Genomic DNA, 263102 nt, shown 5'->3' with positions numbered 1-263102 from the left:
CAGTAAGTCGGGCCTCACTTTCCTAAAATCTATTTCATCTCTGTGTTTGTATTTTCATCTTTACTCACAGTCATTATATGTGGGGGGCTGCCTTTTCCTTTGGGGAAATTTCTCTGAGGCAAGGTAGGCTTATTTTTCTATCTTCAGGGCTAGCTAGTTTCTCAGGCTGTGCCCGAGGCGCCTAGGTCTGGTCAGGAGCGCTCCACGGCTACCTCTAGTGTGGTGTGATAGGATTAGGGATTGCGGTCAGCAGAGTTCCCACGTCTCAGAGCTCGTCCTATGTTATTAGTAACTATCAGGTTACTTTGTGTGCTCTTAACCACCAGGTCCATTGTGTTTCTGAACCACCAGTTCATAACAGTACTGGAGGCCCAAAGTACTAGTGCTTCTCAATAAAGGGAAAAGAGAAGTTCTGAGACCATTTTTTTTTTTCTCTGCACTGTGTTTTGTCTTTCTTTTCCCCTAGACATTTGGGTGGTTCAGGACACAGGTGTAGTGATGGACATTAAAGGTCTGTTTTCTTGTGTGGATCATCTCACTGCAAGAGTACAAAATATTCAAGACATTGTGGTTCAGAAATCTATGTTAGAATCTAGAATTCCTATTCCTGACTTATTTTCTGGAGATAGAGCTAAGTTTCTGAATTTCAAAAATAATTGTAAACTGTTTCTGGCTTTGAAACCCCGCTCCTCTGGTGACCCAGTTCAACAAGTTAAGATCATTATTTCTTTATTACGTGGCGACCCTCAAGACTGGGCATTTTCCCTTGTGCCAGGAGATCCTGCATTATGGGATATTGATGCGTTTTTTCTGGCGCTCGGATTGCTGTATGATGAACCTAATTCAGTGGATCAGGCAGAGAAAAATTTGCTGGCTCTGTGTCAGGGTCAGGATGAGGTAGAGATATATTGTCAGAAGTTTAGGAAGTGGTCTGTGCTCACTCAATGGAATGAATGTGCGCTGGCAGCAATTTTCAGAAAGGGTCTCTCTGAAGCCCTTAAGGATGTCATGGTGGGATTTCCTATGCCTGCTGGTCTGAATGAGTCTATGTCTTTGGCCATTCAGATCGATCGACGCTTACGTGAGGGTAAAAATGTGCACCATTTGGCGGTATTATCTGAGCATAAACCTGAGCCTATGCAGTGTGATAGGACTTTGACCAGAGCTGAACGGCAAGAACACAGACGTCGGAATGGGCTGTGTTTTTATTGTGGTGATTCCACTCATGCTATCTCCGATTGTCCTAAGCGCACTAAGCGGTTCGCTAGGTCTGCCACCATTGGTACGGTACAGTCGAAATTTCTTTTGTCCGTTACTTTGATCTGCTCTTTGTCATCCTATTCTGTCATGGCATTTGTGGATTCAGGCGCTGCCCTGAATTTGATGGACTTGGACTTTGCTAGGTGCTGTGGGTTTTTCTTGGAGCCCTTGCAGTATCCTATTCCATTGAGAGGAATTGATGCTACGCCTTTGGCCAAGAATAAGCCTCAGTACTGGACCCAACTGACCATGTGCATGGCTCCTGCGCATCAGGAGGATATTCACTTTTTGGTGTTGCATAATCTGCATGATGTGGTCGTATTGGGGTTGCCATGGCTACAAGTCCATAACCCAGTATTGGATTGGAAATCTATGTCTGTGTCCAGCTGGGGTTGTCAGGGGGTACATGGTGATGTTCCAGTTCTGTCTATTTCATCATCCACCCCTTCTGAGGTCCCAGAGTTCTTGTCGGATTACCGGGATGTATTTGATGAGCCCAAGTCCAGTGCCCTACCTCCGCATAGGGATTGCGATTGTGCTATCGATTTGATTCCTGGTAGTAAGTTTCCTAAGGGTCGACTGTTTAATTTGTCTGTGCCTGAGCATGCCACTATGCGAAGTTACGTAAAGGAATCCTTGGAGAAGGGTCATATTCGCCCGTCGTTGTCGCCATTGGGAGCAGGGTTCTTTTTTGTGGCCAAGAAGGATGGTTCGTTGAGACCTTGTATTGATTACCGCCTTCTAAATAAAATCACAGTCAAATTTCAGTACCCCTTGCCGCTGCTGTCTGATTTGTTTGCTCGGATTAAGGGGGCTAGTTGGTTCACCAAGATAGATCTTCGTGGTGCGTATAATCTTGTGCGTATTAAACAGGGCGATGAATGGAAAACAGCATTTAATACGCCCGAGGGCCATTTTGAGTACCTGGTTATGCCATTCGGGCTTTCCAATGCTCCATCAGTATTTCAGTCCTTTATGCATGACATCTTCCGAGAGTACCTGAATAAATTCCTGATTGTATACTTGGATGATATTTTGGTCTTCTCGGATGATTGGGAGTCTCACGTGAAGCAGGTTAGAATGGTGTTCCAGGTTCTGAGTGCAAATTCTTTGTTTGTGAAGGGGTCAAAGTGTCTCTTTGGTGTTCAGAAGGTTTCTTTTTTGGGTTTCATTTTTTCCCCTTCTACTATCGAGATGGACCCTGTTAAAGTTCAGGCCATTTATGATTGGACTCAGCCGACATCTCTGAAGAGTCTGCAAAAGTTCCTGGGCTTTGCTAATTTTTATCGGCGCTTCATCAATAATTTTTCTAGTATTGCTAAACCGTTGACTGATTTAACCAAGAAGGGTGCTGATGTGGTCAATTGGTCTTCTGTTGTGAATTCTGTGGCTGAGTTCACTTCTGTGGTCACAAGTGGTATTGCAGTCTCTGGGCTTCCTCCCTCAGGTGTTTTGGTGAGCTCGTTGGCTGCCTTGCTATTTAGCTCCACCTGAGTCTGTCTTCCTTGCTCCTTGTCAATGTTCCAGTGTTGGATCTGAGCTACTGCATCTTTCCTTGGGCCTGCTGTTCTGCTAGATAAGTGCTTCTAGTTTGTTTTCTGTTTTTTCTGTCCAGCTTGCTATTAACTTTTGCTGGAAGCTCTGAGAAGCAAATGGGTGCACCGCCGTGCTGTTAGTTCGGCACGGTGGGTCTTTTTGCCCCTTTGCGTGGTTTTCGTTTTAGGGTTTATTGTAGACTGCATAGTTCTCTTTGCTATCCTCGCTCTGTCTAGAATATCGGGCCTCACTTTGCTGAATCTATTTCATTCCTACGTTTGTCTTTTCATCTTGCTAACAGTCATTATATGTGGGGGGCTGCCTATTCCTTTGGGGTATTTCTCTGAGGTAAGTCAGGCTTGTATTTCTATCTTCAGGCTAGTCAGCTCCTCAGGCAGTGCCGAGTTGCATAGGTAGTTGATAGGCGCAATCCACTGCTGCTTACAGTTGTGTGAGGATAGATCAGGTACTGCAGTCTACAGAGATTCCACGTCTCAGAGCTCGTCCTATTGTTTTTGGTTATTGCCAGATCTCTGTATGTGCGTTGATTACTGCACGCTGTGTTGCCTGATTGCCAGCCATAACAGTACAAGGAGCCCTTCAATGATTTCCAATAGAGGGAAAAAAGAAATCCTGACATCATTTTTTTTTTCTTAGCTCTGTCTTCAGTCTTTTTTTTCCCCTAGACATTAGAGTGCTTCAGGACACAGCTGTGGACATGGATATTCAGGCTCTGTGCTCCTCAATGGATAATCTCGTTGTAAATGTACAAAAGATTCAAGATACTATTGATCAGAAATCGATGCTAGAACCAAGAATTCCGATTCCTGATTTGTTTTTTGGTGACAGAACTAAGTTCCTGAGCTTCAGAAATAATTGTAAGCTATTTTTGGCCTTGAAACCTCATTCTTCTGGTAATCCTATTCAACAGGTTTTGATTATTATTTCTTTTTTTGCGCGGCGACCCACAGGACTGGGCGTTTTCTCTTGCACCAGGAGATTCTGCATTGAGTAATGTTGATGCATTTTTCCAGGCGCTGGGATTGCTTTACGATGAGCCTAATTCAGTGGATCAAGCTGAGAAAAATCTGCTGGCTTTATGCCAGGGTCAGGATGATGTAGAAGTATATTGTCAGAAATTTAGGAAATGGTCAGTACTCACTCTGTGGAATGAATCTGCACTAGCGGCTTTGTTCAGAAAGGGTCTCTCTGAAGCTCTTAAGGATGTAATGGTGGGATTTCCTATGCCTGCTGGTTTGAATGAGTCTATGTCCTTGGCCATTCAGATCGGTCGTCGCTTGCGCGAGCGTAAATCTGTGCACCATCTGGCGGTATTGTCTGAGAGTAAGCCTGAGCCTATGCAGTGCGACAGGACTATGACTAAAGTAGAACGGCACGAACACAGACGTCTGAACAGACTGTGTTTCTATTGTGGTGATTCTACTCATGCTATTTCTAATTGTCCTAAACGCACTAGGCGGTTCGATAGCTCTGCCGTTATTGGTACTGTACAGTCCAAATTCCTTTTGTCCATTACCTTAATGTGCTCTTTGTCATCATATTCTGTCATGGCGTTTGTGGATTCAGGCGCTGCCCTGAATCTGATGGATTTGGATTATGCTAAACGTTGTGGATTTTTCTTGGAGCCTTTGCGGTGTCCTATTCCGTTGAGAGGAATTTATGCTACACCTTTGGCCAAGAATAAGCCTCAGTACTGGGCCCAGCTGACCATGTGCATGGCTCCTGCACATCAGGAAGTTATTCGCTTTTTGGTACTGCATAATTTGCATGATGTGGTCGTGTTGGGGTTGCCATGGCTACAAACCCATAATCCAGTATTGGATTGGAACTCTATGTCGGTAACCAGCTGGGGTTGTCAGGGAGTACATGGTGATATTCCATTTTTGTCTATTTCGTCATCCATTCCTTCTGACATCCCAGAGTTCTTGTCGGACTTTCAGGATGTATTTGAAGAGTCCAAGTCTGATGCCCTACCTCCGCATAGGAATTGTGATTGTGCTATCGATTTGATTCCTGGTAGTAAATTCCCTAAGGGTCGTTTATTTAATTTGTCCGTACCTGAACACACCGCTATGCGCAGTTATGTGAAGGAGTCCCTGGAGAAGGGACATATTCGCCCATCGTCGTCACCATTGGGAGCAGGGTTCTTTTTTGTAGCCAAGAAGGATGGTTCGCTAAGACCGTGTATTGATTACCGCCTTCTTAATAAGATCACTGTTAAGTTTCAGTATCCCTTGCCATTGATTTCTGACTTGTTTGCTCGGATTAAGGGGGCTAGTTGGTTTACTAAGATTGATCTTCGTGGTGCGTATAATCTGGTGAGAATCAGGCAGGGAGATGAATGGAAAACGGCATTTAATACGCCCGAGGGTCATTTTGAATATCTGGTGATGCCGTTCGGACTTGCCAATGCTCCATCTGTTTTTCAGTCTTTTATGCATGACATTTTCCGTGAGTATCTGGATAAATTCTTGATTGTTTACTTGGATGACATTTTGATCTTCTCAGATGATTGGGAGTCTCATGTGAAGCAAGTCAGAATGGTTTTCCAGGTACTGCGTGCTAATTTCTTGTTCGTGAAGGGATCAAAGTGTCTCTTCGGTGTGCAGAAAGTTTCATTTTTGGGGTTCATCTTTTCCCCTTCTACTATCGAGATGGATCCGGTTAAGGTTCAGGCCATCCAGGATTGGACTCAGCCGACATCTCTAAAAAGTTTGCAGAAATTCCTGGGCTTTGCTAATTTTTATCGTCGCTTCATCTGTAATTTTTCTAGCATTGCCAGACCATTGACCGATTTGACCAAGAAGGGTGCCGATTTGGTTAATTGGTCTTCTGCTGCCGTGGAAGCTTTTCAGGAGTTGAAGCGTCGTTTTTGCTGTGCCCCTGTGTTATGTCAACCTGATGTTTCTCTTCCGTTCCAGGTCGAGGTTGATGCTTCTGAGATTGGTGCAGGGGCGGTTTTGTCACAGAGAGGTTCTGGTTGCTCAGTGTTCAAACCATGTGCTTTCTTTTCCAGGAAATTTTCTGCTGCTGAGCGTAATTATGATGTGGGCAACCGAGAGTTGCTGGCCATTAAGTGGGCATTCGAGGAGTGGCGTCATTGGCTTGAGGGTGCTAAGCATCGCGTGGTGGTTTTGACTGATCATAAGAACCTTACTTATCTTGAGTCTGCCAAGCGCTTGAATCCTAGACAGGCCCGTTGGTCGTTATTTTTTGCTCGTTTTGATTTTGTGATTTCATACCTTCCGGGCTCTAAAAATGTGAAGGCGGATGCTCTGTCTAGGAGTTTTGTGCCCGACTCTCCGGGGTTATCTGAGCCGGCGAGTATCCTCAAGGAAGGAGTCATTGTGTCTGCCATCTCCCCTGATTTGCGGAGAGTGTTGCAGAAATTTCAGGCTAATAAACCTGATCGTTGTCCGGCCGAGAAACTGTTCGTCCCTGATAGGTGGACTAGTAAAGTTATCTCTGAACTTCATTGTTCGGTGCTGGCCGGTCATCCAGGAATCTTTGGTACCAGGGAGTTGGTTGCTAGATCCTTCTGGTGGCCATCTCTGTCACGGGATGTGCGTGCTTTTGTGCAGTCCTGTGGAATTTGTGCTAGGGCTAAGCCCTGCTGTTCACGTGCCAGTGGGTTGCTTTTGCCCTTGCCGGTCCCGAAGAGGCCTTGGACACATATTTCGATGGATTTCATTTCTGACCTTCCCGTTTCTCAAAAAATGTCGGTCATTTGGGTGGTCTGTGATCGCTTTTCTAAAATGGTCCATCTGGTGCCCTTGGTTAAATTGCCTTCCTCCTCTGATTTGGTGCCTTTGTTCTTCCAGCATGTGGTTCGTTTACATGGCATTCCTGAGAATATTGTTTCTGACAGAGGTTCCCAGTTTGTCTCGAGGTTCTGGCGAGCCTTTTGTGGTAGGATGGGCATTGACCTATCTTTTTCCTCGGCCTTCCATCCTCAGACTAATGGCCAGACCGAACGAACCAATCAGACCTTGGAAACATATCTGAGATGTTTTGTTTCCGCTGACCAGGATGATTGGGTGTCATTTTTGCCGTTGGCTGAGTTCGCCCTTAATAATCGGGCCAGCTCGGCTACCTTGGTCTCTCCATTTTTCTGCAATTCTGGGTTCCATCCTCGTTTCTCTTCAGGACAGGTTGAGTCTTCGGACTGTCCTGGTGTGGATTATGTGGTGGACAGGTTGCAGCAGATCTGGACTCAGGTAGTGGACAATTTGACCTTGTCCCAGGAGAAGGCTCAGCTTTTCGCTAATCGCAGACGCCGTGTGGGACCCCGACTTCGTGTTGGGGATCTGGTTTGGTTATCTTCTCGTCATATACCTATGAAGGTTTCCTCTCCTAAATTTAAACCTCGTTTTATTGGTCCGTATAGGATTTCTGAGATTCTCAATCCGGTGTCTTTTCGTCTGACCCTCCCAGACTCCTTTTCCATACATAATGTATTCCATAGGTCGTTGTTGAGGAGATACGTGGCACCTATGGTTCCATCTGTGGAGCCTCCTGCCCCTGTTTTGGTGGAGGGGGAATTGGAGTATATTGTGGAGAAGATTTTGGATTCTCGTGTCTCTAGACGGAAACTCCAGTATCTGGTCAAATGGAAGGGTTATGCTCAGGAAGATAATTCCTGGGTTTTTGCCTCTGATGTCCATGCCCCAGATCTTGTTCGTGCCTTTCATGTGGCTCATCCTGGTCGGCCTGGGGGTTCTGGTGAGGGTTCGGTGACCCCTCCTCAAGGGGGGGGTACTGTTGTGAATTCTGTGGCTGAGTTCACTTCTGTGGTCACAAGTGGTATTGCAGTCTCTGGGCTTCCTCCCTCAGGTGTTTTGGTGAGCTCGTTGGCTGCCTTGCTATTTAGCTCCACCTGAGTCTGTCTTCCTTGCTCCTTGTCAATGTTCCAGTGTTGGATCTGAGCTACTGCATCTTTCCTTGGGCCTGCTGTTCTGCTAGATAAGTGCTTCTAGTTTGTTTTCTGTTTTTTCTGTCCAGCTTGCTATTAACTTTTGCTGGAAGCTCTGAGAAGCAAATGGGTGCACCGCCGTGCTGTTAGTTCGGCACGGTGGGTCTTTTTGCCCCTTTGCGTGGTTTTCGTTTTAGGGTTTTTTGTAGACTGCATAGTTCTCTTTGCTATCCTCGCTCTGTCTAGAATATCGGGCCTCACTTTGCTGAATCTATTTCATTCCTACGTTTGTCTTTTCATCTTGCTAACAGTCATTATATGTGGGGGGCTGCCTATTCCTTTGGGGTATTTCTCTGAGGTAAATCAGGCTTGTATTTCTATCTTCAGGCTAGTCAGCTCCTCAGGCAGTGCCGAGTTGCATAGGTAGTTGATAGGCGCAATCCACTGCTGCTTACAGTTGTGTGAGGATAGATCAGGTACTGCAGTCTACAGAGATTCCACGTCTCAGAGCTCGTCCTATTGTTTTTGGTTATTGCCAGATCTCTGTATGTGCGTTGATTACTGCACGCTGTGTTGCCTGATTGCCAGCCATAACAGTCTTCTGCTGCTGTAGAGGCTTTTCAGGAGTTGAAGCGTCGTTTTTCTTCTGCCCCTGTGTTGTGCCAGCCAGATGTTTCGCTCCCGTTCCAGGTCGAGGTTGATGCTTCTGAGATTGGAGCAGGGGCTGTTTTGTCGCAAAGAAGTTCTGATGGCTCGGTGATGAAACCATGTGCCTTCTTTTCCAGGAAGTTTTCGCCTGCTGAGCGTAATTATGATGCTGGCAATCGAGAGTTGTTGGCCATGAAGTGGGCATTCGAGGAGTGGCGTCATTGGCTTGAAGGAGCTAAGCATCGCGTGGTGGTCTTGACTGATCACAAGAACTTGACTTATCTCGAGTCTGCCAAACGGTTGAATCCTAGACAGGCTCGTTGGTCGCTGTTTTTCTCCCGTTTTGACTTTGTGGTTTCGTACCTTCCGGGCTCTAAGAATGTGAAGGCGGATGCCCTGTCTAGGAGTTTTGTGCCCGACTCTCCGGGTTTGCCTGAGCCGGCGGGTATTCTCAAAGAGGGGGTAATTTTGTCTGCCATCTCCCCTGATTTGCGGCGGGTGCTGCAAAAGTTTCAGGCTAATAGACCTGACCGTTGCCCAGCGGAGAAACTGTTTGTCCCTGATAAATGGACTAGTAGAGTTATCTCTGAGGTTCATTGTTCGGTGTTGGCTGGTCATCCTGGAATCTTTGGTACCAGAGATTTGGTGGCTAGATCCTTTTGGTGGCCGTCTCTGTCGTGGGATTTGTGCTCGGGCTAAGCCCTGCTGTTCTCGTGCCAGTGGGTTGCTTTTGCCCTTGCCGGTCCCGAAGAGGCCCTGGACACATATCTCTATGGATTTTATTTCGGATCTCCCCGTCTCTCAAAAGATGTCGGTCATTTGGGTGGTTTGTGATCGCTTCTCTAAGATGGTCCATTTGGTACCCTTGTCTAAATTGCCTTCCTCCTCTGATTTGGTGCCATTGTTTTTCCAGCATGTGGTTCGTTTACATGGCATTCCGGAGAACATCGTTTCTGACAGAGGTTCCCAGTTTGTTTCGAGGTTTTGGCGAGCCTTTTGTGCTAGGCTGGGCATTGATTTGTCTTTTTCCTCAGCTTTCCATCCTCAGACAAATGGCCAAACTGAACGAACCAATCAGACCTTGGAAACATATCTAAGATGTTTTGTTTCTGCTGATCAGGATGATTGGGTGTCCTTTTTGCCTTTGGCTGAGTTCGCCCTTAATAATCGGGCCAGCTCGGCTACTTTGGTTTCGCCGTTTTTCTGCAATTCTGGTTTCCATCCTCGTTTCTCTTCAGGGCAGGTTGAGTCTTCGGACTGTCCTGGTGTGGATACTGTGGTGGATAGGTTGCAGCAGATTTGGACTCATGTAGTGGACAATTTGACATTGTCCCAGGAGAAGGCTCAACGTTTCGCTAACCGCAGGCGCTGTGTGGGTCCCCGACTTCGTGTTGGGGATTTGGTTTGGTTGTCGTCTCGTTATATTCCTATGAAAGTTTCCTCTCCTAAGTTTAAGCCTCGTTTCATTGGTCCGTATAGGATTTCTGAGGTTCTTAATCCTGTGTCTTTTCGTTTGACCCTTCCAGCTTCGTTTTCCATCCATAATGTATTCCATAGGTCATTGTTGCGGAGATACGTGGCACCTGTGGTTCCATCCGTTGATCCTCCTGCCCCGGATTTGGTTGAGGGGGAGTTGGAGTATATAGTGGAGAAGATTTTGGATTCTCGTATTTCGAGACGGAAACTCCAGTACCTGGTTAAGTGTAAGGGTTATGGTCAGGAAGATAATTCCTGGGTCTTTGCCTCTGATGTTCATGCTGCCGATCTGGTTCGTGCCTTTCATTTGGCTCATCCTGGTCGGCCTGGGGGCTCTGGTGAGGGTTCGGTGACCCCTCCTCAAGGGGGGGGTACTGTTGTGAATTCTGTGGTCAAGCTCCCTCCTGTGGTCATGAGTGGTACTTCGGCTGGTTCTGTCTATGAGCTTCCTCTGGTGGATGTGAGTGGGGCTGCGGCTTCTGAGTTTCCTTCCTCAGGTGACGAGGTTAAGTCGTTAGGTGCTGCTCTATTTAACTCCACCTAGTTCTTTGTTCCTTGCCTCCAGTCTATGTTCTAGTATTGGTCTTGCTCTCTCTCCTGGATTGTCCTTGTGGCCTGTCTTCACTGCATAAGCTAAGTTCTGCTTGTGTTTCTTGGTTTGCTATTTTTTCTGTCCAGCTTGCTATTTTGGTTTGTCTTGCTTGCTGGAAGCTCTGGGACGCAGAGGAAGCACCTCCGTACCGTTAGTCGGTGCGGAGGGTCTTTTTGCGCCCTCTGCGTGGTTGTTTGTAGGTTTTTGTTTGTGCTGACTGCAAAGCTATCTTTCCTATCCTCGGTCTATTCAGTAAGTCGGGCCTCACTTTGCTAAAATCTATTTCATCTCTGTGTTTGTATTTTCATCTTTACTCACAGTCATTATATGTGGGGGGCTGCCTTTTCCTTTGGGGAAATTTCTCTGAGGCAAGGTAGGCTTATTTTTTTATCTTCAGGGCTAGCTAGTTTCTCAGGCTGTGCCCGAGGCGCCTAGGTCTGGTCAGGAGCGCTCCACGGCTACCTCTAGTGTGGTGTGATAGGATTAGGGATTGCGGTCAGCAGAGTTCCCACGTCTCAGAGCTCGTCCTATGTTATTAGTAACTATCAGGTCACTTTGTGTGCTCTTAACCACCAGGTCCATTGTGTTTCTGAACCACCAGTTCATAACAGCGTGCGCTGCGGCCGACTTCAGCTGCCAGCCTCCAATTGGCTGGCGGCTGTTGTTAACTATTGACGTGCGGGCACGCCCCCGCACATCAATAGGAAACCACCGCAGCGCCGGAAGGGGCCCGGTGAGCAGATGAGAAGGGGCCCAATGCGGGCCCCCTCTCTCTGCCCACCGGGTCCGGGGGCACATAAACTCCGCCCGGCGGGCAGTCACAGACGATTAGCGGAGGGTCAATCTGTGCTGTAGCCCAGGGCCCCCCAGACCACTGGGCCCTGGGCTACCGCCCATATTGACCCTCTGATAATCCGCCCCTGGTTATGGCTGTCAGATGGCCACATGAGATGCAGCAGCAGGGTCTCAAACATATTCGAGCATGCCGTAGTCACTCGGGTAGCACATGAGCATGCTTGGATAATAGCTTATCTGAGCTCGTTCGCTCATCACTAATTATAAACACTTCTAAGAACAGTCATTAAGTGGTGGGCAGGAGGGAGAATACAGCAGAGCTAAATGTGATTAAAAACACTTCCATATCTACTCTCCACGCAGCATCAATGTGGGGTGCGCTGAAAAAGCTTTGAGATAGCTGTAGTTGCAGATGTTTATAATGAAGGTCAGCCCCAGCAAATGAGCAAAAGCACATGCCTGCAAGGCACTAGATGTCCAGGTGGACGATACAACCTGAGCTAGAAGATACCCAAGCCATGTCCCTATAAGGAGCCATGAAGCGATGTGAAATAAGCAAGGAGGGGGATGACCAGGGCACTGAACGCCCAACGCGTATCGCCAGGAACCCTGGCTTCTTCAGGGGCAATGAGTGCGCGTGCGCACTAGAGGCCAGCATAATGTAAGCCTATAAAGACTCTCGGCCGAGAGTAAAGAACTGCAATTCAAAGTAAAAGAGCGACAAAAGGCGCAAGATCAGATGTTGTTAAATCGTAGCATAGTGTCCATAGGGAGGAAAATGCAACTCGGCTTTGGGAAAATGGCCGCCGTGATCTCTAATGCGCACGCGCGGCATCCCGCGGCCATTTTCCTGAAGCCCCGTGCAGCAGAGCACTCCATCTGCGCACGCGCGGCCCCAGGAAGATGGCCGCCCCCACCAATGCAAGGGATTACAGCGCAGATCGCGCGCTGTGTCTTCACGTGGGCGCAGGGAAGTCGGAACTCTGGACATGCGCACACCACTACGCCACCAACGGAAAGCTGGGGAAGAAAAGAGCGCTGTGAACACGCCCACCTGACCAGACCAGCCTGATTGACAGGCGAAAAAGGCGACTTTGGTAATGTATTTCTCAGCATACATGGGGAATCAGGGTACACTACATACACTATAGTAACGCACAGCGCAGGCCCTATTTAACAGTATTTATAGCTCAATCTCAAAAAACGGGGTGACAGGTTCCCTTTAAGTTAGTCTTTATGAAAAGGCTTTACTAGTTGTGACGGGTTGATTATACCTTTGCATGCACATGCATTTGCCAGCACTAGGTTTGGAATTGCTATTGTCTATATTTTTGGAATCCATTGATTTGTGACGAACCTTGTCTCATCTATACTCTAGGGTAATACTGTGTGCTTTCCAGCTAATGAGCTAGCTAGCTTTACAAGGTTATATTTTGTAGTGTGGGTTTTTTGACCAGGGCATGACCCTATTATGGGTCATTGTATTTACTATGTGTGTATTTTTAAATGTTTTTAATTGTTTTTTTGCAGTGCTTAGTGCTTTGTCTTAATAAAATTTAATGATTTTGCATAAATTCATTGTGTGGTGATCCCCGTCTTATGCATGCCTTCTTTTTTGTTGGTGTGGTATTCATATGTCTTTTTGGCATGTGATGGGAGATCCCCAGTAGTGGTGCCCGCCTAAATTTATTATTAAAGATGTTTATAATGACACTCGGCTGCTTTGCTATATTTATTTCTTCCCCACACTGACTGCCATGACAGGTGACCTGGAAGTGTTTGTAATCACATTCAGCTCCACTGTATTCCCCCCTATCATGCTGACTGCATTAAGAGATTTAAAGCTATTTGTAATCAGACTCAGTTGCTGTAAAAGATCAGGGCAGAAAGCATGGCTGTCTGTTATTAAATCTCACAGGGAAAAGCATGTTCTTCTGACCTTCTGGGGGAGTGTTATTTTTTTTCCCCTGCATGACACCTCCTGCTTATTATAATATCCATAACTGATAACCATCATGCAGGAAATAAAGTACATGCCACTAGAGACAAAGCTCGGGTAACAACCAGTACAGTCATGGCCAAAATTTTTGAGAATGACACCAAAATTATATTTTCACATGATCTGCTGCCCTCTGGTTTTTATTAGTGTTTGTCTGATGTTTATATCACATACAGAAATATAATTGCAATCATATTATGAGTACCAATAGGTTATATTGACAGTTACAATGAGTTAATGCAGCAAGTCAATATTTGCAGTGTTGACCCTTCTTCAAGACCTCTGCAATTCTCCCTGGCATGCTCTCAATCAACTTCTGGACCAAATCCTGACTGATAGCAGTCCATTCTTGCATAATCAATGCTTGCATTTTGCCAGAATTTGTTGGTTTTTGTTTGTCCACCCGTCTCTTGATGATTGACCACAAGTTCTCAATGGGATTAAGATCTGGGGAGTTTCCAGGCCATGGACCCAAAATCTCTATGTTTTGTTCCATGAGCCATTTAGTTATCACCTTTGCTTTATGGCAAGGTGCTCCATCATGCTGGAAAAGGCATTGTTGGGCGCCAAACTGCTCTTGGACAGTTGGGAGAAGTTGCTCTTGGAGGACTTTCTGGTACCATTCTTTATTCATTGCTGTGTTTTTAGGCAAGACTGAGTGAGCCAATTCCCTTGGCTGAGAAGCAACCCCACACATGAATGGTTTCAGGATGCTTTACAGTTGGCATGAGACAAGACTGGTGATAGCGCTCACCTCTTCTTCTCCGAATAAGCTGTTTTCCAGATGTTAGAAACAATAGAAAAGGGGATTCATCAGAGAAAATTACTTTGCCCCAGTCCTCAGCAGTCCACTCCCTGTACCTTTTGCAGAATATCAGTCGGTCCCTGATGTTTTTTTCTGGAGAGAAGTGGCTTCTTTGCTGCCCTCCTTTAAACCAGGCCTTTCTCAAAGAGTCTCCGCCTCACAGTGCGTGCAGAAGCATTCACACCAGCCTGCTGCCATTCCTGAGCAAGCTCGGCACTGCTGGTAGTCCGATCCCTCAGCTGAAACAGTTTTAAGATATGGTCCTGGCGCTTGCTGGTCTTTCTTGGGCGCCCTGGAGCCTTTTTGACAACAATGGAAGCTCTCTCCTTGAAGTTCTTGATGATGCGATAGATTGTTGACTGAGATGCAATCTTTGTAGCTGCGATACTCTTCCCTGTTAGGCCATTTTTGTGCAGTGCAATGATGGCTGCACGTGTTTCTTTAGAGATAACCATGGTTAACTGAAGAGAAACAATGATACCAAGAACCAGCCTCCTTTTAAAGTGTCCAGTGATGTCATTCTTACTTAATCATGACTGATTGATCGCCAGCCCTGTCGTCATCAACACCCACACCTGTGTTAATGGATCAATCACTAAAACGATGTGTTTTGGGGGTTAAAGTTCATTTTCTGGGCAAACATTGACTTTGCAAGTACAGTAATTGCTGTTAAGCTGATCACTCTGACATTCAGGAGTATATGCAAATTGCCATTAGAAAAAATGAAGCAGTAGACTTTGGAAAAATTAATATATGTCTCATTCTCAAAATTTTTGTCCATGACTGTAGAGTTGATCATCAATTATAATCTAAACTTTACAAGCTAATATCTTCATAACAAAGAGGAGAATTTATAGGGTTGTCCACTACTAGGTCAACCCTTTCTCATTCTACATTTGGCCCTGTTATAAAAACATCAAACACCTATACTCACCTACTGTGTTGGCACCGTTCCAGCTGTGTCTGCACTCACGGTCCCAGGGCAACAGCTTTACTGTCCCCGCCCTCAGGCAAATCGAACATCATGAGAAAGTCCGAGAGCAGCCGCAGCTCGGGCTTCCTGTTGATATTCAATACGCTTGATGGAGGGGATAGTGAAGCCAGCGCTGATTGGGCGCTGGGCTCTGGTAAAGTAACAACCTCACGAGAGCCCCTGGAACGTGAGTGCCAACACCGCTGGATGGGCGCCAGCATGGGAGGAGAGTGTGTTTTTATTTTAACGGGGCTAAGCATAAGAAATGAGAAGGGGTTGTCCTAGTAGTGGATAACCCTTTTAAAAATAAAAACTTTTTGTTCAGCTCTGCAGCCAATATTTCATGATGCGGCCAATTCAAGATGGTAAAACTGAAGAAAGATCCTTTAAGCCAGTTTCACATTTGTTGAGTGCTTTTCCAATGTGTATGAAATACATGTCTTTTAATAACACATAACATGCTACTTTTATATTTTTTTATCAATAGAAACTGCTAATTGAAGTCTATGGTGAATAGTCAATGTTTACTCTAAAAGATGGTCCATCAGTGTGACAGATTAATATACGACTGCCAGATGATGATCCATCATACATATTGTAGATCTGGATTGTAGTAATAAAGCATGGCAGCCTGCTCACTGAAGTATTCTTGCTCCAAGGCAGAACATTATATTAGTAAATTACCTGTCTTCCCCTTGCTGAATATTTTGTACAGATTATGGTATATATAATGTAACTAATCTCTTCCAGGGTCTGATGTAGCTTATTATATAGCAGATGGGGTCCCTAGAGAAAATTTGTGCAGATTTGATCTATTTTTAAATTTCCAGGAAATTTGTTTTGTCTGAATTCTCTCTGGATGTATATTGAAATCCCTAAATGCAGTGGGCAGAAGACCTTCATAGATAAAGGTCTGATCAGCCAATACATCAAACATTAGTTAATGCCAGTAACATTTTGAACTAGGAAAAATATTTGGTGTTTAAGTTGGTGAAGAACTTGAAGAAGATCATGAAGGAAATTGTTTTTCTTCTCCTCAACTGAATGAATATTCAAGCCCTGATCAAATTTTGCTCCTCCCATCATTTTCTGAGGTCAGGTCAAGTACTATCCCAGACAGGGGTAGACTGACCATTTTTTCCCCCCAGTTTAGAAGCAGTCTTGAGGCATTTCAGAGTGCCGCTCTCAGAAATCGTGGGGGTCTCGGCTGTTACACCCCACTGATCAGCAAGTTAAACATTATCCTGTGCATAGGTGATAGTCTGCCCAGTTGGGAATATCCCTTATTAGTCTACGGGTGTCTAAATTCTCAGTTACTAGAAGAGCTCGTTTCCATTCAGAAGAGTTTGGAGCATTTATCCTTATGTTATCCGGTTTCCAAAAGAAAGCTCAGGGTGATTTTAGAGTTAAAGTCTATGTACACCATCACACGCATTTTTTTTTAAATTCTTCAGTTGTTTCATAAATGCAAAATGAAGCCGCTTTCTATCTTTGTTATAATCGTCCTTCCATTTTGCTGCTGCAGACTGTAAATTCTTTAGTTGAGTGCTATGTAGAAAGGACACCAATTCCACTGGACGTTCTGACGAGACGTGTTTGGCCTCGCTCCGTATAAGTGAGCTGAGCGAGGCAGCGCACATCTAGTGGGAATGTGGCCAGAAGTATGGAAATCGCACACGTGGGGTCATAGGACGGCCTACTCTCACCTCCGACACTGGAGAATCATCACAGCACACGGTGCACACACACTGAGGATTCACATGTCTGCAGACTTTTAGCAAAATAAGGAGGCAATCGATCTATTGTTAGTGGTTTCTGTGCATTGTGTATATTACACACATATAGCTTTACAGCACGCACATTAGGGCTATGGTGTAGCCCAACATAATTCCTTCTTATTGCAGATTTCCAATGCTACTATTCAATATGAACAATATTAAATCAGAATAAAAAACAAAGAAACTCTCTTCTCCTCCCCAGCCGTTCTTACCCTTATAACTCCCCCTTGCAAACATTGTATGGACCGTTATGCAGAATGGCCCCTGCCTGCTGTGCAGCCCTGGGAGCTCCATTCATCTTGATGGAGATCCACAAAGGCCTGCCTGAACTGTATGTGCAGACAGACATACTTCTGAAAGTGTGGACATAAGAGATAAAGGTGGCTGTCATAGGAGCAAGCGAGACCACGGAGTTAAGGTATCTTCACACTGAGCAACTTTCCAACGAGAATGACAGCGATCCGTGATGTTGCAGCGTCCTGGATAGCGATCTCGTTGTGTTTGACACGCAGCAGCGATCTGGATCCCGCTGTGCCATCGCTGGTCGGAGCAGAAAGGCCAGAACTTTATTTGGTCGTCAGGTCGGCGTGATTCGTCATGTTTGACAGCAAAAGCAACGATGCCTGCAATGTTTTACATGGAGCTAACAACCAGCGAGAACGAGAAGCGACGTCCTGCATCGTTCTGGAGTTGCTGTGTTTGACGTCTCTACAGCGACCTAAACGATCGGCTCGTTGTCTATATCGCTGCAGCGTCGCTGAGTGTGACGGTACCTTTAGTGTTCAGCGGTGTATGGATGTGTTAATGATTAGTGATGATGGCGCACGCTCAGGTGCCATCAGAGTATCTCGGGCGTGCGCGAATATGGTAGTGTCTCGGCACCTGCACGTCTCGTTGCTGTTCAACAGCTGCAGCACATGTGAGGATAGCCTAACGAACAGGGAATCCCTGTCTGTGTTGCGGCTGCATAACAGCAATGAGACATGTCGACCGAGGGAACACTAACATATTGGAGCACGCCAAAGACACTCTGATAGCACCCGAGCATGCTCATATAACACCTTATCCGAGCACGTTCCCTCATCACTATTAATGATGTAACAAGAAGAGGACATATAGGACACAGTAAGCCATAACTGGGAAACTATTTCCTTTTTAAAAAATAGTTATTTACTAAGTTGTTTTTTTTTTAACAGACAATGTAAATACCAACAATTAAGGCCCGATATTGCAAAAAAAAAAAAAAGGAGACAAACCCCTTGTTCCTTCAGCTCAAGAATGTATTCACACATAAAAAAAAAGGTACAAACTAACACATTTTAATTCAGGCTCCTGGATGTTAACCGTGCTGTGGAACCATCGGGTCATATAGACCCCAGCGCTGAAGAAATTGAAATATTTCTAAAATTGGTCAATCTCAGACATTGACCTATGTATTTTCAAGTAACATATTTCTGCTTATGTTGATGATATTTTGAATTTGTTTTTTTAATTTAGTTTCAAAGTTATTTCCAATTTTCTGTGTTTAGGACTCTCCTGACCCCATAGTACCTTTATTGTCTGACATTGTTTTTTTGAATATTTTCTGTTTATTCACAGGTTTTGTAATATAATTGTAAATAAACAATGGCCAGTTCCAAGTGACGCCAGCAGTGTTACAGGACAGCGCAAACGGTGCTATGTTTGTCCTCGATCGAAGGACAAAAAGACGAGATTTGTTTGCAATGACTGCAAGAAGTTCATTTGTGAAGAACATGGCAGTATGACGTGCAGTGAATGCAAGGGATAAATTTATTGCCAGATCATTCGTTGTCATTATGTTTTACTAAAATCCACACAGTTGCATTTATTGTGCTTTTTTTTATTATTGAATTTTAATACTTTTAGTTATTAGTAAAGCATTTTGGTATAAATTTCAGTTTGTGTTTGATGATGACAAATAAATCACTTCAAAGTTACGTTTGATTTCATAACTCTGATCTGAAATGATGGCAGAATAAAACTTATTTATTCTGAAGAGCCAGCATGGTCATTTTAAAAATGAAATATGACGATTTTGAGCCTGGGGTCATATAGATCCCATGGTACCAAAGCAGTGATTTTTTTCATGGTTCCATAGCAGGGTTAAACATTACTTCTAGACATCCATGTAACTAAGATGCTGGGAAGTTCTTCAATATTCTACACACATGGTGTTCTATGGGGAGACGCAGAGGCACGCTTCCTCTACACATCCTGGCACAGATCCGATGAATGCCTAAGCCTGATGGGAGCATAGCCTGAATTCAGGTACATATAGGAAGCCTTCCCATTTTTCTATAGAAGGAGAACAGTCTTTTATAGGAATACTGATTCTTTGCTTCGGTCTATATACAGATAAATGACCCATATACAAAGCTAGAAATGAATAAAAACACTATCTAAGGAGTGCAGACTGCCGTTTCTTTGGGCCTGTAAAGAGAAATGTAAACTCTTCCTTTTGACCCTTGTGATGTCTCACATGGTAGATTTGTGGCAGAAATGTCAGTGACGGACGAGTTCAGCACATGCGACTGGAGACGTTTGTGTAGCACTTCTTGGATTTCGGCTAGCCTCATTCAGATGTCTGGTACATATAAATCTCCATTTTTAATTAGATCAAATGATACAACAGAGAAATTCAGTTCATGCAACACCAACACATTTATGTCATGTATCATAAATAGCTTAAAAAAAAAAAGAACAAACTTTATGAAAACTCAGAAAAGCAACACATGGCAACGATGACATCCAGTACAGCATTTACCAAGACTGCAACTAAATGCAAAGAATTGACGGCAAACATTAGAAATCTGTAACATCTGCCATTCATCAAATCAGTTTCACCAGAATTCTGGCAGAAATTGCTTTGAAAATTTGCAAAATTGAGGAGCAACTCCGAGTTGCTCAAAAAGATTGAGCAACTTTTGTAGTTCACACGTCAGCTTCTCCCAGCTCTGCCAAAATGGTTGAAGCTGTGGAGTTACGCCAAAGATTGTCTAATTCATGATGAGCTGCGGCGTTCCCTACGGCAGAACTCTCACTCCAGTCTCTGACTGGAGTAAGATTTTTTGGCGTGTCGCATGCAACAGGACTCGTCAGATGCTCCACATTTATTAAGAGGTGTGCGCCTGTTCATGAATCAGGAGTGTCTGACTCCACTATGCCCCCATATGAATCAGGGCCTAGATGTCTAATATATAGTATTAATAAATAAACATTTACTATGGTTTTCTTGGGATACTATGAAAAAATAGTTTATTCTGAACTTGTGCGTCTCACAGTCGGCAGCGGATACAGGAAGACTAATTTTCATCTAAGATTTATGAAAGCAGAAAAAGTACAGCTCCTGATAATAGCATATATCTGATATTGCAATTCAGCCGTAATAAATTGAGAAGGAATGAGCAGCAATACCAGACACATCCAAAAGATGGTGTTTTGTTGTTTCCAGTGCAGCTAAACAAGAATAGAAAAATATATCAGCTTTTTCTTGAGAGCGCCACTGTAGTCCACAGGCTGGATATGGTATTACATTATGGTTCCATTCATTTCAGCTGCAATACCATACGTCACGTGTAGTGAAAAGTGGCACTGTTTTTAGGGAAAAAGACAGTTTTTCTAATCCTGTGCAACCCATATGCTCATACCTGATAGGCAACACCTTCTAGTGCACACAAACATTGGAAATAAACAGCTAAAAACTGCTATTGCATAGATTACTTCTCACACAAAATAAGGTGAACACGTTCTACTGGAACATGATGAATTTCTTCCAAACAAAGCACCGCTCCTGCCTATGGCCTGTGTAGGATTTACTTGAAGTGTATAGGGCTGAGGTTCAATACCACACTCATCCCATAGCCAGCGGAGATGTTATTTTGGGGAATAAGCAGCCATGCTTTTTTAAAGACCCCATTATTGTATAGATCAGTTACTATCACCTGTGCTACAAGCGGCTTGATGTCTCAATTATTTTGTTTCAGCAGATAAGACCATTAGGCTGCCGTCACACATTCAGTATTTGGTCAGTATTTTACATCAGTATTTCTCAGCCAAAACCAGGAGTGGGTGATAAATACAGAAGTGGTGCATATGTTTCTATTATACTTTCCCTCTATTTGTTCCACTCCTGGTTTTGGCTTACAAATACGGAGGTAAAAAAAACTCACCAAATACTGCTAGTGTGACGGCAGCCTAAAAGTTTTAGGTTTCCTTATATATAGAAATAATACTAATAATACTAATATGTGAAACATCCTAATAATCTTCATAATTAAAGAGGTTGACCACTACCCTGATTACGTTACTGGTTTTGCCATAAATGCTTAAGCAAAATGCCACTAAAGCTCCTCATATACCTTTCCTGCCAAGTTCATTTTGTTTTATGCCTTTTTGCTTTGCTTCCTGTTTGTTACCAGATCTGTTGTCATAACATCACTTCCTGTTCAGAATTCTCTGCTCCCTTATGACATTTCCCATCATGCTTTGTGCTAGGCTGCAAGCCAGCAGTGAGCACAGACCTGTAACTCCGCCTCCCACTTCTACCCCAGCTTCACACCAGAATAATCTCCTGTACAGGACTCTGCAGGACATAGAAGTAACACACAAAGCACCATTACAGTGGCAATGACACAGATTATTCCCTACTCCCCCTCACTAACATGGATGATGAGATGAGACCTGAATGTAATCACAATATAAAAAGAATACAGCAGAATGTATATACATTACACAGAATATTCAGTGGTGTATATACAGTCATGGCCAGAAGTATTGACACCCCTGCAATTCTGTCAGATAATACTCAGTTTCTTCCTGAAAATGATTGCAAACACAAATTATTTGGTATTATTATCTTCATTTAATTTGTCTTAAATGAAAAAACACAAAAAGAATTGTCCTAAAGCCAAATTGGATATAATTCCACACCAAAGGTAAAAAAGGGAGTGGACAAAAGTATTGGCACTGTTCGAAAAATCATGTGATGCTTCTCTAATTTGTGTAATTAACAGCACCTGTAACTTACCTGTGGCACCTAACAGGTGTTGGCAATAACTAAATCACACTTGCAGCCAGTTGACATGGATTAAAGTTGACTCAACCTCTGTCCTGTGTCCTTGTGTGTACCACATTGAGCATGGAGAAAAGAAAGAAGACCAAAGAACTGTCTGAGGACTTGAGAAACCAAATTGTGAGGAAGCATGAGCAATCTCAAGGCTACAAGTTCATCTCCAAAGACCTGAATGTTCCTGTGTCTACCGTGCGCAGTGTCATCAAGAAGTTTAAAGCCCATGGCACTGTGGCTAACCTCCCTAGATGTGGACGGAAAAGAAAAATTGACAAGAGATTTCAACGCAAGATTGTGCGGATGTTGGATAAAGAACCTCAACTAACATCTAAACAAGTTCAAGCTGCCCTGCAGTCCGAGGGTACAACAGTGTCAACCCGTACTATCCATCGGCGTCTGAATGAAAAGGGACTGTATGGTAGGAGACCCAGGAAGACCCCACTTCTTACCCTGAGACATAAAAAAGCCAGGCTGGAGTTTGCCAAAACTTACCTGAAAAAGCCTAAAACTTTTGGAAGAATGTTCTCTGGTCAGATGAGACAAAAGTTGAGCTTTTTGGGCAAAGGCATCAACATAGAGTTTACAGGAGAAAAAAAGAGGCATTCAAAGAAAAGAACACGGTCCTTACAGTCAAACATGGCGGAGGTTCCCTGATGTTTTGGGGTTGCTTTGCTGCCTCTGGCACTGGACTGCTTGACCGTGTGCATGGCAGTATGACGTCTGAAGACTACCAACAAATTTTGCAGCCTAATGTAGGGCCCAGTGTGAGAAAGCTGGGTCTCCCTCAGAGGTCATGGGTCTTCCAGCAGGACAATGACCCAAACACACTTCAAAAAGCACTAGAAAATGGTTTGAGAGAAAGTACTGGAGACTTCTAAGGTGGCCAGCAATGAGTCCAGACCTGAATCCCATAGAACACCTGTGGAGAGATCTAAAAATGGCAGTTTGGAGAAGGCACCCTTCAAATATCAGGGACCTGGAGCAGTTTGCCAAAGAAGAATGGTCTAAAATTCCAGCAGAGCATTGTAAGAAACTCATTGATGGTTACCGGAAGCGGTTGCAGTTATTTTGGCTAAAGGTTGTGCAACCAAGTATTAGGCTGAGGGTGCCAATACTTTTGTCTGCACCATTTTTGGAGTTTTGTGTGAAATGATCAATGTTTTGCTTTTTGCTTCATTCTCTTTTGTGTTTTTTCATTTAAGACAAATTAAATGAAGATAATAATACCAAAAAATTTGTGATTGCAATCATTTTCAGGAAGAAACTGAGTATTATCTGACAGAATTGCAGGGGTGTCAATACTTTTGGCCATGACTGTACACCCTGCTGTATACATACAGATGCAGAGGATAGCTGGGTCTGCTGGAAGAGTGGGCAGCATTTACAGAAACTGAGTGAGCTCTGCTGAATGCAGCCCCACCCACCCAGCAGTGATGGGTCGTTCACTAACGATCCAGTACAAAGAGCCGGCCTCCTGCTGTGAATGATGGGAGCCGGCACCCCAGTGAGAGCCACTAAATTCTCTGAATGGCTCTCACTGGACGTAAAATCCCAGTGTTCGGCAGACATAACTCCACCCACTGATCAATTTAATTGGTTAGTAGTAAGTGGGCGGAGTTTCTGTTATAGGTGGGTGGGGTTTCAGATGTGTGAACACATTTAATATGGATCCATTTAGGATCCAAAAAGAGCCGGCTCTTTTTGGCGAGCGGAGCCATGAGTGCCGGATCACCAAAAAAGAGCCGGACTGTCCATCACTACGAGGCTGCAAGCCCCGCTCACCCGTCAGACTCCAGCTCTCAGAACGGAGGGAGGATCTGATGTGACAGCAGCGGACGCAGGAGATTCTCAGCCACAGCTCATGGAAGCATTACGGCAGCTCAGGTTACAGAAGGATTTGCCAGAGGAAGAAGGTATTTAGCTAATCTATCTAAAGGTACATGTAAAGCAGTAGCCAACCCCTTTAATCATCAGTGCAGAGGAAAATGCAGAGAGAGGAAGAGTTCCGGTAGTATAGAAGACAGTTCTAACGTCACAAGCAAATTAACTTAACTGACCTTCAAATAAAGAAAGCTAGAAAAAAAGGGATTTATTCACACCGAGCTCTCACACAAAGCTGAATCCTATAAGCTTCCAAACATCCAATAAAAAAATTGTCCCAATGATTCCGAGCCTTTTACGGGTCATTTAGTCTCTGACGTATGTTTCGGGACTTCACATTTTCTGGCTTCCTTCTCTTGAAGACGGAGGCCCCAGCGGCCGAGTCACCAAGGGAAGTGATGGTTTTTTCTTTAAACTTGACTTTGGGCTCTTGTGGCACATCAGGTACAGAGACGGCAGGGTCTTCAGACTCCACGCTCGGCAGCTCCAAATCCACAGTCTCACTATATGGAGAAAAGATCCAGTGATCAATGCTAGCAAGTAATAATAATAATTTTATTTCTATAGCGCCAACACATTCCGTAGCACTGTACAATTTTAGAGGGGCTTGTACATACAATAAAGATATTACAGAATGAGGCTGTGTGCACACGTTGCGTTTTTTCACGTTTCTTCGCTATAAAAACGCATAAAAAACGCATACATATGCATCTTATCATTTAGAATGCATTCTGCAATTTTTGTGCACATAATGCGTTTTTTTTCTGCAAAAAAAAAAAAAAAAAAAAAAAACGCATCGCGGTAAAAAAACACAGCATGTTCATTAATTTTGCGTTTTTTCTGCTATATAATGCATTGGGAAAGCTCCGGAAAAAAAAACGCGCAAAAAAAACGCATGCGGTTTTCTTGCAGAAAATGTCCAGTTTTCTTCAGGAATTTTCTGCAAGAAATTCTTACGTGTGCACATACCCTAAGCATAACTCAGATACGAAAAGGAGTCAGGGTCCTGCTCACAATCTGTGTGGAAATAGGGGGGACGCGAGTCCCCTTATGTAAAGTTACAAACCTCAGGTACAGGTTAATATTCACAGTGAAAGGACGGTGTCAGAACACACAATGCATTGCAGATTGCTGCAGACTGGGCAAATAAGAAACACACTGACCCTCCTTCACCAAAGCACCTAGAGTGGCATGGAAGCATCAGAGATGGACCAGGAGATATGGAGACAGCAGCCTGATCCAATACGTGTTCTATCACGTCATAGGCAGATCAGGGTGCGGGTGTGACCTGGGGTGCACTATGGTAAAGGGAAGCCTGCAGAGACAGTGTGATGTTCAGGGCAATCATCTGGGGTGCTTTTCATTCATGGGGAAGTTACTTTGACATGCATCACCTACCTAAACATTGCTGCAGACTAAGAACACCCATTAATGACAACAGTGCTCCCCATTGGCAGTGTGGCTTCATTCACTAGGATAATGTGCCATGCCCAGAGTAACATCACAAAAGAATGGACTTGGCCTGCAAATGTCCAGATCTTAAAGGGAATCTGTCTGTCACCAGATTTTTGCTACCCCATTTAAGAGCAGCATAATGCAGGAGAAGAGAACTCGAGTCCAGTGATGTGTCACTTACTGGGCTGCTTGCTGGCATTTTTATAAAATCACTGTTCACCTGCTGCAGAGCTACCATTTCTTTTAGCACTGTATATTCCCACTCCCATCACTGATTGGCAGCTTTCTATGTACAGTGTGCACAGGCAGAAAGTTGCTAATCAGTGGTATGGGCGGGTTATACAAAGCTCATGGATATGGTTGACTATCTGGCAGCAGGTTTACTAGTCCTCTAGTGATAATCTCCTGCTGATAAAACTGTGATTTTATCAAAACAACAGCAAGCAGTGCAGTAAGTGACATATTTCTGGAATCAGGTTCTCTGTTTCTACATTAGGTGTAAAAACCTGGCGTGAATTCCCTTTAATACAATTAATCACATGTGGATCGTACTAGAAAAACAAGACCAATACACGATGGTCCCACCATGAAACTTACAGGACTGAAAGGATTGACTGCAAACATTTTTTGATCAGATCTCACAAGACATCTTTAATAAGTCTAGCAGAGTCAGTGACTGGAAAAATCAGCTCCGACTTGGCAGGCAACCATTATATTAATGTTATGGCTGATCCATGTATTTCCATTGCTGTTTGGCATTAGCAAAACTGAAGCAAGGAAATGACTTGTGCTGAGGTTCAATATTTAGGCATTTCCCTATAATCTGACAACCCCTGCGACTGTCAGGAGTGGAGAGAGTAACGCCTGCACATGACCCCAAGTCATGACCTGTCGTCACCCGAGTACTGCACCCGAGAAACACAGGACTAGAGGACGTACAGCAGAGAAACTACATGGAATCCAGTTTTGTTATGTAAATTTTTTTTTTTTTAAATCAGCTAAACTTATTTTTCTTACCAAAAGGCAGAACACACCATGCAGAAATCTAGCTCCACTATGGAAATACAACCACCTTTACAGAAATGGGCACTGGGCAGGCACCAAATCCTGCATGTGAAACCTCCGTCATGGAGGGCACGGTGCTACAAGACTTGGTGGTCACAGATGTACTGAACACTGAGGGATGATGGTTTCCCACTAGCACGTACTATGGGTCTTCCTCCTCTTGGACAGTCTCCCATGCTCCATACGGATTCGTCTTGGTTGGCTTTGGAGCACCAGATTTTGGAGGATGGTCTTTTTTTTCCTCCGCTTCCTCTTGTATGGGTTCAGGATCAGATCCCTCATCACTGTCTGATTTGGACTCCTTTTTAGGCTGTAACAGACAATTTTGATATAGTAATATTTAGTCACAACAATTCAATACAAAATTCAATGGTTCAACATTACATAAATAATATGAAATGGTATTATTACTCTCACTTTAAAATATAATGGCCATGAAATTATATCCTAGGAGTGAAGGTGCCCATACTTATTTATTGTACTGCTTATATATCTCTATTATATTCCCCAGCACTTCACAGACATTATTATTGCTGTCCCCGTTGGGGCTCACAATCTAAATTCCCTATCAGTATGTCTGTGGAGTGTGGCAAGAAACCCACGCAAACACGGGGAGAACATACTAACTCTGATGTTGTCCTTTGTGGGATATGAACCCAGGACCCCAGCCCTGAGAGGCTATAGTGCTAACCACTGAGCTGCAAGTGTCTTACCCTATTATGCGAACCTCCTTAATTTACCCTTAATGAAGAAGGGATGGACACGTAAAATTTCAGCATATCAAATAGTTTGTTTTCACCGGAGATAGGCCATTGCCAGAGTTGTCTAGTAGGAGCCTATTCCCCTCTGCCCATTAGCGGCACATGCATCTGTATGGGAGAGTTTGGAAAAATAGCTGGCTGAACAAGCATTCTGCCCACAACTAGGTAATGTGTTTGGGCAGATTCCAGCAATGTGTCACTACTGAGCTGCTTGCTGTCATTTTGATAAAATCACAGTTTTCTCTGTTGCACATCTGGCAGTTCTCTGAATGCGGAGCTCTGTATAACCCCGCCCACAGCAGTGATTGGCAGCTTTCTGCCCATGCAGAGTGTACACAGAAAGCTGACTATCAGTGTTGTGCGGTCATACAGGGCTCATGAATATACTTGGCTGCAGGTTTACTATTCGTACAGTAATAATTTCCTACTGATAAATCAACGATAACAAAATGACAGCATACAGACTAGCAAGTGACACATCACTTGAATCATAGTCTCTCTCTACATTATGCTGCTCTCAGATTAGGAAGCAAAAACTTGGTGATAGAAATACCTCTTTAAAGGGAATCTGTCTATGTCACATATACAGATTATGCCATAAATGTCAGACAGATGTGGGTCCTACCTCAAGGCCCTGCACCCATTTTGCAATGGGCGTTAATGCTCTATATGTGTTTCACTCCATTCAAAAAAATTGAAAAAAATGATATACGATTTGATACAATTTTCTCCATTTACAGAGAATGATGATTTTACATTCTCGACAAGTCGCCTTTACTGCAAGCAAACCTGTAGTAGTCTGTCCATCAGCCACACTCTTAGGCTAGGTTCACATTGCGTTATGTGAACCCATTAAACGGACTACGTTACACCGCGGCATAACGTAGTCCGTTAACGCCGCCATTGCTTGTAATGGCGAACGCATCGCTAGCGATGTGCCATCATTTGAGTGACGGACCTCGAATGCTGCTTGCAGTGTTCGCGGTCCGTTCCTCGCTAGCGCAGATCGGGCATCTGCGCTAGCGGGATCGGCAAACGCGATCCCTTTTGGGACATTGCGTTAGCGCAGTCCGTAGCACTATGCGCTAAACGAACTGCCCTAACACAATGTGAACCTAGCCTTATCCTCTACATTCGGTATAACATGAGCGTGTGATTATTAAGCCTTTTACAAAAAAAGATCCTGGCATGATACAGTAGAGCTTAAAAAAGAGCCTCCATAAGGAGAGCCCCTGGAGTGACGCTCTCTAAACACAGTACTCCTTATCAGAACTACAGAGTGACAAGCTGCACCCCTGGTAAGAAGGACCCCGGGAGGAGGAGGTCCTACATAGAACAATATAAACACAGATAAGAAGGGCCATTGTGATTACCCTATAACTGATTTTAGGAGTCTGTGCAATTGCAGGGGTCTGTGTGTTGTCTTCAGATGGCGGGGACGCCTCAGGGCTAGAGTCTGTGGTCACTTCTGGAGCTTCTTCCTCATCTGCTGTGGTGACAACTACGGCATCTGTGGAATCCTTCTTATCATCGGGGAGCAGATTGGGATCAGAGTCTTCTGGTTTGTCCCATCTGGATTCTGCTCAAAAGAATCCTCTGTTAATGGAGGTAAATATCACGTAACAGACAGGCTGTGGTTACCATAAGAAGCCCTTACCTCCAGTTTCAGAATTGTAGTAGTACGTATAACCCTCTTCTGAGACCGCTTCCACCCATGCAGATTTGGATTCCTTTTAATAAAATACGAATACACAGAATTAACGAGTCAAATAAATGAAGAATGGCAGAAGACACAATATGTTGTATATGAACAGACCCCTGAGAAAGTGGCAGCGTGAATACAGACCCCTGACTAAGCTGCACTTAGTGGGCAGCGTGAATACAGATCCCTGACTAAGCTGCACTTAGTGGCAGCGTGAATACAGACCCCTGACAATGCAATGCAGCACTTAGTGGCAGCGTGAATACAGACCCCTGACAATGCTGCACTTAGGGTACCGTCACACTAAGCGACGCTGCAGCGATACGACAACGATGTTGATCGCTGCAGCGTCGCTGGAGAGCTGTCACACAGACAGCTCTCCAGCGACCAACGATCCCGAAGTCCCCGGTAACCAGGGTAAACATCGGGTTACTAAGCGCAGGGCCGCGCTTAGTAACCCGATGTTTACCCTGGTTACCAGCGTAAACGTAAAAAAAACAAACACTACATACTTACCTTCCGTGTCTGTCCTCCGGCGCTGTGCTTTCCTCTGCACTGTCAGCGCCAGTCAGCCGTAAAGCAGAGCGGTGACGTCACCGCTGTGCTTTCCGGCTGGCCGGCGCTCACAGTCAGAGCAGAGAAGCAGAGCACCGGGGACAGACACGGAAGGTAAGTATGTAGTGTTTGTTTTTTTTATGTTTACGCTGGTAACCAGGGTAAACATCGAATTACTAAGCGCGGCCCTGCGCTTAGTAACCCGATGTTTACCCTGGTTACCAGTGAAGACATCGCTGAATCGGCGTCACACACGCCGATTCAGCGATGTCAGCGGGAGATCCAGCGACGAAATAAAGTTTCAAACGATCTGCTACGACGTACGATTCTCAGCAGGGTCCCTGATCGCAGTAACATAGTAACATAGTAACATAGTTAGTAAGGCCGAAAAAAGACATTTGTCCATCCAGTTCAGCCTATATTCCATCATAATAAATCCCCAGATCTACGTCCTTCTACAGAACCTAATAATTGTATGATACAATATTGTTCTGCTCCAGGAAGACATCTAGGCCTCTCTTGAACCCCTCGACTGAGTTCGCCATCACCACCTCCTCAGGCAAGCAATTCCAGATTCTCACTGCCCTAACAGTAAAGAATCCTCTTCTATGTTGGTGGAAAAACCTTCTCTCCTCCAGACGCAAAGAATGCCCCCTTGTGCCCGTCACCTTCCTTGGTATAAACAGATCCTCAGCGAGATATTTGTATTGTCCCCTTATATACTTATACATGGTTATTAGATCGCCCCTCAGTCGTCTTTTTTCTAGACTAAATAATCCTAATTTCGCTAATCTATCTGGGTATTGTAGTTCTCCCATCCCCTTTATTAATTTTGTTGCCCTCCTTTGTACTCTCTCTAGTTCCATTATATCCTTCCTGAGCACCGGTGCCCAAAACTGGACACAGTACTCCATGTGCGGTCTAACTAGGGATTTGTACAGAGGCAGTATAATGCTCTCATCATGTGTATCCAGACCTCTTTTAATGCACCCCATGATCCTGTTTGCCTTGGCAGCTGCTGCCTGGCACTGGCTGCTCCAGGTAAGTTTATCATTAACTAGGATCCCCAAGTCCTTCTCCCTGTCAGATTTACCCAGTGGCTTCCCATTCAGTGTGTAATGGTGATATTGATTCCTTCTTCCCATGTGTGTAACCTTACATTTATCATTGTTAAACCTCATCTGCCACCTTTCAGCCCAAGTTTCCAACTTATCCAGATCCATCTGTAGCAGAATACTATCTTCTCTTGTATTAACTTCTTTACATAGTTTTGTATCATCTGCAAATATCGATATTTTACTGTGTAAACCTTCTACCAGATCATTAATGAATATGTTGAAGAGAACAGGTCCCAATACTGACCCCTGCGGTACCCCACTGGTCACAGCGACCCAGTTAGAGACTATACCATTTATAACCACCCTCTGCTTTCTATCACTAAGCCAGTTACTAACCCATTTACACACATTTTCCCCCAGACCAAGCATTCTCATTTTGTGTACCAACCTCTTGTGCGGCACGGTATCAAACGCTTTGGAAAAATCGAGATATACCACGTCCAATGACTCACCGTGGTCCAGCCTATAGCTTACCTCTTCATAAAAACTGATTAGATTGGTTTGACAGGAGCGATTTCTCATAAACCCATGCTGATATGGAGTTAAAGAGTTATTCTCATTGAGATAATCCAGAATAACATCCCTCAGAAACCCTTCAAATATTTTACCAACAATAGAGGTTAGACTTACTGGCCTATAATTTCCAGGTTCACTTTTATAGAGTCCCTAAAAATAAGAAATAATGGTTTATCTATTACATTACTTAGTTCTCTTAGTACTCGTGGGTGTATGCCATCCGGACCTGGAGATTTATCTATTTTAATCTTATTTAGCCGGTTTCGCACCTCTTCTTGGGTTAGATTGGTGACCCTTAATATAGGGTTTTCATTGTTTCTTGGGATTTCACCTAGCATTTCATTTTCCACCGTGAATACCGTGGAGAAGAAGGTGTTTAATATGTTAGCTTTTCCTTCTTTATCATACATTGTTGCTTTGCCACTCCTGTACACATATTGTGTTTTTTCTTTGTGGTGCCAGTCATCTGTTTATCTCTTGTACGTGAGTATATAATGAATTTACAGCTGGGACTGCAACTTTTAAAATTAACAACATTTTAAAAATGGGAAGGAGTCAAGAAAACAACTGCAATCCACTGGGCATAATGTGCATTATGACCTACTTCATAGTCATTGCCATTTTATTTTAGACACTAAATCCTGCCAACACAGCATCTACTTCATGCATAAATTACGAATATGAAAAAGAGACAAGTGATGTTCTGAGAAATAAGAGTTCGACAAATTTAATTTGACCTGGAGATAAGTGACTTATGGCACCAATCCATTGTCTCCAATTTAAATGCGCTTTCTGGGACCAGAGGTTTTTTTTTGCGTATTGTCTATACTGCAGAGACAAAAGTAAGGCCCGCTTCACACTGCGTTCTTTATCAGTGGTCCTATCGGTGCTAACATTTGAACCTTCAGCAAAATGGCTTGAATGAGCCAATGGGGCCATAGACTATAAAGGTGCAGATAGGAGTCACTGTGCGCTCTGTCATGCATCATTTTTAGGCGTATATGCCTACTCGAGGAGGACACCCAGACGTAGCAGACTGCATGGTAAGAACTTTAAAAAAAACCCTTTAAATAACATGCCCACAAAAAGTTCCATACTATGAGGAAAATGAGGACCTAAACATTAAAGTAAACATCATCTTCCCTTCATTTCCACCAACAAGAAGCAGATCCTGGATGTCGGTGTTGGGGCCTCAAAGATCATCTGTAAACAGTGGGGAAATTGAAAGTGCTACCGCTTTACCCAGTAGCCTGGGGCGCACATGGAAATCATGGGGCCACATAGCAGAAATTCTAATCTAGCCCTCAAAACAGTTTAATGGCCCATACATAGTATAATTGGCCCCACTTAGCCCTCCATATAATATAATGGGCCCCACACAGCTTTCCATAGAATATAATGCCCCCCACATAGCCCTCCATATAATATAATGGGCCCCACACAGGTTTCCATAGAATATAATGCCCCCCACATAGCCCTCCATATAATATAATGGGCCCCACACAGCTTTCCATAGAATATAATGCCCCCCACATAGCCCTCCATATAATATAATGGTCCCCACAATGTAGTCGTTGATAAAATATAAACTAAAATACTCACCTCTCCCCGTTCCCTTGGTCTCCTCAGTGTGTCTTTTGCAGCAATGCACAGTGGGCACGTTATAGTGACAGCACCGCGCCCGCTGTGCTGAGATGTCAGACACAGAGGGAGAATGATGGAGCATCGGCTGATGCTCCCTTCCCCATCATTGCTTTTAACTGTGTAAGCAGATAGGATGCCCAACATTTGAAAGCGCGGTGCCAAGCAGGGGGAGCGGTGTTTGCAATCCCCCCAACTCACAGGCCCCATAGCGGCTTGGTGGTCTGCGCCATTGGTGTTATGCCACTGCCAGTAGCACCACAGCAGGTGAAATATAGCATTACACATTTCTTATCTATATCAAACGCAGTTTGTGCTTTCAAATCTGGTAACAGATCCGCACCAGGTATTCAGTGATTACCTTTTCATTCTTGTCTATGTTCTCATGAAATCCCTCCGGCTCTTCCCACTGAGATTCTAAAATTAAAAGAATTCATGATGTACTGCTTATTCCAGTCCACCCGCCTTCAGAATAAAACGATAAAAAGTCAAATATCATGTCTATGAGTAATGGATGACCAAGCTTTCCTAATTACATATAAGGACCAACCTACATAACCCTAAACACCCAACATAAGGGGATATACCAAGATCTGTGGATAATTTCTGGGTGTTGCAATGATTTTTATCTATTCACATAAGTAAAATAGGTAATAAAAAATACACTTCTCAACAGAAAGTGAAAATCTGTGATGTTATTGAAGTGATAGAAAAAACACCATGACTATAATAAATTATATTTGGTTTAAGGGTATGTGCACACGTTGCGGATTCCATTGCGGATTTTTCCGCGCAGATTCTGCATTATCCGCAGGTAAAATTACCTGCGTTTTACCTGCGGGTTTTCTGTGGATTTTGTGCCGATTTCGCCTGCGATTTTACACCTGCGGATTCCTATAATGCAATAGGTGTAAAAACGCTGCGGAATCCGTATAAAGAATTGACATGCTGCAGAAAATAAACCGCTGCGTTTCTGCGTGGAATTTTCTGCAGCATGTGCACAGTGGATTTGGTTTTCCATAGGTTTACATGGTCCTGTATATCGCATGGAAAACTGCTGCGGATCTGCAGGGCCAAATCCGTTGCGGATCCGCGGACAAATCCGCTGCGGATCCGTGGACAAATCCGCAACCTCTGCACACAGCCTGAGAGTGAGATCCAGCAATGCAGAATCGCGTCTGAGTCCAGCGGTGGCCATGGATTCAGTCTTACACCAGATTATGACTACATGTAATTGGGCCTCTTAGACAGTGTGACTTTGCAGACAAACACTTTGTGAAAATTCATACAGAAAAATACACACAAATACCTCCTGTCAATAAATTGTAGAAATAAGGGTACCCTTCTGGAGAGACGGATTTTGTCCATTGCCTCTTAGCATGGTGTTTTTCTACAGCGTCTATGTCCATCCTCTTCTGCTCATCCCGTGCCCTCCTTTCTTCTACGGTCAGGCCTACGGGAGGCAGCGGCGCTAAAAGAGAACAAAAGTCTTATTAGGACATCATCGAGGATGGGGCATTACAATATAATGTCAACGTCCAACTTAAATTATTATTTCAAAGGCGGAAATAGTAGTAAATAAAAATAGTAATAGTAGTAAAAAAAAAAAACAGATAGAAAAGACTTTTCAACAAAACATAAAAAAAAACTAAGAAAATGAGGTTGGAAAGGAGAAAGAATAAAAAAAAAACAAAACGAGTGAGACCACTGTGGCATGAGATTTTTTTGATGTAGCTCATAAAGTATGTGATCTTAGATGCTGGTGGAGGAGGTACGTGGTAAAGACGCACAACAGGAATCACTTTGGATTTTTAGACTGAATACAAAAGGTTAAAATGAAACCAGAATGCATTTTCATCAAATGTTACTGCCGGCATTAGAAAAAACTACCATGGAATGACAAACCATAGCGTTTACTCCAGAACTAGTGATTACAGGCCGTGTCCTTCTGTGCCCGCATACAATACAGCTGCAGTGGAGGTGCATCATAGTCAGTGATACACCGCTATCTGGATCCCAGAATTAATGATTTTTTTAATACATGCAATTCAAAGGCTTTTCAAAACTTTTATTTCTCAATGCATAAGAAAGCCAAATAATAATAAAAAAAACACAAAAAAATAGCTTTCTTGCACAAACTCTTGAACTTTACCTGGTTTACCTCCTTCAAGTCTCTTCAGGTCTTCTTCATAAGCCTTTAGCGCAGCTTCCTCCATTGCAGCAAACTCCTTTGACTTTTTTTCATCTGCTTTGGCTTTGGCCACACTTTTTTGCTTAATCTAAGCCAGAATGGATGTTTAGTACACAGTATTTGATTACCAAGAAGACTTTGTCAATTACAATCACTAGTAAAATCCTTTGAAGTCTAGGGAAATTCTCTTACAGGCCATGTGCCCACGATCCGGAACTAGAAGCGCTTTGGACGCAGAGCATTTTCGCTGTATCCAAAATGCTGTGCTCTATGAATGCAGGTAAATCCTCTATTGTTAAAAATTCTGTTTTGGAAACTAGCGTCTCCGCAAGAGAAATTGACATACTGCGGTCCTGAACGCCGCGCCAAATGTCAGTGGTTGCGGGTGACCTGCAGGCGCACATTGACGCATAGCGGACATAGGATTTCTAGAAATCCCATCCACTATGCTGTAACATCTGGCCACTGCGGGTTTGATGATGCATAAATACAAAATTCCTGATCGTGGGCAAGTACCTCAACTCTATTAAAGCAAATTTCTGTTTTTTGTGCTTTTGTTTTTACTCCCCTTACTTCAAGTATCATAACTTTTTTATTTTTCCATCAAAATATTGGTCTGAGGGTTTGGTCTTCTGCAGAGAAAGTTGTAGGTTTCAATGACATTATTCACTTTAATATATAATGTACTGGAACATGGGTAAAACATGAAAAAAAAATTGGTTGAAATGACATAAAAATGTCATTTTTTTGGGGTGAGTTTCGATTTTACACTGAGCAACATGTGGCAATATTGACCCAGCAAAATGATTCTGCACATCAGTACGATTATGGCCAAACTTATATCATTTTACATTCCTCCTGTCAGCCTCCGGCTTTCAGTCGCAGAGGCGTGGCTTCAGTCACTGCTCAGTAAGTAGTGAGTGGCGGCTGTAACCCCAATCCAGAACTTACAGGCAGCCGGTTCAGAACTGATGACTGACAGCCAGCCTAGCAGTGCAATCTGCACGGGCATGCTTAAAGCCGTTGCTCACAGTGTACAGAGTGTTGGCTGAATCGTGCCTCTATGACTGAAAGCCAGAGGCTGCTAGGCGGAATGAAGTCAATTTTCTCCAGGTAACTGAGCTATCAGTGAGGAGACCGCACAGCTTTAGAATGCCTGCGTAATGCACCCTTAGTTTTATTTGGGAATCTTACAGAAATTTGTTTTCATGATGAAAAATGTTTAAGGGGACCACCTCCTACTGTAGATGTAGTCCATTTATAATAAGACAAGTATGGTGTAATAAATTATGTCCTCAGTAACAAACACCTACCAATGCTTTTTCTTGGTCAGATCTATTTCTTACTTTAAGCAATTTACCTCACTGATTTTCTTGGTAACATTTTCTTTGTGGTTTTTTCCTCTTTCATGGAATTCAATACTCTACAAAACAAAAGACAGAAAACATAAGTCATTAAAGAGTAAAACAAAATCTATATTCAACTGTGAGACCACAGCATTGAGGTTATTATGTAAGCATTAACCAGAAGCCGTGGTGGGGTCCCGCTAACTTCTCCCGGTCTAGTCTGCTGTTACTATTCATAATAGTGGCACAATTTGGCTGTGTGACAAAGCCTGACACAAGCATTCTTACAGGAGGGCTCCCCCCAAATCATAGAGAGCCGAATCTGATTACAATGTTTCTAAAATCATTATTTCAGCAAATTAAAAACGTTCCAGCAAAGTTTTTCCTACGTGTTTCAGACATATAACTATGTCCTAAATCCCAGATTATGCAAGTACAACCATACAGCGCCTTGCGAAAGTATTCGGCTCCCTGGAACTTTTCAACCTTTTCCCACATATCATGCTTCAAACAAAGATACCAAATGTAAATTTTTGGTGAAGAATCAACAAGTGGAACACAATTGTGAAGTTGAACGAAATTTATTGGTTATTTTAAATTTTTGTGGAAAATCAAAAACTGAAAAGTGGGGCATGCAATATTATTCGGCCCCTTTATTTTCAGTGCAGCAAACTCATTCCAGAAGTTTATTGTGGATCTCTGAATGATCCCATATTGTCCTAAATGCCTAATGATGATAAATATAATCCACCTGTGTTTAATCAAGTCTCCGTATAAATTCACCTGATCTGTGATAGTCTCAGGGTTCTGTTTGAAGCACAAAGAGCATCATAAAGACCAAGGAACACACCAGGCAGGTCCGTGATACTGTTGTGGAGAAGTTTAAAGCCGGATTTGGATACAAAATGATTTCCAAAACTTTAAACTTCCCAAAAAGCACTGTGCAAGCGATCATATTGAAATGGAAGGAGCATCATACCACTGCAAATCTACCAAGAACCGGCCGTCCCTCTAAACTTTCATCTCAAACAAGGAGAAGACTGATCAGAGATTCAGCCAAGAGGCCCATGATCACTCTGGATGAACTGCAGAGATCTACAGCTGAGGTGGGACAGTCTGTCCATAGGACAACAATCAGTCATACACTGCACAAATCTGGCCTTTATGGAAGAGTTGCAAGAAGAAAGCCATTTCTCAAAGATATCCATAAAAAGTGTTGTTTAAAGTTTGCAACAAGCCACCTGGGAGACATACCAAACATGTGGAAGAAGGTGCTCTGGTCAGATGAAACCAAAATCAAACTTTTTGGCAACAATACCAAACGATATGTTTGGCTTAAAGGCAACACAGTTCATCACCCTGAACACACCATCCCCACTGTCAAACATGGTGGTGACAGCATCATGGTTTGGGCCTGCTTTTCTTCAGCAGGGACAGGGAAGATGGTTAAAATTGATGGGAAGATGGATGGAGCCAAATAAAGGACCATTCTTGAAGAAAACCTGTTGGAGTCTGCAAAAGACCTGAGACTGGGATGGAGATTTTTCTTCCAACAAGACAATGATCCCAAACATAAAGCAAAATCTACAATGGAATGGTTCACAAATAAATGTATCCAGGTGTTAGAATGGCCAAGTCAAAGTCCAGACCTCAATCCAATCGAGAATCTGTGGAAAGAACTGAAAACTGCTGTTCACAAATGATCTCCATCAAACCTCACTGAGCTCGAGCTGTTTGCCAAGGAAGAATGGGCAAGAATTTCAGTCTCTCCATGTACAAAACTGATATAGACATACCCCAAGTGACTTGCAGATGCAATCGCAGCATAAGGTGACGCAACAAAGTATTAAGTTATAGGGGCCAAATGATATTGCACGCCCCACTTTTCAGTTTTTGAATTTCCACAAAAATTTAAAATAACCAATAAAATTCATTCAACTTCACAATTGTGTTCCACTTGTTGTTGATTCTTCACTAAAAATGTACTTTTGGTATCTTTATGTTTGAAGCATGATATGTGGGAAAAGGATGAAATGTTCCAGGGGGCTGAATACTTTTGCAAGGCACTGTACATCTCTTAGGGCTTGACACTCCTACAAGAAATGGGACTAGGGGCTGGATTGACAGACAACAACATGTGAATTAGTTTGATCATTGAAAACCTAATCTCCATCTTCACCCTACCATAAAAATACAGAAAAAAAATATAAAACATATAAAATATCAAATTCATATACAAATTAACATGAATAAATAAATTGTAAGCATAAACTGAGATCTTATGATTAGAAAGTACAATAATAATATCACAATTTATACTTGCTATTTGGACTGTACTTGAAATGTTTTTAATTTGCTGGAATAAAGATTATACAATCATCAGCTGGAGAAATCAATGCTTTGTGTTATCCACATATCACATTAAGCAGCAGTGGTGTTTCCATGCCGAACAGCCAAAATGAGGGTAACCTAGTTATTTCCCTTTAATTTCCCACCTAATGCATTTATCACCTACCCAGAGGATACATCCTTAGTGTTTATCACCAGGGCCATCATGAGAACATTGGTTTCCGTCACCCACAGGCCCAGCGATCATACGCAGGATAGATGACAAATGGATTTGATTGGGAAACCCCTTAAAGGGAACCTGTCACCCCGTTTTTTGAGATTGAGATATAAATACTGTTAAATAGGGCCTGTGCTGTGCGTTACTATGGTGTATGTAGTGTACCCTGATTCCCAATGTATGCCGAGAAATACATTACCAAAGTCGGCGTTTTCGCCTGTCAATCAGGCTGGTCTGGTCAGGTGGGCGTGTTCACAGCGTTCTTTTCTTCCCCAGGTTTCCGTTGGTGGCGTAGTGGTGTGCGCATGTCCAAGGTCCGGATTCCCTGTGCCCACGTGAAGACACAGCGCGCGATCTGCGCTGTCATTCCTTTCATCGGTGCGGGCGGCCATCTTCCTGGGGCCGCGCGTGCGCAGATGTAGTGCTCTGCTGCACGGGGCTTCAGGAAAATGGCCGCGGGATGCCGCGCGTGCGCAGAAGAGATCGCGGCGGCCATTTTCCCAAAGCCGAGTTTGCATCTCGGCTTTGGGAAAATGGCCGCCGCGATCTCTTCTGCGCACGCGCGGCATCCCGCGGCCATTTTCCTGAAGCCCCGTGCAGCAGAGCACTACATCTGCGCACGCGCGGCCCCAGGAAGATGGCCGCCCGCACCGATGAAAGGAATGACAGCGCAGATCGCGCGCTGTGTCTTCACGTGGGCACAGGGAATCCGGACCTTGGACATGCGCACACCACTACGCCACCAACGGAAACCTGGGGAAGAAAAGAACGCTGTGAACACGCCCACCTGACCAGACCAGCCTGATTGACAGGCGAAAACGCCGACTTTGGTAATGTATTTCTCGGCATACATGGGGAATCAGGGTACACTACATACACTATAGTAACGCACAGCACAGGCCCTATTTAACAGTATTTATATCTCAATCTCAAAAAACGGGGTGACAGGTTCCCTTTAATGGTGACATTCATCAATATAAAACTTACTGGCTTATTGTCTGCAATCCAACACTTGCAATAGGTACAGAACTTCTTGGGTTGTGATTTCCAGTAGTCAGCCCTGCAGGGACAGAGGTGTTAGATGACGTGCTCAGCAGTGAGGCGGGCAGAGGCAGCGCTGGCCTGGCGTACAGCCGACATTTAGATTTATACTGTAGCTGCACAGTTGTATGGGGGGGGGCACCCTTATTTTGTTGATCAGCAATTAAAAAAAAAACAACTTACATCGCAGCAGAATACAAATCAGTGGGGTCGTATATTGACCCCGAGGGTACTTCAACTGCAATAAGCAAGTTGCAAAAAGTCCAACTGCGGCACGTTTTTTGTAACTTGCTTGTCACGGCATCCTCGGGGTCGCACTGTGACTCTTTTAGGCTACTTTCACACATCAGTTTTTTTGCCTTCTGGCCTAATCGATTTATTTTTTGAAAAGAAAAAAAAAAAAACAGATCCGGTGCAATTTGTGAAAAACTGATGAGCCGGATCCGTTTTTTTTTTTTTTTGCTGGATCCGTTTGTAAAAAAGAGGGAGAGACTCTCCAGAATTGAAAATGCAGGAACAGGGCATGCTCAGTGTGAAAAAAATGGAATCGGTAGCCGGATCCAGTCAATACTCCACACGTTTCATCCGTTTATCGCTGGAACCGACGCTGGCCGTTTTTTCGCCGGACAGAAAAAACGTTCATATGGACGTTTTCTCCGTCCGCTGGAAAAGACATTTCGGATGCATCTGGCAAAAAACGGATGAAACGGGTGGCCATCAGGCACAATCCGGCGTTAATACAACTCTATGAGAAAAAAACGGATCCAGCGGGAAAAAAAGATCAGTTTTTTTCAAAACTCGCCGGATTGTGCCTGACAACAAAAACCTGATGTGTGAAAGTAGCCTTAAAGGGAACCTGTCACCCCCAAAATCGAAGGTGAGCTAAGCCCATCGGCATCAGGGGCTTATCTACAGTATTCTGTAATGCTGTAGATAAGCCACAATGTAACCTGAAAGAGGAGAAAAAGAGGTTAAGGTACTGTCACACTAGACGATATCGCTAGCGATCCGTGACGTTGCAGCGTCCTCGCTAGCGATATCGTCCAGTGTGACAGGCAGCAGCGATCAGGCCCCTGCTGGGAGATCGCTGGTCGGGGAAGAAAGTCCAGAACTTTATTTGGTCGCTGGACTCCCCGTAGACATCGCTGAATCGGCGTGTGTGACACCGATTCAGCGATGTCTTTGCTGGTAACCAGGGTAAACATCGGGTAACTAAGCGCAGGGCCGCGCTTAGTAACCCGATGTTTACCCTGGTTACCATCCTAAAAGTAAAAAAACAAACACTACATACTTACCTACAGCCGTCTGTCCTCCAGCGCTGTGCTCTGCTCTCCTCCTGCTCTGGCTGTGAGCGTCGGTCAGCCGGAATGCAGAGCGGTGACGTCACCGCTCTGCTTTCTGGCTGCCCGGCGCTCACAGCCAGACCAGAGAAGCAGAGCGCCGAGGACAGACAGCGGTAGGTAAGTATGTAGTGTTTGTTTTTTTTTACTTTTTAGGATGGTAACCAGGGTAAACATCGGGTTACTAAGCGCGGCCCTGCGCTTAGTTACCCGATGTTTACCCTGGTTACCGGGGACCTCGGGATCGTTGGTCGCTGGAGAGCTGTCTGTGTGACAGCTCTCCAGCGACCAAACAGCGACGCTGCAGCGATCCGGATCGTTGTCGGTATCGCTGCAGCGTCGCTATGTGTGACGGTACCTTTAGATTAAGGTACCGTCACACTAGACGATATCGCTAGCGATCCGTGACGTTGCAGCGTCCTGGCTAGCGATATCGTCCAGTGTGACAGGCAGCAGCGATCAGGCCCCTGGTGTGATGTCGCTGGTCGGGGAAGAAAGGCCAGAACTTTATTTTGTCGCTGGCTCTCCCGCTGACATCGCTGAATCGGTGTGTGTGACACCGATTCAGCGATGTCTTCGCTGGTAACCAGGGTAAACATCGGGTTACTAAGCGCAGGGCCGCGCTTAGTAACCCGATGTTTACCCTGGTTACCATCGTTAAAGTAAAAAAACAAACACTACATACTTACCTACCACTGTCTGTCCTCGGCGCTGTGCTTCTCTGGTCTGGCTGTGAGCACAGCGGCCGGAAAGCAGAGCGGTGATGTCACCGCTCTGCTTTCCGGCTGCCCGGCGCTCACAGCCAGAGCAGAGAAGCACAGCGCCGAGGACAGACAGCGGTAGGTAAGTATGTAGTGTTTGTTTTTTTACTTTAACGATGGTAACCAGGGTAAACATCGGGTTACTAAGCGCGGCCCTGCGCTTAGTAACCCGATGTTTACCCTGGTTACCGGCATCGTTGGTCGCTGGAGAGCTGTCTGTTGAGGGCAGAGCAATGTACTGCAGTGCGCAGGCGCTGGGCCTCTCTGACCTTTCCCGGCACCTGCACACTGCAGTACTTTGCTCTGCCCTCAACAGGGCAGACAAAGTACGCCTGCGCAGGAGCCGCAGCAGGAAGACAAGAAGAGGACGTCATCTGATGACGATGGGAGGCACCGGACCGGACCGTAACACCCATCGGACCGGACTGCAGTGGGACCGCCCCTTGGTGAGTATAATATAAACTCTTTTTCTCATCTTTCAGGATACATCGGGGGCTTATCTACAGCATTACAGAATGCTGTAGATAAGCCCCTGATGCTGGTGGGCTTAAGCTCACCCTCGATTTTGGGGTGAGAGACTCTCTTTGAAGGGGTTATCTGGTCTTAATATACAAATCTGCAGTCACTTTATGAGACTGCAGACTTGTGAATGCGGTCACATGCCAACTAGATGGGCGCGGCCTCACTCCATGCTAGTGTATTGAGCAAGGACAGACACAGTCTAGTCAGAAGGTGCCCGGAAGTATGCAAATCGAATGCTTGCGGTAAGGTTTGTGCGCATGTTGAGTATTTGCTTGCAGAAATTTCTGCAAGGCTTTTGCAGCTCTTAGCAGTAAAAACGCTGGGGAAAAATTTGATGCATTTTTGGTGCGTTTTTTCCCCTGTACATTCAATGGGTCAAAAACGCACAAAGAAATTACATGCAGCAGTTTTAAATGCACAGAAACTCCTTAAAGGGAACATACTGATCATGTGCACAGCACTTCAGGATTCTCATTGACTTTGCTGGCATAAGGATTCCCTAGCGATTTTTGCCCAATTCCATGTGGGAAAAAAGCATCAAAAACGCACTGTGTGCACACAGCCTAACAGGACCGCCTGCTCCCAGCACTGGAGAATCTTCACAGTGTGAGGATTCACAGGTCTGAAGTCAGCAGTGACACCTAGGAAACTTTGGCCGCGTGACTTTCGATAAGGCTAAAGCAATAGTCGCCCTCCTATAAAGCCACTTCTCACGAAAATTTGGTTGCGTGTCTCAAAGGCTTCACTGCATTGTGTCAATAAACCATGAACGTCTGAGCTGTAAAAACTCCTACAACTTTAACATGGCAACCAGGCAAAGGACCTTCTCCAAAGAACAATCATACAGAACACGACTTACATGTTGGTTTTCTTGAAATTTCTCCTGGAAAAAAAAAAAAAAGTAAAAATGAAATGATAAAACACAGAAATTAAAAGGCTTAGTGCTGGGATAGGCAGGCTGGGACAGGCAGGCTCAGATAGGCAGGCAGGGACAGGCAGGCTCAGATAGGCAGGCAGGCTCGGATAGGCAGGCAGGCAGGCTCGGATAGGCAGGCTGGGACAGGCAGGCTCGGAATAGGCAGGCAGGCTCGGATAGGCAGGCAGGGACAGACAGGCTCGGACAGGCAGGCTCGGATAGGCAGGCTCGGATAGGCAGGCAGGGACAGGCAGGCAGGCTCGGACGGGCAGCCAGGCAGGGACAGACAGGCAGGGATAGGCAGGCAGGGACAGGGACAGGCAAGCTCAGATAGGGAGGCAGGGACAGGCAAGCTCAGATAGGGAGGCAGGGACAGACAGGCTCGGATAGGCAGGCTGGGACAGGCAGGCAGGCTCGGGTAGGCAGGCAGGGACAGGCAAGCTCAGATAGGGAGGCAGGCTCGGATAGGCAGGCTGGGACAGGCAGGCAGGCTCAGATAGGCAGGCAGGGACAGGCAAGCTCAGATAGGGAGGCAGGGACAAGCAGGCTCGGATAGGCAGGCAGGGACAGGCAAGCTCAGATAGGGAGGCAGGGACAAGCAGGCTCGGATAGGCAGGCAGGGACAGGCAAGCTCAGATAGGGAGGCAGGCTCGGATAGGCAGGAAGGCTGGATTAAACCCGTATAGCTTCGGTCCGATCATTTGGATGACTATAAAACGGAGTTTTCCATGATTAGAGGGGTTTTCTATGATTAGAGGGGGTTTCCATTCTCAACTCTCTGCTGCCCATAGGCTTGCACAAGGTAAAACTAATACAATCAGCCTTGGGTGGCATTCACATCCTTGTGTCAGGGTCTGAAGATGTACCATGACTCATGAACTGGTAACGAGTATCCTGACCAGAACTTGACAGCCTCATATATATGGAGACTCGGGGCCGGTCCATAAATCACGGTCCGTACAAATGGATGTGAATGTAGAGACTACTCCCCAGGTCCAGCGATGCCTCTCTGACGCTGCAGCCTGACAGCAAAGACCAAAGCAGATGATGGACCTGGAGAGGGTGAGTAATGCTAATTTTGGCATTTTTAGCTAGTGCTATCCTATGGGCAGAAAAAAACCCCTTTAATATAATCTAAGGTCTGAGGGAGGTTAAAAGTAACAAAAATCAGTTGTACTTTCTCATCACTGCCCCCAGTCATTGCTGGCAGGCTGCAGCAGTGACATCACGACTAAATGTGACCGATGCAGCCAATCACTGTGCTGTGGATGGCACTAGCCCACTGATTGGCTGCAGCAGTGTTTGAGTTACATAACATTGTTTTTAATCCCCAGGACTACTATTTCCCAGAGGGTAAATGCTGTGGATTTGCTGCACACCTCGTCCTGTGCCACCATAGTGAAGACCTGCAGCATAAACCCATGTCACACAATGGCGACCATATGGGAGGCTGCACCTGGGGTCCAGAGCCGCTGGTACGGCTAATGCTCAGGTACATGGGGAACAATCACCCCCGGCAGCAGCAGGACCGCACCACTTACACTACAAGTCCCAGCATACACAGCTGCAACACTGCATTGTCCGGAGACAACCAGGGACGTACCAGAAGCCGCGCCGTGTGCACAGCTCGCCCGACGTCGGTCACAAACACATCGGAGCAGCCGATAAGGCGCCACAGATAAGACTACGGAAGCCGATACAGCAGCCCCGTGTACGGCGGCTGAGGAGGATCCCCCCGCGGCGTCCGTCTAGCCTTCGCCTCCCTCCCAGTTTAGTGGGCGGAGAGAAAGCAAACTTGGCCGCAGAGCAGTGCAAACAAGTCCTGAGACAGTGTCACCAGCAGCCCGGGCACGGCAGGAGCGGCCGCCCGGGACCGGTGCTCAGGTGAGTGCGGCAGTGACCGGAGCTGGAGACTACTCGTTGTTTACTTAGTAGTTTTTTTTCCTCATTTTCACTTTCTATTTTTTTTTCTGGCTCTTAATCACGTGTTTGTGCGGAGAAAATTCATGTGACAGACGGTAACGCGCTGCACGGTGACACCAACCACTGGCGGCGCCTCTCACTTTCCCGCGGTGACGCCGGCGGCGGGTGAGAGGAGCTTGTGACGCCGCTACCGAGTGCGGGGCGCCGCTGTCACACAACGGTCACGTGTGTGTGTGTGTGTGTGTGTGTGTGTGTGTGTGTGTGTGTGTGTGTGTGTGTGGTGGTGGGGGGGGCTGTGTGTGGTGGTGGTGGTGGTGGCGGGGGGGGGCTGTGTGGTGGTGGCGGGGGGGGGCTGTGTGTGGTGGTGGCGGGGGGGGGCTGTGTGTGGTGGTGGTGGTGGGGGGGCTGTGTGTGTGGTGGTGGTGGTGGGGGGCTGTGTGTGGTGGTGGTGGGGGGGGCTGTGTGTGGTGGTGGCGGGGGGGGGCTGTGTGGTGGTGGCGGGGGGGCTGTGTGTGGTGGTGGTGGTGGGGGGGCTGTGTGTGTGGTGGTGGTGGTGGGGGGCTGTGTGTGGTGGTGGTGGGGGGGGGCTGTGTGTGGTGGTGGCGGGGGGGGGCTGTGTGGTGGTGGCGGGGGGGGCTGTGTGTGGTGGTGGTGGTGGGGGGGCTGTGTGTGGTGGTGGTGGTGGGGGGGGGGCTGTGTGTGGTGGTGGCGGGGGGGGCTGTGTGTGGTGGTGGTGGTGGGGGGGGCTGTGTGTGGTGGTGGTGGTGGGGGGGGGCTGTGTGTGGTGGTGGGGGGGGCTGTGTGTGGTGGTGGGTGGGGGGGGCTGTGTGTGGTGGTGGGGGGGGGGGCTGTGTGTGGTGGTGGCGGGGGGGGCTGTGTGTGGTGGTGGTGGTGGGGGGGGCTGTGTGTGGTGGTGGTGGGGGGGGCTGTGTGTGGTGGTGGTGGGGGGGGGCTGTGTGTGGTGGTGGTGGGGGGGGGGCTGTGTGTGGTGGTGGCGGGGGGGGCTGTGTGGTGGTGGCGGGGGGGGCTGTGTGTGGTGGTGGGGGGGGCTGTGTGTGGTGGTGGTGGTGGGGGGGGCTGTGTGTGGTGGTGGGGGGGGCTGTGTGTGGTGGTGGGGGGGGCTGTGTGTGGTGGTGGTGGTGGGGGGGGCTGTGTGTGGTGGTGGTGGTGGTGGGGGGGCTGTGTGTGGTGGTGGTGGTGGTGGGGGGGGGGCTGTGTGTGGTGGTGGGGGGGGGCTGTGTGTGGTGGTGGTGGTGGGGGGGGGGCTGTGTGTGGTGGTGGTGGTGGGGGGGGGCTGTGTGTGGTGGTGGTGGTGGGGGGGGCTGTGTGTGGTGGTGGTGGTGGGGGGGGCTGTGTGTGGTGGTGGTGGTGGGGGGGGCTGTGTGTGGTGGTGGTGGTGGGGGGGGCTGTGTGTGGTGGTGGTGGTGGGGGGGGCTGTGTGTGGTGGTGGTGGTGGGGGGGGCTGTGTGTGGTGGTGGTGGTGGGGGGGGCTGTGTGTGGTGGTGGTGGTGGGGGGGGCTGTGTGTGGTGGTGGTGGTGGGGGGGGCTGTGTGTGGTGGTGGGGGGGGCTGTGTGTGGTGGTGGGGGGGGCTGTGTGTGGTGGTGGTGGTGGGGGGGGCTGTGTGTGGTGGTGGTGGTGGTGGGGGGGCTGTGTGTGGTGGTGGTGGTGGTGGGGGGGGGGCTGTGTGTGGTGGTGGGGGGGGGCTGTGTGTGGTGGTGGTGGTGGGGGGGGGGCTGTGTGTGGTGGTGGTGGTGGGGGGGGGCTGTGTGTGGTGGTGGTGGTGGGGGGGGCTGTGTGTGGTGGTGGTGGTGGGGGGGGCTGTGTGTGGTGGTGGTGGTGGGGGGGGCTGTGTGTGGTGGTGGTGGTGGGGGGGGCTGTGTGTGGTGGTGGTGGTGGGGGGGGCTGTGTGTGGTGGTGGTGGTGGGGGGGGCTGTGTGTGGTGGTGGGTGGGGGGGGCTGTGTGTGGTGGTGGGGGGGGGGGCTGTGTGTGGTGGTGGCGGGGGGGGCTGTGTGTGGTGGTGGTGGTGGGGGGGGCTGTGTGTGGTGGTGGTGGGGGGGGCTGTGTGTGGTGGTGGTGGGGGGGGGCTGTGTGTGGTGGTGGCGGGGGGGGCTGTGTGTGGTGGTGGTGGGGGGGGGGCTGTGTGTGGTGGTGGCGGGGGGGGCTGTGTGTGGTGGTGGGGGGGGCTGTGTGTGGTGGTGGTGGTGGGGGGGGCTGTGTGTGGTGGTGGGGGGGGCTGTGTGTGGTGGTGGGGGGGGCTGTGTGTGGTGGTGGTGGTGGGGGGGGCTGTGTGTGGTGGTGGTGGTGGTGGGGGGGCTGTGTGTGGTGGTGGTGGTGGTGGGGGGGGGGCTGTGTGTGGTGGTGGGGGGGGGCTGTGTGTGGTGGTGGTGGTGGGGGGGGGGCTGTGTGTGGTGGTGGTGGTGGGGGGGGGCTGTGTGTGGTGGTGGTGGTGGGGGGGGCTGTGTGTGGTGGTGGTGGTGGGGGGGGCTGTGTGTGGTGGTGGTGGTGGGGGGGGCTGTGTGTGGTGGTGGTGGTGGGGGGGGCTGTGTGTGGTGGTGGTGGTGGGGGGGGCTGTGTGTGGTGGTGGTGGTGGGGGGGGCTGTGTGTGGTGGTGGGGGGGGGGCTGTGTGTGGTGGTGGGGGGGGGGCTGTGTGGTGGTGGTGTGCAGCTGTGTGTGGGGGACCTGTGTGTGGTGGTAGTGTGGGCTGTTTGTGGGGGACCTGTGTGTATGTGGTGGGGTGGAGGGGGCTGTGTGTGGGGGACCTGTGTGGTGGGGGGGCTGTGTGTGGGGTACCTGTATGTGGTGGTGGTGGTGGGCGGCTTGTGTGGTGGTGTGCAGCTGTGTGTGGAGGACCTGTGTGTGGTGGTAGTGGGGGCTGTTTGTGGGGGACCTGTGTGTATGTGGTGGGGGACCTGTGTGGTGGGGGGGCTGTGTGTGGGGTACCTGTATGTGGTGGTGGTGGTGGGCGGCTTGTGTGGTGGTGTGCAGCTGTGTGTGGAGGACCTGTGTGTGGTGGTAGTGGGGGCTGTTTGTGGGGGACCTGTGTGTATGTGGTGGGGGACCTGTGTGGTGGGGGGGCTGTGTGTGGGGTACCTGTATGTGGTGGTGGTGGGCGGCTTGTGTGGGGGACCTGTGTGTGATGGGCTGTTTGTGGGGGACCTGTGTGTATGTGGTGGGGGGGGGGGGGGCGGTGTGTGGGGGACCTGTGGTGGTGGCTGTTTGTGTGGTGGTGGGGCTGTGTCTGTGTGTGTGATGGACTGTGTGTGGGGGACCTGTGTGTGTGGTGGTGGTGGACTGTGTGTGTTGGTGGGGGGGCTGTGTGTGGGGGACCTGTTTGTGTGTGTCTTGGTAATGGCTCCAGGATGTCACATACATTTTCGTATATATGAGCAGCAAAGTGGTTTTACAGTAGAAATAGGGATTTTTTTCCAGCGTTTTTTTGAGCGATTTTTCAGGCATCTATTGGAGCGAAGCAGGGTAGTGAAGTCATTAAACCAAACCTCCGACTCACCAAATTTCCCAGACTCCACAGCAGCGGTCACTACGGAGCATGGACGTATAGTCCAGCACAGATTCATCTCCACTAAAAGCCGAGATCCTTACATCAGGAATAGAACAGACATTTATAGGACATTTCTGAACTTTCCCCAATTCTTATTATTTACAGCACATCCTGCATTGTCCTACTGTACACAATTTATTATGTATTTTCATTATGTGTCCTATATACCGACTCCACCAATATGGACGCTGACTCAGACGCCACAGCTATTGAGCGGACTCCTCAAAAAAACCTTGTGTGCACAATCCCTAAGGAAGTTCCATCCTCATCATTTGGGAAAGCTCCTTGGATTGGTGCTGTACTCTCCAGTGAAGCCCTGGGGTCACTTTGCTCAGTTGATGTAGCGCCCAGACCAGTCCTGTCCTATGACAGGGTTAATACAAAGGTCCTGCTTTAAATAAAGAATGTAGTGATAGGGGTAAATGAATAATTTTTCAGTATTTGCAGGGGTCAGTGGTTGCCAGATATCACATAGCAGCGAGCCCTTCTCCTCCGCCTGTGTTCTCTGATGTTTCACATGACATGCTTGCTTGGGTTCTTTCCTCCCAGTCTGGGATTTCCCTGGAAAATCACTGCAGCGTTGTAGACGGTTGCTGGGAATAGCGGTCATGTGATGGTGGGAGAGGTCCCTATGTGGGCTGTGTTCAGATTGTAAATAGACATGGCAGCCTGAGATTGGCTGCTGTAACTGTGATCCGCCAGATATAAGCTACCACCGCCCTCAGCTGCCTGGAAGAGATGTCATTCAGGGGAATTCGCTCACAGCCCTCTGCAAGTTCCTATTACTCGCCATGTACTGCGAGCATCATCATGCAAACAGATGAACTTCACACTGGCCAAAAAGTTGTATCTTCTTTTTTTTATTATTATTATTTTAGGCTGGGATCACACTAGCCTATATTCTCTCATGTGAGAGAATTGGATTGATTATGCTAATGATGCTCTGATCAATCTCAGTGCTGAGGAGTCGGAGTCGTGGAGTCGGAGATTTTGCTTTCCAACTCCACAGCCCTGTGAGCAAGTGTTCTTTGTTTTAGCGTTGCTGCTCCCTGTGTGCAGAACTTTACGTGTCCCCAACTACCCCTGTAATTGCTTGTACATTTGGTTAATAGAGCATGTTATGGGAGCAGGGGTCCTTTAGGGTATGTTCACACGTTCAGGATTTCCATCCTTTTTTTTTCCTGACTGTTTTTTAAAAAACTGCAGCTCTTGGCAGAAAACGCAGGTTTTTTTTTTGGTCCTTTTTTGGTCCGTTTTTGATGCGTTTTTTGATGCGTTTTTTTGATGCAGTTTTCTAGCCAGAGTCTGTGTGTTTTCTAGGAATTTTTTTAGGGTTAAAATGGCTGAAAATACCCTACCCCTACCCCTACCCCTAACCCTAACCCTACCCCTAACCCTACCCCTAACCCTACCCCTAACCCTACCCCTAACCCTACCCCTAACCCTACCCCTAACCCTACCCCTAACCCTACCCCTAACCCTACCCCTAACCCTACCCCTAACCCTACCCCTAACCCTACCCCTACCCCTATTCTAACCTTAGTGAAAAAAAAAAAAAAAAAAATTCTTTATTTTTTTTATTGTCCCTACCTATGGGGGTGACAAAGGGGGGGGGGGGGGGGTGTCATTTACTATTTTTTTATTTTGATCACTGAGATAGGTTATATCTCAGTGATCAAAATGCACTTTGGAACGAATCTGCCGGCCGGCAGATTCGGCGGGCGCACTGCGCATGCGCCCGCCATTTTGCAAGATGGCGGCGCCCAGGGAGAAGACGGCCGGACGGACACCGGGACGCCGGGTGAGTATAAGGGGGGGAGATTAGGGCACGGGGGGGGGCATCAGAGCACTGGGGGGGGGCATCGGAGCACTGGGGGGGGCATCGGAGCACGGGGGGGCGGGATCGGAACACGGGGGGGGGCAGCCACACTCCGCCCACGCACTTCCGCCCGCTCCCCGCACTTCCTGCTGCAGCGGTTCTGCACATCAAACCGCAGTAAAACCCGCAGATATATTTTTGATCTGCGGGTTTTACTGCGGTTTGGACCTCACAATGGAGGTCTATGGGTGCAGAACCGCTGCGGCTCCGGAAAAAGAATTGACATGCTCCTTCTTTTTTCCGGGAGCTATTCAGCGCGTCTTTTTTTTTACAATTTCCGGACCATGTGCACAGTGTGTCCTGTTTTCCATAGGGTACAGTGTACTGTACCCTGCATGGAAAACAGCTGCGGAACCGCAGCGGCAAAACCGCCGCGGTTCCGCGGTAAAAAACGCACTGTGTGAACATGGCCTTAGGCTACTTTCACACTTCCGTCGGTACGGGGCCGTCACAAAGCGTTGGCGCAACGTACCGACGGACAGTAGTGATTTTCTGCACAAGGTGGGCAGCGGACGCAGTGTTTCAACGCGTCCGCTGCCCATAGTAAACTCCCAGGGAGGAGGGGGTGGAGTTACGCCCGGGCATGCGCAGTTTAAAGTGCAGTACACGACATACGAAAAAACGTTCTCTTGAACATTTTTTCGCTACGACGGTCCGCCAAATACCGACGCATCCAGTGCACGACGGACGCGACGTGTGGCCATACTCGCGATCCGTCGGCAATACAAGTCTGGGAAAAAAACGCATCCTGCCGGCACATTTGCAGGATGCGTTTTTTTTCCCCCCCAAAACGACGCATTGTGACGGATCTAAAAAGACGGAAGTGTGAAAGTAGCTTTGTATGCGGCAGTGTAGCTACTATAAATCTACAATCCCTGCATAAGCTCACCAGGAAATGCTGGGAGTTGTAGTTTGACATCAGATGGACTGCTGTGGGTAGCTGACACCTTGAAATATTACCTAAATATTCAGCTGCACTAGTAGCAAACCCATAATATGACACTAGACCGTGGCCACGCAGGGTGTTGGGTACAGTAGTCTCCCCTTTTGGCCTATCATATCCTAACATACTGCAGAAGAATGGCTGTGTGAAGAGCTGCCAGCATTTTGCTGATGGGTCTTAGCCGATTCTTACTGTGTGTGAGGCCTCAGAATCAGCCTTTCTCTCTCATTCTGGCACAGATGACTCTTCCACATGGATCAATATGACATAATTTCCTGTTTCTCTTTTTTCCCATTGGACAGTGTAAGTCATGGTTTGTCAGTGAGTGTGACGCGGTGTTCAGAGACTGCCGGCACTATTAGATTATGAGTGTCCCACCTAAACTGTTCACTTTCCATTACTGCCAGTTTTAGTTACATTTGTGCATCTTTCTCTTGTGTTTTAGTTTACTTTTTCATGACCTCTACTTGCTGTCAGGCTGAAAACCTGTCCCGACCACATACATTTCACATTTGGCAGGAGCAGATGGGATTTTACCATGATGACAGATGAGGTCTAAGGGTATATGCGGATTAGCCTGTGGAATTTTCTGTGCTGATTATGCATCTCTTGGCAGAAAATGCAGGTCAAAATCTGCGTGTTTTTTTATGCTGATTTTGTGCGTTTTTCCTGCATTTTTACCCCTGCGTTTTTCTGTAATGGAATGGGTGCAGAAACCTCACAAAGAATTGACATGGTCCTTTTTTTAATCCACTGCGAATTCCGTGTGGAATTTTCCGCACCATTTGCACAGTTTTAATTTTCCCATTGATTTACATTGTATTGTAAATCACATGCGGTTCTGCAGCGTTTCTGCACAGAAAAAACACTGCGGTTCCGCAGGAAATCTGCAACGTGTGCACAAACCCTAATGCCCTCTCCACACGTCCTAGTGATTGCGGTAACCAGTACCTGTGAGATCCGTGGTCCATATACGTATGTGACATCCGTGTGCTGTCACAGTGACACGTATGGAATGAAATGCAGCATTAAAATTGAAGTGTTCTGTAGTAAAGATGTTCAAAGATAGAGATAAGATTTTGATGAGGAACATGATAGAAATGTCAATGTGATATATAATCAGTGCTTTGCATGCTTATTTTTCTGTACGTGTATGCTTATTTTTCTGTACTTGTATTTATTGAATAAATAAGTAAAATGGCATGGGGTTCCCCTTAATTTTATTAACCAGCTGAGGGTGAAGAAGAGAGCTTGGAACTGGTATTATTCTGGGAATGTCCATAAAGGTTCCCAGCCTATTAATATCTGCTCACAAGTGTCTGTGTAGCCTTTTACTGGTTATTAAAAAGGGAGGGGGTTCCCCCCATTTTTAATCTGCTAAACAGACAGATGCAGGCTGATCTTAATAGGTTAAGAAGGGGCAATGGACATTGGTCCCCTCCAAGGCTAACACCAGCCCTCAGCCATCCCAGAAATGGCGCATCCATTAGATGCGCCAATTCTGGCTCTTGGCCTCGGCTCTTCCTATTTGCACTGGGATAATGATTTTAGGTATTGATGTCAGCTGGCATCTTAAGCCCTGGTATCTTAAGCCCAGGGATCAGTAATGGAAAGGCGTCTATAAGACACCCCGTTACTAACCCTGTAGTGATAATAAACAAGCCATACAAAAAATAGTAATCCAAAGTGAGATCCATCCCACAATGGTTCCTGACTCTGCTACATCTGGTTGCTGTAGTGAGACTGTAATGTGACTGCTCAGTACGGCTGCTGGAACGCACTGATAATTGTGTGATTGCGGCTGCAGTGATGAGCGGTAATGTAATGACAGTTACTGCTGGTCACAGGCAGCGGTTCTCACTGTAAGCTCTGTGTGAGCCGGCCTGTGAACTGCAATCACCTTAGTGTTAGAAATTTCTGACATGCACCACCATTGAATACAATGGGTGTGCGAGTGTCCGTATTTGCGGTCCTTAAAAAAAAAAAAATATATATATATATTTGAAGTATGCTTAAGGTGGAGCTCCACTGTAATCCATGGAATAGGTGTGCCCCCACAAGGTGAAGCTTTACAGTAAGCAGAGTATTGGGAGACAACTGGAATTTGTTACTCACACTGCTACTGTCTGTGGTGTCCAGTCAGGTTGTGGCTTACCAGTAAAATCTAGGGAGTTTCCGGAATGAGCGGACCTCAGTTTATTGAGTTGATGGAATTAGTGGAGTATTTTACAGTAGATCTAGGTGTAATTCTGCCACCACACATCAGCCCCGACCGCTTCCTGGAAACAGCCGTTCTGCATTTAGTGGCACACTCAATGCTGAGAAGTACTTACCCCTCCATATGTTTGTTTGTGTGTATGTTGTCGTTGTCACATCATCTAGTTTTTACTATACTTTTTATCATTTATTTTTAAAGGGAACCTGCCAGCAGATTTTGCCTCTATAAGATGCGGCTACTGCCTTTCAGGGCTTATATACAGTATTCTATAATGCTGTAGATAAGCCCCCAGTCCGACCTGAAAGAGAAGAAACATAAGTTTTATTATACTCACCCGGGTGGCAGTCCGGTCCGATGGGTGTCGCAGGTCCGGGTCCGGCGCCTCCCATCTTGTTGCGACGCCGCACTCCTGCTTCTTCATTGCTCCCCGGAATCGGTGCTCCTGCGCAGGCGTACTTATCTGCCCTGTTGATTGCAGAGTAAGGCTGGTTTCACATTTGCGGTTGTGTCCGCAGCGTTTCTGACACATATATCCGCATGCGTCTTGATTTCCTATCTTTGAGGGTATGTGTCCACGTTCAGGACTACGTCCGGATTAGCTGCGGATTGAACGCTGCGTCCAGATGTTACAGCATAGTGGAGGAGATTTTATGAAATCCCGTCTCCACTATGCGTGCAGGAACGCCTTTGGCGGCCCTGCGTTTCCGGACATGCGGCGCGTCTTTTTAGAACACAGCATGTCCGTTTACCTTGCGGCGACGCTCTGTCGCCGCAAGGTAAGTCACAGGGACCTATGTATGGAGTGCGGAGATTACGGATGTGTGCAATGAACACATCCAGAATCACCGTGCGTTCAGAAGGGGGCGGCGGTGGAGGGTGGAGTGAGTTTTCCACTCCGGCAATCCGGAACGTGGAACCTTACCCTAACATCGTAGACACAGTTGCATGCGTTTGCCCGCGTTTGCTTACGCATGCGTTTTTTCGTGGTGTGAAAGACATAGGGCATTTAGATTGTGAGCCCCATCGGGGACAGTGATGATAATGTGCACAAACTGTAAAGCGCTGCGGAATATGTTAGCTCTATATAAAAATAAGATTATTTATTATCAGTGTTTGGTCAGTGTCGGTTCTTACCATTAGTGTTCCATCAGTGTTTTTCCCTTTTTGAAAATAAAAAACACTTCTACTGTTCATTACAGTATTAACCCCTTCACAACATCTGCCATACATGTACAGCACAAGTCATACGCTGGTGTATGGAGGGGCTCACACAGTGAGACCACACCATACCAGCAGGTGATGGTTGTGTCTATAGCCAGGACCCGCTGCTAAAAATCGGTGCTCTGCCTGTGATTGTTAACCTGTAAAATGCCGCTGTCAACTGACAGCATATAACACGCACCAGGCGAGTGCACTCCATTCTCTCCGCCCATAGACGCACCCGTGACCTGATTGCGCCTTGTCGATGGATTGTCATGACTGGGGGGAGGGTGGGGTGTTGCTGATGACCCCTGTGCCTGGCATTATAGAGCCCCTTTGAATCCCTGCCTGTGTCCGAGCTCCGAAGGAGACCATGATTATTGTTATATAGCAGCGATGCTGTGGCATTGCTGTATATAGCACAAGCGCATCTTCAAGTCCTCTAAAAGAGCTAACACTAATAGTAAAAATGTTATAAAAAAAAACAGAACACCGAACAGTTCAGTCTCCCCACATTTAAAAAAATGACCCGTGGTATTGTGCCGCATTCCGAAAAGTCCGATCTATTAAAATATAAAACCAGTTACCATGTCGGTAAACATCGTGAACTAAGAAATGAAATAACGCCAAAATAGTTTTTTTTTTTTTCTTGTTACAATTCTACAAAAAAGGCTGTGACAAGCAATCAAAAAGTCACATCTGTCCCAAAATTGTATTACTAAAAAGGTCTCACCATGCAAAAAAATAATCCATCGCACAGCTCCATCAGCTGAAAAATAAAAATGTTATGGGTGTAGGAAAATGGCGACACAATCCAAATCAATTTGTTTTGCAAACTTCTATTTTTTTTTTTTCCACCACTAAAATAATAAAAACTGTACAAGTTGGGTATCGCCGTAATCACACTGATGAGGAGAATCCTATTGCGAGGCCTTTTGTACTACAAAATGTACACTGTAAAACAATTCTCAAACACTTACGGCAATTGCGTTTTCTTTTTCAGAAGTTCAGCACGCTTGAAATTTTTTCCTAATTTGTCAGTACACTGATTTTCATGGACTCATACACTTGAATGGGTGGTTTTGATCTGTCTGGGATCACAATTGGACGTCTCCAGGCTTTTTTCTGGTAATAGGTATATGTTTTATCCATGAAAAGCACAGCACTCATAGGAAGAACAGAAAATGTATATCCTCATATCTTGTGGAGGCATAGAAATGTGATTTTGGTTATTTTTGTACCTAGCTGGATACATCCACTGTCTCCAGCACATGGTATGGGCAGTAAGGCAGAGCCACCCTCAGGTGCTTGTTTGTTGGAGATGTTCAGTACTGTGATTAAAGTCCATAGGTCATCAGGGTGCACTATGGGTGGAGTTGAGGCAGCCTGTACCATGGCGCACAGCTCCTCTATTAACCCCTTATATACACACCAAGAAATGAGCTCGGTATAATATTCTACCTGGCGTGTATAGCTTGTCTATACGGCTGCTTTACCACAGTGAGCGGTACGTTTTTGATGCATATTTTCTGCACCTTATAGATAAATTAAGTTACTTGTTTTTCTTTGCAATTTTTAGTATGCTTTTTTTGTTCTTCATGCAATATCTCGTTTTTGTCTCTTGTTAGTATATCATGTTTTAAATAAAGTTGCTTTGTTTTTTATTCTTCTTGGTATTTGAGTTTGACAAGTTTTATATAGTCATGTGCAGATTTTATGTTTTTGGTGCATTTCCGCATCAGAAATGCATGTGTGTTTACTTGCAGATTTTCCACATCTATTGCAATTCTATGGGAGAAATCTGCACATAAAACAGTGTACCGGCAAGAGAAACTGACGTGTTGTGGATTTTAACCATGCACTGCAGGTCCCTTTACGCGGAGTAAGAAAATAAAAAAGCACTGTGGGCAGGAGATTTCTGCAAATCCTATCCACTTTGCTAGACGGTAAGATGCTGCACTTTTTGTACTGCAAGAATACACAACATCAAAAACTCATTGTGGGAACGTAACCTTGATGGGGTTATATGGGATTAAAAAATTGAAGGATATGTTGTTAGTATGACACTGCTGGGGGTCTGACTCCATGCCCTCCTGATGATCATCTCCTTCATTGTTTACCAGGCATAGCGCCATACACTCGGTAGTGGATGTGCCTGGTACTGCAAGCTCTGCCCCATTCATGAACATAGATGCGGGTGTAAAACCTCTGTTCTCTGCTCAGGACCTTAAACAATACCCTACTAAATATCACTTACTATACCTCCTGAGAGGGATGATAAGGCTTCCCGAAGGTGAATACTACTATTTTCTCGGTGTCCAGCAGGGAGCACTGGTTGCTGAAACAGAAGTCCTAAGGACAAGGTACAATTTGCCACTTTACTGCATTTTTCTTTCATAGAAATCAAGATTTTGCAACTTTTTTGTTTGAATAGAAAAGAAGGATTTCAAGTTAGCAAACCTCATACGGGGGATGGTGCTTGGATTCATTCCATGTGGTAGTAGAGACTTCAGAAATAGTAAGGTATCAAGGATTAAAAATAGCAAAAATATATCTCATACTTTTCAATGTAAATAAAAGTATGTGCCAAGAGACAGCCACGTTTGCTAGCATGTTATCAGGTTGTTAGCCATAGCATATACGTCCATTGCAGAAATGTAATAAAGTGGGACAGGGTGGATTGTAAATAGTGTGAAGGGCAATCTGAATATTTCTTCTAATAATTTGGCCATAAAGCTATCTGCTCTGGGATGTTTGTCTTTTGTAGGAGACCTGTTTTTATTTCCGCTGCTCTATATTGTTTTAAATCCAGCATAAGTTTACAGACATGGGCTTTCTGTTCAGTGGTAATTTTGCACTGATAATATCGCTACTGTATATTTCACATACGTGTTTAACCCCTTCACCCCCAAGGGTGGTTTGCACATCATGGACCGGGCCAATTTTTACAATTTTTGTCCCTTTATGAGGTTATAACTCTGGAACGCTTCAACGGATCCCAGTGATTCTGACATTGTTTTCTCATGACATTGTACTTCATGATAGCGGTAACATTTCTTTGATATTACCTGCGTTTATTTGTGAAAAAAAACAGAAATTTGGCGAAAAGTTTGAAAATTTCGCAATTTTCCAACTTTGAATTTTTATGCAATTAAATCACAGAGATATGTCACACAAAATACTTAATAAGTAACATTTCTCACATGTCTACTTTACATCAGCACAATTTTGGAGCCAAAATTTTTTTTTGTTAGGGAGTTATAAGGGTTAAAAGTTGACCAGCAATTTCTCATTTTTACAACACCATTTTTTTTTTTTTAGGGACCACATCTCATTTGAAGTCATTTTGAGGGGTCTATATGATAGAAAATACCCAAGTGTGACACCATTCTAAAAACTGCACCCCTCAAGGTGCTCATAACCATATTAAAGAAGTTTATTAACCCTTCTGGTGCTTCACAGGAATTTTTGGAAAGTTTAAATAAAAATGAACATTAAACTTTTTTTCACAAAAAATTTACTTCAGCTCCAATTTGTTTTATTTTACCAAGGGTAACAGGAGAAAATGGACCCCAAACGTTGTTGTACAATTTGTCCTAAATATGCTGATACCCCATATGTGGGGGGGAAACACCGTTTGGGCGCATGGGAAGGCTCGGAAGGGAAGGAGTGCCATTTGGAATGCAGACTTAGATGGAATGGTCTGCAGGCGTCACATTGTGTTTGCAGAGCCCCTAATGTACGTAAATAGTAGAAACCCCCCACAAGTGACCCCATATTGGAAACTAGACCCCCCAGGGAACTCATCTAGATGTGTTGTGAGAACTTTGAACCCCCAAGTGTTTCACTACAGTTTATAACGCAGAGCCGTGAAAATAAAACATCTTTTTTTCCCCACAAAAATTATGTTTTAGCCCCCAATTTTGTATTTTCCCAAGGGTAACAGGAGAAATTGGACCCCAAAAGTTGTCCTATTTGTCCTGAGTACGCTGATACCCCATATGTTGGGGTAAACCCCTGTTTGGGCACACGGGAGAGCTCGGAAGGGAAGGAGCACTGTTTTACTTTTTCAACGCAGAATTGGCTGGAATTGAGATCGGATGCCATGTCGCGTTTGGAGAGCCCCTGATGTGCCTAAACAGTGGAAACCCCACAATTATAACTGAAACCAGAATCCAAACACACCCCTAACCCTAATCCCAACAGTAACCCTAACCACACCTCTAACCCTGACACACCCCTAACCCTAATCCCAACCCTATTTCCAACTGTAAATGTAATTTAAACCCTAACTGTAGCCTTAACCCTAGCCCTAGTCGGAAAATGGAAATAAATAAATATTTTTAATTTTTCCCTAACTAAGGGGGTGATGAAGGGGGGGTTTGATTTACTTTTATGGCGAGTTTTTTAGCGGATTTTTATGATTGGCAGCCATCACACACTGCAAGACGCTTTTTATTGCAAAAAATATTTTTTGTGTTACCACATTTTGAGAGCTATAATTTTTCCATATTTTGGTCCACAGAGTCATGTGAGGTCTTGTTTTTTGCGGGACGAGTTGACGTTTTTATTGGTAACATTTTCGGGCACGTGACATTTTTTGATCGCTTTTTATTCCGATTTTTGTGAGGCAGAATGACCAAAAACCAGCTATTCATGAATTTCTTTTGGGGGAGGCGTTTATACCGTTCCGCGTTTGGTAAAATTGATAAAGCAGTTTTATTCTTCGGGTCAGTACGATTACAGCGATACTTCATTTATATCATTTTTTTTGTGTTTTGGTGCTTTTTATACGATAAAAACTATTTTATAGAAAAAATTATTTTTGCATCGCTTTATTCTCAGGACTATAACATTATTTTTTTGCTGATGATGCTGTATGGCGGCTCGTTTTTTGCGGGACAAGATGACGTTTTCAGCGGTACCATGGCTATTTATATCTGTCTTTTTGATCGCATGTTATTCCACTTTTTGTTCGGCGGTATGATAATAAAGCGTTTTTAGCCTCGTTTTTTTTTTCTTACAGTGTTTACTGAAGGGGTTAACTAGTGGGCCAGTTCTATAGGTGGGGTCGTTACGGACGCGGCGATACTAAATATGTGTACTTTTATTGTTTTTTTTTATTTATTTAGATAAAGAAATGTATTTATGGGAATGTTTTTTTTTTCCCATTATTTAGGAATATTTTTTGGTCGCTGATTACCCGCTGTCATCGCTGGATCGGCGTGTGTGACACCGATCCAGCGATGTGTTCACTTGTAACCAGGGTAAATATCGGGTTACTAAGCGCGGTCCTGCACTTAGTAACCCGATGTTTACCCTGGTTACCCGGGTGCTGCAAGGGGACTTCGGCATCGTTGAAGACAGTTTCAACGATGCCGAAGTCTTTCCCCTGATCGTTGGTCGCTGGAGAAAGCTGTCTGTGTGACAGCTCTCCAGCGACCACACAACGACTTGCCAACGATCACGGCCAGGTCGTATCGCTGGTCGTGATCGTTGGTAAGTCGTTTAGTGTAACGGTACCTTTATGGTCAACATAACGAACAATAGTGACTGGGTTATCTTAGTTGGAGCCTGTGACAATAAAATATTTGCTCCCTGGGTTCTGATGGGCTAATTGGGTATTGTGATTAAAGGAAACTCGTCACCATGAAAACACAGTAGAATCTGCAGGCATTATGGTATAGATCAGGGGGAGCTGAGCTGAGCAGATTGATATATCTATCTATGTCTGTCTCTAACACACACACACACACACACACACACACACACACACACACACACACACACACACACACACACACACACACACCTACATACACACACCTACATACACACACTAGATGGTGGCCCGATTCTAACGGGTATTCTAGAATATGTATGTCCACGTAGTATATTGCGTAGTATACTGCCCAGTCACGTAGTATACAGCACAGAGTCACGTAGTATACTGCCCAGTCACGTAGTACGCACCATATCCCTGTTAAAAAAAAAAAAAAAAAAAAAAAAAAAGAATTAACATAAAAAATAGTTACATACTTAGCTTCCGGAGCCGCCGGATCGAAGCGGCCGGTTACCGATGCTCCTCGCGCGCTCCGGTCTGAAGAGTGCATTGCGGTCTGGCGATACCGCACGTCATCATCTCGCGAGACCGCAATGCATGGAGCGGTCACCGGGGCGTCGCGAGGAGCATCGGTAACCAGCCGCTTCGATCTGGGGGCTCCGGAAGGTATGTAACTATTTTTTATTTTTTTTTATTTCTAACATTAGATCTTTTTACTTTGAATAGTAAAAAGTTGGTCACACAGGGTTAATAGCGTTACACCGCGGTCAACGCTGCCATTAACCCTGTGTGAGCGCTGACTGGAGGGGAGTACAGAGCGGGCACTGACTGCGGGGAGGAAGGAGCGGCCATTTTTCCGCTGGACTATGGCCATCGCTGATTGGTCGCGGCAGCCATGACAGGCAGCTGGCAAGACCAATCAGCGACTTGGATTCCATGACAGACAGAGGCCGTGACCAATGAATATCCGTGACAGACAGACGGAAGTGACCCTAAGACAATTATATAGTGTATATATATATATATATATATATATATATATATATATATATATATATATATATATATATATATATATATATATATATATATATATATATATAATTTGTAAGAAAAGATTCAGAATAATGCATAATCAGTGACTGACCGCTATCTCTGTATGTACTCTTAGGGTTTGTGCACACGATCAGGTTTTTTCGCGGTAAAAACGCTATAAAAACTCATTAAAAACGCATAGGATGCATAATGTATAATTTAGAATGCATTCTGCATGTTTTGTGCACATGATGCGTTTTTTTCCTTGAAAAAACGTGTCGCGGTAAAAAAAGCAGCATGTTCATTAATTTTGCGGATTTTCTGCGTTTCTCCCGCTATTCTATGCATTTGGGAAAAAAACGCACCAAAAACGCGTCAAAAATGTGAAAAAAAGCGCATGCGGATTTCTGGCAGAAATGTCCGGTTTTTGTCAGGAAAATTTCTGCAAGACATCCTGACATGTGCACATACCTGTAGCCTGGGTTCACACTGCATTTAGGCAGTCCGTTAGACAGACTACGTTACACCGCGGCATGAACGCCGTGTAACGTAGTCCGTTACGGCCGCCATTGATAGCAATGTCGGACGCATCGCTAGCGCACGCCCACAATGGGCATGCGCTAGCGATGTGCCGTCATTAAGTGACGGACCCCTAGACGCGGGCTGCAGTGTTTCCGGGTCCGTCACTGCTAGCGCATATAGAGCAGCTGCTAGCTCTATCTGCGCTAGCACGGTGTAACGCCGGCACTTGCGTTACAGCAGCCCGTTAGCGTATGTGCTGAATGGGCGGCTGCTAGCGCAGTGTGAACTTAGCCTTACACAAAGCTGTCAGTCACTGATACGACCACTCACTGAACTCTGGTCTTTATCTTTGCAAAGGCTGCATGTCTGCAGGGCCCTTAGGGTACCGTCACACACTGCCATTTCGATCGCTACGACGGTACGATTCGTGACGTTCCAGCGATATCGTTACGATATCGCTTTGTCTGACACGCAGCAGCGATCAGGGATCCTGCTGAGAATCGTACGTCGTAGCAGATCGTTTGGAACTTTGTTTCATCGCTGGATCTCCCGCTGTCATCGCTAGATCGGTGTGTGTGTGACACCGATCTAGCGATGCGATCCAGCGATGCGTTCGCTTGTAACCAGGGAAAACATCGGGTTACTAAGCGCAGGGCCGCACTTAGTAACCCGATGTTTACCCTGGTTACAAGCGTAAAACTAAAAAAAAAAAAACAGCACATACTTACATTCTGGTGTCCGTCAGGTCCCTTGCCGTCTGCTTCCCGCACTGTGACTGCCGGCCGTAAAGTGAAAGCAGAGCACAGCGGCTGTGCTTTCACTTTCACTTTACGGCCGGCAGTCAGTGAGTGCGGGAAGCAGACGGCAAGGGACCTGACGGACACCAGAATGTAAGTATGTGCTGTTTTTTTTTTTTTTTTAGTTTTACGCTTGTAACCAGGGTAAACATCGGGTTACTAAGCGCGGTCCTGCGCTTAGTAACCCGATGTTTACCCTGGTTACCCGGGGACCTCGGCATCGTTGGTCGCTGGAGAGCTGTCTGTGTGACAGCTCCCCAGCGACCACACTACGATGTACCTACGATCATGGCCAGGTCGTATCGCTGGTCGTGATTGTAGGTAAATCGTATAGTGTGACGGTACCCTTATACTGGTAATCAGCTGGGGTCTCTCAGATTAGCATCCCACACTGTTAAGCAATGATAATCTAGAGATAGGCCAGCAATATTTCACTAGTTCAGTAGGTTGGTCATTACAAAGCTACTAAACACTAGAAATGAAATGTCTACTGATTGTTTTCCATCCACTTCTACATCTACAGATCACTATTATTATTATTATTATTATTATTATTTTTTGTTATAGCGCCATTTATTCCATGGCGCTTTACATGTGAGGAGGGGTATACATAATAAAAACAAGTACACTAATCTTAAACAATACAAGTCATAACTGGTACAGGAGGAGTGAGGACCCTGCCCGCGAAGGCTCACAATCTACAAGGGATGGGTGAGGATACAGTAGGTGAGGCTAGAGCTGGTCCTGCAGCGGTTTGGTCGATCGGTGGTTACTGCAGGTTGTAGGCTTGTCGGAAGAGGTGGGTCTACAGGTTCTTTTTGAAGGTTTCGATGGTAGGTGAGAGTCTGATATGTTGTGGTAGAGGGTTCCAGAGTAGGGGTGATACGCGACAGAAATCTTGTATACGATTGTGGGAAGAGGAAATAAGAGGGGAGTAGAGAAGGAGATCTTGTGAGGATCTGAGGTTGCGTGCAGGTAAGTACCGGGAGACGAGGTCACAGATGTATGGAGGAGACAGGTTGTGGATGGCTTTGTACGTTAGGGTTTTGTAGTGGAGTCTCTGGGCAATGGGGAGCCAGTGAAGGGATTGACAGAGGGGAGAGGCCGGGAATAGCGGGGGGACAGGTGGATTAGTCGGGCAGCAGAGTTTAGAATAGATTGGAGGGGTGTGAGAGTGTTAGGGGGGAGGCCACAGAGCAGGAGGTTACAGTAGTCAAGGCGGGAGATGATGAGGGCATGGACTAGGGTTTTTGCAGATTCTTGGTTGAGGAATGAACGGATTTGTGAAATATTTTTGAGTTGAAGTCGTCAGAAAGTGGAAAGGGCTTGGATATGTGGTTTGAACTAGACTATATGAACTTTGGAAGTTTGTCCCAGAAATCAGTTTTGTGAGCAACTGAAACTGTAAAATCCCTGTTTGATCTTTTGTTTCTGATTACTCATGCACTATGGCTGGGGTATGTTCAGCACCAACATGCTGTAAGAAAAAATGCCTGTCACCACAAAAGCACATTCATTAACCTGATCACAGCTTTACCGGTAAAGGGTTTGAACCAAGTTTTCAAATTCTCCCCTAACCCAGAGATAGGAGAAAGCTGGCTGATTTCTGGGGTTCAGATCAATGGGACCCCAGCGATCCTGAGAACTGAGCTCTGCAGAGCGCCATCTGAGTGGGGCAGAGGCCGAGCATGCACTCTGGGTAAGAGAACTTAAACTCTTGGTAGAAAACCTTTTAATATGTCGATGTGAGTTGGATAATTGTTTAGCCTAGTGGTCTATACAAAGATTAGTCGGTCAGTCCTGCTGTAATTAGTGGGTTGGGCTGATGCTGGTACTGTAGTATTGTCTTGGTCCTGTGCTGAGTACAGTCTATAAGCCTCCATAATAATTAAACTCTGCCTAAGCTACTAATATTGGTGATATCAGACAATAATTCAATGAGTATTGGGTCTCCCGACTTCTGACCTGCCCCCTCTCCACCTTTCCAACCTCACCCCTGACATCTGTGTAATAATTTGTCCGTGCAGTTTGAATTTAGTGCCGGACCCCTTTGCTTTCCTGGATATGTCGCCACTCTTCCCGAATCAAACATTCGAATGTACGGGGAAGTGTAGAGATAATAATTGACAGATGTTGTATCAATATGACCCGTGTAAGAGCTGATGCTATAATGTGTATGACTTTGCTCAAAATGCTGATGGAATTCTTAAAACAATTGCAATTTACAACCCTATTTTAGGGTCTAGAAACTGACGCAAGACTTCTGGTTGTACTGCGCCAAACACAAATTGCTATTGTAATGGACAGCACGGTGCTCGGTGGCTAGCACTGTATCCTTGCAGCGCTGGGGTTAAAATCCCACCAAGGACAACATCTGTATGTTTTCCCAATGTTTGCTTGAGTTTCCTCCTGGTACTCTGGTTTCCTCCCACTCTCCAAAGACATACTGGAGCAATTAGGGACAGTGCCAGTAATGTCTGTAAAGCGCTGTGGAATTAATGGCGCTATATAAGTCAGTAAAAATAAAAAACAAAAATAATAAAATATTGTATGTTTTATGAAGGGAGAACTTGGAGTTGCAACAGTCAAGACCAATTTAGACAAGCTATCAAGCATTTCAGAAAATTAACCTGTGTAAAATAGTGCCAATCGCCGACCATACAGCAAAAATGCTCATTCGTCAGGTGATCATAATTTTTTATCTTTTTTTTGGCCAACATAACTATTATCAGCAGCTAATGCCCCCATGTAAGGTTTCCTTCACATGTCAGTGTCTCCGGTACATGTGCTGGCAGGTTTCATGCGTACCTTAGACACTTGCACACTTATATCCATTAAAATGCATGCCTCTATGCACGTCAGTGTGTTTCCACGGACCTCTTTGTGCCGGTAGCATGATGACATATGCATGACATCAAAGTTTCATCAGTGTGACATGTTTCAGTGACTGGGAGAAGCAGTACAGTTTGCGCTGTTCCCAGGTGCTGAATCCAGTCCTCATCATTATCGCCTGGGCTCCATGTGATCAGCAAGACAAAGCGACACTGATGAGACTTGTAGTCAGCATCGCCGTCTGTGTATTGCGAGTATAAAATAAATAAATAAAAAAACTGCTTGGTAACCCCCTAAATTTTCTTAACCAGCTGAGGGAAAGCTGACAGCTGGGGGCTGGTGTTAATATTCTGGGAAGGTGCCAATAGCCATGAAGCTTCCCAGGCTATTAATAGCAGCTCACAGCTGTATGCGTAGCCTTTACTGGATATTATAGGGGAATGCCCCAAAAAATGTGGGGTCCCCCTTATATTTACTAACCAGCAAAGGTTAAACAGACATCTGCGGGCTTAGGAAGGGGCCATGGATATTGGGCCCCCTCCCGTACTAATTAAGACCTCAGCTGCCCCAGAAATAATGCATCCATTAGATGCGTCAATTCTGGCCATTAGGGTACCGTCACACTATACCATTTCGATCGCTACGACGGTACGATTCGTGACGTTCCAGCGATATCGTTACGATATCGCTGTGTTTGACACGCAGCAGCGATCAGGGATCCTGCTGAGAATCGTACGTCGTAGCAGATCGTATGGAACTTTCTTTCATCGCTGGATCTCCCGCTGTCATCGCTAGATCGGTGTGTGTGACACCGATCTAGCGATGCGATCCAGCGATGCGTTCGCTTGTAACCAGGGTAAACATCGGGTAACTAAGCACAGGGCCGCGCTTAGTAACCCGATGTTTACCCTGGTTACAAGCGTAAAACTAAAAAAAAAAAAACCGCACATACTTACATTCTGGTGTCCGTCAGGTCCCTTGCCGTCTGCTTCCCGCACTGTGACTGCCGGCCGTAAAGTGAAAGCAGAGCACAGCGGTGACGTGCTTTCACTTTCACTTTACGGCCGGCAGTCACAGTGCGGGAAGCAGACGGCAAGGGACCTGACGGACACCAGATGTAAGTATGTGCTGTTTTTTTTTTTTTAGTTTTACGCTTGTAACCAGGGTAAACATCGGGTTACTAAGCGCGGCCCTGCGCTTAGTTACCCGATGTTTACCCTGGTTACCCAGGGACCTCGGCATCGTTGGTCGCTGGAGAGCTGTCTGTGTGACAGCTCCCCAGCGACCACACTACGATTTACCTACGATCACGGCCAGGTCATATCGCTGGTCGTGATCGTAGGTAAATCGTATAGTGTGACGGTACCCTTAGCCTCCGCTCATATAGTTGTACGGTTGATTTAAACTGTTTTATGTTTGCTGACCTCAAGCTCTGTGGTTTGTAATCAAGAGGTGTCTATAAGGCACTCTAATTACTAGCCCATAGTCAAATTTAATAAAGACAGAGTAAAATCCTTTAATTGAAATAAACCCTCCCCAACCCTCTTACCCATTTATTAACCAATAAAAAAAACACCTTTCTACTGATAATCCATAATGCTCATATCCCACAACAATTGCCAACTCGGCTACATCCCGATGGTGTGGTGAGAGATGCAACCCTTCTCCACTCCAGCCGGTATACTGCGTTAAGCATGAGAATGCGGCTGCCTGTGACTGGCAGTGACTTCATTAACCCCCTCATGACCTTGGGATTTTTCGTTTTTCCGTGTTCGTTTTTCACTCCCCTCCTTCCCAGAGCCATAACTTTTTTTATTTTTCCGTCAATTTGGCCATGTAAGGGCTTATTTTTTGCGGGACGAGTTGTACTTTTGAACGACCTCATTGGTTTTAGCATGTCGTGTACTAGAAAACGGGAAAAAAATTCCAAGTGCGGTGAAATTGCAAAAAAAGTGCAATCCCACACTTGTTTTTTGTTTGGCTTTTTTGCTAGGTTCACTAAATGCTAAAACTGACCTGCCATTATGATTCTCCAGGTCAGTACGAGTTCATAGACACCTAACATGACTTGGTTATTTTTTATCTAAGTGGTGAAAAAAAATTCCAAACTTTGCTAAAAAAAAAAAATAAAAAAAAAATTGCGCCATATTCCGATACTCGTAGCGTCTCCATTTTTCGTGATCTGGGGTCGGTTGAGGGCTTATTTTTTGCGTGCCGAGATGACGTTTTCAATGATAGCATGTTGGTGCAGATACGTTCTTTTGATCGCCCGTTATTGCATTTTAATGCAATGTCGCGGCGACCTAAAAAACGTAATTCTGGCGTTTCGAATTTTTTTCTCGCTACGCCGTTTAGCGATCAGGTTAATGCTTTTTTTTAATTGATAGATCGGGCGATTCTGAGCGCGGCGATACCAAATATGTGTGGTTTGATTTTTTTTTTTTAATTGATTTATTTTGATTGGGGCGAAAGGGGGGTGATTTAAACTTTAATATTTTTTTTATTTTTTTCACATTTTTTTAAACTTTTTTTTTTAACTTTTGCCATGCTTCAATAGCCTCCATGGGAGGCTAGAAGCAGGCACAACTCGATCGCCACTGCTACATAGCAGCGATCTGCTGATCGCTGCTATGTAGCAGAAATGGAGGTGTGCTGTGAGCGCCGACCACAGGGTGGCGCTCACAGCCACCGGTGATCAGTAACCATAGAGGTCTCTAGGACCTCTATGGTTACCATCCTGACGCATCGCCGACTCCCGATCATGTGACGGGGGTCGGCGATGACGTCATTTCCGGCCGCCGTCTGCGTTTGACAGCGGCATTTAACTAGTTAATGGGTGCGGGCAGATCGCGATTCTGCCCGCGCCTATTACGGGCACATGTCAGCTGTTCAAAACAGCTGACATGTCCCGGCTTTGATGCGGGCTCACCGCGTAGCCCTGCATCAAAGCAGGGGATCTGACCTCGGACGTACTATCCCGTCCGAGGTCAGAAAGGGGTTAAGGTTACTGCCCCAGACACAAAATATGGTTTATCTGGCAGCTAAAGGTACCGTCACACTCAGCAACTTTGCAACGAGAACGACAACAATCTGTGACGTTGCAGCGTCCTGAATAGCGATCTCGTTGTGTTTGACACGCAGCAGCGATCTGGATCCCGCTGTGCCATCGCTGGTCGGAGCTAGAAGTCCAGAACTTTATTTGGTCGTCAGGTCGGCATGTATCGTCATGTTTGACATCAAAAGCAATGATGCCAGCAACGTTTTACATGGAGCGAGAACGATAAGTGAGTCGCTGTTACGTCACTGGATCGCTCCTGCATCATTCTGGAGTTGCTGTATTTGACGTCTCTACAGCGACCTAAACAGCGACGCTCCAGCGATCTAGTTTAGGTCGGCTCGTTGCAGCGTCGCTGAGTGTGACGGTACCTTAACTCTCCCTTTTCTATTTACAGGAGCACTTGCTCTGCTGAAAGACAGGCCTGCTGCCAGAGTCCTCTGTTGGACCTGGCTTATCTTGCCAAGAACAAGAGAATAGCTATCTCTGACATTGTTGGGGACCTTCGGGAGGCTCCATTGTACACTAGGCCTCCTTCACACATTAGTGTCTTCGGCATGTGTGTTGACAGTTTTCACATGTACCAAGAGACCGACACAGACCGATTCAAATGGATGGGTCTGCAAACATGTCGGTGTGCTAAAGACGCTGACCTGTCATAAAACGTCCCGCACATGTGTAACACAGAAGACATCTGTGTGTCATCAGTGTGACACGTACTGGCGCCTGGGAAAAAGGGTTACAGTTTGCGCTGTTCAAGGCGCTTGGTGCTGAAGATCGGATAGTTGTCGCCTGGTCTCCTTGAGATCATCGCAACTAGGCGACAATGATGGGAATTGTATTTAGCACCCACAGTGTACATCGTGTGTAAAATAAAATAAATAAATAAAAAATGATGTGGGCTTCCTGTAATTGTTATAACCAGCAGAGGGAAAGCCCACGGCTGGGGGCAGATGTTAATCCCCTCATGACATGTGCCGTACATGAACAGCGCATCAGCGGACATGTGAACATAACAGCTGCAGGTGGAATCGCGATCCTCCCGCTGCTGCTAACCTGTTAAATGCTGCTGTCAATCTGTGACAGCAGCATTTAGCATGATGCGCTGGAAGTGCGTCACTAATCTCGCCCATCGGCGCTTGTGTCACATGATGATGGGTTTGCATCAGAACCCGGGTTCTGCAGTAGACCCTTGTGGTTATCATTTCCGCATTGCTATGAGCGCCGCCCAGTGATCGGCGTTCTTAGCAAGTGAGCATTTTTGCTACCGCTACAGCCCGGCCCTATGTAGCATAAGCGATCAGATGATTGCAGCTTCTATGAAGACTATTGAAGCAAGAAGAAAATGTTTAAAATATCTATCTATCTATCTATCTATCTATCTATCTATCTATCTATCTATCTATCTATATATATCACCCCCCCCCCCCCCATTTGCCCAATTCAGAAAAAAAAAATACACATTTGGTATCACCGCATTCAGAATCGCCCTATCAATATATAAAAAGAACTAATCCGGTCGGTAAACAGCGGAGCGAGAAAAGAATCAAAATGCCAGAATTATGTTTTTTGGCCTCCGCAACAATTTATTAAAATGCAATACCGGGAGATCAAAACATTGTTTCTACAGAAAAACGGTAGCAATAAAAACGTCAGCTTTGTGTGCAAAAAATAAGCTCTCACCCAGCCCCAGAGTCTGAAAAATAAAGATGCTACGAGTCTTGAAAAATTGCGCAATATTTTTCTTTTCCATCGCCTAAATAAAAGTGAACCTAATACATGTTTGGTATCTACAAGCCCGTAATGACCTGGATAATCACAATGGCAGGTCAGTTTTAGCATTTGATTTGGTGAACATGGTAACACCCTCCCCCCCCAAAAAAAAATAAATAAAAATAAATAAAAAAAAAAAAAATGAAAAAAGTTATGGCTCTGGGAATTAGGGGAGCAAAAAAACAAACACGGAAAATGGCCTGGGGGGAAGAGGTTAATAATCTGGGAAAGAGGACGAAATCCAAAAATGTTCCCAGCCTAATAATAGCTCACAGCTGTTTGCCTAGCCTTTATTGGTTAGTTTACGGGGACCCCAGAAAAAAAATTACTGTACGTAGGGTCCTTTTATAAATTCTAATCAGCAAAGGCTAATCAGACAACTGAGGGCTGACATTAATAGCCTGGGAAGGGGCCATGGATCCTCTGTTGTTACCGCTCTTCACTGAAGCTGCGTCCCAAACTCAGCTGTGTGTGTCTTAGGCTACTTTCACACTAGCGTTTTTTTCAATATGTCGCAATGCGTCGTTTAGGGGAAAAAACGCATCCTGCAAAGTTGTCCGCAGGATGCGTTTTTGCCCCATAGACTAACATTGGCGACGCATTGACACACGTCGCAACCGTCGTGCGACGGTTGCGCCGTGTTGTGGCGGACCGCCGGGAGCAAAAAAAACCGTACATGTAACATTTTTTGCTGCCGACGGACCGCTTTTTCCGACCGCGCATGCATGGCTGGAACTCCGCCCCCTCCTCCCCGCACCTCACAATTGGGCAGCGGATGCGCTGGAAAAAATACATCCACTGCCTCCGTTGTGCGGCGCATTCACTGCTAGCGTCGGAACCTCGGCCCGACGCTAGTGTGAAAGTAGCCTTACTCTTAGATTCACGACAGAGCAGTCACCAAATGCCAGTGCACAGCCATGTATTTCAGATGTCGTCGGACAGGTGAGGAATATTTATTATTTTATTTCTTCCAGTATTAAATGGAGGGGGAAAAAAAGAGGGTGGGGAGTGTTTGTCAAATAAGAGTCTGTGTCTCTTTCAATTATTCGTGGTGTGTATTCTTTACAATATGACTATGGGGTTAGTAATGGGGCGTCATATAGATTCTGACATTGACCCCAACCCTCTTATCCCACTGCACCATGGTAAGTGGGAAGAGCGAGGCTAAGTGCCAAATTTGGTGCATCTTGTGGATGTGGCATTTCCGGGGTGGCTCAGGGCTAATGGTAATCTGGCCCCTTCTCAGATTATTAATATGTGACTGGTTTTCTATGGGGCAGCAGAAGTCAGCAGCCAATACACACCAGTTGGTTCTGTGTCTTGTGATGTTGTGAGGTAAAGTCGCAGCATGTATCACTTTTGTTCATAAGTCAAGGCCAGGGAATTGCGAAATTTTATAACAAGAAGTTCATCCAAGGAGCTGCTGACTCTGCATCTTTTGGATTAACTCTTTATTAAAAAAAATAAAAATAAATAATCATCCATGTCTATAACGTAGTGCATTAAAAAAAAATAAAAAAAAATCTGTATTTTATGTACATGTTACGTCCTTTACACGTACAGCATATGGACACATTAGTCTGTGTCTCTTCACATGTCCCTGTTTGTTCTTCTAATAAATGGGTATAACCGAATACGGACTTATGTTCATAACAGCCAGAGAAGAGAACCATATAATGTTAAACAATATTCCAAATTTTATTACAATACTTTTAAAATACAAAAGAAGGCACAAAAAAGCAAAGTAGCCTGGTGTCCTGAAAAGTAATATGGTTTTATCCTTTGCACAATGCACTAGTCACTTTCTTTATTACGTGAATAACTGTGTGCAATCATCTGCTCTTTCTAAATATTAAACATCATGTTTCTAAAGTCACTGGTCACTTACCTCACTGCACTCACTCTTTGTATCCTTCTCGCTTTTCTTTTTTTAGGTTTTTTATTAAAATAATTCATCCCTTAATATAGACTTTCACAGCCCCACTTGCAGTATAGCACTTTTTGCTTCATAGGTTCCTACGAAACCTTCACTATATTGTAGTTATTGGTAGCACGGTCACTTTAAGGTGAATGTTTGTCATCTAGTACTCTTATTTCCCTCTTAGTTTATTATATTTATTTTTTACCCCATTTATAAATCTTTATTACCATGTTTTATTTGCACTGTTTTTATTATTGCATCATTATTTAAAAATTGTAATAACTGCACGTGAAGTAGTTCTACTTAACTTTATTATAGTGACAAGGCAATTTAGTCATATTTAATAATCTAGGTATGTGCACTTGTCTACTTTTTTATAATGATACATCTTTATACATTAAGATTTTGGATGCACAACATAGGGATTACTGTTTTCCCACATGATGCACTATACTTGGACACACCATAGTCTTTTATTTACTTTATTCCTATACCCATCCTTCTATCAGACATCCATCGTAAGCATGATTTCCTCTTCTGAGACCCTCACTTCTAGTCCATCTCTCTCCTGCACATTGTCACTTTGCAAACACCGTTACTATTGCAATCCGTAATGTGCACATGCGCGGCTCACCACTGCCCCAGACAATTCTGGGGGCGCTCTGATCTGGATTCACGTGCGGTCCAGCGTGCGTTCCAGCGAATGCGTCCTGGAAGTATATTTTCACCAGGGGGTGATGGGCGCTTCATGCGCCACTTACTACGGACAACAAGCCTGACACCGCCCACACTTCTAAGCCCCTTTCTTGTCATCTATTGGCTGCACCTTATTTAAAAGGACCCCCTCTCCTCACCCAGACATGTCCCCCGGAAGAAGCTCTGGGCGAAACGCGCGTCTGGGTGGAGAGGGGAATCCTTGCCTGTCTGTACTCCCTATTTTGTGGTCCTGAGGTCATTTTATTAGGGTATGTGTCCACTGTCCGGATTCACGGCGCTTTGGACGGAGCGCCAAACCCGCTCCGCCCAAAGCGCCGCCCCCTTCTGTACGCTCGGTGATTCCGGATGTGTTCATTGCACACATCTGGAATCGCCGCACCCCATACATAGGGCCCTGTGATTTACCTTGCAGCGACGGAGCGTCGCCGTGAGATAAACAGACATGCTGCTTTCTAAAAAGACGTGCCGCATGTCCGTAAATGCAAGGCCGCCGGATGCGTGTTCGCTCGCATAGTGGAGACGGGATCATAAAATCCCCTCCACTATGCTGTAACATCTGGACGCTGCGGGTTGAACACTGGATGTAATCCGGCCCATGGACACATACCCTGTTTGTCTGCATGCAATATATCAACCCATACATCGCTAGAAACATATCTTTAGCACTCTCCAAAAGCTACATTCAGGCTATGGTCATTATACATCTATATAGCTTATTTGCACTATATACCTTTTATTTCCTCGACCACTTCACTTCCCACATCACAGAAGGGTCTTTATCTATTGCAGCCTCCATATTATTGTGGTATACATTAGCCCTTGGAGGATTACTTACCCTCTCTACCCCTGCTGATGTCATGGATATTCATATAAACTCTAGGTGAACACACAACTTGACTTAAACAATATAGGGAGATGTGACTGCTCTACCCAGCCACCGGCAATACACTGACAGGAGGTAATCGCTCCCGCAGTGTATCACTGAGTTGCCATGAGAGAGGTCACCGAAGTTCATCAACTGATCAGCTCCGGTGCTTTCACTTACAACACCGCTGCATGAGAACTTTCTCACTGTGGCTTTACACTGCAGGAGTGATTACCTTCTGTCAGTGTATCGCCGGCCATCAGACATCAGTGACTGCTCTGTCATCAGGATCGTCGTGGGACATTATGGATTATCATCTTTATGGACATGTGAGGAATATTGTGATTTATTTTATTCTCGTTGCGGGAGACGACGGCATCAGTGGATTAGGCGTTTGGTAAGTATGGTTTAATTAAGATTCATTAAAGGAGTCTGTGTCATTATTTCAAATAAAGGACTTTATTCTGGGGTGTCTGTTTTGATACAATATCACTATGGGTTACCAATAGATAGGTGTCTTATAGACGCCTCTCCATTACTAACCTGTGGGCTTGATGTCACCTGACAATACAAAGGTGACATCAGCCCCACAAATATGAACTACACTTGCCACCGCTACAGGGCAAGTGGGAGAGCGAGGCTAAGCTCCAGATTTGGTGCATCTTATATATGCACCTTTTCTGGGGTGGCTGAGAGCTGATGTTTTTAGTCTGGGAGGGGGCCAATATCGTTGGCCCCTTAGCCGCAACTGACTGCCTAGCCTTTGCTGGTTAGATTTTATAGCGGAACCCTGTGTCCATTTTTTTTTTCTAGAATCCCCCTGTAAACTAGCCAGTAAAGGCTAAGCAAACAGCTGTGAGCTGATATTAATAGTCAGGGAACCTTTATGGCTATTGGCTCCTTCCCAAAATATTAACATCAGCATTAGCTTTCCCTCTGCTGGTAATGAAAATTACATGGTAGTCGACACAATAATTTTTTTTTTTTTTAATTTAAATAACAGTTGCTATTTGGTTGCAGCCTACTATATGTATTATTATTTATTTACATAGCACCATTAATTCTATGGTGCTGTACATGAGAAAGGGCTTACATACCGAATTGTAGATATCGTTTATAGTAAACAAATTTACCATGACAGACTGGTACAGAGGGGAGAGGACTCTGTCTTTCTGGACTTACATTCTACGGGCTAATGGGGAAGAGACAGAAGGTTGGGGGTGTAGCAGCTCTGGTGGTGGTGAGGCGGCAGAATGGTTATTGCAGGCTGTAGGCTTTCCTGAAGAGATGGGTTTTCAGGTTCCGTCTGAAGAATCCGAGGGTGGTGGATAATTGGATGTGTTGAGGCATGGAAAACCAGAGGATGTGGGATATTTGGGAGAAATCTTGGAGGCGGTTGTGTGAGGAACGAATAAGTGTGAAGGAGAGTAAGAGGTCTTGGGAGGATCGATTATTACATGAGGGAAGATATTGGGAGATTAGTTCAGAGATATATGGAGGGGGACAGGTTGTGGATGGCTTTGTAGGTCAGTATTAGTTTGAACTGGATTCGTTGGGCAATTGGGAGCCAGTGGAGGGATTTGCAGAGGGGAGAAACAGGGGAGTAGTGAGGAGAGAGGTGAATTAGCCGGACAGCAGAGTTGAGGACAGACTGGAGTGGTGCAAGAGAGTTAGCAGGGAGGCCACAGAGGAGGGTGTTGCAGTAATCGAGGCAGGAGATGATGAGGGCATGCACAAGAGTTTTAGTAGATTGAGGGCTGAGGAAGGGACAGATTCTGGCAATATGTTTGAGTTGGAGGTGGCAAGAGTTTGGATGTGCAGTTTGAAGGACAGGGCAGAGTCAAGCGTTACTCCGAGACAGCGGATTTCAGGTGCGGGAAAGCGCATTATGTCGTTTACCATAATAAATCGGGTAGGGGAGATGCGCGAGATGGAGGAAAGATGATGAGTTCGGTTTTGTCTACATTGAGTTTTAGGAAGCAAGAGTTGAAGAAGGAGGATATGGCTGATAGACACTCCGGGATTCTGGACAGCAGGGAGGTGACATCTGGGCCAGAGAGTTAGATCTGAATGTTATCAGCGTACAGGTGGTACTGGAATCCATGGGACTTTGAGTTGTCCTAGGCCAAGGGTATAGATGAAAAAAAGTATGGCCCCAGGACAGAGCCTTGAGGGACACCAACAGAGAGAGGGCGGGATGAAGAGGTTGTGTGGGAGTGGGAAACGCTAAATATGCAGTCGGAAAGGTATTAGGCAATCCAGTACAGGGCAAGGTCTTTGATGCCAATGGAAGAGAGAATCTGTAGTAGTAGGCAGTGGTCGACTGTGTCGAAGGCAGAGGACAGGTCAACAAGTAGGATGGAGTATGTAGGTTCCTTCTGTTAAGGCTCCTACATAGGCTGGTGACAATGTGTGTTTGTGTTTACTTATCGGCTTAGTAATGAGGGTGTCGGGTTGACACCTTTTCATTACTAAAGGTACCTTCACACTGAACAACTTTCCAACGAGAACGACAGCGATCCGTGACGTTGCAGCGTCCTGGATAGCGATCTCGTTGTGTTTGACACGCAGCAGCGAACAGGATCCTGCTGTGACATCGCTGGTCATCGCTGAAAGTCCAGAACTTTATTTGGTCGTTAGGTCGGCGTGATTCCTCCTGTTTGACAGCAAAAGCAACGATGCCTGCAATGCTTTTTTCATGGAGCAACGACCAGCGAGAACGATAAGTACGTCACTAGATCACTCCTGCATCGTTCTGCTGTTGCCGTGTTTGACGTCTCCTAGCGATCTAAACAGCGACGCTGCAGCGATCTATATCGCTGTCTATATCGCTGCAGCGTTGCTAAATGTGACGGTACCTTAAGGCTAGGTGTCATTGACAGCTGCTGACACCAAGCCCTTATCCCATTACCCAGATGCCACTGCATCCAAATGAAAAAGGTGGTGTTGAACTAAAAGTACAGTACAAATTTTTTTTCTTAAAAAATCGTTATTTCGCTCAAAGCCTACATTGCTGTACAAAAACACATGCGAAAAAAACGCTTACAAAAATGCGTGTTTTTCCTGCCAAGAGATGCAGAAACCTTGCAGAAATTTTTGCAATCAAATACTACATATCCTAAGTGCACTACCGTATTTTCCGGCATATAAGACAAATTGGCATATAAGACGACCCCCCCCCCAACTTTTCCAGTTAAAATATAAAATCATCTTAACAGTCGGGGGTCTTGTTATATGCCATGTGTCGTGTTATAGGGGCCGGTGGCCAATGTGCCTTTGGGGGGGGGGGGGGGGGGGGAGTGGTCCCGATGACGAATAGGGGGCGTCTCACAGGAAAGTGTGAGTGGAGTATTGGAGTATCCCCCATTACCTCATTGTAGCTGCAGCGTGGGTGCTGTGCTGTGGGGCGGTGTGTCTTCGTGCAATGTCGGGGCTCCTCCGGCATTTCCCAATTCCTCAAAGCTCGGGACGAGGTCTGAATCTGAGCATGCGCCGACCCCAGCGGCCATTTTCCCGGAGGCCACCGGATCGCAGCAGTGGAGCTGCCGGGGCCTCCAGGCTTTGAGGAATTGGGAAATGCCGGAGGAGTCCCGACGTTGCACGAAGATACGCCGCCCCACAGCACAGCACCCACGCGGCACAAAGAGGAGCAGCCGCCGCTCCCAGCACAGAGACCCCACGCTGCAGCTAAAATGAGGTAGTAGGGGGATACTCCACTCACTCTTTCCTGTGAGACGCCCCCTCTTCGTCATCGGGACCACAACCCCCCGCCCCCCACCCACCCACCATATACACCCACCCACCCGGTGTATAAGACGACCCCCAACTTTTTAAGAAGATTTTCAGGGGTTAAAAAGTCGTCTTATATGCTGGTAAATAAAATGGCCTATATTTCAAATACTGTATAGTGAATTTAATAAAAAAAATAAAAAAAGGGACAAAAGTAATACTCTGGATCAGTGGAAATATAATAGCAAAAATTGATTGATAGGTCCTCTTTAAAACTGTTTAATCCTATCATCACTTATTAATTGGCCATATTCATCCATGTATATAGCCTACAACCAAGGGCCAGTAGGTAAACTCTGAAAATGAACAACTACAGAAGAGAGTTGTCATTTGTAAGTTATAGTAAGATGGCTGATTATGCATTATGAGAGATTTGCATCTGAAGTCTGGTTAAACCTCCTTGTGCAGCTGTGGTCTTATGCTATTTCCTTGCACAATCAATTACCGTACTTTCAAACTTTAGGCCTTTTAGTCTTGGTGTTGAAACATCGGTTTCCTTGTAAGATTAAGGGTATGTTCGCATGCTGCGTTTTTGCCACGTTTTTGCTTGCGTATTTCAAGGGTAATCCTTTTTTCCGAGGGAATTTGAACTGTCAGTTTGTTTTTTTTTTGTTTTTTAAATCTTCATTCAGCATGTAAATTCTTTTATCGCTTTTGCAAAGCTTTTCTTCTTTCAAGTGATTTAGAGAGAGAAAACTGCATAAAAAAAAATAGGCAAACAGATTTTACGCTGCATTTTTCCTGCCATTTTTCTGGTTTTTGGTGACACAAAATCTGCTGCAAATGTGCACATACCTTTAGCTGTCTTTTCCATCTTGCCCAGACCGACATGACAACTTCTCCAGCTAGGACTCTACTGCACAAATTACAACTAAGGCTTCTTTCACACTAGCGTCGGGCTCGGCCCGTCGCAGTGCGTCGGGCCGAGGTTACCGACGCTAGCGTTGTAAGCGCCGCAGAACGGGTGCAGCGGATGCAGATTTTCATCGCATCCGCTGCCCCATTGTGAGGTGCGGGGAGGTGTTCTGGCCGCGCATGCATGGTCGGAAAAAGTGGTCCGTCGGCAGCAAAAAACGTTACATGTAGCGGTTTTTTTGTGCCAACGGTCTGCCAAAGCACGACGCATCCGTCGCACGACGGATGCGACGTGTGGCAATCCGTCGCAATGCGTCGTCAATACAAGTCTATGGGGAAAAAACGCATCCTGCAAGCACTTTTGCAGGATGCGTTTTTTCTGCAAAACGACGCATTGTGACGGATTGCAGTTAACGCTAGTGTGAAAGTAGCCTAAGACATAGCGTATATGGCTTTTCACATTTCAGGCACCGTCCCCGTTTATCCACAACCTGCACAAACTCCTTATCCTGCTGATACCCTAATGCTGAGCTGCTGCTGCCCTATGTGTACTGCACTTCCCCATATTCCTCCAAACGGTATAATGCACTCCCCATAGTCCTCTGTCCAGTTTATTGCCCTGCTCAAAGTCATCCATGCATTATTCTGGCCACCACCACTACCACAATGTTCTCACTGTTTAAAAAAATAAATAAATAAAAAAAATTCATCTATCTGATGCCAATACATGCCAGGCATCGGGCCCCCTGCTTAACACTAGAAGTCCCTGGAATTTCAAGATCCCCCCTGAAGTCCTGAGAGAGGGTCAAATGACCCTCAGTCCATAGTGACACCTTAATTAGCATCCTTTCATTTGTAAATGTGCTCTTGCCTGAGGAATCTGCAGGGGGTATTATCTAAGATAAGTGTGTAAACAGAATAATGCAAGCTATTCCTGAGTGTGGGGGTTGCTGCTCACAAGAAAAACCTATTTTGGTTTCTCCCTGAGTGTGGGGGATAAACCTATTTTGTTCACAGGAAAGAAAATGGAGAGAAGGCACACCATTGAAGAGACATTGGAACTGATTCTGAGCAACACAAACCCTTCATACTCAGATGGAGAAGACATAGTCCTTCAACCGGCACATGTGGGGTCTGTGCTGACACATGCCGTAGGCACGGGCATACGGGACACATGTTCCCCTATGGCCCCATTCCGCACGAACTGTGTCTCTGTGTGGAGCACATGCGTGTCCGTCTGATCCACACAGAGACATGTCCGTTGTTTTGCGGAAGCACGGACCGCTTTTTGCCGAAAACGTCCATGCACACAGATGTCATCCGTGTGACTTCCGTGTGCACGGACAACAGAGGAAAGTGAAAAGCCTAAAAATAAAGAATTTCATATTCACCTCAGTCCAGCGCTGACAGTTCCTCACTTCCGGTGCCGCTCATTAGGCTATGAATATTCACTTCACTGAGCCCAAGAGTGAACCGGAAGTGAAAGAAGAAGAGGCGCTGGAGGGAGGTGAGTATGTGGTGACAGCAGACAGCGCTATCTGTGGACATCACCCACGGTGCACGGGGGCCAAAAGGGATCCTGTTCTGCTTGTTTCAAAAACGGACGGAACAGGATGCCAAATAAGGCAGTGTGAGTTACCTATTTTATTTCCTGACTATCTTTTTTATTTTGAACCAAAACAAAATGCTCATTTGAAATTATTTATCTTGCAGATGAGGAGACTCCTCCTCTACCAAAAAAGAGAGCTCGGTTGGCGAGTGAGCCGACAGAGACCGCAAAAGATGGCACAGTGTGGCATGAAGTACAAGTGGGGAAACATCTCCATTTGACCCCAATAGAACCGTACCCTACAGATGGAGAGCCAAGTGCTAAGGCCAGACGAAGTGTCCAGAGTCACCTTCTGAGCTTCCTCTGTTTTATCAGTCTTGACATGCTTCGTAGCATTGAAGAATGGACTACTCAACATGCACATCACACGGAGCAGGTGGATTGGTTCATGGGTCTCCCGGAACTAATGGCATTTATTTCAGTCATTATCTTGCGGGGGGGGACCAAGATTCCATCACTACGTGACAGCTGGTCAGCAAACCTGGGAAACCCAAGGATCATTGCCACTATGACCCGAAACCGCAGAACTGTAACCACGGACAATTTCTTTACATCATTGTCACTTGCACAACGACTGCTTAGCCGGGAAACCACTATCCTCGGCACAGTCAACAAGAGTCGCCGGGAAATTCCTCAATCCGCTAGACAGATGGACCGCACTGAATTCACCACTCAGGTGTTTTCAACCACTGGTGCCACACTTGACAGTGTATGCACCCAAACGAAAGAAGGCCGTCTACATTCTCAGCAGCATGCACAGCGTGGTTGAGACTGAGGATACCAACAAAAGGAAGCCAAACACGGTCACACAATACAACAACACAAAGTGCGGTGTGGATGTAATGGACCAAATGGTGCGGGAGTACAGCATGCGTGCAGGAACACAGAGATGGCCAGTCGCCGTGTTCTACAACATGATTGACATGGCAGCACTCTATGCTCATGTACTTTATCAGGCATGCACTGGGGTGCGGGAGAGACGGGTGGACTTCCTGGTTGAGCTTGCAAAAGCGTTAGGTGGCCGTCATGTGACTGAAAAGAAGGCACGCAAGGAGAAACTCCTTTGGCAACTTCCTTCCACACCCAGCCCTGGCAAAAGGGTGAAGTGTCAGGTAAACCATCGATGCACGAACAATTGTGCAACTGAGAGATGTGTTGACTGCTACAAATACACGTGTGGCAAATGTACCAGGGACATACCCAGGCAGTGCCAGGTATGTTCCGACATGTTCAGACAGACTGCTGAGTGAGTGCTGAAATGCTAGTCACACAAGGACATGCCACTCACACACACACAGCCCCCCACTGCAGCCTATGGAAAATATGTGTGGAATTGTTTTATTCCTTGTATTTTTTTTAACATTTTTATAACAAAAATAAAAAGCATCCTTTGATGCGTGCTCCTTTATTCCCCTACCCCCATGTATTTGTCTTTACCCTTTCCCCCCTCCCCTCTTCCCACTCCTCCACCAACATCCCTCCCTGTTGTATAATTTGATTATATTGTTTTCTTGTTCACTGTTTTATCACATTTGTTTGGCCATGCCGCGTATACACTGCTCATCTTGAAAATGTGACTATTTGTTTGATGTTGGTGTGAAATAACCCTTTAGTGAAAAAAAAACTTATTGGTTTTTAAAAAAAAATTAAAAGCATCAAAACAAATAACAGTTGTTCTTTTGTATATTTTTCACACTAAAATTTCAGTCCTCTTGTGGGAATTTTTTTCGCGCCAAATTTGCACAAGAATGAACATGCTGCGATTTTTTTTTTTTTTTTTCGTTAGTGTGATTGAGGCCTAAAGGTACAGTTACAAGTTACGATCTCGTTGATGATATCGTTTGAAAACGTCACATGATCACGTCGTTCATGCAATGTCGTTTTCACTTCGTTGCGTGTAACGTGAAGATATCGGACGAACACATCGTTGGATCGCGGATCGCAGATTTGAGGTCAGGATCTCAAATCTGACGATCCTCGTCCAATTATGTGTCAGAAGATGTGCAGCATCGTTCAGTGTAACGCTGAGATGAACGATTTTGGTGTAAATTCTCCTATTCCTGCCATTGTGAAAAATCGTTCTGCAAACGTTTGCAATGAGGCTAACGCCGAGCCAAAATTTACATCGTTAACAAGATAGTTGCATGTGACGCCTCTTGGACGATGTGAAACTGATTACACGAACGATGTGATCACGTGACATTTCTAACTATATCGTCGACGAGATCGTAACATGTAACGGTACCTTTGACCGCTGTGGATCCGCAGCAGTTTCCCCTGAGTTTACAGTACAATGTAAACTTATGGGAAACAAAAAACGCTGTGCACATGCTGCGGAAAAATCCGCGCGGAAACGCTGCGGATTACATTCCGCAGCATGTCACTTCTTTCCTGCGGATTTTCACCTGCTCCAATAGGAAACTGCAGAAGAAACCACAGTAAAAAACGCGATAAATCCGCAGTAAAACCGCAACGGGTTTTCACTGCGGATTTTGGAATTCCGCTGCGGAAAAATCCGCAGTGGAATCCGCAAAGTGTGCACATAGCCTTAGACACAAATGCTTCTGGTCATTACTCACAGCTGTACCTTGCTCTAAAATTTCTAATTCTCTATTTAAAATACAGGTCCTTCTCAAAAAATTAGCATATAGTGTTAAATTTCATTATTTACCATAATGTAATGATTACAATTAAACTTTCATATATTATAGATTCATTATCCACCAACTGAAATTTGTCAGGTCTTTTATTGTTTTAATACTGATGATTTTGGCATACAACTCCTGATAACCCAAAAAACCTGTCTCAATAAATTAGCATATTTCACCCATCCAATCAAATAAAAGTGTTTTTTAATAACAAACAAAAAAACCATCAAATAATGTTCAGTTATGCACTCAATACTTGGTCGGGAATCCTTTGGCAGAAATGACTGCTTCAATGCGGCGTGGCATGGAGGCAATCAGCCTGTGACACTGCTGAGATGTTATGGAGGCCCAGGATGCTTCAATAGCGGCCTTAAGCTCATCCAGAGTGTTGGGTCTTGCGTCTCTCAACTTTCTCTTCACAATATCCCACAGATTCTCTATGGGGTTCAGGTCAGGAGAGTTGGCAGGCCAATTGAGCACAGTAATACCATGGTCAGTAAACCATTTACCAGTGGTTTTGGCACTGTGAGCAGGTGCCAGGTCGTGCTGAAAAATGAAATCTTCATCTCCATAAAGCATTTCAGCCGATGGAAGCATGAAGTGCTCCAAAATCTCCTGATAGCTAGCTGCATTGACCCTGCCCTTGATGAAACACAGTGGACCAACACCAGCAGCTGACATGGCACCCCACACCATCACTGACTGTGGGTACTTGACACTGGACTTCAGGCATTTTGGCATTTCATTCTCCCCAGTCTTCCTCCAGACTCTGGCACCTTGATTTCCGAATGACATGCAAAATTTGCTTTCATCAGAAAAAAGTACAGCCTCTGCCGCTGTTTATGGTTCAAAAGTGGCTTTACCTGGGGAATGCGGCACCTGTAGCCCATTTCCTGCACACGCCTGTGCACGGTGGCTCTGGATGTTTCCACACCAGACTCAGTCCACTGCTTCCTCAGGTTCCCCAAGGTCTGGAATCTGTCCTTCTCCACAATCTTCCTCAGGGTCCGGTCTCCTCTTCTCGTTGTACAGCGTTTTCTGCCACATTGTTTCCTTCCAACAGACTTACCATTGAGGTGCCTTGATACAGCACTCTGGGAACAGCCTATTTGTTGAGAAATTTCTTTCTGGGTCTTAAGGCCCCTTCACATTAAGCGACGCTGCAGCGATACCGACAACGATCCGGATCGCTGCAGCGTCGCTGTTTGGTCGCTGGAGAGCTGTCACACAGACCGCTCTCCAGCGACCAACGATGCCGGTAACCAGGGTAAACATCGGGTAACTAAGCGCAGGGCCGCGCTTAGTAACCCGATGTTTACCCTGGTTACCATCCTAAAAGTAAAAAAAAACAAACAGTACATACTTACCTACCGCTGTCTGTCCTCCAGCGCTGCGCTCTGCTTCTCTGCTCTCCTCCTGTACTGTCTGGGAGCCGGAAAGCAGAGCGGTGACGTCACCGCTCTGCTTTCCGGCTCACAGCCAGTACAGGAGGAGTGCAGAGCGCAGCGCTGGAGGACAGATGGCTGTAGGTAAGTATGTACTGTTTGTTTTTTTTTACTTTTAGCATGGTAACCAGGGTAAACATCGGGTTACTAAGCGCGGCCCTGCGCTTAGTTACCCGATGTTTACCCTGGTTACCAGTGAAGACATCGCTGGATCGGTGTCACACACGCCGATCCAGCGATGTCAGCAGGAGTCCAGCGACGAAATAAAGTTCTGGACTTTCTTCAGCGACCAACGATCTCCCAGCAGGGGCCTGATCGTTGGTCGCTGTCACACATAACGATTTCATTAACGATATCGTTGCTACGTCACAAATAGCAACGATATCGTTAACAATATCGTTATGTGTGAAGGTACCTTTACCCTCTTGCTTGAGGGTGTCAATGATGGCCTTCTTGACATCTGTCAGGTCGTTAGTCTTACCCATGATGGGGGTTTTGAGTAATGAACCAGGCAGGGAGTTTTTAAAAGCCTCAGGTATCTTTTGCATGTGTTTAGAGTTAATTAGTTGATTCAGAAGATTAGGGTAATAGGTCGTTTAGAGAACCTTTTCTTGATATGCTAATTTATTGAGACAGGTTTTTTGGGTTATCAGGAGTTGTATGCCAAAATCATCAGTATTAAAACAATAAAAGACCTGACAAATTTCAGTTGGTGGATAATGAATCTATAATATATGAAAGTTTAATTGTAATCATTACATTATGGTAAATAATGAAATTTAACACTATATGCTAATTTTTTGAGAAGGACCTGTATATAAAAAATGATTAATTGTTTCAGCGCTTTTTTGCACAAATAATACTAAACTAAATACAATATGTATAGTCTTTATATTATCAAATACAATAAACTGAACAGAACTAAAGGCCCCTTCACATTTAGCGACGCTGCAGAGATACCGACAACGATCCGGATCGCTGCAGCGTCGCTGGAGAGCTGTCACACAGACAGCTCTCCAGCGACCAACGATGTCGGTAACCAGGGTAAACATCGGGTTACTAAGCGCAGGGCCGCGCTTAGTAACCCGATGTTTACCCTGGTTACCATCCTAAAAGTAAAAAAAACAAACAGTACATACTTACCTACCGCTGTCTGTCCTCCAGCGCTGTGCTCTGCACTCCTCCTGTACTGTCTGTGTGAGCACAGCGGCCGGAAAGCAGAGCGGTGACGTCACCGCTCTGCTTTCCGGCTGACCGACGCTCACAGCCAGTACAGGAGGAGTGCAGAGCACAGCGCTGGAGGACAGACAGCGGTAGGTAAGTATGTAGTGTTTGCTTTTTTTACTTTTAGGATGGTAACCAGGGTAAACATCGGGTTACTAAGCGCGGCCCTGCGCTTAGTTACCCGATGTTTACCCTGGTTACCAGTGAAGACATCGCTGGATCGGTGTCACACACGCCGATCCAGCGATGTCAGCAGGGAGTCCAGTGACGAAATAAAGTTCTGGACTTTCTTCAGCGACCAACGATCTCCCAGCAGGGGCCTGATCGTTGGTCGCTGTCACACATAACGATTTTATTAACGATATCGTTGCTACGTCACAAAAAGCAACGATATCGTTAACAATATCGTTATGTGTGAAGGTACCTTAACTTGAAACTTGAAACTACATGGGAAAACTGGATGGAAAACAGCAAAAAACCTCCTGTGGTGCAACAGTAATGACCTTAACCCCTTCCCGACCTGTGACACAGCGTATGCGTCATGAAAGTCGGTGCCAATCCGACCTGTGACGCATATGCTGTGTCACAGAAAGATCGCGTCCCTGCAGATCGGGTGAAAGGGTTAACTCCCATTTCACCCGATCTGCAGGGACAGGGGGAGTGGTAGTTTAGCCCAGGGGGGGTGGCTTCACCCCCTCGTGGCTACGATCGCTCTGATTGGCTGTTGAAAGTGAAACTGCCAATCAGAGCGATTTGTAATATTTCACCTAAAAAAATGGTGAAATATTACAATCCAGCCATGGCCGATGCTGCAATATCATCGGCCATGGCTGGAAATACTAATGTGCCCCCACCCCACCCCTCCGATCGCCCCCCCAGCCCCCCGATCTGTGGCCCGCTCCCCTCCGTCCTGTGCTCCGCTCCCCCGTCCTCCTGTCCGCTCCCCCGTGCTCCAATCACACCCCCCCGTGCTCCAATCAAACCCCCCCGCACTCCGATCCCCCCCCGTGCTCCGAACCACCCCCCCTGCACACCGATCCCCCCCCCTGCACACCGATCCACCCGCCCGCACACCGATCACTCTCCCCCATGCTCCGATCCCTCCCCCCCCGTGCTCCGACGCCCCCCCGTGCCCTGATCTCCCCCCCCTGTGCCCTGATCTCCCCCCCTTATACTTACCGATCCTGGCGGGGTCCGTCAGTCTTCTTCCCCGAGCGCCGCCATGTTCCAAAATGGCGGGCGCATGCGCAGTGCGCCCGCCGAATCTGCCGGCCGGCAGATTCGTTCCAATGTGAATTTTGATCACTGTGATATAATCTATCACAGTGGTCAAAATAAAAAAACAGTAAATGACCCCCCCCATTTGTCCCCCATAGATAGGGACAATAATAAAATAAAGAATTTTTTTTTTTTTTCACTAAGGTTGGAGTTAGAACTAGGGTTAGGGTTAGGGTTAGGGGTAGGGTTAGGGGTAGGGTTAGGGTTAGGGTTAGGGTTAGGGGTAGGGTTAGGGGTAGGGGTAGGGGTAGGGTTAGGGGTAGGGGTAGGGTTAGGGGTAGGGTTAGGGTTAGGGTTAGGGTTTCGGTATGTGCACACGTATTCTGGTCCTCTGCGGATTTTTCTGCAGCGGATTTGATAAATCCGCAGTGCTAAACCGCTGCGGATTTATGGCAGATTTACCGCGGTTTTTCTGCGCATTTCACTGCGGTTTTACAACTGCGATTTTCTATTGGAGCAGTTGTAAAACCGCTGTGGAATCCGCAGAAAGAAGTGACATGCTGCGGAATGTAAACCGCTGCGTTTCCGTGCAGTTTTTCCGCAGCATGTGTACAGCGATTTTTGTTTCCCATAGGTTTACATTGAAATGTAAACTCATGGGAAACTGCTGCGGATCCGCAGCGTTTTCCAAAGCGTGTGCACATACCTTTAGAATTAGGCTATGTGCACACGGTGCGGATTTGGCTGCGGATCCGCAGCGGATTGGCCGCTGCGGATCCGCAGCAGTGTTCCATCAGGTTTACAGTACCATGTAAACCTATGGAAAACCAAATCCGCTGTGCCCATGGTGCGGAAAATACCGCACGGAAACGCTGCGTTGTATTTTCCGCAGCATGTCAATTCTTTGTGCGGATTCCGCAGCGTTTTACACCTATTCCTCAATAGGAATCCGCAGGTGAAATCCGCAGGTAAAACGCAGTGCCTTTTACCCGCGGATTTTTCAAAAATGGTGCGGAAAAATCTCACACGAATCCGCAACGTGGGTACATAGCCTTAGGGTTAGGGTTGGGTTGGAATTAGGGTTGTGGTTAGGGTTAGGGGTGTGTTGGGGTTAGGGTTGTGGTTAGGGGTGTGTTGCGGTTAGGGTTGTGGTTAGGGTTACGGCTACAGTTGGGATAAGGGTTAGGGGTGTGTTGGCGTAAGAATTGAGGGGTTTCCACTGTTTAGGCACATCAGGGGGTCTCCAAACGCAACATGGCGCCACCATTGATTCCAGCCAATCTTTTATTCAAAAAGTCAAATGGTGCTCCTTCCCTTCCGAGCCCCGACGTGTGCCCAAACAGTGGTTTACCCCCACATATGGGGTATCAGTGTACTCAGGACAAACTGGGCAACAATTACTGGGGTCCAATTTCTCCTGTTACCCTTGAGAAAATAAAAAATTGCTTGCTAAAACATCATTTTTGAGGAAAGTAAAATGATTTTTTATTTTCACGGCTCTGCGTTGTAAACGTCTGTGAAGCACTTGGGGGTTCAAAGTGCTCACCACATATCTAGATAAGTTCCTTGGGGGGTCTAGTTTCCAAAATGGGGTCACTTGTGGGGGGTTTCTACTGTTTAGGCACACCAGGGGCTCTGCAAACGCAACGTGACGCCCGCAGACCATTCCATCAAAGTCTGCATTTCAAAAGTCACTACTTCCCTTCTGAGCCCCGACGTGTGCCCAAACAGTGGTTTACCCCCACATATGGGGTATCAGCGTACTCAGGAGAAACTGGACAACAACTTTTGGGGTCCAATTTCTCCTGTAACCCTTGGGAAAATAAAAAATTCTGGGCTAAAAAATTATTTTTGAGGAAAGAAAACGTATTTATTATTTTCACTGCTCTGTGTTATAAACTTCTGTGAAGCACTTGGGGGTTCAAAGTGCTCACCTCACATCTAGATAAGTTCCTTTCGGGGTCTAGTTTCTAAAATGGGGTCACTTGTGGGGGGTTTCTACTGTTTAGCCACATCAGGGGCTCTGCAAACGCAACGTAACGCCCGCAGAGCATTCCATCAAAGTCTGCATTTCAAAATGTCACTACTTGACTTTCGAGCCCCGACATGTGCCCAAACTGTGGTTTACCCCCACATATGGGGTATCAGCGTACTCAGGAGAAACTGTACAACAACTTTTGGGGTCAAATTTCTCCTGTTACCCTTGGGAAAATAATAAATTGCAGGCTAAAAGATCATTTTAGAGAAAATAAAATTTTTATTTTATTTTCATGGCTCTGCGTTATAAACTTCTGTGAAGCACTTGGAAGTTCAAAGTCCTCACCACACATCTAGATTAGTTCCTTTGGGGGTCTAGTTTCCAAAATGGGGTCATATGTGGGGGATCTCCAATGTTTAGGCACACAGGGGCTCTCCAAACGTGACATGGTGTCCGCTAATGATTGGAGCTAATTTTCCATTTAAAAAGCCAATTGGCGTGCCTTCCCTTCCGAGCCCTGCCGTGCGCCCAAACAGTGGTTTACCCCCACATATGGGGTATCAGCGTACTCAGGACAAACTGGACAACAACATTTGCGGTCCAATTTCTCCTATTACCCTTGGCAAAATAGGAAATTCCAGGCTAAAAATCATTTTTGAGGAAAGAAAAATTATTTTTTATTTTCATGGCTCTGCATTATAAACTTCTGTGAAGCACCTGGGGGTTTAAAGTGCTCAATATGCATCTAGATAAGTTCCTTGGGGGGTCTAGTTTCCAAAATGGGGTCACTTGTGGGGGAGCTCCAATGCATAGGCACACAGGGGCTCTCTAAACGCGACATGGTGTCCGCTAACAATTGGAGCTAATTTTCCATTCAAAAAGTCAAATGGCGCGCCTTCCCTTCCGAGCCCTGCCGTGTGCCCAAACAGTGGTTTACCCCCACATATGAGGTATCGGCGTACTCTGGAGAAATTGCCCAACAAATTTTAGGATTCATTTTATCCTATTGCCCATGTGAAAATGAAAAACTGAGGCGAAAAGAATTTTTTTGTGAAAAAAAAAAGTACTTTTTCATTTTTACAGATCAATTTGTGAAGCACCTGAGGGTTTAAAGTGCTCAATATGCATCTAGATAAGTTCCTTGGGGGGTCTAGTTTCCAAAATGGGGTCATTTGTGGGGGAGCTCCAATGTTTAGGCACACGGGGGCTCTCCAAACACGACATGGTGTCCGCTAACGATGGAGATAATTTTTCATTCAAAGAGTCAAATGGCGCTCCTTCCCTTCCGAACCTTACCATGTGCCCAAACAGTGGTTTACCTCCACATGTGAGGTATCGGTGTACTCATGAGAAATTGCCCAACAAATTTTAGGATCCATTTTATCCTGTTGCCCATGTGAAAATGAAAAAAATTGAGGCTAAAAGAATTTTTTTGTGAAAAAAAAGTACTTTTTCATTTTTACGGATCAATTTGTGAAGCCCCCGGGGGTTCAAAGTTCTCACTATGCATCTAGATAAGTTCCTTGGGGCGTCTAGTTTCCAAAATGGGGTCACGTGTGGGGGAGCTCCAATTTTTAGGCACACGGGGGCTCTCCAAACGTGACATGGTGTCCGCTAAAGAGTGGAGCCAATTTTTCATTCAAAAAGTCAAATGGCGCTCCTTCCCTTCCAAGCCCTGCCGTGCGCCCAAACATTGGTTTACCCCCACATATGAGGTATCAGCGTACTCAGGACAAATTGGACAACAACTTTCGTGGTTCAGTTTCTCCTTGTACCATTGGGAAAATAAAAAAAATGTTGCTAAAAGATAATTTTTGTGACTAAAAAGTTAAATGTTCATTTTTTCCTTCCATGTTGCTTCTGCTGCTGTGAAGCACCTGAAGGGTTAAAAAACTTCTGGAATGTGGGTTTGAGTACCTTGAGGGGTGCATTTTTTAGAATGGTGTCACTTTTGGGTATTTTCATCCATATAGACCCCTCAAACTGACTTCAAATGTGAGGTGGTCCCTAAAAAAAATGGTTTTGTAAATTTCGTTGTAAAAATGAGAAATCGCTGGTCAAATTTTAACTCTTATAACTTCCTAGCAAAAAAAAATGTTGTTTCCAAAATTGTGCTGGTGTAAAGTAGACGTGTGGGAAATGTTATTTATTAACTATTTTGTGTCACATAACTCTCTGGTTTAACAGAATAAAAATTCAAAATGTGAAAATTGCGAAATTTTCAAAATTTTCGCCAAATTTCCGTTTTTATCACAAATAAACGCAGAATTTATTGACCTAAATTTACCACTAACATGAAGCCCAATATGTCACGAAAAAACAATCTCAGAACCGCTAGGATCCGTTGAAGCGTTCCTGAGTTATTACCTCATAAAGGGACACTGGTCAGAATTGCAAAAAACGGCCAGGTCATTAAGGTCAAAATAGGCTGGGTCATGAAGGGGTTAATTACAGAACAAAAGACAGTGAATAGAGATAAGATAAGCTATAGATAAAATCCTTTAGATCAATTGACCCTTCTCTGGGTTTCAAAGGTAGAAATGTCAAATGACCTGTCTCTGGGACTTCTAGTGTTAAGGCGCTCATAGCAGCTGCGTGGCTTGCGGGAGTGCTGGAAGATCTTGTCTCCCTGCTCGGTCACAGAATTTAACCCTCCGTCACATACAACTGATCTGACAGGCGCTTCTCTTTTACTTTCAATTCTCCTTCCTCACCAGATTGTGAGGAAACCCCCTCCCTCCAGGTAGTCTCCTGTCTCTTGAAGGTCTGTGAAACCTGATATCACAGTTGGATTTCAGAGCTTCAGGGGAGAGGATATAGCTGCACAGATCTCTCAGGCTCATTGTATGTGAATACGTCACATTCAGTAAGGTTGGTATTTTATGTTTTTATTCATCACAATAGTTTATTTAGCTTCTTTTATGAATGTATAGCACAAAATGTGAGGGTATTTCATAGAAATAAGGGAGATTTTATAAAAGAAAGTGTGCTGCTCAGGCATATACAGTAGTTCCCTAACATATTCCTTCTCTTGCTTCAGATTATCTGCTGAAATGGAGAGGAAAATGTACAATTTATCCAAACAACTTGATGTTGAGGAAGTAACAAACATGCTGTTAGATGATAGAGACCTCACACTGAATGAGGATTTAGGAGAGGAAAGTGAGATTGATTCTCATGATGAGGTGGAAGAATGTGTCCTGGATTCTGAAACAGAGCAAGATGGTGACAGTGGTGAGGATGAAGAAGTTGGATCATATTATATTGGAAAAGATAAAAATACTAAATGGAACAAGAAGCCATTCCAGAAAAAACGTAGGGAACCTTTAAACATTATTACTCACCTTCCTGCAGTAATAGGAACTGCACGTAATGCAAAAACTGCAGTTGAATGCTGGAACAGTATATTTACAGATGACATTCTGGACTCTATTGTCACATATACCAACCAATATATAGACATTATAAAGGACAAGTACATCTGCAACAGAACCATCAAGCCCACAGATGAAATAGAACTGCGTGCTTTTTTTGGATTACTGTACCTTGCAGGAGCTTATAGGGCAAATAGACAAAGTTTGGAGGAACTTTGGGGTAAAGATGGGGATGGAGTTGAAAAATTTAGCCTTATGTCCATAAACAGATTCAAGGTTCTAATTCGTTGCCTTCGGTTTGACGACAGAACTACCCGAACCGAACGCAAAACACATGACCGACTTGCTCCAATTTGTGATATATTTCAAAGATTTGTTGTAAACTGTAAACAAAGTTATTACCCTGGAGAGAATCTCACTATTGACGAAATGCTCCCTGGTTTTCGTGGTAGATGTGCCTTTCCTCAATATATTCCATCAAAGCCAAACAAATATGGAATAAAAATTTATGCCCTTGTTGATGGCTGTAAGACCTACACTTACAACCTGGAAGTTTATGCAGGAAAACAACCAGAAGGTCCTTACTGTGTGAGCAACAAACCCATTGATGTTGTAAAAAGACTGGCTGAACCCTTATTTGGATCGGGTCGCAATATTACAGCTGACAATTGGTTTACAAGTTGTGATCTGATTGATTATCTGAGAATTCAGAAGCTGTCATATGTGGGAACTGTAAGAAAAAACAAAAGGGAATTGCCGCCACAGTTTGTAAGTGTGAAAGAGAGACAACAGTACAGCAGTATGTTTGCATTCCATAATGGAAAGGCTTTAGTTTCCTATGTACCACATGCCAAAAAAATCGTACTTCTTCTATCAACACTTCATGATGATGCTGCCATCGATCCTGGGACTGGGGCAGAAAAAACCCCGGAGATAATTACATTTTACAATGCCACCAAAGGGGGTGTGGATACAGCAGATCAGATGTGCTCCACTTTCAACGTCAGCAGAAACATCAAACGCTGGCCAATGGTCATATTTTTTGCTATGTTGAATTTGGGTGGTATAAATTCACAAGTAATTTATCTTGAAAACAAGCTTGAACCACTCTGTAGACGATTGTATCTGAAAAAATTGGCCCATGAACTAGTACTTGAAGAGCTACGCAGGAGAAGCGTGAAAACAATCGGTATCCCCTCTCGCCTTCAAGTTCAGCTCAAAAGGTTCCGCCCAGAAGATGATGGTGAAAAGTCACCATCTGCACCACCTCACAAAAGGAGATGCACCACCTGCCAAACGGAAAGCGGAACCAGAAGGCTTTCAAATTATGAATGTCTCAAATGTCATAAAGCAATTTGCCTGACACATGCAAAAATGGTGTGTAATTCTTGCTATTTGCTCTGCAAGTGTGACTTTTCTGGGGAAACCTCAGCATCTACTTGTGATTGAATATGTTTTTAATAGTACTTAACCCCTTCATGACCCAGCCTATTTTGACCTTAAAGACCTTGCCGTTTTTTGCAATTCTGACCAGTGTCCCTTTATGAGGTAATAACTCAGGAACGCTTCAACGGATCCTAGCGGTTCTGAGATTGTTTTTTCGTGACATATTGGGCTTCATGTTAGTGGTAAATTTAGGTCAATAAATTCTGCGTTTATTTGTGATAAAAACGGAAATTTGGCGAAAATTTTGAAAATTTCGCAATTTTCACATTTTGAATTTTTATTCTGTTAAGCCAGAGAGATATGTGACACAAAATAGTTAATAAATAACATTTCCCACATGTTTACTTTACATCAGCACAATTTTGGAAACAAAATTTTTTTTTGTTAGGAAGTTATAAGGGTTAAAATTTGACCAGCGATTTCTCATTTTTTACAACGAAATTTACAAAACCATTTTTTTAGGGACCACCTCACATTTGAAGTCAGTTTGAGGGGTCTATATGGCTGAAAATACCCAAAAGTGACACCATTCTAAAAACTGCACCCCTCAAGGTACTCAAAACCACATTCAAGAAGTTTATTAACCCTTCAGGTGCTTCACAGCAGCAGAAGCAACATGGAAGGAAAAAATGAACATTTAACTTTTTAGTCACAAAAATTATCTTTTAGCAACAATTTTTTTATTTTCCTAATGGTAAAAGGAGAAACTGAACCACGAATATTGTTGTCCAATTTGTCCTGAGTACGCTGATACCTCATATGTGGGGGTAAACCACTGTTTGGGCGCACGGCAGGGCTTGGAAGGGAAGGAGCGCCATTTGACTTTTTGAATCAAAAATTGGCTCCACTCTTTAGCGGACACCATGTCACGTTTGGATAGCTCCTGTGTGCCTAAACATTGGCGCTCCCCCACAAGTGACCCCATTTTGGAAACTAGACCCCCCAAGGAACTTATTTAGATGCCTAGTGAGCACTTTAAACCCTCAGGTGCTTCACAAATTGATCTGTAAAAATGAAAAAGTACTTTTTTTTCACAAAAAAATTCTTTTCGCCTCAATTTTTTCATTTTCACATGGGCAGTAGGATAAAATGGATCCTAAAATGTGTTGGGCAATTTCTCCCGAGTACGCCGATACCTCATATGTGGGGGGAAACTCGGCAGGGCTCGGAAGGGAAGGCGCGCCATTTGACTTTTTGAATGGAAAATTCGCTCCAATTGTTAGCGGACACCATGTCGCGTTTGGAGAGCCCCTGTGTGCCTAAACATTGGAGCTACCCCACAAGTGACCCCATTTTGGAAACTAGACCCCCCAAGGAACTTATCTAGATGCATATTGAGCACTTTCAACCCCCAGGTGCTTCACAGAAGTTTATAACGCAGAGCCATGAAAATAAAAAATATTTTTTCTTTCCTCAAAAATGATTTTTTAGCCTGGAATTTCCTATTTTGCCAAGGATAATAGGAGACATTGGACCCCAAATATTGTTGTCCAGTTTGTCCTGAGTACGCTGATACCCCATATGTGGGGGTAAACCACTGTTTGGGCGCACGGCAGGGCTCAGAAGGGATGGCACGCCATTTGGCTTTTTAAATGGAAAATTAGCTCCAATCATTAGCGGACACCATGTGACGTTTGGAGAGCCCCTGTGTGCCTAAACATTGGAGATCCCCCCAGAAATGACCCCATTTTGGAAAATAGACCCCCAAAGGAACTAATCTAGATGTGTGGTGAGGACTTTGAACCCCCAAGTGCTTCACAGAAGTTTATAACGCAGAGCCATGAAAATAAAAATAAAAAATTATTTTCTCAAAAATGATCTTTTAGCCCAGAATTTTTTAATTTTCCCAAGGGTAACAGGAGAAATTTGACCCCAATATTTGTTGTCCAGTTTCTCCTGAGTACGGTGATACCCCATATGTGGGGGTAAACTACTGTTTGGGCACATGCCGGGGCTCGGAAGTGAAGTAGTGACGTTTTGAAATGCAGACTTTGATGGAATGCTCTGCGGACGTCACGTTGCGTTTGCAGAGCCCCTGATGTGCCTAAACAGTAGAAACCCCCCACAAGTGACCCCATTTTGGAAACTAGACCCCGAAAGGAACTTATCTAGATGTGTGGTGAGCACTTTGAACCCCCAAGTGCTTCATAGAAGTTTATAATGCAGAGCCGTGAAAATAATAAATACGTTTTCTTTCCTCAAAAATAATTATTTAGCCCAGAATTTATTATTTTCCCAAGGGTTACAGGAGAAATTGGACCCCAAAAGTTGTTGTCCAGTTTCTCCTGAGTACGCTGATACCCCATGTGTGGGGGTAAACCACTGTTTGGGCACACGTCGGGGCTCAGAAGGGAAGTAGTGACTTTTGAAATGCAGACTTTGATGGAATGGTCTGCGGGCGTCACATTGCGTTCGCAGAGCCCCTGGTGTGCCTAAACAGTAGAAACCCCCCACAAGTGACCCCATTTTAGAAACTAGACCCCACCAAGGAACTTATCTAGATATGTGGTGAGCACTTTGAACCCCCAAGTGCTTCACAGACGTTTACAACGCAGAGCCGTGAAAATAAAAAATCATTTTTCTTTCCTCAAAAATTATGTTTTAGCAAGCATTTTTTTAGATTCACAAGGGTAACAGGAGAAATTGGACCCCAGTAATTGTTGCGCAGTTTATCCTGAGTATGCTGGTACCCCATATGTGGGGGTAAACCACTGTTTGGGCACACGTCAGGGCTCGGAAGTGAGGGAGCACCATTTGACTTTTTGAATACGAGATTGGCTGGAATCAATGGTGGTGCCATGTTGCGTTTGGAGACCCCTGATGTGCCTAAACAGTGGTAACCCCTCAATTCTAACCCCAACACACGCCTAACCCTAATCCCAACTGTAGCCATAACTTTAATCACAACCCTAACCGCAACACACCCCTAACCACAACCCTAACCCCAACACACCCCTAACCCTAACCACAACCCTAATTCCAACCCAACCCTAAGGCTATGTGCCCACGTTGCGGATTCGTGTGAGATATTTCCGCACCATTTTTTAAAAATCCGCGGGTAAAAGGCACTGCGTTTTACCTGCGGATTTTCCGCGGATTTCCAGTGTTTTTTGTGCGGATTTCACCTGCGGATTCCTATTGAGGAACAGGTGTAAAACGCTGCGGAATCCGCACAAAGAATTGACATGCTGCGGAAAATACAATGCAGCGTTCCCGTGCGGTATTTTCCGCACCATGGGCACAGCGGATTTGGTTTTTCATATGTTTACATGGTACTGTAATCCTGATGGAACTCTGCTGCGAATCCGCAGCGGCCAATCCGCAGCCAAATCCGCACCGTGTGCACATAGCCTAATTCTAAAGGTATGTGCACACGCTGCGGAAAACGCTACGGATCCGCAGCAGTTTCCCATGAGTTTACAGTTCAATGTAAACCTATGGGAAACAAAAATCGCTGTACACATGCTGCAGAAAAACTGCACGGAAACACAGCGGTTTACATTCCGCAGCATTTCACTTCTTTCTGCGGATTCCGCAGCGGTTTTACAACTGCTCCAATAGAAAATCGCAATTGTAAAACCGCAGTGAAATGCGCAGAAGAAAACGCGGTAAATCCGCAGCGGTTTAGCACTGCGGATTTATCAAATCCGCAGCGGAAAAATCCGCAGAGGACCAGAATACGTGTGCACATACCGAAACCCTACCCCTAACCCTACCCCTACCCCTACCCCTAACCCTACCCCTAACCCTAACCCTAGCCCTAACCCTAGCCCTAACCCTAGCCCTACCCCTAACCCTAGCCCTACCCCTAACCCTAGCCCTACCCCTAACCCTAACCCTATTCTAACATTAGTGGAAAAAAAATAATTTCTTTATTTTTTTATTGTCCCTACCTATGGGGGTGACAAAGGGGGGGGGGGTCATTTATTATTTTTTTATTTTGATCACTGAGATATAATCTCTCAGTGATCAAAATGCACTGTGGAACGAATCTGCCGGCCGGCAGATTCGGCGGGCGCACTGCGCATGCGCCCGCCATTTTGGAAGATGGCGGCGCCCAGGGAGAAGACGGACGGGACCCCGGCAGGATCGGTAAGTATGATGGGGTGGGGGGGGAATCGGAGCGCGGCAGGAGTGGAACGGAGCACGGGGGGCGTGGAACGGAGCACGGGGGGGGGGGGGGGGATGTGGATCGGAGTGCAGTGGGGGTGAATGGAGCACGGGGGGGGGGGGGGGTGATTGGAGCACGGGGGGAGCGGACAAGAGCACGGGGGGGGAGCGGAGCACTGGACGGAGGGGAGCCGGAGCAGTGTACCGGCCAGATCGGGGGACTGGCGGGGCGATCGGTGGGGTGGGGTGGGGGCACACTAGTATTTCCAGCCATGGCCGATGATATTTCAGCATCGGCCATGGCTGGATTGTAATATTTCCCCAGTTATAATAGGTGAAATATTACAAATCGCTCTGATTGGCAGTTTCACTTTCAACAGCCAATCAGAGCGATCGTAGCCACGAGGGGGTGAAGCCACCCCCCTGGGCTAAACTACCACTCCCCCTGTCCCTGCAGATCGGGTGAAATGGGAGTTAACCCTTTCACCCGATCTGCAGGGACGCGATCTTTCCATGACGCCACATAGGCGTCATGGGTCGGATTGGCACCGACTTTCATGACGCCTACGTGGCGTCATGGGTCGGGAAGGGGTTAAGGTACCTTAAAATTAAGTTTGTGTTCAAAAATTTTCTTTGTACATTTTTTTGAGAGAGTCGAACTGGGGACTATTTGGCGGGAGTTTTGAAAAGTTTGTATTTCATAGTTATTAGTTTTATGTTAAGTAAATGTTTTTTTTTGCAACTGATTATGTGTAGTCTCTTTTATTACATCCCTATGAAGGTCACTGATCACTTTTAGAGCACTGAAATTGCAAACATTAAATATTATAGGTATTTTTCCAGCAGGCGCCTGACAGGCACATTGTATGTGAACTCGTTAGTCCGAATATTGTATGTGACGGAGGGTTAAGTAGCGTAGCTTTGTGTGAGACCTGGAGCGCCCGCACTCTTACCCCCTCTCCCCCATCCGCTCCACCCTTCCCTGGCAGGTACGCTACTGCCCATTTCCAGAACATTTTTTTTTTTTTTTTAAAGTAAATGCCTGGTGCATGATGCAATTTTCACCCAGCACTTCAAGAGTGCCTTTGTTTAATGCCTTGTAAACAATACAAAAAAAATCATGCTTGTGGCTCAAAGTTTGAACCTAGCTGAGTCTGAAATGTACAATATCCACTCAAAATAAAGACTTTAGCCCTCGTTTAGACCATCCCTTTGTATGACCCCTCCTGCTCTGATTTGGCTATTCTCCTGGTATTCTGACCTCGGAACGTTACCCGGCAATGCTTTGTCTCTTCTGTTGTTTGACATACCCGCCTGGCTTCTGACCTTAGACTCCTTGACTATCCTGACTCACGGCTTGGCCAAGAGAAGTGACTAGTAGTGATGCGCGAATATACTTGTGCTCGGGTATCCTCGAGTTTTTTTAAGCGCTCGGAGATTTAGTTTTTATTGCCGCAGCTGAATGTTTTACATCTGTTAGCCAGCATAAGTACACGTGGGGATTCCCTAGCAACCAGGCAACCCCCACATGTACTTATGCTGGCTAACAGATGTAAAACGTTCAGCTGCGGCAATAAAAACTAAATTTCCGAGCACTAAAAAATACTCGGAGGACACCCGAGCGTGCTCGGGAAATCTCGAGTAACGAGTATATTCGCTCATCACTAGTGACTAGCATCACATTAATGCTTCTGTTTAGATGCACCTTTAATCACTTATTCACCGTAACTGAATGGACAAAAAGTATCCCATCTAAATGCCAATAAATGTTTGAGTCACAGAGCTGAATAATGTTCTGCAACTGCTTATCACTGTACCCCTGTAGTAGAACCAGTAGCGTAGCTACCCGGCGGGGTGCAGAAGTGACGGTCGCTCAGGGCCTCGCGCCCTGAGGGGGCCCACCTGGAGCTACGCTACTGTTAACTGTATCGGCCAATAGTTAAATCCTGTGGCAGAGTAGGGAGAATCTATCTCTCTGCTCTGACGCCCGCCTGCTATGGGGCCCATGAGCAGACGGGGGGCCCTGGTACCAGCAGTGGGCTACCCGCTTGTCATCGCAAGGTTAGCTGTATCGGCATTTAGCCGATACAGCTTATCGCATTGATGGGAGAAGGAGTGCTATGCTCCTTCTCCCATCATCCCCCTGTCAGCGTCTGAAGTCGCCGACACTGACAGCGGGCGCGATGACGTCACTAAGCGGCGCCCGCTGTGAGGAGATGAACGGGAGCAGCACAGGAACCAGGAAGAAGAGGTGAGTATTTTTTATGGGGGCTGCCTTATACTACAGGGTCTGCCTATGAGGGGTGTGTGTGTGCTGCCTTATACTACAGGGTCTGCCTATGAGGGTGCTGCCTTATACTACCGGGTCTTCCTATGGGGGTGCTGCTTTATACTACAGGGTCTTCCTATGGGGGTGCTGCTTTATACTACACAGTCTGCCTATGGGGGCTGCCTTGTGCTCTAGAGTCTGCCTATGGGGGCTGCCTTGTGCTCTAGAGTCTGCCTATGGGGGCTGCCTTGTGCTCTAGAGTCTGCCTATGGGGGCTGCCTTGTGCTCTAAGAGTCTGCCTATGGGGGCTGCCTTATACTGTATGGAGATTACAGTGAAGGGGCCATCGTATCGTGTTGGAGGCTACTAAGGGGTCAGTATACTGTGTGGGTGGTACTATACAGTGAGGGTCATTATGCTGTGTATAGAGGAGTGTACAGGGGGCAGACTCGGGACATTTTTAAATGTAAAGTGGGCACTTAATTTATATAGGGGAACTCAGGTTACTGTGACTATTAAAGGGGCACACAGGGCATTATTACTTTCTATGGGGCAAAATGTGGGCACAGTTTTCTAGGGCACTTGCACCCGGCATTACTATATTATAGAGGGTTGCTTTAAAATTTAGAAGACACAGAGAACCACACAGCAGGTTGCAGTAATAGGGACACATACGGCAGCAGCGGCTCAGTATTAGGGTACTAGTAGGATGAGGAGTTTGTGCAGGTTGGGAATAGATGGTGTTGGCTGAAAATGAGGTGTGAAACGTGTCTTTGTTTTATTCTCTGCAGACGAGTACTGGCTGGAAGAAGTTGTCATGTTGGTCTGGGCCAGATGAAAAATGAACAATCGTCATCAGAAAGAACGTCAGCGGTAAGACATTATCTGTAACTCTGCTGTGATCTCTTATATGTTCTGTAGGACTGGTATCTACCACTGACCATATGGCGGTAACATCCATGTTTGTCTTTATATAGAGATTATCTTCAGTAACAGCGCGGTCATCTGCTGAGGTTCTCCTATTGGGGTGCGTCACCCTTTTGTATTCAAGGTTACCTGGTTAAGGGCCCACTCAGAAGTTTTGCCCAACCTACCCCCCCTCCCCCCCGGAACCAAAACCCTAGTTACGCCTCTTGAGTAGAACTTGTAAAAAACCCAGAGTTCCCCCTCCCTTAAATGTGATAATCTGAGACCAATATTCTATTACCGGTAAGTGGGGTGATAACATGAAAAATAGTGCTTGTATGACCCCCCGTTGTGGCTTCCCTTTATTGTAGTCCATGCCGAGCTTCTCAAGTAACCCATGGAACCCCTTTAACATCATTGCCCAAAGCTTTCAGATGCAACTGTCAGCTATAAGTATTTTAGTTAATTTTACAATCAATTACCAAGTATATTTTTCAAACTGACCTCACTATTTATTTCCATGTCTCTCAGCTGGCTGCTCATCTCTTCAATGAACTCCTGCTTGTCTATAATTTTTTTGAATTTACTTCATGGCTCAGACCTCCAGTTAACCATACATCTGCTGTAAGCCTAAAACTCTTCTTTGTTATTATGGTTCTGTTCACGCTACTACACTGTTTCAACAGTGTGTAATCTTTTTTTGCCAGTTAGTATCTTGTTTCTATTCATCAGTATTGCCTGTGATAACCATCAGTCTGTTGATTGCATACAACTCTGCCATTAGCGATTTGATTGCTGCATGTCCTGGACTGACTATATTACATCTACAGTTCTTATGTACTATTATGCACACTCTTGGTGCTGTGTCTTTTGGTGTTTCCTGTGCAGATTATTTGTGTGTCTTTACAACTTTTTAAGTCCTGTCCTCACTGATCCACTTGCAGCCCTACCCGCTGTGCCCGTTGCCTTTGGTCCTTGTTGCTCACACTTAAGGTACCGTCACACTAGACGATATCGCTAGCGATCCGTGACGTTGCAGCGTCCTGGTTAGCGATATCGTCCAGTGTGACAGGCAGCAGCGATCAGGCCCCTGCTGTGCTGTCGCTGGTCGGGGAAGAAAGTCCAGAACTTTGTTTCGTCGCTGGACTCCCCGCAGACATCGCTGAATCGGTGTGTGTGACACCGATTCAGCGATGTCTTCGCTGGTAACCAGGGTAAACATCGGGTAACTAAGCGCAGGGCCGCGCTTAGTAACCCGATGTTTACCCTGGTTACCATCGTTAAAGTAAAAAAAACAAACACTACATACTTACCTTCTGCTGTCTGTCCTCGGCGCTCTGCTTCTCTGCTCTGGCTGTGAGCACAGCGGCCGGAAAGCAGAGCGGTGACGTCACCGCTCTGCTTTCCGGCTGCCCGGCGCTCATAGCCAGACCAGAGAAGCAGAGCGCCGAGGGCAGACAGCGGTAGGTAAGTATGAAGCGTTTGTTATTTTTACTTTAACGATGGTAACCAGGGTAAACATCGGGTTACTAAGCGCGGCCCTGCGCTTAGTTACCCGATGTTTACCCTGGTTACCGGGGACCTCGGGATCGTTGGTCGCTGGAGAGCTGTCTGTGTGACAGCTCTCCAGCGACCAAACAGCGACGCTGCAGCGATCCGGATCGTTGTCGGTATCGCTGCAGCGTCACTTAGTGTGACGGTACCTTAAGTTACTGCTTGGAGCACTCCCCTCACCAGGTGAGCACATAACAGCATCACATTTAAAAAAATCTTACCATTCAAAAGATACTAAGATCTGAGCTCTGGTCCTTATTTTACAAGTGCAACAATCTTATAATTCTGGGTGAGTGGCATCAGAGTGTCTAAGGGGTGTTGTCCTTTATGGAGAGTGCCATGTCGGCGATGGCACAAGAGTTCAAGTCCTCTTAACTCTCTGAATAGGCTATTTGTAAATTTTAATTCCCAGAGGATAATTACATTGCCTTCAAGTCTACTGACATGGCACTCTTACAAGGGGAAATGTTATCTCTTAAAACGCCACATGGATGAAAATATATATATTTATATACGGTATATATATTCTATATCTACTATATAATTGTCTAAGGGTCACTTCCGTCTTTCTGTCTGTCCTTCTGTCTGTCCTTTTTTCTGTCACGGATATTCATTAGTTGCGGCCTCTGTCTGTCATGGAATCCAAGTCGCTGATTGGTCTCGCCAGCTGCCTGTCATGGCTGCTGCAACCAATCAGCGACGGCCACAGTCCGATTAGTCCCTCCCTACTGCCCTGCAGTCAGTGCCCGGCGCCCGCTCCATACTCCCCGCAGTCACCGCTCACACATGGTTAATGCCAGCGGTAACGGACCGCGTTATACCACGGGTAACTCACTCTGTTATCGCCGCTATTAACCATGTGTGACCAAGTTTTTACTATTGATGCTGCCTATGCAGCGTCAATAGTAAAAGGATCTAATGTTAAAAATAATTAAAAAAAAAATAAAAAATCATTATATACTCACCTTCCGCCGCCTTTCCTGCTCCTCACGACGCTCCGGTAACCGCTCAATGCAAGCGGCAGGTTCCGGTGGCAAGGATGGTATGCGAGAAGAACCTGCCATGATGTCACGGTCATGTGACTGCGACATCATCACGGGTCCTGCGCTACCAACCCTGAGACCAGAAGCTGCCGAGTGCACCGCACACAGGCGACATGACTACAAGGGCTCCCTCGGAAGGTGAGTATATGTTTATTTTTTATTTTTTAACCTGTGACATACGTGGCTGGGCAATATACTACGTGGCTCTGTGCTGTATACTACGTGACTGGGCAATATACTACGTGACTGGGCAATATACTACGTGGCTGGGCAATATACTACGTGGCTGGGCAATATACTACGTGGCTGGGCAATATACTACGTGGCTGGGCAATATACTACGTGGCTGGGCAATATACTACGTGGCTGGGCAATATACTACGTGGCTGGGCAATATACTACGTGGCTGGGCAATATACTACGTGGCTGGGCAATATACTACGTGGGCTGGGCAATATACTACGTGGGCTGGGCAATATACTATGTGGACATGCGTATATCACTCACTCACTCACTTTTCTCTCTCTCACACACACACTCACACACACTCACACACACACACTCACACACACACTCACACACACACTCTCACACACTCTCACACACACACACTCTCACACACACTCTCACACACACTCTCACACACACTCACACACACTCTCACACTCACTCTCTCTCACACTCACTCTCTCTCACACTCACTCTCTCGCGCGCTCTCTCTCGCGCGCTCTCTCGCGCGCTCTCTCTCACGCGCTCTCTCATGCGCTCTCTCTCACGCGCTCTCTCTCACGCGCTCTCTCTCACGCGCTCTCACACACACACACACTTTTTTTTCTTGTCGTGTGCTTGTGAATGAAGCCCTAAGTTAAGTTGATCTGTGATAGTGATGCACTTACTGGCCATAGATCTTCTGACCTGATCTTGACAGCCTCATAAATGCATCATGGACCGTGACACGTGGATGTGTGAATGTGGCCTTACGGAACATTCTGCCACGCTACATGGATGTCAGATTGCTGATCCGACCTATACTAGCTTCATTCGTTATTTCTCAGATTACACCCTGCATATACATTTGTGCACCATATATACAGCAGTGACCACTGTGAGGTATTGGGGCGCTGCGTGATATGTGTTGCCTCCAGTCTCCTGCTTCTGGATATCAATGGATGCAGGAGTGAAAATAGGACAGCTGCCTCATTTGTTTGTCTGGGTGGGGAACCCAAGTTCTGTTTATCTGTAGAATGAGCAGTTACACTTTTGTGCAACTTCTCCTTTTGCGCTTTCTATGGAACTGCTTTTCCATTTATCAGTGACAATGAGATCTGCTGAATCCTGGCCATGTGATCTGTGAGTTACCTTGTACAATGAATGTCCCCAGTCTAGTGATACAATGATAAAGAGATTGTCACACGTATTCACAGACAGTATACACAGCCATGGCCAAATGTTTTGAGACTGACACACATTTTGGTTTTCACAAAGTTTGCTGTGTGTATAGAGCTTTTAGGTCTATATTTATATTGTTACTGAACTACAATTATCAGCACTTCAAAACTTTTAAGGTACCGTCACACTAAGCGACGCTGCAGCGATACCGACAACGATCCGGATCGCTGCAGCGTCGCTGGAGAGCTGTCACACAGACAGCTCTCCAGCGACCAACTATGCCGGTAACCAGGGTAAACATCGTGTTACTAAGCGCAGGGCCGCGCTTAGTAATCCGATGTTTACCCTGGTTACCAGCGTAAAAGTAAAAAAAAAAAAAAAAACACTACATACTTACATTCTGCTGTCTGTCCCTCGGCGCTCTGCTTCTCTGCCCTGTGTAAGCACAGCGGCCGGAAAGCACAGCGGTGATGTCACCGCTCTGCTTTCCGGCCGCTGTGCTTACACAGGGCAGAGAAGCAGAGCGCCGAGGGACAGACACCGGAATGTAAGTATGTAGTGTTTGTTTTTGTTTTTTTACTTTTACGCTGGTAACCAGGGTAAACATCGGGTTACTAAGCGCAGCCCTGCGCTTAGTAACCCGATGTTTACCCTGGTTACCAGCAAAGACATCGCTGAATCGGCGTCACACACGCCGATTCAGCGATGTCAGCAGGAAGTCCAGCGACGAAATAAAGGGTACCGTCACACAGTGCCATTTTGATTGCTACGACGGTACGATTCGTGACGTTCCAGCGATATCCATACGATATCGCTGTGTCTGACACGCAGCAGCGATCAGGGACCCTGCTGAGAATCGTACGTCGTAGCAGATCGTTTGGAATATTCTTTCGTCGCTGGATCTCCCGCTGTCATCGCTGGATCGGTGTGTGTGACACCGATCCAGCGATGCGTTCGCTTGTAACCAGGGTAAACATCGGGTTACTAAGCGCAGGGCTGCGCTTAGTAACCCGATGTTTACCCTGGTTACCAGCGTAAATGTAAAAAAAAAACCGTACATACTTACATTCCGGTGTCCGTCAGGTCCCTTGCCGTCTGCTTCCCGCACTGACTGACTGCCGGCCGTAAAGTGAAAGCAGAGCACAGCGGTGACGTCACCGCTGTGCTGTGCTTTCACTTTACGGCCGGCAGTCAGTGAGTGCGGGAAGCAGATGGCAAGGGACAGACACCGGAATGTAAGTATGTACTGTTTGTTTTTTTTACGCTGGTAACCAGGGTAAACATCGGGTTACTAAGCGCGGTCCTGCGCTTAGTAACCCGATGTTTACCCTGGTTACCCGGGGACCTCGGCATCGTTGGTCGCTGGAGAGAGCTGTCTGTGTGACAGCTTTCCAGCGACCACACAACGACTTACCTACGATCACGGCCAGGTCGTATCGCTGGTCGTGATCGTTGGTAAATCGTATAGTGTAACGGTACCCAAAGTGCTGGACTTTCTGTAGCGACCAACGACATCACAGCAGGATTCTGATCGCTGCTGTGTGTCAAACTGAACGATATCGCTAGCCAGGACGCTGCAACGTCACGGATCGCTAGCGATATCGTTTAGTGTGACGGTACCTTTATTGCTGGTTGACCATAGTTGGGCCCAGTCCTGCTCGACCCTTATTCATATTGAGGTCATTTTGGACACATGGTAAGGTTTTAATACTAGAGGTTAGAACTGTCCTGATTGTGTGCACCTTATGCTGGTGGGATGACTTATTTGATCAAAAATGGTGTTTACGATTTATTTAGGGGCATGTATTATCAGCCAAGGTTTCACTGATCTCCCTGCAGAGGTGTGTGCCCCAGGAAAAAAACAAAAAAAAAAACTAACTCCCCCTTGGGTAGTCAACCTCTTACATGGGAAGAAGTACGTGCCCCAGTGGGGGAACAAAACCCAAAGTCTCTCTTTGGCATTTCCATACATAGGAACTACTAGAACTTAACAGAGTTGTCCACTACTTTGACTATCCATTCTTAATTGGTATTTTCCCCGTATAAAATAAAAACGGCATCTATTCCCTCCGGTGCTGGTGGCATTCTCATGACGTCGGCGCCTGGTCTCCCTTGTCTCTTGTGTTGTCAGATGAGCCCTAAACTCAATCAGCAGCCACTTCATTCTCACTTGTAACGTACCTGACATTTGGAGGCAGCAGCTCTCACCACTTCATTCCAAGGAACTGACCATGTGGTGGCCTCTGAGAGTGCAGGGCTCATGTGACCTAACACGTGGAGACGAGGCATCGGCATCACCCAAACGGTGCTGCCACCAGACTGGAGTATAGGCTGTTTTTATTTGATATGTGGAGTATAGCGATGGAGAAGGGATAATGTAAATGGTGGACACTCCCTTTTAAGCTGTGATTGTTGACTTTACAAGTAAAAAAGCCCTTATACATGGGCCAGTAGTAGGCCAAACACGCATTTGTGGAATCATCGCTTCGCTTACAAAGGCCTTAAAACCATGTTTGATGTGAATATAGCTTTACTACAGTGGAGCCCCTATCGGGCCGGGTGCCCATGATCCGTAAGTAGCAGCGCATTGGACGAAGCACATGTTCGCTGCAGACTATTGAACACAGGTGAATCCGCATGTAGTCACTGAACTATACGGATTTACTGCATACAATACATTCTGTTGGTGACATTTCTCTTGTGAAGACGCTAGACTGGAAAGACCCACTGCATGTCTGTCTCCGCAGGTGATCCACAGACGTCTGTGCATGCATAATGGGCACGGGCTTTCTAGAAATCCCATCCTCTACGCTGTAACATCTGGACGCAGCAAAATTTGACGCAGCATAAATACACCGCTGTTACAGAACCCCAGCACCAAGAATATGTTATGCAGTATATATTATGTATAAAAGGTTCCATGTGAAATGCATCAGTCCACAGGCTGCGCCCCTGGGCAGAGAGGACACGATATTGCCCTTCTGTCCTCCCCCACCTTAGTAATTCCCACAGTAAATATCAGCAGGCTCCAGCCCCCTGCAGCTATTGTACCAGTGTAACGGGGTCTCCTGTGCTGTAGTACCTCTTTCAGCACCCCCCGTGTTTCAGGAGGTCCACTCTGCTTTTGCTGGATTCTGAATGAAGGACGCTGGCAGGAATTCCTTGATTACGTGAGAGCATATAAAAGCTGACTGCTACTCCACGTATTTCCAGTCTAAAAGAACACACTTTATTCACAGCACACAGAATATATAACACAGATACACAGGGCAGGCCAATAGAAAAAGCAAGCCAGACATACATTACAATTGCCGCAGGGGGCCGGAGCCTGCTGATATTTACTGTGGGAATTACAAAGGTGGGGGAGGACAGAAGGGGGATATCGTGTCCTCTGCCCAGGGGCGCAGCCTGTGGACTGATGCATTTCACATGGAACCTATTATACATAATATATACTGCATAACATATTCTTGGTGCTGGGGTTCTGTAACAACCGCGTCAAACCCGGATCGTGGGCACATATTTTTGGAGATGTTCTGTGTCGATCCTCAGCACTGATGACTATGAGCATGAATAGATATTTTGCGTGGCCTACTTTAGAGGGAGGGAGTGAGCACCTGTCAGACACTCCTTTACTTGCGAAACAAAGGAACATGCAGTTTAACATCGAACTTGGCTTATTCTTGTTTCCTTCAATAGACGTTGACGGGGCAGTGGCCTCTAGAGATGTTACATGTCAGCAGTCTTTGCCCTTTGGCAATTAGTGATACAAAGGAATTGTAGTAAAATCTGCTCTACTAGAACCTGTTTTAGTTCTGCTGTAGTTTTAGAAATATCAAGAATAAAGTGATAGAAACATACAGGTATTTTCTAAGGACTTATTTAGACGTCTGTTTTTCACATGCTTTTGTATTCTTGGTTTTCCCGGAACACGTACCCATTAGGCTATGTAAGGTCTTAGCCACACACGAGATGTATTTGAGTCCATCATGATGACTAGGTTCACATTGCGTTAAGAACATACCGTTTAAAGGATCCGTTAAACGCATGTACAGAAATGAGCCAAATTTGTTGAAAATTTGGCTTCACATTAACGCTTGCGTTAACGCACGTGACTGCGTTTGTCATTCTGATGTCCGTTCGTGAAGCATCCGTTTGTCTGCGTTCAGGCACTGTCAATAAAGTTGTTCTCTTTTTTTTCTTCTCCTTTTGTCAGCGTCGGGTGTGGGTGCATACACATTCTCCATTTTGCAAGCATTGAGTGAACTTCTGCTAGCAAGATATTTGTGTCTGAGCTCATTAGATTTCGCTTGATGCAGTTGCGAAAACGTATTTCCCAAAGGAGATATTGGATCCATGAAGTGAATTTATTACGGAATACATATGGTGCCTTTCAATGTGTTAGAGAGTCTCATGTTTCCTGTCACATGACCACATGGACTACCCTCATTAACGCAATTCAAACGTATGGTTTCATTTGGAAATTTTGCATGATTTGCATCTGGCTGCGTTTGCAATAGCCTTCAATGGCAGAATTGACGCTTCCGTTATTCTTGCGTTAGCTTGACTGGACCTGAAAACGCTGCAAGCCGCGTTCGAAGGTCCGTCATAAAAAATGTGGCAAACGCATGCCAATTTTGACATGCGTCACGATGCGTCACACAATGCAAGTCTATGGGTGCGTTACAATGTCCGTTACATTGAGTTTTCACTACTTAAAAACGTGTCCATTAGACGGACTCCCCTAGCGCAATGTGAACCTAGCCTAAGGGCCTGTTCATTTGTCCCTATTACAGAGATGAATATGCGGCTCCACCTCCCATAGGGGTGGAGCTGCATATTCATCACTGTAATGGGCGGCACCACTTGACCACTCATACAGGAGAAGCTGCGGCGAGGACAGGTAGCAGCGCCAGCGAGGGAGCCGGGTAAGTATTTCATTAACAGCGGGGGGGGGGACGCACAGGGGGTGGGAGGGGGTTGGGGACAGGAATTTTTTTTTTAAACACAAAAAAAAATAGTTTTCATATCTTCTCTCCAGCGAACGATGCTGGAGAGCAGAAATGATTAGCGGCTTCAGCACCACGCGGTGGGGACAGTGCTTACAGTAGCGCTGTCGCCTGCACGGCACACGGACTGCACACGGACAACATCCGTGTGCGGTACGTGTTTTACATGGACCCATTGACTTTAATGGGTCCGTGTAATACGTGCGCTCCCACGAACACTGACATGTCTCCGTGTTTTCCAAACGGACACACGGTCCGTGAAAACACGCTGACATGTGCAGAGACACATTGATTTTAATGTGTCTACGTGAGTCAGTGTCTCCGGTACGTGAGGAAACTGTCACCTCACGTACCGGAGCCACTGACGTGTGAAACCGGCCTAAAGGGGTTGTCTGGTCAAAATCGATATTTCTGCAGTCACTCTCTGTGCCTCCTGAATTATGAACCCCCTAGCAAGGATTCGCGGTTTGAGTTGGGATCAGAGGGTATGTGGGAGTTATACCTTCTCCTAGCCAGTGGACACAGCCTCACTTCATACACTTGTATGGAGCAAGGCCATGCATCACTAGCGGGGGTGCAGCCTCTCTCAATACAAGTGTATGGAGCAAGACCAAGCCCACTAGACGGACTTTGGCCTGGAGTATGTATAACTCACACATACCCTTCTGTCCTGCTTCAGAAACCGGTGAACCCCTAGAGTGCATGTACTGGGGGATTCATAAGTCTGCAGTCACGCACAGTGACTGCAGACTTATCGATATGGACTGGACAACCCCTTTAATTATCAAATCGGAATGCTTAACCTGACTTCTAAATAACATTAAATGCCTAATGTTGCAATGGCAGCTTGGTTGAATTATTAATTGCTGCCTTGCAAAGCCTCCATGTGCACATGTTTCATCTGATGTCAGTTCTACTGTCTGCTCTTGGAAGATAACACGCTAGCCACCGTGCACCGCCTCATCTGTACAAGTAGTGAGCGTGTAGACACGTTTTTGTACGGGACATTGCTAAGGCTACGTTCACATTTGTGTTGTGCGGTGCTGCGTCGGCGGCACAACGCAAACAAGAACGCATGCAAAACGCATTGTTTTGTGACGCATGCGTCCTTTTTTGGCATGATTTTGGACGCAAAAAAATGCAACTTGCTGCGTCCTCTGCGCCCTGACGCTTGCGCCAAAAATGACGCATGCGTCACAAAACGCAAGACAACGCATGTCCATGCGCCCCCATGTTAAATATAGGGGCGCATGACGCATGCGTCGCTGAACCTGTGCCCGACGCAATGCAAATGTGAACGTAGCCTAATAGAGCAAGCACTGATCAGCATGAATGCCTCAATACCTGAAGAACTAGTCCATCTCTCTGGAACAATCGCAATGTGTCATTCAGGTGCAGCTTCCCATACCAAGGTTTATTTTCGCAATAAGCAGTGCTGTCAAAAATGAGGCAATGTTCAGAAGTTTAGGATTCCACGTCTAAATCCTGAGAGAATCCGCTAACAATCTGCAGCTATAAGTGAATGGTACATTACAAAGCATGTAATGTCACCTAAAAGTTTACTGAGCCATTTGGGGAATCACCTTGAAAAGGACAAAAATGTCTCTTCAAAGTAGTTCACTAAAAAAAGAGGGGTATTACCCAGTGAAGACAATCCTGCCCATATGCCATTCATGCAATCCCCTCCGTAATATCATACTAATCGCTTCTAAAGTTCTTTATTCCTGAAAATTATTACGTGGAAGAATAACAGTATTTAAGTATAAGTTGAGCAAAAAGGTTCACAGGTGCAGTTGGTAGTCCATGGCCACCGGTGCAACGCTCTGCCATCGTCCGCACAGCCATTCCTGATCAATAAGCCCAACAACACGTTACCATTGCAGCGTGACGTTGTGCTGGGAATGTGGCAGGTAGGAAAAGGTTCACGGAGCTCAGTCTGCGGCCACAAGACCAGTCAACATGATAATTCAATCAGGGTCTTGCATATCTATTTTTTTTTTCCATTTGTTCCTAGTCTATTCACTTATAGCCAGCAGACAAAGACGTAATCAAATGACAAATGAGCATTTTGCCTTTTCATCAGTCAGTTGTTGTACACTGTGCAATGATCTGGAATACATTTTTGCATGAAGAGCTTTATAGTTTACTAAAAGGGTTTTCCAGGATCACTGTATTGATGACCTGTCCTTGGATAAGAGATCCATAATAGATGGGTGCTGGTCCACACTCTGGCACTTCCAACGATTATCTGTTTTTGCCTCTGGTGGTACCAAGATGTATAAGCATTAAAGGGGTTGTCCACTACTCGGACAACCCTTCATAAACACTATTCACCAGTTTAAAATAATGGAAACAAAACACCAAAAAACCTTCTTTGTCTCCCACGCCATTTCTGTCAGCACTGGTTCTCCTATGACATTGTTATGCCGTATAAGCACTGCAGCCAATCGGTGGCGGCTTTGGTGACTGCTCATAGGCTGCAGTGCTCCTATGACAAAACAAGGTCATGCAAGACCTAGAATGGCACTGGTGCAGGAGGGGAGTAAGAGTTGATTTGATTTTTTTATTTGTCTTTTATGTGTCACTATTGCATAGAAGAGTTGTCCAGGAGTGGACAATGCCTTTTAAGTGGAAATTTTGACCCCCTAGTACCTGAGAATCATGGAAGGTGTTTAAAAATCAATTAGAATGGGGAAAATAAGTATTTGATACTTTGTCAATTTTGCAAGTTTTACACCTACAAAGATTTGAGAGGTCTATAATTTTTATCGTAGGTACACTTCACCTGTGAGAGACAGAATCTAAAAAACCCCCCAGAAAATCACATTGTATGATTTTTTTTAAATGATTAGATTGCATTTTATTGTATGAAATACGTATTTGATCACCATCCAACCAGCAAGAATTCTCTCACAGATCTGTTAAGATACCGTCACACTTAGCGACGCTGCAGCGATACCGACAACGATCCGGATCGCTGCAGCGTCGCTGTTTGGTCGCTGGAGAGCTGTCACACAGACCGCTCTCCAGCGACCAACGATGCCGGTGACCAGGGTAAACATCGGGTAACTAAGCGCAGGGCCGCGCTTAGTAACCCGATGTTTACCCTGGTTACCATCCTAAAAGTAAAAAAAACAAACACTACATACTTACCTACAGCCGTCTGTCCTCCAGCGCTGTGCTCTGCACTCCTCCTGCACTGTCTGTGTGAGCACAGCGGCCGGAAAGCAGAGCGGTGACGTCACCGCTGTGCTTTCCGGCTGACCGACGCTCACAGCCAGTACAGGAGGAGTGCAGAGCACAGCGCTGGAGGACAGACGGCTGTAGGTAAGTATGTAGTGTTTGTTTTTTTTACTTTTAGGATGGTAACCAGGGTAAACATCGGGTTACTAAGCGCGGCCCTGCGCTTAGTTACCCGATGTTTACCCTGGTTACCAGTGAAGACATCGCTGAATCGGTGTCACACGCCGATTCAGCGATGTCTGCGTGGAGTCCAGCGACCAAATAAAGTTCTGGACTTTCTTCCCCGACCAGCGACAGCACAGCAGGGGCCTGATCGCTGCTGCCTGTCACACTGGACGATATCGCTAGCGAGGACGCTGCAACGTCACGGATCGCTAGCGATATCGTCTAGTGTGACGGTACCTTTAGTTTTTTTTTTAAAGAAGCCCTGCTATACTCTGCACTCATTACCTGTATTAATTGCACTTGTTTGAACTCGTTACCTGTATAACAGACCCCTGTCCACACAATCCGTTGTACTCCAAACCCTCCACAATGGCCAAGACCAAAGAGCTTTCTTATGATACCAGGGACAAAATTGTAGACCTGCACAGAGCTGGGATGGGCTACAAGACAGTAGGGCAAACAGGTTGGTGAGAAGGCAACAACTGTTGGAACAATTATTAAATTGTCATTCTTCCTCGGTCTGGGGCTCCATGCAATTTCTTGCCTCGTGGGGTGAGGATTCCTCTGAGAAAGGTCAGTAATCAGCCCAGAACTACACAGGAGGACCTGGTCAATGACCTGAGGAGAGCCGGGACCACAGTCTCAAACATTACTGTTAGTAGCACATTGCGCTATGGATTAAAATACTGCAGGGCACGCAAGGTCCCCCTACTCATGCCAGTACATGTCCAGTCCCGTTTGAAGTTTGCCAGTGACCATCTGGATGATCCAGGGGAAGAATTGGAGAAGGTCATGTGATTTAGATGATACCAAAACGATCAACGATGAGTACAATCCCAAGAACTGTCCGAACCGTGAAGGATGGTGGGGGTAACATCATACTTTGGGGGTGCTTTTCGGCAAAGGGGACAAGACGACTGCACCGTATTAAAGCATGGATGGTTGGTGTCAGGTATCGTGAGATACAATCAGCCCTCAGTATGAGCATTGAAGATGGGTCGTGGATGGGTCTTCCAGCATGACAATGATCCGAAGCACACATCAAGGGCAACTAAGAAGTGGCTCCGTAGGAAGCATTTCAAGGTCCTGAAGTAGCCTAGCCAGTCTCCAGACCTGAACCTAATAGACATACCAAACAGCAAGAATTCTGTCTCTCACAGACATGTTAGTTTTTCTTTAAGAAGTACTCTGCACTCATTACCTGTATTAATTTTACCTGAACTCGTTACCTGTGTAAGGATTGGCTGTGTAAGAAGCATTTTGAGGTCCTGGAGTGGCCCAGGGAGTCTCCAAACCTGAACCCAACAGAAAATCTTTGGAGGAAGCTGAAACTCCATGTTGCCTAGGGACATCCTCAAACCTGAAATATCTGGAGAAGATCTGTATGGAGGAGGGGGCCAAAATCCCTGCTGCAGTGTGTGCAAACTTGGTCAAGAACTACAGGAAACATCAGACCTTTGTAATTTGCAGACAAGGGTTTCTGTACCAATTATTAATTCTGTTTTTCTATTGTATCAAATACTTATTTCATGCAATAAAATACAATTACCGTATATACTCGAGTATAAGCCGACCCGAGTATAAGCCGACCCCCCTAATTTTGCCACAAAAAACTGGGAAAACCTATTGACTCGAGTATAAGCCTAGGGTGGAAATGCAGCATTTACCGGTGAATTTCAAAAACAAAAATAGATCATTATTTCCCCATAGCTGTGCCATATAGTGCTCTGCACTGTTCATATTGCCCCATAGCTGTGCCATACTGTGCTCTGCAGCGTTCATGTCTCCCATAGCTCTGCCCCATATAGTGCTCTGCACCGTTCATGTCTCCCATAGCTCTGCCCCATATAGTGCTCTGCAGCGTTCATGTCTCCCATAGCTCTGCCCCATTCTGTGCTCTGCAGCGTTCATGTCTCCCATAGCTCTGCCCCATACTGTGCTCTGCACCGTTCATGTCTCCCATAGCTCTGCCCCATATAGTGCTCTGCAGCGTTCATGTCTCCCATAGCTCTGCCCCATTCTGTGCTCTGCAGCGTTCATGTCTCCCATAGCTCTGCCCCATATAGTGCTCTGCACCGTTCATGTCTCCCATAGCTCTGCCCCATATAGTGCTCTGCAGCGTTCATGTCTCCCATAGCTCTGCACCGTTCATGTCTCCCATAGCTCTGCCCCATATAGTGCTCTGCAGCGTTCATGTCTCCCATAGCTCTGCCCCATTCTGTGCTCTGCAGCGTTCATGTCTCCATAGCTCTGCCCCATACTGTGCTCTGCACCGTTCATGTCTCCCATAGCTCTGCCCCATACTGTGCTCTGCACCGTTCATGTCTCCCATAGCTCTGCCCCATATAGTGCTCTGCAGCGTTCATGTCTCCCATAGCTGTGCCCCATACTGTGCTCTGCAGCGTTCATATCTCCCCATAGAGCTCCACATAAATCTGTGCCATGGCCGCTGCTGCTGCAATAAAAAAAAAACACACATACTCACCTCTCTTGATTGCAGCTCCCAGCGTCCGGTCCCGGCGTCTCTCCGCTCTGACTGATCAGGCAGAGGGCGCCGCGCACACTATATGCGTCATCGCGCCCTCTGACCTGAACAGTCAGAGCGCAGACGCCGGGAAGATGGAGCGGCGGCTGGAACGTGGACAGGTGAATATAACATACTCACCTTGTCCTGGCGATCCTCGCGCTGTCCCCTCCTGTCACAGCTGGTCTTCGGTGCCGCAGATTCTTCCTCTATCAGCGGTCACCGTTACCGCTGATTAGAGAAATGAATAGGCGGCTCCGCCCCTATGGGAGGTGGAGCCGCCTATTCATATCTCTAATGAGCGGTCCCACGTGACCGCTGAAGAGGGGAAGAAGCTGCAGCACAGAAGCCCGTGGGACGGCAGGGACAGCGCGAGGATCGCTGGGACTAGGTAAGTATTCCTCAGCGCCCTCTCCCCCTCACCCGCCAACCACATCGCTACCGTGACTCGAGTATAAGCCGAGAGGGGCACTTTCAGCCCAAAAATTTGGGCTGAAAATCTCAGCTTATACTCGAGTATATACGGTATGTAAAAATCATGCAATGTGATTTTCTGTTTTGTTTTTTTTTTTTTTTATTTTTAGATCCTGTCTCACAGGTGAAGTGTACCTATGATAAACATTACAGACCTCTCCATTCTTTGTAGGTGGAAAAAATTGCAAAATCGGCAGTGTATCAAATACTTTAACCCCCCACTGTATATACAACTGACTCCGATACTTCCATTATCAAATGTCCCACAATGTCCTGCTGTTGGGAATTATCCTTGGACCCTGCAGTTCCATATCTGGTTTTGGTAACTTCCTGTGTCCGCACTTGCCTAGTAAAGTGTATGAAGGGGGCTGAGTAACAGGTGCACCCTTCTCTATGAATCGGCCTTGAGAAAGAAGGTAACTAAGCGAGCAAGTCAGCCAGCCACCTTTATCCACATCACTGGTCATCTCTGACAGAGGAAGCCTTCTCCTGTCCGAAACGAAACATTGTAAAGCGTATTTGGTTAGACTAAACATAATGAAATTCTAACCAGATAGAAGGAGACCGCAACGAATCCTTGACAGGTGCAGGTCCCACCTCTGTGAACATGAATACCACCAAGGCAGGAAACCTAATGTGACCTTGTGGAGGCTAAGATACCTGTGTGGCCAAACAGTTTAGCGCACCTACACATCTCCCATGTTTTCCATCTGTCACTGCTCTTCTCTGGCTCTTTAAATTCAGAGATGTCAATAAAAATAGAGGGGTGTGAGTGTGACAGTTGCTGGGAAAGATGCACCTAAATGTTTGGCCACCCAAGGGTGCTCCGAGCGTTTCTACTTGGCTTGAAGAGTCATTCTGTGCTGACAGTCCCGTTAAAGTATATCAAATGTTAAGCATTAAAAAAAGAAACCATAGTGATGATAATATAACTGGTTTTCTCATCCGCTCACATTCAGCAGGCATTTTCCTGTTGGTAGATGTAGTAAGTGCTTATCTGCAGATTTCCTGTGCAGCCCTATTGACACGGCTGTGTGGTCTCATACATTCCATGTCGCCTCCCAAGTACCTGGCCCTCCTTATTGCGCTGCCTCATGCACTTTGCTCTGTTCTTGGGTAAGGTGGGGCAGGGCGTTCCTCTTCCCAGCCTGCCCTGTGTGTGTTTTGTCTTACCTGCACATTTGCATGTTTGACCTAGCAGGATAATTGGGCCCCAAGCACCATGGGCGTTCCCTCCTTCACTAACACACAGTTTCATGTATGACTCAGAAGGCTGAGGCAAAGATACCACTTCCCTAATCTGCCGTGGCCATTTTAACTAGCTTTTAAAACCTTTTTCTGATTTCAGACTTGTGGAACCTATACATGCAGGATCCTCGGGGAGCTGGTGACGAGGTAGGTGCTGTGCCTTTGGTTTCATCTTCTCAATGCCAGATCTGACAGGTAAACACATATTTTCCATCAAGGCGATAGTGAACATCAGATCTCTGGCTACAAAGCCATAACCAGTCCGAATCCTCAGGCGTATATATCTACCTCCCCATATGAAAAGTAACATTAGGTCACCTTAGTCTTACTTATCTTCATGGGTGGTGTATAAGGAGATCCACACGTGTGACGACTGTCATACCTAGTGAACTGGGTTGGGGTATTACACGCCGCTGACACCCTAAGTATTCGCTTAATATTTGAACCATAATATTAGATTTATATGATCATGCTAGTGTTTATACATTACCCATCATCCTGGTCATAGGGTCTTCTAAATAGAGCAGGAATCCAATTGTTCTTAAGCCCCCCATACATATCAGATGGCTGCCGACACCTATCATGGTCGCCTCTTCCATACACAAGCACTTGTTTGGCCCAGCATTCTGTACTCTATAGATAATGTGCACACATTGAGTACGGTACTTGCAGCAGATGTTTCTACACCAAAACCTAGAGTGTTGGAAGAGAAAAGCATTGTGTACAATCCGCGCATTTTCTATACGTTTTTACGTTTGTTTTTGATGCGTCGTTCTTCCATTAATTTCAATGGATGAAATAGTCTGGAAGTTTTGACATGCTGCAGATTTGGAAATCTCTTGGTTAAAATCTGCAAGGAAAAAATAAACAGCGTGTCCATGAGATTTCAGAAATCTGTCACTGCAGTGTTTACCGTTGAAAAATGCGTGGAAATAAGGCAGCAAAAACAATTTGAACAAGCCCTATGAGAGAAGAATTGCCAGACATGTCTGCTGGCTTATCTCACGTAGGCGAAGATGATCGGCAGTCCATAATCTGACATGCACAATCCATGTCTCCCACTTGGCGAACACTCCCATACATATTGGACTGTTGGCCAAACTTGTCCATACTGGCGGCTATGGCTAGCATTAGTCTAATACATAAGAGACTATTTTAGTTGTGTGCTTTATCCACCTAAGCATTATATAGTTCTATGTCCTCCTGCAGATGGATCTTATTTTTCACTGTGATATAGAGAAATCGATGGTAAGCATATTGGAAAGTGTTTAGTTTCTGCTCCACTTGGAGAGGGTTATTTTGGCAAAGTCCTAGTGTATTAAGCTGTTCAGGAGACCCACAAAGCAGTCAGCACTCGGATCGTGAAACATTTATGTGTGAAATTGGATACTGTGCATTTTAATACTTATATTTGAAATTGTTTCGTTAAATTATTTATTTTTTGATGGATCAGTTTTTTAGACCACCATAACGGACACAGACTTGGGCTTCTTTCACACGTCCGTGTCTCCAGTATGTGTGGGCACAGTTTTCACACATAGTGGAGACACTGACGCACGTAGACCCATTCAAATGAATGGATCTGTGCATCTATCTATCTTTTTTTTTTTTTTTTTTCCTCGGACTGTGTCCGAATGACCCACACGTAGACATGTCCTTTTTTCTGCAGCTGCACGGATCACACGAACCCATTCAAGAAAATAAGTCAGTGTAAACATGTACCGCACATGGATGCCGTCCGTGTGATGCATCAGTATCACACGGGGGGCTGCCGGGGAAGAAGCGCTATAGTAAGCGCTGTTCCCCAGTGGCTGGTGCTGAAGCTGGCTCTTATCATTCTTCCCTGCTCTATCGGCGATCAGCACCAGCAGAAGAGAATGATGTCCGAACGATGACAGCAGGTGGGGGCTTTTGGCACTGTTACCCCCATCATCCGACACCTGCTGTCGCTAATAAGTCAGGAGCAGATGATCAGGGTATTCCACAGATGCCGCCTGTGATCTAACTAACTAAATGAATGAAAAACCCGACGTGGGTTCCCCCCTATTTTCTTGAACCAACCAGACAAAGCTCACTGCTGGGGGCTGCAACCCTCAGCTGTCAGCTTCTGCAAGGTTGGTTATCAAGATTGGAAGGGTGCTCATGCTGTTTTTTTTAATTATTTAAATAAAAAAAGGCGTGTGGTCCCCCTAATTTTTGACAACCAGCCTTGTTAAAGCTCACAGATGGGGGCTGGTATTTTCAGGCTAGTAAGGGGCCATTGATATAGGGCCCCCAGCCTAAAAATGGCATCCCGCAGCTGCACAGATAAGGCGCATCTATTAGATACGCCTTTTCTGGCGCTTTGCCCGGCTCTTCCCACTTGCCATGTAGGGGTGGCAAGTGGGGTTCATATTTGTGGAGTTGATGTCACCTCTTTAATGACAGGTGATATCAAGCCCACGGTTTAGTAATGGAGAGACATCTATAAGATACCTATCCATTACTAATCCTATAGTTATTTGTTAAAGAAAGACACAGCCAGAATAAAATCCTTTATTTGAAAAAATTACAGACTCCTTTAATATTCTAAATTAAACCATACTTACTACAACACCTAATTCCCTGATGCCCTCTATCTCCTGTAATAAAAATAAAATAATAAACCAACAATATACCATACCTGTCCGTCGTTGTGTCCCAAGCTGTAATCCATGTCTGGGGCTAAATGATTTTCAACCTGGACGGTGCCAAGATGTGACCTTCCCGGCTGAGAACCACTGGTGAATGAGCTGCTGAGATCGCGGTATCATTCACCAGCGGTGACATCATCGAGGCCAGGCTGAACTGCGGTGACCTCAGGACCGTGGGAAAATGCTGGTGATGTCACCACTGGTGAATGATACTGCGCTCTCAGCATCTCATTCACCAGTGGTTTTCAGCCGGGACGGTTGCATCTTGGCTTCAGCACCAGCCACCGGGAGCAGCGCTTACTGTAGCTCTTCTTCCCCGGCGGCCGTCCATGTGGTACTGATGCGGCACACGGTTGCCACACGTGTGCCGCATGTAGTACACACACGGACATGGATATCTGCGGTACCAGTTTTTCTGGTACTGGAAATATCAGGAAGTGTGAAACCGGCCTTAGGCATGTTCCCGAACTGAAAGTGTTAATGATTTATAGTATAGATATTATAGTATAGGTTTTGATATATTATTGAGGACAATATGGAGAATTTTCACTTCATATCTACGTTATGCTTACAGAATAAGTGAATTCTTTTAAACCTGGACTATCTATTAGCAGATGTGTCATGAGATTTCACAATACAAAGTATCTGCCTTATGGCGTTTTTGCCTTTTGGATCAGCACATTAGGTTAAAGGTTGGACGTAATGGACATGTGTTTTTTTTTTTAAACCCTTATTACTATGAAACTGAAGTACGGTAGTAGTATGACTTTATTTTAGACCTGATGCGGTTAGTGTGTTTCCTTTGAAAATCCAGGGCAGAATTCCTGTATATATTTGATATTAAAACTGAGCACGTTTTAAGTCCAATTTTAGCTCCAGGTAGATTCTAAAATTTCCAGTGTAATATAAAGGATATACAACCATTATGATGTGAATTTTCATAGCAAGTACACCAGCCTCATCAGATATGAGATCTATTTAATAATGTATGCAGTTTGTATTGATAAATCTGGAAGATCAGCTCTATAACTTTGTTAAAAGGACCATACATATTGGACAAAAGTCTACTGAATTTTTTATGTCTGTGGGGGCCTTGTGACTTTATGAAGGCAAATGTTTTTTGGGAGAAGTAATGGGCATCTTTCAACATGCTATAGTTCCTGTGAATTATAAGTTCGTGTCAAAATGTTCTAGGGCTATGTGTGCACACAGTTTTTTGGAGCAGAAACTGAGTAGAAACTCTTCAAATCCTCCTAAAAATTGTAGAGTTTCTGCTCCAAAAAGACTTTGTGTACAGTGACTTATGTGATCCTCCCACTACCTGCCTGACTCAATGCTTCAGCTGATCAGTAGACCTGACAACATGGCCGCTGGACCAGGATCCTGCAAAGGTTTTTATCCTCTGTAATGATCGGCAGTGTGGACATGTCATTATTATGATCTAATATGGAAGAATTAGAGTATCTGATGCTTCTGCTTTCAGGTACTTTCCTTATTGTGAATCTGTACTTTCACACCAGAGCGGGTGAATAGATAGGTGTGGTAATACCTAGTAAATGGCATATTGGCGAGGCATCATTTACAGGTGCTTCTCACAAAATTAGAATATCATCAAAAAGTTAATTTTAATTCAGCTCTTTAATACAAAAGTGAAACTCATTTATTATATAGAGTCATTACAAACAGAGTGATGCATTTCAAATGTTTATATCTGTTAATGTTGATAATTACGGCTTACAGCCAATGAAAACACAAAAATTATTATCTCAGTAAATTAGAATAATTAACAAACACCTGCAAAGGCTTCCTAAGCATTTAAAAAGGTCTCTTAAGGTACCATCACACTAAGCGACGCTGCATCGATACCGACAACGATGTCGATCGCTGCAGCGTCGCTGTTTGGTCGCTGGAGAGCTGTCACACAGACAGCTCTCCAGCAACCAACGATCCCGAGGTCCCCGGTAACCAGGGTAAACATCGGGTTACTAAGCGCAGGGCCGCTCTTAGTAACCCGATGTTTACCCTGGTTACCAGCGTAAACGTTAAAAAACAAACACTACATACTTAGCTTCAGCTGTCTGTCCTCCGGCGCTGTGCTTTCCTCTGCACTGTCAGCGCTGGTCAGCCGGGAAGCAGAGCGGTGACGTCACCGCTCTGCTTTCCGGCTGGCTGGCGCTGACACAGGATGCAGGAGGAGTGCAGAGAAGCAGAGTGCCGGGGACAGACAGCTGAAAGTAAGTATGTACGGTTTGTTTTTTTAACGTTTACGCTGGTAACCAGGGTAAACATCGGGTTACTAAGCGCGGCCCTGCGCTTAGTAACCCGATGTTTACCCTGGTTACCAGTGAAGACATCGCTGGATCGGTGTCACACACGCCGATCCAGCGATGTCAGCGGGAAGTCCAGCGACGAAATAAAGTTCTGAACTTTCCTCAGCGACCAACGATCTCCCAGCAGGGGCCTGATCGTTGGTCGCTGTCACACATAACGATTTCTTTAACAATATCGTTGCTACGTCACAAAAAGCAACGATATCGTTAACGATATCGTTATGGGTGACGGCACCTTTAGTCTGTTTCAGTAGGCTCCACAGTCATGGGAAAGACTGCTGATTTGACAGATGTCCAGAAGGCAGTCATTGACACAGTTCACAAGCAGGGTAAGCCACAAAAGGTCATTGCTAAAGAAGATGGCTGTTCAGAGTGCTGTGTCCTAGCATATTAATGGAAAGTTTAGTTTAACCCCTTTACCCCCAAGGGTGGTTTGCACGTCAATGACCAGGCCAATTTTTACAATTCTGACCACTGTCCCTTTATGAGGTTATAACTCCGAAACGCTTCAACGGATCTTAGCGATTCTGAGATTGTTTTCTTGTAACATATTGTACTTCATGATAGTGCTAAAATTTCTTCATATAACTTGCGTTTATTTGTGAAAAAAATGGAAATTTGGCGAAAATTTTGAAAATTTCACAATTTTCCAACTTTGAATTTTTATTCTGTTAAACCAGAGAGTTATGTGACACAATATAGTTAATAAATAACATTTCCCACATGTCTACTTTACATCAGCACAATTTTTGAAACAAACTTTTTTTTTTTCAAGGAAGTTATAAGGGTTAAAATTTGACCAGCAATTTCTCATTTTTACAACCAAATTTACAAAACCATTTTTTTTAGGGACCACCTCACATTTGAAGTCATTTTGAGGGGTCTATATGGCAGAAAATACCCAAAAGCGACACCATTCTAAAAACTGCACCCCTCAAGGTGCTCAAAACCACATTCAAGAAGTTTATTAACCCTTCAGGTGATTCACAGCAGCAGAAGCAACATGGAAGGAAAAAATTAACATTTTACTTTTTAGTCACAAAAATGATCTTTCAGCAATAATCTTTTTAATTTCCCAAGGGTAAAAAGAGAAAATGGACCTCAAAAGTTGTTGTCCAATTTATCCTGAGTACGCTGATACCCCACATGTGAGGGGGAACCACTTTTTGGGCGCATGGCAGGGCTCAGAAGGAAAGGAGCGCCGTTTGACTTTTTCAAGCTAAATTTGGCTGGAATTGAGATCGGACGCCATGTCGCGTTTGGCGACCCCCTGATGTGCCTAAACAGTGGAAACCCCCCACAAATGACCCCATTTTGGAAACTAGACCTCCTAAGGAACTTATCTAGATGTGTCATGAGCACTTTTATCCCCCAAGTGCTTCACGAAAGTTTATAACGCCCGGGCGTGAAAAAAAAAATTCCTATTTTTTCCACAAACATGATCGTTTAGTCCCCAATTTTTTATTTTCTCAAGGGTAAAAGGAGAAATTGGACCCCAAAAGTTGTTGTCCAATTTGTCCTGAGTACGCTGATACCCCATATGTGGGGGGGGGGGACCACTGTTTGGGCGCATGGCAGGGCTCAGAAGGAAAGGAGCGCCGTTTGACTTTTTCAAGCTAACTTTGGCTGGAATTGAGTTCGGACGCCATGTCGCGTTTGGCGACCCCCTGATGTGCCTAAACAGTGGAAACCCCCCACAAGTGACCCCATTTTGGAAACTAGACCCCCTAAGGAACTTATCTAGTTGTGTGGTGAGAATTTTGAACCCCCACGTGCTTCACTAAAGTTTATAATGCCCAGGCGTGAAAATAAAAAATCCTATTTTTTTCCCACAAAAATGATATTTTAGTCCCCAATTTTTAATTTTCCCATGGGTACCAGGAGAAATTGGACCCCAAAAGTTGTTGTCCAATTTGTCCTGAGTACGCTGATACCCCATATGTGGGGAGGAACTACTGTTTGGGCACACGTTGGGGCTCGAAAGGGAAGTAGTGACGTTTTGGAATGCAGACTTTGATGGAATGTTCTGCTGGCATCATGTTCCATTTGCAGAGCCCCTGATGTGACTAAACAGTAGAAACCCCCCACAAGTGACCCCATTTTGGAAACTGTACCCCCTAAGGAACTTATCTAGGTGTTTGGTGAGAATTTTGAACCCCCACGTGCTTCACTAAAGTTTATAATGCCCAGGCGTGAAAATAAAAAATCCTATTTTTTTCCCACAAAAATGATATTTTAGTCCCCAATTTTTAATTTTCCCAAAGGTAACAGGAGAAATTGGACATCAAAAGTTGTTATCCAAATTGTCCTGATTACGCTGGTACGCCATATGTGGGAAAAAACTGTTTAGGCACACGTTGGGGCTCGAAAGGGAAGTTGTGACGTTTTGGAATGCAGAAATGGTCTGCGGTCGTCATGTTCCGTTTGCAGAGCCCCTGATGTGCCTAAACAGTAAAAAAAAAACACAAGTGACATCATTTTGGAACCTAGACCCCCCCCCCCCCCCCAAGGAACTTATCTAGATGTGCCCCCTTTTTGGAACTAATGTACGCTTTCTTGTAAAGTAAATTAGTAGTGCATGGAGGTGTGGTACAATCTGAAGCAATCCTTCATACACAGGCCAGGTTTTTCGGGGCAGGTGTCGCACTGATAAATGGTGTCCTTGCGTATTCCCCTTTTGTAACACACTCGGCACCTTTTTTGCGGCTTACCTTTTCTGCCGGTTGGCGGGACCACCCCCGGAAAATGCTGGCCTGGTACGATACGAGCACCTTCAGTTCCGGAAGTACTGGGGCCCTCTCCTTCCGGAGTACCAAATATCAGGGCCTTAACCACTACCTCCTGGAACTGAAGGTACGACGTATCGGTGTGGCGTGCACATCGTAACAGCAGGAAAGCGTTGAGCATTGCCATTTGTACGATGTGGACGGCCAACTTTTTGTACCACACCTTGGCCTTTCTCAAAGCACTGTATGGTTGGAGGAGTTGATCAGAGAGATCAACCCCCCCCATGCTTTTGTTGTAGCCCAGTACACAGTCCGGTTTGCAGACCTGTGTAGAGGTACCCCGTACAGTGCTGAGGGCTCTGCCATCACCATGTATGGTGGTCAAGAGAAGGACATCCCTCTTGTCCTTGTACTTGACCACCAGCAGGTGGTCGCTACATTGGGCCTTGCTCTCACCTTTTCTGAGCATCTGCCGAAGTAGCGTCTTTGGGAGGCCTCTCTGATTTTTGCGCACAGTACCGCAGGCTGCGGTACCTCGCGCAGAGAGGGATTTGTAGAGTGGGATGCTGGTATAAAAGTTATCAGTATAGAGGTGATAACCTTTATCCAGCAGTGGGTGCACCAAATCCCACACGATCTTCCCACTCACTCCCAGGACAGGAGGACACTCAGGGGGTTCAATCCTGCTGTCCTTCCCTTCATACACTCTAAACCTGTGGATGTACCCTGAGGCACTCTCACACAGCTTGTAGAGTTTGATTCCGTACCTGGCCCTTTTGTTGGGCAGGTATTGACGGAATCCGAGCCGCCCCTTAAAATGGACCAAGGACTCATCCACGCAGATGTCCCTTTTGGGCACGTACACTTCAGAAAACTTTTTGTTGAAGTGTTCGATGACCGGCCGAACTTTGAACAGACGGTCAAAGTTGGGGTCATCTCGTGCGGGACACTGTGCATTATCGGAATAATGCAGGAATTTATGGATGGCCTCAAAACGTCTCCAAACCATGGCCATTCGGAATACTGGAGTGTTATATAAAACATCTACACTCCAATATTGCCGCATTTCTGGCTTCTTCACGATCCCCATGTGGAGGACCAGGCCCCAAAACTGCATCATTTCAACTGCGTCTACAGGAGACCAGTTGGAAAATGATGTACCGGGGTTTTTCTCCAAAAATTGACGAGCATACAAATTAGTTTGCTCCACCATGAGGTTAATAAAATCCTCAGAGAAAAAGACTTTGAAAAAGTCTGTTTCTGTGAGGCCCGTGGTGTCAAACTTGATTCCTGATTCTGCCACAAAATCAGGAATCAGTGGCTCGTAATTTTCGGGGGGCGAGGTCCATGTGGGTTCCGCAGTGGGGAGCGCTGGTTCAGGAGTGGTGGGGGCTGCCTCATCTTCTGTCCTGGGGCGTCTGCGTGGTGGTTCCGCAGGACCCGAGGAGGAAGAGGAGGAGGAGGAAGAAGAGGATGAAGAATCAGAAAAGTAAAGAAAAGTGGGATCCTCTCCCTCGCTATCAGTGTCGGAGGCAAGGAAAGCATATGCCTCCTCCAATGAATAGCGCTGTTGGGACGAACGGGACGAGCGGGACATTTTTGTGTGAATATGGTGATTGGGTGCACTTTATTGATAACTGTATGTGTATGTGTGGGGGGATAGTGATTTGTGCAAACTTATCTGAAAAGAAAATGCTAAAAGGAGAAGAAAAACCTGTAAAAAAAATAAAAAAAGGCAGGCACAAACTCTGATAAGAGAACTGCGTCACTTATCAAAGTTTGGCGGCTGCGGAATGTGTGTACGGAGTTGGCGCAACGGGGGTGAGGGAAAAAAAGCGAGCGCGAGCGTTGATCGGTGAACTGCGTCACCAATCAACGTTCGGCGGCTGTTAAATGGGCGCACGGAAGGAGGTGCAAAGGGGGGTAAAAAGAGGGGGAAGGGAGATGGGGGTGGAAGTGGGGATTGGGCAGGGATCAGTGATCAAAACGTACGGTTGTAGTCAGGTGGCGCAAAAGGGGGGTGAAAAAAAAAAAAGGAAAACGGCAGGCACAAACTCTGATAAGTGAACTGCGTCACTTATCAAACTTTGGCGGCTGCGGAATGTGTGTACGGAGTTGGCGCAACGGGGGCGAGGGGAAAAAAAGCGAGCGTTGATCGGTGAACTGCGTCACCAATCAACGCTCGGCGGCTACTAAATGTGCGCACGGAGACGGCACAAATGGGGGTGGAGGGGGTAAAAAGAGGGGGAAGGGGGGATTGGGGTGGATGAACGGGGATTGGGGTGGATGAACGAGGATTGGGCACGGATGAACGGGGATTGGGCACGGATGAACGGGGATTGGGCAGGGATCAGGGATAAAACTTACGTTTAGTTGTCTTCTTTCTTTAGCAGGGATTGTGGTGCTACAGGCTGCTGTGGCACCACAATACCCAGCAGCACAGAAGGTAGATCCAGCAGAGAGATCAAGCCAGGAGATCCAGCAGTATGACCGCTCTGTAGGAATCCTCAGCTAGAATGAGGACCCTGCAGAGCGGTCATACACAGGTCAGGCAGGTGACACAGACAGGTCACAGAGCGGTCATGCTGCTGCTGTGACCTGTCATTGGTGGGATCGACCATAACATCGATCCCACCAATCAGAGCTTTCCTGGTGACCTGGCTGTGACCTGCCTAGGATCGGATCTGTTCGCGCCATCCTAGGCAGGTCACAGCCAGGTCACCTGCAGGGCACATAGCGGTCCCAGCGTGATCGCCGCTGCGCCCTGTGATTGGCGCGATCGACGATGACATCGATCGCGCCAATCGGCTCCTGCAGGCCCTGCTGGGCCTGCACTGTGTCCTATCCTATCCGATCCGAGGATCGGTGCTATTAGAGCACCGATCCACGCAGGTTCCGGCAGGGCACAGCGCGGTAATACCGCGCGGTGCCCTGCGATTGGCGCGATCGGCGATCGCGCCAATCCGGGGTGTTCTTGCCGGTGCCTGGCGTTGCCAGGCACCGGACCTAGGATCGAGTACATCGGTACTCGATCCTAGCCTGTGACCTCATTGTTTCAGCCGCTCCGATTGGCTGAAACAATGAGAATGGCTGTGATTGGCTGTTCAGAATTGAACAGCCAATCACAGCGATCGAGAGGGCGGGTGGGCGGCGACAATGCCCTGGATGCCGAGGCCATCTCCCCCCAAGTGAGATGGCGTCGGAATTTTAATGCGATCACCTTAAGTCGCGGTATCGCATTAAAGGGCAGGACGTACTATCCCGTCAAGGGTCAGATAGGCCCAGGGCACCTCGACGGGATAGTACGTCCAAGGTCACAGAGGGGTTAAGGAAAAAGTGTGGTAGAAAAAAAGGTGCACAGGCAATTGGGATAATTGCAGCCTTGAAAAAATTGCTAAGAAAGGCCATTCACAAATTTGGGGGAGATACACAAAAGAGTGGACTGCTGCTGGAGTCATTGCTTCAAGAGCCACCACACACAGACGTATCCAGGACCTGGGCTACAAGCAGGGCCACACTGGGACTAAAATTCAGCCCTGGCATTTGAAGTTACACAGGCCCACTTGTCACATGGTGACTCTATAATATCTTTGTACACTTGTAGGTTACAAGAAGTGGGAGGAGTGTAACACGACTATATAACATATAATCACAGCTGTATCCAGCATTACAGCTCAGTCCTATTTATTGCTTTTAGTTGCAGTACCAAGAAAAGCCACTACTTTACCTCTTTACCTACATAACTGGATCTCGTAGATAATGAAGGGATTGAGACGACCAAAGGCTATGGAACCTCATTCTGATGCTCCATAAACTTTGCCTACAGCCACTTTTGGTTCTGCTGCGCAGCATGAGACCCGGTGACTCTGAAGAGCGGTGACATCAGTAACGCCACCGCTCTTCAGATATTCCGGGTCTTGCGCTGGGCTCGGCAACTGTGAAAAGCGGTATTGTTACTACCGTCACCGCTCTTCAGGGTCGCTGGGTCTTGCCAGGTCTGGGCTAGTAGTGGGGGTGTCTGATAGACACTTCTCCATTACTTACACCAGGGATTGATAGCAGCTGACATTACGCAGCTGACATCAACCCCAAAAATCATTACACATACCAGAATTAAATGCTTTGGCGGCTGGGAAAAGCAGTAGTTAGCGCTATTCCCAGGCGCCGGGTGCTAACTACTACTGTCATCATCCTTGCCTGGTCTCCCTGTGAAGCATTTCTGCTGTATTTACATGCGCTAATCTCAGGCTGCGAAACGAGTGTGATCGACAATAGTGAAGCTGTTCGCTTGTTTCCCGGCCTCTTTACACCAACTGAGAAAGAATGAAGGGACAGAACAATCACAATTAGATCAATCTGTCCCCATACAGTATCATGTTATCAGCAGCACATCTACAGTTTACACCGGCGATGTGCTGCTGAGAACAAGGATTTCTGTTCCCACATAAACAATCCAATCACTCGATGAATAGGCAGCATTTTGCTTGTTTAGTATAATACACCCCATAGTCCTCCATATATTATAATGTGAACCTCAGTCCTCCATATAGTATAATACACTCCTCAGTCCTCCATATAGTATAATACACTCCTCAGTCCTCCATATAGTATAATACACTCCTCATAGTCTTCCATATATTAAAATACACTGCTCAGTCCTCCATATAGTATAATACACTCCTCATAGTGCTTCATATAGTATAATGCACCAACATAGTCATCCATGTAGTACAATTCACTTTCCATGGTATAATGCACCCCATAGTTCTTCATATAGTATAATGTATTCCCCATAGTCCTCGATACAGTATAATGCAGCCCACATATAATATAATGCAGCCACCCCACAGAATATATTGTAGCCCCGAGTATAATGTAACCCCCCAGAGAATATAATGCAGCCCCCTCATATAGTATAATGGAGCCCCTGCATATATAATATATGGTAGCCCCCTCATAGAGCATAATGCAGCCCCCCATATAATATAATGTAGCCCCTCCATAGAATACAACGCAGCCCTCCTCCTATAGTATAATGTAGCCCCCGCATAGAATATGATGCAATCACCCCTCTTAGAATATAATAAATGTAATACATAGAATACATTTAATATAGAATATAATACAACCTACCTCCCCAAAGAATATAATGTAGCCCAATAAGAGTATGATGCAATCCTCCCTCATAGAATGTAATACAGCCCCCCCATAGAATGTAATACAGCCCCCCCATAGAATGTAATACAGCCCCCATAGAATGTAATACAGCCCCCCATAGAATGTAATACAGCCCCCCATACAATGTAATACAGCCCCCCATAGAATGTAATACAGCCCCCCCATAGAATGTAATACAGCCTCCCCATAGAATATAATAGTCCCCCACAGAATGTAATACAGCCCCCCCCCCATAGAATGTAATGTAGCGCCCCCACAATCCAGTTATCACTCACTGATATATATATATATATATATATATATATATATATATATATATATATATATATATATATATATATATATATTATCCATACAATCCTCACCTCTCCTCGTGCCCCATGCTCCTCCCGGCTCCGATCTCAGCGGCCGCATTCCACCCGGCACACAGCAGGTACGCGATGATATGACGTAATTGCGCACCCGCAGTGTCAGAGGCAGAGTGGGGAATGATGGGAGAGGGGGCGTCAGCAGACACTCTCTCCTCCATCATTGCATTCAACTGTACCGGCGTCATCGGCCGCTGACATCGGCACAGCGTGCACAGATTGAGCGGCCCACTACTGGCACCGGCCCTTGTGGCATTTGCCAGAAGTGCCCCGATGGCCAGTCCGGCCCTGGCTACAAGTGCCGCATTCCTTGTGTCAAGCCGTTGATGACCAATAGACAACCCAAGAAGCGTCTTACCTGGGCCAAGGAGAAAAAGAACTGGACTGTTGCTCAGTGGTCCAAGGTGTTTTCAGATGAAAGTAAATTTTGCATTTCAGTCTGGAGGAAGAGTGGAGAGGCCACAATCCAAGCTGCTTGAGGTCTAGTGTGAAGTTTCCACAATCAGTGATGGTTTGGGGAGCCATGTCATCTGCTGGTATAGGTACACTGTGTGTTATCAAGACCAAAGTCAGCGCACCCTTCTACCAGGGAATTTTAGAGCACTTCATTCTTCCCTCTGCCGATATGCTTTTTGGAGACGGAAATTCCAGGACTTGGCACCTGTCCACACTGCCAAAAGTATCAATACCGGGTTTAAAAACAACAGTATCCCTGTGCTTGATTGGCCAGCAAACTCGCCTGACCTTAACCCCATAGAGAATCTATGGAGTATTGTCAAGAGGAAGATGAGAGATACCAGACCCAAAAATGCAGACAAGCTGAAGGCTGCTATCAAAGCAACCTGGGCTTCCATAACACCTCAGGATCGCCACAGGCTGATCGTCTCCATGCCACGCCGCATTGATGCAGTAATGGATGCAAAAGGATCCCAGACCAAGCCAACATTTCTGATTTTGAAATCATTTTTCAAGCTGGTGTTATAAAGTACTCTAATTTACTGAGATAATGACTTTTGCATTTTCATTGGCTGTAAGCCATAATCATCAACATTAACAGAAATAAATACTTGAAATAGATCCCTCTGTTTATAATGACCCTATATAATGAGTTTTGCCTCACCACCACCAGAGCTGCCGCACCCCCGACCTTCTGTCTCTTCCCTACTATCCCATAGAATGTAATCCCACAAGGACAGGGTCCTCTCCCCTCTGTACCAGTCTGTCATTGTAAATTTGTTTACTGTAAACGATATCTATAACTCTGTATGTAACCCCATTTCACATGTACAGCACCATGGAATTAATGGTGCTATATAAATAAATAATAATAGTTTCTCTTTTTGTATTGAAGAACTAAAATAAATTAACTTTTTTTTTATATTCTAATTTTGTGAGAAGCACCTGTATATTAGTGTTTTAAGCCGAGACGTGCAGTGACAGAATGTTAGTGCTGCCTTTTAAAGATAACCGGACAGAAGCCTTTTACTCTCCAAACCAGCTTATTTAAGGATATGTTCACACAGATTTTTAAATGTTTGCTGAGGAGCAGATTTTGCATAAAAAATAAGTTTAATAACGACTTCAGATACTTTATTTTGAATATGTTTAAAATTGACTTCTATAGGTAAACATTAATGCAGTGCACATGGTGTGGTGAACAAGTAAAAACAAAAGCACCCCATGGACTGAAATTGCATCAAAAAGCTATTCAAACTTTTTTTTATGCTTTTTTTTTTTTTGGACATGAACTTTCAGCCACACAAACCCATTTTGAAAACTTGGTGTGAAGATACACACGTACTGTAAGCCATTTACCTTTTCGCAGTTGGGAAGTGGAGAGCATAGGGATAGACTTTGGCCATGCCCAATCCCACCCAACCTGTTAGGGTATTTGCCCATGATCATTAATCGCTGCAGGTTGGACGCTGCTTATTTATTCAGCATCAAACCCGCAGCAGCCAGATGTTACAGCATAGTGTATGGGATTTCAAGAAAGCCCGTGCCCACTATGCGTGTACAGATGCCTGGGAAACACCCATGGAGACGGACATGCAGCGCATCTTTCCAGACCACAGCATGTCTAGTTCTCTTGTGGAGACTGTAGTCTCTGCAAGAGAAATTACATGAATAGAAAAGTATTGGACGTGATGAATCCGCACGGTTCAGTGAAGACATGCAGATTCTACTGCGTTCAATAGATGGCAGCGCTTAGGACGCAGCAGCGAGCATATGTTGCTTCCAAAGCGCTGCTCGTTATGATCGTGGGCACCCGACCTAAATTTGATGATGCGGAGGACACAGGAAGAGCAAAGTAAGCTGCTGACTGGTTTAGGTTGGGTACATCCGCCATGTTCTGTTTCACTGGCAGTAGGATCTTCAGCGCTATAGGCAAGTGTGAAGTCCACAGCATCATCCAAAACACACATTGATTCATGGATTTGAGACTTGCAGTGTCTCTCAATTTACATTGTGGACTTTCTCTGCTGCATTTAAGTGAGTTTTCTTGAAATGTTATTCACATTGTTGTTACTGTGGTGTGCAGCAAATTGTCAGCCGGCAAATCAGCGTTGGAAAATCTGCTCTGTATTCACCTCACTGGGAACAGTCTCGAAGAATTTGGGTGGGAGTCACTAAAAGTTGTGGATTAAGGGTGGATGTGAAAACTGCATGTTTAAATGTAAAGGAAAGATGTGAAGGGTCTGTTTACATGGTCCGACCAGTGTCCTGATACAACCACCGATCAGCAAACTTTTATCAGCAGCCATTTAAATCTTATTTAGACAGGCAGAACAAAGAAAATAATGCGCGCTGAGCGATCTAGGCTGGATCGCTTATTGCACATAGGTTGTCATGATTCTCGACAGCGCGACTCCTGTTTACCCAGGACAATGCAACACCGAGAACAATGAGTATTTTTGTGTTGCATAAAAGATAATTTCTCCCGATGAAGATCTGTTTTGCTCATTCATTGTGTGATCAGCGCCTGATAATACGGCAGGATAATCATGTAAAGAGCATTTTTTTTTTTTTTCCAAATAATCTTTATTGGATTTTAACAATTAACTGGGCAGGAATGGAAGGGGGAAAAGCGGGGATGCGGGGAGAGGGAAAAGGGGGGGTGGAGGGAGGCTGGAAGGAGGGGGGGGAGAACATGGGAAGAAAAAGGGGAGAGAAGACACTTGAAGTAAGCGACAACAGGTAACCATATTTGTCAAATGATAAAACAGCATTTGGAAGGTGAATAATTATAATTATAATACATTTGCTCATGAAAGAGGGGTGGACTCACTGAACAATCTTGAATTACAGACACGTTAAACCAAAGTCCGGTACGCTTTGTGCTAATTTCAACTGGAAATTGTTACGGGAAAACTTCTTCCCAACGAGCCCATTTTTTTGAGCATTTTTTGAGGCTGTCGTTATTTAGGGCGAATTTTTGCTCGTATGCTCTATGAAGGTCAATACGGTCTTTGATCTCTTGGAATGATGGAGGATTAGGCTTTTTCCAGTTGTATGCGATGGCATTTTTGGTGACCAAAAGGATATGAATGACCAACGCTTTGAGAGGAAAGTGTGTGTCGCTTAATCCCACAGAGAGCAATGCCATCTGAGGGGTCAGGATGAAATTTTTATTCAGAAGTACTCCAATCAAACCAGCGATTTTAGACCAAAGAGATCTAATTTTGGGACAGCTCCAGAAGATATGGAGCAGATTGCCCCTGTTTCCACACACTCTCCAACAATCTGGGGAGGTGTGACCCCCTATCATGGACAGTCTTGCTGGGGTTAGGTACCAGCGCGTGACTAGTTTGAAATAGGACTCTTGTAATGACATGGAGATGGAAGCTGAGTATGAGTGGACCAAAGCACTTTCCCATTCATCTGGGTCAATTATTGTCTGGAGGTCTTGCTCCCATTTCAGCATGGAAGGAGATTTCGCGAAGTCTGAGTCATGGTTGAACCAGCTATAGATATATCTGTAGCTCCAGAAAATATTGTGGTCGGGGTTACAAATCAGATTTATAGCCGCTTCAGAGAAACTGGGCTTTTTTGATACGAATTTCTGACACTGATCCTTGATGATCATGTACTCGCAAAACATAGCAGAGGGGACATTGTAAGTGTTTTTGAGAGAATTAAAGGGAACAAAATTTTCTCCGTCAAATATATGGGAAAGTTTTGTGATTTTGTAGTCGGACCATTTGGGATTGACCATTTTGTTATGCAACTCAAATATATAAGAGATGGCCAGATTTTTCAGAGACTCGAATTTTTCAGTTCTTCTTTTGGGCCTAGCAAATTTAGACCATGCATTACTTATTGCAATAAAAATTGGGTGGGATTTATTATTGGAATTTCTTATGTTCATAAGCTGGTTGAGGATCAATTCTCTAGGGGCTCTATTCAGGTTCAAAGATGATTCGATATCCAGCCAGGCTGGGGGTTCTGATTTAGACCACCAGGAGCAACTTTGTTTAATCAGGTTTGTATGGTAATGGGCCAGAATGTTGGGAAGGCCCATTCCCCCTGACGCTTTATTTCTGTAGAGAGTATTAATAGCTACTCTCGCTTTTTTCTTGTTCCATAGGAACTTGTTGATCAGAGTTTGGATGTTAGATAAATAAGAGGTTGAAATAGGAACGGGGATGGACCTAAATATATATAGGATTTTAGGGATTATGAATGTTTTTACTGATAGGTTATGTAAAGAGCATTTTTAACCACACTTGGTCACGATTATCTTGCAGTGTAAATGCAGTTTTCTGCCTGTTAACCTGAGATGTGCAGTGAAGAGGAAGCAGACTAGGGACTGCCGAGACCCTTCTGCTATCATACATTTTCTCAACAACTGTGTTTTAAGTGAAAAAAAAAATCCTTTAAACGGTGTATAATGATTGGCGATCTCCTTTTTTTCTTTGACCTAATGCAGCTTTCTATACAGGATCCTCAGTGTTTGGCCGTGTTCATGTTTTCTTTATTTGTTGCATCCCTTAATTGGCAAGTTCTGCTTATGTTGATACAATGTAGAGAAGTTCTTTCAATAGCTGACCACTTTCCAGATATTACCAGTAGTGTGTGACTGGGAAGACTGGTTATATCCAGTGACAGAACAGCGAGAAGGACCTATTCCTGCTCAGCACGGACGCTGGGCTCCCCCCCACATAGTATGTGTAGTACTTCTGCCACCCCACCCCCTCACAACACGCAAGCTCGCAGGGATAAACTGCAGTTGCCCCCATACATTCTCCTCCATGTTGTCTATTTAATGTATTAATCTAGTCTTACACAGTGAGAAAGCTGTGTTGCACAACCTGAAGGTTGTAGTGACTGATTGCGACATTGCACCTAATGCTTGTCAGTGAGGTCCCGGAGCAGCCTGTCGAGACTTGACCGTCATGAGCGCTCACAATGTTGCCTTGCCGGATCATTGTGCACTCGGTAGCACTGTACTCCATATAACAGACCTGTAGATCTGGTGTTGAAATCTGCTGTACATTCCAGGGGAAGTGAGAGGGGATGTTACCGGCTGGTTAGCTGCAGACCCCGCACTCATCAGCTGCTTTCACACCACGCTTTTGCCGTACAGTTGAAGCCACTTTGCTCCCAAAGCCAAGCAAGCCGTAAGCAATTTACTGTGGTGGAAAAACACTTCCCCAAACCCTTTCCTTCTAACATACTTCATATTTATTTTGTATTTATCTGCTCTTTTGTGTGTGAACAGGAACGTCTTTTTCATCTACAGGCTTTTTTATGATAATAGTTGTAAATTTTTAATTTTTTAAGAAAAGCCACTCTGCAGCTGGATCCATTACATGGCGGTGCAACAGGCTCCCAATCCCCGTGGTCTATAGCATGGTACGTCAGCTCTGACGAGGTGTTCATCATTTTGTCAGAAAACCACGCAAACAATGAGTTTTAGCCATCAAATCTGGCAGCCACATTAACAGGTTCAGAATGCACAGGTCAAGTCTTAAAGCTTTATCAAATGATGTAGGAATCTGCACAAAGTTGCAGCTGTATAAGTTGGAAATGGAAACGTCATGTCTATAAAGCATGGAGAAAAGTACGATGGTGTCAGTATAGAGTCTGCTGAAACTGAAAATGCAACACATTTAGTGACATAGCACTCCTCCTCTTCAGCGGAATTATTTATCTATGGTACACAGACAGCATTTTCTCCGACTTCTTTCCTGCACTTTGCTCAGTGCAGCACTTCTAAGCCGTGTCATTCTTCACACTATGCAGGTATGTCTGCGAACGCCCCGGTTTACTCTAGGTGATGTCACAGGATCCAAAGGGCATGGATTGGACTTTTTAGGGCTAGGACATGGCAAACAAGCTACTTGGGTGTGTTGCCTGTAGAAAATACTGGTAACGTATGAAGATTCTCCCCCATAACTGTAAATCCTATGCTGCTCTACAGAACTATACCCCAAGCCAGATATCTGTGGCCGGGGTCATTGTTCTGTGGAGCAGTAGATAGAATGCAATGTCCAGGGAAGATCTTCTGCAACTTTCTAATCCTATTAGAATTGTTTTATGTAATGCAAGAATTGTTAGCCTCCGGTTATGCCAATGCTACTTTGACTGCAGCCACTGCCTCTAGTAATGGTCTGTGTGGGCCTAAAGAATCTGCATTTTATGGACATTGGAAGTTCAGGCAAATGGTGCACATTTCCATTGCATTAAAATGGTTACAAATTTTGTGATTTCTACTTAAGAAGGGTACAGGCAATCATTAAGGTCCCATTCACACATCCATGTTTAAATACGTATAGTATGTGGTAAAGTGCTACGTGTGCCACCATTGTATGGTCCGTGTGTTTGTTCTTGCTATCAGTGTCACCAGTGTATGGTCCGTGTGTCTGTTCTTGCTATCGGTGTCACCAGTGTATGGTCCGTGTGTCTGTTCTTGCTATCGGTGTCACCAGTGTATGGTCCGTGTGTCTGTTCTTGCTATCGGCGTCACCAGTGTATGGTCCGTGTGTCTGTTCTTGCTATCGGCGTCACCAGTGTATGGTCCGTGTGTCTGTTCTTGCTATCAGTGTCACCAGTGTATGGTCCGTGTGTCTGTTCTTGCTATCGGTGTCACCAGTGTATGGTCCGTGTGTCTGTTCTTGCTATCGGTGTCACCAGTGTATGGTCCGTGTGTCTGTTCTTGCTATCGGTGTCACCAGTGTATGGTCCGTTTGTCTGTTCTTGGCATCAGCGTCACCAGTGTATGGTCCACGTGTCTGGTTTTACCATCAGCGTCACCAGTTCATGGTCTGTGTGTCTGTTCTTACCAGCAGTGTGCCCATTTTTACCATGACACTGTTATCAGTGTTTATAATACATGGATAAATACATAAATCACAAAGCTTCTATCTTTTGCAATGTAAAGTACTGACAGCACATGGATGTCGTCCATGTGCTGTACGTGTTTTTCACAGACGCATAGACTTGCATTGGCCCTTTTCATCCATGATTCCAGAAAAAAATGGACATGTGGTGTGAACAGCATCAGAGATTATAATGGGAATGTGTTGCATCTGGTTTTTTTTTTTCTCAAAATTTTGCGTTTCCTTGTGGGCAACTCACACCTCAAATCGCTGCATGCGGACACATCCGCATATAACGCATGTCCCTGCGTACCCAATGTTAAAGATAGGTACGCAGGGAAATGCTGGATGCGGCCGGCATTAGGCGGAGCTTCACGGAGGAAGCAAGGAGGACGTATGCTGCCATCCGCAGCGCACAGGAACGCAAGTCTGAAACCAGCCTTAAAAAGTAGACTGGTGAGCTACTGAGAAAATATCAGTTCTACAGTGGCAGGAAACCTGCTTGTACCAACAAGTTGCCCATCGATGTCGGCCACTTGATGATGGGCCACCGTATATGGGACTATGTTGAGTATTGTCAGAGAAAGCGAAAATCCATCATAATTCCTCTGTACAGTCCTTTTCTTTCAACAGGAAAAATAGTTGTCAGACTCCCGAGACTCTTGTATCCTAGAGATGATCAAAAAGATCGCAGGACCTTGGTCGAGCTGTCACCTCTTTTCCGTACCCAGCAAGCAGAGCTCTGTGAACCTCCTACCTGCCCTTATTGCCTGCGCCCCCTGAGCAGGGCCGGTGCGAAGCACGCATGTATGATTTCCTGCATGGGAGAGGGTTCACTGGGCTCTGTCCAGTCACTGTGGACTACCAAGATACTCTGACTTCTTTGATCATCTTTACAAGTATCTCATTGCTCCACCCTATTGAAATAACTCAGGTTTTGGTCACTTTTTTTTTTACAAAACTTTTTTTTTTTTTGTTGTTATCTTTACATCTACTGATAAAAACGTTAATTTCTTAGAAACACGATACCAGGTTTGCATTTCTGCCATATGCAGGTTAGAATGGTCATATTCCAGTAGTAGAAAGATATCCATCCGGCTTATATGTGTTCAGTAGAATTTATTATAGCAAAAATCCAAATGTTGTTGGATCAGCGGCGTATATACAGGCAAATAATCGGGCTATATGTGCATATTCCATTAATGACTCCGTTCATCATTTACATCCATAAGAATATAAAATTCAGTGTGGGAATAGATGAGGTGCTGATTGTTTTAGTAATATTCATCTTTTTTGCTGTGTTCTGGAACTTCTGCAGTTACTGTTTTAAACCCATGTGAATGATAAAAATATTAGTTTTACATGAAATCTAGGATAAAATCTGATATAGTTCACGCTCGGACACATGCTGATGTCTCACATGGACACCTTCAAAAAAGAGAGCAGGGTGCTGCTATTGTTAACAGATTTACCCGTCCATGACCCGCACACGAAGAATCACACTTTTCTCTTACCCCATGACGGCACTAACGAGAGAGAGAGAGGGATCCGCCCTCAGGGACAGGAAACCCACAGGTTAAAAAGGCGGGACCTCTCCTCCACCTCAGTTCGGTTTCCTGTCCCCGACGGGGATCCCACAACTCACCATCCAGGAGTCCAGGGACCATCAGGCCGAGTTCAGGCAGCGGGGGGCCCTGCCACGGTCTCAGGTGGATTCCTCCCTGAGGGCGCGATCCGGGGTCGGCGGGCCTCGTAGATGCGCGCAGAGGGGAGGCAGTGAAGAGGAAACCGGACGGAACTTTCAGAGTAATTATAAATTTAAAACAACTAAACAGATACCTGGTAATAGAAAAATTCAAAATGGAGACAATAAAATCATGTGTCAGATCCCTTATCCCGTCTTGTTTCATGACTGTTATAGACTTAAAGGACGCATACTATCATGTGCCAATCCATCCGGATTTCCGGAAATATCTCAGGGTTGCAGTAATGATACAAGGGGGGGGAATGGGAGTTAAATACAAGTATATTCAAACGCATAGTGGATCTTTGGGGGGCCCCGGATATAGATCTATTTGCAAACAATCAAAATCGGAAAACGGAGGCCTTCTGCTCGATAGATCCTCGGGGGAGTCCAGTGGCTATAGACGCGTTGTTAATTCCATGGAAATTCCATCTAGCTTATGTGTTTCCTCCGATAGCTCTAATTCCCTTAGTCTTGAAGAAAATCAGGGAAGACAGAGCCAAAGTGATACTGATAGCTCCGTTCTGGCCGAAAAGAGTATGGTTCCCATGGCTACGCCTAATGTCCATAGCGGATCCATGGGTACTCCCAGATATCCCAGACCTTCTGCATCAAGGGCCAGTGAATCACCCTCAAATAAAAAGTTTGCACATGACGGCCTGGCTTTTGAAAGGGAACTATTAACAAAAAGGGGTTTTCTTCAAATCTAATTTCTACCCTGCTGGCCAGTAGAAAACCTATAACTACCAGAGCCTACGGCAAAGTCTGGAAAAAGTTCCTCTCCACGTCAGGAGTTATCCTATCAAATCAGATGCCAATTCAGGAAATCTTAGAATTTCTTCAAAAAGGTTTAGAGAAAGGCCTAGCAACAAATACTCTGAAGGTTCAGATTGCAGCATTGGGTGCCCTTTACAACCAGGATTTGGCGGGGAATCACTGGGTAAAAAGATTTATTAGAGCATCTACTAGGTCCAGACCAGTTATACATCTCACCGCTCCTCCCTGGGACCTGAACTTAGTCCTTTCAGCACTAACTAAAGCGCCGTTCGAACCTTTATCTCAGGCTTCACTAAAAATAATATCTTGGAAAACCTGTTTATTGGTGGCCCTAACCTCAGCTCGCAGGATTAGTGATCTGCAGGCCTTATCAGCCTACCCACCTCTAAGGGTACCGTCACACAGTGGCATTTTGATCGTTACGACGGCACGATCCGTGACGCTCCAGCGTCGTAACAATATCGCTCCAGCGTCGTAGACTGCTGTCACACTTTGCAATGTACGACGCTGGAGCGATAATTTCATGACGTATGTGCGATGTAGAAGCCGTTGGTTACTATGCGCACATCGTATACGATATATATTACACCATGCGATCATGCCGCCACAGCGGGACACTAGACGACGAAAGAAAGTTTCAAACGATCTGCTACGACGTACGATTCTCAGCGGGGTCCCTGATCGCAGGAGCGTGTCAGACACTGCGATCTCGTAACTATATCGCTCGAACGTCACAAATCGTGCCGTCGTAGCGATCAAAATTGCACTGTGTGACGGTACCCTAACACAAATATTAGATGACAGAGTAATCCTCAAAACTGACCCTTCTTACCTTCCCAAAGTGGCGTCAAAATTCCACAGATCTCAAGAGATAGCGTTACCATCTTTTTGCCCCAATCCAAAAAACAAAAAAGAGGAGGCTCTACACACTCTAGATGTAAAGAGATGTCTAACACACTATCTATCAGCCACAAGGGAGTGTAGGAAAGGGAGGGCTCTGTTTGTCTGCTTTCAGGGACCAAATAAGGGTCACAAGGCATCGAAAGCCACGTTGGCGAGGTGGGTAAGAGATGCCATCAAGATGTCATATACCTCTTCCGGAGAACAAGCTCCGGACACAATTAAGGCTCATTCAACCAGGTCGGTGGCAACCTCTTGGGCTGAACGTGGTGGAGCATCAATAGATCAAATATGTAGAGCAGCCACTTGGTCTTCCCCCTCTACATTCTTCAAGCACTATCAGCTTAATCTATCTTCTCCCTCACTTAACTTTTGGTAGGAGAGTTCTTGAGGCAGTAGTCCCACCCTAAAATTTTTCATTCTTTGAAATTCTCTCGTTAGTGCCGTCATGGGGTAAGAGAATATCGTAGTTACTTACCGATAACGGTATTTCTCTGAACCCCTGACGGCACCTGTATATTCCCTCCCTTCACGTATGGGTGTCCACACTACTTATAAATTTAAGTCACGAGGTGTGCATAAAAAAAAAAAAAAAAAGTGTGTGTGTGTGTGTGTATATATATATATATATATATATATATATATATATATATATATATATATATATATATATATATATATATATATATATATATATATATATATATATATATATAGAGGAGCATATATAAGTTATACAGTTATATTTTGTTGTGTAAAAATGACCAATTAAGTTACAGCAGAAATTCCCTGCAAGGCTATGTAAACCAACTGAGGTGGAGGAGAGGTCCCGCCTTTTTAACCTGTGGGTTTCCTGTCCCTGAGGGCGGATCCCTCTCTCTCTCTCGTTAGTGCCGTCATGGGTTCAGAGAAATACCGTTATCGGTAAGTAACTACGATATTTATAGTCATGGTGTGAATTTTCATTCCAGACGTTGACATCAACTGTACCTTCCACCATCTTTACCTTCCACCATCTTTACACGGGCCGATAACTGACCGAATGGACATTCACAAGAATGCACAAATTCAATCATTGGCTCATGAAATCATGCCACCCATCAGCTGAGCTGCTGGTGGGCACTGAAAAATCTAAAATGGCTCAGATCCATATTTGTTCTGCTTACAACATGACTGGAATCATTCAGCCTTTCGTAATATAAAAGTGCTGACCGCTTCCTGTTACATGAAGAGACTTCCTGTAGGATTACGGCATTGTGCAATATTGGACGCTGATAAACTAGACCTACACATGATCTCTTGCAGTTCACATCTTCCTAGTAAACCTTTCTCCCATCATATCTCATGTAATAGCTCAGGAAATCCGCAAGAACAGACTACATTTTGTGAGAAGTAGCTTTAGCCGCTCGTTTGACATACAAGCTGGTCTAGGACAGGGTTGCTGGTCACATTTTTATGGATCCACACCTGGTTGCTGAAAATACTTGAGACTTTAGCACTCTCTGATAAGCCTGTCCTGGGGCTAATTTGAGAATAGGTCATTTTGTTTGATCAACAGGGGTTCTAACCGTCAGCACAGTGAACACGACATGGCTGTATATGACTGTATGGGGTTCCAACGGTTGGCACAGTGAGGGCTAAAACGACACGGCTGTATATGACTGTATGGGGTTCCAACGGTTGGCACAGTGAGGGCTAAAACGACACGGCTGTATATGACAGTATGGGGTTCCAACGATCAGCACAGTGAGGGCTAAAACGACACGGCTGTATATGATAGTATGGGGTTCCAACGATCAGCACAGTAATACCCTGAAAAGTCCCGAAAATAGTGGTCTGTAGCTCCTCCGTAGGCAGGGTGTTTCAGCGTTTTTTGCGCATGGCATCCTCCGTATGTAATCTGTATGTCATCCGTACTGCGTGTTTTTATCGCAGGCTTGCAAAACCGACATACGGATATACAAGGGATCCATGTGTAAAAAAAAATATATATATATATATAATCAGTAGACACATATATGTATATATATTAATATTTCATCCAGCGCGATATAGCAGAAAGCCGGTAATTCAATTACCGGCTTTTGCTTTCTCCTTCCTAAACCCGACATGATATCAGACCTGGTTTACATACAGTAAACCATCTCATATCCCCATTTTTTTTGCATATTCCACACTACTAATGTCAGTAGTGTGTCTATGCAAAATTTGGCTGTTCTAGCTAGTAAATTAACCCCTTAAGCCCCGAGGGTGGTTTGCACGTTAATGACCGGGCCAATTTTTACAATTCTGACCACTGTCCCTTTATGAGGTTATAACTCTGGAACGCTTCAACGGATCTTGGCGATTCTGACATTGTTTTCTCGTGACATATTGTACTTCATTTTAGTAGTAACATTTATTCGATATAACTTGCGTTTATTTGTGAAAAAAACGGAAATTTGGCGAAAATTTTGAAAATTTCGCAATTTTCCAACTTTAAATTTTTATGCCCTTAAATCACAGAGATATGTCACGCAAAATACTTAATAAGTAACATTTCCCACATGTCTCCTTTACATCAGCACAATTTTGGAACCAAAATTTTTTTTTGTTAGGGAGTTATAAGGGTTCAAAGTTGACCAGCAATTTCTCATTTTTACAACACCATTTTTTTTTAGGGACCACATCTCATTTGATGTCATTTTGAGGGGTCTATATGATAGAAAATACCCAAGTGTGACACCATTCTAAAAACTGCACCCCTCAAGGTGCTCAAAACCACATTCAAGAAGTTTATTAACCCTTCAGGGGTTTCACAGGAATTTTTGGAATGTTTAAATAAAAATGAATATTTAACTTTTTTTCACACAAAATTTATTTCAGCTCCAATTTGTTTTATTTTACCAAGGGTAACAGGATAAAATGGATGCCAAACATTGTTGTACAATCTGTACTGAGTACGCTGATACCCCATATGTGGGGGTAAACCACTGTTTGGGCGCATGGCAGAGCTCGGAAGGGAAGGAGCGCCATTTGACTTTTAAATGCAAAATTGACAGGAATTGAGATGGGACACCATGTTGCGTTTGGAGAGCCACTGATGTGCCTAAACATTGAAACCCCCCACAAGTGACACCATTTTGGAAAGTAGACACCCTAAGGAACTTATCTAGATGTGTGGTGACCACTTTGACCCACCAATTGCTTCACAGAAGTTTATAATGCAGAGCCGTAAAAATAAAAAATCATATTTTTTCACAAAAATGATCTTTTCGCCCCCAATTTTTTATTTTCCCAAGAGTAAGAGAAGAAATTGAACCTCAAAAATTGTTGGCCAATTTGTCCTGAGTACGCTGATACCCCGTATATGGGTGTAAACCATTGTTTGGGCGTATGGCAGAGCTCGGAAGGGAAGGAGCGCCATTTTACTTTTCAATGCAAAATTGACTGGAATTGAGATGGGATGCCATGTTGCGTTTGGAGAGCCCCTGATGTGCCTAAACATTGAAATCCCCACAAGTGACACCATTTTGGAAAGTAGACCCCTTAAGGAACTTATCTAGAGGTGTGGTGAGCACTTTGACCCAACAAGTGCTTCACAGAAGTTTATAATGCAGAGCCGTAAAAATAAAAAATCATATTTTTTCACAAAAATAATCTTTTCGCCACCAATTTTTTATTTTCCCAAGGGTAAGAGAAGAAATTAGACCACAAAAGTTGTTGTGCAATTTGTCCTGAGTGCGACGATACCCCATATGTGGGGGTAAACCACTGTTTGGGCGCATGGCAGAGCTCGGAAGGAAAGGAGCGCCATTTGACTTTTCAATGCAAAATTGACTGGAATTGAGATGGGACGCCATGTTGCGTTTGGAGAGCCCCTGATGTGCCTAAACATTGAAATCCCCACAAGTGACACCATTTTGGAAAGTAGACCCCTTAAGGAACTTATCTAGATGTGTGGTGAGCACTTTGACCCAACAAGTGCTTCACAGAAGTTTATAATGCAGAGCCGTAAAAATAAAAAATCATATTTTTTCACAAAAATGATCTTTTCGCCCCCAATTTTTTATTTTCCCAAGGGTAAGAGAAGAAATTAGACCACAAAAGTTGTTGTGCAATTTGTCCTGAGTGCGACGATACCCCATATGTGGGGGTAAACCACTTTTTGGGCGCATGGCAGAGCTCGGAAGGGAAGGAGCGCCATTTGACTTTTCAATGCAAAATTGACTGGAATTAAGATGGGACGCCATGTTGGTTTGGAGAGCCCCTGATGTGCCTAAACATTAAAAACCCCCACAAGTGACACCATTTTGGAAACTAGACCCTCTAAGGAACTTATCTAGATGTGTTTTGAGAGCTTTGAACCCCCAAGTGTTTCACTACAGTTTATAACGCAGAGCCGTTAAAATAAATTTATTTTTTTTTCGCAAAAATTTTTTAGCCCCCAGTTTTGTATTTTCACAAGGGTAACATAATAAATTGGACCCCAAAAGTTGTTGTCCAATTTGTCCTGAGTACGCTGATACCCCATATGTGGGGGGGAACCACTGTTTGGGCGCATGGCAGAGCTCGGAAGGGAAGGAGCGCCATTTGGAATGCAGACTTAGATGGATTGGTCTGCAGGAGTCACGTTGCATTTGCAGAGCCCCTGATGTACCCAAACAGTACAAACCCCCCACAAGTGACCCCATATTAGAAACTAGACCTCCCATGGAACTTATCTAGATGTGTTGTGAGAACTTTGAACCCCTAAGTGTTTCACTACAGTTTATAACGCAGACCCGTGAAAATAAAAATTCTTTTTTTTTTCAAAAAAATGATTTTTTAGCCCCCAGCTTTGTATTTTTACAAGGGTAACAGAATAAATTGGACCCCAAAAGTTGTTGTTCAATTTGTCCTGAGTACGCTGATACCCCATATGTGGGGGGGAACCACTGTTTGGGCTCATGGCAGAGCTCGGAAGGGAAGGAGCGCCATTTGGAATGCAGACTTAGATGGATTGGTCTGCAGGCGTCACGTTGCATTTGCAGAGCCCCTGATGTACCCAAACAGTAGAAACCACCCACAAGTGACCCCATATTGTAAACTAGACCTCCCATGGAACTTATCTAGATGTGTTGTGAAAACTTTGAACCCCCAAGTGTTTCACTACAGTTTACAACGCAGAGCCGTGAAAATAAAAATCCTTTTTTTTCCCACAAAAATGATTTTTAGCCCCCCAAATTTTTATTTTCCCAAGGATAACAAGAGAACTTGGACCCAAAAAGTTGTTGTCCAATTTGTCTCGAGTACGCTGATACCCCATATGTTGGGGTAAACCCCTGTTTGGGCGCACGGGAGAGCTCGGAAGTGAAGGAGCACTGTTTTACTTTTTCAATGCAGAATTGGCTGGAATTGAGATCGGACGCCATGTCGCGTTTGGAGAGCCCCTGATGTGTCTAAACAGTGGAAACCCCCCAATTATAAATGAAACCCTAATCCAAACGCACCACTAACCCTAATCCCAACTGTAACCCTAACCACACACCTAACCCAGACACACCCCTAATTCTAATCCCAACCCTAATCCCAACCGTAAATGTAATCCAAACCCTAACCCTAGCCCCAACCCTAGCCCTAACCCTAACCCTAACCGGAAAATGGAAATAAATACATTTTTTTAAATTTTATTATTTTTCCCTAAGGCTAGGTTCACATTGCGTTAGGGAAATCCGTTTAGCACTAGCGGATTGCGCTAACACAATGTCTTTTTAGGTGTCGTGTTTAGTGGTCGCGTTAACGTCCCCGCTCTGGAAGATCGGGGATCGGACCTCGGGCGCGCCGCGGACGCTGCAAGCAGCGTCTGAGGCGCGCCACAAAAGAATGGCACCTTGCTAGCGCGAGCCGAAAATGGCACGCTCTAGCGATGCGCTACACCTGAAAATCACATTGCTGTCAATGGTTGTGCTAACGGACCCGTTGCACGGCGTTAATTGTGACATTTTCGCCGTGCAACGCTGTCCGTTAGCGTTAACCCATTATTGCAATGTGAACCTAGCCTAACTAAGGGGGTGATGAAGGGGGGTTTGATTTACTTTTATAGCGAGTTTTTTAGCGGATTTTTATGATTGGCAGCCGTCACACACTAAAAGACGCTTTTTATAGCAAAAAAGTTTTTGCGTCTCCACATTTTGAGACCTATAATTTTTCCATATTTTGGTCCACAGAGTCATGTGAGGTCTTGTTTTTTGCGGGACGAGTTGACGTTTTTATCGGTTACATTTTCGGACACGTGACAGTTTTTGATCGCTTTTTATTCCGATTTTTTTGTGAGGCAGAATGACCAAAAACCAGCTATTCATGAATTTCTTTTGGGGGAGGCGTTTATACCGTTCCGCGTTTGGTAAAATTGATGAAGCAGTTTTATTCTTCGGGTCAGTACGATTACAGCGACACCTCATTTATATCATTTTTTTTATGTTTTGGCGCTTTTATACGATAAAAGCTATTTTATAGAAAAAATAATTATTTTGGCATCGCTTTATTCTCAGGACTATAACTTTTTTATTTTTTTGGTTATGATGCTATATGGCGGCTCGTTTTTTGCGGGACAAGATGACGTTTTCAGAGGTAACATGGTTATTTATATCCGTCTTTTTGATCGCGTGTTATTCCACTCTTTGTTCAGCGTTATGATAATATAGCGTTGTTTTTTGGCTCGTTTTTTTTTTTTTTTTCTTACGGTGTTCACTGAAGGGGTTAACTAGTGGGCCAGTTTTATAGGTCGGGTCGTTACGGACGCGGCGATACTAAATATGTGTACTTTATTGTTTTTTTGTTTTTTTTTTATGTAAAGAAATGTATTTATGGGAATAATATTTTTTTTTTTCTGCTTTATTTAGGAATTTTTTTTTTATTTTTTTTTTTACAAGTGTGGAAATTTTTTTTTTTACTTTTTCACTTTGTCCCAGGGGGGGACATCACAGATCACCGATCTGACAGTGTGCACAGCACTCTATCAGATCGGTGATCTGACATACAGCCGGGCAGGATTAGAGCTGCAGCTGCAGCCTGATCCTGACCCGGAAGTGCTCCCTGCAGGACCCGGATGCAGCCCGGCGGCCATTTTGGATCCGGGGACTGCAGGGAGAAGACGCTCGGTACACGGTGAGCACATCACCGTGTACCGATCGTCTCAGGGAAGCCCGCAGGGAGCCCCCTCCCTGCGCGATGCTTCCCTGCACCGCCGGCACACCGCGATCATCTTTGATCGCGGTGTGCCGGGGGTTAATGTGCCGGGAGCGGTCCGTGACCGCTCCTGGCACATAGTGCCGGATGTCAGCTGCGATAGGCAGCTGACACCCGGCCGCGATCGGCCGCGCTCCCCCCGTGAGCGCGGCCGATCGCATATGACGTACTATCCCGTCCATGGGAATTAAGTCCCAGGTCACCTGGACGGGATAGTACGTCATATGGGATTAAGGGGTTAAGGGGTTAAATAGCGGAAAAAATTGGCATGGGCTCCCGCACAATTTTCTCCGCCAGAGTAGTAAAGCCAGTGACTGAGGGCAGATATTAATAGCCTGGAGAGGGTCCACGGTTATTGCCCCCCCCCCCCCCGGCTAAAAACACCTGCCCCCAGCCACCCCAGAAAAGGCACATCTGGAAGATGCGCCTATTCTGGCACTTGGCCAGTCTCTTCCCATTCCCGTTTAGCGGCGGGATATGGGGTAATGAAGGGTTAAAAGAGTGGCCAAGTGCCAGAATAGGCGCATCTTCCAGATCTGCCTTTTCTGGGTGTGGCTGGGGGCAGGTGTTTTTAGCCGGGGGGGGGGGGGGGGGGGGGGGCAATAACCGTGGACCCTCTCCAGGCTATTAATATCTGCCCTCAGTCACTGGCTTTACCACTCTGGCGGAGAAAATTGTGCGGGAGCCCACGTCAATTTTTTCTGCCATTTAACCCCTTAATTTACTAGCTAGAACGGCCAAATTTTGCATAGACACACTACTGACATTAGTAGTGTGGAATATGCAAAAAAAAAATGGTGATATGAAATGGCTTACTGTATGTAAACCAGGTCTCATATCATGTCGGGTTTAGGAAGGAGAAAGCAAAAGCTTTAAAGATAGATGTAGATGTAGATATATATATATATATATATATATACATACATACACACACACACACACACACACACACACACACACACACACACACACACACACACATATGTGTATATATATATATATATATATATATATATATATATATATATATATATATATGTACAGTGGGGCAAAAAAGTATTTAGTCAGTCAGCAATAGTGCAAGTTCCACCACTTAAAAAGATGAGAGGCGTCTGTAATTTACATCATAGGTAGACCTCAACTATGGGAGACAAACTGAGAAAAAAAAATCCAGAAAATCACATTGTCTGTTTTTTTAACATTTTATTTGCATATTATGGTGGAAAATAAGTATTTGGTCAGAAACAAAATTTCATCTCAATACTTTGTAATATATCCTTTGTTGGCAATGACAGAGGTCAAACGTTTTCTGTAAGTCTTCACAAGGTTGCCACACACTGTTGTTGGTATGTTGGCCCATTCCTCCATGCAGATCTCCTCTAGAGCAGTGATGTTTTTGGCTTTTCGCTTGGCAACACGGACTTTCAACTCCCTCCAAAGGTTTTCTATAGGGTTGAGATCTGGAGACTGGCTAGGCCACTCCAGGACCTTGAAATGCTTCTTACGAAGCCACTCCTTCGTTGCCCTGGCGGTGTGCTTTGGATCATTGTCATGTTGAAAGACCCAGCCACGTTTCATCTTCAATGCCCTTGCTGATGGAAGGAGGTTTGCACTCAAAATCTCACGATACATGGCCCCATTCATTCTTTCATGTACCTGGATCAGTCGTCCCGGCCCCTTTGCAGAGAAACAGCCCCAAAGCATGATGTTTCCACCACCATGCTTTACAGTAGGTATGGTGTTTGATGGATGCAACTCAGTATTCTTTTTCCTCCAAACACGACAAGTTGTGTTTCTACCAAACAGTTCCAGTTTGGTTTCATCAGACCATAGGACATTCTCCCAAAACTCCTCTGGATCATCCAAATGCTCTCTAGCAAACTTCAGACGGGCCCGGACATGTACTGGCTTAAAGGGACACTGTCACCTGAATTTGGAGGGGACAATCTTCAGCCATGGAGGCGGGGTTTTGGGGTTTTTGATTCACCCTTTCCTTACCCGCTAGCTGCATGCTGTCTGCAATATTGGATTGAAGTTCATTCTCTGTCCTCCATAGTACACGCCTGCGCAAGGCAAGATTACCTTGTGCAGGCATGTACTACGGAGGACAGAGAATGAACTTCAATCCAATATTGCAGCCAGCATGCAGCTAACGGGTAAGGAAAGGGTGAATCAAAAACCCCAAAACCCCGCCTCCATGGCTGAAGATTGTTCCCTCCAAATTCAGGTGACAGTGTCCCTTTAAGCAGTGGGACACGTCTGGCACTGCAGGATCTGAGTCCATGGTGGTGTAGTGTGTTACTTATGGTAGGCCTTGTTACATTGGTCCCAGCTCTCTGCAGTTCATTCACTAGGTCCCCCCGCGTGGTTCTGGGATTTTTGCTCACCGTTCTTGTGATCATTCTGACCCCACGGGGTGGGATTTTGTGTGGAGCCCCAGATCGAGGGAGATTATCAGTGGTCTTGTATGTCTTCCATTTTCTAATTATTGCTCCCACTGTTGATTTCTTCACTCCAAGCTGGTTGGCTATTGCAGATTCAGTCATCCCAGCCTGGTGCAGGGCTACAATTTTGTTTCTGGTGTCCTTTGACAGCTCTTTGGTCTTCACCATAGTGGAGTTTGGAGTCAGACTGTTTGAGGGTGTGCACAGGTGTCTTTTTATACTGATAACAAGTTTAAACAGGTGCCATTACTACAGGTAATGAGTGGAGGAAAGAGGAGACTCTTAAAGAAGAAGTTACAGGTCTGTGAGAGCCAGAAATTTTGATTGTTTGTTTCTGACCAAATACTTATTTTCCACCATAATATGCAAATACATTTTTTAAAAAACAGACAATGTGATTTTCTGGATTTTTTTTCTCAGTTTGTCTCCCATAGTTGAGGTCTACCTATGATGTAAATTACAGACGCCTCTCATCTTTTTAAGTGGCGGAACTTGCACTATTGCTGACTGACTAAATACTTTTTTGCCCCACTGTATATATGTGTATATATGTGTGTGTGTGTGTATATATATATATATATATATATATATATATATATATATATATATATATATATATATATATATATATATATATATATAATCTCTCTCTATCTATATATATCTATTCTATGTGTAGACATTTATTCTACCTATTCTACTGGAAGCTGTCAGTGTGATTTTACTGTACACCGCAATAATCTCTCTCTATCTATATATATCTATTCTATGTGTAGACATTTATTCTACCTATTCTACTGGAAGCTGTCAGTGTGATTTTACTGTACACCGCAATGAATTGCCGGCTTTTCTCTCTAACAGCGCTGCGTATTTCTCGCAAGTCACACTGCTGGTCCGTGTGTGATCCATATTTTTGGGGCTTCCATAGACTTTCATTGACGTTTGATTTGCGCAATACGGTGACAAACGCAGCAGACAAACGCAGCATGCTGCTATTTTCTACGGCCGTAGAAAGCCGTATAATACTGATCAGTTTAATATGGCAGATAGGAGCAGGGGCATAGAGAATAATTGTGCCGTATGTTTTGCGGACGTAGTTTCTGCGCTCTTACGTCCGTAAAACTCGCAAGTGTGAAGCCGGCCTATGACTGTATGGGGTTCCAATGGTCGGCACAGTGAAAGCGAACACGACACTGCTGTGTATGACTGTATGGGGTTCCAACGATCAGCACAGTGAGGGCTAAAACGACACGGCTGTATATGACTGTATGGGGCTCCAACGATCAGCACAGTGAGGGCGAACACGACAAGGCTGTATATGACTGTATGGGGTTTCATCGATCAGCACAGTGAGGGTGAACACGACACGGCTGTATATGACTGTATGGGGTTCCATCGATCAGCACAGTGAGGGCGAACACGACACGGCTGTGTATGACTGTATGGGGTTCCAACGATCAGCACAGTGAGGGCGAACACGACACGGCTGTGTATGACTGTATGGGGTTCCAACGATCAGCACAGTGAGGGCGAACACGACACTGCTGTGTATGACTGTATGGGGTTCCATCGATCAGCACAGTGAGGGCGAACACGACACGGCTGTATATGACTGTATGGGGTTCCAACGATCAGCACAGTGAGGGCGAACACGACACGGCTGTGTATGACTGTATGGGGTTCCAACGATCAGCACAGTGAGGGCGAACACGATACGGCTGTGTATGACTGTATGGGGTTCCAACGATCAGCACAGTGAGGGCGAACACGATACGGCTGTGTATGACTGTATGGGGTTCCAACGATCAGCACAGTGAGGGCGAACACGATACGGCTGTGTATGACTGTATGGGGTTCCAACGATCAGCACAGTGAGGGCGAACACGACACGGCTGTGTATGACTGTATGGGGTTCCAACGATCAGCACAGTGAGGGCGAACACGACACGGCTGTGTATGACTGTATGGGGTTCCAACGATCAGCACAGTGAGGGCGAACACGATACGGCTGTGTATGACTGTATGGGGTTCCAACGATCAGCACAGTGAGGGCGAACACGATACGGCTGTGTATGACTGTATGGGGTTCCAACGATCAGCACAGTGAGGGCGAACACGACACTGCTGTATATGACTGTTTGCTGCTGCTACATTGCAGCATAATGCAGGGGAATGGGGTCATTTTGCAAATCGCAAGGTACTGCGGCTGCAATGGGCAGTTCTCAAAAAGTCAGACCAAGTTTGGATTTTTTTGCAACTTGCTTTTTGTGATCATAGTACCTTGTGGGTTGCATTGAGACCCCATTCGTTTGCATTACGCCACAATGTAGCATAGATTTACTTTCTTTTTATTGTTCACATTACCTGTGCCATGGCTAAAAGCGCTGTGTAGCCTAATTTATACACACACTCTAAATGAAAATGAACGATTGTGCTTGATGCTGCTACTCATTGCCATTTAGGTGACTAGGACAGGAACAGTACCAGGCACTGCTATACAGGCATGTACAGTATGGTGCTGTGTCTGTGTAAACCTTGTCATGATGGTGATCAGCAGGAGTCTTAACCCCTTCCCGACCTTTGACGCCACGTAGGCGTCATGAAAGTCGGTGCCATTCCGACCCATGACGCCTATGCGGCGTCATGGAAAGATAGCGTCCCTGCAGATCGGGTGAAAGGGTTAACTCCCATTTCACCCGATCTGCAGGGACAGGGGGAGTGGTAGTTTAGCCCAGGGGGGGTGGCTTCACCCCCTCGTGGCTACGATCGCTCTGATTGGCTGTTGAAAGTGAAACTGCCAATCAGAGCGATTTGTAATATTTCACCCATTATAACGGGTGAAATATTACAATCCAGCCATGGCCGATGCTGAAATATCATCGGCCATGGCTGGAAATACTAGTGTGCCCCCACCCCACCCCTCCGATCGCCCCCCCAGCCCTCCGATCTGGTCGGTACACTGCTCCGGCTCCCCTCCGTCCAGTGCTCCGCTCCCCCCCGTGCTCTTGTCCGCTCCCCCCGTGCTCCAATCACCCCCCCGTGCTCCAATCACCCCCCCTGCACTCCGATCCACCCCCCCCCCCCGGTGCTCCGTTCCACCCCCCCGTGCTCCATTCCAGCCCCCCCGTGCTCCGTTCCACGCCCCCCGTGCTCCATTCCACCCCTCCCGTGCTCCGTTCCACCCCTCCCGCACTCCGCTTCCCCCCCCCCGTGCTCCGGTCCCCCCCCACCCCGTGGTCCCCCCCACCCCATCATACTTACCGATCCAGCCGGGGTCCCGTCCGTCTTCTCCCTGGGCGCCGCCATCTTCCAAAATGGCGGGCGCATGCGCAGTGCGCCCGCCGAATCTGCCGGCCGGCAGATTCGTTCCAAAGTGCATTTTGATCACTGAGATATAATCTGTCTCAGTGATCAAAATAAAAAAAATAATAAATGACCCCCCCCCTTTGTTACCCCCATAGGTAGGGACAATAAAAAAATAAAGACATTTTTTTTTTTTCCACTAATGTTAGAATAGGGTTAGGGGTAGGGTTAGGGTTAGGGCTAGGGTTAGGGTTTCGGTATGTGCACACGTATTCTGGTCCTCTGCGGATTTTTCCGCTGCGGATTTGATAAATCCGCAGTGCTAAACCGCTGCGGATTTACCGCGGTTTTTCTGCGCATTTCACTGCGGTTTTACAACTGCGATTTTCTATTTGAGCAGTTGTAAAACCGCTGCGGAATCCGCACAAAGAAGTGACATGCTGCGGAATGTAAACCGCTGCGTTTCCGTGCAGTTTTTCCGCAGCATGGGCACAGCGATTTTTGTTTCCCGTAGGTTTACATTGAACTGTAAACTCATGGGAAACTGCTGCGGATCCGCAGCGTTTTCCGCAGCGTGTGCACATACCTTTAGAATTAGGCTATGTGCACACGGTGCGGATTTGGCTGCGGATTCGCAGCAGTGTTCCATCAGGTTTACAGTACCATGTAAACATATGGAAACCAAATCCGCTGTGCCCATGGTGCAGAAAATACCACGCGGAAACGCTGCGTTGTATTTTCCGCAGCATGTCAATTCTTTGTGCGGATTCCGCAGCGTTTTACACCTGTTCCTCAATAGGAATCCGCAGGTGAAATCCGCACAAAAAACACTGGAAATCCGCGGAAAATCCGCAGGTAAAACGCAGTGCCTTTTACCCGCGGATTTTTCAAAAATGGTGCGAAAATATCTCACACGAATCCGCAACGTGGGCACATAGCCTTAGGGTTAGGGTTGGAATTAGGGTTGTGGTTATGGTTAGGGGTGTGTTGGGGTTAGGGTTGTGGTTAGGGGTGTGTTGCGGTTAGGGTTGTGTTTAGGGTTATGGCTACAGTTGGGATTAGGGTTAGGGGTGTGTTGGGGTTAGTGTTGGAGGTAGAATTGAGGGGTTACCACTGTTTAGGCACATCAGGGGTCTCCAAACGCAACATGGCGCCACCATTGATTCCAGCCAATCTCGTATTCAAAAAGTCAAATGGTGCTCCCTCACTTCCGAGCCCTGACGTGTGCCCAAACTGGTTTACCCCCACATATGGGGTACCAGCATACTCAGGACAAACTGCGCAACAATTACTGGGGTCCAATTTCTCCTGTTACCCTTGTGAATCAAAAAAAATGCTTGCTAAAACATAATTTTTGAGGAAAGAAAAATGATTTTTTATTTTCACGGCTCTGCGTTGTAAACGTCTGTGAAGCACTTGGGGGTTCAAAGTGCTCACCACATATCTAGATAAGTTCCTTGGGGGGTCTAATTTCTAAAATGGGGTCACTTGTGGGGGTTTCTACTGTTTAGGCACACCAGGGGCTCTGCAAACGCAACGTGACACCCGCAGACCATTCCATCAAAGTCTGCATTTCAAAAGTCACTACTTCCCTTCTGAGCCCCGACGTGTGCCCAAACAGTGGTTTACCCCCACTCATGGGGTATCAGCGTACTCAGGAGAAACTGGACAACAACTTTTGGGGTCCAATTTCTCCTGTAACCCTTGGGAAAATAAAAAATTCTGGGCTAAATAATTATTTTTGAGGAAAGAAAACGTATTTATTATTTTCACGGCTCTGCATTATAAACTTCTATGAAGCACTTGGGGGTCAAAGTGCTCACCACACATCTAGATAAGTTCCTTTCGGGGTCTAGTTTCCAAAATGGGGTCACTTGTGGGGGGTTTCTACTGTTTAGGCACATCAGGGGCTCTGCAAACGCAACGTGACGCCCGCAGAGCATTCCATCAAAGTCTGCATTTCAAAACGTCACTACTTCAATTCCAAGCCCCGGCATGTGCCCAAACAGTAGTTTACCCCCACATATGGGGTATCACCATACTCAGGAGAAACTGGACAACAACTTTTGGGGTCCAGTTTCTTCTGTAACCCTTGTGAAAATAAAAAATTCTGGGCTAAATAATTATTTTTGAGGAAAGAAAACGTATTTATTATTTTCACGGCTCTGCATTATAAACTTCTATGAAGCACTTGGGGGTTCAAAGTGCTCACCACACATCTAGATAAGTTCCTTTGGGGGTCTAGTTTCCAAAATGGGGTCACTTGTGGGGGGTTTCTACTGTTAAGCCATATCAGGGGCTCTGCAAACGCAACGTGACGCCCACAGAGCATTCCATCAAAGTCTGCATTTCAAAACGTCACTACTTCACTTCCGAGCCCCGGCATGTGCCCAAACAGTGATTTACCCCCACATATGGGGTATCAGCGTACTCAGGAGAAACTGGACAACAACTTTTGGGGTCAAATTTCTCCTGTTACCCTTGGGAAAATAAAAAATTGCAGGCTAAAAGATCATTTTTGAGAAAATAATTTTTTTTTTTTTTCATGGCTCTGCGTTATAAACTTCTGTGAAGCACTTGGGGGTTCAAAGTCCTCACCACACATCTAGATTAGTTCCTTTGGGGGTCTAGTTTCCAAAATGGTGTCATTTCTGGGGGATCTCCAATGTTTAGGCACACAGGGGCTCTCCAAACGTGACATGGTGTCCGCTAATGATTGGAGCTAATTTTCCATTTAAAAAGCCAAATGGCGTGCCATCCCTTCCGAGCCCTGCCGTGCGCCCAAACAGTGGTTTACCCCCACATATTGGGTATCTGCGTACTCAGGACAAACAGGACAACAATATTTGGGGTCCAATTTCTCCTATTATCCTTGGCAAAATAGGAAATTCCAGGCTAAAAAATCATTTTTGAGGAAAGAAAAATTATTTTTTGTTTTCATGGCTCTGCGTTATAAACTTCTGTGAAGCACCTGGGGGTTTAAAGTGCTCAATATGCATCTAGATAAGTTCCTTGGGGGGTCTAGTTTCCAAAATGGGGTCACTTGTGGGGGAGCTCCAATGTTTAGGCACACAGGGGCTCTCCAAACGCGACATGGTGTCCGCTAACAATTGGAGCTAATTTTCCATTCAAAAAGTCAAATGGCGCGCCTTCCCTTCCGAGCCCTGCCGAGTGCCCAAACAGTGGTTTACCCCCACATATGAGGTATCGACGTACTCGGGAGAAATTGCCCAAAAAATTTTATGATCCATTTTACCCTACTGCCCATGTAAAAATGAAAAAATTGAGGCGAAAAGAATTTTTTTGTGAAAAAAAAGTACTTTTTCATTTTTACAGATCAATTTGTGAAGCACCTGAGGGTTTAAAGTGCTCACTAGGCATCTAAATATGTTCCTTGGGGGGGTCTAGTTTCCAAAATGGGGTCACTTGTGGGGGAGCGCCAATGTTTAGGCACACAGGAGCTCTCCAAACGCGACATGGTGTCCGCTAACGATGGAAATAATTTTTCATTCAAAAAGTCAAATGGCGCTCCTTCCCTTCCGAGCCTTACCATGTGCCCAAACAGTGGTTTACCCCCACATGTGAGGTATTGGTGTACTCAGGAGAAATTGCCCAGCACATTTTAGGATCCATTTTATCCTGTTGCCCATGTGAAAATGAAAAAATTGAGGCTAAAAGAATTTTTTTGTGAAAAAAAAGTACTTTTTCATTTTTACGGATTAATTTGTGAAGCACCTGGGGGTTCAAAGTGCTCACTATGCATCTAGATAAGTTCCTTGGGGCGTCTAGTTTCCAAAATGGGGTCACTTGTGGGGGAGCTCCAATTTTTAGGCACACGGGGGCTCTCCAAACGTGACATGGTGTCCGCTAAAGAGTGGAGCCAATTTTTGATTCAAAAAGTCAAATGGCGCTCCTTCCCTTCCAAGCCCTGCCGTGCGCCCAAACAGTGGTTTACCCCCACATATGAGGTATCAGCGTACTCAGGACAAATTGGACAACAACTTTCGTGGTTCAGTTTCTCCTTTTACCATTGGGAAAATAAAAAAATTGTTGCTAAAAGATAATTTTTGTGACTAAAAAGTTAAATGTTCATTTTTTCCTTCCATGTTGCTTCTGCTGCTGTGAAGCACCTGAAGGGTTAATAAACTTCTTGAATGTGGTTTTGAGTACCTTGAGGGGTGCAGTTTTTAGAATGGTGTCACTTTTGGGTATTTTCAGCCATATAGACCCCTCAAACTGACTTCAAATGTGAGGTGGTCCCTAAAAAAAATGGTTTTGTAAATTTCGTTGTAAAAATGACAAATCGCTGGTCAAATTTTAACCCTTATAACTTCCTAACAAAAAAAAATTTTGTTTCCAAAATTGTGCTGATGTAAAGTAAACATGTGGGAAATGTTATTTATTAACTATTTTGTGTCACATATCTCTCTGGTTTAACAGAATAAAAATTCAAAATGTGAAAATTGCGAAATTTTCAAAATTTTTGCCAAATTTCCGTTTTTATCACAAATAAACGCAGAATTTATTGACCTAAATTTACCACTAACATGAAGCCCAATATGTCACGAAAAAACAATCTCAGAACCGCTAGGATCCGTTGAAGCGTTCCTGAGTTATTACCTCATAAAGGGACACTGGTCAGAATTGCAAAAAACGGCAAGGTCTTTAAGGTCAAAATAGGCTGGGTCATGAAGGGGTTAAGTATAGGTAGGTGGTAGACTTTGAATTCCTACAAGGCCCTCTCAAGAACAGGAGTTTTAATCAGCCAGATAGGAAAACGCCTTTTCAGGCTTTCATGACTTTCCTTGGGGTGCTTTCACATTGCATTTAGGCACTCAATTAGTGGTCCCGTCGGGACTTGCGTCCCGCAAAACAGAATTTGGATGTGTGCGCTAATGAGGCCATAGACTATACTGGTGTCGGCAAAAGCAGAGCCAACTGGGTGCCCGTCTCCAGTAGGCGTATATGCCCAGTATTGATGCACAGCAGAGTTCGTGTTTCCTCTGTTGGCACAGTTATAGTCTATGACCCCATCGACGCTTACGTCAATCACATTTCGTGGAGTGTTCGGACGCAATCCTCGACGGGCCACTGATTGGGTGGCTAAATGCATTGTGAAAGCACCTTTACCCAAAATGCACTCCACTGTGTTGTAACTACAGATAGTAATGTGATTATATGAATGCAGAGAAAGTAACCTTTGATCTAAACAATTGATGACCTAATTTGCTACAGGGAAAGGGTTTCATTCTGTCATATTTTCCATGACAAACTGTTTGTGATCTAATGTAATGTCTATATGTAGATCACGCGGAAGCATTGATTTATCACTTTGATTCATTAAATAGAATTGAAATCTTTTAGGCTGTGCACATGTTGTGGATTTTGCTGCGGATCCGCAGCAGTTTTCCATGAGTTTACAGTACCATATAAGCCTATGGAAAACAGAAACCGCTGTGCCCATGCTGCGGAAAAAGACCCCCGGAAACGCTGCAGTTTATATTCTGCAGCATGTCAATTCTTTGTGCGGATTCCGCTCCTCTATAGGAATCCGCAGGTGGAATCCGCACAAAATCCGCATGAAATCCACAGGTAAAACACAGTGCCTTTTACCTGCGGCTTTCTCAAATCGGCTGCAGAAAAATCCACAGACCTCAAGAATACGTGTGCATATAGCCTAAAAGAAGACCTGTTACTGACTTTCAAGGAAATGAAAGATTTGGGATTTGAGAAATGGCTGTCCTCTTTTAGAAAACATTATGCCATATGCTGCTGGAGTTGTAAAGAAGGGCAAACTGATTATTACTTCCCCTCCCCAGGTCCGGTGCCAGCCCTTCATCGCCACCCCACTTTCTGTTTAGTTGCAGTGCTGAGCTCAGTGGCTCTGCCCGTGTTTTTAGATCTCTCGCAAGGTTTTCTCATCCATGTGCTCTCCGGCTTTAAAACTGACCCATAGTACACTGACGTTATGTGTTTTATAGAACAAGTTACATACGGTATTTTCTTTTTTTTTTTAAATAAATAAAATAAAAATAAAAATCTGTGTTCTGTTTCATGGATTAAAAATTCTGGCCTCTCAGGATCCATTAAAATGGATGAAATGTAGAAATCATCCACTTTTCATCCATTTTTAACTGTTATATGGCTAAGTAACAATACAAAAGAAATTCAATTTAACTTCAGTTTAGAAAACCCCAAAAGGGATACCACCATGTTTACTGCAGAGATGCAGGCGATTTGATTTCCTTCACCGTAGATCTGAGCTATGTCTGCTATATATTAATAATAATAATAATAATCATCATCTTTATTTTTATATAGCGCGAACATATTCCGCAGCGCTTTACATTTTTGGGGCTCACAATCTAAATTCCCGATCAGTATGTCTTTGGAATGTGGGAAGAAACCGGAGTACCCGGAGGAAACCCACGCAAACACTGGGAGAACATACAAACTCCTTGCAGATGGTGTCCAAGGTGGGATTAGAACCCAGGACTCGAGCGCTGCAAGGCTGCAGTGCTAACTACTGAGCCACCGTGCTGCCCATATATATAACGTGTATTGGGGGGAGGGTTTTTCTGCAATTCTCCACCATACAAGTGCAAGTTCACTTGCTACCAAGGCTGAATGTATGCTTTTACATTTTTGTATAGCATAAAAATACTAGCAACTAAGTGCTCAAATGAAATTTACAATGTTCTTCTACAGCGCTTATTATTGAGGGGCAGTGTCAGTGGACTGGTTTGGTTATCTGATTATCTTTCAACTGTGTCATGGAAATCTTCTTTCACACTTTGGTTTCAGGTCACATGGCGGGGTCTGCCTACTGAAAGCTGTCACATTTCCGGTGTCCTACTACCAAACAGAAATGTGCTGTCCAATATGGGCTTTCTAAGTGCCTGTTCAGCCTGGCCGATAATTGGGGAATACTTGTTTCCTGACTATCAGCTTGTCTAACTGCTGCTGCTTGAAAATAATCATTCTCAGCAGCACATTGTCCTGTGGGGGCTGTGCTGCTGAGAACAGTAAAATTGGCGTTGATCATTCTGTGCATATACACTTCTATGGCCTGTTTAGACAGGATGACTGTTGATCGGCTTGCATGTCGCCTATTGGCAGTCTTCACAGTCGCGGTTGGCTCATGCTTATGGACCCTAAGACTAGGCTCACAATTAGCATTAGTAGTGCATTCCCTGGATGCATACACCTAAATTGCAAAACCGTATTAAAAAGTATATGGAGACAGGGAGGCGTACCCATAGTCTAAAATGGTAAGACCTTGTCAACATAGTGTTTTACATAAATTAAACGTATACATCGAATTTTTGGCAGACATTGGCCAATGTGTCATGCACATTTTGCATTCATTGTCAAAATATACACTTCACTCTTACTTATATGTGGCAGCAGAGACAGTCACATTTAGAGTATGTGCACACGTTGCGGATTCTCTGCGGATCCGCAGCGTTTTTTGCAGTGCAGAAGCGCTGCAGATCCGCAATTGATTTACAGTACAATGTAAATCAATGAGAAAAAAAAAATGCTGTGCACACTTTGCGGAAAATCCGTTGCTGAAACGCTGCGGTTTAAAAGTAGCATGTCATTTATTTTTGTGAATCTGAAGCTTTTTGTACCCATTCCATTATAGAAAACCGCAGGGGTAAAAAACGTAGCAAATCCGCAAGAAAACACCGCACAAAAAACACGACAAATCCGCAGGTGCGTTTTCTGCCAGGAGAGGCAGAACCTGCACCAGAAATTCCTAAGCCTAATCTGCAACGGTTGCACATAGCCTTGTATGTTCTTTTCATTCTGTATGAATATACTGCACATTCTGTACACTCACACCTCTGAAGACAGCATAGGCTCTGAGTTTTTAACAGCGGTGTAAAATCGGGAGTCTGTGTACTTTTTTTTTTTTTAATTTTGTCTGCATAAAATGGACCAACTCCAACTAACTAACATATATAATAAATTGGGTACAGTAGTACAGTGCAGGATGTGCTGTAAATGTTTCCATAAGAATTTGGGAAAGTTCTGAAATGTCCTATAAATGTCTGTTCTGTTCCTGATCTAAGGATCTCGGCTTTTATTGTAGTGAGGCAGTGCTAGGGAGTCGGGAGCCAGGGAAATTGAGGAATCTGAGGTTTGGCTTACTGACTCCAGTAAGGCTACTTTCACACTAGCGTCGGAATCTCCCCGTCGCAATGCGTCGGGCAGAGATTCCGACGCTAGCGTTTAACGCACTGCACAACGGAGGCAGCGGATGCATTTCTCCGGCGCATCCGCTGCCCCATTGTGAGGTGCGGGAAGGTGGGGGCGGAGTTCCGGCCGCGCATGCGCGGTCGGAAAAAGCTGTCCGTCAGGAGCAAAAAAGTTACATGTAGCGTTTTTTGCTCCCGACGGTCCGCCAAAGCACGACGCATCCGTCGCACGACTGATGCGACGTGTGGCAATCCGTCGCAATGCGTCGTCAATACAAGTCTATGGGGAAAAAACGCATCCTGCAAGCACTTTTGCAGGATGCGTTTTTTCTGCAAAACGACGCATGGTGACGGATTGCAGTTAACACTAGTGTGAAAGTAGCCTAAGGGGAGTTCAAGGTCTTTGTTGGCAAGGCAAGAGCAGATACGTAGTAGAGGGGAGTGGTCGACTGTCGAAGGCAGAGGACAGGTCCACGAGGAGGAGAATAGAGATTTGTCTGTTAGCTTTGGCGGAAAGTAAGTTGTTAGTAACTCTGGTTAGGGCAGTGTCAGTGGAGTGGTGGGGATGAAAGCCAGATTGTCAAAGAGCAAGGTGGATGAGAGGTGAGGGGAAAGATTAGTGTGGACCTGTTTTTGTTGCTAATTGCTGGACATCTGGGGCAGGTGAAGAGGATCTGGATGAGAAAGTAGATGGTGGTCAAATAAAAGGAGAGGTGAGGTAAGAAAGGCAGCAGAGGTGGGTGAAGATAAGGTCTTAGTGATGAGCAAGTATACTCGGTACTCGAGATTTCCCGACTACGCTCGGGTGTCCTCCGAGTATTTGTAAGTACTCGGAGATTAAGTTTTCTGCACCGCAGCTGAATGATTTACATCTGTTAGCCAGCATAATTATATGTGGGGGTTGCCTGGTTGCTAGGGAATCCCTATATGTAATCAAGCAGGCTAGTAGCTGTAAATCATCCAGCTGCGGAGAAGAAAACTAAATCTCCGAGCACTAAAATATACTTGGAGGACCCCCAAGCGTGCTTGGGAAATGTTTGTCTGTCTATGTTGTCATAGGTTGAAGCAAGTGACACAAGTTTGGAGGCTGCTGCCTTGCGGCTGTAAGTGGGGATATTGAAGTTATCCATGGTGGGAATGTCAGCAGAGAGAAAGTGTGGAATCCAAGTGGAGAATTGGTTGATAAAGGCAGTGGTCTGATTTCTGTGAGGTCCGTATGCAAAGGATTAATAGATTATTGTAAAATAACGGTGGATTTTTTTTTTCGTTTCTAAGTTAGAGCTTTTTAATACAGGCAGAAAGTGTGTGAGATCTATAGTCATAACTGAGCTGCTGTCTGGTTATGCTCTGGCACGTTACAGGAAAACAGTCTCTCAGTCCCAGTGCATCACACAAACTTGTAGGCCGCAGGCCTCTGCTGTGTCCAGGCCTCCGTCTTCAGATCCATATTATTTTATTTTATTTTTTTTACCAAGGGTAACAGGAGAAATTTGACCCCAAAAGTTATTGCGCAATTTGTCCTGAGTATGCTTATACCCCACTGTGGGGGTAAACCACTGTTTGGGCGCATGGCAGAGCTCGGAAGGGAAGGAGCGCCGTTTGACTTTTCAATGCAAAATTGGCTGGAATTGAGATTGGATGCCGTGTCGCATTTGGAGAGCCCCTGATGTGCCTAAACAGTGGCAACACCTCACAAGTGACACCATTTTGGAAACTAGACCCCCCAAGGAACTTATCTAGATGTGTGGTGAGCACTTTAAACCCCCAAGTGCTTCACAGAAGTTCATAACGTAGAGCCGTAAAAATACAAAATCATATTTTTCCACAAAAATTATCTTTTCGCCCCCAATTTTTTATTTTACCAAGGGTAACCGGAGAAATTTGACCCCAATAGTTGTTGTGCAGTTTTTGTGTGCCCATATCCCATATGTAGGGGAATACTACTTTTGAAGCACAGTGCAAAGCTCAGAAGGGAAGTTCAGATTTTGCTGGAATGGTTTGAGGGTGCCATGTCACACTGGCAGACCCCCTGAGATGCCAGAACAGCAGAAACCCCCTATATGTGAACTCATTTTACAAACTACACTCCCCAATGAAATCATCTAGGGGTGCAGTGATCATATTAACACCACATGTGCCTCACGGAATTTTATACCACTGAGCGGTGCAGAAAGAATAAATAATATTTCTATCACAAAAATGTTTTTAGACCCAAGTTTTTAATTTTTCTAAGGGCTAATAGGAATTTTTGTTACAACAAACTGAGGTCTTTTTTTTCCTGACTGCGCCAATACCCTACATGTAATCAGGAAATATTTTTCAGGCACAGCACAAAGCTCAGATGGCAAGGAGCGCCAGATTTTACTGTTATGGTTTTCAGATGCCATAATCCACTGGGAGAACCCATGAGGTGCTAGAACGGCAGAACCCCCCATAAGTGACCCCATTTTACGAACTACACCTCTCAATTTCCATATGTACTCGAGAATAAGCCGAGATATTCAGCCCAAATTTTTGGGCTGAAAGTGCCCCTCACGGCTTATACTCGAGTCATGGTCGGCGGGTGAGGGGTAGAGGTCTGTCGCATACTTACCTGCTCCTGGAGCTGTCCCTGCCTGTCCCATGGTCTTCGGGCGCCACAGCTCTTCCCCTGTTCAGCAGTCACGTGGTACCGCTCATTAAAGTTATGAATATGGACACCACTCCCACAGGGGTAGAGCCGCATATTCATTCCTATAATGAGCGGTGCCAGTGACCGCTGACAGAGGAAGAGGCTTCGGCACCCGGAGACCATCTGTCCGGGATAAGGAGCCAGGGACGCCGGGAGCAGGTGAGTATTACATATTTACCTGTCCACGTTCCACCCGCCGGGCGCCGCTCCGTCTTCCCGTCCTCTACACTGACTGTTCAGGTTAGAGGGCACGATGACGTACTAGTGTACGCGCCGCCCTCTGCCTGAACAGTCAGTGAGGAGAGACGCCGAGACGGGACGCTGAGGAGCTGCGGGCAGCAAGAGAGGCGAGTATGTCATTTTTTTTTTTTAATTGCAGCAGCATTCTATATGGCACAGCTTTATATGGAGCATCTATGGGGCAATAATGAACGGTGCAGAGCATTCTATATGGCACAGCATTATATGGAGCATCTATGGGGCCATAATGAACGGTGCAGAGCATTCTATATGGCACAGCTTTATATGGAGCATCTATGGGGCCATAATGAACGGTGCAGAGCATTCTATATGGCACAGCTTTATATGGAGCATCTATGGGGCCATAATGAACGGTGCAGAGCATTATATATGGCACAGCTTTATATGGAGCATCTTATGGGGCGATAATGAACAGTATGGAGCATTATATGTGGCACAGTTTTATATGGAGCATCTATGGGGCCATAATGAAATGTATGGAGCATTATATGTGGCACAGCTTTATATGGAGCATCTTATGGGGCAATAATGAACGGTATGGAGTATCTATTTTTATTTTTGAAATTTTCCGGTAGCTGTTGCATTTCCTACCCTAGGCTTATACTCGAGTCAATAAAGTTTTCCCAGTTTTTTGTGGCAAAATTAGGGGGTCGGCTTATACTCTAGTATATACGGTAATTCATCTAGGGGTGCAGTGATCATATTGACACCATGGGTGTGTCACAGAATTTTATACCATTGGGAAGTGAAGACAAAGTAACTAAATTTTTACCACCAAAATTTTGTTTTAGCCAAAGATTTTACATTTTTACACAAAGTGGGTAAAAATGGCACCAAAATTTGTCCCACAATATCTACTGAACGTGGCCATACCCCATATATGGCTGTACAGTACTACTTATTGCTCCGTTCCTCCCTAGTCTCTACGTATGGCTATTTACCTATTCAAGTGAATGGGTCTGTGCACATTTCAGTGCGTTGCCATAGACCGTGAGTCCGTAGGCAAAACACGCTGACATGTCCATTTTTTAATGTCCGCACAGGCCACAAAATGTCCCGCACACGCCACAAAATGTCCCGCACATGTGCATATGCATAACACACATGGATGTCATCTGTGTGACGCGCATCAGCGCCGGCAAAGAAGTGTTACAATAAGCGCTGTTCCTCATCGTGGGGTGCTGAACACGGCTCTTATCATTCTCCCCTGCTCTGCCGGCGATCGGCGCGAGCATGGGTGCATGAGGAGTTACATTTAAGTGATAAAAGAGACAGAGACAGCAGGCAGCGGCCAATGAGACTATTACTCCCATCAGCCTACCCCCTGCTGCTGCTAATAAGTGACAGCAGGAGCGGCTGATGGGGGGGTGGGGGTATTCATTAGCCTGCGCTCTAAAGAAATGAAAATGGTGTGTGTTTCCCTGTATTTTCTATAACCAGCTAGGCAAAACTCACAGCTGGGGGTTGCAACCCTCTGCTGTCAGCTTCAGCAAGGCTGCGTTTTTTCTTGTTGCGTTTTCCGACACGTGCGTCTTTTTTGACGCTAGCGTCGGACCAAGAAAACGCAACAAGTTGCATTTTTCTTGCGTCCGATTTTCGTCAAAAAACGACGCACGCGTCGAAAAACGCAGCGTTTTTGCGTGCGTTTGCATGCGTTTTTCGGTGCGTTGTGCGTCGCGTCGCCGACGCAGCGGCGCACAACGCTAGTGTGAACGTAGCCTTAGATACACCAATTCTGGCGCTTTGCCTGGCTCTTCCCACTTGCTCTGTAGCGGTGGCAAGTGGGGTTAATATTAGTGGGGTTGATGTCACCTTTGTATTGTCAGGTGACATCAAGCCCACAGCTTAGTAATGGAGAGACGTCTATAAGACACCTATCCATTACTAATCCTATAGCTGTATGGTAAAGAAAGACACAGCCAGAATAAAGTCCTTTAATTGAAAAAATAACAGACTTCTTTAATATTCTCAATTAAACCATACTTACGACCTTGCCTAATCCTACCTGAGCCCTCGATCTCCTGTAATACAAATAAGATAAAAACAATATACCATACCTGTCCGTTGCTCTGTCTCATGTCATAATCCATGTCTGGGGGATAATTAGTTTTCAACCTGGACAGTGCCAAGATGCGACCATCCAGGCGGTGAACCACTGGTGAATGAGCTGCTGGGAATGCAGCATCAGTGACTGGGGTGACATCATAGAGGTTACCTCCGGTCACTGGGCTCCATTCCCAGCCAGCTGAGCTGCGGTGAGATCTCCGCTAGCACTGTGAGCCGTGAGCAAGGAGCAACGATAATTCTTTGATCCCGGTCAGACGCCTCTCACACAGCCAATTCAGATCTCACACTTTATACTGACTAGGGGTAGTACCCCGAAACAGTGTCTGCAAATTGAGATTGGTTTGGCTTTATCCAAAGTCATGTGACAAGTCTCTTTAAATGGTCGACATTAGTGATGAGGGAACATACTCGTTACTTGAGATTTCTCGAGCATGTCGGGGGTCCCCCAAGTATTTTTTAGTGCTCGGAGATTGTTTTTTTTGCGCAGCTGAATGATTTACATCTGTTAGCCAGCATAAGTACATGTGGGGGTTGCCTGGTTGCTAGGGAATCTCCACATGTAATCAAGCTGGCTAAGAGATGTAAATCATTTTAGCGGAGGTGAGGAAAACTAAATCTCCTAGCACTAAAAAATACTCGGTCACCCGAGCGTGCTTGTGAAATCTCGAGTAATGAGTATATTCGCTCATCACTACTTACTACATGTTGGATGAAAGGTCTAAAAAATGAGGCTTACTCTCAATTCCCCTTCCCCCGATTTTTCTCTCCCTTCCCCCGATTTTTCTCTCCCTTCCCCCGAGTTTTCTCTCCCTTCCCCCGGTTTTTCTTTCCCTTTCCCCGGTTTTTCTTTCCCTTTCCCGATTCCTCCTTTTCCTTTCCCGATTCCTCCTTTTCCTTTCCCGATTCCTCATTTTCCTTCCCCGATTCCCCCTTTCCCTTCCCCCGGTTTTTCTTTTCCTTCCCCGATTTTTTTTCTTTCCCTTCCCCCGATTCCTCCTTTTCCTTCCCCGGTTTTTCTTTCTCTTCCCCGATTCCTCCTTTTCCTTCCCTTCTCTCACTCTTTATAGCTTTTTTGTATATTATCTTTAAGTTTCATTTTGCCTCCAGATGGTTGGTGCGTTTCTCATTCACCCTCCAAGTTGTTTGCTTGTCCTGGAGTCGGTATCTTAAGCATTACACATGGTTTCTCTCCCTTTTATATAGACACTCCTACAAGCAACAATTGATTTGTGTGTTTGCTGAACTCCCCCTTTTCTATGGAAAATGAGCAGATAGTCCAGTGGAGTGGGAGGGAACATTGATCATTTCCCAGCTAGATTATATGCTGTTTTTCAGAAACATGTGACCGTGGTGAGATCACTGAATGCTGCTTTAATTCCAGTTCTCATCCTTCATGAGTTACTGTCTGGCCAGATATGAATGCCATCTTTGATAATGGCCATGAGTCAGCACAGTAACATTATGCTTTTAATATTTTGGGAACAGCTGGCAATAAACATGCTAATGGCAAAGGGCAGATCTTTATTTGACCCCTCTGAATCTGCTGACCATGCAATATAGGTAACAAAGAGGAGGGGGGACCTACTTATGTGCAGGCGTGATAACTGTAATCTAAATTTTAATCTCTCAGTTCAGTGAACTTAAGACACCTCCCCCCCCCCCCCTGTTAAAGGGGTTTTTACACTTTTTTTTTTTTTTTTTAAAGTGGACCCCAACCCATTTTTGTTGTGTAAAATAAGGCCAGATCTCACTCTAGCGCCATCTCCTCACTGCTGATCTGGTGACGTCCTGTCAGCCGTTAATATCACTGCAACAGTCAGGCACTGAGTTCAGCTCATCGTCCAATGTAGATGACACAAACTCCTGAACCGCTGCAGCGGTGAAGCAAACTGTCAGGCTATGTGCACACTTTGCGGATTTTGATGCATTTCCGCAGCTTTTTTGGACACCGTGTGGTGCACCACCAATGTTAAGGTATGTTTCCACGTTCAGGAAACGCTGCGTAGAGCCGCAGCGTCAAACACGCAGTGTCCAGATGTTACAACATAGTGGAGGGGATTTCATGAAATCCCGTCTCCACTATGCATTAAAAGACGCATGCGGCATACCCGCGGAAATGGACATGCGGCGCGTCTTTTAAGAACGGTGACCTGCCAGTGATGTCAGGTGCAGATTTGGTCAGGATTTTACCTGGGTAAAATCCTGACCAAATCCTGATGCAATCCTGAACGTGGACACATACCCTTAGTCAATGGGAAATTGAGAACTGTTGTGCACATGCTGTGGAAAAATCCACGCGGATTTATATCCACGCGTTTTATTTTCTGGAGCATGTCAATTCTTTTTGCGGATCTGTAGACTTTCTGCACCCATTGACTACAATAGAATCAGGCGAGAAACGCTGAAGATCGGGAGGATGAAGAGTGTGTGGGCGGAGACTGTGTGCGGTGAATATTTGCGTGTATCTGTGTGTGTGTGTCTGTCTGTGTGTAGGCAGGCATTGTTCGTTGGGATTACTAGTCCCATCCGGCTATTCCTGCTACAGTGACAGCTAGCCGATGATGAACACAGCTAGCCGGATGATGGGATTACTACTGTCCCAAGTGTAAAAAAAAACCAACAAACCAACAAAAAAAAAAACACATTCACGTACATACTCACCATACATCTAATCCCCAATGCCCTCTATCACCTGTAATAAAAATAAAATAATAAACCAACAGCATACTCTCTGTTCTGATGTAATCCATTTAATAACGAGTGTCCCACGACGATCTCCCGTGGAGAGCTGTCACATCGGCAGATGTGACCGCTCTCCAGGGGCCTCGGGTAATACAATGATGGCATGTATCCTCCGGAAGTGGATCACTCTGCCGGCAGAGGTCACTGTGGTTCCTGCTGTCACTGGCTATGCTGTGTGAAAAAATTCTCACGCAGCAGTGCCGTAAAGTGCGAGCATGTGCTCCATTGAACCCTGAGTGATAACACTGCAGGAGCCATGATCTCATGTCAGTGTGTCACTGGAGGCCTGTGGAGCCGTCACATCTCCTGATGTGACTGCTCTATAGGGGAGATCGTCGTGGGACACTCGTTAATACAGGGAGCCTTTCAGTAGATTTTGCCGCTATAAGATGCAGACACTGCCTTTCAGGGCTTATCTACAGCATTCTATAATTCTGTAGATAAGTCGCCCGTTCCAGCCTGCAAGTGAAGAAAAATAAGTTATATTATACTGACCCGGGGGAGGGGGGGGGGGGGGGGGCGGTCCGGTCCAATGGGTGTCGCAGGTCCGGGTCTGGCGCCTCCCATCTTCTTGCAATGTCTCCCTCCTGCTTCTTCATCGCTCCCTGGCATCGGCGCTCCGGCACAGGCGTACTTCTCTGCCCTGTTGAGGGCAGAGTAAAGTACTGAAGTGCACAGGTGCTGGGAAAGGTCAGAGAGGCCCAGCGCCTGCGCACTGTAGTACTTTGCTCTGCCCTCAACAGGGAAGATAAGTACGCCTGCGCAGGAGCGCTGATGTCGGGGAGTGATGAAGAAACAAGAGGGTGGCGTCGCAAGAAGATGGGAGGCGCTGGACCCGGACCTGCAACACCCATCGGACCGAACCGCCCTCCAGGGTGAGTACATTAAAACCTATTTTTCTTATCTTGCAGGTCGGACCGGGGGCTTATCCCCTGAAAGGCAGTAGCCGCATTTTATAGCGGCAAAATCTGCTGACAGGTTCCCTTTAAATGGACTATGGCGGATTAGGGAGTATGTGTTGGTTTATTTTTATTTTATTTTTTTGCAGGAGATCGAGGGCGTCGCAGGAATTAGGAGTACAATAAGGATGGGAAACTGTGTTTAGTGTTATATTTCATTAAAATACTTTATTCTGGCTGTGTGTTTATTTAACCACGTAACAACTATAGGATTAGTAATGGATAGTGGTCTTATTGATGCCTCTCCATTACTAAGCTGACTTGATATCACCTTACAATACAAAGGTGACCTCAACCCCACAAATATTACCCCATATGCCACCGCTACATGGCAGTGGAAAGAGACAGGCTAATTGCCGGTATTGGCGCATCTTAGAGATGCGTCATTTCTGGAGCGGCTGTGAGCTGATGTTTGTAGCTGGGGGAGGGGGGACAATATCCATGGGCCCTTCTTAGGCTTTGAATATCAGCCTGCAGCTGTCTGCATAGCCTTTTCTAGCTATTATAGGGTGACCCCACGTCTTTTTTTTGGGGTGGGTCCCCCTATTTTAATAGCCGGTAAAGGCTAAATATACAGCTGTGGGCTGATATTCATAGCCTGGGGAGATCTATGGGTATTAACCCCTTCCTAGGCTATAAACATCAGTTCCCCCCCCCCAGTCACTGGCTTTCCCTCTCTGGCACAGAAAATTGCTTGGAAGCCCACACCATTTTTTTAAAAATATAAATTAAACAGATATTGCGTTTAAGGCCGGGGTCACACTTGTGAGAAACTTGCACGAGTCTCGCACCTCAATACCTGGCACTGCTGCCAGCACTGAGGACTGGAGTGTGCGGCAGCATGTATTTCTTTGTAGCTCAACGCTCCGGTCCGAGTGCCGGCGGAAGTGCCGGGTACTGAGGTGTGAGACTTGTGCGAGTGTCTTGCAAGTGTGACCCCGGACTAACGCAGATTTTGTGTGTCTTTTATTTAACTCTTTATGTACCATTTCTTATGTTTATTACTGAACAACGGGCTTGGTATTATCTATCTATAGATCTAGCTATTATCTCTATCTATAGCTATATCTAATCTATAAATATGTGTGTAAACATTACTCTTGAATGGAGTATGTAAAAGAAGAGATTGGACAAGGAAATTACATCACAATTTTTTTTTTTGGTAAATAGTAGATCTTTATTTAGCCTACAAAAACACATACCAATCCACATGAAAATCCGCATCAAATCCACACTGATTTTTCCTGCGTTTTCTGCCAAGAGATGCAGACTTTGCGTAGAAAATTCCACAGGCAAATCTGCAAAGTGTGCACAAAGCCTCAGTATGACATCACAATTCAGCCCCAACAGAGACTGAAGCCACAGTAGGGAGCGGGGTAGAGTACTATATGACTTTATTTTACATCACAGGAAAAGGAAAACTTCTCTTTGAGGCTTTTGAGCCAGGAAGGAATTGCCGACCATCCATGAATTCACAATCTATAAAAATAAAGGGCATTTTGTTAGTGTAATAATCACAAAAACGGCATTTGTATTTTTAGATATAAAAAGGAGGAGGTTGTGCAGTAGTCTTCATTTCCCAGTTAGCAATAGATGTGACTGGTGGTGTTCCGATCTGGAGCCCTGGCTTTAGGACCCACCATATGCGTTGTTTTGGGAACACCTGGATGTCATACATTGTGTGTGCATCACCTGTTATCTTTGTGATGGTGGATTGTTGTATTAATGGCATTTTGGGCACGTTCAAATGAGGTTTGTCATCAGCACGGATCACCAGGGGAGGATAATGTAGTGCAAGTTGCCCATTCAGATGACTAGGAAGCCATGTAATACATTGTTGCGCCCCTGCACTGTGTAATATAGATCCTTATTGTGTAGTTTACATACAGCAGCTAATGTAGAGCAAAGTCTGTGGCCATAATATTTGCATACGTCATTTAGACTAGTCCTAATTGCCACTTTTGTATTTCTAATATTTATAGTCCTCAGGAAAGCCTCGCAGCCTCATCATCTTTTCTCCTAATGATGAACATAGATTATTTTTAACTAATGAAGAAACAAAACTGATGCCGGAAAGGCAGGAAATAAATGTCACTAGTATTGCATATCTGCCTTTGGGCTTCCTGTCAGTTGAACCACTAGTAACGTAACAGATGTGCAAAGCCTGTGGTGCTAATAAACGTCATTATAAAAGCCCACCACCAAATATACCGTAAGCTAAATAAACCCCCGGGGCAGACTTATTAATACATAACCGGGAGAATTTTGTTGCTTTCAATAAAACACACTGTTAGGCCTCATTCACACGTCTGTGGTTAAACATGGGCATGACCAAATGGTACCAGCGTCATCAGAGGTTTTCATGGATGGATAAATGAACTGCAGTCTTCTATCCTTTGCCATGTTACTTACAGACTGATGGTATCTGTGCTGTACGTGTTTCTCAGGGACCCATAGACTTGTTTTGGCACTTTTCATCCGTGATACTGGACAAAAACACACAAGTCTCCATGAGTTTTGTGCGGACGCATGTGAACAGCCACATAGTCTATAATGCAGTGGTCCCCAACCTTTTTGACATAGAGAGCCACATTCAGCACAGAGAGGGTCGCGAGCCACATACAGCTCTGAGAGCGGGTCACGAGCAACATCCTGCTCCTGTCCCCCTCAACGTAGTGTCAACCAAGGTAACCAGGTAATATCCTCCATACCTAAAACCTCTCTAAACCCCTAAGACCAGTAAATGTGCATCCAGATCTGCTCTTCTGTGCAGGGCTACTCAAAAATTCACCATTTTGAGATGTACTCTTCATACCCGTTTGCTAGACCTGGAGCAAATGCACCAAGCTGGCTGACAGTCGCGAGCCACAATTCATGGGACCGCGAGCCACATGTGGCTCTCAAGCTACAGGTTGGCGACCCCTGCTCTAATGGGTATGCGTTGTATCTGTGAAAAATACTTTTAGGGTATGTGCACACGTTGCAGATTTGCCTGTGGATTTTTCCGCAGCGGATTTGTGAAAACTGCAGGTAAAAGGCACTGCGTTTTACCTGTGGAATTACCGCGGATGTACTGCGGTTTTTGTGCGGATTCCACTGCGGGTTTACACCTGCGGTTTTCTATTATGGAGCAGGTGTAAAACCGCTGCTGATTCCACACAAAGAATTGACATGCTGCGGAATGTAAACCGCTGCGTTTCGGTGCGTTTTTTTCGGCAGCATGTGCACTGCAGATTGCGTTTCCCATAGGTTTACATTGTACTGTAAATGCATGGGAAACTGCTGCGGACCCGCAGCTGCGGAAACGCTGCGGATCCGCAGCAAAATCCGCAGCGTGTGAGCATAGCCTTAGAGCACATACATGCAACATGGACATGTGATTATTGTACTTGTCTTTTATGTATACCCCTCCACACATGCAAAGCGCTACGGAGTAAATGGTGCTATAATAGTAAAAAATAATAATATTGTGCACCATGCACTTCTTTTTTAAACTTTTTGATATGTATTGAAAATGCACTCAGCATGGTATACACACAGGCCCTTTTATGAAGCTTTCCACAAAATTGTAATAAAAAAAAAGTGCATAGAAAATTTGTTTGCTAGTAGAACTCTGATCAAAGAAAAAAAGCAATAAACTGAATACTGCCTGGAAATAAAAATTCAAAATGTTTATACTATTTCTGTCTATCCCTATGTGCACATATCTATCAAAAATTACTGTAACTGAAGCAACCAGAAATCTGGTTATGAAGGGAACCATTGGCAGCATGGATCAGACACTGGCTCTGTCATATCAGCCACGTGGGATTTTACTCTGAAATAATAGCCATCTAGGGACCTAGTGGTTTGGGTGACTTGTGCAAGAGGCTGGTGCCCTGTGGGTTCAGAGTCCTACTCCATCTGACAGGTCATAGTCACACGAGCCTTATGGTCCCCGTCATCCTCTAAATGTTTCCGAAACGCCATAGTGTTGCAGGATGAAGCATTTCCTGCTGAAATGGTGAAGCTGAATTGTGAGCAGTTGTCAGGCTTCCTTTTAATCTGCCACATATTGTATGTGTGTGTGTATATATATATATATATATATATATATATATATATATATATATATATATATATATATATATATATATATATATATATATATATATATATATATATATATATATATATATATAGAAACACAGCAGCACATGTACATGAATCTAGGCCATGTGAAGACACAGACAAATATTAGATATGAATCATACTACTCAAAAATATTTTTTCATAAACATTTTCTCAAAAATGGGAAACGAAATCCACAGTGCACATGCTGCGGAAAAAAATGCACGTAAACGCAGCGGTTTACATTCCGCAGCAGGTCAATTCTTTGTGCGGATTTACACCTGCTCCAATAGAAAACTGCAGGTGTAAACCCACAGCGGAATCCGCAATAGAAACCGCGATAAATCCGCAGTAAAAACCGCAGCGGTTTTGCACTGCGGATTTATCAAATTTTTCCGCAGCCCTCACAGATACGTGTGTACATACCCTTAAACTAATGCCGGGGTGATGCGGATTGGGCCCCTGGGGCAGCACTAAATCTTGATATTTGGGCTCTGTCCTTATATTATTTTTAGGCTGCCGTCACACTATCAGTATATGGTCAGTATTTTACATCAGTATTTGTAAGCCAAAACCAGGAGTGGGTGATAAATACAGAAGTGGTGCATATGTTTCTATTATACTTTTCCTCTATTTGTTCCACTCCTGGTTTTGGCTTACAAATACTGATGTAAAATACTGACCAAATACTGCTAGTGTGACGGCAGCCTAAAACTTTTTTTTTTAATTCAACTTTTGTCTCAAGTTTAAGCTATTTTCGACCAGCTTTATCTACCAGGACAACACTCATAAAGGGTGTAGCCAAGGCCTACGTGTGCAGTGAGTGCACCGCCCCTCCTCATCACCATTCCACACATCTATTATGTTGATTGACAGTGTTCACTTGCCCAGAGCATTGACACTGTAGGAACATGGATCCCGCTCACACTGTCAATGTAGGTATGCTATTGTTCCTCTCTATGATGGTCAGCTGCCACACGCCACAGTGCAACCCCTAAGGTAGCGAGCTGCCGACAGTGTGCATAGGGAGGTGCGCAGCATGGTGATTGGCGGAAGGAGAGTGTGCACTGAAACGCTCTCATGTTGATTAAGGGTAAGTTCACACAGGGCGTTTTGCTGCTTTTTTTTTTTTTCTGCTGCAAAACCTCATCTTCTTGGCAGGACAGAAGCTGCGTCAAAAACGCAGGTTTAGGTGCATTTTTGATGCATGTTTTTTGTTGCGTATTTGGCCCTTTTTTTTTTTTTCTTTGTCCATGCTAATGTTCTTAGATTTTCAGCAGCAAAAACGCAGCAAATAATGATACCTTTGTTTCAAATAGTATGCAATATATTTTAGTAGCTTAGTTACTCACTAAGCTTTTACATGTCTTAGGGTAAGTTCACACAGGGCGTTTTGCTGCTTCTTTTTTTTTCAACGCCCATTCAAGTCAATGTGTGAAACACGCAGCAAAAACGCTGAAAGAAGTGACATGCTCTATGTCCAAAAAATGCAGCCAAGCACAAAATACTGATCACACAAAAACCGATGTGTGTGCAAGAGATTTCTGAAATCTCGTAGGCTTTGCTGGGATTGTAGAAAGCACCTGAAAAATTGCATAAAAAAGGCGCAAAAAAACACCCTGTGTGACCTTACCCTAAGACATGTAAAAGCTTAGTGAGTAACTAAGCTACTAAAATATATTGCATACTATACTGGAAATTGATTAATGTAAGGACCAAGTCACGATTCAGGGGATAACAAACTGCATTTAATTGCAGATTTAAAATATAACACTTTTTTTCTACGTTTCTTCTATTCTAAGGCTTTATTCTCATCTGCTTCGTCTTAAAAGCACAATAGCTACATCAACAGCAATGCTGGATCTTTCTTGGAATGAACATCAGAGATGCCTGACAGACCCTACAGACTATGCAGTCTGTGGTGCCGATCCTTTTACCAGACATTGATATTTTTTGATGGATCTCAAATTCAGATGTGAACAAAGCCTTAAAGGGAACCTGTCACCCCCCGGCATTTTTATCTAAACGAGCCACCTTGTGCAGCACTAATGCACCATTCTGTTGCGGTGGCTCTTTTATTTGGGGTCCCTTCCAATGGTTAAATATTCGTTTTTATAATTTGCCCACCACACCTGTAGTTTGTCCAGGGACATGTCTATTCCCCCCGGACACACGTGCCTCCCAGCCATCACTCATTTCTGCCGGGCATGAGTTTGTTGTTTTTTTTTCCAGGCATGCTCAGTTTGCACTGCCCTTCGAATCACATCACACGATGTCTTTGTACACGTGCCTGCATGTGCCCGCTGCCCGAGATCCTGCCCCGCAGTCTCTTCTGATTTATTCACACTGCAGGGCAGGATCTCAGGCCGTGGGTACAAGCAGGCGCGTGTACAAAGACATCATGCAGGTGTTATTTTTGGGTATGAAAATTTACAGGATGATTCCATAATTTTTTCCTCATGATTAAGTGATTCCATAATTTAGTGATTCCATAATTTTCCATTTACTGACTACCACATTTTTTGTTTTTGACTTCTTTTAGTGTTTCTTAAAGCCAGAAAGTTGCCATTTGAAATGACTGTAGTTTTGTGCCAGGTCTGTGATCTGCTTTTTGTCTACAAAATTAAACAACTGAATGAACATCCTCCAAGGCCGGTGATTCCAAAATTTTTGCCAGGGGTTGTATAAATGGGACATGGGGCGGATTCTGCTGAAATCCGCATGTTTGTATAATTTTAATGTGTATGGAGTCTTCAGATGGGATTGCTTGAAGAGTTGAGATTGTAATGACATTTCCTGTTCTGATAGATCGGAAGGATAACTTTAGGCTCCTAAACTTTCACATGCATTGTTTCTCTCTGCCCCACACAGTCTTGTTGACAATACATTGATCAAATGAGCAAAATGCTTGTTTGTCAGGTGAAAGGATCTTTTAGTTTGCACACAAATCCTCATTCTCGACAGCGCATTGGCATGCTGCTGAGAACTATGACAGTTTATGCGCACTTAATCTTTATTACTGATCATTCGGCTTGCCTTGGGAGTGTGGCTCTGCTGTGTAGTCTACTGAACCACTGCGAACTGGTCTAATGCTGTGCATCGCGCAGTGAGATTGGATCTTAAGGCTTCTTTCACACTTCAGTTGTTTGGCGTCAGTCTGCTCCGACATAGTGACGGATCGACGAATCCGTCACAATTGTTGAGAAAACGGTTCTAACGGATCCGTTTTTTTGACGGATCCGTTACTTGGGGGTTGTCAGGGAAAATTATCTACTTTTTGGAGCATGCGCAATTGGAAAAGCGGATTGGGGCGACGGATCCGCCGAAATGACGGTCGCGACGGATAGGCGCCATTCTATAGAAAGGTGGACGTGACGGATCTGTCGCGAACCGCCATTTCGGCGTAGACAAAAAACATTATAATGTCCGTCAATGTCTAGATGACGTCCGCCAAATCTCGACGGATCCGTCACATGGCGGATGGAACGGACGACCATCCGCCACAATCCGTCACTAATGTATGTCTATGGAAAAATAGCGGATCCGCCCAAAAAACAAAAAAAATGGCGGATCCGCTATTTGAGGAAAATGGCGGTTTTAGACTGACGCCAAAAGACTGAAGTGTGAAAGAGGCCTAAGTTGTCCAACATGCGATTTCTTGTACTTTACATCAAGGGACAGTTGGACTATCTCATCATAGGTTGGCTGTCGGTTTGTCAACTTAATATCCTGCATCATTTTTTTTTGCTTAGAATTCTAGTATTTTCCATTCTTGGAATTATGTAAATATGGAGAGTTCTCCTCTTCCATTGGTACAATCTAGAGCAAAATATTATGACCGACAGATAAACACCTACCTTGGCTTGGTCACTTTGCATGGGTGACAATCCTTTATAGCTGACATTACAGCGGGAAGTCTACCCAATATAATATTGTGAGCCACCTGCATTGGTAATTTGCTAGTGCAGCCCTATATGTCTTTGTAGGGATAGGGCTGTAGGCGTAGGGATAGGGCTGTAGGCGTAGGGATAGGGCTGTAGGCGTAGGGATAGGGCTGTAGGCGTAGGGATAGGGCTGTAGGCGTAGGGATAGGGCTGTAGGCGTAGGGATAGGGCTGTAGGCGTAGGGATAGGGCTGTAGGCGTAGGGATAGGGCTGTAGGCGTAGGGATAGGGCTTAGGGATAGGGCTGTAGGCTTAGGGATAGGGCTGTAGGCTTGGGGATAGGGCTAGGCTATAGGCTTGGGGATAGGGCTAGGCTATAGGCTTGGGCATAGGGCTAGGCTATAGGCTTGGGCATAGGGCTAGGCTATAGGCTTGGGGATAGGGCTAGGCTATAGGCTTGGGGATAGGGCTAGGCTATAGGCTTGGGGATAGGGCTAGGCTATAGGCTTGGGGATAGGGCTATAGGCTTGGGGATAGGGCTAGGCTATAGGCTTGGGGATAGGGCTAGGCTATAGGCTTGGGGATAGGGCTAGGCTATAGGCTTGGGGATAGGGCTAGGCTATAGGCTTAGGGATAGGGCTAGGCTTAGGGATAGGGCTAGGCTTCGTGATAGGCTATAGGCTTAGGGTTAGGGCTAGGCTTGGGGATAGGGCTATAGGCTTGGGGATAGGGCTAGGCTATAGGCTTAGGGATAGGGCTAGGCTATAGGCTTAGGGATAGGGCTAGGCTATAGGCTTAGGGATAGGGCTAGGCTATAGGCTTAGGGATAGGGCTAGGCTATAGGCTTAGGGATAGGGCTAGGCTATAGGCTTAGGGATAGGGCTAGGCTATAGGCTTAGGGATAGGGCTAGGCTATAGGCTTAGGGATAGGGCTAGGCTATAGGCTTAGGGATAGGGCTAGGCTTAGGGATAGGGATAGGCTATAGGCTTAGGGCTAGGCTTGGGGATAGGGCTAGGCTTGGGGATAGGGCTAGGCTTGGGGATAGGGCTAGACCTGGACTTTTGCCGTGCATTTAAATTGTACACGAACTGCTTATTTTCCTTCAGGTACCGTCACACTTAGCGACGCTGCAGCGATACCGACAACGATCCGGATCGCTGCAGCGTCGCTATTTGGTCGCTGGAGAGCTGTCACACAGACCGCTCTCCAGCGACCAACGATGCCGGTAACCAGGGTAAACATCGGGTAACTAAGCGCAGGGCCGCGCTTAGTAACCCGATGTTTACCCTGGTTACCATCCTAAAAGTAAAAAAAACAAACACTACATACTTACCTACCGTTGTCTGTCCTCCAGCGCTGTGCTCCGCACTCCTCCTGTACTGTCTGTGTGAGCACAGCGGCCGGAAAGCAGAGCGGTGACGTCACCGCTCTGCTTTCTGGCTGACCGACGCTCACAGCCAGTACAGGAGGAGTGCAGAGCACAGCGCTGGAGGACAGACAGCGTTAGGTAAGCATGTAGTGTTTGTTTTTTTTTTTACTTTTAGGATGGTAACCAGGGTAAACATCGGGTTACTAAGCGCGGCCCTGCGCTTAGTTACCCGATGTTTACCCTGGTTACCAGTGAAGACATCGCTGAATCGGTGTCACACACGCCGATTCAGCGATGTCTGCGGGGAGTCCAGCGACCAAATAAAGTTCTGGACTTTCTTCCCCGACCAGCGACAGCACAGCAGGGGCCTGATCGCTGCTGCCTGTCACACTGGACGATATCGCTAGCGAGGACGCTGCAACGTCACGGATCGCTAGCGATATCGTCTAGTGTGACGGTACCTTAAGTCACTCAGAATCCTACATTCCCATTGACCTCTGGGAAGTGTGACTGTCACATGGGTCTGATGACAGATGAAGATGCGGTGAATTAGTGCATTCTTATAGAATCTGACTGGATGCAATGGACAATCAAGGAAGAAGTTTCACACTGAAATTGTCATTAGTGATTCGATAATAGAATGTTATTGTGTATTTCATATTCAGTTTTCCTGTGTGTCTACTTTGTATCATATTACATAGAAATACACATAGAAACATTACTCTGGTGGGTTCGTATTTCTTGTTTTTTTCTTCATAAGGAAAGAATGGTACATAATATGGAACTAGTAAAAATAAGGAATAGGGAACACATCTGTCCTTGGCATATAGACCGGTACGCTTGGAAAGATCAGGAATATATTCAGAATGAAGTAGTGCACGTGATTTTTGAGCAGTGTGTGGAGTCAGTAACAGCAGAGTGACTATTTAATGAGTTTATTTTTTTTAGTTGATAATTGCATTAGCCCAGATTTACTGACCTTAACTGGCAGATATTTAGCTTAAATGCTAGTTAATGATCCATGGCCCTTTCAGATGTCCCTGCTATCAGGGAGGGGTGTACAGTGGTTGGAGAGGGAATACTTTGATCTGTGGTGTAATTAAGGGGTCTCTTGGAGCTAATCTCATAGACGGCATTGTCTGTCCATAAACCAAAGACCATTGTTCATCCCAAAGTGCTTCTTTTCTGGACACTTATTTTGTTCTTTTTGTTACAGGGAGGTTTAATATTATGTTTTAGTTAGTTTTGCCCTTGGCTTGTCTGTTAAATGATGTGAATTTCATTTTACCCCATTGTTTCCAGCTACTCTACTGGCGCATGTCTGTTGTATGGTTAGGTAACGGTGATGCCAATAGTCCGCCATGTAAACCTTGTGGCCGCTGATTGGCATTAGGGCCACACTTGTACACGTCCTGTGGTATGAACTATATGTGGACAACCAGTTACTGTGAGGAATTACCAGGACTTTTGTTATTTTAGTAGCTGTGTTAATACACTTGTCTCTGAAGGTGCATTCATTGCTATCACAGCAGCGATGAGGGGAGCAGTTGCTTCCTCACTGAGGTTACATCTTCCTATTTTTCTGCACAAACCACCGGTCTGTGTTTCTGCAGCAACTAAGAACACTTTAGAGAAGTAGATGGAGAGCAGCCATGCTATTTCTCATGTTTCACAGAGAAGGCTTTCCTGACCATGGCTGTGATCCAGAGGAGACTGTATACATCACCCCTTATTGTGGCCACTGTGTACCCTCTAATGCAGATCAGGGGTCACTTGGCCTCCGGGTCTCCTACCTATCAAACCTTTATGGCACAGCTTGTGGATACCTTCACCTGGTTTTAGGAATTTGTTTCGGTAAGGCTATCTTTTTTTTTCACAGCATTTTGTAGTGTAATGATTTACATGGGGCAAAATTCTTGGGGATTTTGTAAATTCATTCATTGACATGGGACTACTTGCACTGGGAAAACCTTCTAGAGGATAATTTGCTGATGGCTGAGGGATCCTGTAGCCATGCTCCTCCTCTGCGTGGCTCATTGTCTAAAGGACTGCCAGATAAACCAGAGTACACTAAACTATTCCCAGCTGTTCTCGAGTCCCACTCTTGGAAATACGTCCGGTCCAAATTCAGACCTCCCATGATTGGCAAGTTATTCCTTAGCCAATGAATAGAGCAATTCCGATTTTGAGAAAACACGTATTACCTGGTGGCACCTAAAGTGTCCTTTTGGCCTCTGTTGGGCTGGTAAATGTCAATAAGCTTTATTTTGTTGTAAGGAATAATGCAGCTGATCTTTAAAAGGCAACCAATAAGGACTGATAACACCATGGTCTGAACAAGGCCTTAAACTAGTGTCTCTAAAATGCAATAAACGGCATGTCTACTATATAATTGTCTAAGGGTCACTTCCGTCTGTCCTTCTGTCTGTCTGTCTGTCTGTCACAGATATTCATTGGTCACAGCCTCTGTCTGTCATGTAATCCAAGTCGCTGATTGGTCATGGCAAAACTCCCGTGACCATTGCCACGACCAATCAGCGACGGCCACAGCCCGGTGGCAATATGGCCGCTCTTTCCTCCCCGCAGTCAGTGCCCGCTCCATACTCCCCTCCAGTCTTCCAGTCAGCCCTCACACAGGGTTAATGCCCGCGTTACCGGAGCGCGGCGTAAAGCACTCCATTAACGCTGCTATTAACCCTGTGTGACCAACATTTTACTATTGATGCTGCAAAATCCGCAGAGGAGCTTTCTTCGTGTGCACATACCCTCAAAGTACCACTCTGTTTATTTTTTGTTTGAACACCAGATAGATATCAGTAATGTATGTTCATTCTGTGTAGTAACATATGTACCGATCTGTCTTCTGCTGTTCCCAGTGCAGGGTTTGGCCATCTTCTGCACCATGTGACCGGAGGTGTGACTAACCGGCTCACTTCAGTGACCAGAAGTTACTGCTCAGTATAAGGCTATGTGCACAAGTTCAGGATTTCTTGCAGAAATTTCCTGAGCAAAACCAGACATTTTCTGCAAGAAATCCGCTTGTCGTTTTTGGCGCATTTTTTCTGGAGCTTCCCAATGCATTAAATATCAGGAAAAACGAGAAAAATCTGCAAAATTAATGAACATGCTGCTTTTTGTACCGCGATGCGTTTGTTTCGCGGAAAAAAACGCATTGTATTCAAAAATTGCGGAATGCATTCTAAATGATGGGATGCATAATGTATGCTTTTTTATGCATTTTTATAGCGAAAAAAACGCAACGTGTGCACACAGCCTTAATCTATGAGACTCTGAACAAGGCTCTCATACACTTATATTGAGAGGTAGTGACTTCTGGCAGGCAAAGCTGCGGCCACAAGGTGGTGGAAAGTTACCGGAGCTGCAACTGAGCCGGTAGAAAATGGCAACAAGTAAGCATTTTACTACACACGGGAACATACATTACTTAAAACACGGGTTATACTGAATGTTCGCAAAAGCAATATATGAATCTGCTCCTCCTGCCCTGTAACACGCAGGCGGTAGATTGGCGGCTTTTTCCATGTGATAGTCTAGAAACAAGCTGAAAGTGAACTTGACTGCTGGTACGTGCTGCACAACCCACAGGCAGCGTGGATCAGTCACTGGCTGGATAGTGACTGACGGGTCCCTGCCTTTACACGCATGTAGGCAGACACCCGTCAATGCTGGGAGTAGCCACTGAGGACCCACCTGTCCGACTAGTCTACGGTGCGGCTCGGTCACTGGCACCTTTAGGCTATGTGCCCACGGTGTGTTTTTTAACCCTGCTGTTCTGTTGGTCAAAAATGACCGACTTTGAACTTCAATATTCTTTAAAATATTCAAGATGCGGCTCTGAAACCCGTGGCCGACCGACCCATCCTCATTCAAGTCAATCAACCACAAGTTTCAGAACCGCATCTTGAACACCCCAAAAAATACCAAAGTTCAAAATAGGTCTCCCCAGACCGAACAGAACAGCAGGGTTAAGCGTATTTTCCCCAGCGGAAACGCTTAAAAAAACTTACAAACAGCATCCCATTAATTTCTTATGCGTTCCGCAATTGATGTGCCCGTGCTGCGTTTCTTTCCATGGCGGAAATGCATTGTGGTAAAAAAACGCAGCATGTTCATTATTTTTGCGGAATCGCGGCAATTCTGCACCCATAGACGTATTTAAAAAACGCTTAGAAAACGCGTCTAAATGCGCATGCTTTTTTTTCCTGCCAAGGGTATGCAGAATTGAAGCTGAAAATTCTGCTTCTATTCTGCAACGTGGGCACATAGCCTTAAAGTGCGCTATGTTTTTCTCTGAAACGCCGCAGTGTACCTGGCAGGGAATATACCCACTGTGCCTGATACAAATTCTCCATCAAAGCACATGTAACAGATAGCCGGCGTGTTGTTACAATGCAGCACCCTATGGAAATTCTCTTTAGCGGATGTCTGCAGTTGGCTACTTAGCAGGCATATTTATAATTTAAAAAAAAATAAAAAATTAAAGGTGAAAAATAATCATAATATTTCGCAGTGGCTTCTGGAACAAGTGCAACAACCACAAGTTCCATCTAGTGTGAAGGTATCGCAATGATGACATAATACCACTGTCCATATGTTCTTCAAAAGTAAAATATTAATTCTTGACGCTGCACTTTTTATCATGGAAAATGCCTGCTTTGTTTTGAACTTGCATGCAGAATGGAAATGGTTAACGATGAAGTCAACAGGTATAGGCACATCCAGGTATGTGATATGTTTGTTTTGCAAGGTGCTACAAATGCTCTGTGTGTGCAACCTGACACCAGGTAGGCTGGGCTAGCTCCTAGGAAAGCAGGCAGCAATGTAAGAGAACTGGAATTTCAGGTCCTGCTCGGTAATAGCAGCCGGCCCTCCCAGGGCTGTGACCGGCCATCACTGTCAATTCCAAACTGAAAATAGGAGTAAGGTTCAGAGATGGTTCTCAGTCCAGTGTCTCCTTCAATGCCAATTTTCCACAAGGTAAGGATTCTGCTTCCTTTGCCCAGGGATCCAGGGTTAGTATTATTCATGGTAGGCCTAAAAAGATCCTGCTTATGATGGTACAGCAGAATAAACCTGGATATAGCGCAGCAGATGATGTCGCCGCCGCATTTGTCTTTTTATGCATCGTTGTCCTTACTCTTTCTGCACATCACTAATGGAGATCCCTGCAGGCTGTCAGATAATTGCAGAAGATGGCCTCCTGTATGATGGCCTCCTGGATGATGGTCTTCTGTCCAGATCCTGTAGTGCATTCGGTCTGCTTCATAGGTTTCATTATGAACGTACGCTTGGGAAACTTTGCCCAAGTGTTGTTTGAATACACATGTAATATTTTGCTGATTGAGATCCCTTTTAGTTGTTAGCTTTATAAATAAACCATTGATTAAACGTTTCCGCCATCTCCTCTTATTGTCAGTAGCTTTTTAGCCCCTATATGAGGCGTGAATGTATGAAGATGTATGGCAGCATGACCAGGGTTGTACTTACAGCTCCTAAGAGTAATGTCAGGAGTGACTCAGCGACAGGTTACAGCAGGTTAGGACTGCGCCTGGTCAGCTGCTTCTTTGGTCTTCTGATGTCTTCCTGTTGACTGATTGAACCATGTTTCTCCTTATTTTTAATCTGATCCTCTTTTTTAGTAATCAACACCCTCATCTAGTTTACATTGTTCCTGAGTATGAATGATGGTGGAGGTAAATTATGAGCTGTCCTCCATGGGACGCTGACATGTTGGTTGGTAGACCCTTGTCTCATGTGACCCCACTCTTTGGGCCCAAACTAGACTAATATGCAACTTCACGAATGGTGACGTCTCCGTGTGTTGTCTGCTCAGCATCTGACTGCTTTATAGGTCTTAATGTGTTTCTTCACTGCATTACATATCTTCTTTCTGTAAGTAGTTTGCAGGCACTACAAACTGTAGTTTTCATTATTTGCTTTTGTGCAAGTGCACCCTCTTATCCATAGAGTGGTTTTCAGTGTGCGGCCTATGGGGACACTGTGACACATGCCGCATATGCATAGTTTGCATTGGTAAGAATCAGAAGGGATGCGGGACCTCCTTTACTGGTCTGCATAATGTCATTTTATGTGTACTTGCAAAAAAATTACTGTGAAAACCAGCATTTTGGATGTTAATATATAGGGGAATGCTTAGTACTTAATATTAGTACTTTGGCAGTAGTTTGGGATTTCATCAATTATTGACCCCGTAGTAAAGGTTTTCTGACCAACCATTTTGCAATTGGGCTGGCATAATGTCTTAGGTCTCACACATGCATGTCTCTGATACGTGTGGTGACAGTTTTCACACGTACTGGAGACATGTACACACGTAGACCCATTCAAATGAATGGGTCTGTGCACATGTCAATGTGTTTCCACCGACTGTGTGTCTGTGTGCCCAACACGTAGACATGTTTGTTTTTTACCGTCAGCGGCAAAATGTCCCACACACAGAACATAAATTGACGTCATCTGTGTGACACGCATCGGGGAAGAAGCGCTACAGTAAGCGCTGTTCCCCGGCAGCTGGTGCTGAAGACAGCGCTCGTCATTCTCCCCTGCTCTGCCAGCGATCGGCACGAGCAGAGGAGAATGATGATTTATTTTGGGACTCTTAGGCCGCCGTCACACTTGCGAGTTTTACGGACGTAAGAAAATACGTCCGTAGAACTCGCAAAACTCGCAAAACAAACGGCACAATTATTCTCTATGCCCCTGCTCCTATCTGCCGTATTTTACTGATCAGTATTATACGGCTTTCTACGGCCGTAGAAAATCGCAGCATGCTGCGTTTGTCATCGTATTGCGCAAAAAAATCACAGCATCGCTGCATTAGCAGAACTCCTTGCTGCAAAATATTTTAACCCCTTCAGATGGATTTACATCGTTGGACGTTACACATCTGCGGAAGGTATGTATATTGTTGGTTTATTATTTTTTTTTTGTTACAGATCGAGGGTCTTCAGTGAGTGGATTGAGCGTAGAATAAAATATTACAACAACCTTTGTGATTTTTTTCATTAAAATACTTTTTAATAATGTGTTTGTGTATTTTTTAACCCTTTACTAGTATTGGATTAATAATGGATAGGTGTCATAATTGACGCCTCTCCATTATTAATTTGGCTTAATGTCACCTTACAATAGCAAGGTAGCATTAACCCTTCATTACCCCATATCCCACCGCTACACGGGAATGGGAAGAGAGTGGCCAAGTGCCAGAATAGGCGCATCTTCCAGATGTGTCTTTTCTGGGGTGGCTGGGGGCAGATGTTTTTAGCCGGGGGGGGGGGGGGGGGGGGGGGGGGGGGGGTTCAATAACCATGGACCCTCTCCAGGCTATTAATACCTGCCCTCAGTCACTGGCTTTACTACTCTGGCGGAGAAAATTGTGCGGGAGCCCATGCCAATTTTTTCCGCCATTAAATAAATCTGACAATAAACATTAAATGCACTTTTTTTTTTTTTTTTTTTTAAGCCGGGTCACACGAGCGAATGCTCTCTTGCCCCGATTATGCTAATGACACTCAGATCAAACTTTGCCACAGTTTGATCCAAGTGTCACCTTAGTGTGATCCAATTCTCTCGCATGAACAAAATTTCTCCATATTCTCAATTTACTCTGCTGATACATCGGACTGCACTCAGAAGACGACTGAGTGCAGTCTGTTTTTTTTTTTCCTTCTCGCACCCATATAATTGAATGAGCGAGTGCAATCCGACCATCAGATGCACTCGTACCGTGTTGTGATTGTTTTCTGATGCCAAATCGGCATGACAAAAAAAAACACATATCTGAACTGCCCCATAGAATAACAATGGTGTTATCCAAGTGTTTTGTTTTTTTAAATCAAACTGCCCTTTTCCAATTAATTTGGTGCGAGCGAGCCCTAATAGGATGGGTTATCGGTATTACATGTGTGTATCTCTGCATGGAGGCCTGTGCCCTCACTCTGCTGGTGGACGGAATAGTCGCATGTTGGAGGTTGTTGGTGTCTAGTAGTGGCCTTTCCCCATCTTTGTGGATATAAACATGCATGCTGTCCAATCCGGACACACATTTATCTGGAGAGTAAAAAGCTAAATTCAGCTGACCGCTGTCTCACAAGCACGGCTTGCTTTAGACATTTTTCTGGTTGGAATATGTGATAAACGTATTTTTTTTTTTTTAAGGCCGTGAATGATTCATAAGACCAGTGGCTCTCTATATGCACAGGGATGGCTATTAAATGTGCAAACAAGCACAGGAAAAGAGCCTAAATAATAAAGTATTTAAGCAGATGTTCTCATTGTTACCACTATGGGGAAAGCAAGTGTTAAAAAAATACTAATGGGGGATGGGGAGTCAAATTAACCTTGTACCCTGTCCCAGTTCCTCCACCTTCAGCAGTGATCTGGTTGTAGCCTCTCATCAGTAGGTGAGCCGTCTACAGTGAATACCACCTGCAACATGTCCTAATTAGTGATGAGCGAATATACTCGTTACTCCAGATTTCCCGAGCACGCACCGGTGTCCTCCAAGTATTTTTTAGTGCTCGGAAATTTAGTTTTTCTTTCCGCAGTCGAATGATTTACATCTGTTAGACAGCATAAGTACATGTGGGGATTCCCTAGCAACCAGGCAACCCCCACATGTACTTATGCTGGCTTGCAGACGTAAATCATCCAGCTGTGGCAAGAAAAACTAAGGCTATGTGCACACGTTGCGGATTAGGCTTAGGAATTTCTGGTGCGGATTCTGCCTCTCCTGGCAGAAAACACACCTGCGAATTTTTCGCTTTTTTTTGTGCGTTTTTGCTGCGGTTTTCTTGCGGATTTGCTGCGTTTTTTACCCCTGCGGTTTTCTATAATGGAATGGGTACAAAAATGCTGCAGATTCGCCAAAAAGAAGTGACCTGCTACTTCTTTTAAACCGCAGCGTTTCCGCAGTGGATTTTCCGCAAAGTGTGCACAGCATTTTTTTTCTTCATTGGTTTACATTGTACTGTAAATCAGTTGCGGATCTGCAGCGTTTCTGCACTGCAAAAAACGCTGCGGATCCGCAGAGAATCCGCAACGTGTGCGCATACCCTGAATCTCCGAGCACTAAAAAATACTCAGAGGTCACCCGAGCGTGCTCGAGAAATCTGGAGTAACGAGTATATTCACTAACCCAGTGACTTCGGCGTGCTCGAATAATATGTTGGCGTCCCCATGCCTGCATGTTTCTCAGCTGTTTTAGAGCAGCAACATATATACAGGGATTGCCTAACAAACGGGTAATCCCTTCATGTTTTGCGGCTGTTGAACAGCAGCAGGAACTCGGACATATTTTTCAAGCACACCCAAGACACTGTTAGTACCCGAGCATGCTCAGATAACACCTTATCATAGCACGTTCCCTCTTCACTATTAAAGCACCATTCCAGCATTTCTTTGTATTTCAGCCCTGTAGTGATGCCACTAATTTAAGTGCCCTGACCCTAGTAATATATTTACCAGCTGCTGTCTTCAGCTATTCCCGATGACAATCCGGTCCTGATCCGCCATCTTGTGACCACAACGTCTGACTGACTGAATGTCAGAAGTAATTATCACAAGCGGTCAGTGTAAGTCTGAACTTCGTTCTGTCTGTCATAGACTTCCATTGAGTTGTGGCTTACGGCTCGCCCAGCAAACACTGGACAAATGCGGGAGTTCAAAACTTGCAAAAGACCAGTTCGAGCAGTGCCAAAAAAGGTGAAGATGGTGGGGAGTATAATACGAGTGCCACCACTCCAGCGGTAAAACAAAAATTGCAGGAGTAGCGCTTTAAGGGCTTTTCTCTGGTGTGACAAATCCTTCAAGAAGTTGGTTGCTTGTCCTTGGAGTACCTTCCCGAGTCTGCTGAGCACAACAGCCATGACCAATGTGACTACTAATCTTGTTACTTAAACATGAAAGTAAGCAATATGGCCTGTCTGGAAATGCCCTTCCCTCTTCTTTTTTTTTTTCCATCCACTTTAAGGCTAGTTTCACACATCAGTTTTTTGTCAGGCTCAATCCGGCGAATTTTGAAAAAAAACGGATCCGGCAAAAGTTGCTGCCGGATCCGTTTTTTTCTCATAGACTTGTTTTAGCGATGGATTGCCTCACGTTTCATCCGTTTTTCTCCGGATACATCGAAAATAGGTTTTCCAGCGGCCGGAGAAAATGGACATAGTAATGGTTTTTGTGTCCATGGAAAAAACGGACAGCAACAGATCCCTCGCTGTCCGTCGTCTGCTATAATGGAAGCCTATGGTTAAACATGTGTGCAACAATGCATTTTCCATTCTGGGGTCTCTCTCTCGCTCTTCTTTCTTTTTCTTTCTTTCTTTTTCTCTTTCTTTCTTTTTCTCTCTTTCTTTTTCTCTTTCTTTCTTTTTCTTTTTCTTTCTTTTTCTTTCTTTCTTTCTTTTTCTTTCTTTTTCTTTCTTTCTTTTTCTTTCTTTCTTTCTTTCTTTTTCTTTCTTTCTTTTTCTTTCTTTCTTTCTTTCTTTTCTTTTTCTTTCTTTTTCTTTCTTTCTTTCTTTCTTTTTCTTTCTTTTTCTTTCTTTCTTTTTCTTTCTTTCTTTTTCTTTCTTTTTCTTTCTTTCTTTTTCTTTCTTTCTTTCTTTCTTTCTTTCTTTCTTTCTTTCTTTTTCTTTCTTTTTCTTTCTTTCTTTTTCTTTCTTTCTTTCTTTTTCTTTCTTTTTCTTTCTTTCTTTCTTTTTCTTTCTTTCTTTTTCTTTCTTTTTCTTTCTTTCTCTTTCTTTCTTCTCTTTCTTTCTCTCTTTCTCCTGCAGCGTCTGACTCATACATACAGTCATGGCCAAAAGTATTCACACCCCTGCAATTCTGTCAGATAATACTCAGTTTCTTCCTGAAAATGATTGCAAACACAAATTCTTTGTTTTTATTATCTTCATTTAATTTGTCTTCAATGAAAAAACACAAAAAGAATTGTCCTAAAGCCAAATTGGATATAATTCCACACCAAACATAAAAAAGGGGGTGGACAAAAGTATTGGCACCTTTTGAAAAATCATGTGATGCTTCTCTAATTTGTGTAATTAACAGCACCTGTAACTTACCTGTGGCATCTAACAGGTGTTGGCAATAACTAAATCACACTTGCAGCCAGTTGACATGGATTAAAGTTGACTCAACCGCTGTCCTGTGTCCTTGTGTGTACCACATTGAGCATGGAGAAAAGAAAGAAGACCAAAGAACTGTCTGAGGACTTGAGAAACCAAATTGTGAGGAAGCATGAGCAATCTCAAGGCTACAAGTCCATCTCCAAAGACCTGAATGTTCCTGTGTCTACCGTGCGCAGTGTCATCAAGAAGTTTAAAGCCCATGGCACTGTCCCTAGATGTGGACGGAAAAGAAAAATTGACAAGAGATTTCAACGCAAGATTGTGCGGATGTTGGATAAAGAACCTCGACTAACATCCAAACAAGTTCAAGCTGCCCTGCAGTCCGAGGGTACAACAGTGTCAACCCGTACTATCCGTCAGCATCTGAATGAAAAGGGACTGTATTGTAGGAGACACAGGAAGACTCCACCCCGAGACATAAAAAAGCCAGGCTGGAGTTTGCCAAAACTTACCTGAAAAAGCCTAAAACGTTTTGGAAGAATGTTCTCTGGTCAGATGAGACAAAAGTAGAGCTTTTTGGGCAAAGGAATCAACATAGAGTTTACAGGAGAAAAAAATAGGCATTCAAAGAAAATAACAAGGTCCCTACAGTCAAACATGGTGAAGGTTCCCTGATGTTTTGGGGTTGCTTTGCTGCCTCTGGCTCTGGATTGCTTGACCGTGTGCATGGCATTATGAAGTCTGAAGACTACCAACAAATATCGCAGCATAATGTAGGGCCCAGTGTGAGAAAGCTGGGTCTCCATCAGAGGTCATGGGTCTTCCAGCAGGACAATGACCCAAAACACACTTCAGAAAGTACTAGAAAATGGTTTGAGAGAAAGCACTGGAGACTTCTAAGGTGGCCAGCAGTGAGTCCAGACCTGAAACCCATAGAACACCTGTGGAGAGATCTAAAAATGGCAGTTTGGAGAAGGCACCCTTCAAATATCAGGGACCTGGAGCAGTTTGCCACAGAAGAATGGTCTAAAATTCCAGCAGAGCTTTGTAAGAAACTCGTTGATGGTTACCGGAAGCGGTTGGTCGCAGTTATTTTGGCTAAAGGTTGTGCAACCAAGTATTAGGCTGAGGGTGCCAATACTTTTGTCTGGCCCATTTTTGGAGTTTTGTGTGAAATGATCAATGTTTTGCTTTTTGCTTCATTCTCTTTTGTGTTTTTTTTTCATTTAAGACAAATTAAATGAAGATAATAATACCAAATAATTTGTGATTGCAATCATTTTCAGGAAGAAACTGAGTATTATCTGACAGAATTGCAGGGGTGTGAATACTTTTGGCCATGACTGTACACTGGTACATGGCTTTTGATCTGTTGACTGGACAGTCCCTTTAATGGAATTCTGATTAACCTGAATGTCTGCCTAGTACTATCCACACTTCTCCTGTAGTGCTGGCGCATAGTGCCCATAGCTTTACCAATGGCATTATAATCGGACTCATTATGATTGTTGATCTGCCAATAGTTTTCTATGTTGGGTACGTTTGTTTTCAGTGACCATAATATTTAGTAGGTATACAGCATAACTTAGATTCAGCAGAAATGTAAAATGAGTTGTTCTAAAGTGTTTCCCTCATTATGCTCAATAACATGAGGCTGGTAGATTGGACATGGTCGCTGTTTCCATCTAACCTAGCCATTCACATAAGGCCGGTTTCACACGTCAGTGGCTCCGGTACGTGAGGTGACAGTTTCCTCACGTACCGGAGACACTGACTCACGTAGACACATTAAAATCAATGTGTCTCTGCACATGTCAGCGTGTTTTCACGGACCGTGTGTCCGTTTGAAAAACACGGAGACATGTCAGTGTTCGTGGGAGCGCACGTATTACAGTGACCCATTAAAGTGTAAAACACGTACCGCACACGGATGCTGTCCGTGTGCAGTCCGTGTGCTGTTCGCTGGAGAGAAGATATGAAAAATCTTCACTGGTGCCGCCCATTACAGTGATGAATATGCGGCTCAACCTCCCATAGGGGTGGAGCAGCATATTCATCATTATAATGAGCGGTACCACGTGACCGCATACAGGAGAAGCTGCGGCAAGGAGAGGAAGCAGCGAGGGAGCCGGGTAAGTATTTTATTAACAGCGGGGAGGGGTGGGGTGGGGGGGGTGGGTTTGGGGACAGGATCTTTTTTTTAAACACCAAAAAAAAAAAAAAAAGACTTTTGATAACTTTTCTCCAGTGAACGCTGCTGGAGAGAAGTAATGAATGGTGGCTTCAGCACCAGATGCAGGAGACAGCGCTTAACTGTAGCGCTGTCTCCTGCACGGTGCGTGTGGTACCCAGTCGGCACATGGATGCCGCACGTGTGCCACACTGATGTGCCACGTGAGCACACGGACACGGATACTTCCGGTACCGGAATTATCTGGACGTGTGGGACAGGCCTAAGAGAAATGTCAGGTGGGGTCTGGAGGCTGGCAGATGTTCTCCCACCATCCACCTAATGTACCAGCTCTGGTCTCCAGAACGCAGAATATTTGCTCGCACTTGTCTCAGGATTATATACTGTGCCTGTATGGTGGGCTTGCAGGAATGATTAGGTAATAGACATCCAGAAGACACTGTAGAGCGGTAATTACACAGCAGTAGACTGTTATGGTGATTAATGAAGCTTTCACTGCCAGTGCTTGCTGGCAGGTTCGCCCAGTGTGCCCGTATGTGGGTAGTGCCTACACATTACCACAGCAGGCAGATGGTTCAGATTAAAGCATATTTGGGGCTTTATTTGCCTATAAAATGTTTTGTTTCTGTTCTGTCATAGCGGCCTGATAATGGTGCCATAAGATGCTGCTTGCATTAAAGGAGTCATTTTAAAGGGATTTTCCAAGTTTATACAAGTTTATCAACACCGAAATCACTTTTATACTGGTTAATCAACATGTACATCCCATTTGTAAGAAGTCTGTTGAAGATCACCGCTTGGTCTTGCTGTGATTATTTCCATCTTGGCACTGTTATGGCAGTTCCCTGTACGCTGCGCACTCGTGCATGGTCTGACTATGCTCTGCGTCCCCCGATGTTTCCAGCTCCCCTCTGCACATGCATGGCTCCATCTACATTGTGCTGGGTCTATGTATGTGTATTGCATGAGAGCACTACATGGGTCTGGGCGCTATTGTAGGTGTCGCAGTGATAGGGCAGTGCTGTGCAGCCTCGTCAGCTCCTGACCAGTAACTGTGACCTAACCATAGGGTGCTCACAATACAGCCTCCAACCCAAGTCGTGTGACTGAGGAGCGACATGGAATGGGGACCAAACCAGAACTGTAGGTGAAATACAAAAAGGGTCTTCTCTAATAGACAAAAAAAATCTGAAGAGGCTTAGCAGTCTTTACTACATTTATGTTCCCTCCTTCTAAAAGGTTATCAGTATGAGTTTGTAGGGCGTCTGACGTCTGTCACCCCACTGATCAGCAGTTTTCAGTACACGGGAACGGCCACTACATAGCAGATGGCGCTGTGCCGTTCAGCACCACTAACTAGTTTCAGCTGCAGCAGAGCTGGATGTAAACAGCTGATCATGGAGGGTCAGACCTCCACCGATCTGATATTGCTGAACTATACCTACTAGGCTATGTGCACACTTCAGGATTTCTCGCAGAAAATTCCTGAGAATTCCGGGCATTTTCTGCAAGAAATCCGCAAGAAAACTGCATGCATTTTTGCCGCGATTTTGTCGCTTTTTTGCCGCGTTTTTTTCCCGGACACTTCCCAATGCGTTTTGGAGTGGGAAATCCGCAAAAAAAAACCCGGAAAATTAATGAACATGCTGTGGTTTTTACCGCGATGCGTTTTTTTTCGCGGAAAAAAAACGCATCATGTGCACAAAACATGCAGAATTCATTCTAAATGATGGGATGCTTTTTGTATGCGTTTTTTTTTTTTTTTTGCGGTTTTATAGTGTTTTTATCAGGAAAAACCGCGAAAAACCGCAACGTGTGCACACAGCCAATAGGTAATCAATATCTTAAGCCTGGAAAACTCCTGTAGGCCAGGGTCACACTTGCGAGTGCAATGCAAGAAACTTGCATGAGTCTCTCTCATCCATACCCAGCACTGCTGCCGGCACTCTGGGCCAGAGCGTTATACATGGAGCCGCACGCTCGGTCCAGAGTGCCCGGTATTGAGGTGAGAGACTATTGTGAGTTTCTCGCATTGCACTCGCAAGTGTGACCCCGGCCTTAGGTTATGGCCACTTATGGTTTATTTTTTGCAGCAGTTTTGCATGAAAAATAAAATCTGCTTTAATTCCAGCCAAAGCTATGAGATTTTCAGAAATCTCATGTTCATGCTTGTTTTTTTTTTTGTGTGTGTGACTGAATTGGAAAACTGCTGCGTTTTCTAAATCTGTAACATGTCAGTTCTTGCAGCATTTTTTCACCCATAGAAAGCAGTGTGTATAAAAAAAATCCACCATGCGTGTTTGCTGCATTATTGGTGAATAAAACTAACTTTATTAAGCATGTACTGTAGACAAATGACACAGAATCTGCACCCAATAAAGCCAGGAAAACCTACATTTTGTAAGCAGCTTCTTTATTGCCAAGAGAGCAGGCTCTGCCTGTAGAATGAAATCTGTAAAAGCGCAATGTGTGAACAGCGCCCTAATAACTGAACATCTCACCCGTATGCATCTGTCCCCTAAGTGCCCTGAGCTACTGCCATGCTTTGGGGGTGAAAGCTGGTATCCACTGTAGATAATAACTAATAATGTGTGAGCTGTTGTGCTGCTCTATGTAGTATTACTGACATCCTAATGAATGGCAACGTTCTGTAGCCGAGGCTCCACCATCCCGGTGCTTTGTAAAGTCACTTACTTTAGGATATCTCTCCTGCCAGTGGTTCTATACTTGTTTGGATGTGACCGCAATCTTTAGGAGGAAATACTGTGTACCTTGTGATGGATTCCTGCAGAGGATGGACTCCGTGTTCCGAGATAGTAAATATTAATTGGAATGTGATATTGCGGATAGCCACCCAGTATAGTAATTTAGAGCCGTTTGTATGGTAATAGATTCTTTTAATGGCGAGTCTATAAAGTATGCTATACATGCCTGTTACAGGTGGTCACAACAGTGGGTATGTCATAATGGAGAAGATGGGAATATCCCTTTAACAAACGATCTCATACTGTTAAGACCCTTAGTCTGGAGGTCTTTCCTTGTTCTGCAGGTGTCAGTCACAGGCTTCTATTAGCCTGCTATTACTGAGGGGTCTGGCAGGCCGCTGATCACAAGGAAGGCTCCCACTATACTAGATGTGGGCTCTCATTCTGGCGTGGTTAATGATGTGGTGTTTCCATAGTCTTCCTGTGTACTAGTGATCAGCTGATAGTGAAGGATCTGGTGATCAGAGGTGGGCTTTGTGTATAATCGTTTCCCTCAGAGAACACACAAATTAATGGTTTTATATGTAGTTTAAAGACTAAAACTGAAAACGGCTGCACTGGTTCCTCATTCGTGACCTCCATAAATTAGACGGAGCAAACCATAACTGCAAACAGCGTCCATCGCTCTGAAGAACTAGTGCATCCATGGAGAGCTGAGCGAATCCGAGCCCATTATGGAATGTGTGATCCTTCTTGTGGTGGCGCTACAGGGGAGGCCACATATGGTGCCCGCCACTGCAATAGCAGCTAGAAGCAGCCAATAATATGGCATTGTAGGAGCCAGCCATGTGAGGTCTCAAGTCACCCTTGTGATCTCATATGTGAGATCCTTTGGCGTGAAGTTTCCACTTGTGTGGCGTGCGGATGAGACAAATCTACATCATGTGAATGCATCATGTATCTATATGTACTGTGCGCTGGCCCTGAGAATGATGGCAGGGTAACCCTTTACCCTCCAGGCCAGATGAGCCCCCACATTAGCGGCAGCAGAGACCATCCCCTCATTCTTGCTGGCTCCAGCCCAGCTGTTTCCAGTTTACCCCTCTGTCTTGAGCGGTGTCTGGGGTGGAGTGGTTGTGGTGTGTGCAGATCTTTGCATGTTCTTTCTTTTTTTGCCGTGACGTGGTCATCACTGCTTCCTTCCTGTAGTTCACAAGCTTGTTCTTCTGATAAGCCTAGTTAGAACAGAACTGCAAATGTCAGGGTAGAAATGCAGGGAATGTATCTGTGCTATGCTGCTTGTTGTCATTGCTCTTTATGAGCTTTTATTTCTCATTCTTTTCTTTTTTCTTTTTTATTCTGCTGCTCTGTAACATAGGAGTCACTGCTTGAGGATTCTGTATTTCCACTTGAGAGCAATAATCATTTCCTTGCACAAGAGGTAATATAAGTCCACCTTTTCTAGATATAGGAGGTCACAGCAGGTAGAATAGGATTTCTACAGTTTATTTGCTCAGGCTTATTTTGGGTGATGTACTGTATATATGTCTAGTTATGTATCATACAGCTGGTATTACATTTTCCATTGTACTAGATTGGAAGTTTTGTTTTGTCCAGAGAGGAAATATCATTTTTTTTCTTACATTTTGCAGGCATTGACGTCCTAATGAAACATAACAGCTGAAGAAAATCCTATGCTTCCTAAAGGACAACCGATTGCCTGGAGTTTGATCATCTGAAATATTTGTGAATGACTGAACCTGAAAAAGCACTTTAGAAGCCTGGATCTACCAGTTTTCTTGTTTCGTTCCATACAAGAAACCAACAGCGTTTTCTGTACTTCTCATGCGGATTTGTAGGACGGTGAAGCACTAGGATGGCTACCGCCGTGCAACCAAATGAGCTGGTGTTCGAGTTTGCAAGTAATGTCATGGCGGATGATCACCAGGTAGGTAGAACCTTTTGGAGGACTGCTAAATTACACAATTACACACAGTCCGTGTTCCATGCTTTCGATGTTATACGTGCTTATGAGATGATAATGTTTAATACATTCAATACTAGTGCAGATCATGAGTTAAAGGAGTTCCCTGGTCATACGACATTGATGAACTATCCATAAAATTGGTCATCAATATCTTATTGGTTGGAAGTGAACAACTGGCATCCCTACTGATCAGCTGTCATCAGCTCCATCAGTGGCCGGATGTTAACACTGAATAAATTCCAGTGTGCAGCTCTATTCAATCTGTAGCAGCCGATGCCGGGTGCTGAAGATCAGCTACCTTTCTCTGTGCTGCTCAGCTCTGTTCAGTGCGTCTATCTGGCCGCTGCTGGAGCAGAAAACCTCTCATCTGTGAGAATGCCGAGTGTTGGAGCACCACCTATCTGATATTCATGATTCATCCTCCAGTTAGGCTCTCAATATCATATGTAGAATTGATCGAATTTGTTCAGGTCCCCGCTTATTCTGCAAGCTATAGAGCTTACCGTATAAGCTGCAAAGGGAACCCGGATACATGGAGCGTGCCGGCTGATTGGTGCTGCAGCTGCATGTGTCGCGGCTGTGTGACAGTCACGACACATTAATGGAGAGCCCAACAAACAGGCTATAAATGCATGTGCTGTGACCGTCACACTGCCGCGACACATGCAGCTGCTGAGCCGAATAGCTGATCAGCCATTACGCTCCATGTATCTGGTTTCCGAATAAGCGGGAACCCGAACAAATTTGCTCAACTCTAATCATAGGTACTGTGACAACCTCTTTTAAAGGGATTGTCCACTGCTGGATAACCAGTGCTTAATGAATTCAGGGCCCCTTTGAAAATTAAAATCAATGTTTACTCCCCTCCCACAGTGGCGCCATTCCAGCAATGTTGCCTCTGTTGTTCCTGGCAGATGATGTGACATTGTTGTGTCATGTGACTTCTGCAGCCAATCCGACGCCACTGATGAAGAGCAGCCTTTTCAATTTCATCAGAGGGGACGTTTGCTCTTACCGAATGTTGATATTATGTGCCAACTGATTGGCTGTAGCGGTCACGAGACACAGCAATGTCATGTCATTTCCTGGGAAATATCGCTGTAAATGCCACCCCTGTGGGAGGTGAGTAAACATTGTTTGGCTTTATTTTCTATGGAACCCTGAATTTATTATGCGGTGGTTGACCAGTAGTGGAACAGTCTCTATATTCATATTAATTTTCTAAATTCCATTAAAATGTACCGGACGAAACAGGTCAATATAATTCACTGTTTTGTTTGGTCAAAGGACAGGCACCTTGATGGAAACCAGATTGGCCAATGGCATCAGTTGGCATTTTTAGTAGCCTTCATTAGTTGGATCTTGCTCTACTTTCTTTTTGTTTGTTTTTTTGTTCTACAAAAAAGGATAACTGCCAAAAAAAGCAGTTATGACAGGTTTTATTGTATGTGTGGCTTAGAGTTGATGGCATTGCTGGTGACCCAGTATTTGCACTTGACGAATGATTGGGTTTTGACCAATTAGACCTTACAGTTGGTGAAATTAGTTTGTGTTTGCTAATTACACCCACAGATAATCTTTGTATCATATTCTCCTGTTGTGATCTAACTAAAGTAAAGCCTTTCTATTCACTCTATTGGAGTTGTCTTTTTAGAGATCTTGCAGATGATATTTACAGTCTACAATTATGAAAACGTCTGGTTTGTAATGCAATATCTTCATAGGTGTGTAGAGGCCCATTTCCAACAACCATCACTGCAGTGGTCTTATGGTACATTGTGTTTGCTAACTATGTAAGAAGGCTAATGGATGGTTACAATACCCTTGAAAACCCTTGTGCAAGTATGTTAGCACAGCTGAAAACAGTTTGGCTGATTAGAGAACCTATAAACCTGACCTTCGTTTGAGCTAGTTGAGAATCTGGAGCATTACATTTGTTGATTCCATTAAACTCTCAAAATAGCCTGAAAAAAAGAACTTTCATATGAAACTCGACAGTCTACTCTTGTTCTTAGAAACGAAAGCTATTCCATGTGAGAAATTGCTAAGAAACTGAAGATTTCCTGCAACGGTGTGTACTACTCCCTTCAGAGGAGAGCACAAACAGGCTCTAACCAGAGTAGAAAGACAAGTGGGAGGCCCTGCTGCACAACTAAGCAACAAGATAAGTACATTAGAGTCTGTAGTTTGAGAAATCGACACCTCACATGTCCTCAACTGGCAGCTTCATTAAATAGTGCATGCAAAACGCCAGTGTCAACGTCTAAAGTGAAGAGGCGACTCCAGGATGCTGGCCTTCAGGGCAGAGTGGAGAAGAAACAGCCATATCTGAGACGTGCTAATAAAAGGAAAAGATTAATATAGACAAAAGAACACCGACTTTGGACAGAGGAAAATTTGAAAAAAGTGTTATGGACAGACGAATCCAAGTTTGAGGTGTTTGGATCACACAGAAGAACATTTGTGAGACGCAGAACAACTGAAAAGATGCTGGAAGAGTACCGTATATACTCGAGTATAAGCTGAGATTTTCAGTCCAATTTTTTGGGCTGAAAGTCCCCCTCTCGGCTTATACTCGAGTCATACCCAGGGGTCAGCAAGGGAGGGGGAGCGGGGGCTGTCTAATTATACTCATCTGCTCCTGGCGCAGTCCCTGCACGTTCCCGGCGCCCCAGCTTCTTCCTGTAATGAGCGGTCACATGGTACCGCTCATTACAGTAATGAATATGCTGCTCCACCTCCCATAGGGGTGGAGCCGCATATTCATTACTGTAATGAGCGGTAACGGTGACCGCTCAGTACAGGAAGAAGCAGCAGCGCCGGGGAAGCAGGAACTGTACCGCACCAGGAGCAGGTGAGTATAAGGGGGAGCACTGCGCTGCGCGATACTCACCTCCCCGTCCCGGGCGCCGCCCCGTCTTCAGTGTCTTCTGCAGTTACGCTCAGGCAGAGGGCGCGGTGACGTGGTTAGTGCGTGCCCTCTGCCTGAACGTCAGTGCAGAAGACCCTGAAGATGGAGCGGCGCAGGAACGAAGTCAGGTGAATATTGAAAGTGTCGGGGGCCTGAGCGATGAAGAGGTGAGTATGTGATTTTTTTTTTTTTTTATCGCAGCAGCAAATGGGGCAAGTGTCTGTATGGAGCATCTATGGGGCCATAACGTTTGTGCAGCACTGTATGGGGCAAGTGTCTGTATGGGGCCATAATTAACGTTTGTGGAGCACTATATGGGGCAAGTGTCTGTATGGGGTCATAACGTTTGTGCAGCACTATATGGGGCAAGTGTCTGTATAGGGTCATAACGTTTGTGCAGCACTATATGGAGCAAGTGTCTGTATGGGGCCATAACGTTTGTGCAGCACTATATGGGGCAAGTGTCTGTATGGAGCATCTTATGGGGCCATAATAAACATTTCTGCAGCATTATATTGGGCAAGTGTGTCTATGGAGCATCTTATGGGACCATTATTAACCTTCATGCAGGATTATATGGGGCATATTTTAATATGGAGCATCTTATGGGGCCATCATAAACTTTATGGAGCATTATATGGGGCTCCTGATTCAATATGGATATTCAAAAACACTTAACCTACTGAATTAATTAATTACTTTTATTGGTATCTATTTTTACTTTTGACATTTACCGGTAGCTGCTGCATTTCCCACCCTAGGCTTATACTCGAGTCATTAAGTTTTCACATTTTTTTTTGTGTCAAAATTAGGGGGGTCGGCTTATACTCGAGTATATACTGTATCTGATGCCATCTCTCAAGCATGGTGGAGATAATGTGATGGTCTGGGGTTGCTTTGGTGCTGGTAAAGTGGGAGATTTGTACAAGGTAAAAAGGATTTTGAATAAGGAAGGCTATCACTCCATTTTGCAACGCCATGCCATACCCTGTGGACAGCGCTTGATTGGAGCCAATTTCATCCTACAACAGGACAATGACCCAAAGCACACCTCCAAATTATGCAAGAACTATTTAGGGAAGAAGCAGGCAGCTGGTATTCTATCTGTAATGGAGTGGCCAGCGCAGTCACCGATCTCAAACCCATTGAGCTGTGGTGGGAGCAGCTTGACAGTATGGTACGCAAAAAGTGTCCATCAAGCCAAACCAACTTGTGGGAGAGGCTTATGAAAGAATGGGGTGACATTTCTCCAGATTACCTCAGCAAATTAACTGCTAGAATGCCAAAGGTCTGCAATGCTGTAATTGCTGCAAAGGGAGCATTCTTTGACGAAAGCAAAGGTTGAAGGAGAAAATTATTTAAAAAAAAAAAATCTTTTTTTTCGAACCTTGTAAATGTCTGGACTAGATTTTCAATTTGTTTGGCAACTCATTTGATTAATAAAAGTATGAGTTTTCATGGAAAACACAAAATTGTATGGGCGACACTAAACTTTTGAACTGTAGTGTATATGGCACAAATAATTGTCAGTTTTTCATACAATTTATATACTGGACAAGCATGAACCTGCCTCATTCAGATGTATGTGAGGAAGGTATTCATGGCTCCATCCTGCATTAGATTACAGTACCGTATAGGCCATGTCATCAGTGACTACTGCATACGTAACCGTAGATTATATGGTACTAATAAGACAAAACATTGTTGAGGTGTACAGAAGAATAAATTAAAAAACGGGGATCATAGATACAATTCAAAGGCATGAAAAGATTAGGAAAGTGGATTTATAGAGGATGGAGATCATCTTCATTGGGGTCTATTATATGTTAGTGCAGAAGAAGGATTCTGGTTGCCCATTGTTGGCATCAGATGAGAGTCTGGGACCCAGTTCTACATTAGTTGTCCTCGATCTATAGGAAATTTTCTTGCCAGGTCCGTTAGAAATAGATGGCGACAGATGCCGCATTAACAAATCCATTGCCAATTGACTCCAGTGTTAAAAAACAGATCTGGCAGTGATCAGTTAGCTGATAACAAACTTAAAAATGTGTCAGCACAAAGTATGTGTAACTGATTTGTGCTAGATCCCTTCTGACAGATCATTACTGGACATGTGAACATAGTCTGATTGAGATTCCCAACCTTCACGGTGGAAGTGCAAGAAAAAGGACAAATATAATCCTATAGGATTTCTCACAACTGTGCCATCCAAGGATATATGTTTATGGCATAGGTAAACTGGAAAAAGCGGGTATTTCTAGCTGTTACCTTCAGGTAAACGAAGTATTCTTGTTTTCCAGACACCTTGGGACCATATACGTAAATGTATAGTGTAAATTTATAGTGTAAGGCCTAATATGAAACACAGCAGAGCATGTCTAAGTGTACAGCCCTTCGTACATGATAGACAGCTGTTGGTCTCCCGATTATTTTGTTCTGTATGAAAGAGGTTCTGCCAGAGGCCTCTGGAAGCCTCTTATATCACTGAAAGTAAAAAGATTGGTGGTCCAGAATCAGACATGCCAGATTATTCTCTCGCCCAACGTCATGTGTTGGTGAAGAGTTGGGAGGCCGTATACACATTAGTCTGTTGGCCAAACCCAACGATATAGGTGTGGGTACAGGCGACATAGGGCCTGTATGAGGGCCTTAAAGCCATTGTTTATGGCCATGTTTATGTACCTATTTAGATCATCCAATAGTCCAATATGTATGAGGACCTCCGGATTCCTCTCCCAACAATATCTGTTAAGGAGAAAAGGATCTGGCCTGTTGCATTGCCAACGGCCGATGGTTTTGTTCTCTGGGAAATCTCATAGCAAACATAGGAGTGCCGAGTCAAATGGATTAAAGGGTTATTCCCACCCTCCCCTGCACCCCAACACGCACAAAGAAAAAAAACTTGCTTATATTCAGTCCAATATCTGGGACCCCCAGTGATTTTCAAGATCTGCGCTTTGTAGCCCCCATCTTGAGTGGAGTGTCAGTGTGCATGCTTGGCCTCTGCTCCATACATTGAAATGGCAGAGAACAGCACTTCTCTTTCTCAGGCAGTCCCATAGAGAATGAATGGAGCAGAGGTCGAGCATGCACACGGACACTCCATTCCAGATGGGCTGGTTCGCCCTGATCTCTGGGTTCCGGAGCCTTGATCTAGGGAAGGTGCAATCGGTCACCAGATTTTTGTGCTAACAATTAGACCGCATCATGATATGGGGGCAGAGATCCTGATTGCAGCTTGCTAAATGTTTTCAGTTTGATAGAACAGTGATTTTATCTGCTCCAGGTCTACCAGTCCTGTGAATACTAACTCTGTATAACCCCATCACTGATTATATAACACTGTAGGGAAACAGAGTACACCAGACCATAGAGTGATACATTTATAAAATATATATTACAACCAGGTAATCTGCTCACCTGAGCGAGTGTGTAGGCACAACTCCTATGAAAGCTCAGTAACCATTGCTGCTGCCCCGTGGCTGGGGGATGAACTCCACCAGGATGCATGAAGGAAAGGACAATTCACAGTTTTGGGCTATTTTAACAGAGATGATCATCCTTGACCAAATATATAAGAAGCAGTTTTACTCCACAGCACGTTTCCTCGCAGGACCGCCGTCTTTCTCAAGTGTAAAAAACAACTGATTGGTGATTGGCAGCTTTCTGCCTATGCATAGTGTACACAGAAATTTGACAATCAGTGGTGGGGTTACTGTCACGCACAGTGAATGGAGACTAAGTGCAACGCGAAGGGAAAAGGAACCAAACACTAGGGAATGGGGGAGTGGCGACCCCTAGACAGATTTAACGACTGTCTGCCCTATCGTCCCTATATAAGTTCCGCGCCCATCGCCGACCCTGGCGATAAGTCCTGCATCGGGAAGGACAGGACAGGACAGGTTTACTAGTTCTCTTGAGAAAATAAGTTATTAGCAGGAGATTATCACGACTAATTAAAAGAGCTCAATACGTTGCACATCATGGGAATCCGTTTCTTTCTCTACATTATGCTGCTCTCAGATTTGGAGGTAAAAACCTGGTAACACTCTCTTTAAAGAGGTTTTTATCCCCTCCAAAAGAAGTAACCCATTTTCATAGGATAAGGGATAACTAGTTTGATCAAACATAAAAAATGCCAACTTTGCATTAAAAGTTCTCAGAAATTTCCGTGTAGTGAATCTTTATAATGGGCAGTGCAGTGTCACACATAGCATAGATGATTTCTTCCCTTGTTGTCGCACTGCACGGCCCATTATTCAGATTCTCTACACTAGTTCTTGTTTCAATTAGATTTATTAAATTATATAATAAAATAAGCTGAATTTCAGGCACAAAACCTAATAACGGTCAGTGGGGCAAGTTGAAGATGACCTGCCACCAGGTCAAAAGTGGCCAGTTTTGTTTTTATTTTGTGCTGAAAAAAAAAAAAAAAAAAGCGCATGGACTGCACCTTGCAAAAAATCATACATTGATCTGATGCCATTAGGAAAAAAAATATATTACTGAACATGAAGTTCTTAGTGTAACATTGTGATCAGACTGTATGAAGCCCACTGCCACGTCACGGCGAACCTCAGTGGGGCCCTAAGGCCCCTTTCACACATCACTTTTTAGCCGTCAGGCACAATCCGACTAATTTTGTAAAAAACGGATCCGTTGGAAATTGTGAAAAACTGATGCGACGGATCCGTTTTCTTTTTACCTGGGGACAGAGTTTGGACTTCCTGTTCCAGAGAGAGATATATCGATCGCTGGATTCCATCATTTCACCTCACGTTTCATCCCTTTATCTCCTAACCCGTTGCTGGGCGTTTTTTCGCCGGACAGAAAAAAAACCACGTTCCTCTGCATGTTTTCTCCGGCCACTGGAAAACTAATTTAGGACGTATCTGGCAAAAAACGGATTAAACGTGAGGCCATCTGGCGCTAATACAAGTCTATGAGAAAAAAAAAAAAACAATCCGGCGACAACTTTTGCTGGATCCGTTTTTTTTTCTTTCCAAAATTGGCCGGATTGTGCCTGACGGCAAAAACCTGATGTGTGAAAGGGGCCTAACTTTTTATAGCCTTAAAGGAGCAGTGCTGTTCGCTAAGCACTGTCGCAGCACCAGCAGGGCAGACAGCATTGTGCCTCACAGCTCCCATGCTGTAAGACAAAGTCCCTATGACTCCAGACCACACTGCCCCACCAGCACAAAACCACAGCAACAATGGCCGCCACACAGCACCACCACCAAATGAAAGAAGCACTGAAACTCGCCTTCCTCCAGCTCTGCAGTGAGAGCAGATACATGCTGGACCCCCTTTTGCAGTTTCTTACTAAGGCCGGGTTCACACTACGTTACAGCAGCCCGTTCAACACATACTTTAAATGGGCTGCTGTAACGCAAGTGTCGTTAGGGCAGCACGCTAGTGCAGATGGAGGATCTGCTAGCTCTATCTGCGCTAGCAGTGACGGACCCGGAAACGCTGCAGCCCGCGTCTCAGGGCCCGTCACTCATTTCAAAAAACCTGATCTGCACATCCAAACATAGACTGAGTGTGAACAGGTGCTGAACCCAAAGTCGCCAACTCGTATATAGTTAAATAAATAGGGCAGCACACTGCAGCGCAAAAACATGCAAACTTGAAAACACGAAATGTAAACTGCATTACTGCACTAGAAATATGAAAAATGAGAGCTTTTAGCGCATAAAAATGGCCAATTTTATGTGTACCTCGTAGCCACTTTACGGCATCTCTCTTATACGAGGTCCTACTCTAAACCTACCTCGCTGAGAATAAACGTCTCCATCTGAATGGGTACATGTGAAACCTCTCCTTGGACTCAAATTCTCTCTCACTGTGGAGGGGTACTGGACCTACTATAATTAAAACACCTGAAGCTAGGAGGCAGGGAGTGCACGATCAGAAGGCTAGAGAATACATTTCAAAAAACCTGATCTGCACATCCAAACATAGACTGAGTGTGAACAGGTGCTGAACCCAAAGTCGCCAACTCGTATATAGTTAAATAAATAGGGCAGCACACTGCAGCGCAAAAACATGCAAACTTGAAAACACGAAATTTAAACTGCATTACTGCACTAGAAATATGAAAAATGAGAGCTTTTAGCGCATAAAAATGGCCAATTTTATGTGTACCTCGTAGCCACTTTACGGCATCTCTCTTATACGAGGTCCTACTCTAAACCTACCTCGCTGAGAATAAACGTCTCCATCTGAATGGGTACATGTGAAACCTCTCCTTGGACTCAAATTCTCTCTCACTGTGGAGGGGTACTGGACCTACTATAATTAAAACACCTGAAGCTAGGAGGCAGGGAGTGCACGATCAGAAGGCTAGAGAATACATTTCAAAAAACCTGATCTGCACATCCAAACATAGACTGAGTGTGAACAGGTGCTGAACCCAAAGTCGCCAACTCGTATATAGTTAAATAAATAGGGCAGCACACTGCAGCGCAAAAACATGCAAACTTGAAAACACGAAATTTAAACTGCATTACTTCACATGTACCCATTCAGATGGAGACGTTTATTCTCAGCGAGGTAGGTTTAGAGTAGGACCTCGTATAAGAGAGATGCCGTAAAGTGGCTACGAGGTACACATAAAATTGGCCATTTTTATGCGCTAAAAGCTCTCATTTTTCATATTTCTAGTGCAGTAATGCAGTTTAAATTTCGTGTTTTCAAGTTTGCATGTTTTTGCGCTGCAGTGTGCTGCCCTATTTATTTAACTAGGGCCCGTCACTCAATGACGGCACATGGCTAGCGCACGCCCATTGAGTCAATGGCGGCGCTAGCGGACTACGTTACATCGCGTTATGCTGCGGTGTAACGTAGTCCGTCTAACGGACTGGTGGAACGCAGAGTGAACCCAGCCTAATTTAAAATCACCCGTGCCAAATGGTAGGAGTGCAGGTCCAAGAAAGGGGACAGATCATGCAATCTGTACCGAAATGTATGATTTTTGCTGTCCATTCTCTTTCTTTTCGGCATTTTGCTTCTATTTTCTTCCCAATGCTCTCTTGAGTTTTTTTTTTATAGGTCTTGTTACTTAGTGCTAGTTTCCTGGCCTTTACCCACTGGGTTGTTCTCAGGGTAATAGTGCAGAGTAAAACACAACCTCTTGGTAAAGACTACTGATGAGCGAGTGTACTCGTTGCTCGGGTGACCTCCGAGTATTTATGACTGCTCAGAGATTTAGTTTTCCTCACCTCAGCTGAATGATTTACAGCTACTAGCCAGCTTGATTACATGTGGGGATTCTCTAGTAACCAGGCAACTCCCACATGTACTTATGCTGGCTAGTAGCTGTAAATCATTCAGCTGCAGCAATGAAAACTTAATCTCTGAGCAGTCATAAATCCTCAGGTCACCCGAGCAATGAGTACACTCGCTCATCAGTAGTAAAGACCAGGAACATTTTGCACTACAGTGAAAAATGCAATATCTCAGAATATGGCTGAAAAGCCAAAAACTGACTACCGACAGGAGTAGTAGGAATAAAATATGGGGGAAAGCTGCCCCGTCTGACCTGGCGACAGGTTCTCTATAAAGTAGACGTTTCCTGTGCTCTTTTCATACCGTGGCCATGATACGATTTCTGCAGACCTTTATCTCCCTTGTTTTTTCCTAGGAACCTCATGTCTATAATTAGAAGTGATTTGACTTTGTAGCCAATTCAGATGTCTGCATGCAAATGAACAAGGGAGACACATTTTGTTTTTACAGTAAACTGATAGAGCTGTGACTGATCCACCCTGTGACCACGGGCAATGTGTAATCTGTACCTATAGACACACCCTAGACCCGGAGCCATAGCCCGCCATTTTTGCTGAGCCTTTGTTGTCCTGCGGCACTCAGATGATTGGCTCACGTCATCCCATCGGTGTAATGATTCACTGGTCTTACTGGTCTGTACGAAGGACGGCCAAGTTGTCTTTTCCGGGTAGGGCAGGATGCAGTGCGCTGCAGCAGTCTATGGCAGGGCTATATGTCGTCTGTATGCTGCACATAGGGGGAAATTGAGGTCTGCTTGACTGGGCTTTAAATCAAAATATTGGACCTCTGTGTTAAGTGAATACTTTCATGTGTTGACCTAGTTATAATGCAGTGAATATAGACCTGGAATATATGGTTACCTGCTGTTGTATCAAATTTCATATTTGTTCTACGAGTACATCAGACCTTGCTGGGCATAAATGGAACTGGTGTGGTCCCTAAACACTATTAACCTGCAAATATGGGGTTAATCTGCAGTTTAATGGTTAATTCTAAAGTTGTGCGACCGCCGCACTGAAAGCATCACTACTGGAAGGAAATTAGCTTTATTTCCCTGACAGTCTTCGGTTTTAGCCGTAGTGGCACGGTCGGCTTCAGTCACTTTTCTGTGAATAGTGAGCGGTGGCTGTAACCACGCCTGGCCCTGAATGACAGCTGGCACCACACTGAGCCACTGCAGGCGAGGCTGTCACTCGGTGTGCCAGGGTGTGCGTACAGCCATTGCTCGCTGTGTGCCAAGCGGAGACTGAAGCCGAGCTGGTCGTGCCTCTATGACTGAAAGCCGGAGGCTGCTGGGAGGAATAAAGTGAGTTTCCTTCTGGTTGCTGAGCTTTCAGTGTGGCAGCCGCACAGCTGGAGTACGCTATTAACCTGCACATTAACCCCATATCTGCAGGTTAATGGTGTTTGGGGACATGACAGGTTATCTTTTAATAGAGCTGAATATACGGCATATGTGCGGCATAATGCTCCCAAATATCTCCGTATATTCAGCTGAAGTGTGGTCTAATGTCCCCCAACAACCAATATGCATCCACAGTGCGGTATAAGTTATGTCCACATCAGTATATAACTTTCATTCTCGCTGGGTAAATTTTGCCACCAATTTAGTAACATATCCATACACCTAAAGAATACACCTAGAAAAAACACACACCAGCTAGCAGGCAAGTTTCCAAAGTTGGTTCTTTCCCGGTGACTGCTAGTGAGAGAAGGAGGAGGCACAATCAGCTGATTACAGTATAAAGACGCTGTAAGGCGGGGGACGTGGGTGACAGGCTGAGAAGCGCAGTGCGCATGCCCAGGAATCCTAGCCCCACACTGTGCACAATGCATAACACAGTGCGGGGCAGGGATTACCGAGGTGGGTGGCCGCACTGCCAGCACTGCCCCACAAAGATTTACACAGCGCAGGCGCCGGATTTGAAAAAAAAACAGCGCGGAGGGGGCGGCGCCGAAAGCCACTGAAAATGTGAGTGATGGCAGAATACCCTTCAAACTGGGGGCTGAGGACCCGCCTCCGTGGACAAAGACAGGTATTTTTGCAAAGTTTCAAAACGCTTTATTTTAGTAATACCCGACCACAAAACTAAAAGAGCCACCTTGTTAGAATGCGGCTTTACTGCTGCACAAGGTGTCTCTTTTAGTTTATAACGGCTGCAGGGGGGTGACAGTGGCCCTTTAAAAACTGACCAGCAGCGAATAACAGAATAAAGCAAGTGTGAACAGGTGCAAGGTGGTATGACTGCATAACACACAAAAGAATACAGCAGCCTCTGTATGCTTGGAGATGTGTGCAAACATTGAATATATGACATTTGCACTACATTAGTACTATATAGAATATACTTATAGAATGGAAAAAAACTAGCAAACCCTAAAGAGCGACAGATCCAGAGCCGGTATAGACAGAGCGACCAAAGTCTACTCGTCTAATCTGGGCTGCACCAACACAACTACAAGCCGAGAGAGAGCAGACTCTGCCAGCAGCGCCCCAGGAGGCCGTGGAGGATGAGGCCCGCTTCTTGCTAAGGTGCTTCAAATACTCCGCAGTGAGGGACACTCACTTCAGGAGACTTTGATCTCCTCCCAGACTTCACCTCAGTGGAGGAGGAAGAGAAACTGTCTATACTACTGGGGGAAAGGAAAGTGCAGTGGCAATAGCAGCACAATATGTCAGTGCCTGCCACAGACTGAGGGGCCAGATATGTCCTGGACCCCTATACCACACACTGGATGTGCCCCTATACCCATTCCCCATTATTTTACCACTTCCTTTGACAATGCTAAAATCAACTTAGTCCTGCCTATAAAGCGCATTTGAATTTCAATTAATCTACTAGGCACACAAATTGGCCAAGCCATATGTGTCCAGCAGCAACAACAAGGCGACCATTCTCTGGTAGGACCTGAAACGTTTCTGGCAGGCTTAGCAGTGACCATTCAGTATTAAAGCAGCACTCCAGCGTTTTGTGTTTTTTTTTTTTTGTAATTACTGCTAGAGTGGTGCTTTGAATCTAAGGTCCCTGCAGTTTGTCTGATACTCGCCTGCCACCGTCTTCCCCTTCTATTGCCGATGCTCCAGCCGGTCTCCGGCAGTTTGTGATCTGCCGGCTGGTCTGGTGTTTCATGGAGTGCGTCGGAGGTCACAACTCAATACTAGTCTTTGAGAGCCTCGTTCTGGCTCTTGTGGACTTGCATTTAGAGCTGTTGATGTGACTCCTGACGGGCAGTCATAAGTTACGGTCACTGCTGCGAGCGACCAATCAGAAATGTGCCGTACTGTGACACACTCCGCCCGCCATTTTTGTGTGATTTTTGAATTTTTACCTCACAGCAAGTTTCTACTGCGTGGAGGCGGACCCAGTGACGTTGCTCTTCAAGCTCCTGCCGAATTTCGTCAAAAAAATGATAATACCATTTACCAAAACTATATATATTTAGTTGTGAAGTGGTTCAGTGACATTTTCACACCAATTTTGAACTTTTGTTTGGTGTTTTCTCCATATACTGCCTATTATTCACTGACTGTTATACTGAGAGACTGCCGTTTATTAACCTCTTCTTTGCCACATTGGGTATATTGCTCTATTATTTGCCACATAAGGACATTGTCCATTATTGCCCAGCAATTTCTTAAATAACAAGAATTGTCAAGAGCTGGTAAGTGCAGCCATTTTTTGTTCTTTCTTACTATTATTTATTAATTGTATTATTCTTACATTTGAATAAATAAAGTATATATGGATTCTAGACTCCCGATTCTTTAGAATCGGGCTGCCATCTAGTATCTTATAAGATTTCTCACACCATGACCTGTAATTGCTCATCTAATATAATGTACAGATCATTGTTAATTGCTCACACAATTATGGGTAATAGTACAAACTGCTTGTAAAAATCGGTAACTTTGTAATTTATTTATTAAAAATAGCCTACGCTCCCAAGACCAGAGGGGTTTTAATATTGTTTTAGCCTAGGTCGGCGCCCTCGTAGGCTAGGAGCGCAGCTCACGAGGGCCTGGTTGTTGCGCTTGTTAGGACTGGTTGAAGCTGGCCTGATAAATGGATCCAACCCAACCAGCTTCAGCGCCCACCGCTCCTCCGATGCTGCCTGGGCAGTTTGGGCCCCAGTCCATGGCCCTGCTCTCGGCTGTCCGTCAGTCAGAAGCGTTCTGCCTCCCGACAAGCAGGAAGCCAGGTGACTGGAGCAGTGCGCTCCTGAAGATTACCTCAGACAACGTGTCTTTCATCTTCAGCTGTGTAGTTCTTGAAACAAAAACAATTTGTCCGCTTTAACCCTGTTAGTGACCAGGCAAAATTTTTGAAATCTAACATGTCCCTGTATGTAGTGATTCTGAGACTGTTATTTCATGACGAATTATACGCAAGAGGTAGTCAAAACTGCTGTTAGAAGTTTAACCCTTTAGGTGCGTCACAGTAATTAATGCAAAGTTGATGGGGAAAAAAAATGGCAAGTTTTTTTTCCACTAAAATGTTTCTAAGAATCTAATAGGCCACAATAGCTGAAAGACCAGGCCATTACTTGGCCTCTGCAACCTCATGGTTGCAATTATGGGATGCTGATGCTATTGAACCGAAAGACTGCGTGGAAACGCGTAGAGCGCCGCATGAGATTCAGATGAGCACACAGATACATAAATGGTAGTGATGAGCGCAAGTGCTTGTTACTAGAGTATTCACCGAGTGAGACCTTCGCGTCCCTGCGGCCGCATGTTTCGCAGCCTTTACAGCCACAAAACATGCGGGGATTGCCCATGTTTGTCAGATAATCCCATCATGTTTTGTGGATGTGTGAAACATGGGGACGCAAACATGCCACTTGAGCACCCACAAAACTCTGCACACCCGAGCACCCTGGACAAGCTCTAGTAACGAGCACTTGCGCTCATCACTAATGCTTGGTTTAGCTTTGTAGCTAGTATACCCACTACTATTTGAACCTGGTTCCCATGTAATATAGATGCGTGACCCTGTATCCACTTATCTGGTATATTAGCTTGGTATATGACAGGCATACGTGACCCTATAGCTTTACCTACTTATCTATGAATTTATGGTCCCGTATGCTCATTGGAGTATGGTTTATGCTCAGCGTAATTAAGGGTCATACAGGGACAGTCCTCGGTGAGCGGGGAGCCATTTGCGTTAATCTTAGGGTGCCAACCTCCACAGCAAGGCCGGGGACTACAGGGATTAATAGGCCCCTTTTTTGCAAAGTATTCATGGTGGGTTGCTAATCCAATTCTGTGGTACTGTGACTTTATTGAAATGACATCTGTGACATACAGTATATACGGATTTGTGACATATTTACCTATGGGGAGGGCGTCTTTAAACATTACTAATAAAGGATATACTCTTTTGTGGTTCTAAGATCTTCTTCTTGGGAAGATGGCGCCTCACAGAACATTTCCACCTTCATTACATGATCTATGGGAAGATTAGGCAGTCACTAAAGTATGGTTTTTAGATGCAAATTATGACCTTATCTAACATATGATGTGGAAAAAACATGCAATTCTATGCGAAGTATGATTTAAGCCCCTAATGGGGTGGTCCAGTCCAAACCGATAAGTCATACATATCCTCAGGTTCTGGCTCAGAAACCGGCGAAAATCTCGCAGTGCACAGTAAGTGTGCTGGGGGAGTTCACAAGTCTGCAGTCGCACAGCGTGACTGCAGACTTATCGATTTGGACTGGACAACCCCTTTAAGAAGACTACCAACCCAGACTGTAATGCCCATACACATTAGATGAATGCTGGCTGAACCTAGGAATTTCAGTACGACTGGTGGACCAATTATTGTATGGGTGATGATGGGTGTCCTAACTATCCCCTGACTGCAGATGGCAAAGGAAAGAAGAATTCTGAGTCCTGGATGTTGACATGCCTGGTTCTTTGTTCCCACAGGAGAGAAGCTGACAAGTGTCTGACAGTCCTTGACTGCAGATGGCAAAGGAAAGAAGAATTCTGAGTCCTGGATGTTGACATGCCTGGTTCTTTGTTCCCACAGGAGAGAAGCTGACAAGTGTCTGACAGTCCTTATTGCCCTCTCTCCATTGAGAGCCATGCCCACTCCACCAAGCCCAAGTGTGAACGTGAGGTGTGAATGAGCCTTTGGTTATCAGATGTCTAGGACGTATGTCTGCCTTTAGGCTTCATGGCTGTAGCGGTGTCATGTGCAGGAGGTTTTGTGACCGCACATAGTCCCCTAAAGCTGTGAAATACAGAGAATAAGGGACTCCATGTGCTGCCATATGGTGCTCCCTCCAAGTGCTGTATATTAGAAATGTTGGAGCATACCACGATTCTTATTTTATCTGAGCCGCCCGTAAATAATCATGGCATAGGCTACGTTCAGACTAGCGTTGCGCGCCGCTGCGTCGGCGACGCAACGCACGACGCACACAAAAACGCGGCAAAACGCACGCAAAAACGCTGCGTTTTGCGACGCGTGCGTCGTTTTTTGCCGAAAATCGGACGCAAGAAAAATGCAACTTGTTGCGTTTTCTTGGTCCGACACTAGCGGCAAAAAAGACGCAAGTGTTGCAAAACGCAACACACAAAAACGCATGCGTCCCCCATGTTAAACATAGGGGCGCATGACGCGTGCGTCGCCGCTGCGTCGCCCGACGCTAAGGCGACGCACACTAGCAGAACGCTAGTGTGAACGTAGCCATACAGAGGCGCAGTATGGGCACCCTTTATATTTCCACGCCACATGAAGGAACGGCAATATGGCAATGTGCATGAGGTTTATGTGGCAAATGTATTTACAGCAGAACACAGGTTTGTGTTTTAGTTTTTTGGTCAAAATTATCACCAAATCTATGCGAGAAAAAAAACATCCGTTTAACAAAATTGAGGCAAAAAAATCTCCTTGTGTTTCAGTGAGTAGCCTCAGTCGCTTGTAACCACTCCTGCATTCATGCTGTAATAATGGAGGGATAAGGTGGATGCGCTGAACGTTGTAGTTCATCTTACAGATTGTGATCATATCCGTGGTTTACTTTTTGTTGGCCAGGGCAACATAACAGCTGCACAGGGGCCCATGAGGTAAGGGGGCCACTCCTGCCACAGATATATTAGGGGGTGCCTTGTGATGAGCTATTGGACTGCTGAGGGCCCTCATCGGTCTGCATCTTGGATGTTTGGCCCTTGTTAACATTCCACATACTCAGCATTATGAGGTCAGCATTGCTTTAGTTTCTCCAGAACATAGTTTTGTACTTCTGCCAACTCCGTCATCTGTTTTCAACTTTGTGTCCTGTGAGTTACTATTGTTACAGACATATGGCAGAACTTCAGGCTCTTCCTCCAGCCTGCCTGTATTGCTGTACCTGTTCTGGCCTCTAAATACGAGTACTTTACTATTTGTACAGGGGAAATTCTCTAGAAATTAGGACTTCTATTTGGTCCTAGGTTGGGTATAGATGTCTGATCTAGAGAGGGATCTAAGGGGTAACGTTTCTCCTTGTAGAGTGACATGCTAGACTTTTCGTATATGCCATGCATGCTCCTCTGGAAAATTAAATATGCAAATTACCTCTTTAGAGAGGAAGAGGACTTGACTTCTAATGCCACCGATTGGCCGTAGCAATCCTTAAAATCAATATCGACCCTTTAACGTGCCTTGCCTAAATCATATGGCAAGACTCGTTAAAAGGTTGATATTGAAGTTTAGGATTCCTACTTCCAATAGGTGGCACTAGATGTCAAGTCGTCTTCCTCCCTAGAGAGACTATCTGCATATTCTAGAGAGGACATTGACCTATGCTGCTTTAAAGGTACTGTCACACTAGACGATATCTCTAGCGATCCGTGACGTTGCAGCGTCCTCGCTAGCGATATCGTCCAGTGTGACAGGCAGCAGCGATCAGGCCCCTGCTGTGCTGTCGCTGGTCGGGGAAGAAAGTCCAGAACTTTATTTCGTCGCTGGACTCCCCGTAGACATCGCTGAATCGGCGTGTGTGACACCGATTCAGCGATGTCTTCGCTGGTAACCAGGGTAAACATCGGGTAACTAAGCGCAGGGCCGTCACACATAGTGACGCTGCAGCGATACCGACAACGATCCGGATCGCTGCAGCGTCGCTGTTTGGTCGCTGGAGAGCTGTCACACAGACAGCTCTCCAGCGACCAACGATCCCGAGGTCCCCGGTAACCAGGGTAAACATCGGGTAACTAAGCGCAGGGCCGCGCTTAGTAACCCAATGTTTACCCTGGTTACCATCCTAAAAAGTAAAAAAACAAACGCTACATACTTACCTACAGCCGTCTGTCCTCGGCGCTCTGCTTCTCTGGTCTGGCTGTGAGCGCCGGGCAGCCAGAAAGCAGAGAGGTGACGTCACCGTTCTGCTTTCCGGCTGACCGACACTCACAGCCAGAGCAGGAGGAGTGCAGAGCACAGCGCTGGAGGACAGACGGCTGTAGGTAAGTATGTAGTGCTTGTTTTTTTACTTTTAGGATGGTAACCAGGGTAAACATCGGGTTACTAAGCGCGGCCCTGCGCTTAGTTACCCGATGTTTACCCTGGTTACCAGTGAAGACATCGCTGAATCGGTGTCACACACGCCGATTCAGCGATGTCCACGGGAGATCCAGCGACGAAATAAAGTTCTGGCCTTTCTTCCCCGACCAGCGACAGCACAGCAGGGGCCTGATCGCTGCTGCCTGTCACACTGGACGATATCGCTAGCGAGGACGCTGCAACGTCACGGATCGCTAGCGATATCGTCTAGTGTGACAGTACCTTAAGGATGACTTCTACTTAACTGCAGATTTTCAACAGATCACAGTGTGTAATTTAGTTCAATTTAGAATGCTGTAGATCAGATTACAGCAAGGGAAGGGGAAAAATGATCAAGATTGCCAGAGTGAAAGACCTACAGATGGTGCTGCCTTCTAGTAAAGGTCCATGTGCACAGCCCAAGCGGCAAAACGATACGACTGCTGCTGATTGGTATATTTTTTGCCTATCAGCAGCCATTTGAATGCCTGTTTACACAGGCAGACCAAAGTAGGTTCATAGGCTTCCATAGTTCAGTAGTGCAAGTTCTGTTTACACAGGGCAATGCATCACTAAAAATGATTATCTATTAAGCTCCACAAAAGATCATTTCAACCTATGAACAAGCGTTTTTTTTTTCTCATTCATCTTGTGATCTGCAGCCTGTTTACCCAGCAAGATGATTAAGTCTCTTACATTTTTAACTCAGTAAATTCTGCTGGTGTGATATAGGTGTGGGGGAGTCAAATAAAAAAACGTTGTAAAATAGCAGACTAGAATAGAAACCTAATCTGGAACTAACAAACGTGGCACAGTTGACACACAAGGTGGGGGAAAGGTGAAAACACCATGAGCAAGAGGAGATGATTGGAATGTGGTCTTCCTCGGCTTGCAGTAGTGCCTGTCCAATCTCTACAAATGTTCTAGAAAAAAATAACAACTGCAGTCTGCACAGACATGCGTTACAGCAGCCACAAGAAAATAGGAACCTGTGGACTTGGATATCTCATTGATTCCTGTAGGATAAGGAATATTCATTGGTTTGTGCAGGAAGGGGTAGGAGGCGAGCTGTGACCGTCACTAACTGGCAGTGATGGATCTCATATGATCTGTCTCCTGCTGAGAGTCTTTTCATTGTAATCCTTTCTATGAAAATCATTTTATGTATTGTTCCTTTTTGAGAAGTTGCCCTTTACAGCGGGTGAGTTTCTTAAAGTGGCTGTCCGCTTTGAATAATAACGTTTTAGTTAGAAGGATTTCCCAACGATAGACTGATCGCAGGATACCCTAAATCAGATTCTGGAAACAGCTTCAGGAAATGATCCTTTTTTTATTTTTTGGAAGTGTTTACCTGAAGTGGTTTTGGAGAGTTTTTAAGTTTTTTTGGAAGAGGCTTTTCTTCCCGAAAGTGTTTTTTTTGCAGCCCTTTGATTGGACAGTGCCCAGATTTAAAAGGATTCCATCATGATATGCTTCAAAGAAGTGACGTGCACTGTCTTTCCCTCCCCCCCCCCCCCCTTCCCCACCAGATGTTTATCAAAACCGGAAGTGGAAAAATAACATTAAAAGAACTTCTTATGAAATGTAAAGATAAATAGCTTGTTATCCAAGTATTGTGAGCGCGCTCGAATAATATGTTCTTGTCCCCGTGGCTGCACGATTCGCAGCTGATAGCCACAACACATGTGGTGATTGCCTAACAGCCGCAAAACATGCAGCCGCCCGAGATACTCGGAACACTGGCGCATGCTCCGATAACACCATGTCGCAGCACGTTCGCTCATCACCAGCTCTAATACATCTAGCTGGATGCTGCAATTGTAATCATTCCCAGATCCATATTCATGAGCATGATATAAGAGAGGGTTTTGTTTCATGTCTGACTTCATTATATTTGTATCATTGTGTTCCATTTCTGCTAGATCTTCAGTGGGTTATTGTGAAACACTTCATCCTCACGAGGATGTCCTTATGTGCGTGCGATTACTATGAAGTCAGCATTCCTTCCGCAGAGCCGCTTGTAATACTGTGTTCTTCAATAATATCATGTAACCCACAACATAAACTGTTTACAAAGTGGGCTGCATCATTTTCCAGAAAGGAATGTGGCGTTTTATCTTCTTGCTTGGATTTCTGAGGTTGTGAAAATTGTTTTTAGGCACTCTCTGCAGTGGCGAAAATAAGTATTTGATACACTGCTGATTTTGTAAGTTTTCCCATCTACAAAAAGCGGAGAGGTCTGTAATTTTTATCATAGGTACACTTCAACTGTGAGAAACCAAATGTAAAAAAAAAATCCAGAAAATCGCATTGTATGGTTTTTACCTTATTAATTTGCATTTATTGCATGAAATAAGTATTTGATCACCTACCAACCAGCAAGAATTCGGTCTCTCACAGACCTGTTACTGTTTCTTTAAGAAGCCCTCCTGCTCTGCACTCATCATCTGTATTAATTGCACCTGTATAAGGAGTGGCTCCCTAAGAAGAATTTCAAGGTCCTGGAGTGACCTAGCCTAGGAAGCTGAAACTCCATGTTACCTAACAGCCCTCAAACCTGAAAGACCTGAAGAAAATCTGCACTGGAGGAGGGGGCCAAAATCCCTGCTGTGTGCAAACGTGGCCAAAGACTACAGGAAACATCAGACCTCTGTAATTGCAAACAAAGGTTTCTGTACCAAATATTATTACGATGATTTCTGTTTGTCTGCTGTATCATATACTTATTTCATGCAATACAATCCAAATGAATTATGTAACAATCATGCAATGGGATTTTCTGGATGTTTTGTTTAGATTCTGTCAATCACTGGTGAAGTGTGCCTAAGATAAAAATTACAGACCTCTCCATTCTTGGTAGGTGGGGAAACTTGCAAAATCGTCAGTGTATGAAATACTTATTTTCCCCACTGTGTACAGCCATTCTACATACTAGGGTATGTGCACACATTATTATTATTATTTATTATTATAGCGCCATTTATTCCATGGCGCTTTACATGTGAGGAGTGGTACACATAAAAACAGGTACAATAATCTTGAACAATACAAGTCACAACTGGTACAGGAGGAGAGAGGACCCTGCTCACGAAGGCTCACAATCTACAAGGGATGGGTGAGAATACAGTAGGTGAGGATAGATTTGGTCGTGCAGTGGCTTGGTCGTTTGGTGGATACTGCAGAGGATGTAGGCTTGTCGGAAGAGGTAGGTCTTCAGGTTCTTTTTGAGGGTATGTGCACACGTCAGGATTTCTTGCAGAAATTTCCTGACAAAAACGGACATGTCTGCCAGAAATCTGCATGCGTTTTTTTCGCGTCTTTTCCCAATGCATTTAAATAGCGGGAAAAATGCGAAAAAAACGCAAAATTAATGAATATGCTGCTTTTTTTTTTTTTTTACCGCTATAAGTTTTTTTTTCGCGGAAAAAAACGCATCATGTGCACAAAAATTGCAGAATGCATTCTAAATGATAGGATGCATATGTATGCATTTTTAATGTGTTTTTATAGTGTTTTCATATTGAAAAAACGAGAAAAAACCTTAACTTGTGCACATACCCTTAAGGTTTCGATGGTAGGTGAGAGTCTGATATGTTGTGGTAGAGGGTTCCAGAGTAGGGGTGATGCGCGAGAGAAATCTTGTATGTGATTGTGGGAAGAGAAGATAAGAGGGGAGTAGAGAAGGAGATCTTGTGAGGATCGGAGGTTGCGGGTAGGTAAGTACCGGGAGACGAGGTCACAGATGTATGGAGGAGACAGGTTGTGGATGGCTTTGTATGTCATGGTTAGGGTTTTGTACTTGAGTCTTTGGGTAATGGGGAGCCAGTGAAGGGATTGACAGAGGGGAGAGGCCCAGGAATAGAGGGGGACAGGTGGATTAGTCGGGCAGCAGAGTTTAGAACAGATTGGCGGGGTGCGAGAGTGTTAGAGGGGAGGCCACAGAGCAGGAGGTTACAGTAGTCGAGGCGGGAGATGAAAAGGGCATGGACTAGGGTTTTTGCAGATTCTTGGTTGAGGAATGTACGGATCCGTGAAAAATTTTTGAGTTGAAGGCGGCAGGAAGTGGAAAGGGCTTGGATATGCGGTTTGAAGGAGAGGTCAGTGGATTCACATTAAGTATTTGGTGCAGAACGTTTTGCATAATTTCTGCATCTCTTGGCAAGAAAAATGCAGTGTAAAACATATGTCTTTTTGTCGTATTTTTACATGTTTTGGGGCAGATTTTCCCCCACTCTTTGGTATTGGTGAAATCTGCAGCAAAAACGCTGAAAGAATTGACATGATGCAGATTTAAATCTGTATCCAATCTGCAAGCAACAAATAAGCAACGTGTGCATGAGACGTCAGGGTTCTCTTTCACTTTGCTGTCATCTGGAAAGTTTCAGGTTTTGTGAAATAATTGCGCGGCGCAAATTCAACACAAATGCAACGTGTGCACACGGCCTAATTGGGATTTGTGATCGGTTAGGCTACTTTCACACATCAGGTTTTCGCCGTCAGGCTAAATTTAAAAAAACCGGATCAGGCGAATGTTGCCGCCGGATCAGGTTTTTTCCCCCATAGACTTGTATTAGTGCCGGATTGCAACGAATGACATTGTGTTTCTTCCGGTTTTCGCCGGATCCGGCAAATCTGCCGCTTCCGGTTTCTGGAAAAAACGTCCACTGCAACGTTTTTGGTCTCCGGCAAAAAAGCCTGAAGTGCCGAATCCGGCGCTTCCGGCTGTTTGCTAGAATGGGAGCCGGAAGGTGCCGGATCCGGAAAAAGGCGGATCCGGCGGCCTGATCCAGTTTTTAAACTGAGCATGCTCCACATTTTTTTATCCAATAATCTAGATAGGCTAGCCGGATCTGTAAAAAAACAAAAAAAAACAAAACGGATCCATTGCATCAGTTTTTCACAATCTGCGCCAGATCCAGTTTTTGCAACATTCGCCGGATTTAGCCTGACACTTAAAACCTGATGTGTGAAAGTAGCCTTAGGGTACCGTCACACAGTGCCATTTCGATCGCTACGACGGTACGATTCGTGACGTTCCAGCGATATCGTTACGATATCGCTGTGTCTGACACGCAGCAGCGATCAGGGATCCTGCTGAGAATCTTACGTCGTAGCAAATCGTAAGGAACTTTCTTTCGTCGCTGGATCTCCCGCTGTCATCGCTAGATCGGTGTGTGTGACACCGATCTAGCGATGCGATCTAGCGATGCGTTCGCTTGTAACCAGGGTAAACATCAGGTTCCTAAGCGCAGGGCCGCGCTTAGTAACCCGATGTTTACCCTGGTTACCAGCGTAAATGTAAAAAAAACCAAACAGCACATACTTACATTCCGGTGTCCGTCAGGTCCCTTGCCGTCTGCTTCCAGCACTCACTGACTGCCGGCCGTAAAGTGAAAGCAGAGGACAGCGGTGACGTCACCGCTGTGCTGTGCTTTCACTTTACGGCCGGCAGTCACTGAGTACGGGAAGCAGACGGCAAGGGACCGATACCGGAATGTAAGTATGTGCTGTTTGTTTTTTTTTTTACGCTGGTAACCAGGGTAAACATCGGGTTACTAAGCGCGGTCCTGCGCTTAGTAACCCGATGTTTACCCTGGTTACCCGGGGACTTCGGCATCGTTGGTCGCTGTAGAGCTGTCTGTGTGACAGCTCCCCAGCGACCACACTACGACTTATCTACGATCACGGCCAGGTCGTATCGCTGGTCGTGATCGTAGGTAAATCGTATAGTGTGACGGTACCCTTAGACTGGGGGTCCTGAAAGATTACTTCAGCTCTCAGTAGCATTCCTAGTCTGAATGCAGTAATCTTAAGTTGGCTATTTACATTACATATAAACAGTTAAAGCCGATTATTATAACGCTATCTAACAAAAACCTTTGTATTGCTTCTGATTTTTCTCGGGCAGTATTTGTTGGTGAACGTGGGAATTGGCCTGCTAATTTTTTCCTATAAATAAGCATGCATGCTCGTCCAAGCTGTGTGCAGGTTTAGGCTATGTTCACACGTCGCGTTTTTGCTGGTTTTTTTTTTTCCAATGTAAATTTTATGCTGCGTTTTCAGAACCAGCAAAGTCTATGATAATTTAGAAATCTCATGCACACGTTGCTTTTATTTAACTGACAGATTTGGAAAACTGCTGTGTTCTTGCAAACAGTAGCATGTCACTTTTTTCAGTGTTTTTGCAGCGTTTTTTCACTCATAGGAAACCTTGGGAAAGTGCAAGAATGCAGAAAAAAAATGCAGGCATCGGGTTTTCTTGCTTTTTTGATGGAAAACCTAAGGGAGTAAAAACAAAAACGCAGCAAAACCTGCTTTTTGTAAGCAGCTTCCTTAGGCTATGTGCCCATGTTGCAGAAATGCTGCGGAAATGTCCGCAGCATTTCCGCAACTCCCTGCCGCATGTGTTTTCTGCAAAACAAGCGTTTTTAGCTTGCAGAATACTTGAGTTTTCCAAGCGATTTGAAGCATTGCTTGGAAAAGTGATTGACAGGTTGGTCACACTTGTCAAGCATAGTGCTTGACAAGTGTGACAAACGTTTTACTATTGATGCTACCTATGCAGCATCAATAGTAAAAAGCTATAGTGTTAAAAATAATATGGTTATTCTCACTTTCCAACAGCCCCCGATCTCCTCGGCGGTGCTCCCGGTATGTTCGGTTCCCAGGGATGCTTTGCGCAAAGGACCTTTGTGACATCACGGTTGCGTGAACGCGACGTCATCTCGGGTGATTCGAGCAATGCATCCCTGGGAACAGAAGCAGCCGTGTGCACCGCTGAGAGGCGGGAGGACTCCGGGGGCCATCAGAAGGTAAGTATATCCCTATTTTTTTTATTTTAATTCCTTTTTTTCTATACAGGCATGTGGTAGAGTCTCCCCTCCTGCAGACCCTGGGTACCATCCACACATGAAGGTCTCACTTGACGCTTGGTGGGCATAGCCACATGCGTAAAGTGAGCGTTTCAATTCAATCCTATGGTGGCGGAATCGCGACGATTCCGCACAAATAATGAACATGCTGCAGATTTTACCGCTATGCGATTCTGCAGTGGGAGAATCCGCAGCATGGGCACAGCAACTGCGGAATCCCATAGGATTGCATGGGAATGCGTTTTTTAAACGTTTAAGCTGCGGCAAAAACGCGGCGGAAATGCTTAAAAAACGCAACTTGGGCACACAGCCTTACTGGCAAGTGACTAGGTATTGCCTGCGGGAAGAAATACAATAGGTGAACATAGCCTTATGGTGGAGTTGTGACAAATTCCTGGCAGCCAGAAGCTGTGTCATATGTACGGAGACAGAGAAGGGAAAGCGTGTACAATGTTAAAGGAATTTAATGTATTTTAATGTATTCAATAATATTTTCATTAGATAAGTGTGCGTACACACAATGCGTATTTAAAGCAAACCCATCACCAGGTTTGGCCAATATAAGATACGGCCACCGCCTTTCAGGGCTTATCTACAGCATTCTATAATGAGATGGGATGCGGAGCGATGGGTATCGCAGGTCCGGCGCCTCCCATCTTCTTGGGATGTCACCCTCCTGCCTCTTTCATGGCTCCACGGCATGGTGCTCCTGCGCAGGCATACTGATCTGTCCTGTTGAGCGCAGACCTGTACTGCAGTGCGCAGGTGCGGGAAATGTCAGAGAGGCCCGGCGCCTGCGCACTGCATGAATTTGCTCTGCCCTCAACATGGCAGATAAGTACGCCTGAGCAGGAGCGTGATGCCTGGGAGCCATGTAGCAAGCAGGAGGGCGACATCGCAAGAAGATGGGAGATGCCGGACCCGGACCTGCAACACTCATCAGACCAGACCGCCCCGCAGGTGAGTATAATAAAACTTTATTTTTCTTTTCTTTCAGGTCGGATCGGAGGCTAATGTACATCATTACAGAATGCTGTAGATAAGCCCTGAAAGGCAGTGGCCATATCTTATATCGGCAAAATCTGCTGACAGGTTTGCTGTAAGCAGCGTCAAACCCGCAGCGGCCAGCTGTGACAGTTGGGGAAGATTTCTAGAAATCCCATCCACTATTGTCAGAACTTCCGAACCCCAAGAGTGAACCCACAGTACCGCGACAATGAACCTCCCAAGGGTGATCTTACCAGATGGACCACTCCCTATACAGGGAGCGTTAGGGGCAGGCACGAGGGAGACTATTGCTGCGGAAGCGGATACCGGGGAACAGGAAGCAGGAGAGGAAGGACGCGTAAGTGGCTAAGGCGGAGACACAGGACTGAGTGACAGTGACTGAAACACAGAGTGGACTGGATATGGCGGACGACCAGGACAGGCATGGAATGGCGGAGACACAGGACGGACTGGATATGGCGGATGACCAGGACAGGCAGGGAATGGCGGAGACACAGGACGGACTGGATATGGCGGATGACCAGGACAGGCAGGGAATGGCGGAGTCACGGGACGGACTGGATATGGCGGACGACCAGGACGGGCAGGGAATGACGGAGACGCAGGACGGACTGGATATGGCGGACGCCCAAGACAGGCAGGGTATGGCAGAAACACAGGATGGAGCAAGGTATAGAGGACCTGGGTCAAATGAGGACAATTGACAAACAGGCAAAGAGCAGAGGAAGGAATTACCTTATATACAAGACGTGCTGAAGGACTTCCGGGTCAGAGTCCTCCCTGGATCATAGAGAAAAGGTATGGAGCGCCTGTAGTTCAGGAAAGCGAGGTGCGTGTGCGCAGAGGTGCTGGAGCGAGGAGTGTGCATGCACACCTGCCGAGAACCAGGAAGAGGACGTGTGCCTGCATGAGGAGCGTGCCGCCGTGGGTGAGAAGAAGCGGAGAAGACGGTAGCGGACCCGGCAGCTGGAGGGAAAGGAGAAGCGTCCCGGAGCAGGTAAGTATGAGCTGAAGCGGCGGTGGCCCGGCAGCAGAGGCGGCCGTGACAACTATGCTATCAGTTGGCCAGCACCCACATACACATTCTTATTGGCTGAACTGTGGATATCACCAGGTTCAGCTGACACTAGCCCAATGTGTATATGGGGCTTAAATGGGTATTCAAATCGTAAAGATCCTATCCCAATCATCAGCAGTTGTAGTAATAATAATATTAGCAAATCACAAGAATTGTACTACATTTCTAATTGAAAGTATTTGTCATGTCACTTACCCCATGTGCGGGGCATTACAGTAGCTTGGGTATTCATGGTTACCACCAGTCGTATGGTGACAGCAGTTGGTGGTCGTAACCATGGATTCTAAGCTGCTGCAATGCCCTGCGCATGGGGTAAGCGACATAGGGAATGGAGGTACTGTATTTGATAATATAATTACACCTACTACATATTCAGATAGTATCTTGGAGATGGAAATACCCCAGTACAAAAATAAACCTGCATCTAATAGCAGATTAAGTTTTTGGCAAACATATAATCATTGAATTTATGGAGGAACAGCTGTTCCAACCACAAACCTGTACCGTTGAATGTAATAGCTCTGAGATTTAGCAGGAGAAACAGCTATTCCCCTGCAAAAATTAAGCGATTATTTTACAACCAATTGGGCAGCTACTGTAATTGCCAGTGTTTATTTTGACCACTGTGTGGGTTCGGATGAGCACCTGAAAAATGGTCTTATTTTCATCAGTAATCCGTCCGTATGCCTTCTGTCATTCATATGTTCTTAATTTACATCCGTATGATATCTGTTTTTATAATAATACATTTAAAAGAAAATTAACAAGACCAAATACAATTTTGTATGTTAAGACTTGCAATACAGTTGGTACGGAAAGTATTCAGACCCCTTTAAACTTTTCACTCTTTGTTTCATTGCGGCCATTTGGTAAATTCAAAAAACTTCATTTTTTCTCTCATTAATGTACACTCTGCACCCCATCTTGACTGAAAAAAACAAATGTAGACATTTTTTGGAAATTTTTTTTTTAAAAAAAAGAAAAACTGAAATATCACATGGTCATAAGTATTCAGACCCTTTGTTCAGTATTGAGTAGAAGCACCTTTTGAGCTAGTACAGCCACGAGTCGTCTTGGGAATGATGCAACAAGTTTTTCACACCTGGATTTGGGGATCTTCTGCCATTGTTCCTGGCAGATCCTCTCTAGTTCTGTCAGGTTGGATCATGAACGTTGGTGGAGAGCCATTTTCAGGTCTCTCCAGAGATGCTCATTTGGGTTTATGTCAGGGCTCTGGCTGGACCAGTCAAAAATGGTCACAGAGTTGTTCTCAAGCCACTACTTTGTTATTTTAGCTGTCTGCTTAGGGTCATTGTCTTGTTGGAAGGTGAACCTTTTGCCAAGTCTGAGGTCCAGAGCACTCTAGAAGAGGTTTTCATCCTGGATATCTCTGTACTTAGCCGCATTCATGTTTCCTTCAATTGCAACCAGTCGTCCTGTCCCTGCAGCTGAAAAACACCCCCATAGCATGATGCTGCCACCACCATGTTTCACTGTTGGGATTGTATTGGGCAGGTGATGAGCAGTGTCTGGTTTTCTCCACACACCAACAATGTCTATCTTCATCTCATCAAACAAGAGAATCTTATTTCTCATATTCTGGGAGTCCTTCATGTGTTTTTTTATTTTTATTTATTTTTTTATTTTTTTAACAAACTTTATTCAGGTTTTCATATATCTTGCACTGAGGAAAGGCTTCCGTCGGGCCACTCTGCCATAAAGGCCCGACTGCTGGAGGGCTGCAGTGATAGTTGACTGTGTGGAACTTTCTCCCATCTCTCTATTGCATCTCTGGAGCTCAACCACAGTGATCTTGGGATTCTTCTTTACCTCTCTCACCAAGGCTCTTCTCCCACGATTGCTCAGTTTGGCTGGACGGCCAGGTCTAGGAAGACTTCTTGTGGTCCCAAACTTCTTCCATTTAAGGATTATGGAGGCCATTATGCTCTTAGGAGCTTTGAGCACTGCAGAAATTCTGTTGTAACCTTGGCCAGATCTATGCCTTGTCACAATTCTGTCTCTGAGCTCCTTGGCCAAGTTCCTTTGACCTCATGATTCTCATTTGACCTGACATGCCCTGTGAGCTGTGAGGTCTTCTATAGACAGGTGTGTGCCTTTCCAAATCACGTCCTATCAGTTTAATTAAACACAGCTGGACTCCAATGAAGCAGTAGAACCATCTCAAGGAGGATCACAAGGAAATGGACAACATGTGACTTAAATATGAGTGTCTGAGCAAAGGGTCTGAATACTTATGACCATGTGACATTTCAGTTTTTCTTTTTTAATAAACTTGCAAACATTTCTATTTTTTTCAGTTAAGATGGGGTGCAGAATGTACATTAATGTGAAAAAAATGAACTTTTTTGAATCTGCCAAATGGCTGCAATGAAACAGTGTGAAAAATTTAAAGGGGTCTAAGTACTTTCCGTACCCACTGTATTGGAAAAAGTAACTTTTACGTAATCAGAAGGGAGATGTAAGATCCCAATAAGAACCTTTGGCACAAAATCACGAAAATGGTGATAAACTTGGATTTTAGGCTACGTTCACATTTGCGTTCTGTCGGGCGCAGCCGCAGCGACGCATGTGCCCCTATATTTAACATGGGGGCGCATGGACATGCGTTTGCATGCGTTTTGCGATGCATGCGTTTTTTTTGCCGCAAGCGTTAGGGCGCAGAGGACGCAGCAAGATGCATTTTTTTTGCGTCCAAAATTCGGCAAAAAAGGACGCATGCGTCGCAAAACTATGCGTTTTAGCGTGCGTTTTTGTTTGCGTTGTGCGTTGCGTCACCGACACAACATCGCACAACGCAAATGTGAACGTAGCCTAATTCTACCGACCCGTTCATAGCAGAATAATTTGAGTAATTTGTAATTTTTGTAATTTTGAGCTGAAGGTTCTTATTGGAATAACACATGAAAAAACTGCATGGTATTCAGACCGGTCATATAGTATAGGGGTCCATTATATCTGACCTGCCCATAGAGTTGCCATGTTATTATTTTTTTTATTTTTCTTATTTTTTTGTTATTGTACCTGGGAATGAGCTTAATACTGGAATATCACCTATTACTACCAAAGCTCTTAAAACATTGACACTAATAAGCCCTTTTCCCATCTACAGCTTGATGACCCTTCAATCTTCCCAGCTGTCATTGTAGAGCACATTCCAAATGCAGATTTACTGCACAGTTACTCGGGGTTAACATGTGTGGATGATCCCAATGACATAATCACGGAGAACTCGCTGGATGTAGCGGAGGAGCAAATCATAGAAGACGATGACCTCACTCTCACAGGTAATGGTCAGTGTGACCAGTAACGGCCATTCTAACCTGTGCATAGACAATGGAATCTGAGTGCGTATATGCATTACTGATAATTTCTTCTCATTTAAAGATTTTTCTGTATTTTCATGACTAAAAATTGTACAGGCAAAAATATTGTACATTCACACTAAAAGCATCAAAACTATGAATTAACACACGTGGAATTATATACTTAACAAAAAAGTGTGAAACAACTGAAAATATGTCTTATATTCTAGGTTCTTCAAAGTAGCCACCTTTTGCTTTGATGACTGCTTTGCACACTCTTGGCATTCTCTTGATGAGCTTCAAGAGGTAGTCACCGGAAATGGTCTTCCAACAATCTTGAAGGAGTTCCCAGAGATGCTTAGCACTTGTTGGCCCTTTTGCCTTCACTCTGCGGTCCAGCTCACCCCAAACCATCTCGATTGGGTTCAGGTCTGGTGACTGTGGAGGCCAGGTCACCTGGCGTAGCACACATCACTCTCCTTCTTGGTCAAATAGCCCTTACACAGACTGGAGGTGTGTTTGGGGTCATTGTCCTGTTGAAAAATAAATGATGGTCAAACTAAACGCAAACTGGATGGAATAGCATGCCGCTGCAAGATGCTGTGGTAGCCATGCTGGTTCAGTATGCCTTCAATTTTGAATAAATCCCCACCAGTGTCGCCAGCAAAGCACCTCCACACCATCACACCTCCTTCTCCATGCTTCACGGTGGGAACCAGGCATGTAGAGTCCATCCATCATTCACCTTTTCTGCATCACACAAAGACACGCTGGTTGGAACCAAAGATCTAAAATTTGGACTTATCAGACCAAAGCACAGCTTTCCACTGGTCTAATGTCCATTCCTTGTGTTCTTTAACCCAAACAAGTCTATTCAGCTTGTTGCCTGTCCTTAGCAGTGGTTTTTTAGCACCTATTTTACCATGAAGGCCTGCTGCACAAAGTCTCCTCTTAAGGGTATGTGTCCACGGGCCGTTTTACATCCAGACTAGCTGCAGATTGAACGCTGCGTGGAGCTGCAGCGTTCAAACCGCAGCGTCCAGATGTTACAGCATAGTGGAGGGGATTTTATGAAATCCCGTCTCCACTATGCGTGGTAACACGCATCCGGCAGCCCTGCGATTCCGGACATTCGGAGCGTCTTTTTAGATCGCAGCATATCCGATTACCTTGCTGCGCCGCCGCAAGGTAAATTACAGGGCCCTATGTGTGGGGTGCGATGATTCCGGATGTGTGCAATGAACACATCCGGCATCATCGCGTCTCCAGAAGGGGGCGGGGCTTTGGGCGGAGCGAGTTTTCCGCTCCGTCCAAAGCGTCGGCCATCCTGAAGGTGGACACAAACCCTAACGGTTGTTGTATAGATGTGTCTGCTGCTAGAGCTCTGTGTGGCATTGACCTGGTCTCTAATCTGAGCTGCTATTAACCTGTGATTCCTGAGTTTGGTGACTCGGATAAACTTATCCTCAGAAGCAGAGGTGACTCTTGGTCTTCCTTTCCTGGGGCAGTCTTCATGTGAGCCAGTTTCTTTGTAGCACTTGATGGTTTTTGCCACTGCACATGGGGACACTTTCAAAGTTTTCCCAATTTTTTGGATTGACTGACTTTCATTTCTTAAAGTAATGATGACCACTCTTTTTTTTTTTTTACCTTTACTTAGCTGCTTTTTTGTTGCCATAAAACAAATTCTAACAGTCTATTCAGTAGGACTATCAGCTGTGTATCCACCAGACTTCTGCACAACACAACTGATGGTCCCAACACCATTTATAAGGCAAGAAATCCCACTTATTAAACCTGACAGGGCACATCTGTGAAGTGAAAACCATTCTCGGTGACTACCTCTTGAAGCTCATCAAGAGAATGCCAAGAGTGTGCAAAGCCGTCATCAAAGCAAAAGGTAGCTACTTTGAAGATCCTAGAATATAAGACATAATTTCAGTTGTTTCACACTTTTTTGTTAAGTATATAATTCCACATGTGTTAATTCATACACTGTGTGCAGGAATTTTAGGTAAGTTGTATTTTAGAGGATTATTTTTATTATTGATCAACAACAATGTTCTCATTCAACCCAAAAGACTCATAAATATCAAAGCTTAATATTTTTGGAAGTTGGAGTGTTTTTTTAGATTTGGTTATCTTAGGAGGATATCTGTTTGTGCAGGCAACTATTAGGCTGCCGTCACACTATCAGTATTTGGTCAGTATTTTACATCAGTATTTGTAAGCCAAAACCTGGAGTGGAACAATTAGAGGAAAAGTATAACAGAAACATAGGCACCATATTCTGCATTTATCACCCACTCCTGGTTTTTGCTTACAAATACTGATGTAAAATACGGACCAAATACTGCTATTGTGACGGCAGCCTTACTGTGCAGAATTATTAGGCAACTTAATAAAAAACCAAATATATTCCCATCTCACTTGTTTATTTTCACCAGGTAAACCAATATCACAAAATTTAGAAATAAACATTTCTGATATGCAAAAACAAAACCCCCCAAAATTAGTGACTAATTTAGCCACCTTTCTTTATGATGACACTCAGCAGCCTTCCATCCATAGATTCTGTAAGTTGCTTGATCTGTTTACGACCAACATTTGAGTGGAGCAGCCACCACAGCCTCCCAGACACTGTTCCGAGAGGTGGACTGTTTTCCCTCCCTGTAGATCTCACATTTTATGAGGGACCAGGGGTTCTCTATGGGGTTCAGATCAGGTGAACAAGGGGGTAATGTCATTAATTTTCTTCTTTGAGACCTTTACTGGCCAGCCACGCTGTGGAGTAGTTGGAGGCATGTGATGGAGTATTGTCCTGCATGAAAATCATGTTTTTCTTGAATGATACCGACTTTTTCCTGTACCACTGCTTGAAGTTGTCTTCCAGAAACTGGCAGTAGGTCTGGGAGTTGAGCTTCACTCCATCCTCAACACGAAAAGGTCCAACAAGTTCATCTTTGATGATACCAGTACCCCACCTCCACCTTGCTGGCGTCTGAGTCGGAGTGGAGCTCTCTGCCCTTTACTGATTCAGCTTCTGGCCCATTCATCTGGCCCATCAAGAGTCACTCATTTCATCAGTCCATAAAAGCTTTGAAAAGTCATTCTTATGACTCTTCTTCTTATTCTTGGCCCAGTCTTGACGTTTTATCTTATGTTTCTTGTTCAAAGGTGGTCATTTTTCAGCTCACGCTTCAAAAGTTTGGCAATTTCAAGACTGCTGCATCCCTCTGCAAGACATCTCACAATTTTGGACTTTTCAGAGCCCGTCAATTCTCTCTTCTGACCCATTTTGCCAAAAGAAAGGAAGTTGCCTAATAATTAAGCACACCTTTATATAGAGTTTTGATGTCATTAGACAACAACCCTCCTCATTACAGAGATGCACCTGATTTACTTAATTGGTAGTTGGATCTGAAGCCTGAACAGCTTGGAGTAGGTTAACATGTATAAAAAGTATCATGTGATCCAAAAACAACTTACCTAATAATTCTGCACACAGTGTAGTTTTGATGCCTTCAGTGTGAATGTACAATTTTCATAGTCATGAAAATACAGAAAAATCTTTAAATGAGAAGGTGTGTCCAAACTTTTGCTCTGTACTGTACATTTTTGGCTTGTGTTAATGCAGTTTTCCTTCTGTCCTTAGGTAAGTCCCTCCAGGTTTTAATTCTACCTTACATAGTAAATTAGGCTTGTGAAACATCATGGCACGAAAACCAACTCCTAAAGCCCCCGTCACACTTAGCGACGCTGCAGCGATACCGACAACGATCCGGATCGCTGCAGCGTCGCTGGAGAGCTGTCACACAGACAGCTCTCCAGCGACCAACGATCCCGAGGTCCCCGGTAACCAGGGTAAACATTGGGTAACTAAGCGCAGGGCCGCGCTTAGTAACCCGATGTTTACCCTGGTTACCATCGTTAAAGTAAAAAAAACAAACGCTACATACTTACCTACCGCTGTCTGTCCCCGGCGCTCTGCTTCTCTGCTCTGGCTGTGAGCACAGCGGCCGGAAAGCAGAGCAGTGACGTCACCGCTCTGCTTTCTGGCTGCCCGCCGCTCACAGCCAGACCAGAGAAGCAGAGCGCCGGGGACAGACAGCGGTAGGTAAGTATGTAGTGTTTGTTTTTTTTACTTTAACGATGGTAACCATGGTAAACATCGGGTTACTAAGCGCGGCCCTGCGCTTAGTAACCCGATGTTTACCCTGGTTACCAGCGAAGACATCGCTGAATCGGCGTCACACACGCCGATTCAGCGATGTCAGCGGGACCTCAACGATCAAAAAATGGCCCAGGCCATTCCGACACGAGCAGCGATCTCACAGCAGGGGCCTGATCGCTGCTACGTGTCACACATAGCGAGATCGCTACTGAGATCGCTGTTGCGTCACAAAACTTGTGACTCAGCAGCGATCTCGCTATGTGTGACGGGGCCTTAATGTTAGTGTAGAGGACATTGAGCATTGAGTGACCTAATTATTGCTTTGAGCCTCGCACGATATGATATCTCTTCCCTTCAGTACATTATGAGGGTTACCATTTATACTAAATTTTGGCCATTAATTTCACACTAGAAAAACGATACTTCTCTATCTTTTTTTTTTTTTTTTTTGGTCACTACTGAAAAAAAAAAAAAAAAAAGTAGTCCTCTATAGTGAAATAAAGATTATGGACACTGCTGTCAAATATGTTGGGTGCTCATGGGCATATAGACAGATTTAGCGTGTACCCCATTGGAGCTTTCCCCACATATATGCCACACAAGTTAGAACAGAAGTGGCATGTGAACGAAGCTTTATATGGATTTAGCAGAGTAAATGCAGGTAGCACAAAATGTAACGGGTCCACGGGACTTTCCAGTTTTACAGTCCAACCTGTGGCTTGGGCCTCCTTGCACTGTTCCTCTGAGAGTTTCAGCAAAATGCTGCATGGAGATCTATTATTTTGCTGCCTGGGCAACATAGTGTGGGAAGGTCACTGTTACATCAGGACACTGGTTACAACAACGGCCTTCTGATTTGTTATCTGTTAAATGAGTCTCTCTGCCCAGTATAACAGTATATATTAGTCTTGTAGGGTATACAGCCCCTATAAAAATCCTACCCTTACTGTTCTAGTCGCTGACAGTAAACTGGAGAAACTGGCTTTATCAAATATGCAGATTGCGGATCTTAGTGCACCCTTTGTGTGACCGAGCTGCTTAGTGCACCTGTTTGCCTACTGGTTTGCTTTCCCAGCCTTCTTAACTGCTGATTGACAGGACCCCGGTATGCCTGGAGCGAGCACGGTCTGCTGGAAAAGCTCGGCCACCCAGTGGTGTCAGTCACCAGTGAGATGGGTGGGACATGCAAACCAATGGGTGGAGCAGTGCGCTGAGCCTCTTGGCCAGGCCAGGAGTGCCCCAAATGCCATCTTTAGCGTACTCCTCATTACACTTCTGTTTCAAAGCCACAGTGTTTATATGCCCTCTGCAAGGCTGTGTGTTTGTACTGGCAGAATGGACTGACGGACTTCTCTTAAGGGCAGAGACAGACTGCCGTATTTCTAGTGCGTGAATGGCATCGCACTGCACGGACTGGCTGGCATCTCTCCTGACCTGAGCAAGACAGCGTGATTGATTACTATGCAGCTGTCAAGCTCAGACTGGCCGGCATCTCTCCTGACCTGAGCAAGACAGCGTGATGTATTACTATGCAGCTGTCAAGCTCAGACTGGCCGGCATCTCTCCTGACCTGAGCAAGACAGCCTGATGGATTACTATGCAGCTGTCAAGCTCGGACTGGCCAGCATCTCTCCTGACCTGAGCAAGACAGCCTGATGGATTACTATGCAGCTGTCAAGCTCGGACTGGCCAGCATCTCTCCTGACCTGAGCAAGACAGCCTGATGGATTACTATGCAGCTGTCAAGCTCGGACTGGCCAGCATCTCTCCTGACCTGAGCAAGACAGCCTGATGGATTACTATGCAGCTGTCAAGCTCAGACTGGCCGGCATCTCTCCTGACCTGAGCAAGACAACCTGATGGATTACTACGCAGCTGTCAAGCTCAGGTCAGGAGAGGCGACAACCAGTGCGAGGCTCACCATGCGGTTCTCGCAGGAGAAATACAGCAGTCTGTCTCTGCCCTAAAGGACATAATGTTGTCACTACTGGCATTACATTTGCCTGGTTAACAAGATGTGTTAATGGATGTGAATAAAGTGCTGTAACTTTTTATCAAAAGGATCAAATGTAGCTAACCATTTATTGGGGGGCAGCAGGATGGACGTTTAATGGCCGTCTAAGGGTATGTGTCCACGTTCAGGATTGCATCAGGATTTGGTCAGGATTTTATGTCAGTATTTGTAAGCCAAAACCAGGAGTGGAACAATTAGAGGAAAAGTATAATAGAAACATATGCACCACTTCTGCATTTATCACCCACTCCTGGTTTTGGCTTACAAATACTGACATAAAATCCTGACCAAATCCTGATGCAATCCTGAACGTAGACACATACCCTAAGGATGCCTTTATACTGATGGACCAGCTATTAAATGACTTCCGATTGGCTACATAAAAGCCAATCACGAGTCGTTTAATGGCCTGCTTATACAGGCCAACTGAACGTCCATGTGCACAGAACGATCGGTAATAGATTGTCTTGTGCACATAGAATATCATGTGATCAGCATCTTTTACACAGGATGATGTGACGCCAAGAAAGCTAATTCTCCAGTCGGCCCTGCCACCAGATGTTGTTGCCTTGTCCTGTGCAAATACCGTATATGTGTAGTGTAGGCATGTTGGTATACTCACCGGCCACCATCTTCACAGTAACCAGCCAGTATCAGTATACACTATTTAGGATCTTACAGGTAGCTTGTACTTGGCTTATTTTATTTTTTTCTGGCCTCATTTAGAACACATTTAGCCTTTTATGACACTAATGTATCTAACCCACTCCAGTTTTTACTGGCTAATGCTATTGTTATTTGCCAACAAACGCCCCAAGGCTCTGATGGAGCAGTAGTGCCATCTGCAGGTCAATTCTGAAAATGCAGAATCGTGACCAATTTATAGCAAAGTGTATTTTGCAAAAAATGTAATAGATAAGTAATGGCAAACCATCTCTTTTAGTTGAAGCTTCCTGTCAGAATGGTGATGAAACCATGGAAACAATTGAAGCTGCTGAAGCACTTCTTAATATGGACTCTCCAGATGCATTACTGGATGAGAAAAGATTAGGTAAGTGTGAAGTGCTTTATGAATTAACGGTTGTAATTTCAAGGCTGATAAATTCCCACTAGGCAATGAGTTTATGCATGAGGAAATAATGTACAAAAATAACAAGCTTGAAAAAGTCTAACCTGGTCATAAATATTAGGTGAAATGTTGCGGACATAGCTTAAAAAAAAATAAAACAGCTGAGCACAGAGAGAAGTATCGGCGTCCTATGAGGGAAAGACAGTACTAGGTCTCCCAAAATGGTCCTGATAAAAACTATAAAAACTACAGCTCTCCCTGCATAAACAAGCTCTCACACAACGTAGACAGAAAAATAAAACGTCTTGCGTCTGAATGTGGCAACCCAAATTACATTTTTACTTTTTAAAGGTGCAGTGTTTTTCTATATATAAAAATACTTTTTTATTGCTTTTGAAGGAACACTCCAGCATTTTTGTTATTGTTCCCGCTGTCTTCTGTTGTTCTGAGTTTCATTGACTTACATTCAGAAAGTGACATTCAGCTCCATACAGAAGATGCTGAGCGAATAGGCAGGTCATAAATGGGATCACATGATACAAGACTGGTGTTGGAAACTGCAGAAGACTGCAGCCGTTAAGTATTGTAACATACTCTGCAAACACAATACTGATTGCTAACAGGGGACAATGAAAATAACTCCATTAAAAGCAATAAGGTTAAGAAATAGCTATAGAAATTTGTTTCTAGGTCATTTTTTTTTACTATAAAGACCGTAGAATTGAAATCTAGTTATCAATGGTGCAATTGCATGTTTTCACAATTCTAATCCTCAAAGAATAAATAGATAGGAGAAACACGGCACTCTTGGTCTATGGTGTTGTAGGTGCCCAAGTCAGGTATCCGACCAGTCAATGTATAATATAACAAACTTGGCACTCAAAATGTGAACAATAGGAGTTCCTACTATTATGCATCCAGACAAGAAAAAGGGTTGTTGAATGTTTTCAGTCCGTCACAGGACCTTCATCAGAACATTCTGGGCAACTGAATTGCACAACAGGAGCGCCCTTCTTGTGCAATTCAGTTTTCCTTATCTCTAGCGCTTTTTCCTGACCTCACAGCACCCAGCAGCTGTTCAGCCTTACCCGCCATATCAGGCTCATTAGCCGGACGCTAATCCTCCGTATACAAGTATTCCTTTATATCCCGAATGTTCTGATGAAGGTCCTGTGACAGACCGAAAATGTTCAGCAACCCTTTTTTTGCCTCAAAGAATAAATGTTACAGCAAATTATATTGTCATACAAAAGTCCACTCTGCACGCCATCTTGACTGAAAAAAACCAAAACAGAAATGTAGTAATTTTAGCAAATTTATTAAAAAAGAAAAACTGAAATATCACATGGTCATAAGTATTCAGACCCTTTGCTCGGTATTGAGTAGAAGCACCATTTTGAGCTAGTACAGCCATGAGTCGTCTTGGGAATAATTCAACAATCTCTGGAGCTCAGTCAGTGATCTTGGGATTCCTCTTTACCTCACTCACCAAGGCTCTTCTCCCGCAATTGCTCAGTTTGGCTGGACGGCCAGGTCTAGGAAGACTTCTGGTGGTCCCAAACTTCTTCCATTTAAGGATTATGGAGGCCACTCTGCTCTTAGGAGCTTTGAGCACTGCAGACATTCTGTTGTAACCATGGCCAGATCTGTGCCTTGTCACATTTCTGTCTTTGAGTTCCTTGGCCAGTTCCTTTGACCTCATGATTCTCATTTGGTCTGAGATGCACTGTGAGCTGTGAGGTTTGATATAGACAGGTGTATGCCTTTCCAAATCAAGTCCTATCAGTTTAATTAAACGCAGGTGTAAACGAGGAGTAAAACTATCTCAAGAAGGATCACAAGGAAATGGACAGCATATGACTTAAATACGAGCGTCTGAGCAAAGGGTCTGAATACTTATGACCATGTGATATTTCAGTTTTTCTTTTTTTTATTAAATTTGCAAAAATTTCTACATTTCTGTTTTGTTTTTTCAGTCAAGAACTTTTTTGAATTTACAAAATGGCTACAAGGTAACAGAGTGAAAAATTTAAAGGGGTCTGAATACTTTCCGAACCCACTGTATATGTAAGGAAGAATAGGTAGGAAGGGGATGAAAAAAAAAAAAAATGCCTGGCGTGGTACAGGGGTAAAGCAGTTGAGGTGATGAGAATGATGACTTTCATTTTATTGATGTTTCTAGCGAACATATTTGGAGCAGAAGATGAGCTGATGGTCACCCCAATCACACACGTGTCCGTCACCGTAGATGGAATTCCGGAGGTGATGGAGATACATCAGAACATTTATCAAGAGCCATTAGACTCTCCTCCTGATGACCAGCCGAAAAGGAAAAAAGGTTTGAAGCGTTACCTGTAACGTACTGTCACCGCTGTCTTCTCTAGTTCTTAGAATTGCAGCCAGTTTATATGGCCGTCAGCCTGAAGAGGTTTCTATACAAGCTGATATTCTTTCTTCTATAATATTTCCCTTAGGAAGAAAAACTAAGACTACTCGCTCCGAGTCCCCCACCACTACTCCAAATATATCTGTGAGGAAGAAAAGCAAAGATGGGAAAGGTAACACTGTAGCTTATTAACTGCTCGTCCAGCCGGCAGTGGTCACCCATCCCCTTAATCATGCATGTTCACCTTTAGTGTGCCCGTTATTTCATTTGGAGTGGGGGATACGCACCTCCGGTGATACTTATTCTTGGAGCAAGAAAATAGTCTGACGTGACAGGCCCAGCCCATCTGAGCGCAATTTCTTGTATAAAAAGATGTCAGCACAAAATTGGTCTCAATCTAATGTGTATAATCGTCAGTGGAGACGCCAACCTTCCTCATATATTTGGGAAGGCATCATGACAGGTGTTGGCCATATTGGCAATTTTCAACGTTTAAGTTATTAAAGAGAACCTACCAGCTGATACGTCCTGCCAAATCCACAGGCATGTGTCCGGTACTGGCAGTATGCTTTTAGCCATATATGTTTAACCTGGAAACACTGCGGCGATTCAGAGAAAAACCATATAGTAGCCGCCGGGAACCGAGCTGCATGGGAGACTAGTCAGACAGGTTTGTCCATAGCGGCTTCTTGGTCGGTGACTGGTTTCTCCCTGCATGTGTGTATAGGGAGAGACCGATCACTCTAGGACAGCGGGTGGGGAGACGCAGCGGGGACCCGCCTGTCCCGTTAGCCTCCCATGTGACTCGGTCTCCAGCACTGATTACACTGTGGTAGTCTCTATAACGCTGCAGCACTCCAGAGTTAATCATTCATGAGTAAAAATCATACATCTGTGGTCTGATGCATGCAGCCTGTGGATCACTGGTATCAGCTGTCAGGTTCCCTTAAAGTAAAAGATACCAGAAAATGAATGAGAGCGATGAGTATAAACTGTGTGCAGAATTATTAGGCAAGTTGTTTTTTGGATCACATGATACTTTTTATACATGTTGTCCTACTCCAAGCTGTTCAGGCTTGAGAGCCAACTACCAATTAAGTAAATCAGGTGCATCTCTGTAATGAGGAGGGGTGTTGTCTAATGACCTCAAAACCCTATATACACTCATGGCCAAAAGTATTAACACCCCTGCAATTCTGTCAGATAATATTCATTTTCTTCCTGAAAATGATTGCAAACTCAAATTATTTGGTATTATTATCTTCATTTAATTTGTCTTAAATGAAAAAACACAAAAAGAATTGTCCTAAAGCCAAATTGGATATAATTCCACACCAAACATAAAAAGGGGGTGGACAAAAGTATTGGCACTGTTCTAAAAATCATGTGATGCTTCTCTAATTTGTGTAATTAACAGCACCTGTAACTTACCTGTGGCACCTAACAGGTGTTGGCAATAACTAAATCACACCTGTGTCCTTGTGTGTATCACATTGAGGATGGAGAAAAGAAAGAAGACCAAAGAACTGTCTGAGGACTTGAGAAACCAAATTGTGAGGAAGCATGAGCAATCTCAAGGCTACAAGTCCATCTCCAAAGACCTGAATGTTCCTGTGTCTACCGTGCGCAGTGTCATCAAGAAGTTTAAAGCCCATGGCACTGTGGCTAACCTCCCTAGATGTGGACGGAACAGAAAAATTGACAAGAGATTTCAACGCAAGATTGTGCGGATGTTGGATAAAGAACCTCGACTAACATCCAAACAAGTTCAAGCTGCCCTGCAGTCCGAGGGTACAACAGTGTCAACCCGTACTATCCGTCGGCGTCTGAATGAAAAGGGACTGTATGGTAGGAGACCCAGGAAGACCCCACTTCTTACCCCGAGACATAAAAAAGCCAGGCTGGAGTTTGCCAAAACTTACCTGAAAAAGCCTAAAACGTTTTGGAAGAATGTTCTCTGGTCAGATGAGTAGAGCTTTTTGGGCAAAGGCATCAACATAGAGTTTACAGGAGAAAAAAAGAGGCATTCAAAGAAAAGAACACGGTCTGTACAGTCAAACATGGCAGAGGTTCCCTGATGTTTTGGGGTTGCTTTGCTGCCTCTGGCACTGGACTGCTTGACCGTGTGCATGGCATAATGAAGTCTGAAGACTACCAACAAATTTTGCAGCATAATGTAGGGCCCAGTGTGAGAAAGCTTGGTCTCCCTCAGAGGTCATGGGTCTTCCAGCTGGACAATGACCCAAAACACGCTTCAAAAAGCACTAGAAAATGGTCTGAGAGAAAGCACTGGAGACTTCTAAGGTGGCCAGCAATGAGTCCAGACCTGAATCCCATAGAACACCTGTGGAGAGATCTAAAAATGGCAGTTTGGAGAAGGCACCCTTCAAATATCAGGGACCTGGAGCAGTTTGCCAAAGAAGAATGGTCTAAAATTCCAGCAGAGCATTGTAAGAAACTCATTGATGGTTACCGGAAGCGGTCGCAGTTATTTTGGCTAAAGGTTGTGCAACCAAGTATTAGGCTGAGGGTGCCAATACTTTTGTCTGGCCCATTTTTGGAGTTTTGTGTGAAATGATCAATGCTTTGCTTTTTGCTTCATTCTCTTTTGTGTTTTTTCATTTAAGACAAATTAAATGAAGATAATACCAAATAATTTGTGTTTGCAATCATTTTCAGGAAGAAAATGAGTATTATCTGACAGAATTGCAGGCGTGTCAATACCTTTGGCCATGACTGTAAGGTGTGCTTAATTATTAGTCAACTTCCTTTCCTTTGGCAAAATGGGTCAAAAGAGAGATTTTACGGGCTCTTAAAAGTCCAAAATTGTGAGATGCCTTGCAGAGGGATGCAGCAGTCTTGAAATTGCCAAACTTTTGAAGCGTGATCACCGAACAAGCAAGCGTTTCATGGCAAATAGCCAACAGGGTCGCAAGAAGCGTGTTGGGCAAAAAAGGCGCAAAATAACTGCCCGTGAATTGAGGAAAATCAAGTGTGAAGATGCCATTTGCCACCAGTTTTGCCATGTTTCAGAGCTGCAACGTTACTGGAGTAACAAAAAGCACTAGGTGTGTGATACTCAGGGACATGGCCAAGGTAAGGAAGGCTGAAAAATGACCACCTTTGAACAAGAAACATAAGATAAAATGTCAAGACTGGTCCAAGAAATATCTTACGACTGACTTTTTAAAGGTTTTATGGACTGATGAAATGAGTGACTCTTGATTGGCCAGAGGCTGGATCAGTAAAGGGCAGAGAGCTCCACTCCAACTCAGATGCCAGCAAGGTGGAGGTGGGGTACTGGTATGGGTTGGTATAATCAAAGATGAACTTGTGGGACCTTTTCGTGTTGAGGATGGAGTGAAGCTCAACTCTCAGACCTACTGCCAGTTTCTGGAAGACAACTTCTTCAAGCAGTGGTACAGGAAGTCGGTATCGTTCAATAAAAACATGATTTTCATGCAGGACAATGCTCCATCACATGCCTCCACCTACTCCACAGCGTGGCTGGCCAGTAAAGGTCTCAAAGACGAAAATATAATGACATAGTCCCCTTGTTCACCTGATCTTAACTCCATAGAGCAGAGGTGTCAAACTGCATTCCTGGAGGGCCGCAAACAGGTCATGTTTTCAAGATTTCCTTGTATTGCACAGGTGATAATTTATTCACCTGCACAGAATGATTCCAGCACCTTGTGCAATACAAGGAAATCCTGAAAACATGACCTGTTTGCGGCCCTCGAGGAATGCAGTTTGACACCTCTGCCATAGAGAACCTGTGGTCCCTCATAAAATGTGAGATCTACAGGGAGGGAGAACAGTCCACCTCTCGGACAGTGTCTTGGAGGCTGTGGTGGCTGCTGCACGCAATGTTGACCGTAAACAGATCAAGCAACTGACAGAATCTATGGATGGAAGGCTGCTGAGTGTCATCAAAAAGAAAGGTGGCTATATTGGTCACTAATTTTTGGGTGTTTTGTTTTTGCATATCAGAAATGTTTATTTCTAAATTTTGTGCAGTGATATTGGTTTACCTGGTGAAAATAAACAAGTGAGATGGGAATATATTTGGTTTTTATTAAGTTGCCTAATAATTGTGCACAGTAATAGTTACCTGCACAAACAGATATCCTCCTAAGATAGCCAAATCTAAAAAAAAAACCACTCCAACTTCCAAAAATATTAAGCTTTGATATTTATGAGTCTTTTGGGTTGGTTGAGAACATAGTTGTTGATCAATAATAAAAATAATCCTCTAAAATACAACTTGCCTAATAATTCTGCACACAGTGTATATGAAAAATGAGAAAGCGCAGTAGAAAGTTATCAGTGCTGGAATTTGCAGGCTCTATAACTGCAGCATCAACCCTACTAGGCTCCCATGACAACACTTCCTGTCAATTCTCTGGACTTGTTTAGCTTTGCCATAGGGAACAAGGTGCGGCTCCACATTACCAGCAACATCCTAACCACATCTATGTGCTGGTACATTTTTTTTTTGTGAATGTTGGTGTAGATTGACTCGGTGTCCTGGGAAGAAAATTGTATTTATGAAGTGAAAGGGAGTGTGGTATTCATCGCTGCATTTCGGGGAAGATTCACGTCTAGTGACGTGGGTTTTTTATTTCTTATATTTGTTTTATTCTAGGGAAGAAACCTTTAATTAGACATTTGCAGGAAATGGGAATGATATAACTCTAATGACTTGGCTATTTTTGCTTTTATAGGCAATACCATTTACCTTTGGGAGTTCCTACTGGCTTTGCTACAAGACAAAGCTACATGTCCCAAGTACATTAAGTGGACCCAGAGGGAAAAGGGCATTTTCAAACTGGTGGATTCCAAAGCTGTGTCTAAGCTTTGGGGAAAGCACAAAAACAAGCCGGACATGAACTATGAAACGATGGGTAGGGCTCTCAGGTAAGCTCATACACAGGCAGGCATTGTATGTGTTCTTATAACTCCTCACCATATGCTTGCCGCTTAAAGGGGTCATTTGGTCCAAAATAAAGTTGGCAGTCACTCTGTATGACTGCAGACTCTTGACAATATGCACAATTCTCCATACAGGTTGGCGTACAGGTAGTGATCTGAAAACTTGCAGTCATCTGTCGACTAGTCTCCCCCTGGTTTGTTTGGAGAGAAGAGAATTGAGAGAAGAGCAGGATTCTAGACTGTGGCCACCCATCCACATAAGATGACCCCTTGAGCAACATCCATTTTTTATGCTAGTTATACAGTCTGGTGCTGAAATATGTCAGCCATTGTATTCCCACTATTAACTGTTGTATATGTCAATGACACATCACTTTGTGATCACCAAAAAAACTTGTGTTAAATAGTTTTTTTTTAATTGTTAAATTAACACAAATCCAAAGGTTAGGAGATACCTGATCGATGAGTGTCCAAACTTTGGAGAACCCTGCAATCCCAAGATAGCGGCCCTGCAACCCATCGTTATTCACCTGTATTGACGCTGGGCCCGGGCTCTATTCCTTGGCCTGTAGCTGGCACCCTTTGCTGAGGTTCATCCGGATTTTCTCAAGTAGCCTGGTGAATGCCTGTGACATCACTTAAGGCCCAAGGTTTTCGACTCGGACAGCTATGTGTATCTGAGTTTTCCATAAGCATTGCATTCAGTTACCCTGTGACTGGCCGTTTGTATAATTATCCATTTCTCTCAGCTGGCAATATTCACTTAAGAAAACTACTGTTAGTTTCTCAACTATCTGCATTTACTTTCTGGCTCAGACTTGCAATTAACCCTTTGTCTGGTGTAAGCATAATGAGCTCTTTGGTGCCCTTCACACTGCATATGCTTCTTCAAAAATATGTATCTTTTTTTTTACAAGCAAGTATTTCATTTGACTCCTCATAATTGCTGCCTTTTTTCCCTGCCTAGGTCCATATTTCTACTGGTTGGATAGAACTGTCTACCCTGCTGTTCTGTTGGTCAAAAATGACCGACTTTGAACTTCAATATTCTTTAAAATATTCAAGATGCGGCTCTGAAACCCTTGGCCGACCGACCCATCTTCATTTAAGTCAATCAACCACAAGTTTCAGAACCGCATCTTGAACACCCCAAAAAATACCAAAGTTCAAAATAGGTCTCCCCAGACCGAACAGAACAGCAGGGTTAACCATTTGTTTTTATTGCAACTCCTGGGCTACCTATAATCTATAGTTCCTGTGTCTGCACTCCTGCTTCTGTGCCTTCTGGTGTTTTCTGCTCCTCATGTCTACTTGCTGTCCTGCATATTCTACTGCCCTGTTCCTTGCTGATACAAGTGTCATCCAGAAAGTCCTGCTCGCTGTGTATTCATCATCGGTCCTGACCTGTGGCTTAGGGAATCCTCCTCACCAGGTGAACCCATAACAGAATATTCTGAAATTGGATTTTAAAGGTGCAGTGGCATCTACATCATTTCCGTTCAAAACTGAGGACTTTTTTGTTTGGTTATGCATTTAGCTGTGAGTCCAAAGCATGTTGTCCGGTCTACTTCTCAGCCCACATGTACGCAGAGCCTCAAACACCTGCTAAGGCCTAATTCTTACTTGGAACATTCTTCATAGGGAACATCACTACATATTTGCCTTTTCTTGCCCATTTTGATGCAGATCTGAAAGCCTTCTGAGGCTTAGTGTACCAGTGCATCATATAACTTGAAATTTATTCCCAACTATTTCTTTTTTTCTGACTGTCTGATAATGGCATTTAATTTTTCTTTTATCTGGAAATGCTTTGGGCTGCAGCATTATGGGAAAAAGACAAGTCCTTTAATGCACTCGCTATCATCCTTTGTCTACCTTCCATAGTGTTTGATGAACCAGCTCATGTCCACTTAGCCGATGATTTCAAACTCTAGTCAAGGGATTACCGTATTTTCTGGCGTATAAGACGACTGGGCGTATAAGACGACCCCCAACTTTTCCAGTTAAAATATAAAATCTTCTCAGTTGGGGGTTGTCTTATATGCCGGGTGTCGTCTTATAGGGTGGGTGCGGAGCAATCTGCGGTCGAAGTATATAATGGGGGGGAGTGAGCTTTTAGTCATAAAATTAGCTTTAGAGGAATAGTGACATCCACTTGAAGGAGTGAAGTTCCTGATGACCTCTATTCGACCACATAAATGTGGAATATCTGCAGTCAAACCAGTTGCTGGATTCCTGTCGTGCTCGATTGTCTCTCTTCTCACAGTTTGAATTCATTATCGCCTACCGCTCTTCTGAGAAAAAATACGGGACTGATGTTCTATCCAACACATTTGATCCATATGATGTCTCTGAAGATACCCCAATTGAACCTGAACATTCTCTAGTCTCAAAAGCACTCAGACCCAGAAGTTTTATCTTTGACCCATTCTTTTCTTCTCTCTGGTCATCCAGATGTCACATGAACTGCTGAAGTCCTTTTTCATTTCTACTGGAGACCCCAATGGAAACAAGACTGCATAGAATTTGTGGCATTTTGCCCTTAGTGTGCACAGTTCACACTCTCATTAGAGTTGGATGCCTGTCCTCGTCAGCCTCTTCATATACCACAATAAATCTAGGTTGTGACTTCTATGAACTTTGTCACTGATCTTCCTTAAGGGTTCACTACTATTTAGTTTGTAGTGTTTCTCTAAGATTACTCATTTTGGTCTATTACCAGGACCTCCATTTGCTCCACAGTTGACCCATGTGTTTTTAAAATAAACTTTCTGATTCCACCATATCCAAGGTCTGACCGTGGTGTGCAATTTGTTTCTAGGTTCTGGAAAATGCACAGCAAGAATCTAAAAATCTCTTCCAACTTCTCAACCTATCACCCAGTCAGTGGAGCAGTATATCCAAATTTTTCCAATCAAGATGCTTCCCTGAGCCAAATTCACCACAACAATTCAGTGTCCTAATCTTCTGGGAAAGAAGTGTATAGTTGACAACCTGCTTTTCTTCAACCTATCACATCTAAGCGTCCGCTTCCTGCTGTGAACAGCGTCTCTTAGAACATTCATAACGTTTGATCTGATGTGTAGTCCAAAGTGCGAAGGACACCGTTGATCTGTTTCCATCATTTCTTCCTGAGATGAGGTTTAGCTTTCCACCAAGAACATCCATTTAAAGACTAGTTACAAGACGTTGGCTTCTAAATTCATTGGTCCATTCCAGATTAGTCAGTAAATTTAAATATGGCCACTTTCCATCTGAGGCTAATACTGTCCTGTAGTAAGAGATTAACCATATTTTGGACTGTAAAAAGGTTCATGGGAACCTCTTTAACTTAACAGACTGGAAGGGATACGATCTCGAACAGAGGTGCTCGTTCTCCAAAAGGAATATTAATGCTCCAAACTTTCTCTGGAGATTTGAAGTCAAGCATCCTCTTTGTTTTTGTACATACTAGTCTGGGAGGGACACAAAAAAGCCCCTTTTTTAATTCTTTTTTTTTTTTAACTGTTACTCGCCTTTCTTAGTTCTAAGGCCAAACGCGGCTCCCTTTTACTATAGCAACTTCCTTTTGCTGTGGTCCATTTGGGGTTTCTCAAGTAGCCCGGCAAAGTCCTATGACATCATCAGGCAAGGTCTTGTAAGACTGACTCTTGTAGCTATGTGTGCATATTCAGTAAGCTTGGAGTTTGCCTCACCATTCATTTCTCTCAGCTGACAATAATAATAATAATCTTTATTTTTACATAGCGCTAACATATTCCGCAGCGCTTTAAAGTTTGCACACATTATCATCGCTGTCCCCGATGGGGCTCACAGTCTAAATTCCCCATCAGTATGTCTTTGGAATGTGGGACCAAGTACGGTATTCAGTTTTCCTGTTCATCACTGCTGCCTGTGGCTAACCATTTATTTGCTGATTATTACGGTCTGCTGTAAGTATAGCGACCTTTTTCTAGTTCTGTTGATACTTCAAATGCTGGCACTACAGTGTGTATCATCTTTACAAGGAAGTATTCAGTTTGCTAATTACTATTGCCTTTGTCCTTACTAAGGACCATTTATCTGCTGATCGCATACCATGGTGTCTTTAACCAATTGTTTGCTGCTATTCCTGGGCTGACTATATATGTCTACACTCCCAAATCTGTGTCTTCTGAGGTTTGTTCCTTCGCTTGTTCAACTTCGTAGAGCCAATTTCCCAGGTTTGAGTGCCCATCTTAAGGTACCGTCACACTAAGCGACGCTGCAGCGATACCGACAACGATCCGGATCGCTGCAGCGTCGCTGTTTGGTCGCTGGAGAGCTGTCACACAGACAGCTCTCCAGCGACCAACGATCCCGAGGTCCCCGGTAACCAGGGTAAACATCGGGTTACTAAGCGCAGGGCCGCGCTTAGTAACCCGATGTTTACCCTGGTTACCAGCGTAAAAGTAAAAAAAAACAAAATAAACACTACATACTTACCTTCTGCTGTCTGTCCCCGGCGCCGTGCTTTCCTGCACTCACTGTGAGCACAGCGGCCGGAAAGCAGAGCGGTGACGTCACCGCTCTGCTTTCCGGCCGCTGTGCTTACACAGGGCAGAGAAGCAGAGCGCCGAGGGATAGACAGCGGAAGGTAAGTATGTAGTGTTGTTTTTTTTTTTTTTTTACTTTTACGCTGGTAACCAGGGTAAACATCGGGTTACTAAGCGCGGCCCTGCGCTTAGTAACCCGATGTTTACCCTGGATACCAGCGAAGACATCGCTGAATCGGCGTCACACACGCCGATTCAGCGATGTCAGCAGGAAGTCCAGCGACGAAATAAAGTTCTGGACTTTCTGCAGCGACCAACGACATCACAGCAGGATTTTGATCGCTGCTGTGTGTCAAACTGAACGATATCGCTAGCCAGGACGCTGCAACGTCACGGATCGCTAGCGATATCGTTTAGTGTGACGGTACCTTAAGGCTGGTTTCACATTAGCGTCTGTGCGCCCTGTGTTTCATAATAATAATAATAATATTTTTTATTTATATAGCGCCAACATATTCCGCAGCACTTTACAATTTAGCGGGAACATGTACAAACAATAAATTCGGTACGAGTTAAGACAATTTAAACAGTGACATTAGGGGTGAGGTCCCTGCTCGCAAGCTTACAATCTACAAGGAAATGGGGGGACACAATAGGTGAAAAGTGCTTGTTATTTCAGGTCTGGCAATTATAATAAATAGGGATTTTCATACAAAGCTGCATGATCCGGTCATCAGCCTGTGTGTTTAAGTGCAATAGTTTCATCCGCATTGATCCGCATGCGTCACACGTACCTATCTTTAACATGATGTACACATGGACATGCATTTGCATGCGTTCGTTGGCGAATGTGTACAGATTCGTCGTTTCGAGGTGCAACATGTTGCATTTTTGGAGGCGTCAAAAATCCGTCAAATGTGGTCAGGCATGCGCATGGCGATGAGTGCGTTAAAAAAAAAACCTCATTACTGTCTATGGGAACGAAAGTGTACTACTTACTGCGCATGTCCAGGGACTGGTTGAGACACGCCCATTTAGACACGCCCTCCTGGAAATATCGAACGCATGTGCATAAACGCAAATGCAGGCAAAAAACACATACAAATGCATGCACATACAGCTTTTTTCTTTTTCTGACATGCGTAAGCTGATGCATATAAAAAACGTTGCATAAACATGCATTTACATGCGTTTTGGCATTCGTTTGCGTATGCAGATGATATGCTACGCACATATATGCAAATGTGAACTTAGCCTAAGGATTGCAGGAGATAGTGAAACATTTGAGCAATAACTCTTTATCACATTTATACTTTTATTATTATAAGTATAATCAAGTGCAATAAATGCCTTTTGGTAGGGTAAGCAAAGTGTTCAGATTCTAACAGCGTATATCTGTTTGCTTCCTGCAGGTACTATTACCAAAGAGGTATTTTAGCAAAAGTGGAAGGCCAACGTCTTGTATATCAGTTCAAAGAAATGCCAAAGGATCTCGTATATATTGACGAGGAGGACTCGAGCTCTGCTGAATACTCAGGAAATTTGCATTCTCCAGTTTCTACTCCCAATAGAAATCAAGCACGTGTATCTAAAGTGTCTCCAAATGCTGGACCAAGAGGATGCTCAACCACTGTTGTAAGGTCACCCAAATCTTCAAAAGTGAAAGAACTAGAGGAGTTTAGCCAGCAACAATTATTACCATCAGATATGCTGAGGACAGTGATTCCTACGCCGTCGCCTCATCCAACTCAGCTATATCGGACAGTCCATCTAATGTCTGGGCAGCCTACCCCTGATCATGGCCTAACATGCACCATTCAGAATGATAACATGTCTTCTGTACAGGCAATCAGGTGAGTTATCTTTGGAGTATAATGGCAATAGTACAATGTCAGGACTAGGATTTTATAGTGCTATGTATTAGATTCCAGAAACCAGACCACTTCAATGGACACTATCCTTAGTTCAGTGATTATTAGTGATGAGCGAATATACTCGTTACTCGAGATATTCTGAGCACGCTCGGGTGACGTCCGAGTATTTTTTAGTGCTCAGAGATTTAGTTTTCCTCACCTCAGCTGAATGATTTACAGTACTAGCCTGCTTGATTACATGTTGGGATTCCCTAGCAACCAGGCAACCCCCACATGTACTTAGCCTGGCTAATAGCTTTAAATCATTCAGCTGAGGCGATGAAAACTATATCTCCAAGCATTAAAAAATACTTGGAGGACACCCAAGCGTGCTCGGGAAATTCTCTCGAGTAACAAGTATATTCGCTCATCACTAGTGATTATCATTAAAGGGGATATCCAGGACTTTGAAAAAAAAAAAAAAAAAGTACCGTATTTTTCGCTTTGTAAGACGCTCCGGATTATAAGACGCACCCCAAATTTTGAGGAGAAAAATAGGAAAAAACTATTTTTTAATAAATTGGTGGGGCGTCTTATAATCCATGCGTCTTATTACTTACCGGGGGTTGTGGTTGTGGTTGATCAGGGTCCCAGGCTCGTTGCCGGAGGCAGGAGTGGAGCATTGCTGCAGGCTGGGATGAGGGGGTCTGCAGGGGGCTCCTGTGCTGCAGGGGGGCTCCTGTGCTGCAGGCTGGGATGAGGGGTCTGCAGGGGGCTCCTTTGCTGCAGGCTGGGATGAGGGGTCTGCAGGGGGCTCCTTTGCTGCAGGCTGGGATGAGGGGTCTGCAGGGGGCTCCTGTGCTGTAGGGCTGTCTCCGGTGCTGCGGGGGGCTCTGGCGACATTTTGTGAAAGACCAGAGCCCCCCGGCAGTTCTTCCATGCGTTCCAGTATGACTAATTCCGGGAAAATGGCCGCCGGAATCTCGAGAGATGAGATCTCAGCGCTGAAATCTCATCTCCCGAGATTCCGGCGGCCATTTTCCCGGAGTCAGTCATACTGGAACTAACTCCGGGAAAATGGCCGCCGGAATCTCGAGAGATGAGATCTCAGCGCTGAAATCTCATCTCCCGAGATTCCGGCGGCCATTTTCCCGGAATTAGTCATACTGGAACGCATGGAAGAACTGCCGGGGGGCTCTGGTCTTTCACAATATGTCGCCAGAGCCCCCCGCAGCACCGGAGCCTTCAGCATCACCCGGGGCAGCAGCGGACAACCCCGGCAGTGGCGGCGGACGACAGCGGCGGCAGGTGGTAGCGGCGGCGGACACCCCCTCCTCCCAGCCTGTAATGGTAAGCGGTATATCCGCTTTGTTAGACGCACCCACATTTCCCCCCCAAATTTGGGGGAAATAAAGTGCGTCTTACAAAGCGGAAAATACGGTACCTACGTGCCTATTGTGGCCAGCTCCGTTCTTCGCTGGCACAGAGCGGTCACAGATGGCTCCTGACGGCGATTCTGCTGACATCACGTCAACAGAACGGCGGCTTCTTTTCTACGCTGCAGTGTTGTCAGGGACTGCTGATGTCTTTCTCATTGACAGCCGTCTCACTACTACTACTACTACTCCTCCTCCTCCTCCTCACCCTCACCCTCACCACCCTCCTCCTCCTCCTCCCCCCCCCCTTCTCTTCCTCCTCTTCTTCCCCCTCCTCCTCCTCTTCTTCCCCCTCCTCCTCCTCTTCTTCCCCCTCCTCCTCACCCTCCTCCTCCCCACCCTGCTCCTCCTCACCTTCCTTCTCCTGCTCCTCACCCTCCTCGCTACCGGCCTATTTGTGCTAAAGCAAATTTTTTTTTTTTTCTTACAAAGTCCCTCATATTCCCTTTAACACACATGTTCATTTGTCCTTGACATGTGTAGACACTTTGGCCCTGATTCATCAATGTGATTACACCAGAATTGTGGTTTAAATCACTTTGCGGAATTTGGTGTTTTTCATGCTAATTTCATACAGCAAGTCAAGATGAACGTAGATGGGGTGGGACGAGTGACTCCACAGCTTGTCTAATTCATGACTAGCAGACCTCTTGACTGGATTAAGATTTGTGGTGAGGCACACGGAGGTGCACGCCACTTGTCAGATGCTCCTGTTAAGAAGTGTGTGCCTCCTAATGTATTCCCCCTCATAGAGTGGTGTTCACGCGAGTCTTTATGAATCTGGGCCTTTGTCTTGCGGTCTTGTCCTTGTTCGGCTACCACTGCTAGCCTGCTGCAATACCTAGGCATGAGTAATACACAAAGAAAACCTTTTAATCATCAGCAAAAGTGTCCATTTTTAAAACGGTAAATTGGAAATTTGCTGGTTTATTACAAACACTTGCCACTACACCTTTCTGTAAAGATGGGAATAACTCTTAAATGTATAAGAAAAAGGCATTCCCTGCCAAAATGTCACATGAGCCTTGACAGACCAGGCACAGTCCTCACTTACCTAATGAAAGCTGTCCTGCAGCTGAGGGCCACTCCTGCAGTAATATGTGCATGCTATACAATGTCCATTCCGGTGATTGCAGTACAATAATCCTGCTTTACTCCATATTTGTATCTGTTCTCTTTTCTATCTATGTTTGAATGTTGATATCTGTGTGTTCTAGAACGATCCAGTCTCCAGGCCAGGTCCCAGTTGTGGTGTCGCCAGGAAATCAACAGCTGCATACTGTAACACTCCAAACTGTGCCTCTCACCACCGTGATAACAAGCACAGACCCCACCGCTCCGGCAGGGTCACAGAAATTTATACTTCAAGCCATTCCTTCGGGACAGCCTATTTCCGTACTCAAGGATAATATGGTGCTACACCCTCAGAGAGGCGGATCGCCTCCACCGTCCATTGTCCTGAGCTCTAGCCAGGTCCAGCAGGTTCTTAATGGCAGTGTTCAGGGGCTTTGCAATGGAACAGTCAGTGTGCCTTCATCTCCAGCATTCAGTGCAGCCACTCCAGTAATGACCTTCTCAACAAGCCCATCACCTCTGGTTCACCAAACTCCAGGCACTGTCATCACATCAGTTATCAAATCCCCAGAGACCAAACAAACTCTTGTTCCTCTCGCCAGTGATCAAGGTCCCCAGGAAGTCACAGAGCAAACTGCTGAGCAAACTGAGCAGAAATATCCCCCTCCATGTGTACTGGTGGTAGCAAATCCAAATGGATTTCCAACCCAGATGGAAATTAAAAAGGAATACGACCCATGGGAGTTTGACTCAAATTAATACTATAGATAATTTCTATATATTTAAGATTTTCCAAATGTGACGGGCTCTTCCTCAATATTCTCTGTATTCATTTTTTTTTTTTTTTTTAAAGAACATCTATATTTTCATAAATCCTCTTCCCAGTATGTGATACTCTAGCAGTAACACTTTTAATTTCTGTTCAGTTGGTTTTGATTTTTTTAAGGTTTTTCTTTTATATAGAATCTTAATCAGGAAAGTCAATATTCTTCATAAAGAATTCCACTTGGGCGCATCGCTTATTCCAGGACCCCTATGTTGAAGGAACGTGCCTTTTATTGTTCTATACAGACAATATGTAACTGTTGATGCAAATATTTTTAAGCTGTTTTTGACAATCTTCCGGTGCGCTTTCTGTAAATTCTATTTTGTTAGTCTGTAAATAAGAAAAGCCAATACAGCTTTATATGCTAGCCATCTGTTTCTGATCTATGACTACTTAAGGCCAGAATATCCGAAGAATCCGATGTAACGTCACTGAGGTTTTGCACTGTTCTAAAGACCTTTCTTTCCAGTCTTTTCCATGTGTTACTCTGTTCCGTCTTCAGCAATAACTACTGTGCCTTTGTGTGATCCAGCTATGCATTACATTGGAATATTGCAGGTATCATGAAAGCAATGTAATGGTATAGAGGAGCTTTTTTTACTTGTAAATAATGTATATTTACTTACAACCCTGGAAACAAATGCTGAATATCAAATAAATACAAACATAATTTCTGTGCATTCAGAGAAATTCCGACCAAGCAAATTATTTTATAAACTCAAGAGATCCATATATGTTTAGAGTTCAGATGTTATACTATATTGATAGAGATGAAATTTGTATTTAAAAGAAAACGTTAAACTGTTGAAATACTTTTCCAGCTGTTTTTGTATTTTTAATTGGTTTATTAAAGAATAAATCTATCTTCACAGAAAAACATTTAGATACCTGCCTTTGATTTCTTTTTTTTTTTTTCTTTTAAACTTGATAAAGGAGTAGTGAAAATAATTAGATTTTCTCCCCTGGGTTCCTTACTGGAGTATTGTTCACTAAATCATCTATGCTTCCTAAAAGGTATGGTATTGAGCTATTAATGACTTGGTTTCTATAGCCAAAACCTTTTATTTAGGCCTTGTTTGCACGTAGCGTAAATGTTGCGGTTTTCCATTGCATTTTTGTGTCCAGAAATTAGCTGCTTTTAGTTTAAGCAAAGTGAATGATTTTATCCAAAGTTGTGCAAGTATTTAGCAATTGCTCAAATACCAGTTAGGCTACTTTCACACTTGCGTTTTTAGCAATCCGTTGCAATCCCCATTCCCCAATGAATCCAGTTCAAACTACTAACACTGATCTACAAAGCCATCCATAACCTGTCCCCTCCCTATATTTCTGAACTAATCTCCCAATATCTACCCTCACGTAGTCGCCGATCCTCCCAAGACCTCCTACTCTCCTCCACACTTATTCGTTCCTCACACAACCGCCTCCAAGATTTCTCCCGAATATCCCCCATCCTCTGGAATTCCATGCCTCAACACGTCCGACTATCCACCACCCTCGGCTCCTTCAGACGGAACCTGAAAACCCATCTCTTCAAGAAAGCCTACAGCCAACAATAACCATTCTGCCGCCTCACCATCGCCAGAGCCACCCCATCGCCAGAGCCGCCGCCTCGCCCCTACCTTCTGTCTCTTCCCCACTATCCCATAGAATGTAAGTCCGCAAGGACAGGGTCCTCTCCCCTCTGTACCAGTCTGTCAATGTAAACCTGCTTACTGTAATCGATATCTATAACCCTGTATGTAACTCCTTTCTCATGTACAGCACCATGGAATTAATGGTGCTATATAAATAAATAATAATAAATAATGCTGAAAATGTGCTCGCATGATGCATTCTTTGCCCATAGACTTGTATTAGCGACGGATGGCCACACGTCGCGTCCTTCGTGCAACGGATCCGTCATGTTTTGGCGGACAGTCATCACAAAATAAGGTTCAATGTAACGTTTTTTTTGTCCGCCGCGTCCGCCATTTTCTACCGTGCATGCACTGCCGAGACTCCGCCCCCTCCTCCCCGTTGAAAAACTGCATCCGCTGCCCACGTCGTGCAGAAATTTCACAACGTGCGTCGGTACGCCGGCCCGACACATAGCGACGGACCCGTACTGACGGAAGTGTGAAAGTAGCCTTAGAAACAATTGATGGCCACTAATTTACCAAAGATACTGAACTGCCATTATTTTTACCAATGATAAGACATAAGTTCTGACTGTGGGACTTTCTTATTGTTTTCACACTTTAGAACATAGAAGCAATCATTCATAAATAATATAAGGCATTTGGGTACAACATTAATCACTGCTTTTATTCCAACAGTTTATATCATGACTTTAGCCATATTTACTGGTAATTAAAAAAAAAAGGGAATCTGTCAGTAGGATCATCCCTCCTAAGTCATCTATATGGACATGCAGGGTGTAGATAATTGAATAAAATGATACCTTGATATCTATGATCCTATATCTTATTCCAGAGAGATCTATGCTTTTTTAATATGTAGATGAGCTGCTAAGATCTTCATTACAAATGAAAGGTGGGTGTTACCAGTGTGAGACATGTAATGACTGACAGTCTGCTCTCCTGATATACATGTCTCACATTGGTAATTTACAATAAGCCCTGGAAGCAGATTCTCATGCAGATCAGTTGTCTGGCTCATAGATGTTTAGAGCTCACTTATGTATAAGAAAAACCATAGATTTCTCTGGAATAAGACATCGGATCGCAGATATCAAGGTATCATTTTATTCAGCTTAATGCCCATATAGACGGCTTAAGAGGATTCATCCTACTGACAGATTCCTTTTAAAAATTAAATATGACTGCAATGATGGCAATAAACTGTTGGAATATAAGCAATGAGTGATGACGTATGCTTTCAAAGGGAATCTGTCACCACATTTGACCTATCTAAACGATTACTATGGACATGCAGGTTATAGAATACTGAGGAGAGTGATACTGAATGCCTCACATCAGATGTTTTGTTGAGAAATAATCTTTTATCACTTTATATAAATTAAGTCTTCAAGGCTCTGGTGAGGATGGTACCTGGAAGATAATGCAGCCTCTGCTCTTCATCTCCATAAATCTTGCCTCCCATTAGCGTCCCCTTGTCCCTGTGACGTCTTGAGAGTAATTCTTGCTCGTGTGTATTACTGTTTTTTTTTTTTTTTTTCCTCTGCAGTCTTCCTATAGAAATAGGCACGGGCATCAAGTGCCTTCTGCGCAGGTGCGTTCCCAGTGATTATACGCTCCATAGCAGTGTAAGATCCGTAAGCTGGACAGTTGTTCTGTTACACAGTACCTAATTTAATGAGTTGTGTGTTCTTTATGGTTTTTTCCTTTATTGATGAAATAATTATACACTTCAAAAGATGTTTTACTTTTGTTTTTTCCTTCCTTACTTCCAAGAGCCGTAACGTTTTAATTTCCCAATTCACATGAGGACTTACTCTTCAAAAAATAAATTTTACTTTTGAATGACCGTGTCACGGAGTTTCCACGACAGAGCAGTACCAGAAGATCACAGCGTCTGATGGCTCCTGCTTCGCCGCCGAGAAGAAGCACTTCACCGGTGTATTAAATATGTTTGTTTCCTTTCAGCAGGACAGGGGTTAATTGGCCATGTGGATATCCCTGCATTCAGCTGTACACTTGGAAATTCCTCATCCTTACCTGCCTTATTTTCTTCCCCAACCCCCTTCAACACCCCTTGTCTTTGTTCCCCTGTCTGTTGGGTTGGTGTACTCGCCAGTCCTATCGTGACAAACAGCATTCATTTTGCCATAAAATGGACTGAAAAAAAGGGTGATAAATAATTTGATAATTTGCAAGTGGTGTGAATTTGTGAAAATGCCTCAATTTTGACATTGTTTTTTGGGTTTTGTTTCTATGGTATTAATTTTGAGGTAAAAATTACCTGAAAGCATGATTTTCAATGGCAGTATGATTTTGGTCAAACTTAGGATTCCTTATTTTCCTATCGCCACGGCAGCCCCCCTACGAGAGACAGGGGATCCGCCCACCATCTGGACAGGAACCTACAGGATTTAAAGGGACGGTCCCCCTCACCGCTCCAGTTTGGGTTTCTGTCTGGACGGCGGGAGCCTGCAGTTGAACTTACCCGGGTCCACCATGCCTCTGTGCAGTGTCCCTTGGGAACGGCAGAATCGGGGGCCCGGAAGCAGCGTCGGGGGTGTCCTGCGTGCAGACCCCCTCTCGTCTGGCCATATGGAGCGCGTCCCAGGAGTCGGGCAGTGCCATCCTGGTCCGCAGATCAAGCGCGCGGTGTGCGTTCTCACCGACGCTGGTGAACCCGGAAGTAGTTGTTACACTTCCTGGGTAAGCCGGGGGAGGAGTGCGGCTGCAGCTATGAAAGAGCGGCGCCTATGGAATGCTTTGTACGGCAAGATGTCCTCAGTAGGGGACACAGAGCACCCTCAGGGAGAGGTGCCGGAGCAGCGCAGCAAGAGCGGTAGCAGCCGCTGAAGAAGTAGCAGCAGAGTGGTACGGGGGCAGCGGCATGGGAGCGCCCCAGCGTAACATATGGATCCTTCTCCTCCAAAACCGGTATTCATGAGATCAGCCTTATGGTGAGTGTTAACAATACACCTGGTGCTGATATAGTCCATTATTTTGTGCTTTGTTTTAGGGTAAATGGACAGCTAAATCTAAGCATAAGCAATGTGCTTTATGCAAGACTCCAATGCCTGACAGTTATACTAAAAGGCTTTGCCAGGCTTGCATCTGTCAGACCTTAGAGGAAGAGGCTCCCCTTCGTTCGTCAGACCTCAGAGCAGTCATCAGAGAGGAAATAAGTTATTCCCTTAGAGGCAGCCGCCATGAAAGGTCGGTCAGGGACGTATCTCCTGGATCTAGCCCGTCCCTGCAAGAAGGTGAATGTTCTCGCTCCTCATCACCATCCTCCTCAGATGAAGAGGGAAGGCCATGTTTTTCAGTTGAAAATATGGATATATTAGTTAAAGGAGTCTGGGCAACCATGGGCGTTGCAGAGAACAGAGAACCAAGATCTGCGCAAGATATAATGTTTGTGGGCTTGTGCCAGAAGAGTTGTAAGTCATTCCCGGTAGTGGATACAGTTAAGACCCTTATTAAACGGGATTGGGATAAACAGGACAAAGGTTTCCTGCCGTCATCTGCAAAGAGATGGTATCCCTTTGACGATAATGACTTGGCGGAATGGATGAAAGTCCCTAAAGTGGACGCGGCTGTGGCTTCTACATCTAAAGCTGGTACCTTGCCTCTGGAGGATGTAGGTCTTCTGAAAGATCCGTCAGATAGAAAGGCGGATATGTTTTTGAAGAAAGTGTGGGAGTCATCGGCTGGAGCATTCAAACCTGCGATCTCTAGTACTTGTACAGCTAGATCCGTCATGGTCTGGATAACCCAGCTGGAGGAACAGCTAAAATCCAAAGTGCCTAGAGACAATATACTGAACTCCCTATCTCAAATACGTGAGGGTGTGGCGTATTTGGCAGATGCATCAGTGGATTCTCTGAAACTGGCAGCCAGATCAGCAGGTCTCTCGAACGCTGTTCGCCGAGCTCTATGGCTTAAGACCTGGAAAGGGGATGCTCAGGCAAGAGCTAAACTGTGTACAATTCCGTGTAGGGGTGAGTACCTGTTTGGCCCGGTATTGGATGACATCCTGGCTAAAGCTGAGGATAGGAAGAAGGGTTTTCCTAAAGTATTCAATCCTACCTTTAGTAATACCTTCAGGAGACGCTTCCCATACCGAAGACCTTACCAAAACCGAGACTGGGAATCAACAGAGCCGAAAAAGAAAGGTTTGGACTTTAATGCCTCATCATCTTCCTCAAGACGTAGAAGAAATTACCGTTAATACAGATCTCCCAGTAGGGGGGCAGATTAAAGCACTTCTATACTCAGTGGGCCAGAATAACTTCCAGCAATTGGGTTCTGGGTATAGTTAAGTCGGGATTAAGATTAGAATTCCGGGAAAAACCTTCTAATTTTTATATTTTGACTGCCCCTGATTCCTTAGACCAACAGAAGGCCCTGGAAAAAGAGGTTCAGATGTTAAAGGGAACCGGTCACCCCGAAAATCGCGGGTGAGGTAAGCCCACCGGCATCAGGGGCTTATCTACAGCATTCTGAAGATGGGAGGCGCCGCAGTGGACCAGAGACGCCCATCCGACCGGACCAGCAGCGGGACCGCCCCTGGGTGAGTATAATCTAACGTCTTTTTTTCATCTTTCAGGTAACATTGGTGGCTTATCTACAGCATTACAGAATGCTGTAGATAAGCCCCTGATGCCGGTGGGCTTACCTCACCCGCGATGACAGGTTCCCTTTAAGACAGAAGAAGGTTATAGTAGAGGTTCCAAAAGATCAGCAGGGGGAAGGGTTCTATTCCCCTTTATTTTTGATCTCCAAACCAGATGGATCCTTTCGAACCATCATAAATTTACGGAAATTGAACAAGTATCTACAATACCATGCCTTTAAAATGGAATCAATTAAAACGGCGACTAAACTTCTTTTTCCCAGATGCTATATGACAGTCCTGGATTTAAAGGATGCGTATTACCATCTGCCCATTCACAAAGATCATCAACAATTCCTCAGAATGGCGGTGTGCTTAAATGATCTGGTCAGACACTTTCAGTTTACTGCAATGCCATTTGGTCTATCTATGGCACCGAGGGTGTTTACTAAGATCATTGCAGAAGTGATGGCCTATGTCAGAGAACAAGATACATTAATTATACCCTACTTTGATGACTTCCTGGTAGTGGGAAATTCGTTTTTTCAGTGTAGGAGTCGCCTAAAGCATGTAATATCTTCCTTACAGGACTTGGGTTGGCTAGTCAATCTGGAAAAATCAAGATTAGAACCATCAACGACTCAGACTTTCCTGGGTATTCTGCTAAGTTCGGAAAATCAACTATGTTTCCTTCCGGAAGAAAAGAAGCAGAGGATTGTGCACAAAGTCAGTACTGTGACAAAAAAAAAACAGATCTGACTTTGAGAGACGCAATGTCCCTTTTGGGATCCTTAACATCTTGCATACCGGCCGTCCAGTGGGCTCAATTCCACACTCGAGTATTGCAGGCCCAGGTCTTGGATGCAGAGAGGAGTCTTCAAGGTCAGCTAGGCGGAAGACTCGGGCTATCCACCACCACTCTACACAGTCTGAGATGGTGGCTAAATATGGAACATTTAGCAAAAGGGGTACACTGGAGTGTAGTACCAGACAACACGGTCACAACCGATGCCAGTCCGATAGGATGGGGAGCTCACATAGGAGATGTTTGGACTCAAGGGCAATAGTCTCTCTTAGAGGCCCAAGAGTTCTCGAATTGGAAAGAGCTTACGGCAGTAAAAAAGGCCCTACTCAGGTGGCTACCATGTCTGCGGGATTCACATGTAATGGTCCAGTCAGACAACACAACAGTAGTAGCATATGTCAACCATCAAGGAGGGACAAGATCAAGGTCTCTAATGAACACCACCACAGACATACTCGACATAGGCGAAGCTCACTTTCGCTCTCTTTCAGCCGTTCACATTCGGGGAGAGCTCAACACAGAGGAAAATTACCTCAGCCGTCATTCTCTACATCAGGGAGAATGGGTTCTAAGTCGATGGGTGTTCAAAAGGATAGTAGACCTATGGGGGTTACCCGATATAGACCTATTTGCAACGAAAGAGAACAGACAGACCAGGAAGTTTGCTTCTCTTCGGGTGGCGGACAAACCCTGTATAATAGACTCCCTTCAGATTCACTGGGATTTCCCTCTGGCATATGCATTTTCCCCAATGTGTCTGATCCCTATAGTCCTCAGAAAGATCAGGGAGGAGAGGGCGAGAGTGATCCTGATTGCCCCCTTTTGGCCCAGGAGGGCATGGTTCTCGTTACTCAGGGCAATGTCTGTGACCGACCCCTGGGTATTGCCGGTCAGTCCGGAACTTCTTTCTCAGGGTCCATTTTGTTACCCCAATGTGGAATCACTGCATCTGACGGCGTGGAATTTGAGAGGGAGTTATTGCGGAGGAAAGGGTTTTTTAGATGCTTTGATATCTACCCTTTTAAATAGCCGAAAAGAAGTTACCACTAAGATCTATTCTAAAACTTGGAAAAAGTTCCTTGCCTTCTACCAACATCCCTTTTCGGGCAAGGTTCCAATTCCGGCTATTCTAGAGTTTTTACAGAAAGGCCGAGAATTGGGCTTGGCGGTAAATACCCTTAGAGTCCAAGTATCAGCTTTGGGTTCATTATATAACAGTGATGTGACAGGAAATAGATGGGTATCCAGATTTATTAAGGCCACCGAACGTAGTAACCCAGTTTATGTTTCTAAATTACCACCATGGGATTTAAATTTGGTTTTGGATGCTTTAACAGAACCCCCCTTTGAGCCATTAGATTCTGTCTCCATTATAAATTTAACTTTAAAAACAGCCTTTCTAGTGGCCCTGACTTCCGCTAGGAGAGTGAGTGATTTACAAGCATTGTCGATAGACCCCCCCTTATTTAATGGTCTTTCAGGATAGGATAGTGTTAAAACCAGATCCAGCATATCTACCAAAAGTAGCTTCCAAATTTCATAGAAGTCAGGAAATATTTTTACCATCATTCTGTGACAATCCGGTTTCAGCTGAAGAGCAGAAATGTCATATGCTAGATGTTAGAATAACACTGTTACAGTACCTGCACAAAACAGAACCATGGAGGCAGAGTAGGGCTCTGTTTGTTTCCTTTCAGAACCCAAGGAAAGGGGCGAGTGTAACAAAAGTGTCTAGCGCCAGATGGATAAGAGATGCGATATATTTGGCTTAGACGGCCAAAGGCCAGACACCACCAGATGGCATCAGGGCCCACTCCACTCAAGCCATGGCCTCATCCTGGGCGGAAAGAGTGGACGTCTCCATAGACGTAATATGTAAGGCGGCAACGTGGTCATCTCCTTCCACCTTTTATAGACATTACCGTCTTGATTTA

At 45.0% G+C, this 263102-nt stretch overlaps 2 protein-coding genes across 6 annotated transcripts; one reads left to right on the top strand and one right to left on the bottom strand.

Annotated features, from left to right (window-relative positions):
- Positions 1–23948: 23948 nt before the first annotated feature.
- Positions 23949–45002, bottom strand: WBP4 (WW domain binding protein 4). Its single transcript, XM_069758209.1, has 11 exons — positions 44865–45002; positions 43205–43228; positions 39669–39741; positions 36130–36192; positions 34731–34857; positions 33888–34049; positions 32940–32995; positions 28704–28776; positions 28420–28625; positions 26429–26595; positions 23949–24268 (listed from the first exon to the last, which is right to left on the bottom strand). Coding segments are annotated over exons 2-11 (1137 nt in total). The 5' UTR covers positions 43207–43228; positions 44865–45002; the 3' UTR covers positions 23949–24060.
- Positions 45003–45035: 33 nt separating this feature from the next.
- Positions 45036–254990, top strand: ELF1 (E74 like ETS transcription factor 1). Of its 5 annotated transcripts, none has more exons than XM_069758204.1 (10): positions 45036–45145; positions 117687–117733; positions 198480–198775; positions 229638–229812; positions 236962–237069; positions 239270–239425; positions 239562–239645; positions 244201–244393; positions 250335–250775; positions 253429–254990. In XM_069758204.1, the coding sequence occupies exons 3-10, from the start codon at positions 198704–198706 to the stop codon at positions 254042–254044; spliced, it is 1845 nt and encodes a 614-aa protein (XP_069614305.1). In that variant the 5' UTR covers positions 45036–45145; positions 117687–117733; positions 198480–198703; the 3' UTR covers positions 254045–254990. The 5 variants fall into 5 exon arrangements, with proteins under 5 accessions (XP_069614305.1, XP_069614309.1, XP_069614306.1 ...); XM_069758205.1 differs by lacking the exon at positions 45036–45145 and adding an exon at positions 100823–100904; XM_069758208.1 differs by lacking the exon at positions 117687–117733 and having other exon boundaries at positions 45067–45145.
- Positions 254991–263102: the final 8112 nt, after the last annotated feature.

The sequence above is a fragment of the Ranitomeya imitator genome, chromosome 3, assembly GCF_032444005.1.
Source record: "Ranitomeya imitator isolate aRanImi1 chromosome 3, aRanImi1.pri, whole genome shotgun sequence".
Lineage (NCBI taxonomy): Eukaryota > Metazoa > Chordata > Amphibia > Anura > Dendrobatidae > Ranitomeya > Ranitomeya imitator.
This window is presented reverse-complemented; position numbering and strand designations above follow the sequence as displayed.

Excerpts from the sequence above, each read along its gene's own strand:
- WBP4 (XM_069758209.1), bottom strand. Across the intron at positions 36,193-39,668 it reads GGATTGCAGACAATAAGCCA|AGTATTGAATTCCATGAAAG; the intron begins GTAAGTTTTATA and ends TTTGTTTTGTAG. Across the intron at positions 24,269-26,428 it reads CAAGAGGAGGAAGACCCATA|TGAGACTGTGGATTTGGAGC; the intron begins GTACGTGCTAGT and ends TTCTCCATATAG.
- ELF1 (XM_069758204.1), top strand. The coding sequence starts at position 198,704 with ATGGCTACCGCCGTGCAACCAAATGAGCTGGTGTTCGAGTTTGCAAGT. Across the intron at positions 237,070-239,269 it reads ACTGGATGAGAAAAGATTAG|CGAACATATTTGGAGCAGAA; the intron begins GTAAGTGTGAAG and ends TGATGTTTCTAG. Across the intron at positions 250,776-253,428 it reads TCTTCTGTACAGGCAATCAG|AACGATCCAGTCTCCAGGCC; the intron begins GTGAGTTATCTT and ends TGTGTGTTCTAG.